We start from the raw sequence: 288358 nt of genomic DNA, 5'->3' as shown, positions 1-288358 counted from the left end.
CTTAATTTTGCCCCAATTATGGAATCAATAACTAGCATATCTAACAAATATTACATTTTTTGTATGAAATATAGATCCCACCATATAGAGAAAGATGTAACAAAGAAAAAATTCCAAATTTGTCTTACTTATTTTGCTTTTTTATTTTTTAAGAATGCAAAACAAAACATCTACACATTACTCTAGCCAAGAAAGGGTTCATCGCCTATTACAGAAACATATCTTCTGCATAAAATATTTCAATGGTTAAGAACATAGCCCTATTTTTTAATACTAATATTAAATATTCAAGGATATCCTCTTAAACATGATTCTGTTTTAAGTTTTCTCATTTTAAAGAAATCAATGCTGACTGGTTACTTATACGCCAACAAAAATTGTCACAATCACAAACTTTTTTCTTTCCCAAAAGCCCGCCTTCTCTGGCAACCATACGAAGAACACCTTAACTACATGTTGAATGACACTTTTTACTCATATCACATCATCTACAGAGGTCTTTTTTGTTTGGTTTTCAGTTACACTCGGCTTCCTGACTTTTATCATATATTTATTGTAATTGGATATATGTTCTTTGATAGGTGAGGCATTTGAAGTGACAAAATTTTCATTCAAGGCTAAAAGGTTTTTAACCTTTAGTCACCCAGATATTCATTTACCCTCAATATCTACTTGTTATATTTAAACTATGAACTTGATTATGTGGTGATTTGTTTGCCATGGGATTGACTTTCATTCTTTCCTGAGGAAATAAAAGAAATTTTATAACGCCTACAGTCAGTGGATCAATGGCTGACAATCAATCAAAAGTTTTTGACAACGATAAAGTTAAAATCCTTGTTTAATATACGACAGACTAAAAATGATTAAATTATAAAATCTATCTTAGGGATAAAGGGGAAGAACACATTTTTAATGGGAAAAAGGTTAACTTAGACAAAATATTTGAAGTTGTTTGAGTCTAACAAACCAAAACAAACAAACAAAATTTTAAAAGAAATAGTGACCACACATTGGGTTTCTTCTTTTGGAAAGGGATATTAACAAAGTTATTTATATAAAAGCTTGAAGGTATAATAAATGTTCTATTCTTTTATATCCACCTCTAACCACATAAATTCCAGATGCTGAAATTGATAGTAAATTGGTAATTTTTATATCCTTCGCATTAAAATAGAGAAAACTAAAAAAATCATTCCTGTTTTAAAACCTCGAAACAGTGAAAGATAATTGGAATTATTCATTTCAAATCATGCTACTACCTTAAAATATTATGCTAATATTACGCACAGATTTTTCTTCTGCAAAAAAGGTCAAGTTAGACGATGGTCTGATATGGGAAAAAATTGCAAAAATGTCTTTAGTGTCATATTTTAATACATTCATATTTTAATACATTCTGAACTATTTTGTGGGAGACACGAATTTAGTATATTTTTACGCTTGATTTGTGTATAATTTTTCCCATTTTTCGTTAATTTATCCAGCGTACGCCAAAAATTATTAATCCAGCAAAAAAATTTTGAAGTTCTTCCAAAGGCACAACTTTAAAAGCACTCCCAAAGGTGTTCTTTAGTTTAACTACACAGGAAGTTCTTTTAATTCAATTATTTATAACTCGCTTTTTTCTTATTTTTAATAGGTAAATTAAATTTGTTTTGTTTTAAAAAGGTTAAAAACAGAGTAAGCATTAAAAAAATGGTACAAAATATTGACATTTTGTCGAAAAAAAATTCTAAATCCATTCAAGAAATATTGCGAATTTTTCCAAATATTTTAATTCAAACATTTCAGACAAGCGTTACACGCAGAGAAGGAATATGATCACCTCAAACATGTTTCAAGAGCAAAATGTTATTTTTGTATGGTAACCATGTAAAATGTTTGTCACTAAAATGTTATTTTTTTTTTTTTTCAATTTGTTTATTTATTTAATTATTTCTCATAAGTATAAACTACCAATAAACAAAGTAGGTAAATATAGTACTTCAAATACACAGGTCCGATATCGAACTCTCTAGTACATTATATATATGTTTTCTACATTCATGCTTGTTTTTATCAATTACTTATATGTTATAAAGTTTGCATTGAAACTACTTAATATAGTGTGTAATATAATGAAAAGCTGTACAAAAACATTATTTTATTTGCATTGTAAAGAGAAGTCAAGAATTAAAAAAGAAGTCATTTTATTATGGTTTATACCACCAAAATTTGAGTATCTTACTAAAGTCTATTCTATCCTTTTTAGTTATTGTTGTATCAAATCGTAGTTCGTTACTATTTCTGAGGTTAATGTCGAAAGATTTTACATTAGGTCTTCTGAGTAAATGATAAAACTGTGGAACACCTTCACTGTTTTGTATGTAGCCCATTTTGTCTAAATACAGAAAGGCTTCTGGAGGGACATATCCCGTTTCAAGTGTATTATATATATATGATTCATCAGCATAATACGGAGCCAATATTAAATTATTTGTATCATTATTTGTACATTTGAGGATATGATTCCTTATTGTTTTAATTAAAAAGTTATCTATTCTGTTAACATTCGCTGAATCATAGAGAATTTTATTGGATACAAAGTGTGTATAGTTTGTGTGGGCTGATCTTAAAAGATTTGTACATGATCTCAAACATTTTCTCTCAAATTTTCTGAGCCTTTCCATATAAGCGGGAGAAATATTGAACCAGATTGGTGCACCATAGCTTAAAATAGATCGAACCATTGACTTATATAACAATAACTTTACATCTTTATTAACATGTTTAGAAAAAAATATTGATTTGTGCGCAAAGAAAGAGTTTCTGGCTTTTGTTATTTGGTATTCAATATGATAATTGAAGTACAAGAATTTGTCTAATATTAATCCCAAATATTTTACTTCTTCTTTTACAGGTATTTTTATGTCTCTCAAGTTAGACTCAATTCCGAATTTTCTCCAGTTTTTTCTAATATTCCAGTTACATTTATTAACGGGGGGACGGAAAAGTATAGATTCACATTTATTAATATTTATTTTCATGTTCCAATTATTTGAATAATTCTCTAATTTATTGAACGAGTTTTGCAGTTTGTTATTTATGTCTTCTATTTCATAACAGATACATGATTTCCGAGAAAATAACATGGTTGCGAAAACCATGTTACATGGTCACCACCCAAAAATAACATTTTGCTCTTAAAACATGTTTGAGGTGATCATATTCCTTCTCTGGGTGTAGAATGCATTAAAAATCATAAAAAATTATAAAAATTATTTATTTGTCAAAATATGACATTTTTTAATTTATATCCAAAACATTTAATTCAAATCACCGTCCTATGACAAGCCCATGTTAAATTCATCGCTTCTGCGCCAATTTTGCACAACTTCCGGATCCAAAAAGAAAATGTTCACTACTTTTTTTGGCGACGCTCTTTTTTTACTGGGAAACTCAAGGAAACTTTCTCAAATCATAATAATTCCATGAACTAAAATAGAATTAAATTGGCTTAAGTGCTATATAGGGTTCTTTGTGAGGTATATATATTCTTGATCGGGGAGAAATTCTAAGACAATATACGAGGGCAGTTCGGAAACTTCTTAGCCTAGCAAAAAAAGCGCGGTATAAACAGAAAAAAGTGTTTTGGAAACTTCCATCTCTGTTATGAACACATGTTAAATTTTGTTTCGATCTGGCAACTCCTTCATATAGAAACAGTTGTTCAAAAAAGACGTATCCGCAATTTTTTTTACAATGGAAAAATTAGAAATGCGTGCTGTCATTAAATATTTACATAAAAAAGGTTTATCGGCACAAGAAATTCATAATGATATGGTAAATGTGTTAGGTGAATGTGCTCCTTCATATGCAACAGCAAAAAATTGGGTTACTGAATTTAAACGTGGTCGTACAAGCATTGAAGATGAATGAGCACGTAGTGGACGTCCAAAAACAGCAACAACAACAGAAATTGTAGCCAAAGTGCATGATATGGTATTACATGATCGACGAATAAAAGTGCATAAAATTGCTAATATCATGGGCATCTCAAATGATCGAGTCCATTTAATTTTGCATGAAGAACTACAGATGAAAAAGCTTTCTGCAAGATGGGTGCCGCATTTGTTAACAGTCGATAAAAAACGCATAAGAATGAACATTTCTCAAGCTTGTTTGGATCGTTTTAAGCGAAATAAAATGGATTTTAAGCGTCGTTTCATAACTGTTGTTGAGACATGGATCCACCACTATACTCCAGAGACAAAAGAACAATCCAAACAATGAACTGAAGCTGGAGGAAGTGCCCCAAAGAAGGCAACAACAATTCAATCGGCTGGTAAGGTTATGGCAACGGTTTTTTGTGACTTCAAAGGTATTTTCTTGATTAACTATCTGCGAAAGGGTAAAACTATAAATTCAGACAATTGCAACCTTTTGGATCAATTAAATGTACAAATTTGGGAAAAACGTCCTGGCTTGCAACACAAAAAAAATAATTTTTCATGAAGACAATGCACCAGCGCACAAGAGTGTTTTAACAATGGCTAAAATCAACGAATTAAAGTACGAGTTGCTTGACTACCCACCTTATTCTCCTGATTTAGCTCCCAGTGACTTTTACTTGTTCCCAAATCTAAAAATAAAATTCTTGCTGGCAAGTGTTTTACCTCAAATGAAGATGCAATTTCATTTGTAAACCACTATTTTGAAGACCTTGAGGAAAACTATTTTAATCAAGGGATAGAATTGCTAGAAAAGCGTTGGACTAAGTGTTTTGAAGCTTCAGGAGATTATATTGAAAAATAAAAACATTTTTGAAAAACTAACTATTCTCTTTCATTGATAGGCTAAGAAGTTTCCGAATCGCCCTCGTAAACACGTCCGCTTATCTAGCTATCTATCTGTTATATTCACGCTTCAGCCCACAGTGGTTCCAAATCGTTTTTTAAATAATTCTGCAACTTTTGAATAGATAAGGATATCAAAATATTTTTTTCAGTGTGAAAGCTGAGGTGTTTTCCTATAAGCTTACAAGTTTCTGGGTCTGTTAAAGGTTGGTCACGTAAGATGTATGAGCATTTGTTTTAGCTGCCAATTTCGAAATTATGATCCGATTTCCATGATTTTTTTATTTGCTGGATAGACTTGTAAACTCCTACAATAAGCAGATAGGTGCACAATTTTTACTTCTACAATACAGACCATTTTGGAAAGGAATGCAGTAAAGGAAACAGATAAGAATCTGCTCAAAATCTGAAAAAGATAAGAATCTGCTAGGTCCAAATTTTATTAACTTTGTGAAAAAAAGAAAAATTGTAGGCCCATATCTCGCGAACTGTGATTGCTGGATAGAACTTGTAAACCCCTACCATAAGCAGATAGGTGCACAATTTTTACTTCTACAATATAGACCAATTTTGAAAGGAATGCTGTTAAGAATAGAGGTAAGAATCAGCTCAAAAAATTGTCTTATTAGGTCCAAAACACATATCCCAATTGTTGAAAAAGAAAAATATAAATTGTAGGCCCATATCTCGCGAACTCTTAGAGATATTCGCACATGTAGGACTGATCTTCGAAATGGAGTCAAAATAGCACAATACATCTAAACTTTAGTTTTGAACAAAACGTTTCTATTGCGTTTTTTTCAATTTCCATGGTATAAAGGGTGATACGGTCAAAATTTGGTCAATATAAACTTGACGTATTTCTTTCAATTTTGCATTTAAAAAACCTGAACACCTGAATTCACTCTTCAGTTGTCAAAATGCCGTCCAAGCAAGAAGAGCAGCGTATCAAAATTTTGCTCGCGCATCGCGAAAATCCGAGCTACTCGCACGCAAAGCTGGCAAAATCGCTAAAAGTTGCCAAATCAACCGTTACAAATGTAATTAAAGTATTTGGGGAACGTTTGTCGACAGCCAGGAAGTCTGGATCGGGGGGAAATCGAAAACCGGAAGCCGCTGAGACGACAAAGAGAGTTGCCGGTAGTTTCAAGCGAAACCCTAACCTCTCTCTCCGAGATGCCGCAAATAAGCTGGATGTATCGTCTACAACCGTGCATCGAGCCAAAAAACGAGCTGGACTATCGACTTACAAGAAGGTAGTGACTCCAAATCGCCATGATAAACAAAATACGACGGCCAAAGCGCGATCCCGGAGGATGTACACGACGATGCTGACGAAGTTTGACTGCGTGGTAATGGACGACGAAACCTACGTCAAAGCCGACTACAAGCAGCTTTCGAGACAGGAGTTTTATACGGCAAAAGGAAGGGGAAAGGTAGCAGATATTTTCAAGCACATAAAACTGTCAAAGTTCGCAAAGAAATATCTGGTTTGGCAAGCCATCTGTACCTGTGGCTTGAAAAGCAGCATTTTCATAGCTTTCGGGACTGTCAACCAAGAAATTTACGTGAAAGAGTGTTTGAATAAACGTCTGCTGCCTTTCCTGAAGAAACACGGTTGTTCCGTACTGTTTTGGCCGGATTTGGCATCTTGCCATTACGGTAAAAAGGCTATGGAGTGGTACGCCGCCAACAACGTGCAGGTGGTTCCCAAGGACAAGAACCCTCCCAACACGCCAGAGCTCCGCCCAATTGAGAAATACTGGGCTATTGTCAAGCGGAACCTAAAGAAGACCAAAAAAACTGCTAAGGACGAGCAGCAGTTCAAGGCAAACTGGCTTTCTGCGGCGAAGAAGGTGGACAAGGTGGCTGTACAATATCTGATGGCAGGTGTCAAGCGTGAGGCCCGGAAATTCGGATTTGGAAAAGCGAAAGCCTAACTGAATATTTTTCCTGAATTTTATACTAATTGAACTTGAAAAAGAAATTTAATTTGATTTTTTAAATAAACGATTTCACCGATTTACACGCGTTTTCCCTTGACCAAATTTTGACCGTATCACCCTTTATGTATTATGTGGTTTCAAGTTTGTTTTTATAAACTTTGAATTCAATAACATATTTCTTGAATTGAAAACAACCTTCTCTATGAAGGCTTTCTGCCATCTCAAGAAAGTTTTTCTCTTTTCATCAAATTCATAAACCTTAAGCTATATAGAAAAGCTTTAAAAAACAAAGCTTATTAGGTTAGTCATAAATGGTATGTGCATACTAAAGAAAAACATCAAATAAAGCTTTTAAGTTCAAGTTTCCAACATAAAGCCCCCAAACATGAAGCAAAGTCTTAAACCCTAACCCTAATTTATCCCAATCTAATTTTTAGTACATTTTGTCATATTAAAAGCTCTACCCAATACCATTTTCAAATGTGATAGAAAAGATTCCTCAAAATTAATTAGATTTTCTACATAAAAACTTATCCAATAAATGTCAGTAGAGAAAAGTTTAACATACCACAGTGGTGGTTAAGTAAGCGGGGTGCAAGGTCACTGCATGTAATGTCGCTTCCTGTTTATTTTTGGACTATTCGAATTCCATAAGGACATTTTAGTTACAAACATTCATTATTAGATTGCAATCGTAATCGAAAACTTTCTATAAATAAAACAAACAAATCTCAGATGCTACAAAAATAAATATACTGGTAAATAATGATGATTAGCATATAACCCTCTTTATATTTTCACTGTAAGTAACTTCATACAAAATTGTACGAACCAACTTATATTTAGACATAATATTATGGAAGTAAACATACAACACTCCATTAATCATGGTTAGCATCTTTAAGTTATGAAACACATTTGCCTCAAATGCACATCCACATCTTCATTTCTCATTTTTATGGGCTTACACATATTTGTAGAGCTCTTTTTGGATTTGGGGTTACTGCTTTGGTTTAAAGTAAATGAAATTGTAATTAATTAAATAGATTTATTTGTTTAAATACTTGTTCCCAGGGATACAACCGTACTATGCTTCAACATTTGTGTGTGGTTTTGAGAAGACATTTGAAATTTAATTGAGAGAGAAATATTTTTTTAAGATTTATTTAAAGATTTAGATGTTAGATTGGAAATTTTGGAAATTTAAGGGTAATATTGATTCTGTCTAAGAAGGTGGGTATGAGGTATTTTAAAACAATTTGTTGGAATAAACTTGATGAAATATACACATAGACCTGATGAAGCCTAAATTTGGAAACATATTGTTTATTTGAAGCACAGATTTCTTTGGAGTAGATTTATAATAAAGATAGACATCATTATGAACATCGAAGAAGTTACAGTTGGGAAATCGGTTTATATAAGGACTATATTTAAATATACACCGACATATACAACTTTCAGGTAGAATAGATGACACCAAGTGTTACCAAGGTGATATTAAATCCTGATATTGGTTTTATTGACAGCTTTAAGAATATCTCAGCAGAAAAAGCGTCGCCAAAAAAGTAGTGAAAATGTTCTTTTCGTATCCGGAAGTAGTGCCAAATTGACGCAGAAGCGATGAATTTAACATGGGCTTGTCATAGGACGGATGTCCACCATTTCAACAGCCGCTGCACTGAATTTGCATCACTTCTTTAGGTGTGATCCGAATACAATGTTTTGCATGTAAATTAAAAAATTCTGTGATATTTTGTCAAATAAATAATTTTTTTTAATTTTTTATAAATTTTAGTGGATTCTAACGCTTGTCGGAAACGTTTGACCTCAAATATTTTCAAAAATTCACAATTTTTTCAGATTGGATTAAGCATTTTTTTCGACAAAATTTAAATGGTTTGTACCATTTTATGAATTCTTATTCTGTTTTTAACCTATTTCAAACAAAAAAGTTAAAACTACCCATTAAAAATATGAAAAAACCAAGTTATAAAAATTTAATTAAAAAGAACTGCCTGGGTAGTTAAAATAAAGAACATCACTGGGAGTGCATCTTCTGGAAGTGCTTTTTAATTTGTGCCTTTGGAAGAACATCCAAAATTTTTTGCTGGGAGCTTTAAGAATATCTCAGCAAAAAAAGCGTCGCCAAAAAAGTAGTGAAAATGTTCTTTTTGGTCCGGAAGTGGTGCCAAATTGACGCAGAAGCGATGAATTTAACATGGGCTTGCCATAGGATGTATGTCCACCATTTCAACAGCCCCTGCACTGAATTTGCATAACTTCTTAAGGTGTGAAGCGACTTCAGTGTTTTGGACGTGAATTAAGAAATTTTGTTATATTTTGACAAATAAATAATTTAAATTTTTTTTTTATGATTTTTAATTCATTATAACACTTGTCTGGAACGTTTGTCATCAAATATTTCCAAAAATTCGCAATTTTTCTTGAAAGGATTTTGTTCGTCTAAATTTAAATAATTTGTACCATTTTATTAATTCTTAATCTGTTTTTAACCCATTCAAACAAAAAAAGTTAAAATTACCCATTGAAAGTAAGAAAACCCCAAGTTATAAAAAATTGAATTAAAAGAACTTCCTGGGTAGTTCTTCTGGAAGTGCTTTTAAAGTTGTGCCTTGAGAAGAACCTCCAAATTTTTTTTGCTGGGATGTGGGTCTGAATGTATCGTATTACTACCTCATACTCGACTTGAAAACCCCAAATGTTGGCCAACTGATTTTTTGTGTATTTCTGACCAAAAAACAAAAAAAGGCTTCCCAATAGAGCAATTCGACAATTGAACCTGCGATTATCGAATTACATATCAATTGAGCCTGCGATTATCGAATTTCATACGAACGGCCATCAATGTAATTTTTCTCAAGTGATAGTATGTATGGGTAGCTATGACCGCCGATAGCCTTTCTGCAAACCTTTTCACCTAAACTGTCGTCAAAGTAAATCAGATTTATCCGTTGTCGAAAAAATACCATGACTGGTCACAGTCACATAAAACACACTTAAATGGAATATGGCTGAAAGATCATGGTACGCATTTTATTTGATCCACACAGTGGACAAATACATTAGATGCTGATCCTCTGGGTTTTTTTAGCCATTTTTGAGGTAAGGACTAAAAACTATGTCAGTATAAATAAACTGAAGAAAACCATTGCAAGCGAAGAAAATAAAAAATCGGCAGATTAGTTTCGTGCAGATGGTAACTCCTTCTTTGACTGAATGTCAAGGCCAAAGATGGTCATATTGAGTAAAGTGAATGAATTGTAAATTAAGAATTCTTCCAGACATTTTTGTCATCATAACTTCGGTCGTATGCATTTGTTATGCGTTTAACTATGCCGAAATTCATTCGCAGAAACCATGCAATTTTCTCTATAACAAATAAACGGAAAACCTGAATGACCGGTCAGTTTCAAAACCAATATTTTCATTTACTTCCAAGGGAAAAGCAAATCTAAAGAATTTTATATGTAAAAGGTATCAATTATATAGGAACCTGTGACGCTGGAAGTCGGTGCCACTCCTTTCCAGCCACAACATATAATAAATAAGAGTAATCAAAAAATAATAACAATAATAATAAATTACATTATTAATTATAAAATTGAATTTTAAATATTGTTTTATAAGCTAATTGAAAAAAAACTGTCATACTTTTATCGTCCGAATTTATACATAAGTCAATATTGTACAAAATTTAATTCAATTCAATTGAATGTGGTGGTCCATCCATTACATAGAATAAAAACTCATTTGTCACAACGAAAAATAAAGAAAAAATTAATCTCTCCATTTAGTTGTCGGACCAATCAATATCTATATTTATTCTATACAAATAGAATATTGTTTTTATTTTGTTCTCGCATGGGTTTATCACAAAAAATTCACACACACACATGGAAACACTTTTTTGCCATTTAATTTACATTTTTTTTTGCTTTCTTTAGTGTTAAATTTTTATAAATACCAATTTACAAAATACACAATAACATAAAATAAATATAAGTAAGATTAAAACCTTGTATTACACGTGAAAAAAGTATTACTAGTTCCAATATTTTTTATATTTACTTTATTGTTTTTATATTACTTTATTTATTTACTTTATTGGCTTTGGTATCAATTCCAATCCATAGAAGCGGATAATTATCGTAAGGATATATTTAGGACACAATTCAATTTTAAATTTTGAAGACTGCAAGATGGTTAAATGGAACTTCCATATTCATTATGAGCATCATCTAGTTGAAGCACGGAAATTATATACAAAAAATATTCAATTATAAAACTAATTGATTTCATTAATTTTTTAATCAAAATAAAAATCACTCACAAAATTAATTGGATCAATTAAAATTTATTGAAGCAATTATTTTTTTAATTAGCATTGGTAATCGATATTATAATTTCCGTGATTGAAGAAATTTCAATTAAAAATTAAATGATTTACCCCCATTTTCCTGAAGCTCCTTTAGTGTTACGTTAGCTAACAAACTTTTAAACTGTACTTTGGACATATCTGTTATCCCATATGGCATATGTATTCCCATATGGTAGTTAGGAACTTAACTGCAGAAAATTTTTCAATTAAATTTAACCGGAGAGAAAATATTTGCAATTTATTTTTTGTTCACTTGCAGTTAAAGCCTAACGGAGCTACATAAAAATGGTCATTAATTATGTTCGTAATTGAAAGCGGAAAATATTTTTTTTCTGAGAGATTACGCTACTCTTGTAGTGTAGTCTTCCTATATCCCATATTGAAAAAAATATTGCTCTAATATGAAAGATTATGCAATCCAAATTTTAGGATACGCAATATTAAGGATACATTTCTCAAAAATAAAGAAATTTTAATTAAAACAAAATTTATAATCTTAGCTTTGAGATATTTTTTTCTTAAAATTTAGGATACGAATCTTTGAAATTGTCGTCTCTCCATTAAACTCCTATGTCTTTGAAGTAAAGAAAATGTCCTTTAAAGTAAAGAAACAAATAACCTTTAAATTAAATGATATATTGTATCTTTGGATTAAAGATAAAAAGCTTCAAAGTTAAGCAAATACTCATTTTGAGGATTTCTCATTTTTGATTTAAGGGACCCGCCGTGGTGGAATGGTTACCATGTCCGCCGTACAAACACAGGGTCGTGGGTTCAAACCAAGTTTCGACCAAACACCAAAAAGTGTTTTTTGCGGCAGATTTTCCCACCTCAGTAGTGCTGGTGACATCTCTGAGTGCTTCAAAGCATCTCCATGTCATTTCACTGCAATGTGGAACGCCGTTCGGACTCGGCTATATAAAGGAGGTCCCTTGTCATTGAGCTTAACATAGAATCGGACAGCACTCAGTGATAAGTGAGAAGTTCACCACTGTGGTATCACAATGGACTGAATAGTCTAAGTGAGACTGAAATATCGGGCTGCCACTATACCTAACCTAAGGGTTTTTATACCCACCACCATAGAATGGTGACGGGGGTATAATAAGTTTGTCATTCCGTTTGTAACACATCGAAATATCGATTTCCGACTATATGAAGTACAGTCGAAGCTCTGTTTAACGAATATCCCATTTAGCGAAAATCCAATTTAACGAACGTCAAAATTCTTAACATTGAGTATTCTAAATAACGAACAATTAGACAAAATTTACGTTCGATTTAACGAAAAGGCTTTTAATCTTAAGAAAATAAACAACAAAAAATCAGCAATATTTGACGATTGTGAGAATGGCTTAAATCCTTAGGAAATGTCCACAAAGTACGGCATTCCCAAGATATTTAGATTCCATTAAAATGTTTGAGAACACATATTCAATGGCCGGGTAACTGATAAAGTTAGGTTAGATAGAGTGGCGCAGCTTCGCTACGGGAAATGGATTTGCAACAGAACCGGTACAGGACTACTCCTTGGTGTGAGTAGACCAGTCCCAGTTCTGGCCGAAACGTATATAAGGGACCGGTCACTTCAACACGGGTTTGTCATTGACGGGGATAAATTTACACTGCAGGCCACGGATTGACCTGGGAGAACTTAGTAGGACTAGACAGGTCCTCATGAACCAGTCTGGGACAAACCCTTAGGTACCGGTATTATTTTGATCATCCAAATTTCATCAGAAAGAAAACCTTTTGGACTATGTTGGCTCATAGGTAAATGTCTAGATTAAATAAAATTTTAAAATAAAGAAAGTATAGAAATCAATAAATTATATGAAAATTTAAAAACTACGACAAACTCGAGCACTGGTACTAGTCCTGTAATAGGTCCGTTAGTGGCAATATTTCGTAGGAAAGCCAGTTGGACAGGTGGTGAATTTTTCTCTTAATAATGAGTGCTACCCGATTCTATATTTAGCTCAATAACAAGGAACCTCCGTCTTATAGCTGAAGATAAACTATGAAATACACAGGAATGTCAACATCATTAGTGAGGGGGATAAACAACCGCTGAAAAACTTTTTTGGTGCTCGGTCGAAACGGCAATCTAGTACGTCTATGCCGACAGGAGCAGCGGAGTAATGGTGTATGGAAGACGTTTTAGGAAGATGGCCATTCTTGAAATCGGGCACTGGAAACAAATTAGGCAATTCGTCTAAGACGTTAGAGCACACAAATTATGACATGGGTGTATATAGGCCCCCATACGACAGCGAATTTTGGATCCTCTTTTCAATCTAACATAACCTAGATATATCAAGTTCATCAGGATTATTTAAAGTATTATTTTTTAAGTGTCTCTGTGCTTTAGTTTTTTCAAATGATTATGAATTTTTACTCATCTGGTAAAAAAAACTACGATTTTCAATAAAAGTTAACATTTAATATTCCCGTTGGATTTAACGAATTTTTCTAAATAACGAAAGGGCCTGGCAATATATCGTTCGTTAAACCGAGCTTCGACTGTATATATATTATTGATCAGGGAGAAATTCTAAGACGAAATAACGATGTCCGTCTATCCGTCTGTCTGTCTGTCTGTTGTAATCACGCTACAGTCTTCAATAATGAAGCCATCGTGCCGAAATTTTGCACAAACTCGTCTTTTGTCTGCAGGCAGGTCAAGTTCGAAGATGGGCTATATCGGTCCAGGTTTTGATATAGTCGCCATATTAACCGACCTCCCGATTTGGGGTCTTGGGCTTATAGAAATCGTAGTTTTTATCCAATTTGCCTGAAATTTGAAATCTAAAGGTATTTTATGACTATAAAGAGGTGTGCCAAAAATGGTGAGTATCGGTCCATGTTTTGGTATAGCCCCCATATAGACCGATCACCCGATTTTATTTCTTGGGCTTATAGAAACCGCAGTTTTTATTCAATTTACCTGAAATTGGAAATCTAGAGGTGTTGTAGGACCAAAAATACGTGTGCCAAAAATTGTGAGTATCGGTCCATATTTTGGTATAGCTCCCATATAGACCGATCTCCCGATTTTACTTCTTGGGCTTATAGAAACCGCAGTTTTTATTCAATTTACCTGAAATTGGAAATCTAGAGGTATTGTAGGACCACAAATACGTCTGCCAAAAATTGTGAGTATCGGTCCATGTTTTGGTATGGTCCCCATATAAAACGACCTCCCGATTTGGGGTCTTGGGCTTATAGAAACCGTAGTTTTTATCCAATTTGTCTGAAATTGGAAATCTAGAGGTATTTTAGGACCATAAAGAGGTGTGCTGAAAATGGTGAGTATCGGTCCATACTTTGGTATAGCGCCCATATAGACCGATTTCCCGATTTTACTTTTGGGCTTCTAGAATCCGAAATTTTTATCCTATTTGCCTGAAATTGGAAATCTAGAGGTATTTTCGGGTCATAAAGAGGTGTGCCGAAAACGGTGAATATCGGTCCATATTTTAGTATAGCCGCCATAAGAATGATCTCCAGATTTAACTCCTTGGGTTTCTAGAAATCGTAGTTTTTATCTGATTTGCCTGAAATTGTAAATATTCTGGTATTTTAGGCTCACAAAAACGTGTATCGGATTAAGTTTTTATCGGTCCATTTGGTAATGCCTCCATATAGACCGACTTCACTTCTTGAGGGTGTAGAAGGCGCACTGATCATGAAAATTGCTCGAAGCTCAATGTAAAATTTCCAGATTTTAATTCTACAGATTTATGATTTCAAATCAAGACGTTATTTTATAATTTCCTTGCACACTTACAAGAGATGTTAGTGATTCCTCTAAAACTCAAACAAAAATGGTTCTTATAAATCTAGAATCTGATATAATCCTAATAGGTGAAATCTTTAAATTTATCTTCGGGAAGTGTCCTCAAGTCCTCAAGCCCTCCTGAAATATCAAAGGAAACCCTAATATTTGGTTCATGGTGGTGGGTACACAGAAAAAAAGTGTCTTGTAAATTTAAGGACCATTTTGACTTCCACATAGTTCAACAAATTTACTGTAATATAGTTCATTTTTCGTAACCACAACGAAAATTAACTTAGCTAAAGGAAAACTTATAAAAATTCAGTAAATGTTTTTTAGTTCACTAACTACGAAATGGGAAGGATTTTTCCTTAAATAAATTTCCAACACAGTAGTTAATGCATCGTTGATTCTATTATAAAAATACATGGGCAATATAAAAATCTTACTACGAAATGTGGACAATTTACTAAGAAAAAAATTTGTATGGAAAAAAATTTTTGTAGTAAAAATTAACTTAACGACATTACCGATTCGTACGATGACTACCTACAGATTATTTCCCTTTTTATTATATGTTGGAGTGTTTTTACTCACATTGAACATTTTAGTTAAAATAGAATAAAAATTAGTTAATATAATCCTTGACAGGTATATATAATTTTTATAGATTCTTCATAGATTTGGTATATATTTTACCTTAACTTATAGATAGAATTCCAACTAATCAATAAACGTGCTATTGGAAAATGTGAGTGCATCATGCGAGGGAGTTTTTAGAGACATTTTGTGTATATCTCGTATGATTGTTTGTGTTTGTTATTGCGTCATTTATGCTGTTGTTGGTTGTTTTGATTCTAGAGACAATGGAATGTTCCTTGTGTGTTGTTGGTATCTTTTGTGGTGAGAGTTGTTTTTTTGCAATAGCAAGATCAGAAAGGGATCGTGTGTGTGGAGTTGTTTTTCTTTACGGCAGGTATGTATCCCTTACGACTATTTGTGGCTTTGAGTTTTATTGTTGCATTCAGTTATGTTGATGCATTTATGAAGTGCACACGTGGATTTAATTTTGCAAAATTGTACGTGCGGTATTGGTGTTTATTAATGAAAATACATTTATTTCGAAACATTTTAGAAACTGAGAAGTGAATGATGTGATGTTAGAGGAATCAAAAACGCTTTTTATTGATAAAAAAACAAATAACAGATTAAGGATCTGTATATTTCTGTTAATATGTTAGTTTAAAATTAGTGCGGATTTTAAATTGATTTACATAAAAAATATACAACATGAGTGGTAATAGGATGATTTATATTTATTCTACATCTGGATCACAGGTTGAGAATCATCCATTTTTTTGAATCTATATTTTTTTATGTTACAGCAATTCCTACAGGTGAATACTAAGTTCGAGTTTAGCCGCTAAAATTAAAAATAAATCACTAAGCAAAGTATAAATTATACGTCTTCGATACAAATTTAAATATAACTTGATGGAGAATAGCCCAAATCAAGTTTTTTTATAAAGATTATTTTTTATAATGGATTATTAAAGAAAACTTATCATGGAAATTGCAATTTTAGCCGCTAAACTCGAACTTAATATCCACCTTAAATACTAAATGCTATACTGACAAGTGGAAATTATGTCTAATTTTATAATATTTTTTATTTCAAATATATTCTGAGAATAATTTCAATAACGTCCCATTTGTCCATGGATATTATTCCAATAATGTACCTACTGGATGGATTTTTCAATGTGGTAAGTTTTTCTATAAACGGCATTTTGTCCGTTTTTAATAAAACCAAAATTTCAATTTATTAAAAATTATTTTTTTCACTTGCAGGTAGACAGGTCTCGTAATGGTAATTTTTTGAATATTCTTACTGTTTAATACCAATTAAGCTGATATCCTTATTGGCTCTAGGAAATACTCTTGAAAACCGTAAGTTAAAGATCAATATGAACGATAGAATTAATTAATTAATAATATTTTTCTTATATTTTGTATAACTTTGCAATTTCAGATGCTTATAAGCCAAATCCGCCCAACAAAAGTTAGCCAAAATCGATGAATTTGGACAATTCAATTGAATATAGCAACTTATGCCACATATATATTTCATATGGATATAAAACATGGACATTTAAATTAATTAGTTTAGTCCTAATAACATAGAATATTACTCTTTTGAAGAAACAATTACTAACTACCGTCATGTAAATGCGTCCAACGTACTAATAAAATTATCTCCTTTATTGTATATCATAAGCCATAGTTTTGTGTAATATAATAATAATTTTTTGAAATAAAATACTGGTGGTTATAGAAAATTGACTTGTTTTGTACGAAAAATTTCTTAGTTGTATACATGCTTGTTGTACCTTTGATTCCTCAATTTCTCTACTTTTTTGAAAATTATACCGACAAACAGTTTATTTCAAACCAATTTCTTAATACAGGTTTCCCAAAAAATTATTAATTTTTCCGGATAGCAGGAATATTTTGAATGAGTTTAACTATATTCTTCCCACAGCATAGTAATAATGAACTAAAATACGATGTAATACATGAACTAATTTATAAGAAAATCATGAACTTATCTAGATGAAAAAAATCTTTGGCGCCAAATCATGGTCATTCTTACTATGGGTTAGTTCATTTTTCATAAAAAATAGTAAACTTTTTTTCGGTGTATTTAAGATTCAGCCCGGCCGAACTTAGTGCTGTACATACTTGTTTTTAATTAAGAAAGTATCTGCTATAATTTGGGTTTTTATATTGACATTTATTTACACATTAATGCCTTTTTTTGGTATATCGCAAAAAGAAAAAAAATCGATAAATGGGTACTTTATCCTAATTATAAATTTATAGAGCCTAAATATAAAGGCAAAAAGTTCCCTAAAAAATTACCTTATTTCAAAGAAGTGTCATCTTTGGCTCGGAATCAATACCAACAAATTCAAGGAATTCAAGTAAACGTTGTTTTTTGGGTGTACAAAAAATATTTTACAAGAAAATATTCATGTTCGTATTCACTTACATAAACTATCTTGTTCCACAGTAGCTCTGCATAATACAAATGTGGCATTATAACTATTCTCGTTCAATTTAGCAACATACTGAACATACTAAAACAATATTCTATTGTCTGTACGAAGAACTTTTTAATATCATTTGAAAATTTCCTTATGTTTGCAAAATGTTATTTTGAACAAATTTACATTTCAAATTTTATTACTTTCTTAATTGTTTCTGCACACAAACAACAAACAAATAAGTTTCTATCAAGTGTCCACAGCATTGTAAACTAAATAAACTAAATATTGTCTAAAGTCTCCTTTTATTTGTATAGATACTAAAAGTTTATGTGTGTTGTTACAGGCATTTTATATTAAATAATCAGTGTATACACATAGAAAAAATAACACAATTATGTATTTACTAAATTTTATATAACAAATGGAAGTTTATTTAATCGCATTAATTATTCAGCAATACAAATATATTTTATTTCAGAAATTTCTGACGTTTAAATGTATACCGTGAAAAGATATAATACAATTTCTCCTATGTAATGATATTTAATAATTCAATTCAAATCAATAGAAATAAAAAAACTTAAAATTTTATTTAAAGGATATATACTAGTAAAATGCATAGCCATTTATATGACCATATGATGATATGTAGGCATGTAAACACTGCCTGTCTATATATTAATTTGCATATTTAATTAAATCCAACAAGTCACAATACCTATCAATTTTATATGCCTGACACAAGCCAAACGAATACCATAGTAAGAGACATAGACGAATTTACACTGGCAGTCAAAAAATTAAGGACACTATTAATTAGCAATAACTTAAACTTTTTTTAATTTTTGAAAAGACACCGTTTTGGAACAAAGAGAGTGAATGATTTTGAAAGACCCTAAATATAAAGCGGATACCGCTATAGCTTGCTTCTGTAACCAATAACGAATTATGAGACGATGGGATAAGAGAAGTGTGATCCAAATGACGATATATCTAAAACTGCTTGAAAAATTGGAAAACAATGTAAGCTTATCACAATGGACTGAATAGTCTAAGTGAGCTTGAAATTTAATCGAGCTGCCACTTTAACCTAACCTAACCTAAGCACGGCTTAAAGAGAATATTGTTTGGGAGTTTCGGATTTTTTATACCCTGCGCCACACTGTGGAACAGGGTATTATAAGTTAGTGCATATGTTTGCAACACCCAGAAGGAGACGAGATAGACACATGGAGTCTTTGACAAAAATGCTCAGGGTGGGCTCCTGAGTCGATATAGCCATGTCCGTCTGTCCGTGAACACATTTTTGTAATCAAAGTCTAGGTCGCAGTTTTAGTCCAATCGACTTCAAATTTGGCACAAGTATGTGTTTTCGCTCAGAATATAACCCTATTGATTTTGGAAGAAATCGGTTCAGATTTAGATATAGCTGCCATATATATATTTCGCCCGATATGGACTAATACGGTCCCAGAAGCCAGAGTTTTGGCCCAATTTGGTTGAAATTTTGCACTAGGAGTAAAATTAGTAATATAGTCATGTGCGCCAAATTTGATTGAAATCGGTTCAGATTTAGATATAGCTCCCATATATATGTTTTTCTGATTTCGACAAAAATGGTCAAAATACCAACATTAGATTAGATTAGATTATGTGGCAGCCCGATGTATCAGGCTCACTTAGACTATTCAGTCCATTGTGATACCACAGTGGTGAACTTCTCTCTTAGCACTGAGTGCTGCCCAATTCCATGTTAAGCTCAATGACAAGGGACCTCCTTTTTATAGCCGAGTCCGAACGGCGTTCCACATTGCAGTGAAACCATTTAGAGAAGCTTTGAAACCCTCAGAAATGTCACCAGCATTACTGAGATGGGATAATCCACCGCTGAAAAACTTTTTAGTGTTCGGTCGAAGCAGGAATCGAACCCACGACCTTGTGTATGCAAGGCGGGCATGCTAACCATTGCACCACGGTGGCTCCCTCCACCCTAGTGCATTAGCCAACTTAAATTTTGAGTCTATAGATTTTGTAGAAGTCTATCAAATTCTGTCCAGATGTCACTCGATTCTGTCACTCGATATTTAAATGTATGTATGTATTTGGGACAAACCTTTATATATAGCCCCCAACACATTTGACGGATGTGATATGGTATCGAAAATTTAGATCTACAAAGTGGTGCAGGGTATAATATAGTCGGCTCCGCCCGACTTTAGATTTTCCTTACTTGTTTTAATTTAATACGGTGAACCGTTTTCAAGTTATTCCAATATATGTAGCGGAAGTGCCTTAAATATGAACATAACGGTATATCTCGAAAAGTCGAGCTGATAGAAAAAAAACCAATTGTAGATTTGGATTCAGCGACCCCAAATTACTAAAAATTTGCTATAAATTTCAAATAAACACAAAAAAATGTCAATTTTGTTCCCCTGTATAATGCATCAGCTCACACATCTCCCTACCTTTGGTGAAATGTGTCAATATGACCTCTAGATTTCGAATTTAGGCAAATCGGATAAAATTTGAGGTATTCCGAAGACCAAGAAATTAAATTCTGCGCACCTAATTAAGAACCTAAACTACACCTAGATTTTCATTTTCACCAAATCGGGAGATTGGTCTCTATTGATAGGATATACAAAAAAAATGCACCAATACATACCATATTCTGCACACCTATTTAAGGACCTAATAGATTTTCAACTACAGGCAACAGGGATAAAAATTGCAGTGTCTATATGTTCAAGACCTCAAATGGGGAGATTGGTCTATATGGGGCCTATACCAAGTCATGGATCGATCCTACATCTAGATTTCCATTTTCAGGCAAATCGAATAAAAATTGCGTGTCTAAACGCCCATGAAGTCCAATCTAGGATCGATCTATATGTGGGTTACAAAAAAACATGAACCGGTAAACAACATATTCGGTACACATAAGATATTTGTGGATCTAGGTTAATATTTTATGATTTTATGATTTGAGGCAAATCATAAACATTCAGGTGTCTAGAAGCCCAAGAAGTCAACTCATGAGATCGGTCTATATCAAAACATGGACCGATATAGTCCATATTCAAACTTGACTTGCTTGCAAGCAAAAAACGAATCTGTTGCAAATTTCAGAATAACTGTGTTATTCTGAAATATGTTATGAAAGCTGTAGCGTGATTATAACGGACAGACACATGGACATGGTTATATCGTACTTTTTTTATATACTCGGAAATCGATATTTCGATGCATTAGAAACGGAATGACAAATTTATTATACACTATTTATAGTATAAAGTAGAGGTGTGGTCACATGAAATTCTCGAGACACACGTGAACAAAATCCAAAGCAACTCTCGTGAATGTGCGTAAATGGATTAAAATAAATATGTCGTGCGTGAGAAATAAAATCGGTTCGTGAATGTGCGTGAATAAAATTTCTGCAAAATCACGCTCACGAAAAAATCAAGATTTAATTCATACTCGTACGTTAAGTGAAATTAATTTAGCTCTCGAGCTATATTCTATTTTTGAAGTTTGTTACCTTTACTGATTTCCGTTTGGAAAATATCGCGAGTCTCGTGAACTTGTCGTGAATCACGTGAATTGTCGTGAATAGAGCATGAGCGTGCGTGAGTACTGGTTTTCATTTCGTCAATGGGCGTGAGTGGGATTAGATACCATAGCTTTGTGCGTGAGCGTGCGTAAATAAACGTTTTGCTTTGTGAATGTGCGTCAGTGTAAGTGAAATTTCAGTCACGCGTACACCTTGAGTATAAAGTCTCTATTAAATCTACTACAAATTCAGCAGAATTCGTGTAGGATATCATACAGGCTTTAGTTCTTTCTTAATTTTGTTTTTAATTGGCAAAAGATATCGCATAATATAATTTAAGCTAAATAAAATTCTATTTCAAATTTTGCTACAGAACCACACACTATCCGTAGCTATTACCACCTCACTGTACATATGTAGAAACTCACACAAATCCAAAATATCCCAAACTAACTAAACGTGTGTAAATTTCATTGAGACATCTCCCATTGGCCTTTCCATTGAAGAAATTCTTCGGCTAATATTTACATTCATTTCAAAACCAACATCCCCATCACCAACGGCTGTCATCGTTTCTGATAAATATGACATTCAACATGTTGCCAATGCAAATAATCGAATTCAAGACAACACATCTGAAGCCAAAAGGAGATACATGACATCTAAAAATTTGTCCATCTATCATGGTTGCCTATTGTCTATTCAATTCATGTACAACTAGGACCTATAATGTGTGGGGGGAAAGGTTTCAACATTAGAAAGATAAAAAACAAAGAAATTCGAAATTGAACATTTTTGTTGTATTTAATAAGATAAAGAAAATATCCAATGTTTTCTTTAATAAGTTAACCAAATAATTTTCAATTAAAAAAAAAATTGGTATTTTTGAAAATATATCTCTTTCCAATGGAATAACCTTTTCCTTATACACCAACAATGGAAAACTTACATATTTATAAAACAATTTCATTTCATGAATGTTGTCAGCCATTGTAAAATATTATTTCACAATTAGACCACGTCGTGTCCCCGCAAATTTTTAAATGGATCTTGAAAGTCCTTTTGCCCCTCTCTCACACAAATGTGTCAGTCAATTTTACACCAAACATTGAGTATGCATTAGGGCAAACAAGCACACTCGCACACCCACATACAAAGTGGACTTTGAGTTTGCTTATTCGCCCTTTGTGCTTACATATATGGTATGTGTGTGTGTGTATGTGGAGTATAACGTGTTCATGTACAGTTATGAAATAAACAAAATTTTGTCCGGTACCATATAGATGTTCGTGTTATTACAGCCATTCAAATTTTCTATTGTATCGTCCTGCAGACCATAGAGTCCTATGGTCTGCAGGACGATACCATGTGGGATGCCATCAAATAAAACGATAGTTTTATTGTCCTTTGTTAGAGGAATATTTTAACGCAATGAACTTTACTTCTGGTCCAACTATGAGTTTCCATTGTTTTGAATATTCATTGGGTGACCATTATGTATATGCACTATATATAAATAATTAAATCAACTTTAAAGCACTTAATAAATAGATGATATTTAGGGCTTGAAAATTGAATTTATTAGAAAATTATTTGAAGCTCACCAAAAGACACATTTTTGAGCCACACTCAAAAAAAATGTACTTGGATCCAAAGATTTTGTCCTTCCCTTAAGGATTTTGGTATTGATTCCGAACCAAAGAATCGGCATCTTGGAAATAAAGACAGTTTTTGATGGAGTTACACGTCTACATTACATTTAGGCTCTATAAAATTAAAATTGGGATACAGACCTGATCTATCGAATTTTCATTTTGCGAAATATTAACAAAGTTATTCATGTACAAATAAAATTCAGTTTAAAAATCCAAATTATAGCCTATATTACAAGTTTTTTTTTTTTTTATTTTTAAGCCAAAGATTCAATATATCAGTTAATTTAAAAATAATTTTTTATCTTTTGTCTTTACCCTACGCGAAATTGGTTCAAATTGGGACTGGTGGATCACTCACAGAACTGGTATCGGTGCTTCAGTTTGTCACAATTTTTAAATAGGCACACTCAAAAAAGTGAACTCTCTATTTCACTAAAGCCAATTTAACTTTATTTTAGTTCATAGAAATATTATGTTTGGAGAAAGTTTTCTTTACTCTAATACTAATAAATTAACTAAACCCGAGGAAAAAAATATACTCAAATGAAGCATAAAGATTAACTAAATTCGTGTCTTCCACAAAATAGTTCAGAATTTCTTTAAATTTGTAAATTTTACCAAAAATGCGTCCATCATGAACTTCGTACGTCACTAAAGACATTCTTGCAATTTTGAACTCCAAGTTTTTTCTTCAAACTACAAAATTTTCTTTAACAAGTGAAAAAACTTAGTTATGTCTAATAAATTTTCTTGTATTTGTCGAAACGTATTTACTTATTTTTATGACATCGGCGTGATGCCAACGTTTGTAATAATGTTTAGTTAAAATTTTCTACAACTATTCAAAATTTTCTAAAATTAACAGAAAGTTTTCTTTCTGGTGGGTTCACTGTTTTTTCAGTGTATAAATTATTTATCACACTGCAAAAAATATTGATGTAATATGGAAGATTATGCAACTTAAATTTTTGACTCGAAATTTACGCAATGCTAAGGCCAAAATTCTTTAAAATAATGACATTTTAATTAAAAGAAAGTTTATAATCCTTGCTTCAAACATTGTTTTCATTAAATTTAGGATACAAGTCTTGAAATTTTGCGTCCCCCTGTTGAAGTTGTAGATCTTTGAAGTAAGGCAAATGTTCCTTAAAATAAAGGAAAACATGTAAAGAAATCGTCTTTAACTCAACTGACATATTAAATTTTTTAATTTAAGATAAAAACGCTTCAAATATAGGCTAAGACTTATTTTAAGGATTTGCATCTTTGGTTTAAAGATTTTTTAGCATTAAGAAAACAGTTTTTACTTTGAAGTACTTGGCTTAATTTGGATTTTGAAAGTGAAATTTGTTTGTACATGAATACCTTTATTAATAAATCGCAAACAGTGAATAAAAAATCGGTGAATGAGAAATGTAGCCAATTTAAATTTTATCGATCCTAGATTTAAAGCCAGGGAGGTCCGTAAAAAATATCTTTATTTTAAAGAAGCCGCATCTTTGGCTCGGAATCATTACCAAAATCCTTAAAGAAAGGTCAAAATCTTTGGATCCAAGTAAATTTTTTTTTGAGTGCACATTTAGTGAAATCGAATTATCAGAATAACCTATTGTGAAACCTACTAAATTGTCCAGGATATGTCGTTTGAAATGAGTTCAAGACGTGTCCTAAAGTGTAAATTTACTCCGTCAATGACAAACCCATGTTAAAGTGACCGGTGTCTTTCATAGGTTTTGACCAGAACTGGGACCGGTCCATACACACCGGGTACTAGTCCTGCACCGGTCCTGTGGCTGATCCATTTCCTGTAGGGTACTTTAAGTAAGACAGATCTAACTTCAAAGACATGCGATTTTGAAAGATTCGTGTCCTAAACTTAAAGAAAGAAATTTTTAAATGAAAGATTATAAACTTTCTTTTAAATAAAATTTTAAATTAATTTTTTTTTTTTAATTTTAATTAAAATTTTATTTTAAAGAAATTCGTCCTTAGTATTGTGTAAATTACGTGACCTAAAATTTTGGATGCCTAATCTTTCACATTAAGTCAATATTTTTTTTTCAGTGTACTCTAAGTGGGTTCATAAATAGTGCGGTACACATATTAGACTTGGAGGTGCTATCATTACGCTAATCATACGCTCGAAAAGGTTTTTTTATCCTAACATTTTTGACATTTACTTAAGTATTTTGAGCATTAAAAAACATAATCTATAGAATTGAAATAAAGATAAAAATCGATGGAATTTCTATGAAATAATGAAAATTTGTATGAATAAATGAAAATTTTTTTAACACATACTTTAAGAGACCCGTTTTTAAAAAATTATAAACATCCTTCCATCTAATTTTTTTTATTTTTTAATTTTTTTTTTTTTTAATTTTAAAGACATTTATCATTAAGATTGAATAGATATATCATTCTAAAATTGCGAATGCTTAATATTTCGTATTAGGTAAATTTTTTTCCATTTTAGAATGGATTTGCAATTAAATTTGATACAGAAGTTCAGTTAGAAAAGGTAACCAACAATATATATAACTTATTTCATACTTCACACAGCTTCTATAACCTGAATACATTGTGGGGTAGTGAATTAAAATGAGAAAAAGATGAAAATACACTTTTTTTATTTGCATTTATAATACATTGACCCAAACAGCCCTCTCCATTTTTATACTTTTCGACAGACAGAATGTAAAGTAAATTTCATTGACAGATATATAAGATAACACTACACACCACAGTTTTATGCTAGTATTCATACCGTGAATGTGAAACAAATCTGCCTATTCCATTGTTTTTTTTTTCTTCCCACATAGATTGACATATTTTCAAGTTTTTTTAATAAGTTCAACACATCCTATTGAAAATTTATGATGCACAACGAAAAAAAAAATGGAATATATTCACTTAACTACCAGTAGCGCTTATCCACATACCATCCTATAACCGGAAATTTTTTTTTAATACTTCCTCTATTGAAAATTTTATATTTTTTGGTTATTGAATTTCCTGAAGTGAATAAAGATTGTCAACATATTTGATTTCCTTGGAGTTAGGGTTTTTATTGGTATATGATATTGTTGTCTTTGTTTTTACTATTGGAACCAGTGTTCTGTAATCCAACATTGATAAAGGTAACATGTACCTTTTTTTAAAGAAGGCCCAATCATATCTACTAAATCTTAAATTTACTAGGTAATATAGTTGTTCAAGCTAAGGTGTTGATTACAAACGAAAATGATGCATAGAAAATTTACAATTGGTAATAAAAGTTTTATTTGCAAATACCTGAAGTAAAACTAAATGAAGAATATCTGAAAATTTTTAGCAAAAAGGTACAAGCCAATAAGGTTTGGGTGTTTTTCATTTTATTTTAGGACTAATAAAATTTACTTCAAAAACATTTTGTCACAAAAACAACTCAATTTGCCTATGAAGTAATAAGCACAAATACAGCAATGAACAAAGAGAGTTGCTTGATAAAATCCTTATACTTAAATTTAGAGACTTTACCCAAATGAAATAAGGATGAACATTTTGCCCAAGGCAAGGAGTACAGTATTGTAGAGGGGTGAAATTTCTAAATTCATTTCATATAAAGTATAATCGAGACTTATAAATAATTTATATCGTTTTATACATTTCTTGTTAAAACAAGAAAAATGTATTAATCTCTTATTTAGTCATATTAACCATACCGTAGTTCATTTTTAATATTTGTTAAAATTGTACGAAGATTTTCTTCTTTCCGAATTCATTTGGACCGTCATTGATATCTTATACCCATATTTAGTTCAAAAATATGTTAGGGATAGTCAAAGTCAATAAGCGCTTACCTCTGCGAGGACTGATGAATTTATAAGGAAATGTCCCACTTAAATGCGCTTCTTCTTTGAATGAAATTCAGCGCTTTCCAAAGATGTATGAGGAAATCATTGCAACTTTAGTGCGCTTATGAATGCACATAATAATTTCGAATATTGGAACCTTTATAGCGCAAAAATACTACCAAATAGCTGTAATATACTGCCTTTAAAAATAATTAAATATAACAGTCTTCCTTTTTTATAGTTATGCTAGCTGGGCCCGGTCCGCGTTGCTGACCGCAAGAGTTATTCTTGCCTTGAATTAAATTCATCAATACACAAAACAACCTTGGGTTTATTGAACTGTCTGAATTTATTCTGATAATTGGTTGATAGTTTTGCTGCAAGTAGAGGATGCTGATGAGGAATGTGGTAATTCCGAAACGTGCGTCCATCCAACCATCTTGGAGTCTATAGGGCTTTGCCCAAATAAATTTGACAAGCATTATTTTCCTCTGTTGATTAAGCTACGCTTGTAGTTTAGTCAATGCATGGTTTTAAGCTGAAATCAAAAACAACAACAATGATTAAAGAAAGAACCCAACAATAACAAAACGAATCAAAACTAGAGAAGACAAAATGAACTGAATCGTCCGCAAAATACGCCTTTATCCTTCAAACACAATACAACAACTGATTTATAATTACTAATATGCCTTCGCACAAAATCGTTCGTTCGTAAGAAGTCGTGACAAAAACACACAAAACCATCTTGCATTAAGAAGTGCAACTTGGTAAGCGAAGGAGGAAGCACCCGCTTACTCTAGTGCAACGAGCACCTCCATATTTTAACAAATTTTTGTTGGGCGTTCAATAAAAAATTTGTAAGTGCGTCTCTTGCTATAAACGAAGAAGTTAATTATATCTTTCGAAGAAGTAGCGCTGATTTCTGCACTTATAACTTTGCGCAGAATAGTAGTGCCTACAGTATGATCACTATAATTTGGTTGCTTGCAATTTTATTACTATTTTTTTCTGGGTGTAGATAATTTCGAAAAAATATATAAAATTAAACTAAAACCAAATAAATGTGTGCTATACGAAAAAGGTAAAATTTGAAATCAATTTAACGAAGACCTTTTTTCTATGTAAATGGCAGATTCGTCGTGAAGATAGTTGGTAGTTCGTTAATATGTAAGTGATCTTTCCAGATATGTACTACTTTTTAATAAATTTTTAATACCAAAACTCAATTAGGATATACACTGGATTTAGTGCTTTTATCTTGGAATATATGACATGCTTCGTTTATACTTCAATCGCTGTCTCATTCTTACCATTTAAAAGCACATTTGTTTACGAAATTCTGGAATATTTAAAAAGTGTGAACATAATCCCAGCAAAAAAAAACGTCGTCAAAAAAGTAGTGAAAAAGTTCTTTTTGGATCCGGAAGTGGTGCAAAATTGGCGCAGAAGCGATGAATTGAACATGGGCTTATCATAGGACAGATGTCCACCATTTTAACAGCCGTTGCACAGAATTTGCACCACTTCTGAAGGTGTGATGCGAATTCAGTGTTTTGGATGTGAATTAAGAAATTGTGATATTTTGACAAATAAATAATTTTTAAACTTTTTTTATGAGTTTTAATGCCTTCCTACGCTTGTGTGGAATGTTTGACGTCAAATATTTTAAAAATTTGACGTTCTCAACCTATTTGAAACGAAAAATTTTAAAATTTCCATTACAAATATGAAAACGGCGAGTTATAAAAAAATTGACTCAAAAGAACTTCCTGTGCAACTAAAATAAAGAACTTCTTTGGGAGGACATATTTGGAAGTGCTTTCAAAATTGTGCCTTTAGAAGAACTTCCAAATTTTTTTGCTGGGAATATAAAGCCACTTTAGGTGTTTGATTTTGCCCCCCTAAGCGTATAAGTAACAATTGCTCATTTGGGGATCATCATACGCCACCATGGCTGATTGATTGCAATTCATTTTTGCAATGAACTATCACCACCAATGAAAAACACCACCAATTCCATAGAAATAGATTTATTTAATAATTAAGTATTTCAACAATTTTTAATTAAATCAACAATAGCTAAATTCCAAATACTGACAACGATGGCATAAATAATAAAATCTAATGTGTGACCAAATCCACAAAACTAATATGGGATTTAGCTGACTGTTGATTGTTTTTATACCCGCCACCATAGAATGGTGACGGGGGTACAATAAGTTTGTCATTCCGTTTGTAACACATCGAAATATCGATTTCTGACTATATAAAGTATATATATTCTTGATCAGGGAGAAATTCTAAGGCGATATAACGATGTCCGTCTGTCTGTCTGTCTGTTGTAATCACGCTACAGTCTTCAATAATGAAGCAATCGTGCTGAAATTTTGCACAAACTCGTCTTTTGTCTGCAGGCAGGTCAAGTTCGAAGATGGGCTATATCGGTCCAGGTTTTGATATAGTCCCCATATAAATCGACCTCCCGATTTGGAGTCTTGGGCTTATAGAAATCGTAGTTTTTATCCAATTTGCCAGAAATTTGAAATCTAGAGGTATTTTATGACCATAAAGAGGTGTGCCGAAAATGGTGAGTATCGGTCCATGTTTTGGTGTAGCCCCCATATAGACCGATCTCCCGATTTTACTTCTTGGGCTTATAGAAACCGCAGTTTTTATTCAATTTACATGAAATTGGAAATCTATAGGTATTGTAGGACTACAAATACGTGTGCCAAAAATTGTGAGTGTCGGTTCATATTTTGGTATAGCCCCCATATAGACCGATCTCCCGATTTTATTTCTTGGGCTTATAGAAACCGCAGTCTTTATTCAATTTACCTGAAATTGGAAATCTAGAGGTATTGTAGGACCACAAATATGTGTGCCAAAAATTGTGAGTATCGGTCCATGTTTTGGTATGGTCCCCATATAAAACGACCTCCCGATTTGGGGTCATGGACTTATAGAAACCGTAGTTTTTATCCAATTTGTCTGAAATTGGAAATCTAGAGGTATTTTAGGACCATAAAGAGGTGTGCCGAAAATGGTGAGTATCGGTCCATATTTTGGTAAAGCCCCCATATAGACCGATTTCCCGATTTTACTTCTTGGGCTACTAGAATCCGAAGTTTTTATCCAATTTGCCTGAAATTGGAAATCTAGAGGTATTTTCGGGTCATAAAGAGGTGTGCCGAAAACGGTGAGTATCGGTCCATATTTTAGTATAGCCCCCATAAGAACGATCTCCCGATTTAACTCCTTGGGTTTCTAGAAACCGTAGTTTTTATCTGATTTGCCTGAAATTGTAAATATTCTGGTATTTTAGGCTCACAAAAACTTGTATCGGATTAAGTTTTTATCGGTCCATTTGGTAATGCCTCCCTATAGACCGACTTCACTTCTTGAGGGTGTAGAAGGCGCACTGATCATGAAAATAGCTTGAAACTCAATGTAAAATTTCCAAATTTTACTTCTACAGATTTAAGATTTCAAATCAAGACGTTATTTTATAATTTTCTTGCACACTTACAAGAGATGTTAATGATTCCTCTAAAACTCAAACAAAAATGGTTCTTATAAATCCAGAATCTGACATAGTCCTCATAGGTGAAATCTTTAAATTCATCTTCGGGAAGTGTCCTCAAACCCTCCTGAAATTTCAAAGGAAACCCTAATATTTGGTTCATGGTGGTGGGTATTTAAGATTCGGGCCGGCCGAACTTAGTGCTGTATATACTTGTTTGTTTTTGTTTTGCTTTACTCTCGTTTGATTATTATCAATGGTTTACGAATAGATAAATTTCACATCTCTCACAAGCTTATATAATTGAATTAGTGTACATGCTTCAATTAGCCAATGGAAATCCAAAAATTGCCAATTATTGCCATTGACTAGTAGCTAGTAATAATCAAAACAAACAAGCATTATAAAATTGAATGTGAAAAATAAACACCTCTAAATGAAATTTATTGGCTAATTTACAACTAACATAAAATTAGAATTGAAATAAACAAAAATTTATACAGAACACTACATTGCCAAATGAAAGTGTATTTGTTACATTAATGAGCACAAATGGAATTTTCATAATTTATATTTATATTGCTAAATAGGATCTAAATCTTATTTTGAGGCTTCTTACTTTTTTTATACATAAATAATAAATAAAGGCGATTAGTGCTAATAAGTTAGAAGGTTGTGTGTTAAAATCACGTCGTGATCACCAAAATATACAACGATTCCTGATTGTACATCGATACCAACAGGAAAACCAATAAATGGAAAGAAGTGGTGTGATCGCGATGTGGAAAACTCATTTTATTTAATATTTATAATGACTTACATTAACTACTATTATAGTAAAATAATTCTGACTCTATTCCCAGCAAAAAAAGCGTCGCCAAAAAAGTAGTGAAAATGTTCTGCCAAATTGACGCAGAAGCGATGAATTAAACATGGGATTGCCATAGGACGGATGTTCACCATTTCAAGAGTCGCTGCACTGAATTTGTAGAATTCAGTGTTTTGGATGTGAATTAAGAAATTGTGTGATATTTTGACAAATAAATAATTTTTAAAATCTTTTATAATTTTTAATGCATTATAGCTCTTGTCTGGAACTTTTGTGATCAAACATTTTCAAAAATTCGAAACTTTTCTACAAAGGATTCAGCATTTTTTTCGGCTAAATTTAAATAATTTGTACCATTTTATTAATTCTTAATCTGTTTTTAACCTATTTGAAATACACAAACAAATCAATTTCCCATTAAAAATATGAAAAAAACAATTTATAAAGAAATTGACTTAAATTAACTTCCTGTGCAGTTAAAATACAGAACATCTTTGGGACAACATTTTTGGAAGTTATTTTAAAGGTGTGCCTTGAGAAGAATTTCCAAATTTTTTTGCTGGGTTTATAACTAAATTTTTGCTGTTATCTCTTCGAGTGGAAAATTCCTCACATGGAATTTGTGCAGTATAATCTGTGCATGTGCAGTATAATCTCTTATTTTGTTATATTTGAACACATCTAAAAACTTTTTAGTTTGAGTTTTTTCCACAAATTCTATTGCAAAAAAATCGTAAAAAAAGTCGTAAACCTACTGTAGAAAACCTAATTTTGAATAAAAGAAATGTTGAACATTTTTTTAATTTAGTTTGGCTCCCCGATAAAAGGCACGCAAAATATAAGCTTAATTATATTTAGTGAAAATTTAACTGGTTGTACATCTCGCATTCACAACTTCAAACTATTCTGGGTTTGCGTAGTCCATAATGTCTATCAAAGCTTTTGTTGTGATTTTTTTATACCCACCACCATAGAATGGTGATGGGGGTATAATAAGTTTGTCATTCCGTGTGTAACACACCGAAATATCGATTTCCGACTGGAATTTTAGACCCTCAAAAATCTATATCGCATTTATTTTTACCGGTCCATTTGGCAAGGCATCGATACAGACCGATTTAATTTCTTGAGTGTACACCCAAAGAAAAAATATTTTCCTCCGGAATGAACTTTTAGACAAACGAAATTCCCTTTCGTATAAAGTATTTTCGTTTAGAGCAAACTAATACCAATTTTTGATAAGCGAATTTGTGTCAAAAGAAAACTTTGCTTGTCGTATTCATTTAAATAATGGCGGAAAAAATCTAAAGATTTAAGATTACAAATCAAGGCGTTATTTCATCATATACACGATATGTTTATGATTTCTCTAAAACTCAAACAAAATCGGTTCTCATAAATCCAGAATCTGATCTGGTCTTCATAGGTAGAATCTTTACATTTTTTCTTCGGGAAGCGTACTGGTTGAACTGAGTTGCTTGGGAGAAGATTTGTCATCAAACCCCCTAAAATGCTATATATTATCAAGTAACCCGAAACGACGAAACTATTATATTTGATTCATGGTGGTGGGTATTTCAGATTCGGCCCGGCCGAACTTACTGCTGTATATACTTGTTTTAATTCTCTCTAAATAAAAGTTCAGTTATGCAAGACTTAAGTACCGGGTTTCCTTCCCTATCAGTTTCTGCAGAAATTTATGAAAGGTTTCCCACGGTTAAAACCATTTGCTTAGGTGGTATTGAATGAGTATGCAAACTACCCTGGAGTTATATTGGACAGGTGGATGAACTTGAAGCTTAATATTGAAAAAGCCTTGTATTCATACAAAAGGCAATAGGGAAAAAGTGGGGACTTATACAGAAAATTCTGAACATTCTGAGAGTTAAAACTTTTTCGCATATTGGATATCATCAAATTCCCTGCTTAGCTGAAGCGATGGAAGTATTTAGAGTTAGCGATTTTTTTACATTTACGACGCGCATGTGATATTTACGACGTTTACAACTTTGCGACAGTCGCAAACCTAAAAAAGTTTGACACATACCACCTCTGATACATATTTTGGGAAGAAAATCTGTGACCACCGAACAAGGAGAGTTGCCAAAATGCTCTCCTTGGTCGGTGACGATGACCATTGATTTTTTTATGAATTTTAAAAGAATTTTTGCAAAAAAGTTGGACGTGAAAAAGCTATTCGGTCCATTACCCAGTGGCGTGAGGCAATTTCAAAGTATTTTTTGACGTGACGTAATTTGTCTGATGAAGAAAACTCATCTTATTCCCCTGTATCAGCTTTATAATTTATGAGATATGAAACCATTATGATTCATATTTAGCATATCCATTTAAAGAATATTCAAATTATCTCATTTTTTACCGCCAACACTTAAATGAACAGACAGATCGACAGACATCGTTAACTAATTCTGATCTGACCCTTAAACCATGAAATCATTGTTTAGCCATAAAAGTTAATTAAGTAATTCGTTTTGTTTGTTATTGTTGGCTTCTCTTCAATCGTTATTGTTGTTTTTGATCTCAGCTTAAAGCCATGCATTGACTAAACTACAAGTGTAGCTTAACCAACAGAGGAAAAGTATGCTTGTCAAATTTGTTTGGGCAAAGCCCTATAGACTGCAAGATGGTTGGATGTACAGCTGTTTCGGAATTACCACATTCCTCATCAGCATCCTCTACTTGCAGCAAAACTATCAACCAATTATCAGAATAAATTCGGGTAATTCACTCAACCCAAAGTGAACTACACTTGAACCTCCCGAAAAAGGGTTTGCTGGTCGGCTACTGCCTAAACAAATTTGCCAGCATATCTATTTTCCTTTGCCAAACTCAAATCATCGATTTGAATGTATTTGGCTGGTTAATTAGTTAATTAAGTAAAGAATATTTTTGCTCTATAGCATAACAAACCCGACACATCTGTTAGCTTATAAAAAGGGTTCATCAATGTTCTTCTACAATACCATTTTTATATATAGTTTATAATACTTAATATATGTTATACATTAGCCCTTTTGGTGCAAAAAAATAAAGTGAAAGGTAATACAAATTTAAACATTCTAAACACATATTTTTTATGTAGAATATATTTGTTACAAAAATCATAAATCACAAATAGGGTCAGCATTAAAGATTTGCAATAGTTTTGGATTTACCCAAAAAATGTCAATGAAAAACTTCCAAAAAAAAAGAATACACTAACATAGATCCACAAGATTTTCTTTGACACACACTCGGACAAAACAACAACAACCTACAATCCTATCTACTTGAAGGGGAAACTCTAATCAGATGGGGATTACTTCACATCTCTCCACATGCCGGCTTAAAACCATTTTTGGCACACATCTCTTCTTCAACCACCTACAAGGGAAAAATGTTGTAAAACAAGTTTCATGGAGTGTTATAACATTTGTTTGCTGGTTCCTTTCGTTTTCTTTCTTTCGTTGTTTTTTTGTTTTTTCAAAGGCTATTAATAATAAATGACAACTTCCTTTGATATTATCTAATGACAGTTCTTTGGTGGTGACTAAAGGGGGTGGCAATGGGACTGTAAAATGTATTTATAAAGGTCAATAAGTACAAACATCGCCAATCTCTTAGGCAACTGCCAAATGTCAAGTGTATTCAAGGGATGCGATAAGGAGCGAGCGTTTAATATTCTCTAATGCATTTGCCAGTTAAACACTTAAGAAACATTAACTGCCACCATGGAAACCATCATGTACTCTTCGATAATAATTACGTGATGAATTTTAGATTACACGTGAATTCCTTAAGCTTCCTTTTGCCAGCGGCAAAGTTAACAAGAATCTAACATCTCATTACAAATTTGAACTTGAAAAGAAGCAAGAAACAAGCAATTCTGTTGAACTCAATCCATAATCATTTTCACTAAGGCTTACGGAGATTGAGCGAATGCAAATTGAAAGGAATTACATGGGACCCCCCAAAGTCATGAGTGTAGGCAAAATATGAGAACATTTTGCACTAAATCATCTTGGTAGCTAGAATAGAAAATGAATTGAAATAAAATATTTTTCTGCGAAAATATTTTTCCATACAAAATGCAGACCACTCTAATCCAATAAAATCTTTATAAAAATTTTAATCAACTTTTTAAATATCTCAGTCAGTTTAAAGGAAAATAAATGGTATTTTCTTTCTTTTGATTTTTGCACAATCTTTTTTATAAGAAATTTGAAATAGTAGTAAATCTCTCTTTTTTTATATAAAATTTTTAAAACCTTGTATAAATAACTGAAAACAAGTGTATACGGCCGTAAGTTCGGCCAGGCCGAATCCTATGTACCCTCCACCATGGATTGCGTAGAAACTTCTACGAAAGACTGTCATCCACAATCGAAATACTTGGGTTGTGGTATCTCAAAACATCTTAACATCGTTTTCTAAATTGTGAGTTAGTCCATACGAATCGATATGGACTTTTTGCACGGTACGTAGAGAGCCAGAATTGAAATATGGGGGTCGCTTATATGGGGGCTATATACAATTATGAACTTGATATGGACCGATTGGAAATCGCTTTACCTGAGGGATATATATAACTATCGCATGGTTGTTAACGACCATATACTAGCACAATGTACCAAATTTCAACTGACTCGGATGAAATTTGCTCCTCCAAGAGGCTCCAAAACCAAATCTCGGGATCGGTTTATATGGGGCAATATATGATTATGGACTGATATGGACCACTTTTAGCATGGTTGTTAAATATCATATACGATCACCACGTACCAAATTTCAAGCAGATCGGATGAATTTTGCTTCTCCTAAAGACAACGGAGGTCAAATCTGGGGATCGGTTTATATGGGAGCTATATATAATTATGGGCTGATAGGAACCAATTCCTGCATGGTTGTTGGATACCATATACTAACATCACGTACCAAATTTCAACCGAATGGGAAGAATTTTGCTCTTCCAAGGGGCTCTGGAGGTCAAATCTGGGGATCGGTTTATATGGGAGCTATATATAATTATGGACCGATGTGGACCAATTTTTGCGCGGTTGTTGGAGACCATATGCTAACACTATGTATCAAATTTCAGCCGGATCGGATGAAATTTGCTTATCTTAGAGGCCTCGCAAGCCAAATCGGGGGATCGGTTTATATGGGGGCTATATATATAATTATGGACCGATTTGGACCAATTTTTGCATGGTTGTTAGAGACCATATACCATGTACCAAATTTCAGCCGGATCGGATGAAATTTGCTTCTCTTAAAGGCCTCGCAAGCCAAATTTGGGGGTCCGTTTATATGGGGACTATACGTAAAAGTGGACCGATATGGCCCATCTGCAATACCATCCGACCGACATCAATAACAACTACTTGTGCCAAGTTTCAAGTCGATAGCTTGTTTCGTTCGGAAGTTAGCGTGATTTCAACAGACGGAGGGACGGACATGCTCAGATCGACTCAGAATTTCACCACGACCCAGAATATATATACTTTATGGGGTCTTAGAGGAATATTTCCATGTGTTACAAACGGAATGACAAAGTTAATATACCCCCCCATCCTATGGTGGAGGGTATAAAAACGACGACAAGAATTTATGGTTAAAACAAAATACTCCATTTCGCGAATTTGTAACAGAAAATATTGCTCAATAAAATTTTTGGAAATTGGGAAGTACTTATAGAAGATAACAATTATTGAACAATGAAGCAAAAAAAAATAACATATCTCAAGAAGGAATACAAAATATATAAGGAAATAGTGTGGTCCAATGGTTGTCTTATCCGTCTTGTATTCAAAGTACCATGAGTTTAATTCTAGTTTCGAGCAAACAACAACAAGTTTTTCCTATTGATTGACAGATGTCGTCATTAAAAAGATATACGCATGCCTAACTATACATAGATCTGGCTGGGAGAGATAACTCAGTTTAGATCTAATTCTCTCTTTAAACGGAAAAAGCCTACAAAAGTTTTACTTCGCAAATCATACCATCTTTCTCTTGGCTAATCTATGTAAAATTTCGTACTTATGCCTGTTTTCCAAACGTTACAAATTTAATATTTTAATTTTAAATTAAATTTAAATTAAAATTTTAATTTTACTTATTTATAATATGAAGTCCATAGAATGCATTTCTATTTCTTTAATAATCCCTACTTTAAAAAGAAAATTAAAGCTATATTTTTTTAAGCTTTACACAACTTTCAATAAATGTAAATATTTTATTTCCGATTTTCTTAGCTACGAAACCTCTCATATACTAAACATAAATCAAATCCTTATCATCATCCTTGATCGTAAATATCAAGCATTGTCTTAGTGAAGCCATTCAGGCGAAATTCTTTTCCACAAATTTGTGAAAAATCTAAGAATTTGCATGAACATGTTCATGTAGGTACGAGTGTCTGTATTGGAGTGTTGCCTTAAAGTGTATTTCGTAGTAAGGAATATTTAAGTGCTTCAGAATGTCGTTACATCTACTACCATGGGCTATAAATTGTGTCGCTAGTATCGCGTTGTATGCCTTCAAGTATTTACGACCAAACAGATGAATGGATGACAAAAAAAAAAAAGTAGGCAGACAAGGATGAAAAACGAAGCAGCGATGAAACGAAGAGGCGCCCATTAACCACAGCTTTTGGTATTTCAAGAGACGTCGCCGTTGTAAAGGCTAAAAGACACGAACACAACACCAACGCTAACACACACACACTTACGAATAGCATGACACATATCCATGATAATCCTCTCAGTAAGTACAACAGTACGCTCAAGGAAACATATGTCGTTATACACGACCAACGAAAAATATAAAAACCCAAAGAGGTTTATAAGGGTGTAATGTCTTTGGGAGCATTTAAACCTTATGTACACTAATAGAAAAAACTACATTCCACAGTCGTGAACGAACGGAAATGAAACTGAAACGTTCACAAAAAATCAAAACGGAATGTTTACAATTTCATCCACGGGCGTTCACGATTTCATGACCGGCATTCGTTTCTCTTTGGCCATGAAAAGCCTTAAAATAATCGTTAGTCGTTATTATGGCAACTACTCGGTGGTGCAATGTGCTAAGGCGTACACGTATTGTGCAGAAAACACAGGTTCACGGAAGCGGAAATCTTTTTTTAATTTTGTTTATAAATTCGTAACCATAACGTTTTCAGATCATGAACGCTGGCTGTTGATTTGACAACGCATGGTGTCATTTTATCGTTGTCAGATTGACAGCGCCGGTTCTCCGTTTGACACCACATGTGTTGATTCACTTTCATGAACGAATCGTTTTGAAATGAGCACGCCGTACATGATTTTTTCTATGAATGTATATCAAAAATATATATTAGAAGATTTTTAAATAAAATAATTAGCTTCTCATTCCAAGAAACAAAGCTTATATATTGGCATGAACAATACATCAGTTAATGATTTGTTGATTTAAAAAATCCCAACAAATTTCATTAATGGTTACACACCAATACTTCCCCCCCACACAAACGCACACACCTCACTGGCTCTTTAACACATTTCTACGATATCACGTAACCACACTTGTCTCTCTATTTATTGCCTCCGACAATGAATTAAACGGAAAGAAAGGAAACGGCTTTGAGTAATTTTGCCCCGTTATGAATGTTTCCTCCATAACCGGAAGTCATTGAGCATACATATGTGTGAATTTAAAGACCAAAATAACCCCATTGGAAATGCTAAAGTAAAAAGTAAGTGTAATAATTCGTTGAGTAATTCCTACTTACAAACTAATCAAAAATGTGGGTTATCTATGGGATCTCCTCAGTGTATGGCCATCTTTATTTTTAAAGCATCTAGTGGAAGAGGTTTGATGATATTTACCTGGAATTAGGAATATGTTCAAAAATATGAGTAATATTTCGTTAATTAAAATTTATAAATTTGTTTATAGTATTTTTGTTTGGTCTGTAGGTGTGGTCTGAATCAATGTTTTGGATGTAAATTAAAAAATTCTGTGATATTTTGTCAAATAAATAATTTTTGTTGTTTTTGATTTCAGCTTAAAACCATGCATTGACTAAACTACACAGAAAAAATTTCCGTAGTTAAACTAGCGCTAAATTTAACTTATTTTTATTAAAAATTTTCCACAGCTTAATGAAATCTTACTTTTTTAAGTATGTATCAAAAATTGTATGAACTAAACGTGAGTATAAAGTTCAATGACCGTACACATAAGTTCAATATGAACTAAAACAAATGAAAATTTTCGTACGATTCCCAAAAATAGTAAGAATGAACTACTGTAAAATGGTCATGATTTAGCGCCAAAGATTTTCTTCTTTACTTTTAGTTAATTTTTTCTTCTATGAGATGGTGTAATATCGTGAACTGCAGTTAAAAAGTACAACACGGCATTAAAACTTCCTGGTTTTAACAACGCTTTGTGGAAAATGTGGAGTAAAGTTTAGTTCAATTTTCGTGCATGGTAGTTCATTTTTCCTATAACACATTTCACTTTTTTACGGTGTACAAGTGTAGCTTAACGAACAGAGGAAAAGTATGCTTGTCAAATTTATTTGGGCAAAGCCCTATAGACTGCAAGATGGTTGGATGTACAGCTATTTCGGAATTACCACATTCCTCATCAGCATCCTCTACTTGCAGCAAAACTATCAACCAATTATCAGAATAAATTCCGGTAATTCTCTCAACCCAAAGCCACTCAACCCTTTTTTCGGAAGGTTTAAATGTACCTTCCGAAAAAAGGTTTGATAGTCGACTACTGCCTAAACAAACTTGCAAGCATGTCTTTTTTCCTTTGCCAAACTCAAATCATCGATTTTAATGTAGTTGATAATTTTTATACTTTTTTATAATTATTAATGGATTCTAACGCTTGTCGGAAACGTTTGACCTCAAATATTTTCAAAATTTCAAAAGTTTTTCAGATTAGATTTACCTCTTGTTGAAAACCCCCGTATTAAAAAAATCGCCTGATTAAGACTAAATCCGGGAAATATGTTAGCAGATCTAAAACAATTATTTTATTAAACAAGTAAGGAAAGCCTAAAGTCGGGCGGGGCCGACTATATTATACCCTGCACCACTTTGTAGATCTAAATTTTCGATACCATATCACATCCGTCAAATGTGTTGGGGGCTATATATAAAGGTTTGTCCCAAATACATACATTTAAATATCACTCGATCTGGACAGAATTTGATAGACTTCTACAAAAATTATAGACTCAAAATTTAAGTCGGCTAATGCACTAGGGTGGAACACAATGTTAGTAAAAAATATGGGAAACATTTAAATCTGAAGCAATTTTAAGGAAACTTCGCAAAAGTTTATTTATGATTTTCGCTCGATATATATGTATTAGAAAATTAGAGAACTTTTCGACTAAGCAGTGGCGATTTTACAAGGAAAATGTTGGTATTTTGACCATTTTTGTCGAAATCAGAAAAACATATATATAGGAGCTATATCTAAATCTGAACCGATTTCAACCAAATTTGGCACGCATAGCTACAATGCTAATTCTACTCCCTGTGCAAAATTTCAACTAAATGGGAGCAAAAAATTGGCCTCTGTGGTCATATGAGTGTAAATCGGGCGAACGATATATATGGGAGCTATATCTAAATCCGATTTCAATAAAATTTGGCACACTTGACTATCGGTTCAGATTTAGATATAGCTCCCATATACATATATATATATATATATATATATATTATATATATATATATATATATATATATATATATATATATATATATATATATATATATATATATATATATATATATATATATATATATATATATATATATATATATATATATATATATATATATATATATATATATATATATATATATATATATATATATATATATATATATATATATATATATATATATATATATATATATATATATATATATATATATATATATATATATATATATATGGGAGCTATATCTAAATCTGAACCGATTTCTTTCAAAATCAATAGGGTTCTATTCTGAGCCAAAACACATACTTGTGCCAAATTTGAAGTCGATTGGACTAAAACTGCGACCTAGACTTTGATTATAAAAATGTGTTCACGGACAGACAGACATGGCTATATCGACTCAGGAGCTCACCCTGAGCATTTTTGCCAAAGACACCATGTGTCTATCTCGTCTCCTTCTGGGTATTGCAAACATATGCACTAACTTATAATACCCTGTTCCACAGTGTGGCACAGGGTATAAAAAGTGACTATGACTGCGCAATGATTTGAGAAAACACGAAATGAAACGAATGTGCACAAAATGATTGCGGTAAAAAATTTCGATTATAGTTTCAAGGAGAAAAATTCGGGGGCTCCCTCTTTACGAAGAATATATGAAAAATGGCTCATGTATACAATTTCTGTTAATAATCCAAGATTGGAAATTTTAAAATAATCGGGTAAAAATTGCAAAGATGTTCAATCAGTAAAATCACGGGATCTATCTTTATGGATACATAAACCGATATAGACCATCTTTTGAATATCAATAAAGGACCTAAATGAACTCAGAGAACATAATTTTAGTGAAATTCCAATTCAGAAAAAAACGTAAATCGGTTTATAACAGGTTGTCAAAATTCGTTTTTATTATTCAACATAGTTCCCTTCAAGAGCGATACAACGATGATAACGACCATCCAATTTTTTGATACCATTTTGGTAATACTCCTTCGGTTTTGCCTCAAAATAGGCCTCAGTTTCGGCGATCACCTCTTCATTGCAGCCAAATTTTTTCTCTGCGAGTATACTTTTGAGGTCTGAGAACAAGAAAAAGTCGCTGGTTGCCAGATCTGGAGAATACGGTGGGTGGGGAAGCAATTCGATGCCCAATTCATGAATTTTTGCCATCGTTCTCAATGACTTGTGGCACGGTGCGTTGTCTTGGTGGAACAACACTTTTTTCTTCTTCATATGGGGCCATTTTGCCGCGATTTCGACCTTCAAACGCTCCAATAACGCCATATAATAGTCACTGTTGATGGTTTTCCCTTCTCAAGATAATCGATAAAAATTATTCCATGCGCATCCCAAAAAACAGAGGCCATTACTTTGCCAGCGGACTTTTGAGTCTTTCCACGCTTCGGAGACGGTTCACCGGTCGCTGTCCACGCATCCGACTGTCGATTGGACTCAGGAGTGTAGTTATGGAGCCATGTTTCATCCATTGTCACATATCGACGGAAAAACTCGGGTGTATTACGAGTTAACAGCTGCAAACACCGCTCAGGATCATCAACACGTTGTTGTTTTTGCACAGAGCTTCCGCATATCCAAATATTGATGAATGATATGACCAACACGTTCCTTTGATATCTTTAAGGCCTCTGCTGTCTCGATCAACTTTATTTAACGGTCATTCAAAATCATTTTGTGGATTTTTTTGATGTTTTCGTCGGTAACCACACAGAAAAAAAAGTGTCTCGTAAATTTAAGAAGATTTTTACAATAATTTATTACAAGAATTTTCCAGAATTTTAGTTCATTTTTCGTATCTTCAACGAAAATTAACTATTCGAAAGGAAATTTTACAAATTCTAAGTAGCAATCGTTTAGTTCATGACCTACAAAATACGATGGAAATTTCCTTAAAAAATTTCTTAACTGGTAGTTAAAAATTCGTTTGTCATGCTATAAAACTACTTGTGAAATGTAAAGTATTTTCTAAATAATAAGTGCAATTTACTATAAGATTTTTTTGTATGAGAAAATATTTTTTTACGAAAAATGAACTTGAAAGTGGATTGCAATTTCTTACTGACAATTCTTATAGTTAATAATTGTTGGTAAAAAATTACCCGTTGGAATATTTTTAGTTCACATGTAATTAAATTTATAGACATTTTCGTCAAAAATGGTAGATAACATTTCATGAAAATTTTGCAAATTTTAAGTTAAACTTTTCATCGTTCATAAACTGGTGTGCCTTTACGAATATTATTCTTAGAGTAAATTGTCAGCAGATGCGATGAACTAATGCATAGTACAGAGATCTTTATCGGCATAGTGGAATGTGATTAATGTAAAGATGATGTTACTTGAGTTTTGTTGTATATACATGAGCGTGGGGTTGTTTTTATTTTTGTTCATTTAGTGGTTTGTGTGTGTGTGTGTTTGTTATTCGCGGATGGTTTATTTGGCTGGATGAGGTGTTGTTTTCAATAAAGGCACATGTGTTTTTGTTGTTGTAGGATTGTTTTGGCTTTGCTTGGTTTTGTTTGGCATGCTTCAGTTGTATAGTTGGCGTTGGCGTGGGCTGTTGCATCTTTTAATATGCAACAGGGGAATATAAAGGCATGGAATATTTTAGAATTTTGAGACATATATTGGTGTTTGTTTATTAAACCTTTTAAATGAAAGTTATTAATATTTTAGCAATGAAGTGTACAATGGCGAAGTGATGATCGGTAGTTTAGAAAAAAGTTATTAAGAATGTTCAATATTTAGGAAAAAATACTGAAATGGAAAGTGTATTGAAATTGTTTTTATCTAATTAAATTTTTATTATTCAATGTAAAAAATATGTAAAAAATAATAATATTCAATTTCAGAGTAACTCCAGATGAATTTGGAAAATTGTTTGTTAGACCTCAGCGTATAGTTTAATCATAAATAGGTAAGTGTTCTTTTTTCAATGTGGTTTTCTTTTAAAAAATAATATTCTTTATGTATATTATTATTTGCTAATTATTATTATTATTTTTTTAACCAGTTTTATGTTTTTCTTTGTTGTAAAAAAATATTTAATTTAAGAGCAACCCCAGATGGATTCGGGGAAATTTTTATATTTCTCCTCAGCGTATTATTTAATAGAGAAGTGGTAAGTTTTCTTTTAAAAAGTGGCTTTCTTTTCACTAGAATATTTACGTTTTTATGACCTTTTTATTATCAAAATTACATGTTTTTAATACCTTATTTTAGTATTACTTTAATCAAATATTTTTGGAAACCAATTTAATATTTTTAATGTAAAATTTAATTTCAGAATAACAATTTGGAAACATTTTTATGAATTGGTAAGCGTTCTTTAACATTCTTTTAACCAGAATTTTTAGTTTTTTATGCATATTATTTCTTTAATTAGATTTTGTGGAAACAAATTTAATGTTTTTTTTTTTAATGTAAAAAATAAATACTTAATTTCAGAGTAAACCCAAATGAATTTCGATACATTTTTAACCTCAGCGTACAATGTAATAGATAATTGGTAAGTTTTGTATTAAAACTTTGGCTTTCTTTTAACAAGAATACTTATTGTATTATATCCTTCACATCGATAACAACACAATTTTATGAGTTAATATATTACTTAATTCATTATTTCTCTAATTGTTTCAGGTACAAACTTTATAAGGTACGTTTATCTAAGAAAAGTTGAATTCCTTACACCATTTAATAAAATGCCCCCAAATATGTTAAGTTATAAGCTAATTTAAAGAGCTAAAAAATTATATTACATGTTAATACAATTTTCATTATTCCTTCCATTTTTTTCAGCAAGATATGTGAAAAATATACTTACGATGAATAAAAAACTAAGGAAAAGTCAAAATGTCCAAAAAGCGAGTTAAAATAAACTACTTTCTTGTTCCACGTGGTCATAATTTTCATTCACAAAAACATAGTATTAAGAACTTTCATCATAAGTTTTTGTAATAAAGTACTTTTGCTTAAAGAAAATTTAATTTTATTGTATGAAAATTTTCATAATAGTAAAACGGTTTGTTGTTCCTTTAATTATTTAATTTCTCTGTACTGTGGAATGATTGATTTAAAAATAGTTTAGTCGTCGACATTTTAAAGAGACTGTTAACCAATTTTTATTATCGGGTTTCCCAAAAAATAAGCAAGTAAACCAAAATAATACAGACTTTTTAATTTGGTAGGGGTATATAAATCTTATGGTGTTGTAAAAATGAACTAAAATACAATGTTATAGATTAACTAAAATTTAAGAGAATTATAAACTAGACAAGTTGAAAAAAATCTTAAGGGCTAAATCATGGTCAATATTACTACAGTTTAGTTCATTTTGCAATGGAAAAGGGTTCACTGTTTTTTCAGTGCACCTCTTTCGGGCGTCCACTGCGTTCACCGCACTTAGTCTATTCTGTTCATTGTGATATCATAAGGGTGTACTTATTTCTTATCACTAAGTACAGCCTGATTCCATCGTTAGGTCAATGGCAAGGGGTCTCTTTTTTATAGCCGAATCCGAACGCTGTTTCACATTGCGATGAGACACTTGGAGAAGCTTGAAAACACTCGGAAATGTCAGCATCAAAACTGAGAGGGGATAGATCACCACCGAAACACGTTTCTGGCGTTTATTAGAAACTGGGGTTGAACCCATGGCCCTATGCATGCACAGCGGGCATTGCACCACGGTAGCTCCTAGATTTCATCAACAATTTTTACGTGTAAAGATATTAGTTAAATTATTATTATTATTATTATTATTATTATTATTATTATTATTATTATTATTATTATTATTATTATTATTATTATTATTATTATTATTATTATTATTATTATTATTATTATTATTATTATTATTATTATTATTATTATTATTATTATTATTATTATTATTATTATTATTATTATTATTATTATTATTATTATTATTATTATTATTATTATTATTATTATTATTATTATTATTATTATTATTATTATTATTATTATTATTATTATTATTATTATTATTATTATTATTATTATTATTATTATTATTATTATTATTATTATTATTATTATTATTATTATTATTATTATTATTATTATTATTATTATTATTATTATTATTATTATTATTATTATTATTATTATTATTATTATTATTATTATTATTATTATTATTATTATTATTATTATTATTATTATTATTATTATTATTATTATTATTATTATTATTATTATTATTATTATTATTATTATTATTATTATTATTATTATTATTATTATTATTATTATTATTATTATTATTATTATTATTATTATTATTATTATTATTATTATTATTATTATTATTATTATTATTATTATTATTATTATTATTATTATTATTATTATTATTATTATTATTATTATTATTATTATTATTATTATTATTATTATTATTATTATTATTATTATTATTATTATTATTATTATTATTATTATTATTATTATTATTATTATTATTATTATTATTATTATTATTATTATTATTATTATTATTATTATTATTATTATTATTATTATTATTATTATTATTATTATTATTATTATTATTATTATTATTATTATTATTATTATTATTATTATTATTATTATTATTATTATTATTATTATTATTATTATTATTATTATTATTATTATTATTATTATTATTATTATTATTATTATTATTATTATTATTATTATTATTATTATTATTATTATTATTATTATTATTATTATTATTATTATTATTATTATTATTATTATTATTATTATTATTATTATTATTATTATTATTATTATTATTATTATTATTATTATTATTATTATTATTATTATTATTATTATTATTATTATTATTATTATTATTATTATTATTATTATTATTATTATTATTATTATTATTATTATTATTATTATTATTATTATTATTATTATTATTATTATTATTATTATTATTATTATTATTATTATTATTATTATTATTATTATTATTATTATTATTATTATTATTATTATTATTATTATTATTATTATTATTATTATTATTATTATTATTATTATTATTATTATTATTATTATTATTATTATTATTATTATTATTATTATTATTATTATTATTATTATTATTATTATTATTTTTTTTTTTTTACAGAATTGTACATTCACAGCATCCGCTGGAATTCACGCGCCGGGTCTATGACCAAAGGCTACGCTCTGTTGGGATATATATCCTTTCTTTTATAACTTTTTGCTTATAGTTAGCCGATTGTCTCTCTCACGATTGTTGCCGCTTTTATGAGGACCGATTTTTGAATTTCTGTTAATATATTGCAATTCAGTTCCAGTGTCTCTATTGATGTTACCGTTTCTTTGGGTATCGTACCCAGTGAGCTGATTACTATAGGCAGTACCTTCACTTTGCGCAGATTTTGTGTATTTCTCAAGTACTCTGCTAGCGGGAGGTATTTGCTCTTTTTTGTTGCTATAGTCTCTATAATATTAGTATCATATGGGATGGCAAAGTCTATTATTGTAGCGTTTCTGTTCAGCTTGTCGATTATAATCATATCCGGTCTATTTGGAATTGCCGTCTCTTGTGTATTATTCATTAAGATCGACCTGTCCCAGTAAACTGTGTATCTATTATTTTCGACTATTGGTTTTGGTTTGTATTTATAGTAAAATGACGTATCTGTGCTGATTTGAATGTTCTTCAATATTTGCATGTGAATTATTTTTCCAACATTGTCATGTCTCTGTTTGTAATGGTTTGCAGTAAGTGTTGTACAACTATTCAGGAGATGCGGTATCGTTTCTGGGTTAGATCCACATCTTCGGCAATTGTCACTAGTAATAGTTGGATCATGGAGTATATACTTCCTGTAGTTGTTAGTTGCGATAACCCCATCTTGTATCGCAATTATAAAACCCTCAGTTTCAGCAAACATTTTGCTGTAAAGGAGCCAGTTATTCGTCTTTTCCAGGTCTATGTGTTGTTGGTATATGTAGTTTGGATATTTGCCATGTAAAGTCTTGGATTTCCATGCTTCTAATAATTTTTCTGTAGAGGTTGGTTCCACGATGTTATTACTTTTCAGATTGAGTGGCGTTAAGTTGTCATCCGCGTTTACTATGTTTCTGTATAGGAGAGATTTGTTGGCTGTTTCTGCGAAGTATTTTGAAAGACTTTGTATTTGTCGATCATGTAAGGTTTTGATGTTTAGTAGGCCTCTGCCTCCATTTCTTCTGGGAATATTTATCCTTTCTATAGATGATTTCGGGTGGTGGTGTTTTGTTTTTGTTAGTGTTGTTCTTATTTTCCTGTCCATATTGTTTAAATCTGTATTAGACCAGTTTAGTATCCCGAAAGTGTATGTGAGTACAGGTATCGCGTATGTATTTATTGCTTTTATGATATTTTTCCCATTTAGGCTACTTTTACTAATTCTGTGAATTCGATCCATGAATTCTTTTTCTATATGCTTCTTCTGTTTGGTGTGGTCTATTGCTATGTTTTGTTTAATACCGAGGTATTTGTAATGTTCATCTTTTTGGAGTTGTGTGATATTGTTTCCATCCTCAGTGACAAAATGTTTAGTTGTAGAATATTTCCCCTTAGTTATACTTTGTGTTTTGCATTTATCAATGCCAAATTGCATCCTTATGTCTTTCGTGAACATCTCTACTATTCGGAGTAGGTTGTCTAGATGTCGTTTTGAGTTGGCGTACAGCTTAATGTCGTCCATATAAAAGCAGTGGGATATCGTATGTTGTTCAGATGTTTTAAGTTTGTACCCATATTGGCTCTGTTTTAGAAGGTGTGAGAGTGGATTTATGGCAAGGCAGAATAGTAATGGACTAAGGGAGTCTCCTTGATAAATACCTCTGTATATATGTATAGGGTCTGAAGTGGTGTTACAATTTCCCGTTCTTATATGCAGAGTAGTCACCCAGTGGGACATTAAGCCTCGAATACATCTTATAATAACTGGGTTAATTCGATAAGTTTTAAGTATTTCTAAAAGCCACGTATGGGGGACTGAGTCGAAAGCTTTCTGGTAGTCTATGAATTATTATTATTATTATTATTATTATTATTATTATTATTATTATTATTATTATTATTATTATTATTATTATTATTATTATTATTATTATTATTATTATTATTATTATTATTATTATTATTATTATTATTATTATTATTATTATTATTATTATTATAATAATAATTATTATTATTATTATTATTATTATTATTATTATTATTATTATTATTATTATTATTATTATTATTATTATTATTATTATTATTATTATTATTATTATTATTATTATTATTATTATTATTATTATTATTATTATTATTATTATTATTATTATTATTATTATTATTATTATTATTATTATTATTATTATTATTATTATTATTATTATTTTCTTTTAATTTTGAAAAATAATAAATATGAAATCTATGTTATGAATTGTGAATTTCATTTTTTTTTTTTTAATTTTTTTTTAATTTATTATTCAACATAGTTCCCTTCAAGAGCGATACAACGATGATAACGACCATCCAATTTTTTGATACCATTTTGGTAATACTCCTTCGGTTTTGCCTCAAAATAGGCCTCAGTTTCGGCGATCACCTCTTCATTGCAGCCAAATTTTTTCTCTGCGAGTATACTTTTGAGGTCTGAGAACAAGAAAAAGTCGCTGGTTGCCAGATCTGGAGAATACGGTGGGTGGGGAAGCAATTCGATGCCCAATTCATGAATTTTTGCCATCGTTCTCAATGACTTGTGGCACGGTGCGTTGTCTTGGTGGAACAACACTTTTTTCTTCTTCATATGGGGCCATTTTGCCGCGATTTCGACCTTCAAACGCTCCAATAACGCCATATAATAGTCACTGTTGATGGTTTTCCCTTCTCAAGATAATCGATAAAAATTATTCCATGCGCATCCCAAAAAACAGAGGCCATTACTTTGCCAGCGGACTTTTGAGTCTTTCCACGCTTCGGAGACGGTTCACCGGTCGCTGTCCACGCATCCGACTGTCGATTGGACTCAGGAGTGTAGTTATGGAGCCATGTTTCATCCATTGTCACATATCGACGGAAAAACTCGGGTGTATTACGAGTTAACAGCTGCAAACACCGCTCAGGATCATCAACACGTTGTTGTTTTTGCACAGAGCTTCCGCATATCCAAATATTGATGAATGATATGACCAACACGTTCCTTTGATATCTTTAAGGCCTCTGCTGTCTCGATCAACTTTATTTAACGGTCATTCAAAATCATTTTGTGGATTTTTTTGATGTTTTCGTCGGTAACCACCTCTTTCGGGCGTCCACTGCGTTCACCGCACTTAGTCTATTCTGTTCATTGTGATATCATAAGGGTGTACTTATTTCTTATCACTAAGTACAGCCTGATTCCATCGTTAGGTCAATGGCAAGGGGTCTCTTTTTTATAGCCGAATCCGAACGCTGTTTCACATTGCGATGAGACACTTGGAGAAGCTTGAAAACACTCGGAAATGTCAGCATCAAAACTGAGAGGGGATAGATCACCACCGAAACACGTTTCTGGCGTTTATTAGAAACTGGGGTTGAACCCATGGCCCTATGCATGCACAGCGGGCATTGCACCACGGTAGCTCCTAGATTTCATCAACAATTTTTACGTGTAAAGATATTAGTTAAATTATTATTATTATTATTATTATTATTATTATTATTATTATTATTATTATTATTATTATTATTATTATTATTATTATTATTATTATTATTATTATTATTATTATTATTATTATTATTATTATTATTATTATTATTATTATTATTATTATTATTATTATTATTATTATTATTATTATTATTATTATTATTATTATTATATTATTATTATTATTATTATTATTATTATTATTATTATTATTATTATTATATTATTATTATTATTATTATTATTATTATTATTATTATTATTATTATTATTATTATTATTATTATTATTATTATTATTATTATTATTATTATTATATTATTATTATTATTATTATTATTATTATTATTATTATTATTATTATTATTATTATTATTATTATTATTATTATTATTATTATTATTATTATTATTATTATTATTATTATTATTATTATTATTATTATTATTATTATTATTATTATTATTATTATTATTATTATTATTATTATTATTATTATTATTATTATTATTATTATTATTATTATTATTATTATTATTATTATTATTATTATTATTATTATTATTATTATTATTATTATTATTATTATTATTATTATTATTATTATTATTATTATTATTATTATTATTATTATTAATATTATTATTATTATTATTATTATTATTATTAATATTATTATTATTATTATTATTATTATTATTATTATTATTATTATTATTATTATTATTATTATTATTATTATTATTATTATTATTATTATTATTATTATTATTATTATTATTATTATTATTATTATTATTATTATTATTATTATTATTATTATTATTATTATTATTATTATTATTATTATTATTATTATTATTATTATTATTATTATTATTATTATTATTATTATTATTATTATTATTATTATTATTATTATTATTATTATTATTATTATTATTATTATTATTATTATTATTATTATTATTATTATTATTATTATTATTATTATTATTATTATTATTATTATTATTATTATTATTATTATTATTATTATTATTATTATTATTATTATTATTATTATTATTATTATTATTATTATTATTATTATTATTATTATTATTATTATTATTATTATTATTATTATTATTATTATTATTATTATTATTATTATTATTATTATTATTATTATTATTATTATTATTATTATTATTATTATTATTATTATTATTATTATTATTATTATTATTATTATTATTATTATTATTATTATTATTATTATTATTATTATTATTATTATTATTATTATTATTATTATTATTATTATTATTATTATTATTATTATTATTATTATTATTATTATTATTATTATTATTATTATTATTATTATTATTATTATTATTATTATTATTATTATTATTTTTTTTTTTTTTACAGAATTGTACATTCACAGCATCCGCTGGAATTCACGCGCCGGGTCTATGACCAAAGGCTACGCTCTGTTGGGATATATATCCTTTCTTTTATAACTTTTTGCTTATAGTTAGCCGATTGTCTCTCTCACGATTGTTGCCGCTTTTATGAGGACCGATTTTTGAATTTCTGTTAATATATTGCAATTCAGTTCCAGTGTCTCTATTGATGTTACCGTTTCTTTGGGTATCGTACCCAGTGAGCTGATTACTATAGGCAGTACCTTCACTTTGCGCAGATTTTGTGTATTTCTCAAGTACTCTGCTAGCGGGAGGTATTTGCTCTTTTTTGTTGCTATAGTCTCTATAATATTAGTATCATATGGGATGGCAAAGTCTATTATTGTAGCGTTTCTGTTCAGCTTGTCGATTATAATCATATCCGGTCTATTTGGAATTGCCGTCTCTTGTGTATTATTCATTAAGATCGACCTGTCCCAGTAAACTGTGTATCTATTATTTTCGACTATTGGTTTTGGTTTGTATTTATAGTAAAATGACGTATCTGTGCTGATTTGAATGTTCTTCAATATTTGCATGTGAATTATTTTTCCAACATTGTCATGTCTCTGTTTGTAATGGTTTGCAGTAAGTGTTGTACAACTATTCAGGAGATGCGGTATCGTTTCTGGGTTAGATCCACATCTTCGGCAATTGTCACTAGTAATAGTTGGATCATGGAGTATATACTTCCTGTAGTTGTTAGTTGCGATAACCCCATCTTGTATCGCAATTATAAAACCCTCAGTTTCAGCAAACATTTTGCTGTAAAGGAGCCAGTTATTCGTCTTTTCCAGGTCTATGTGTTGTTGGTATATGTAGTTTGGATATTTGCCATGTAAAGTCTTGGATTTCCATGCTTCTAATAATTTTTCTGTAGAGGTTGGTTCCACGATGTTATTACTTTTCAGATTGAGTGGCGTTAAGTTGTCATCCGCGTTTACTATGTTTCTGTATAGGAGAGATTTGTTGGCTGTTTCTGCGAAGTATTTTGAAAGACTTTGTATTTGTCGATCATGTAAGGTTTTGATGTTTAGTAGGCCTCTGCCTCCATTTCTTCTGGGAATATTTATCCTTTCTATAGATGATTTCGGGTGGTGGTGTTTTGTTTTTGTTAGTGTTGTTCTTATTTTCCTGTCCATATTGTTTAAATCTGTATTAGACCAGTTTAGTATCCCGAAAGTGTATGTGAGTACAGGTATCGCGTATGTATTTATTGCTTTTATGATATTTTTCCCATTTAGGCTACTTTTACTAATTCTGTGAATTCGATCCATGAATTCTTTTTCTATATGCTTCTTCTGTTTGGTGTGGTCTATTGCTATGTTTTGTTTAATACCGAGGTATTTGTAATGTTCATCTTTTTGGAGTTGTGTGATATTGTTTCCATCCTCAGTGACAAAATGTTTAGTTGTAGAATATTTCCCCTTAGTTATACTTTGTGTTTTGCATTTATCAATGCCAAATTGCATCCTTATGTCTTTCGTGAACATCTCTACTATTCGGAGTAGGTTGTCTAGATGTCGTTTTGAGTTGGCGTACAGCTTAATGTCGTCCATATAAAAGCAGTGGGATATCGTATGTTGTTCAGATGTTTTAAGTTTGTACCCATATTGGCTCTGTTTTAGAAGGTGTGAGAGTGGATTTATGGCAAGGCAGAATAGTAATGGACTAAGGGAGTCTCCTTGATAAATACCTCTGTATATATGTATAGGGTCTGAAGTGGTGTTACAATTTCCCGTTCTTATATGCAGAGTAGTCACCCAGTGGGACATTAAGCCTCGAATACATCTTATAATAACTGGGTTAATTCGATAAGTTTTAAGTATTTCTAAAAGCCACGTATGGGGGACTGAGTCGAAAGCTTTCTGGTAGTCTATGAATTATTATTATTATTATTATTATTATTATTATTATTATTATTATTATTATTATTATTATTATTATTATTATTATTATTATTATTATTATTATTATTATTATTATTATTATTATTATTATTATTATTATTATTATTATTATTATTATTATTATTATTATTATTATTATTATTATTATTATTATTATTATTATTATTATTATTATTATTATAATTATTATTATTATTATTATTATTATTATTATTATTATTATTATTATTATTATTATTATTATTATTATTATTATTATTATTATTATTATTATTATTATTATTATTATTATTATTATTATTATTATTATTATTATTATTATTATTATTATTATTATTATTATTATTATTATTATTATTATTATTATTATTATTATTATTATTATTATTATTATTATTATTATTATTATTATTATTATTATTATTATTATTATTATTATTATTATTATTATTTTCTTTTAATTTTGAAAAATAATAAATATGAAATCTATGTTATGAATTGTGAATTTCATTTTTTTTTTTTTTAATTTTTTTTTAATTTATTATTCAACATAGTTCCCTTCAAGAGCGATACAACGATGATAACGACCATCCAATTTTTTGATACCATTTTGGTAATACTCCTTCGGTTTTGCCTCAAAATAGGCCTCAGTTTCGGCGATCACCTCTTCATTGCAGCCAAATTTTTTCTCTGCGAGTATACTTTTGAGGTCTGAGAACAAGAAAAAGTCGCTGGTTGCCAGATCTGGAGAATACGGTGGGTGGGGAAGCAATTCGATGCCCAATTCATGAATTTTTGCCATCGTTCTCAATGACTTGTGGCACGGTGCGTTGTCTTGGTGGAACAACACTTTTTTCTTCTTCATATGGGGCCATTTTGCCGCGATTTCGACCTTCAAACGCTCCAATAACGCCATATAATAGTCACTGTTGATGGTTTTCCCTTCTCAAGATAATCGATAAAAATTATTCCATGCGCATCCCAAAAAACAGAGGCCATTACTTTGCCAGCGGACTTTTGAGTCTTTCCACGCTTCGGAGACGGTTCACCGGTCGCTGTCCACGCATCCGACTGTCGATTGGACTCAGGAGTGTAGTTATGGAGCCATGTTTCATCCATTGTCACATATCGACGGAAAAACTCGGGTGTATTACGAGTTAACAGCTGCAAACACCGCTCAGGATCATCAACACGTTGTTGTTTTTGCACAGAGCTTCCGCATATCCAAATATTGATGAATGATATGACCAACACGTTCCTTTGATATCTTTAAGGCCTCTGCTGTCTCGATCAACTTTATTTAACGGTCATTCAAAATCATTTTGTGGATTTTTTTGATGTTTTCGTCGGTAACCACCTCTTTCGGGCGTCCACTGCGTTCACCGCACTTAGTCTATTCTGTTCATTGTGATATCATAAGGGTGTACTTATTTCTTATCACTAAGTACAGCCTGATTCCATCGTTAGGTCAATGGCAAGGGGTCTCTTTTTTATAGCCGAATCCGAACGCTGTTTCACATTGCGATGAGACACTTGGAGAAGCTTGAAAACACTCGGAAATGTCAGCATCAAAACTGAGAGGGGATAGATCACCACCGAAACACGTTTCTGGCGTTTATTAGAAACTGGGGTTGAACCCATGGCCCTATGCATGCACAGCGGGCATTGCACCACGGTAGCTCCTAGATTTCATCAACAATTTTTACGTGTAAAGATATTAGTTAAATTATTATTATTATTATTATTATTATTATTATTATTATTATTATTATTATTATTATTATTATTATTATTATTATTATTATTATTATTATTATTATTATTATTATTATTATTATTATTATTATTATTATTATTATTATTATTATTATTATTATTATTATTATTATTATTATTATTATTATTATTATTATTATTATTATTATTATTATTATTATTATTATTATTATTATTATTATTATTATTATTATTATTATTATTATTATTATTATTATTATTATTATTATTATTATTATTATTATAATTATTATTATTTATTATTATTATTATTATTATTATTATTATTATTATTATTATTATTATTATTATTATTATTATTATTATTATTATTATTATTATTATTATTATTATTATTATTATTATTATTATTATTATTATTATTATTATTATTATTATTATTATTATTATTATTATTATTATTATTATTATTATTATTATTATTATTATTATTATTATTATTATTATTATTATTATTATTATTATTATTATTATTATTATTATTAATTATTATTATTATTATTATTATTATTATTATTATTATTATTATTATTATTATTATTATTATTATTATTATTATTATTATTATTATTATTATTATTATTATTATTATTATTATTATTATTATTATATTATTATTATTATTATTATTATTATTATTATTATTATTATTATTATTATTATTATTATTATTATTATTATTATTATTATTATTATTATTATTATTATTATTATTATTATTATTATTATTATTATTATTATTATTATTATTATTATTATTATTATTATTATTATTATTATTATTATTATTATTATTATTATTATTATTATTATTATTATTATTATTATTATTATTATTATTATTATTATTATTATTATTATTATTATTATTATTATTATTATTATTATTATTAATATTATTATTATTATTATTATTATTATTATTATTATTATTATTATTATTATTATTATTATTATTATTATTATTATTATTATTATTATTATTATTATTATTATTATTATAATTATTATATTATTATTATTATTATTATTATTATTATTATTATTATTATTATTATTATTATTATTATTATTATTATTATTATTATTATTATTATTATTATTATTATTATTATTATTATTATTATTATTATTATTATTATTATTATTATTATTATTATTATTATTATTATTATTATTATTATTATTATTATTATTATTATTATTATTATTATTATTATTATTATTATTATTATTATTATTATTATTATTATTATTATTATTATTATTATTATTATTATTATTATTATTATTATTATTATTATTATTATTATTATTATTATTATTATTATTATTATTATTATTATTATTATTATTATTATTATAATAATAATAATTATTATTATTATTATTATTATTATTATTATTATTATTATTATTATTATTATTATTATTATTATTATTATTATTATTATTATTATTATTATTATTATTATTATTATTATTATTATTATTATTATTATTATTATTATTATTATTATTATTATTATTATTATTATTATTATTATTATTATTATTATTATTATTATTATTATTATTATTATTATTATTATTATTATTATTATTATTATTATTATTATTATTATTATTATTATTATTTTTCTTTTAATTTTGAAAAATAATAAATATGAAATCTATGTTATGAATTGTGAATTTCATTTTTTTTTTTTTAATTTTAAATCACGAAAATATTATTTGCTCTCTCTGTTGGTTTTAATTCCTATAGGGTATCTTCAAATTCTGTGCATTTGTGTATTATTGTTATTTAAATTGTTTACCTAATACCTTTCAGTGATGATAATCACGTTCGTATTAGTGTTTGTTTATTGTTAATGCGATTTAATTCGTGTTTTTGTTGTTAACTTTTAACCGGAATAATAAAATGGAAATTGTGTGTAAGAAGTTGCCTTTGAAAGCTAAAACCTTGAATTAAACAAAACAAAGAAGCCGAAAGGAAGACAGCCATTCTCCAACTTCCCCAACATACACAAACGTTAGCACTCAGTACCAGCACAAAGTACCATCACCATAATAACCTCAAACTCACTACAAATATTGCCAAAGGGAGTGATTTAAATAAAGAAAAAATTGCCTTATTTCTGTAGCTGGCTGAACTCGATTTTCTTTATTAAAATATTTTGATAAAGAATATGGTACACAAAAGAGTTTGGCTAATTCAGATATGTTTTTTTTTTTCAAAGTTCTTGTAAGTATGCCTATGCATTGCCTGAAAGGCGGCTACATAATCATTTTTTTCGTCATTTTCTTTTTACTGTTTGTATTATCGCATTGAAGATAATTTGAAATCTGCTTGTGAAAACCACACACAGACATTGTTATCTGATTATAAATAAGCATTAATACAATTAACAATTAAAAGACATTGTTATTTACACAAAAGGCATATGTGAAAGCTAATAAAAAGAATGTTCTTTGAAAAAGCTAAAGATGCAAAAAAGCCGACTTTATAGCACCCTTAACGAACCCTAAATCAAGAGATGAAATTCAAATTATTAACATGAAGATTTTGTGCTAAATTTTAAAAATATTTGGGGAGTGATATATATCCATAGAAGGCACATTTAGATCCTAACTAATATGGTGGTTTGCACTGATGATTAATAGAAGTTGAAGGGGTTCAAAAATATTGCGATATGTCGCGACATCTTCGAAGATTATACAACACAATATCTAATGAAAGGTCTGAACCAATATGACTGATATTTTAGAGGTTTAAGGGCTAGACAAGATTTGCTTGTGCCGAATTTAAATAGAATCGTTTAAAAATTAAGAGCGCTATTGGTATATTTGAGATGAATTACAAAGTAGCCGTATTTTCAACAAAGTTTTTTTCATGCGCCAAGACAAGAAACTACTCTATACGAAAATCATGGTTTTGAAAGACCATTCATCATTGTGTTGAACAAAATTCTATGCAAACTTTCACCATAAATATTGAGAACGACAGGTACAGGGACAGATAGACAACAAACCAGGGTGTTCAGCTCATTAGGTGATTCAAAATCCCCCACAATATTTTTGGTTTTGACTATGCTTGACGTCAAACATCTCCCTTATATTTGGTTTAATAAACCATTTTTTTGTTTAATTCTAAACTTGGAATACAAAACCTTTCATTTAATTTCGATATCTCATCTCCATTGACATGCATTGCTTATCACAGTTAGAAGTATGTTTTTGATTTTTTACATCAAAGAGCCTCTATAGTAAGTGTTGATGGACTGGCAATTATCACCTTATTCATCTGGCCATTTATCTCCAATACGTATCTTCATTTGCGTAATTGATTGAGTGACACAACAATAAGAGACTCCCACATTTCGATCAGACATTGAATCAATGCTAATGAATTGGTTAATTAAGGTAATGTATAAAACATCATGACGAAATTAAAATCGACTTAAGTACACTACTCTCAACTATGTAGTGTCAAATGTCAGTGATGGAGGCTGCTGGCAGGAAAACGTATGGAAATGTATTGAATGTCAAATACCAACCTTTCCTATTTGTAAAGTATTTATGTTAAAATTTCCCATTATGTTTGGAGGAGATAACATAGGTATTTGACCATTAACAGAATCCTGTTACCTTAACATTTTTGATTGTATTGTAATATGATGTTTCTTGTTTTCTCTTTGGCTAAGATATAAAACTGCCATCATAGAATTGATCTTGAAAATTTGCTGCGTAAATTTTAAAATTAAGCTACTGACTGAATCATAAATTCTACTTGTCATTAATTCTAAAGAAGACTCACTTAACAGACTTCAATTTTATGGAGAAAAACGTTTCCCACCAGAAATCATTGCTAATAGTTGACTATAATCTCTCTTGGTTATAAAAGAAATGTGCAGTTAATTAAAGTTAAAACTGTATGTGTGTGCTAAGAAACGCAATCTCACGGTGTTAGTGTTAAAGAAGAAACGAAGGCCACACATCCATCACTATAATACCATGGTATGTGTAGGTGTATTGAGTGCGTGAACAACTTGGAGAATATAACTTTAAAGTTTGTTACCTATTCGTGACCACTTACAGTTAAGGAGCATAAAACTTTTATTTAACCTTTTGAGGAAATTGTTATTACAGCACAGCACAGCAAACATAACATTAACTCATCTCTGAGGGCATTTTATGGCTGCACAAATCGCTTTGTTTTTTTGGTTTCTCTTCACCGACCAAACTTGAAGTATATTAAAAGGACTTTTGTTGCCATCAACATGTGGCATGCATGCATGCAGCTGTAAAACGACTATAATAAATGTGAAGAAAGGCAAAACAGAGACACAAGAACTATGAAAATTGCCAAAACTATCAAGAAAAATAAAAGAATTCATTCGATGCTCTGGAACCATTTTGAAAGATAAGCGAAATTTTCAACAAAAACAAAAAATATTAAATTGTCACTCAAGTCGAAGACACTTTTATTACCTGCATTTATCACGAGCTTTGGGATAACATCGAATTGTGATGACACAAACGTTTTTCCAAACATATTCCCATTATCAGAAATCGTATGTTATTACTGGCAAATACGTGTGAATTTTAATTACATTTCTCTCGAACTTAGGAATATAAATGTGAAGGAAGACATACAGGTTCTCCAGTGTGTCTAAATTTGAATAAAAACCATATAATAAAATATCAATAATACAAGCAATTTAGTAATGAATGGAATAATCTTCCATATGAACATATGTCTGAACAGCTAACATAACATTAACTCATCTCAGAGTTATGACTGCACAAGTAAACCTAATTTCCTCCTTGAGATAGATCGAATGGTGAGTTTCTAGAATCTCCTACATTGGTATAAATAATAAAGAGAGAGAGAGAGGAATTACAATAATTAAATCAGGTTACAGTGAGTATATCAAAATGGAGAATAGAGGGATCTTACGTAGTTGACAATAGAAACCAAAAGAAACAATCGAAACGATAATAGTGCCAAATATTGCAACATTCAGGTGAGGGAGTACAAATTACATTAAAATCAAGTAATAAATGCCGATAACAACGTAATTGTTCATGCTAATCAAGCCATACCAAAATGTTATATGATTTGATCCCAAAATCTCTATAGCGTTCTTCTATGCAAAAAGAACATCCTATCCTGCCAAATTTCATGAAGATCGGATAAAAATTGCGACTTCTGTCGTTTGAATCTTAAAACTCAAATAGATAAAATCGATTCAACGAGTGATTCTGAATCGATCCATATTAACAATTTGGACTCGAGGGCAACTAGTTGTGGTCATTATTTTAATATTTGTTTCTGAAAGAAAAAGTAAAGGTTGAAAGTGAAAGTACGGATGATAGAACTCCTCCTTGGAGAGAGGCCCTGATTAAATAATTTTGAATTTTGCTAGACCTATGTATTAAAGGAAACATAGCAAGTGGACTAGTTTAGGCAGTATATATGATCTCAATAGATGCATTAAACGAAAATTTGCCGATACATACACTGTCTCAAACAATTGTCCGTACACCAAACTGTTGAAAATATATTTTTTTCTTTCTTTCTTTTCTTTCAAATAGAAAATAATTATTCAATTGAGACGATTCTTCAAATTTGACCCATCATCCTGCTCACTTCTGTCGTCCTATCTGACTGGAAGATCACAAGTAGTTCTGGCCAGGGATAGATATTCGCAACCCATGAACCTCATTAGAGGAGTTCCACAGGGGTCTGTATTGGGCCCCTTGATCTTCTCCATATACATTAATGATATAGTGAATGTTTGTGAGAGTTGCGATGTACATATTTATGCAGACGATGTCCAATTGTGTTTTTCGAGTGATAACTCGAACATCCTGAGCTGTGTAGACAGCATAAATAATAGTTTGAGACGGGTCAATCAATGGGCGATAGACAATGCATTGAAGCTTGACCCTGGGAAGACAAAGTGTTTAGTTTTGTCGTGTAGGACTTTTGACCCGAGCGCATTACCAATGATCTCCATTGACGGTTGTCAAATTGAATATGCCACATACGCGAAGAATTTGGGTATGACATTTGATACGGGACTATCTTGGAACCGACATATAGACATCACCATAGGAACTGTGTATGGTATGCTTCGAAATCTCTGGAACATACAATATTTTATTCCTACGCATATTCGTTTACTGATTGCCAAGTCATACTTACTTTCGAGACTCACATATTGCTGTATATGGTGTTGGGCGTTACAAAAGTATTTCTTGATACAGTTCTCAAATCTGTCAAATGACTTTTATGAACCTGCTGAATTTCAGATGCCTAATATTTCTTCACAAAATAATTTATTCGGGTGAACCGAAATATCTGCTTCAAAGATTACATTTTTCACGATCGTCTAGGATAAAATCAATCATTCCAATTAGGTCTCGTTATATGGTATCGGATAGACAATATCTCATATTTACTTCTCGGCGGTGGAACAATCTAGCTTCACATTTGAAAAGCACAAGTAATCACCAACAATTTAAGAATAGACAGCAAAATCATATTTCTTTGATGACATAAGTTAATATTTTAAGCATTTATGTATGTATAATATTTATTTAATTTGTCAAATAGATGTATATTTCGAGGGAATTAGATTAAATATAAATGTTATTTGTTTATTATTGTTATTCAATTAAAAAAAAAATATGTCTATTTTTTATTTTTATTATTATTATTTTTTTATTATTATTATTTCTATTATTTTAAATATTTACACTGTTGTGACACATTTATTATAATAACTTTTGCATACAGTACTAATTATAAGGTCATACTTTTTGTACTGATATGGATCAATAAAGAAAAGCTTGATCTTTAAAATACACTTTACTTGAAAATAATTGGCCATATAGTTTCTGAGATACCATGAAATATAGCTTAACAGTTTGGTGTACGGAAAATTGTTTGAGATAATAAATCTACTAAAAGTATTCCGATCCGATTTATTTCCAAATATTAAAAGATTCATCCTTCTCCTTGTGGAATTACATAGATATTCCAAATTTTATGTAATTCTATGTAATTCAGATTGCAGGTCATTAGCTCATCAACTTAAGATATTCAACTATGCTTCAACAGTTTTCTATGCGCACATTGCCAATGTAATAATCAAATAATTTTAATTTTTATGTTTTTTTTTTTTTTGTAGCTCCAATTGATTATTCAACCACTCATATAAATATAATGATTATAACATCCTTCTACAATGGTATAAAAAAATTCATAATCATCTACTCATTTCGAAGTTTCTTAAACATACTCTAACCTCCATATCCATATCTATGTGAATGTATACGAGTTCATGGGAAATACTTCCTTTCTCATTGGATTTGCTGAAAGCATAAAAAGATTATTTTCTTAGAAATGAACACCAAACTACCCAGAGTAGGCAATAGCTTTACCTTTGTGAGATACCGCCTTTTTCTTTTTTGGCGGTCTTACTTCGTTTTCTTCCAATTTTCACTACTTCAACTTAATCTTTTAGAGCATAGCAAAGCCGAGTACAAAACTTGTAAATCTTTTACTGCATTCCTCAATTGCATAATAACGAGGATGATGATGATTACAAAAGTGTAGTTCAGTGTTTGCTCCAGAGATCACGAGAAAAAATGAACTCTACACGTATGCATGAATCAACGAAACAGTTCGAAAGAATTTATGGTCATAAAAAAGAAAAGCGTCTTATACTCTCAAGTGTATGAATGGGTGGGAATATTAGGCAAGGTCGAAAGAATTATTTAATCATAGAGTTTTGCTCACCTAGAAAAACAAACGATGCGAAAATTATCATTGTGTGAAAATATAGAAGCTTCAACTTACTTACTGAGGTATTTTATGCAATTTTAATTAACTTTTAAAAGGTACGATTGTGTATTACTTGCATCGTTTAATTTTTTATTATATACCCTAAACCGATATTTATTATTAATATTCCAATCTACCCTTATACATGGGACATCTTAAGTTTATCTTCAACAAGTCCCTGTAAAAAACATGGTTGATGCACTTCATATCAAATTATGTTATGAGACCACACTGACACATAAGGATCAACTAGCTTCCATATATGAGTGAGGCATCACATCAAAACGTAAAGAGCAGAGCCATTCCACACGTATTAAATTAAATTTCCTGTTCAAAAATTGGTTTTGACAACAAAAGAAAAAACACAGGTTTATTTTGAATTTTGTTAATGGAAAGTCTTGAAAATTATTTTAACTATCAATTGTTATGATAGCTTGGTATAGAAAGAAACGATCTACGATCAAATGAATTACTCTACATATTAAAATTATTATATTACAGAATTTGAATATCATTTAAATCAAAATGCCAGATAGAATCATATCAGACTATTATGAAAGTATATTGATAGAAATCTTTTTTTTTTCTCCTACAATACAGTTTCTATGAGTAAATTGTTGATGACTAGCATTGTGTGATTGTTTAGCCATGAGGTAAGTGCAACAATAGCATCTAAAATAGGTTTCGATTTGTTGTTTCATTAGTGGAAAGGAAAACTCTCACATGGGAAATTCTTCTCCAATAGAAGTTAGCATATAAGACCTATAATTGAATTTTTTCCCTTACCAGATCTGTACTGAAGGCGAATGAAATATAAGTTCGCCAATGCGATTGTTTATATTTTTAACATGTTTATGTACCCACTGATATACCCATATATCTATATATACTAACTATCTTAATAATTAATATAATAAGTTATTTTAGTAAATGAGGATCGTAAATCTGTCATACTAATGCATGCTAGTTTGGATCTACCAATCTCACAACAGTTCTCCATTAGTCCCTCGCAATTGTACACTCTCCCACGCAGGTTTCTTATTCTCACATACACATTATCTCCTTCACATCCACGGCTATTAACATTTATGTTATATTATTGTTGGGGATCCTACATATAAATGTACTAGACATTGTTTCTTTTGTTTTGTGTTTTACTACCAACTTAAATTAACAGTTGATTAGAAATATTTAAGTCGAGTAAATTTAATGATTTTTTCTACAAATCTTAACATTGAATTGTTTTAATTGAGAGAACATAAATCAAGGGGATAAATCCCGAATCTAGTTTCTTTAAATGAGTTGCTACCTAATTTATGAGTGGCTGTATAAAAACATGATTTCATATCGCATACCAGTATTCTGAATTGAACTACCCCTGTCTGTCCATCCAAGCAATGTGTACGTTTTTTGTAAGGTCCAAATTGAAGCTTATAGCTCATATTCATGAAATTTTTGGAAGGATTTTTTTTAATTAAAAAATGGCCTCCGATTTTTAAAAAAAGAAACCTATACATAGATTACATACACCCAGAGAAGGAATATGATAAAAAAAATCACCTCAAACTTGTTTTAAGAGCAAAATGTTATTTTTGGGTGGTGACCATGTAACTTGGTTTTCGCAACCATGTTATTTTCTCGAAAATCATGTATCTGATTTCGGCAAGCAGGTTATATTTGACGAGATAATAACATTTTAGTGACAAACATGTTACATGGTCACCATACAAAAATAACATTTTGCTCTTGAAACCCTACTTATTGATACTTAAGATTCGGTCAAACGGATTTTATTTTATTTATTTATATTATTCCCCCGGAGATTTGGTTATATCTTATTCTGTTTTTCGCGTTTATCTCATATGCCATATATAATTTTTTTAAGAATAGACTTGAAACTATTCTTAAGCAAACCTACTGGAATTAACTGACATCATTCAAGTTTACAGCAAAAAGTCTTGACGTGGCTGCATGGCAAGACAACATGAGTGCATGCCACGGCATGACAAGATGCCTGCCTGGTTATATGACGACGACCATGATTATAGCCGAATGCCTGGTAAGAGATAAAGAAAACGGAACATATTTTCTTTAAACGTTGCAGGTCATGTCATGGCTATGAGCCGCCGGCTATGGTATAAATTGCACATTCGTTAAGGTAAATTATGGACTGAAGAGAAATCCTCCTTTATCCTTTTTGTATTTAGTACATTTGTACAAATTGAAAAGAGACATAATATAATATTATTAGATTAGATTTGTAATATACAAACATTAAATTAATATTTTCAACAAAAATATTTTGCACATATCACATAAACATATAAACATTTAAGTTTGAAGAGATGTGACTAAAAGTTTAATTCTGAATCGTAAGAATATGGGGAGAGTATAATTTGAGTACGAGTAGACTAAACCTTCGAGTATATTTCAAAATTAGTCAAGTGCCCCAATAATAAAACCCTGAAGTTCATTTAAAAACATTTAAAGGTAATTTTCATGAAACTCTGGTAGGATTTAACTACCAGTTAACAAAAAGTAAATTGCAAATTTTCCCTCCAGTTAAATTTAACTGAAAAATTTTCTGCAGGTAAACTCTTAACTAGCATATGAATATATTGGCAGTATAACAGACATACCCATAGTACGGTTCAGAAGATTGTTAGCTATCGTTACACTAACGGAGCTTCATGAAAATGGGAAAAGTTAAAAATCATTTACATCGATCCATTTATTGAAAAAGTTACCATGTCCTATAGACAATTTTTACTTTGTTTTATTCTATGAATCCAAACTCTAATCCGATTTGCAAGAATTTAAAAAAACTATACTGTAGATGTATACTTTTTAATCATGGCCTAATAAAGGTCAATAATTAAATTATCCATGCCACATTGTCTTTCCACAATTTGTAAATCGTACTCCCTAACCTTGCTAAGTCTTGGTACATGCTGTGGTTTTGATAACCAATTAATTTATGTCAAAAATAGAATAAAGTCTCACCAAACTTTACCAATCTAATAAAAGGTCCACAGGAAAAAATTTTGCAGTTGAGAAAAAAAAAACTATAAGGACATTTCCATCCCTTTATCAAGTAAAACGGGGTATTTTAGCCAACATACTTTGCATGTGAAGAATTAGGAAAACCGCAACGAATAGTTTATCATGTTTCCACAACCCAAAAGGCCAGTAAATGTTATGGTGTCTTTCGCTCTTGAGAGTAGGATACTCATTTCTGCACACACACACACAACCACAACCCAACTCAGCTGAACAAAAAGCAGTCACCACACACCAAACACATCCACACTGACATGCCTGACGAAACTCTAACAATTATGGTCATAAATGCTGCAAAAGTTTTAATTAAGCCTTGCAAAATTACAAAAAAAAATATTTAAATAAAACAACTTGCTTCGCCTTTCACTCTATGGCCAGACAGGCCACCATATTCGAGATGAACATTCCAGTGTTTTTTTTTTTTTATTTCACACAAAAAGAAATCATTTATGAAATGTTCTAAAAACATCATGCAAACTTTTTCCTGTTGAAGAATAGGCTTCTGATAAGAAGACACATTTTCCTCATAGCCTTTAATTAACCAAGAACTGGGTAGAGAAATGAAAATTTACCGTCGAGTGCTATGAATCATAAAGAATACAAGTCTTTCTACAGGCAATTTCGACACTTCGGTAAAGAAACCACCTGTGCAACAAACTGAGAAAATTTGCTACCATTTGTTTTTTTATTCCTCATTTCAATGAAGGAATTTTTTATGAATGAAACACAACAAAGAAGCACTCTGTGCCTTTACACCAAAGACAATACACTTTAGAAGATGGGTTGCGGAGAATATCAAACCATTGACGATGCTAGGTCCTTACTTGTCGTTTACGTGTTTGGTTCAACACATTAAAATGCAAATAAAAATAAATTAAGAGTTAGAAATATCTTGGAACGAACGGGAAAAAATAATTTTTAATATATTGCTCAAAATTGCTAAAAAAAATTGTTCAATTCAAAAAATTAAGTTTTTCATTTAAAAAAAATCAAAAAAAAAACAAGTAAGGAAAGTCTAAAGTCGGACGGGGCCGACTATATTATACCCTGCACCACTTTGTAGATCTGAATTTTCGATACCATATCACATCCGTCAAATGTGTTGGGTGCTATATACAAATGTTTGTCCCAAATACATACATTTAAATATCACTCGATTTGGACAGAATTTGATAGACTTTTACAAAATCTATAGACTCAAAATTTAAGTTAGCTAATGCGCTAGGGTGGACCACAATTTTAGTTTAAAAAAAAATATGGGAAACATTTAAATCTGAAGCAATTTTAAGGAAACTTCACAAAAGTTTATTTATGATTTATCGCTCGATATATATGTATTAGAAGTTTTGGAAAATTAGAGTCATTTTTACAACTTTTCGACTAAGCAGTGGCGATTTTACAAGGAAAATGTTGGTATTTTGACCATTTTTGTCGAAATCAGAAAAACATATATATGGGAGATATATCTAAATCTGAACCGACGTCAACCAAATTTGGCACGCATAGCTACAATGCTAATTCTACTCCCTGTGAAAAATTTCAACTAAATCGGTGTTAAAAATTGACCTCTGTGGTCATATGAGTGTAAATCGAGCGAAAGCTATATATGGGAGATATATCCAAATCTGAACCGATTTCAACCAAATTTGGCACGCATAGTAAATGTGCTAATTCTACTCCCTATGCAAAATTTCAACTAAATCGGAGCAAAAAATTGGCCTCTGTGGGCAAATGAGTGTAAATCGGGCGAAAGCTATATATGGGAGCTATATCTAAATCTGAACCGATTTGGCTGATATTTTGCAAGTTTTTCGAGACTCATAAAATATTTGGATGTACGGAATTTGAGGAAGATCGGTTGATATACACGCCAATTATGACCAGATCGGTGAACAATATATATGGCAGCTATATCTAAATCTGAACCGATTTTTTCCAAAATCAATAGGGATCGTCTTTGAGCCGAAACAGGACCCTATACCAAATTTTAGGACAATCGGACTAAAACTGCGTGCTGTACTTTGCACACAAAAATACACCAACAGACAGACGGACAGACAGACAAACGGACAGACAGACAGACGGACATCGCTAAATCGACTCAGAATTTAATTCTAAGCCGATCCGTACACTAAAAGATAGGTCTATGATTAATCCTTCTTCGCGTTACATACAAATACACAAACTCATTATACCCTGTACCACAGTAGTGGTGAAGGGTATAAAAATTAGAAACATGTATGGACCTAGCGCCGTCAATGCAACATTTGGTATGACGCAAACCAATTTCCCATTTTCTAAAGTATATTGTCTTTTCTTTACACAAGGATGCCGAAAGTTGAAACGAAAGCCAAAGAAAAATAATTTTCACCAGACAAAGTTAAATGATTTAGAAATAAAGACGAGGTTACTTATAATTTACTCAAGAGGGATCTCTACATCTTCAACACTTCAACATCAAAAGACGAAGTTTTTCAAAACATAAGAGTATGTTGGTACACGGAAAACATACTTCATTTAGTAGACCAAAAATAGTATTGGACGAAAATCATTAAGAACAATTTCTCAAATTCAAAAAAAGGTAAAATTTTCATTTCAATTTTTAAGGATAAGCCATAGAAACCTGAAAATTTTAAAACCAACCTAGGATCAAATTTTTGGAGGTGTGCACGTGACACGAAATTGCCGTGACTCACGCGTGAGCACGCTCATGGCAACGGCGTGAGTGTGCGTGAGCGTGATTAACGAACCCAAATGTCGTGCGTGAGCGTGAGTCACGAAAATATTATCTTTGTGAGTGTGCGTGAGTAAAGATTTACGCTCACAAAAAAAAATTCCGCTCACCAATAAAACGCTTAAGAGTTAAATTCATTTACAATTTTAGTGACACCTTGGGTGTGAAGGAAGTAATAACGCTCACGATTTTAATAATGCTCATGTTTTCAGACAAGTCGCTAAGGCAAATTACTCAAAAAATTTTTCGTGAGTCACGACATTTTTCGTGAGTCACGATATTTTTCGTGAGTCACGATATTTTCGTGCGTGATTGTGCGTGTGTACAAATTTTCGTTTCGTGAGTGTGGGTGAGTCCTACCAAACAATATCGTGCGTGAGTAAAATTTTTCCGTCGTGAGTGTGCGTGAGCGTGAGTAAACAATTACTCACGTGCACATCTCTACAAATTTTATCGAGCCTTTTGGTTGTTTTGGGACCCACCGTGGTGCAATGGTTAGCATGCCCGCCTTGCATACACAAGGTCGTGGGTTCGATTCCTGCTTCGACCGAACACCAAAAAAAGTTTTCCAGCGGTGGATTATCCCACCTCAGTAATGCTGGTGACATTTCTGAGGGTTTCAAAGCTTCTCTAAGTGGTTTCACTGCAAGGTGGAACGCCACTCGGCTATAAAAAGGAGGTCCCTTGTCATTGAGCTTAACATGGAATCGGGCAGCACTCAGTGATAAGAGAGAAGTTCACCAATGTGGTTTCTAGTTTTCATTCATTTTAATTAATATATTCACAATTTCGTTAGATGTCGTTTTCTTTTAATTGGCCGATAAAGAGATTCTCTTATTGATAAAAGCGTTTATTGTTCCCAATACTTTATTAAGTAGCAAAAAAAAAGTTAAGAATATTTTTCTCTCTGTATAGTATTTTATAACCTTCATTGTATATAAGTGTGAGTATGTGTATGTATTTGTGTTTTTTTTCTTTTCTTTAATAAATAAAAAGAATTACCAAATAAAAGTTTTCCTCATTATATAGAAAATTATTTAAATGCAAAAACTTGAATATTTTTATTCCCCATATAATTCTTTCATAGTCTCTAGCAACAAAATTTAAAGTTAGCAATATTTTCAACAAACCTACAAAACTATTTCTCTTCTCTTGCAAAATGTATGGGAATTTTTAATTTTTTTTTTTATGGATGGTCAATGAAGATGAAGAAATAAACTTCTTTAGGAAAGTTGTCAGTATAAAGTTGGAATTTTTGTAGAAGGACATTTCGCAAAAAGACTTTATGGATTTTTGTTTTTGCTGAAAAAAAAAAATAAAATATTTATTTGCACATGGCTTACTTCAATGCAATACCAAAAGTTGAGCAAATTGACATGAATTTTCTTCTGTTACATTTTTTAACTTTTTTTAATGCAGCAACAATGACATTACAAAGTACTCAATGAAGTATAAGAATTCCAAGAGAAAGAAATAGAGCTACGAGAAAACTTATGTTGAAATTGATTTTAATATTGAATAAACACCTAACTAGTTCTGACCAGAGAATGAAGCCGACCCATTTTTGTCGGCGGAGGCTGGACGACTAAGCCGAAATAAACTTGTCTATTCGGCGGCGGACAATTATCCATTATAAAATCAAGTTGAAGTTATCCGAATGGTAATGAGATTAGTTGTACAACCAATCTTACAATCACATTTACATTTCATTCAAATTTTTTATAGCTAAATTTTTAGTTAATTATTATAGCAACTTTATACTGACGGATTTTGGATGGAAAGTTAGACATTTTGATAAAAAATACAACAATTATTAATAAATTTTTCCGATTTAAAAACAATATTTTGGATTAATTGGTGGCTAATATTGGTACACATTTTGATGAACACCAAAAGCCACGAGTAACTTCTTGTTGCTACTCTGATGTTTTCACTACCAACAAACACATATTCCTCTTTCTCTCTTATTGAAGTGTACTCAGAGTGATCACATCGAGTATGTTGCGAGAACAAAACTTCATAGAGTACTCCATGTACCACGTGCAGTTTCAGAAATACAAAAAAAATACTCTCCAAAATATATGTTTTCGGCTTGTTATAAAGAACGGCAAACGTTAAGGTAAGGGTGTGACATACATAAATATATGAAATATGTGACATACATATCTATGATTAATAATAATGGAAAGTTTTGATTTGCACATAACGGAGAAATACTTGTGGTACCACGTGAAGTTAAGAGAATCAATGTTGTACTTACATTTTTATTGTTCCTTTTTTTCGGAACACATATTGTTTCGGATAACTACTTGGTGGTATTTGACAAGCAAGTGTTCTCTTCACTTCACTACTTGCGCTCTTAGAGAAAGAGAGTGTATGTACTATATTCGACAGCCAATTGCATACATGTAGTGAAAAGTTATTCGATGCAGACCTCTACCTCTAACATATACCAATAAATAATGCAAAGTATTGGTCATATTGTTTTTCCTTTTCAGAATTATTTTTTTTTTATGTATGTACAGTAATTTTGGCAAAATTACTGTATCTTATTAACCCATCAATATTAGAAGACGATATTAAAAATTGTTTACGTTATCCAAAAGTCGATAAACATTTCAATGAAGTCGTTTTGACCTTATAGTCAAGTGAATCAACTTAGAAATGGGTGTCTTCACATGAAAGAACATTTTTATTTAAATAAAGACATTTTCTATATTTGTAGTCAAGATGTAGCCAACAAATTTAAAGTCGATGTCTTTAGTTTTCAAGTTTTTTTTTCAGAATTAGTGGACTTTAATAATTCTGAAAAATTATTCAATTTGTTTGACTTCATAATTGTGAAAAATTCTTTAAAACTAATACAATTTTTAAGTTTGTTGATTTTTTTTTTAACTTGTCTACAAAAAAGCGAGATTCACTTAGGGTATCATTTAGTCGGCTACTCCAAACTTTAGCCTTTTCCAATATATTATCCCACATGGCTTCACCATTAAGTCAAACTTATTACGTTAAATTTTATTTTTGTTTATATTTGCTTCTTTGTATTTTCTGTTTAATTTGTAATCATTTAAGTAAGCACAATGTTGCTATTCATTAAATGATTTGGAAAATACTATCTCATCCTATTAATTTACTGGACAATATAGCAAACCCAAGGAGGGCAGTGAACGTATATAACAATAAAATCTGTATTATTTGTTTGCTTACTCACAAAAATCACAATATTGTCAGCCCTCTCCAAAGGATGAATTTTTAACTTTTGCATTGAAGCTTTAAAGTATTCTTTCGAGCTTTCATTTTTGTTACACATATACCGGTGAGGTTAGCACATATTTAGTATATTTCTGGGAGCACCAAACAAAAACAAAAATCCTAAAATGAAAACATAGAAATAAATTGTTTATTGTTACCTTAAACAACAAATATTGTCAGATGAGATACAAAGTAAGCAAAATATTTAAAGACTCACCACAGAGTGGGTTTCAGGTGAGTAAATGAGAGGGAGTGAGAGAGGTCTGAGAATGTTGTGTGGTGTGCCCTCATTTAGCCAAACAATTGGGGTTCTTCATTTTAAAAACATTTGTCAGGATTTCAAAAAGAAAGGAGTTCTCTTCAGGAATGTATGTGTGTGTGTGTGTAATGTGAAGAATGAGTTGTAAATGTAATTTATTTTTTATTTTTAAACAAACAAAATTTTCCTATGAGAAAGGGATGCGAGGAATGGGTGTCTATTGAAAACCAATACATATACATACAACCACTAATTCGCAAAGAACCACAAAAAGCTTTTCCAGGTTACAGAAAAACAACAACGAGTATTTGAGAACAATGTAAAGGTTGACCTTAGCATTTGATATGTTGGCCATTTCTCCTTGTATCGCAACTAAAAGCCGCTTATTGTTCTTTCGATATTTCTATGCTTTTTCCCTTTTAAGGTCGCCATATATTTAAACAAACATTCGGATAACCCCCTCCAAAAAAAAAGAGAAAATTGTATTAGGTCGGAGGCAGAAAAATGGCCTGGTGTCCGGAGTACATCAATAAAATTAAACGATTTGTCAGAGTGATGTGAATGGAATGGATAAACGACAAACTCAACCACAATTTATAATGCAGCTACATGACCATGGTATTGGAAATGAATCGATTTGATGGAAACCGCATAGTGGCATCACTACCTATAATCGAAATGGTAAATCTTTATGGTCATTGTAACTAACCACAAACATTTATCTAATAAAATTTGTAAAAAAAATATAATATTTTAGAGATAATAAAACTTAATTTAGGTATGTGTGCAAAAACATATATATTAACCAGGTTTATAGAAGTTGAAAGAATTAATAAGAGAAAAAATTTACCAAAAATGTGCATAATTCTATATTAATTGAAGCAAATGTTTGATTTTGTCCGAAACTTTGCAACGTTTAAAATCAACTTAAATAAAAACAAGCATAAACAGACGAAAGTTCGGCCGAGATGAATCTTAAATACCCATCATATGCAAACAACATGAGATTCTGGATTTATAAGAATAATCTTTGTTTGAGTTTTAGAAGAACCATAAACATTTCCTGCAAGCATACCAGCAAGCGATTGAAAAGCGGTTTGATCTGAAATCTAAATTCTGTAGACTTTTAGAAATTTTGTCTTTAGTTTCGAGCCATTTGAATGACGTTCTCAAGAGATCGGTCTATATGGATGCTAAAAAATAACTAAATTCGACAGAAGTCTATGTGGTCCTTAAACACATCTAGATTGCAATTTTCAGGCAAATTGGATAACAATTGTGGTTTCTATAAGCCTAAGAAGTCAAATTGGGAGTTCGAATAATAAGGGGGCTATACCAAACCATAGACCATATTTGGCACACCTATTTTTGGTCATAAAATACCTCCAAATTTCTAATTTCGGGAAAATCGGATAAGTACTATGGTTTCTAGAAGCCCAAGAACTAAATTCTTGATATCGGTCTATATAGTAGCCCGGACTGATACACACCATAATCGGCACACCTATTTGCGGTCCTAAAATACCGGAAATTTCCTGAAAATCTGATAAAAACTACAGGGAACCCAAATCAAGGGATCGGTTTATATGAAGGCTATACCAAAACCAGAATAAAGCCATTATTGAAGGTGATAACAACAGACACATAGAATTAGAATTTCTCCCTGATTAATAATATATAAATTATATATGGTCGGTAATCAATATTTCGATGTGTTACAAATGGAATGACAAACTTATTATACCTTATTATTATAAAATGAAGTACATACCACCAAAAGTTCCAGCAGGCCAAATCTTATGTACCCACCACAATAAATTGCGTGTAAAATTCTGCTACAATCGTATTATTACATTAATGGATATGGGAGAAGAAGGGGATAGACTGGCCTTAGATACCGAGAACGTGCCAGATCATAATAAAATGGGAAATTTTTAAAAGACAAACTTAGCTTCCAAAAACTATTAAAACGCAACTGAGAGCGGCCATAGCATGCCAGAATCACAATGGAATGAATAGTCAAAGTGAGCCTAAAAACCCAAACATATACGGCCGAAAGTTCGGACAGCCCATTGTAGATTGCGTACAAAATTTTATTAAAAGTGTCGCTCACAATAACACTATTACAACTGTGGAGCGATATTGACTAATTTTATCTTGGTACCGATATCATGTTCTTTATACGGCTCGATTGAAAATTAATCCCTCATTACGCCCAAGGAGTCGAATCTAGGAACCAATATATACCAATCTCCATAGACTACTAAATATGGACCGATATCGATCATTTTTTAAGTTTTTACTTAAATGTTAATGACGGCAGCACGTACCGACCCTTCAGGACGTTAATAAAGTGAAGATCTGTGTACAAGGCTCTATACCTATATCTATAGCCCAATATATCACATTTCCAATACCCGTCAACCTTTAGTCTTGTCCAAGCTTCAAGGAGGCATCACATTCATTCGAAAGTTAGCGAGATTTCAACAGAATAACACATAGACGGACGGACATGACTCAGAATTCCACCATGAACAAGAAACTATATATGCTCCATTTCCAATATTCGGCCAAATGCCAAATTTCAAGGAAATATCTCAATTCGTTTTGAAAGTTTGCATGGTTTCAGCAGACATGACAAGATCGATTAACAACGGACAAAAAAATATTCATTTTATGGAGTCTCAGACTAATACTTCGATGAGTCACAAATAGAAAGACAAACTGGCAATGGTGGTTATAATAACGGGCTACTACATAAGCAGTCAATAACTAGACATGGGAAATCGGGGCCATATCAAAGAATGGTCTGATGCTAAACACTTTTTAAACCATTCGGTCTTACACTACGACGTTCAATTTGCATATAAAAATAAGCTGGCATAAGATCAGATAGACAGACAAACTAAGAACGCAAAATTAACTCAACTTATTTTCCACATCAATGGTCATTTGCTACCAAGGATCTGTTATTGTGTACTACTGTATGGCACTATAGCATTACTCAATTTTGGTGGAAGAAAAAATCTAGCAAATTCATACCACTGTGAATTGCCAAATATTTTTCGTTTCTTCCTTTAGACAGGAATTCTATACATCCTCTGTTGTGAGAATAAGACCATTGTTTAACACTTGTCTCAAAATGTTGTTATTGAACACCAACACCACAACCTCCCCATCTTCAACATTCCAATCAACTTCCCTTTTTCCGTTAAAGGAAGGATATGTACAACATCCTCCTTTGCCACTTTCGTCTGATAATGATTCACCATTTTGGCTATTCTGGGTTATAAAACAACAACGCAAACATGATCATCACATTTTTACTTGAATTGATAGACTGTGAATTTTCAAACTCTGATAAAGAAAGACTATTATTAGGATGCTTGGTCTTTATCACTGTCTTTATGATGGCTTGTGTTTGTATGTGTGTGTGAGAGAGTTGAGTATCACTGTATGTATGAGTATTTGTTAGGATATCGGATAGTTGATGAGTTTAGCAATAGAAGGTGTTTAACATTGGCAGACTAAGCTCAACCATTGTCCCCGAAAAGTAATGTTGTCGACATTTCAGATAAGACCAAAGACAAAAACCCATCATTATTACAATATCTACAACACACCAACAACAACAAGAACAATTGTGGCCAACAATGACAACAGTGTTGCTGCAGCAGCTTTTTTCCTCAAGGCCATAACCCGACCCATTCAAGATGAGAGCAATAATTGTGATTAACAATGTGCACTTGAGGGCTAACACAACACACAGATTAAGCCCTTCAATGGATGATGATGATGATGGTGATGACACCAAAGTGTCAACACCAAATCATTTCCATCTAACATCCTATGGTAGAAGTGGCCTTTTTGAATATGTAAGCCATGAACTGTGATTCACACACAACACAAAGAGGAAGTTTATCTTATCCATGTCAACAGGCAATGATGAAAGAATTATGCCTTTGTGAAATATTTGCTTTGTTAGTAGAATTTAAAATACCTGCAATCATAGAATAAAATTTAATTAAAACATTTTTTACAACAATGATTTCTTACAAATGATTGGGAAGTAAACACATTTTTGGATAACTGTATTTATTCTTGGTTCATGGAAAAATATAATGTTTCAGTCAAAACCTCCACAAACACAGAAAAAAACTCCTAATTAAACTAACGCTACATTTAACTTATTTTTATGACAAAAAGGACATATTAAACAAATTAATGTGTCTCAAATATTTCATGAATATGTGGAGTACAATTTAGTTTAAAACAGTTTAGCATTTTTTTTTTGTGAAAATATGAACATTATTTATTTAATCTAAGAAATAATTTAAAATAAACAATTATTAAAATAAAATAATTTAAATATAATTTAAAGCAAACAATAACAAATTTTCTAATCAAATATGTCAATGATTTTATTTCGTTATGTTTGTCGCAGAGTTTTACCGTAATCTTTTCTCACGTAAACTAAATGAAACCATATCAAAACTTTAGCAATTTCACCCTTATCAAGAATTAAGCTTCAACTAATTTCCTTTTTGTATGTCTTTTTGATTTGGTAAAATGCCACTTTCCATTCGCATAGTATCCATTAACAATATCCCCCAAGCGATACGTGATATCTACGATAATATCCTAGAGGGCCATGTGATGAAATTTCAATCCGATTGGACCATGATTTCTCAGACTTGAATTTAATAAAATAATAAGGAAAAGGTAAATAAGGCAAATATCACGGAAAGGCTAAGAGTAAACAAAAATGTGTCATAAATCATTAATTGCCAAAAAAAAAACAACAACAACAACAACCCTCACAAATTGAAGGAATATTGCAAAATGGAAATAAAAAAGGACAATATATCACTCTAACAAGGACCAAAACACCTGGAGTCCACTGCTGTATAATGATAAATTGATATTTATGGTATGTACGTTCTACAGGGGCCATATCCCATGTATGATGTGTGAGTGTGGTACCCACAAGAAAAAAACAAAACACAGAACCCTATGACATTCAAGGTAACACCAAGTCTACTCCATTGCCTTCATTAGCATTTATTGTTTTCCTGTCCCATATTTTCTATATGTTTTTCTTTTTATTTTCTTACACATGATGACAAAATTGTATTTTTGCCTACTAACAAAATGTTGAGCTTTTTGGCAAAACTGTATGAGCTATAAAGGACATTGTCTAGAAAGCAACCATTTCATCAGAATACAACAAACCTTAAAAGAACAAAAACATTTCTTTATTCTATTTAAGGTTATGGAGAATATATTTTTTATATATTTTGGAAATAATAAGCTTCCTTATATTTAGCCCCATACTAGTATTTATTTCATGAAAATCTGTGATTTTTAATACTCACTATAAAAATGGTGATGGTGATATAATAACCATGTCCGCCTATCTGTTGTAATCACGCTATAGCCTTCAATAATGGCATTGTTGTTCTGAAATTTGGCACACATTCGTTTTTTTTTTTGACTGCAGGCAGGTCAAATTCGAAGATGAACTATATACTTCCAGGTCGTATTAGCGTTCCAACGCTTGTCTAAGTTATATATAATTGAATCAAAAAAAAACTTCCTGTGTAGTTAAAATAAAGAACATCTTTGGGAGGACAGTTTTGGAATTTTGGTTCCTTAGGCTTATGATAATCGAAAAAATAGGATTAAGTGAGTGTAGCTATATGAGAAGATGATGCACAGTGGTGGTGAAAAAATGGTTCAACTTGGGAGAAAATAATTCTCGTATGTAATTTTCATAAGAAATCGGCATATAAAACCCAAATTGAATCATCTGACCCAACCAGATCTTACTAGAGACAATGGAAATGTGGATTAGCCAACACTGAAACATATGTATAGTCAGGCTTGTAAGATGGGTATCTGGCAGGGATGGAAAATGCAGTACTATAGTACTTTTTTCAATACTTTTTTACCCTGGTCAGTACCGTAATACCCCCGCGAATGATTTAGTACCTTTTGTGTAGACATTTTTTAGCCGATATCAGATTTATGGTACAATAGTTTTGACAAAATATTTTAATATTTTGAGAAAGTCTTTAACAAAATTTGCTAATAGTCTTTTACAAATTTGGCAAAACAGACAAGTTCATGCGGGAACAAAATCTCGATTTTGTAAAAGCCATAGTCAAAAACACGATTTTATTGAATTTAAAGAATGTTTTAGTTGAAAAAGCATGTTATTCTATAATACGCTTCCACACAAACACTTTCTAGATAAGAAGCTATCGATCGCGTACGAAAATAATGCGAACTATTACAGTCACGGTCGAAACTTGAGACAAAAAAAAATCTACCAACATTTGGAGCAAATCTTACCAAAAACTACCAAAAAAATATTATTTTGCAAAAATGTATTTCTTCAGAAAAATTTTATTTGTCCAAAGGAGCTCTTGACAATAATCTTCCAATGGAATTTTTGTTGAAATTTAGTGAAAAGTACTTTTTCGCTCAAAAAAATACCTTTTTAGTACTTTCGTAAAAATTGTATTTTCCATCCCTGGTATCTGGCATTTTCTTTTCAATAGCTTAATAATACCAATTGCTTAATCTTCATGTCTAATTAGCTCGTATTAAAATTGTAATAATATGTAACGTAATTGATTTGAACGAAAAACCAGCCTGCGTTGATATCAGGCTAAAATAAAAACGATAATCGCAATTACGAGTATTTTCCGGTTTGCCTGAAATGAGATCTAGAGGTATTTTGGGACTGCAAAGACCTGTTTCGAATTTTGTTTTTATACACCAATCTCCCGATTTCATTTCTTGAGGGAATAGAATGTTATCCAAATTGCTCAAAACTAATAGTAGCAGTTCCAGATTTTACTTCTCGTACGCATTGGAATAATGCAGGTAAATATCTGCAGAATTTTGATTAAAAATCAAAGCGTAATTTTCTCGTTTTCTGGTACGATTACCGAAGATGTTCAAGATTTTTCTATAACTCAAACAAGAATTGTTCTTATAAATCCAGAATCTTGATGAAGTCTCTATATGTAGAAACTCCATATTTTATTTGAACCAATCTTCTTGAGGTAGACCGTTTCTTAAAATCCACCTGAAATTCTATATATGATTGATTCATAGTGGTGAGTTTTTAAGATTCGTCCCGGCCGCACCTTCGGCTGTATGTACTTATTTTAAATGGGGAATGGATAAAGATTAAACTGTGGAACTATGGAGTTAACACATTACGAATTGATGTATAGGGAAATCTAATTAAATTTCTCTTTTGCATCATCGGTTTTTATAAAAAAAAAAAAAAAAACAAGTGAGGGCCCGACTATATTATACCCTGTACCACTTTGTAGATCTAAATTTTCGATACCATATCACATTCGTCAAATGCGTTGGGGGCTATATATAAAGGCTTGTCCCAAATACATACATTTAAATATCACTCGATCTGGACAGAATTTGATAGACTTCTACAAAATCTATAGACTCAAAATTTAAGTCGGCTAATGCACTAGGGTGGAACACAATGTTAGTAAAAAAAATATGGGACACATTTAAATCTTGAGCAAGTTTAAGGAAACTTCTCAAAAGTTTATTTATGATTTATCGCTCGATATATATGTATTAGAAGTTCTGGAAAATGAGAGTCATTTTTACAACTTTTCGACTAAGCAGTGGCGATTTTACAAGGAAAATGTTGGTATTTTGACCATTTTTGTCGAAATCAGAAAAACATATATATGGGAGCTATATCTAAATCTGAACCGATTTCAATCAAATTTAGCACGCATAGCTACAATGCTAATTCTACTCCCTGTGCAAAATTTCAACTAAATCGGAGTTAAAAATTGGCCTCTGTTGTCATATGAGTGTAAATCAGGCGAAAGCTTTATATGGGAGATATATCCAAATCTGAACCGATTTCAACCAAATTTGGCACGCATAGCTACAATGCTAATTCTACTGCCTGTGCAACATTTCAACTAAATCGGTGTTAAAAATTGGCCTGTGTGGTCATATGAGTGTAAATCGGGCGAAAGCTATATATGGGAGCTATATCTAAATCTGAACAGGTTTCAACCAAATTTGGCACGCATAGCTATAATGCTAATTCTACTCCCTGTGCAAAATTTCAATTAAATCGGAGTAAAAGATTGGCCACTGTGGTCATATGAGTGTAAATCGGACGAACGATATATATGGGAGCTATATCTAAATCTGAACCGATTTCTATAAAATGTGGCTCACTTGACTACACTACTAATTTTACTCCTAGTGCAAAATTTGAACCAAATTGGGGTAAAACTCTGGCTTCTGGGACCGTATTAGTCCATATCGGGCGAAAGATATATATGGGAGCTATATCTAAATCTGAACCGATTTCAATAAAATTTGGCACACTTGACTATAGTACTAATTTTTCTTCTTGTGCAAAATTTTAGTAGTAAAAGCAAATTAGGGTAAAACTCTGGCTTCTGGAGCCATATAAGTCCATATCGGGCGAATTATCTATATGGGAGCTGTATCTAAATCTGAACCGATTTCTTCTAAAATCAATAGGGTTCTATTCTGAGCCAAATTTGAAGTCCATTGGGCTAAAACTGCGACCTAGGCTTTGATTACAAAAATGTGTGTCATATTTTCCAAGCTTTCATATCCCGACCACATAGTTATTTATGATCCCACCAAAAAATTTTAAGTTGTTCTATAATCACAAGCTCTGCTAAAAATTCCCTCCTAAAGATATTCTTTATTTTTACTACACAGGACGTTCTTTTAAATCAATTTTATAACTCGTTTTTTCATATTTTTATTGGGAAATTTTAATTTCGCTTTTGCTTCAAATAGGTTAAAAACAGAGTAAGCATTTATAAAATGGTACAAATTAGTTAAATTTTGTTAAAAAAAAAACTAAATCCATTCTAGAAAAATTGCGAATTTGTTCAAATGTTTGAGATCAAATATTTCAGACAAGTGTTAGAGTGTATTAAAAATTATAAATATTATTTATTTGGCAAAATATTACAATTTTTTTTTAATTCACATCCAAGATACTGAGTTCGGATCACACCTTTAAAAGGGATGCAAATTCAGTGTAATGCCTGTTGAAATGGTGGACATTCGTCCTATGACAAGCCCATGTTAAATTCATCGCTTCTGCGATCCAAAAATAACTTTTTCATTACTTTTTGCGGGTATACCAAATATTTCTTTAAAAATTAAATATACAATAAACAATTGCCTAACACCAAAGTAACAAGATAAACAAATACTACTTTGTTCATTCTTCCCAACCTTCAGAATTTTAATTTGTTTACTGAAGGTAATTGGAATTCGAGATCTAAAGTTAAGATTATTTTACAATCAAATCTGAATACAAAGTAGTCTTTTGTGGCTTATCATGACCATGGCATCCGGTTCGTGTAATAATGACACAATCAAGAGTCCTCAACGTGTCTGTCACTTTGATTTCAAATAAGTTTAATTACAAACTAATTAATCAAACCATTAGACATAGACATTTGATGTAATAATTCAACCCCAAAGAACATGCAACAGACTGTCGCACATAGATGATATCTCCCCGCCAACAGCCTGTGTTGCCTTCTCTCCCATATTCAGAAGAGGTTAGACAATGTTTGCAAGCATTTTATTTCCATCATTTGACAATAAATTGTAAACCATTAATCATTTCATTTCAGTTTTCTCTTTTCTCTCTCACTCTTGCTCTTGGTCTTGGTATCTCTCTTCCTCTTTCTCACTTAGCTCTCTTGATGAGATTATATCATAGAAGAGAATAGATTTGTTAAACATGGCCAAAACCCATCACAAGGAGTGACATGCTAAGATGTCATCATTACATGGAGCATCAATTTAACTTTCTAATGACCACAGCACTTTGCATCTAGGCCAGTTTTGAGATGATAGCTGAATAATTTGACACAGTGTCACACTTTGCATTGTAATGTGGTAAAATAAATTAAAATTATTACAAGGAAGGATGGATGGAGGGTGAATGTGGTTGGCTTACGTTAAAATATGGGAGTATAAACAAAGCAGAACCATGTACTTCCTTATTAGGATATAATTGCAAATATTCCATAAAGACGTCAAAGCCACAATTGTTGGCAAGGGTTGTTGGAATCTACAACGTTAGATTTATACTCAAAAGTAAGGGTGTAAAAGGAATATCATTCCATTTGTTTAATGTTTCACATGTACATTGGTTTGAACAGCCAAAGAGTGTGGTTTCGAATCGACAAAAACAGTCACCAAAAATTGAGCTTAAGATGCAGATTCGTTATTTCTCTACTAGAAGCATAAGTTAAGGGCTGTATCCAATTTTATTACTTTTTTATGGACGGGTCTATAGATTTTATCTTCAGGGCTTTAGTCTATTGGTGGTGAATGGAAGATATATGGTAACTACAACTAAGCCACCGATTAATGATTCACGAAATTGCTGGTAAAGTAAGCGCTTCAAAACATCATGTGGTAGAAATCAATAATTCTGTCATAAGGAAGCTGCCATTATGGATCCCGGATGCCGGTATGATGGATTCTCACTACGGACACAATATGATATGAGTTTAGAGCTACATTTGAAACGTTTTAATCTTAGCAATCTTAGTAAGTTTATATATTGTTTCGCAACATTCGATGAAATATGGATCCATTGGTTCATATTGGAGACCAAGGAACATTTGAAACTGCACCAGATGAACATACCCCGAAGAAGACAAATTCTGTCATAAGGAAGCTGCCATTATGGATCCCGGCTGCCGGTATGATGGATTTCTCACTACGGACACAATATGATATGAGTTTAGAGCTGCATTTGAAACGTTTTAAGAGCAATCTTAGTAAGTTTATATATCGTTTCGCAGCATTCGATGAAATATGGATCCATTGGTTCATATTGGAGATCAAGAAACATTTGAAATTGCACCAGATGAACATACTCCGAAGAAGACGAATACTTCCCCATCGCCCAGTGGTCGGTGCTATATGGAGTTAGCGGCCAAAAATATTTCCAGTATAGGTATCATCGTGAAACTTCGGTCACGGCTTTATAATTATGTCAGAACTATTTAATGATAAAATGGAATTGATTGATGACGTTTTGGTATAGTCCCCTATATAGACCGATCTCCCGATTTTATTTCTTGCGCTTCTAGAAACTAAAGTTTCTATTTGATTTGGCTGAAAATTGAAATCTAGATGTAGTTTTTAGGACCAAGAATAGGTGTGCTGAAAATGGTGTGTATCGGTCCATGTTTTGTTATAGCCCCCTTACCATAGTTTCCATCCCATTTCCCTGAAATTGGATCTAGAATCTAGAGGTATTTTAGGACCAAAAATAGGTGTGCCGCAAATGGTGCCTATTGGTCCATACAGCCCCCATATAGACCGATATCCCAATTTAACTTCTTGGGCGTCTAGAAATCGCATTTTCTATCGGATTTGCTTTAAACTTGAAATCTAGTGGTATTTTAGGACCACAAAAAGGTGTGAAGAAAATTATGGCTATCGGTCAATTTGTTGGTATAGCCGCCATACAGACCGATCTTCCGATTTTTATTTTATTTTATTTATTTTTTTTTTTTTTTTTGGCTTCAGACCGCTTCGGTCAGATGGAGATAACACAAAGACGGGCAAAAGAAAGCAGCTAATATTATCAATTTAGAATCTTGGAATATTTACTATAAGAACCTTGTTTACATAAGAAACAGTGTTGCCAAACTTTTTGACAAACTTCTAACTTTGATTTTTTTATTTTTGGCCAATGGGAACGACCACTGTGCATCGGCCAGAAAAAGTAATTCCCATCGAATACCACCATGCCGAGTTATAAGTTCGATACAAGGCTTCATTGAAGACATACCGATAATGTACAGCTCATACTCTTGTCTCGCCATGAACATCCATAAAATTCTCCTCACTTGATTGACAAATGGCTTCATTCGTCTCGGAGAGGTATTTTGAAGAACTTGCGAAAATGTATTGTATTGATGGACCAGTATCGATATAAAAGCCCAAATGGTTATTGTTCCTCGTAGACTATTTATTGGACCGCCATCGTAAAATTCCTCGTTTCACAGTAATAGTTCTGGGTACATAAGAACTTGATTCATCTAAATTTTGCCTTCTAATAATATTCTAACTTGCTATAAAATCCAAACCCACTGTGTCCTTGTTAAATATGTTCTAATATACTCTTACGACACAATGACAGATTTTTGGTCCATTTTTTCCTTTGCCTTTCTTTGCTTTACCAAGCAAAACAAAAACGAAACAAAACTAATTTTTATTAATGATTGTACTTTGTTGTACTGTTTCGCTGTTTAAACAACGCCTTTGTCTAAGGCGATAAAACTCCTTAAGAAATTGTTAAAAAGTTTAAGAAGATGTTTTGACATAATCACAAGAATGACAAAAGTATGCGAGGAGAGATTTACTTAGAAACCATGCCACACAAAGGTAAGGAAGAAGGATATTCTAAAACAAATTTCACAACGCAGGCACAAGGGAAATTAGCCCAAAATAATATTTTGCCGCACTCTCTCTCTCGGTCTCTTATTCATCTCTTGCCGGTAGAGGTCCTTTTTGGTCTTTGTTGGCCATTACAATTACAGCAGAAGAAAGCATTTCAGCATGCAATTTAAGTTAAACTTTTTTAAACTTCCTCGAACAATTCGCACAGAGGCACAGACCCAGGAAATGAAGGCACATTTTTATCACAAATGTTGGTGATGACTTTGTTGTTTGTGTATGGGAACATTTTTCCGGCTATTCTGGCCAAGAAAGGCGAATGGCAGACAATTATAAGAGCATGACAAATGTAGCAAAAGTTTTTAACTGAAATTTATAACGGATTAAGTCTATGAGATTCATGTTGAAATCGTTAATCAAGATAAAAGGTAAAGAGGGAGATTTACGAGAGTCTAGTACATAGATGATCATTTGAAGGGTAATTAAATGGAATCACTTGATCGTGGTCACAGGTGGAACCATAATTAAGTGGGTGGTCTTGAAATTCCCCATGAATCATTGCCTCATCCCACATCGACCACACATTTTTCATTACCAACAAATGTGTTCCAAAAAAATTACAAAATTTTCTCTATTTAACACACACACACACTCTCTTACATTTGATTGCCATATAAAACCTATGGCCTTGACACTACCTCTCTTCACCATAATGAGGAAGTAGAGAATAAAGGCACCCATATCCTTAATATTTATCTTGTTTATTATCATTTGGCTTAAACACCAACACATTTCTTTTACTGTCCCTTTTGAAACTTTCCATGTAGCCTACTACAGTCTGTCAATAAAGAAAAATTGTCCTATTTAAAGGTTTGGATTGTTCTCTTTTTCTGGTAGTATGGGCAATTAGCAAAGTTTTTCGCACGTGGGCTTAATGGCGGGAAAAATGCCAAACTTAAAAGTGCAATAACAAAAAATTACCTAATCTCATTTGTTGGAATTAGGGCGAGCCATTTATGTTTAGCAGATATTTCTTGAAAGGATGTTTAACAAACAGTTTACATAGTTTTATTCATTAAGAGTATTACCAAAAATAGAATAAAATAAATAATACGAAATTACTTGGAAAACCTTGTGAACACTACAGCAAATTTTTAAATGGGTTAACCAAAGTAACGAAGAGGAGTAACAGTTATGCGGTGAATATAACGAAGGATACAAAAAAGAGCTTCCTAAAAAGTACATAGTTTAGATCCCCAACTTGTGATCCGGAAGTAGTGCCAACAAGGATAATCTCCAATGAATTTTACATGGGCTTTTCATAAAATGGAAGTACTTCATTTTCGGATCCTTTGCATTGCTTTAAAATTTGTATCCAAGATAGATTCATTTGGATGAAGAAATCTAAACAAATACAAAATATTTTCTGCGCCATTTTCTAATTTTAGCAATATTTTTATTTTATAACACTGTGGAAAGGGGGAATTATAAGTTAGTGCATATGTTTTCAACACCCAGAAGGAGACGAGATATACATATGGTGTCTTTGGCAATATTGCTCAGGGCCGGTCCCAGAGTCGATCTAGCCATGGTTGTCCGTCCGTCTGTCTGTGAAAATTAATTTGTAATCAAAATCTAGGTCGCAATTTTATTCCAATCGACTTAAAATATGGCCCAAGTATGAGTTTTTGGTCAGAATAGAACCCTATTGATTGTGGAAGAAATCGGTTCAGTGTTAGATATAGTCCCCATATATATATCTATCGCCCGATATCTGCCAATATGGCCCAGAAGCCAGAATCTCAGTCTGATTTGCTTCAAAATTTGCACAAGGAGTGCAATTGTTAGTGTCGTAAAGTGTGCCAAATTTGGTTGAAATCGGAACAGATATGGACTTAGATGGCTCCAGAAGCCAGAGTATTGTCCTGATTTACTTAAAATTTTGTCCAGGGAGTAGAATTACCGTTCTGGATAGGCATGCCAATTTTGGTTCAGATTTAGATATAGCTCCAATACATATCCTTCACCCGATTTAACTTATATAACCATAGAGGCGAAGGTTTTACTCTGATTTACGTGAAACTTTGCATAGGGTGACCACAGAGGTCAAAGTTGTAATCCGATTTGCGTGAAATTTTGCATAGGGAGTAGAATTAGTATTATAACTAACGGTTCAGATTGAGATATAACTTCCATATATATATATATATATATATATATAGTTATATACAGTTAATTGTCCAAAATTTAAAGCTCCAAAATAACTTCATCGGAATTGGAAAATAATTGATGGAGGATTCCGGATTTTTTTCCTGGGGTATCACAATGCCAGGAAAAAATTAATTGGCGAATATACTGCCAAGTGACTAAGTGATATTCATCCATATTTCATTAGACTTTCCAACTTTAAATATAACGATTAAAAATCTATTTAGAAATATTTTTGTTTGGATTATTATTTCCTAAGAGCCAATAAAAATTCTAAAGTACTTCATCTAAATTAAAGATTACAATGACCATTTTATCATTCCCCCAACCCCTCCCTACTAAGAAGGCAACAAAAAATTAACTTAACTTTGGCCTTCAGTAAATTTCATACACTCCTACACACAAAGAAAAAAAAACGTTTGGAAAACGTGTACCGAAAACGTTTTTCTTTTGTTAGAGTTTTTTGAATTGCTTCGAAAAGAATACACTTTTATCACCAAAAAATTTCGTTTGTTACAAAATTTTTATTTTTTCAATAACAAAAGTTATTTTTGAACCAACAACACAGTCCATTTCGTTTATATCAAACACTGTTCTTTTCTGACTTTAGGTCTTTAATAAGACACATTTTACAGTTCATAGTAAAAATTTAATATAGTAGAATGTATTGTTGAACATTTTTTCGGGATCTTCCGACCATATCTGGAATATATGTAAAAAAAAAAAACTTTGGTCGAAGCAGGGATCGAACCCACGACCCTTGGCATGCAAGTCGGGCTTAGCAACCACTGCTCCATGATGCCCAACTAAATGTATTTTTATGTTAAATAAACTTTGTTTAATCGGTTCGTGGGCGCCGCAAGCTATGCTATATAAATATAACTTATATGGGTAATTGTCTATTGATGACAATAACGGCTACATGGCTCAGTGGATAGTGTGTTGGCTTAAAAATTGCATGGTCCGCGGTTCGATTCTCCGTCCAGGCGAAAGGTAAAAAAAATTTAAAAATTTATAAAATCGTTAATTTCTTGTACATTGTTTGCGTTACAGAAAAAGGTGCTAAGAACTAAAAAAAACTTCTTGGAAGTGAGAAAGATGTGAGGGAAAATGCAATTAGCCAGAAAAAAATTTTTTTGAGTTAGTCTTTATGAAATTGTTTTTACATCCTAGAAAAGAATAAACGTTTATCACAAAAAGTATATACTTTTCTTCCAAATACACTTCCTTTCAACGAAAAGCAAATGAGAAGCGAACTTTGTTTGTCTAAAATTTCGTTTGGGAGGAAAGAATTATTTTTTTGCATGTATACACTCGAGGTAAAGAGACTCTTAGATGGCTGATGAAGGATATTTGCAATTTATCGCAGACAACTACAAGGTCGCTTATCCTTATTTGTTTTGTCTTCGCTTATCTTCATTTGGAAATAAAATAACATCAATCTTTGCTTGTGCCTAGGATGGCGTTACTATGCCTGCAAGTGGACACCCGAACATTTGCTTGAAGTTAGTTTTCACACACGGACGATCATAAAACATTTTCATTTGAAAACTTTTCATTTTTCTTCTTCAACCATCGTCCTTCCTGGCGCTTTAGTTTCAAAGACAATGTACAATGAAGGATGTTTCCTACCATTAAACGACCTACCGACCACGGGCTATGAACCGCAAAAACACCATGGCAAAGTTGCGAATCGCCTGGCCTGGTTTGGCTTGGCTTTGGCAAAAGGACAGACATAGAGAGGGGGAGAATGGCTCTACTGACTACTTAACTGTTGGCTGTTGGAATGACTGGGCCCACAATATCAGATTGTTTTATACGTTTTTAAAAGCGGCCAAAACAGGAAATGGCCACACACATACACACACTTATACAAAAGAGGAATAAAATCCCACCCAAAAAAAGGAATGATTTTTTAACTCATTATTTAGTCAACATTTTCATTATTATTCATTGTTCTTTAACGGCCATAAAGACTGTTCTCCTTTCACTTGAAAGTCTTTCGAGTTCTGAGAGCTGAAGACCTCACCGTGCTGCTGCTGCTAGCAGTGTGAACATGATTTGCCGAGTTCAACATCCCTTATAAATGAGCCTTGCTTCTTCAATTTTTAAGGGAAGTCTTCATCTCATTGTTGCTGTCGCTGTTCAGGGAATCGAGTGATTTTAAAAATTTGATGCTACAATATTTCTTACTAACTGCCCGTTCCTTCTTGCCGCAAATGTTGCCATTTGTTGAACAATGAAGGGAAACTTTTGCAGTTCTTTTTTTAACATTTTACAGCTGTTCTCTGTTGCCTCCGATGACTGGTTGCCACAGAGGCATTCAGCATTGTTGACATCATCATAAATTCATTGTCTTAAAAGCCTTCATCTCGGGCGAATTATTACTCTTGGCAATACAACCATTCACCCACAGAGCTGCAGAATTTTCTTGTTTTCTTAAATTTAACATAAAATAAGCATGAAGTTGTAAGTTTGCCAACAGATGCAAGCGATATAACAGTCGTTGTATGTTCTAGATTTTTAAATGACCCTCTAACATAGAAAAAGAAAACTTTAAGCTTTCTAACTCTCAACTGTTTCCTTCATTGTCATCATAAATCAACGATAACAGTAATTTAGAAGTTTGTAACTCAATTACCTGGTCGCTGATATGTAATGAAACAAAGTGAAGCACTATATTGTTCTCGTTTTTATACCCTTCACCATATGTTAGGATATTTTTATACCCTGCGCCACACTGTGGAACAGGGTATAAAAAGGAGAGAAGATAGACACATGGTGTCTTTGGCAAAAATGCTTAGGGTGGGCTCCTGGGTGGATATAGCCATGTCCGTCTGTCCGTGAACACATTTTTATAATTAAAGTCTAGGTCGCAGTTTTAGTCCAATCGACTTCAAATTTGGCACAAGTATGTGTTTTGGCTCAGAATAAAACCCTATTGATTTTAGAAGGAATCGGTTCAGATTTAGATATAGCTCCCATATATATTTCGCCCGATATGCACTTATATGGGCCCAGAAGCCAGAGTTTTATCCTGATTTACTTGAAATTTTGCACAAGACGAACAATTGGACAAAAAGACAAATTTGATAGAAATCGGTTCATATTTAGATGTAGCTCCCATATATATCTTTTGCCCGATATGGACGTACATGGTTCCTGAAGCCAGAGTTTTAGCCCAATTTGGTTGATATTTTGCACTAGGAGTAAAATTAATAGTAAAGTCAAGTGTGCTAAATTTGATTGAAATCGGTTCAGATTTAGATATAGCTCCCATAATATCATTCGCCTGATTTACACTCATATGACCACAGTGACAAATCTTTAACTCCGATTTACTTGAAATTTTGCACAGGAAGTAGAATTAATATTTTGACTGTCCATACCAAATTTGGTTGATATCGGTTCAAATTTAGATATAGCTCCCATATATAGATTTATCCCGATTTACACTCATATGACCATAGAGGCCAAGTTTTTACTCCGATTGAGTTGAAAATTTGCACAGGGAGTAGAATTAGCATTGTAGCTATGCGCGCCAAATTTGGTTGAAATTGGTTCAGATTTAGATATAGCTCCCATATATATGTTTTTCTGATTTCGACAAAAATGGTCAAAATGCCAACATTTTCCTTGTAAAATCGCCACTGCTTAAGTCAATAGATTTTCTAAGAAGCCTTAAATATATTGTATATATATAGCATCCAACAAATTTGAAGGATTTCAGATGGCATCGAGAATGTAGATCCAAAAAGTGGTGCAGGGTATAATATAGACGGTCCCGCCCACTTTGGACTTTCCTTACTGTTTATCTTGTTTATCTTTAGATTTTAAATTTAGGTTGTATAATCTTTCATATTAGGTTTCACTGCAGATATGATTAGATATAATTTCATAGATAATTAAGTATCTCAGACATCAGATCTCTTTATTGAGATCAGACCGTATTCAATCAAATTTATTTAACAAAACGAGTTATAATTGTAAAAAAAAAATTAAAATAGAGGCCCACCAATAGGGTTCCGGTCCACCTAGAGTCACAAAATTTCACTCACCATTTGATTGATATCTCGGCTCTAACCATATAAAATTTCATAGAGCGATATGTACCCATTCCCAAATGACGGACATTTTGCTATTTGTGTTATCTCACCCCTCTATGGAATTAGATATTTTTGATCCCTTTCTATGAAAGGCACGTGAAGGAGTGATCCAATCAGAACCAAACATTTTTCTTAGTTATGACAATCAAAAAGGTCCTTCAAAGTTTCACATTCAAGTTTTATTCATTCGTTGTATGGAATCGAAGCACTGTGTGGCCGTTTCTGCAATCGAAGGCAACCTGGTTCTTTCTAGTTCAACTTTTTTGTGCATTTGTACACCTTGCTTTTTTTGGCACTTCAATGGATTTAATCCATGCTCATTTTCCATATGTGTTGCATCTGCTCTCGCGATATGTGGATTTGGGTAAATTGTTATAATACCCTGCTCCACACTGTGGAACAGGGTATTATAAGTTAGTGCATATGTTTGCAACACCCAGAAGGAGACGAGATAGACACATGGTGTCTTTGGCAAAAATGCTCAGGGTGGGTTCCTGAGTCGATATAGCGATGTCCGTCTGTCCGTCTGTCCGTGAACACATTTTTGTAATCAAAGTCTAGGTCGCAGTTTTAGTCCAATCGACTTCAAATTTGGCACAAGTATGTGTTTTGGCTCAGAATAGATCCCTATTGATTTTGGAAGAAATCGGTTCAGATTTAAATATAGCTCCCATACATATATTTCGCCCGATATGGACTTATATGGCCCTAGAAGCCAGAGTCTTACCCTAATTTGCTTAAAATTTTGCACAAGAAGAACAATTAGTACTATAGTCAAGTGTGCCAAATTTTATTGAAATCGGTTCAGATTTAGATATAGCTCCCATATATATCTTTCGCCCGATATGCACTAATATGGACCCAGCAGCCAGAGTTTTTTACCGATTTGCTTGAAATATTGTATTAACATAACACTTAGTCGTATAGTCAAGTGTGCAAAATTTGATTGAAATCGGTTCAGATTTAGATATAGCTCCCATATATATCTTTCGCCCGATATGGACTTATATGGCCCCAGAAGCCAGATTTTTGGCCGAATTTGGTTGAAATTTTGCACAGGGAGTAGATTTAACATTATAGCTATGCATGCTAAATTTGGTTGAAGTCGATTCAGATTTAGATATAGCTCCCATATATATCTTTCGTCCGATATGCACTTATATGGACCCAGAAGCCAGATTTTTGGCCGAATTTGGTTGAAATTTTGCACTAGGAGTACCATTAGTAGTATAGTCAAGTGTGCAAAATTTGACTGAAATCGGTTGAGATTTAGATATAGCTCCCATATATATCTTTCGCCCGATATGGACTAATATGGTCCTAAAAGCTAGAGTTTTGACCCAATTTGGTTGAAATTTTGCACAGGGAGTAGATTTAACATTATAGCTATGTATGCTAAATTTGGTTGAAGTCGATTCAGATTTAGATATAGCTCCCATATATATCTTTCGCCCGATATGCACTTATATGGACCCAGAAGCCAGAGTTTTATCCCGATTAGCTTGAAATTTTGCACAAGGAGTACAATTGGTAGTATAGTCATGTGTGCCAAATTTGTTTGAAATCGGTTCAGATTTAGATATAGCTTCCATATATATTTTTCGCCCGATATAGACTTATATGGCCCCAGAAGCCCGAGTTTTGACCCAATTTGGTTGAAATTTTGCACAGGGAGTAGATTTAGCATTCTAGCTATGCGTGCCAAATTTGATTGAAATCGGTTCAGATTTATATATAGCTCCCATATATAGCTTTCGCCCGATTTACACTCATATGACCACAGAGGCCAATGTTTTGCTCCGATTTAGTTGAAATTTTGCACATGGAGTAGAATTAGCATTGTAGCTATGTCTGCCAAATTTGGTTGAAATCGGTTCAGATTTAGATATAGCTCCCATATATATCTTCTTCTGATTTCGACAAAAATGGTCAAAATACCAACATTTTCCTTGTAAAATCGCCACTGCTTAGTCGAAAAGTTGTAAAACTGGCTCTAATTTTCCTAAACTGGTAATACATATATATCGAGCGATAAATCATAAATAAACTTTTGCGAAGTTTCCTTAAAATTGCTTCAGATTTAAATGTTTCCCATATTTTTTTACTAAAATTGTGTTCCACCCTAGTGCATTAGCCAACTTAAATTTTGAGTCAATAGATTTTGTAAAAGTCTATCAAATTCTGTCCAAATCGAATGATATTTAAATGTATGTATTTGGGACAAATCCTTGTATATAGCACACAACACATTTGACGGATGTGATATGGTAATGAAAATTTAGATCCACAATGTGGTGCAGGGTATAATATAGTCGGCCCCGCCCGACTTTAGACTTTCCTTACTTGTTTTCTTTACATTTAGATACTGTAGGGCCCTGATGATAGCAACTTATAGTTTTCCAGCCAAATATAAAGCAATCACATAATCACGCTTAAATTGCATCTCGAGCAACTTTACTTCTAAATGCAATAGATCAAAATGCTTTTGTAAGTTTGTAAACAAGAAAATTAACTGTCATTGGAATAAATTTGTCAGCTGTCAGAAGAACGGTTAAGAAATGATAGCAAACTGAAATTGTTTGCAATGTGGCTAATGTGCATAGCTCGAATTACTCCTCGATTTTATCATCAGCATTGATTCAGATTTTGATACATCGTTAGTACAAGGACTGACGTCGCACTTTATGTAAGACGACCGAGCTAGTAGTCCTGCCTCGTAGCCGTAGGAAATCTCTCTGGCTGAGTATACAAAATACCCTCCAACAAAAAAATATACGAACAATACATAAAGCGGGGAGCCACCGTGGTGCAATGGTTAGCATGCCCGCCTTGCATACACAAGGTCGTGGGTTCGATTCCTGCTACGACCGAACACCAAGAAATTTTTCAGCGGTGGATTATCCCACCTCAGTAATGCTGGTGACATTTCTGAGGGTTTCAAAGCTTCTCTAAGTGGTTTCACTGGAATGTGGAACGCCGTTCGGACTCGGCTATAAAAAGGAGGTCCCTTGTCACTGAGCTTAACATGGAATCGGGCAGCACTCAGTGATAAGATAGAAGTTCACCACTGTGGTATCACAATGGACTGAATAGTCTAAGTGAGCCTGATACATCGGGCTGCCACATAACCTAACCTAACCTATACATAAAGCGTCAATTTGTGTAGCATATTACACCATTCTAGGAACACAGGACCCTATAAACATTGAAATATTATTAAAAATTGACTATGCCTTTTCAGAGATATTCAAAAAAACCCCTAAAATATGTACACCAAAACTTCAATTATTAAAACATTAAAAGAACTTCAGCACTTCAAAATCCTAATTCGCTTTGATGTGCTAATTCTAATTAATGTATTAAATTTCAGTTTTTTTTTTTTCTTTTTTAATTTTTTCATAACAATGTACATCCTATAAGAGATAAAAAAAACTTTTGAATCAATGTGTTTATGGAAATTAAAATTCCAAAAAATTTCAGTGAGGATTTGTATTTAATGGAATATACATACATTGCCCCTAACTAATCTCAGAGTATACTAAATATTCTTATACACATTTATAATTAATTAAATTATACACAATTACTACTTATACAGAGAGCCACACGCTCTGTGCTAATACCAGGAATTGTGAAGATTTTAAGAGAAATAAATTTGAGTGCTATTCTGACTAAAATCTTGCCTACTGCAAAAAGCTTTTTATATGAGAAAAATTTACATTTCTATGAAAATATTATTTTTCTCCATGAATATTTATACCCAGCAATGAAAATGTAAAAAGACTTCGATTGCGATTCAAAGACTGCTATAAATATTTAGCAGATTAAAAAAATCCACAGATTTCAGAGCGACATTAGAGGACTGAACAAGAAATGTCATGGTTGTAAGAATCAATAAGCATCTGTTTAGTTATCTTAATTTCAAGATTACTCATATTTCTGTACGCGCTACTAATAAAATTAAAAAAAAAAATGTTACATCGCCAAATTGGAAATTTCAATTTCTCTTCAAAAACAGGGATTGTAATTAGGATCAAAACGTCGACTTTTCAAAAACTTGTAAAAGTCAATTTTTCGATATTTTCAAACTATTTATGTGAAGGTCGCCTTCAACTTTTTCAAAAATTGATATTTTCTCGATTCAGAAAAGCCGATTTTTCGATTTTTTCCAAACATGGAAAAGTAGATTTTTCGACATATTCGGCTATATGAGGTTATATGAAGCTAAAATACCAAAAATACCTCTGGGTTTTGAATTTCAAAAATTCGAATGTCTACACCCTCAAGAAATCAAATCAGAAGTTCGGGCTTGGACCGATGCCCACCGTGTTCGGCACACATGTTAATGAATCCAAAATACCTCCTGATTTTCAAATGAAGGCAAATCGGATAAAAATTGTGGTGTCTAGAAGCCCAAGAAATAAAATCGGTAGATAGGGCTCTGAATCACACCATATTCTGCACACGGGGACCGAATCACACCATACTCTGCACACTTATTTATGTACCGCAAATACCTCTAAATTTTGAATTTCAGGTTAATCGCATAAAAATTGGGATGTCTAGACGAATCTTCCGCTGTTCCTCTATATGTCATTTGATTATTATTCATGTTCGATATGGCACATTCACATTGGAATGGATTAAGGATTTTCCACAGCAGAATGTAATTGTTCAAATCCGTTAAGGAGGGGCACATGATCTTCAATCCCGAAAAATTAAGATGTAGCTCACCCATCAACCCCAATCTTCATCGCAACTCTTTGATAATAAAGCATTGTACTCAACCCGGTGTTGTAGTTTTTTTCTGTTTTTTTCTGTTTTTTTTTTTTTTTTTTTTTGAATCAAATACAACTTGACCAGAATTAATAAAATGTCATCAAAAAACAAAGTTCATTAAAAACCATGTCATTCACATCGGTAGTATTAATTGGAGTTTAATACAATCAAGCGCATACCGTGTACTGGTCAAATGGATACACACTCGGAGTCCTTCACACACAGAATCCCTGAACTCTGATGTTGCCACTCAGCAACAAGTAATTCGAAATATTTTAGTTGTTAGTTGGTCACACCATAGCAAATAAAAGAAAAACTTATAATTACTTGTATACCATACAATGAACTCTACAACATGGGTGATTAAATAAAACTTAAATTAGACGAAATGGAGAAATAGAATAGAAAAACGAGAAGAAATCTGGGGAAAATGTATAGAGGAACCCGATTTTAAAGCTATTTAAGATTTCAATTCACAGGTCAAGAAAAACAACAATCAACCTGAGTTATTAAAACGATAACATAAAACCATTTTTATACCCTAACCCACATAGTGGTCAGGGTATAATAAATTTTAACTGCCAAAAAATGTGCCTACCAGAAATATTGATTTTAGACCCCATAAAATATATACCAATCGACTCATAAATCGACCCATAAAATATATACCAATCTAGCGCTTGGTGTCCGTCCGTCCATCTGTCTATGTATTTGTTGTTCAAAGGATTCCGGTTGCAATTATTAATCGATTTTGATGAAATTTGGCACAGGGAGTTGTTTGGACACAAGGACGAACGCTATTGAATTTGGAAGAAATCGGATCAAATTTAGATATAGCTCCCATATATATGTATCGCCCGATTTCGACACATGGGGTCACATTGCACATTTTTTACCAACCGATCGTCGTCAAATTAAGCACGAAATAATCTTCTGCATCACCCTTTAAGTCTGCAAGATTTCATCGAAATCGGTTCAGATTTAGATATAGTGCCCATATATATGTATCGCCCGATTTCGACAAATGGGGTCACATTGCGCTTTTTTCAACCGGATTGTCACCAAATTTGGCAAAAGGTAACCTTTTTCATCGCCTTTCAAGTTGGCAAAATTTCATCCAAATCGGTTCAGATTTAGATATAGCTCTCATATATATGTATCGCCCGGTTTTCCCAAATTTGGCCTCAAAACCCTTATTTATCAACCGATGTTACTCAAAGTTGGTTAAATGTAATCTTCTATAGCACTAACTATATGTGCAAAAAATCATCGAAATCGGTTCAGATTTAGCTATAGCTCCCATATATATGTACCGCCCGATTTTTCTAAATTTGGCCATTTAACCCTTATTTATTAACCGATCTTACTCAAAGTTGGCTAAGTGTAATCTGCTATAGCACTTACTATATGTGCAAAAAAACATCGAAATCGGTTCAGATTTAGATATAGCTCTCATATATATGTATAGCCCGATTTTCCCAAATTTGGCCATAGAACCCTTATTTATTAACCGATCTTACTCAAAGTTGGCTAGATCCAGTCGTCAATAGTACTAACTATATGTGCAAAATTTCATCGAAATCGGTTCAGATTTAGTTATAGCTCCCATATATATGTATCGCCCGATTTTGCCAAATTTGACCATAATAACCTTATTTTTGACCATAGAGGCCTCATTTATTACCTAATCGTACTCAATTTTTGCACAAGGTAACCGTCTGTGGTATTAATCAAACTCGAAAAATAATATGCAAATTGGTTCAGATTTAGATATAGCTTCCTTATATATGCATCGCTCTATTTTCCCAAATTTGGCCATAGTACTCTTATTTATTAACCAATGTTACTCAAATTTCAAATTTTGATGTACTAGCCGATCGTATTTATACGTACTTGTAGCTCTTACATAAGAATATTGTTCGATTTTTACAAATTTGGATTTATTACCCATACTAATTGAACGATTTTCCCTTTTGTAATAATGGGCTCAATATTAGTGGCATACTAACTCCGTAGGTACAATATCAACTACAGCCAGTGTTGCCAGAAGTAGGAGAAATTCCCTATATGTAGGGTTTTTCCTAATATTTAGCATCTTGTAGGGGTCACTCAACACAATTTGTAATAATTTTTACATTTTGGTGCCTCTAGAGGAGGAAATTAGAAGCCGACAAGGCTTGATCTTTAACAATGTGTGGTAACAACAGTTACCTCTATTGCCAAAAAAAAATCTAACAAAAATTGAAGATTACCACAAATTACCACAAATCTACCAAACAAATATTTCTATAGAAAATTTTGTCAAAATTGTATTTCTATAGATTTTTTTTTTTTTCAAAATATTATTTCTATAAAATTTTTCTCAAAATTTTATTTCTATGGAATTTTCTCTCAAAATTATATTTCTATAGAATTTATAATCAAAATTTTATTTCTATAGAAAAATTCTCAAAAAAAAAAAATTGTTTATACAAACTTTTTCCAAAATTTTATTTTTATAGAGATTTAACAAACAAAAAATACTATTTTTAGTAGAATTCTACCAACTGTGGCAACCGTGATACAAATTTATTTCCTAGGTTATATACGTTGCATTTTCATGTTTTAAGATAATAAAGTACATACTTAGAACCATTTTTGTTTTGTAAAGTTCGTTTAAATTTAACGAAAATATCGTAGGGAAAATTGTTTGTGAATGTATGGGAAAGTAGGGAACATTTTCCCTGGCAACACTGACTATGAGCTATAGTCAGATTGAGACAAAGCACCCATAAACATGTACCCCTTAATTTTTTTAAATATGCAACTGTGGTTTGTCTCCCAGACCTATATCAATGTTACCTCCACAAATGCTTATGATTACTAATTCAGTAAGGGTGGTTTAGGGTATGATATAGTCGGCCCCGCCCGACTTTCTACTTTACTTACTTGTTAAATATAAAATTAATTATTTAATTGCCAACGTTTATGAATTTCTTATTTCTTAAGAGAACTTTTTGATGCTTTAAACAATAATATTCTCAATCTGTGCTAAGGTGATTCATTTTACTGATGTTTTTTCTTCTTCTTCGTTTTGCCCTTTTGCAAATATTCTTATTTTCTTGCTGGTTCTTTAATCGGATTCCATTTTAATTCATTTATAGCACACCTTTTTTTTGCATGATACCAAGTGTCATTGGAGACCTTGTTGTCTCGGACTGCTTGAATGACTGGTGGAATTTTATTTCTTCCTTCTAAATTGATAAGGAGAAGAGTAAGTTGATTATGTTTATTCATGTTAATTTACCAAAGAATTCCCCAAGTACTAAAAAGTAAAACAGATATACAAAGAGTATTCAATTCCATCCTCCTCAGAGAAATCATAGACAATAAAGAAAGGTAAGATGAAAGCAGTTAAAGGCAAACATTATAAATAATTTCAACAGTCGAAATAATCATTGTAGTAAAATCAAATTTAACAAGCTTTTATATTTTTGCCAAGCAAAAGAAAAATTCCTTACAAACATGAAAATATTGTGTCTATCTGATAATGCCTCCATTTCAAAAGCCGTTCACTTGAGATGGTTCCATTGACAAGTGTGCTTATTTATGGCCTTCGATTTTCTCTTTTAATGTTTGCCATAAAAAATATCCAAACATTTTTTTCAGTTATTTATGGCACCTCAAAGACACATTATCTATTAGAGAAGCGATTGCATTCATTCGGTATCATTGGAGAGTTTGCTCTAATGGATTTAAAATGACTGCTAGAAGTGCTGTATTTTTAACTAGCTATAAGGGGATTTTGATAATAAAATATTAATTTCATTTCAGTTAACTATCATTGATGCTATAGCCTGACTGATATAATGAAAAACGAATACATAGATAAATTAATTCTTCAACGGAAAAACAACTTTCATAGATATATAAGTACATATCATTCCACAATTGCCACTGTGCCGAATAAGTAATGTGAATTTTAGTACAATAGAGCGTATGATTATTCCAAAATGTAAAGGTCACTGTGTCGAATGAGTAATAAGAAATTTTTTTTTTGGTACAGTGGTGCGTATGACTATGAAAATAATAGCAATATTTTTTATGTCGTACAGGTCTATTTCAATGCAAACAAGTATATACGGCCGCAAATTCGGCCAGGGCGAAGCTTATGTACCCTCCACCATGGATTGCGTAGAAACTTCTTCTAAACACTGTCATCCATAATCGAATTACTTAAGATGCGGTAACGCTTGCCGATGGCAAGGTATCATAAAATCTCCTAACACAGTCTTCTAAATTGTATGTAAGTCCATCAAAAAAGATCGATTAAATACGTATATAACTCAGTTTGACAAAATTTTCTATAGAAATAAAATTTTAACAAAATTTTCTATAGAAATAAAATTTTCACAAAATTTTCTATAGAAATAAAATTTTAACAAAATTTTCTATAAAAATAAAATTTTAACAAAATTTTCTATAGAAATAAAATTTTGACAAAATTTTCTATAGAAATAAAATTTTGGTACATTATTTTTGGCTGGAGTGGCAACCATGATTATGAACAGATATAGATAAATTTTTGTGTGATTGGAGATCGGCTAAATATAACTATAGACCGATATGGACCAATTTTGTTATGGTTGTTAGCGGCCATATACTAACACCACGTTCCAAATTTGAACCGGATCGGATAAATTTTGCTCCTCCAAGAGGCCCCGGAGGTCAAATCTGGAGATCGGTTTATATGGGGGCTATATATAATTATGGCCCGATATATATCAATTTTTGCATGGCTGTTAGAGACCATATACCAACACCACGTTCCAAATTTCAGCCGGATCGGATGAAATTTGCTTCTCTTTGAGGCTCCGCAAGCCAAATCTGGGGATTGGTTTATATGGGGGCTATATATAATTATGGACCGATGTGGACCAATTTTTGTATGGTTGTTAGAGACCATATACCACCACCATGTTCCTAATTTCAGCCGGATCGGATGAAATTTGCTTCTCTTTGAGGCTCCGCAAGCGAAATCTGGGGATCGGTTTATAGGGGGGCTATATATAATTATGGACCGATGTGGACCAATTTTTGCATGGCTGTTAGAGACCATATACCAACACCACGTTCCAAATTTCAGCCGGATCGGATGAAATTTGCTTCTCTTTGAGGCTCCGCAAGCCAAATCTGGGGATCGGTTTATATGGGGGCTATATATAATTATGGACCGATGTGGAGCAATTTTTGCATGGTTGTTAGAGACCATATACCAACAACATCTACCAAATTTCAGCAAGATCGAATGAAATTCGCTTCTCTTTGAGGCTCCGCAAGCCAAATGTGGGGATCGGTTTTTATGGGGGCTATATATAATTATGGACTGATGTGGACCAATTTTTGCATGGTTGTTAGAGATCATATACCAACACCATGTACTAAACTTCAGCCGGATCGGATGAAATATGCTTCTGTTAGAGGCTCCGCAAGCCAAATCTGAGGGTCTCTTTTTATATGGGGGCTATACGTAAAAGTGGACCTATATGACCCATTTGCAATACCATCCGACCTACATCAATTATTATTATTTGTGCCAAGTTTCAAGTCGATAGCTTGTTTCGTTCGGAAGTTAGCGTGATTTCAAAAGATGGACGGACATGTTCAGATCGACTCAGAATTTCACCACGATCCAGAGTATATATACTTTATGGGGTCTTAGAGCAATATTTCGATGTGTTACAAACGACAAAGTTAATATACTCCCCATCCTATGGTGGATGGTATAAAAATGGTCAATTGGCATACTATGCTCGCCACTATAAAATATGATGTAATAATGTTCTCACCATATCCAAATTCATCAAGAGCCCGTGGTGAAAATCGAACGTTATTTACTATCTCGAACTTGGACAGAGATTATCTTCATACCATTATCAAAAGTATATTATAAGAGCCGTTTGATACACCCCTCGTTTCACTCGAGAAATTCGATAAAACCTCAAATAAGTTCTCCTTGTTGGCGGAGCGATCATAGCTGGTACCCATCCGCTTTCTCATGCTCGATATATTTCATGCAGAACAAAACCAAAGTGATCTTCTGGTTTCTTCTCAATCGTCTAAGCCGCCATAAATCGGCGGTCTGGCAAAACAAAATTGTGTTTATTCTAATGGTAACTGTTTTCGGAATACATGGACAAAGTAAATGAAAACCATGTGTCTAGTTTTCTTTTGCTTTTAGGTATGTCTTGTCACAAAGAGCTACTCATTCAAAGCTCAAATAACGTTCAAAAAGTTGTTTGTTACAATTTTTTTTTTTATAACCCCTCACTTGAGTTCTTCCATATTTTATAGTATAAAATAAAAATATTGGATATATTTTATAGCTCAATAAAATCTGTAAACTCACCTCTACTTAGATTACAAAACTCCAAGAAAGAATCCAACTTCTTTTTTGTTTAGTTGCCTTAACCCACCAAATAATCTGATTAAAACGTGGCAAAGCCATTATAAGAACCCTTCACAAAATTCCTTTATTAGGAAATGGAAATAAATAATATTCCCCCACAAAAGCCCCACAAATTGCGTAGAATTATTTTAATGATTTTTCCTCAATTTCTGGATAACACACCCCACCATTAAAAAACAAAATGATAAAAAAAAAAACTTTTTAATTAAGATTTTAGCTATTCATCATATGAAATGTGAAACCTTTTGCCTAATCAACTTTGAAAATATTTTGCAGTTCAATGGATTGAAACTTAAAAACCCAACAACGCCAAATGGCCATTAGCGAGAGGTAATTAAAACTTTTGTTTCTCCCTCCAGATTTACATGACATTGGCTTTTGGCTGGGCTGGGCTGGGCTGGTAATGTGTATGGCTATTAAAAAAATATTTATTTCAAGATTTGATTTTGGATCTAATGTAGCTTACGGGAGTAAGGAATTCATTTTTCATTGAAATTGTGTAAGGCAGAAAAATTCCTGAGTGATAAATAGCCAAGTAGTTAAGAGTCAACATAAAAGCTTGTTTTTTTTTTAATGAAATACAGATAATCTGAAAAGTTGAGTTATGTTTATATGGATCAATAGAATGCATAAGAAACCCAAAAGGAACTCGGTCCCTTGACACATAATATTCGCTTAGTGAGTTTCCTACGAATTTAATATTTTGTGAAAGCCGGTTTCAATTTCACTTAATAAACTCTACTCGAGTTTGTTTTCGGATACCCTTTATCACTAGATTTTCAACTTCTACTTCCATATTTATAAAACAATGTCCTTGTCTTCAATTTATAATCGCAACTTAATTTACTTCATTTTGTAAATTTAATATCAGGTTGACCACCATTACGCCTACATTGCCTTTATGCACATTTGTATTCCCCTGAATATGGGTGGAGGGTGATGGAATGTGGCAAATTCATTCACTTGGGAAATTGTATTATTTTCATTTTTCTCACTTTCCAGTTTTATTTTTCTAATTTGTTTTCTTCTTCTCATCTTCGTTTGGAATTATTCTCCTCAAAAGCCTCAAGGATGTCTCATGATGGATGCTTCTCCTGTGGCCAAATACCTCTCCAGCTGTATGAAATCATGTTTCACATTTCCTTCAAAATTTTCACTGTCGGTATGAATCGCGTGTTTTAGCACCATTGGCCATGGGCAAGATTTTGTAGTCCAAATGGCTACTAGTAGTATAGAGAGGTGCACTAGGAATGTTCGAAACAATTTCATTTAAACATGCTTGTAATTGCATTACATTTCCATCTCGAACTCGTTTCGTTTACAGTGACATCAAATACCATTTCACTTTTCTATTTGCCCCAACAAACTAGCGGGCCATATCCAAGATGAAACACAATCACTAACTTACATTTCCTTAATGTAGACAATGATAAAATGTCTTCACTTCCGTTTGCGATTAAACATGAAAAGTAAAGACAAACGAGCGACAAAGGATGACTTCGTCATCAGGACCATTTCCTAAAGTCTTAGTTTCATTTGGAGGACATTATGGCAAATATTGACATATAGATGAGGAACCTTGGTTAATTCAACCAAGTTCAGAAGAATTTAAAAATATATACCAGGTTAGAAGTGAACACGTGAATGAAAATTTACTTACGCTCATGCACGCAAAAAAATAATTCTTTCCTCCCAAACGAAATTTTAGACAAACAAAGTTCGTGTCTCATTTGCTTTCGCTGTAAGGAAGTGTATTTGGAAGAAAAGTATATACTTTTTGTGATAAACGTTTATTCTTTTCCAGGATTTCATAAAGACAAACTCAAAAAAAAAAACATTGTTTTCTTGCTAATTGCATTTTCCCTCACAACTTTCTCACATCCACTAGATTTTTTAGTTCTTAACAACTTTTCCTGTAATACCAACAATGAAGAAGAAATTATACGATTTTATAAATTTTTTTACCTTTCGCTTGGACGGAGAATCGAACCGCGGACCATGCACTTTGTAAGCCAACACACTAACCACTGAGCTATGTACCCGTTATGGTCATCAATAGATAAATATCCATATAAGTTATATTTATATAGCATAGCTTGCGGCGCCTACGAACCGAATAAACAAAGTTTATTTAACAGAAACAAACATTTAGTTTGGCACCGTGGAGCAGTGGTTGCTACGTCCGACTTGCATGCCAAGGGTCGTGGGTTCGATCCCTGCTTCGACCAAAGTTTTTTTTTTTTGTTTACATGTATTCCAGATATGTTCGGAAGATTCCGAAAAAATGTTCATTATTACATTGTAGTATATTAAATTTTGAACTGTAAAATGTGTCTTATTAAAGACTAAAAGTCAGAAAAGAACAGTGTTTGATATAAACGAAATGGACTGCGTTGTTGTTTCAAAAATAACTTTTTTTATTGAAAAAATAAAAATTTTGTAACAAACGAATTTTTTTGGTGATAAACGTTTAAAATTTTCGAAGTAATTCAAAAAACTCTAACAAAAGAAAAACGTTTTCGGTACACGTTTTCCAAACGTTTTTTTTCTTTGCGTGTGGTTGACATCACATACACAAAAACTTTACCCAGGCATATTGACATTTAGAGACCTTTCATTGAACTTTGCACCCATGTTTAGTTCATAAAATGTTTGAGACATGCTTAAAAAAAGGTAAATTTCTTGAATTTTCGAAAAAAAATAATCAAATTTATTTCCAACCAAATAATTTATTTTTCAATATAAAATAAATTAAATTTAGGGTTAGTCTAACTACGAACTTTTCTTCAGTGTATATTGTTGTGAGTATGTTCGTGCGAGTAAAAGGTTTCATGGTGCCCCTTTAAAAATACCATTATGCTATAGAGACATTATTGAGGTGTCTTTCAAATATAAATGAAAGCAACATTTTCTGTTTAATCCCATTTTCTTGATTTTCATTTTATCACAGCTTCCTCTGAATGACCCTATTGACTTCTTTTCATTTGGGCCGATAGTCATTTATTACATTCAACCAATAAAATGGGCCAATTTGAAAATAAATTTATTTGCATGAAGTGATTTTATTATCTGCCCACAATGAAACTCTTTTCAAGGACATTCATGCTGCCCTGGCATTCCAGAAATAAGTCATATTCATTAGAGGCAGAAAGAGTTTTGTCTACTAGGTTCATATCCTGTAGCTAAATTGGTTTGCTCTAATTGAATTATGTTCAGCAACCAGCAGCATACCGGAAGCGGAAGTCCCATTATTTCGTGTCCTTGTAGTTGACATAATAAATTCAACACAGAACAACTTAATGTACAATAATGTAACAGAAAATGTAACAACAACGTACGTTATTTGTACAATGTAGGTGGGAGACTGCTTACACAAGACGTAGACCCAACGAAGACGGTTGAAGTCATGTTGTTATACTACTGGAGGAAGATGATTTTTCAAATTAGCCAAGTAAATAAAAATCTCAAAACATTAAATATATTTAATTATTCGCATAATATACAAAATAGAAGCTTTGTGAGAGAGGATATAGCAGGCAATCAAAACGGGTACAACAAAATTGGTACACTAAAAAAATATTGACCTAATATGAAAAATTATACAAGCTAAATTTTAGGACACGTAATTTATATAATTTATATAAAAATAAAGTTCTTAAAAATAAAGAAATCTTAATACAAACAAACTTCATAATCTTTGTTTTAAATTGTTGTCATTAAAGTTAACAAGAAGTTATTTGATTTAAAAAAATAATCCTTAAAGCAACTGAGATGTTAAATCTTTGGTTTAAAGAAAAATAGCTTGAAATATAGACTAGGGCATTTTTCGAGGATATTTCCTCTTTCCAACTTTTTTCAATTACTTTATTTTAAATTTTTTTTTTATTTTCGAAAACGTAAAGTGCAAAACAAGGTCCAATGATCCCACCGGACCATAAACTACACCAACCACAGTGACACATTGAAAATGGAAATTCAATTCACCAATAACTCTTAGGTTTTTCGAAATCCACATGGACGAAAAAGACTGTTTTTCATATGTTTGGGTGTAAAAATTATATGTTTGGAACTAAAATTTTTTAACACAATATTTTTAAGTGCAAGCATATAATGTTCATAAACTAGCATAACATGTTTGGGACATATATGTTAATATTATATATTGTATCTAATATATAATACGTTTAGATACAAACATATATTAATTTGGAAATAGTCTACAAACATATATGTGTTTAGAAAGAGAGACCTAGCAAGTATGCTGCAAGTAAAATAATGGATGTAACCAATTGGCGCCTTAAAAATATATCCACACAAAGAAAATTTCATTACATTTTTTCTTCTACCAATGTATGCCCTAAGTTGGAACATAATATGTTGGAACAATACAAAAAATATTTGGACCAATCCTGAAAACATGTATGCTTTAAGCAAAATGTGTTTGGGGTATATGTTACAGAAGCGATATTTTTTTTAGGGTCCATGTAGTCACAGTCCTGTAGAAATCGGCCTTATATGTCAAGACGTTTTTACACTAATGATTTTGGTATTGATTTCGAGCCAAAGAAGCAGAGAGTTGAAGTAAGGATACCTTTAATCCATTTTTATACCCTGCGTCACACTGCGGTATTATAAGTTAGTGCATATGTTTATAACACCCAGAAGGAGACGAGATAGACACATGGTGTCCTTGGCAATAATGCTCAGGGTGGGTCCCTGAGTCGAAATAACCATGTCCGTCTGTCCGTCCGTCCGTCTGTCTGTGAACACATTTTTGTGATCAAAGTCTAGGTCGCAATTTAAGTCCAATTGCTTCACATGTTCCTAATTTGGGTCAGAATAGAACCCTATTGATTTTGGAAGAAATCGGTTCAGATTTAGATATAGCTCCCATATATATCTTTCGCCCGATATACACTAATATGGACCCAGCAGCCAGAGTTTTATACCGATTTTGTATCGGTTTTATATCGAAATTTTGAACAAACTTAACACTTAGTCGTATAGTCATGTGTGCAAAATTTGATTGAAATCGGTTCAGATTTAGATTAGCTCCCACATATATCTTTTGCCCGATATGGACTAATATGGTCCTAAAAGCCAGAGTTTTGGCCCAATTTGGTTGAAATTTTGCACAGGGAGTAGATTTAGCATTGTAGGTATGCGTGCCAAATTTGGTTGAAATCGATTCAGATTTAGATATAGCTCCCATATATATCTTTCGGCCGATATGGACTAATATGGTTCTAATAGCCAGAGTTTTGGCCCAATTTGGTTGAAATTTTGCACAGGGAGTAGATTTAGCATTGTAGCTATGCGTGCCAAATTTGATTGAAATCGGTTCAGATTTATATATAGCTCCTATATATAGCTTTCGCCCGATTTACACTCATATGACCACAGAGCCCAATTTTTTACTCCGATTTAGTTGAAATTTTGCACAGGGAGTAGAATTAGCATTGTAGCTATGCGTGCCAAATTTGGTTGAAATCGGTTCAGATTTAGATATAGCTCCCATATATATGTTTTTCTGATTTCGACAAAAATGGTCAAATACCAACATTTTCCTTGTAAAATCGCCACTGCTTAGTCGAAAAGTTGTAAAAATGACTCTACTTTCCCTAAACTTCTAATACATATATATCGAGCGATAAATCATAAATAAACTTTTTCAAAGTTTCCTTAAAATTGCTTCAGATTTAAACGTTTCCCATATTTTTTACTAACATTGTGTTCCACCCTAGTGCATTAGCCGACTTAAATTTGAGTCTATAGATTTTGTAGAAGTCTATCAAATTCTGTCCTGAGCGAGTGATATTTAAATGTATGTATTTGGGACAAACCTTTATATATAGCCCCCATAGCCGGATGTGATATGGGATCGAAAATTTAGATCTACAAAGTGGTGCAGGGTATAATATAGTCGGCCCCGCCCGACTTTAGACTTTCCTTACTTGTTTTAATTGGTTTAGATCCAAAGCGAACAATCATTTGATCTCCATTTCGAAAATCAATTCCTTAAAATTAAAAATTCATAGATGAACTGTGTTTAACTTACTACAACGATTTTTTGTATAATTCAAGACAACACAATACCCACAATTATAGTATTGGACGAATTAGTTCGATCTTACGTTAAGTCACTGATCACATCAAATGTAAAATTTACGAAACATAAAACTGAATTAATTCAAAAGTAGCACAACATTGTAAAAAGGTTTGACAAAAACGTAAAAAGTATGAAATTTAGTGACACAGCAATAAAGTGGAAAAAACGTTAACTTTAAAAAATGGGACAAGTTTTCGCCTAAATTACCACAGCTAACACTGGACCATTAGACCATTATTGTAGTAAATTTTAATAATATCAATGCATTATTCATTCAATTCCAATAATGGTACAGTTTCAAATTGTTGAATGTCAATGAATAAAAGCTTCATTCATAAAAGTGTCATCTCCTGAAATAGCGGGTAATTCGAAATAATACATTCTAATGGAAATCGCTTTGTCAAATAAAAATCAAATAAAGGAGGATTTCATAAATTAACTTCTTTATTGAAGGAAAAAATATTTGCTTTTGTGGACCCAATGCACCAAATATCTGTATAAATCTGAGATAACTCATGCCAACCGACTACAGAAACATTTTTTTTATGCATCACTCTTGCCATACCCTTTAACAAGGTCATTACACCTCAGTAATTCCCAGAACCTTCAAATAACGAATTCTCTCTGTCATTGTTATCCACATACTCAGCATGTTATTTGAATGGAACTGCATTGGTGGCAAACCTTGTCTACCAAAAGGTCTCAAATTAAGTCTCAAGTCTTTTTTAGTCTAATTTTTGGCATTCTCATGATCCAGTAAAACAAAAGACATTTATGTCTTAAACAAATATTTGATCGACAACAACATCATCCATTAGCCATACAATATTAACAATAGACAAACGAAGAGCATTTAAGTTAAACTCTTCGCCACATTTTAAGGTTAATTTTAATGTATATTGTTCTCAAAGTGTTAGACTTAAGGCAGTTGGCTGGTTGACGAGTAAATACCAATGAAATTTGTCTTTGTTCGCTAATTTGTACAACCCACATAGACTAGACAATATAGACCATGTTCCTAGAAATGTAAATATTAAAGACTTTTCATCACTTACCAAGTTGTGAAAAAGATTTATGATTACAATAATAATAGAGCCTGTAATAATATTGACAATACAAGATAACCTGTCTATACCTTTAGGTAAAAGTTTATGACGAACATCAACAATGAGGGTGATGAATATCACGTAGTTTGACTTTCTATTAAACTTATCCTATTAGCAGGAATTCTTCAAATATCCTTGGAGGATTGTTTAATATTTACTTTACAACTACGTATGGATTTCCTTTGAAAAATGGCGATGACCGTATAATTTAAAAATGTTCAATGTCATTAACCTGGTAGATTCAATAATTGGCCAATTTTTCCAATTAGAAATATACATTAATTAACGATATAAAAGTAAACGAAAATCCACAGAATTTTGTTAGATGATGATTAAAGTTGAGTACTATGTCCAGTTTTCAAGCTGAAAACCAGTTTGTCTTCTCCCTTACTTTTTTAATTAATTAATTTAGAAATATATAATTATTCGCAGTTAATTGGATTGGATCTTTTCCATCCGTTATTGGACAAGACTTGATAAACATATAATTGTCTTCATATATAAATATATTTGTACTTTTAATTTAGTGCTTTAGTGAAAGAAAAAAAAACAGAACATAGTACACACCTTAAGTAATTAATTAATGTGACGAGGCACAGAGGGGCAAAATCGCAAAAAATGGAGATTAATTGAAAAATGAAAACAAAAATTTTTTTTGGAAAAATACTTAGTATCCGATTAAAATATATAAAATTTTACATCACTACTGAAAATTTCAAAGTCATATGTTGTTTACTTGTCAAACTGCATTATGTTAAAGTTAAGTCATTTTTGAGCTATTCGCGGAAAGTAGTGTCGGTATATTTCGGAGCTTAATATATAGTATTTCGCAAGCCAAAAGTAATATTTTCGCTATAGAATTTTCAACCTCAGGTATTTTAGCGTTGTTCTACAAAAATTGTGTAAACACAAAATGTGTATAATATTTTGAAAAAAAAGTTTAAAATGTGTCTAAATTTTGGCTATTTTCAAAATATTCTTGGATATTTAAATATGAATGGGGTCACTTGGCCTTAGAATATTAATGTTTTAATAAACTACAATTCCTAGGCTTTCATATTAAGTAATACACACAAATAATTTTTTCTGATTCAATCACGAAATTAATTGATCCAATTAATTTTTTAATTGAAATGTCTTCAATCACAGAAATAATAGTATCAATTAAAAAATTAATTGACAGTCAATTAAAAAATTAATTGATCCAATTAAAAAATTAATTGATACTATTAATTTGTGTGATTGATTTTTATTTCAATTAAAAAATTTGTTGAATCAATTAAATTTTTAATTGAATATTTTTAAAAACTCAATTAAGATTTTAATTGGAAAATTTTTCGAGAAAATTTTTTCTGTGTAAAATGTTGCCCGTTTTTGCGCGAAATTTTTTTATTGTTTTTGTTAGCTTTTTCTTCGTTTTCTTTGTTATAATTGTTGTTTTTATATATTGTTAGCAACTGTGTGTTACAATGATAAGAGTACGTGAAAACGTCAAACGTGTTGAAAAATATGTAAAATTTGAAATTGGGTTCCTGGGTTGCCCAAAACAAAGATTTTAAGAACTATAGAGAACATTTTTCTCGCAAATGTAGTCGAGAGGATTGCCGTCGAGACATATTAAATAGGTTCCTACTTAGTTAAGTTCCAATCCTATCTGGTAAATCAAAATTGCCAAAAACAAAAATTCCTTCAACTTCCAAACTCAGTGGTAGATCTACTTGTTCAGTTTTGACGAACATGGCACCAGATGGTACAAATCGCGAAACAGATGGCGACGATGATTATATGGAGGGCAATGCATTGGAGTTTGATGACTTTTGGCATATATTTTAAAATAGCAGGTCAGAAACACATGTCTTATAATATAAAACGATATACAATATATAAAAATTTATGTATAAACTTTTTTCCTACTTTGTAGATATGAAGGAACAAGCTATTTTTATAACAATTTTTTTATCTGCTTTGTGTCCCGAATTTAGTTACATATATGGTACAACAATCCCCCTTTCGTCAAAGTTATTATAATAAAAATAAATTGATTACTATGTGAAAATTTTATTAATTTTTTCCAAAAAAAAATTCGACTGAGCCAGAACATTTTTAAAAAGGTGGCGTGACACCGCCCCCTTCCCACCTTGGATGTAATTCATACTGTACGATGAAAATATATACCAAATCTTATATTCGTACCTCTGATAGTTCATGAGATATATCCGTTCCAAGTTTAAATGCCACTCCCAATCATAACCAAGTATAGCCAAGGACAATTAGCAGGACAACAATGGTTATTATTGGGAGGTGCCACGCCCAATCATAACCAAGTATAGCCAAGGACTATTACCAGATCAACAGTACAACATTGGGAAAGTTTCATGACAATCGGTCCATTACTATGGCCGCTAGAGTTATTTTTAATAGTGGGAGTGGCACCGCCCACTTTTCCAAAAAATTTGTAGCGTATGTCACTTAGTGATAACGTAGCATTATAATAGTGAAAGAATTTTTAAAATCGGATAAGTAGTTTAATTAATCTCCATTTTTTGCGATTTTGCCCCCCACTGTGCGACGGTGCGTATACTTCATATTGATTAATGCGATCACACATACGCTTCTTAGTACTTGAAATATATTATTCATACGCTTCATGGGAGTTTCCACTTGAATTGCAAATCTAAAGAATGTTTTGGTATATTATTAATACATAAAAACAAAAACTTTAAGAGATATGGAAAGAGGACAATGTATCAATAAAAGCATTGTAGTAGTAGCATGTTGATGGGTTTTTGGGGAATTTTACCACCTGCTCATTATTTGTACTTCCTAAGCAAGAACTCAACGTTTGACCATCACATAAAGCTAACACTATCACTATGTATATCCAAACAAATATTCAAACATATTTTTTATCATTTAATTACATTTTAAGGTAAATATTTCATTTATGAGTAGGCATGACTTCCAATAAATTATTTTTTTTTTTCATATTTCATTTGCAAATAACATGAACAAACCAAAATAAAATTCCCATTAGCTCATCTGATCCCAATATAACAGTATAACCAACCACGACATTTTCACGCATAATTCATGTTTGGCAAAGTTTAAACATTAAAGCAATAAAATGAATTAAAAACAGGCTTCGATTCCCATACACACAGATTATAAGCGTACATCGGTGAATGTGGGTGTGGTAGCGTGTTGTTTTTTTTTTCAATTTAGTGTGTTAGGCCAAATGTCAGAAACATTCCCCAAGAGCCTATTGAGAACAGTGTAATGTAACCCTTTTAAACAGCTTCCGATCAGTGTATAAGAATGATGGAATCTTTTCCTTACTAAACTCTTCCAACTTAAGAAATCCTACAAAAAACAAGCAGTAGAGGATCTAATATATTTGAATCTCTAAAGTCCAATGACTTCGACAAAGACATTTGGGGATGACAAAAATCCAAATAAAGTTGTGGTATTCGCCACATTTGAGAAGTCCTACAGAAAAGAAGGCTTTGTAAAAAAATTTAAGGAAATATATGGCTAAACCGTACATAACCAAAATGGTTTATGATTTGAACTTACCATAATTTTATCGAGTGGCAATACGAACATATTCGTGAAAATTATATATGAACAATATATACACACCTGAACCTGAAAGCTTAGTCAAACCAATGCTCCCCAGTGCAACCAGAAAATTAGTATGATAACCTCCTTATATTTTTGGACGTTGAGCATGTATTGTGGATGTCCCAACCGTGTTTTTTTCTCGAACATTATGTATCGGATCTCGATAACCATTTTATCTTTGGCGAGAAAACAACATTTTTGCGGTAAACATGTTGTTTTCTCACCTTCCAAAAATAACATCTTGCTCTAGGAGGTGATCACATTCCTTCTCTGCTTGTGAGTGTAGAAATAAATCAGTTTACCAGATGCCTGAAATAATTGTCAATTGACGAGATAAAGAGAAAAAAATTTACTTTTATGACCCTAGATCCACTACTGTGATGGTTTTGAATTATAATTCCCAAAACCATCTCATTTCAATGACCTCTCACTACATCTCCATGGAGATTACGCATGCTGTGTTAACACAAACACAACTTGTATTTCGCATACGCAATGTTGAATAAATTCAGTTTCACACTCGCAGGCGAAACCGCATAAACCCCAATACTCACAGACGCTTATTTATATCCACCCATCGTTACAAATATGTGCCACATGTTGAATACAGAAATAAAAGATAATGTTGCCGTACAATTCCCACTCATTTGGGGGTATGTATAAACTTAGTGAAAGTAGATTATGCCGTTGGGCAGGATTAATGGCGGAATCAATGACCCAGGAATCACAAACATCAATTTTGACCAGCCAGAGTCTAACGAAAAAAGCTTGTCCATCCAACGATTTAACTAAAGCTAGAGGTTAAAATAGTCCACTTAGGTGCACAACCTGTTGAAGCCCCCCATTTTAAACTTGCAGATTTTACAAATTCTTGATCATTTAGAGATCCTAAAAATTTAAAAATTTTATTTAAAAAATATATATTCATTGTTCGTAAGATAAAAGACTCGACATACGATGGGATTGGGACCATGAAGATGTAACTATCAGAAATACTCACATAGACACTTCTCCATATCCTGAGAAAGAAAAGAAGCATTTTCACCTTTTTCTTTAACAACGGGAGAGATTGGAAGCTTGATTCGATTTTTATATTTATAAACCTATGTTCATCTGAACAAGGGCGCTAATGGATTGTTGTAAAGATGGTACTCCCAAAGACAATACACATTCCTCTGAACGAACGAAATTTTAGACAAATAAAATTCTTTCAATGTAGGTTTGAGAGATAAAATAAGAAAATTTGGTAGTCAAGATGAATAAAATCTACCCGGATTTCATTTATTTTAAAATTTTCATCAATATGACCATTTCATCTATATTTTTCTCATTTGGCGCAAAGTAGACGTTTATCTCACCTCTTGCTCTCTTGAAATATAGCTCTCCTTAAATGTTTTCCTTAAGTCATCATATTTAACTGATCGGTTTGAAATTCACTTTAATAAAGCTCTATTCCGATTTAATGCATCCTTATTTGTTTTTTTGTTAAGCTAAAATGAATAATAGAAAAAATACTTAATTATTTTTGTTTTAATTTTTTGCATTGACTAAATTTATGAATAAAATATAACAGTCTAATTCTAACAGCCCGAAGAAATCTTTGCTTAAATGGGAATCTCCCTTATGGAGTAACTCATATACGAATAATCTGCAAGAAATCTGTTCTCAACACATTAATGAGTCTCTTCGGTTTAGACTCACGTCTTTACGTGTTTACATTGCCATAAATGTGAATGTGGTTGTGTTACTCTATGCTTATAGGAGCATATCTCTGAGAGTCTGTTGAAACTTTGATTTCTAACGCACTACGAGTGTACTAGGCATAAACGTGATCGGGGTACTAAATATGAAAAACAACAGAGAAAAATTAAAGCTCAACAACATATCAGGTAAATGACAGACCATCCCATCCCCCTCAACCCTCCTCAATATTGACCACGTAAACCTTTATGCGAAAAAAATCTACTCACACCAGGTAATTACAAGTGTCAAAAGAAGGTGTTTTGACAACAATACACAGAACAAAACATGCATTGAGGGAAATCGACAACGGCAATAACAACAAAATCCTATTCCCAAAGCCAAGCCATACAAGAAATGTCGAAATTCAAAGGTGGAGAAAAAACAAAGCCACAAAATAACTCAACATCAACAAAAAAAATCAAATAAATAAAAATAATTTTTGCTTGGCTAGATATATTTCTTGGTCTTGTGTTAACCAAAGGTAAGCAGAGCACCTTTTGTTCCCCATCCACTTTTTCAGGTTATCCATGGTAAATAATAAACTGATGACATGAACAAAACAAGGATATACAAAGGAAGGACACCAACACCAGACCCTACAACTGCAAATGAAAAAAAAAACTATGACAGCAGTTTTTTGTTTGTTTTGTGGCAATCAAAAATTTTGGCTTCAATATTCAATGCAGTGATGGAATATCACAACGTCGCAATTTTTTTATCTAATAAAGATGACACAATAAGCAACAGATTTTCAATGTTGAGGGAAGCTCGTAATATTTTTTTCTTCTTTGACTACTTTGATATAATTTTAATGGCGTAGATATTTTTTGCAGGTGAAAGTTTTTCTTCATGGATTCCACTTTCCATACCATCATCAATGAAATGAAAACTACATCACACGCCCCTTGTTAATGTTTGAGAAATTTTATATGTCACCCTTGCACTCTAAAGTTTCAATACCGTACTGGAGTAGGACACAAAAATCGTGTCCAAATATTACGCTTGGAAAATTTCCGAGCATTTTAGTTTTGTAAAATGTCTCAATAAATGCGTGACCAATACTAGATTGGGTTCGCCATTCGAACGTCTATAAAGAGCACCCATGTCAATTAGTTCAACAAAGTACCATACGTATTTTTTAACCATCATGGGATGCGATATAAACTTTCATCGTACGATTGCATTTTAAATGAAAAAAATTACATCAAAAATTTAAGTGCAACTGAGAAATTCACAATAAATATTGTGATTGTCAACAAATATTTGGGGTTTACGGATACCGCTTTTGGCTGCCATCATTGTGGTAACGCCAATACATGACCATGTTCCGATATTTGGATTCGCATATCGCAAGAATATATATTTCTTATTCTTTTCTTATAACTTTCAAACCGATTTCAATTCAAACTTCTATTGAACAGAACTACAATATTCTAAGTACAAATATTTAAGGACTAAGAAAATATCGGCAAAGGGAAGTTTGGCTCAATTTACGAAAACATTCAACAGCTTCCCGCTTCTAAGTAATATGGGCGTGTTCAAATAAAAAATGTAGGCATCAGCCAGTATAGTACCATTAGAAATATAGAACTACCAGAAACAGTTGTCTTACAAAATATATTCGATTGATTATTTATTTTTAGTGCTAATATTCTAAATGGAATTAAGGCAGAACCATATTTTGGCTCAAGTCCAAAATTTGCTTTAATTTTTTTTTTTCAAATTTAAATCATCAAAGAACAACGATGCTGTTCAAATTTATACCCCTTGATTTTATGGTCGCAATTTTAAAGTACTGCACAACATGGATGAAAATTTAAACAAGCAAAATTATTTACAAAAAAAATATAAATACGCACGTCGGGAATTAATCACTTACAAATTATTGGCAAATATCAACAATTAATAAAAGCAATTAATCACCTGCGAACAATCTACAACAAAACCGGCATTACCAGCAACTGGGGGACAAGAGAGACCTACAGATGGTTTTCAAAAGTCAAGAGAGAGGGGCAGCTGTTTGTTGCAAAGTCGAACCCGTCATACACGAATCAGTTATGGCATCTACCTCACCACTGCCAATTAATGGGGTGGTTTCCCATGAAATTTACATTTCAATATTTTTTTGTAAGATTGTTTTGACAAGTTGCAATTACGAATATGGCCAATGTGGCGATTCATTCATGGAACACATTCTACACACACATAAGCTGCAGTACGTCACCGCACCAAGTCAATAAAAGCCAAAAACAATACTAAGGGGCGTAGAGAACAACAACAACAACAATCAAAACATAAACAAACACTCATGATGAGTAGTACAAGTATTTTCTCTTTGCTTATTTGTTGTGGGGTTTTGTTGTTATTTTGTTTATTTTGGAAAATATAAAGGCATCAGGAAATTCTTTGCTTCCAAGAATTGCTTCTATCCATACACGTGCCTCCAGAGGGGAAATAAGCACGTGTTTTTCTACTTTGTATATGCTGCGAGAAGACATATGGCTTTACTCAAAAAGAAACCCCAAAGAAATAAACCATAATATATTCTCTCTCCACAAAGTGGCAATAGTGTGAAGCTCATTTTCCATCACGTTTTTATCTCTCGCGCCGGGGCTGTAAAAAAATCCCAAAACAAATGTTCTTAACAGCATCCCCCTATTAGTTGGCTTTTCAATGAATATTCCCCCTCCACCCCAAAAGCACACACAAACTCTTGCTGTTGCTTAACATTTGCGAGAGGACTGTAGATGGCCTAAAGTGGAAATTCTGTTAACTAACCAGTGATGCTGTACTGCTGTCTCAACTGCTCCTGCTGTTGTTGCTGCTATTGCTAATGTTTGGTGCGTCTCTGTTGCTGCCACCATGGTCACTATAGCACAGCACAATGTAAGAATCCTATGAGGAAAATTCACAAATTCAGTTTGTTGTGATAACTCGTCGCGATTGGAACGTTCAAGTCATGGATCTTAGCGTTTTCTTTGAAATAGTGAGAGTGAAATTGAAATGAAATACAACAGAATAGAAAGGAAATGCATCAACTGTAATTAAATGCAAGCACAAACAAAAACCCGCCGCTAAAACAATTGCCAAGAAAATTTGTCAAAATGACAAAATAATAAAAAACCACAAATTAAAAAAAATATTTTAAAAATCTGGAATGCATTGCGGCTAGTAATTATAAAAGTGAATGTAGAAAAAAATCAACAATGAAAACAAAAATTGTAAAATAGATAGTGATAAAATGTAAATGAAATTTTCTGACAAAAAGAGATTATTAAAAATAATTGCAAATCCAAAAAAGTGAATAATAAATGCATATGCACATAAGCCAATTAAAAAAACTGAAACATTTGATAAAGTATCTTAGGTAATAGAAGAAGAAATATGTTCTACATAACGAACAAATTACAATAACTATAAAAAACCATTTTTTAGCTAACAAAATTTTAATGGGGCCACTTGTAAAGAGAAGGAAATCGAGACAAAAATTAAATGCATGTAATAACTTTATAAAAAAACATTATTTTATTGCAATTGTCTTTCCATAGTCTTTTGAAAATATTACACATGAAACAAAATAATATTATAATTACACACAAAATAATATTATAGTTTTTTAACTTACAATAAATTGTTGTTAAAGAAAATTTTTATGTAAAACAAAATTTTTGTTGATATAACAAATTTGGTTGCTAATGTGACAAAATAAAATCGTAATTGTATTTACAAATTACGTTGTCAGCTCAAATTTAAACATATTTTTAATTGTATTGACAAGAAAATTAATTGATATTTTTTGTGTGTGTAGCAAATATCGAGAGATGTATATGTATATGTGTGAGGTTACACTTCCACATCTAAACAGATATAGCTGATTCCAGGAAGATTCGTATAATCGATTGGGGCTTGGTCCGAATTTGAAGACGAAAGTTCCTATGTAACATATGTGGGATTTACCCACCACACCACTTTAAGAGGAATTTATTCTAGTATAAATGGTTTTACCGCGGAAGCGGAAGAGTTAAAGGACTACAAAGAATTTGACTAGAGCTTTACCGATCCGTTATTTGATTGTATTTTAAATTCTAAAATCCTCTCGATTATATGAGAAGTGGTATACACTGAAAAAAAAGCGTGCCCGGTTCCAAAGATTTTGTCTTTACTGTAAAAATTTTGGTATTGATTCCGAGCCAAAGAAGCGGAGAATACAAGTAAGGATACTTTTAAGACACAATTCTCTTTTAGATTTGGGTTTTGTGTGCTTGCTTTTAGGAAGCAAATTTTAATTGTTCTCTTTTTCAGCTTTTTTTCTTCATATGCTATCAAAGTCCTTTAAAAACGAGTTAACGACAACTTTATTTTCCAAATTAAGACTCGACTTCCAGTAGAATTTATGCTATTTTTAAAGTAAAAACGTCTTTAAAATAAAGTGTTAAAAAACATGTCCTATATTTGAACGATTTTTTGCTTTGTAGTCAAGATGCAAAAAGACAACAAATTTAAAGACAATTTCATTAAATCTAAAGAATTTTTCTGAATTATTAAATTTATTTATTTATTTGAGTTGACCTTAGCCCAAACATATTTTCTTTCATATTATGATACCCATTTTTTAGTCAAATCACTTAATTATAAGGAAAATACGACTTGATTGAAAAGTTTATCGACTTTTGGACAAGGAAAAAAACTTTATATTAGAGAAATGCGTCTTCTATGCTAAACTAAATTTGCATTCGTATTTTAAAGACATGAAATCTTTGAACTCACGACAATATTTTTTTCAGTGTAAAGATGGTCTATAATCTCTTGTATTTGCTTTTAAAGAAACATTGATGTTAACAAAAACCACGGAGGATAAAGTATCAAAAATCTCTGCTCTCGTATTGATGTAGAGATCGCTTGACCCATATCCTGCTCTAACTTTTAGGTAAGAAAAAACTATTGGCACCATTAGTGTTGTGCTTCCTCACTACAAACAAAGTAAAAATAGTTTCCTCCGTTACGAAATTTTAAACAAATTATTTGCTTTAAAAGCAAATAAATCCCAGTTTCTGACAACCATTTCAATAATTATCTATAATCCTTTTTATTTGCTATTGAAGAAGATTTTTAGAGTCAAAATAAATTTTCATTCCACAGAATAGTAAACTGTTCCTTCAGAGTGCGGTTATTTCTACCACTCAAAAAAAGTTTACTTGGATCCAAAGATTATGACCTTCCAATAAAGATTTTGGTATGGTATTGATTCCGAGCCAAAGATGCGGCTTTTTAAAAAAATTGTTTTTTAGGGACTTATCTGGTTTTAAAAATAAAATTAGGATACAGATCTCATTTATCGAATTTTCATTTTCTTTTCGCGATATATTAATGAAGTTATTCACGCACAAACAAATGGCAGTTCAAAAATCCAAATTATGACGGATACTTAACCCTTTCGACCCTAAAGTTGCCTGTGGGCAACTTTTTGTGTGTTTGAGACTCACTGTCAGCGTTGTTTTTGTTTTTGTCCACAAAACTGTAACGGTATCGAAAGCTACAAGAGTTTTGTACAAGTTGAATGAAAAATCAGCTAATTTGGTTGTCAATTAGCAAAAAAATTATCATTAATACGCACGTACCTCAAGAAAAAAAATATTTGCGAATTTAAGAAGAGGTTTTTATACATGTGGGTTTTTTCAAAAATTACAACTAAAATGTTGAAAGTTTTTATTAAATCTACACTGTTAGAAAAATATGTTTTTCATATGTTCCGATATAAACAAAATGTGTTTCGGGCACGATTTTAAACCACAATATATTTAAGTGCGAACATGTAATTTTCCTAAACTAACACTAAATGTTTGGGACATCTATGTTAATATGTTAGAATATATTATGTTTGGGGCATGAATGTTTCATAAAAATCATATGTGTGAATACAAACATATATAAATTTACAAATTTCAACTAAACATACATATGTTGTGATATTTTATTCAAAGCGACAGAGAGAGTATAGAGAGAAATAGAGATGGAAACCGGGAGAGTTGACGAAAGATATCAATATAACACAGCAAAAGAGTCAAAAGAGAACATTTTTTTTAACCGCTTGTATGTTGTTTCGGAAAACTATTTTATGATAAGGCCAAAAATTTGATATGTTTAATTCTAAATATTATTTAATTTGAATAAAGAGAATATACATTCTGAACCAAGAGAATAGACATTTGAAAAACAAACAGCTTATGTGTTCGCCTTGAGAGCAGCATTTTATGTATGTGTGGACATGTGTTTTGTTTATCATTTTGGCATTATGGGCAGAATTTTTTTCTTTGTTCGTTAAAAGAAATCAGGGGTCTTCATAAAAATAACGAAAGGGCACTATACTCTTTTTAGAGTTGGGACAATAAAATGAAATAAGGAGGAAATAGTGAAAAATTACACAGTAAAATGTAAAAAAACAAAGTTTAGTTTCTCTTTATTAAAAAGTAGTCCACGAGGAGTTGACGGACACCATCAAATATAAAAGCGGGCATTAAGTTCGACTTTTACAGCTAAAACAATTTAAAAAGTTTATTTTCTTTAAAATGAATTATTAAAGAAAAATAAAAGGAATTTTAGAGCGATTGTGTTAAATGCTAGTAAAAAACTGTTCACTCCTAAATAAATTTATGTTTATATTATAAAATTATGTATGTATGTTTATACTCGACTCAACGTTCTTCTTTTGTTAGTTTTTGAATTCCTTCCAAATTTTAAAGTTTTGTACAAAAACAGTTTTTTATTACAAGATTGTTATTTTTGCAATAAAAAATAATATTTTATCCAAAAATCATTCAAATTCGTTTATATCAAGCACTGTTACTGACTATAAATCTTTAATAACGCACATTTCGATGTTTCATTTAAAAAAATTAATATAGTATAAATATAAATGTGTAAATTAAAAAAAAAAAAAAAAAAAAACAAAAAAAATGTTCGGTCGGAGCAGGGATTGAACCCACGACCCTTTGCATGCAAGGCAGACATGCTAACCACTGCTCCACGTGGCAAACAAATGTATGTTTCTGTTAAATAATGTTATGTTTGCATGGGCTCGTGGGCGCTGCAAACTATGCTATATAAATGTAACTTAAAACGATAATTATCTACTGGTGACTATAACAGCTACGTAGCCCAGTGGATAGTGTGTTGGCTTACAAACTGTATGGTCCTCGGTTCGATTCTCCGTGCAGGCGAAAGGTAAAATTTAAAAAATTTATAAAAGTGAATAATTTTTTCAACATTATTTGTATTACAGAGAAAGGTTCCAATAACTAAAAAATTTCGTGGGAGTGAAAATTACGAGTATGTTAGGGAATGAGCACAATCGTGTTTGGGAAAAATTCTTCCAAGCATATAATATTTTTGGCTCAAAATGCTTCCAAACATATAATATGTTCACATAAAACAAACATATTAATGTTTCGGCAGTATGCAATAATATATGTGCTTCCTGCAAAATATGTTTGGAACATATGTTAAAGAAGCGATTTTTTTGAGGGTGTACATGTCAAATAAAATATTTCTGGAAGTCAAATCTTAGAATTGCAAAAAAAACAACAGATGGAAAATTTCAAAATTGAAAAGTTGCCTGTGGGCAACTTTGGGCAATTGTGGTAGTAAAATTACATATTTTTGAACATAAGACCTGGAGAAAAAAGGTTTGAAAAACAATGATTTTGAAAAAATTTCAAACTTCAATTGGGATGTCCCAGTGACGAGAAATGCGGCGATGATGTGGAAAACATATCTGCAGTGCTGTGTGGAATTTGGAAGGAGGAAGCCACTTCTTGGCAACATACTAGTGGATTAGCACAAATATTGACGCTTTATAATACTTTGGTTTTTTACACCGCCAGTTAAATTGAAATGGGTTAAAAACAAAAACAAAACATTTTCGTGAGTCACGCGTGATTCACGCGAAGCCGTGAATGAAATTTAAACGAAATTTCGTAAATGAAATTTAAACGAAACCTCGTGAATGTGCGTGAACGGGATTAAAGAAAAATTTGTGGCGCGTGAGCGTGAGTAAAACTCAAATAGTGTTCGTGATTGTGCGTGAGTAAACTTTCTCCGAAATCACGCTCCCGATAAAAATTTACTTTCACGATCCAACCCACGCTCACGATCCAACTCACGCTCAAGATAAAATTCACCTTAACAATAAAATTCATATTCACGATAAAATGCGCACTCACGGTAAAACAGACACAAAAAGTCACAATCACGAACAAATTCACGTTCACGATTAAATTCAAGCTCACCGATTTTAATCACCTTTACATATTTAATCACGCTTAAGATTTCAATAGCGTGAGTCACGAGAAATTTCGTTAATTACCAGAATTTTATTGAGCCACGAAAATTGTCGTGTTCCGAAAATATTCGTGACTTACGAGATTTGTCGTGAATTACGAAAATTGTCGTGAATCGTGCGAAAGCGTGAGACATAAACATTGTTCATGTGTGAGCGTGTGCGAGTATGACTTTTCATTTCGTGACCGTGAATTCCTATCCACATGGCATGCGTGAGTACAAATATTTCTTCGTGAATGTGTTTGAGCGTGATTGAAATTCCACTCACGCGGGCATCTAAGTATATATTTACTGTAAAATAACAAAAAACTTAACAAAAATCCAATAAAACGTAATACGTGTATCATTACAAAACAAAATAGTTTGTAGTCACAATTGCCCAAAGTTGCCCACAGGCAACATTCTCTACCGCCTAAACAAATGGGCGTGGCGACCCGAAATTTTGGCTAGACGCTTCTTAAATGACTTCAACATGATTAAAAGTAAAAAAAAAATTTGCGATATCTATAAAAATTCGGGGTCGAAAGGGTTAAAAGTATAAAATGTATTCTTAAATCCAAAAACTTTAAACCAAAGATGCTAAATCCTCAAAATAAGTCTTAGCCTATATTTGAAGCGTTTTTATCTTAAATGTAAAGATTCAATATTTGAGTTAATTTAAGGACGATTTCTTTAAATCATAAACGTGTTTTTTTTGTTACTTTAAGGAAAATTTGCCTTAGTTCAAAGACATGTGACTTTAACGGAGGGACGCAAATTTACAAAAAGTGTGTTCTAAATTTAATGAAAAAAATGTTTTGAAGGAAAGATTATAAACTTTATTTTAATTAAAATTTAATTACTTTAAAGAAATTTATCCTTAATAATTTATAAATTGCACATCCTCAAATTTAGGTTGTATTATCTTTAATATCACGTAAATATTTGTTTAGTGTATATAGCAAAATTTTAAGGATTTGATATGGTACCGAAAATAAACAAATTGGGACAGGGAATAATACAGTCAACCCCAGCCGACTTTAAACTTTCCTCACTTGTTTATTTTACAAAAATTTATAAAAAATTTAACTTATCCCTGCACCAAGTTCAACTTACAGCATAACATAGCGTGGTATAGTCTAAAACAAAACTCTAACCCACCTTTTTGAATAAATTAACAGCAATCCTTATATTTTCCTGATAATTTTTATGCATTTATTTCATCTCTTAAAATAATGAATATTTGTATTCATTAGCGACACAGAAAAAAACGGGACAGCTAAGCAAATACATCACAGCAGAATCGCTATCATATAATCAAACGCTGTTGGTCAAGTGATATGTAATACACCAGCAAAAGTAAATATTTTGTCAACAATAACAACAATCAGCGCATAAAATTGCATAAACAAATAAAACACATTGTTATGAATATTATTATCGTTATGGAAAAATAGCCGATAAAAAAATTTTAGAAAAAATGGATTCCCAAAAATGTCTGAAAAAAAAATAATGAACATGCCAAGTGAAACACCCACTGATCGTCTCCAATAAAAAAAAGCAGAAAAACTTACTAAAAAACCATCAAGAAAACTATAAAAAAAATTTTATGTGCAACGAAAATAATTTCTTGTGAAATATATATTTTTTTTTTTTTGCCAAATACATCAACACCAGAGCAAACTTTTATGAAATATGCAAACATTAATCAAACAATAAATCAAAAGTGCAGAAAACTGAAAAAAAATTAATCATACTAAAATAAATAAATTGAATTAAAACCGCATCACACAAAACGGGCTAAAACATTTCATATTCATATTTGCAAAAAGTGGCTGAATAAATCAAATGGAAATTGTGACACCACATCATTATGGCCACTACCCTCATCATCAGCAAAATTCCAAAATTGTTTAAAATAGCAGATAGAACAATCCACGAATACAAGGCACTCAAGCACTTAACATTGCATATGGAAATTTCTAATGTAAGTTTTACATAAATCAAAAATAATTGAAAACTAGTATTAAGTTGAATGATAATAGCAAAATTGGGTGTTTTACTTATACAAATTTTAATTTCTAATATTTTGAAAAAGATTGAATTTTAAATATTTTCTTTGGGGTTATATCGAAGATAAAATTACATCTCCAGGTTGTCCTATATCTCAAAGTTGTTATTTTAATGTAAAAAATAAATACTCTAATTTGATCTATACTTTACATGTATCTTAATAAAAACTAAAGTCTCTAAATCTGAACCCACAAATTCTTGTCACATAACAATGACAAAAATATAATTTAACAAATCTAGTAAAAATGTCATCTATATGTCAGCAAGTGTTTTAATCGAGAAAAAAATTGTATGTGCATTTTCTGGAAATGAACAATGCTACCCGTTTCTAAAAAAACAAAAAACCCCCATAGTCTAGATTAAATTTCTTAATATTTGAATATATGAATAAAGAACTCATGCTTAGTTTTATGCAAATTTCTTCAGGCATGAATTCAAAAAGTTGCCATTGTTTCTTCATGGCGAAGAAATGTCACATTCTTAAGAAATTAAAAAGTAATTTTATTTCAAACCTGTCCCACCATTAGCGCTCATCTTGCATTTTTTGTCAACAAATAATGAATGGGGAGAGGCAGACGGACAAGCTGTCTTTTGTTGTGAAGTAAATTTTTATAAGTCTTGAGTTTCGTCACCTCTTATAGTTGTTCCTTAAGACGAGTAGATGATACATTTTAACTAAACCCCTCTCATAATAATGGCAAAAAGAAATGAAAAAAGAGCACCCGCAATTTCTCAAGGTTACAGCCATAAAATGGACATAGTCATTTCTTTGTGATACACTTGTGAATAAATGTTGTTTTTTTCCTTTTTTCAATTGAAATAAAATTGCAACATGATCACATCACCGCATTCAACCAAAAGCTTCAGGTAACACTTTGGAGCAAAACTGAACTGAAGTTTAAAATCAACATTTTTAGTTTTTCAAAATTTGGAAAGATTGGACTTTAATCTTTTCGATAAGTTCAAAGTTCGATTTTCTATTTTTAGAATTATACAAAAATCGACTATGATGTCTAGCCAAATGTGCTCTTTTTCTGAGGTATCAAAATTGTAGATTTTTGCTGCCAGAATAAGGTTTTCTACACATATCAAAGCTCAATCCTTTTTTTGGGGGAAATCTAGCGGTTTTTGGTTAAACAATTCTGGCAATGCTGCCTAAAAACCTAAACATAGACAAATTAGAAGAAGACGTGGTCTTGTCATTGCAAAACGTAAGCACCAGAGGACTCTGCCAACAAAATATCATGAAGTTTGCGTCGACGTCTCTCTCAAATGTACTGCCGTTTGCTTCGGAAAATATCATAACATTTGTGTTTTTCATAAATTAAATTAAAAAACCACAAAAGCAATACCAAAACAATTATAGAAAATTAAAATAAAACGTATGTGTATGTTAAAGCGAATATTTATTGCTGTTTTAGTTTATTCCTGGGCAGAGCTGCCTTGGAAAAAATTGACAAATAAAACAATTTTTTTCTCATAGCCCTCTACACCTTGACATGTGTTTTCTCTTTATAAGAGCACAAGGCTACATCTTATAGTCTCAATTATCTTTGACCTAAACAAGATAATGTAGGCTTTGAGCTACCGGAAATACTTCGTTCTATTTTTTATGATTTTCGAACAAAATGAAAATCGAGCCATAAATAAATCCACAAATTACTTTGACCAAAAACGAAAGTAAACAACGTAAATATTTCGACCGGAATGCATTTTATTTACCCTCGGAATGGATATTAACGTCACATACTCAAAATTCAAAGAGATACGATGAAAATGATGACCTCAAGATTTTCAAAAATTATATCTGGGTACCGATTCATAGATCGACCATTATGAGCCAATTTTTGTGTAACATTGCAAATCCAATTTCAGACAAATGGGATGGTAAAGAGCTATATCTAAATAGAGTTGAACATAGCCATTTGCAATACGAGAAAACTTACAACAAGAAAAAGTAATAGCAGAAAACAAAAGAAGGGCAAACGGTCATTATTCGATAGACCTATCGGGCGATGTCCCGATTTAGAGCAGCTTTATCATAGCGCTGATATAATTGCTCATTTTAATAGAAATATTGCTCAGAAGTGATATAAAGGGTGATTCTTTTGAGGTTAGGATTTTCATGCATTAGTATTTGACAGATCACGTGGGATTTCAGACATGGTGTCAAAGAGAAAGATGCTCAGTATGCTTTGACATTTCATCATGAATAGACGAACGATCTGCCACAACGTCGAATTTTCAGTGAATGGGCCCTAGAAAAGTTGGCAGAAAATCCGCTTTTTTATCGACAAATTTTGTTCAGCGATGAGGCTCATTTCTGGTTGAATGGCTACGTAAATAAGCAAAATTGCCGCATTTGGAGTGAAGAGCAACCAGAAGCCGTTCAAGAACTGCCCATGCATCCCGAAAAATGCACTGTTTGGTGTGGTTTGTACGCTGGTGGAATCATTGGACCGTATTTTTTCAAAGATGCTGTTGGACGCAACGTTACGGTGAATGGCGATCGCTATCGTTCGATGCTAACAAACTTTTTGTTGCCAAAAATGGAAGAACTGAACTTGGTTGACATGTGGTTTCAACAAGATGGCGCTACATGCCACACAGCTCGCGATTCTATGGCCATTTTGAGGGAAAACTTCGGAGAACAATTCATCTCAAGAAATGGACCGGTAAGTTGGCCACCAAGATCATGCGATTTGACGCCTTTAGACTATTTTTTGTGGGGCTACGTCAAGTCTAAAGTCTACAGAAATAAGCCAGCAACTATTCCAGCTTTGGAAGACAACATTTCCGAAGAAATTCGGGCTATTCCGGCCGAAATGCTCGAAAAAGTTGCCCAAAATTGGACTTTCCGAATGGACCACCTAAGACGCAGCCGCGGTCAACATTTAAATGAAATTATCTTCAAAAAGTAAATGTCATGGACCAATCTAACGTTTCAAATAAAGAACCGATGAGATTTTGCAAATTTTATGCGTTTTTTTTTAAAAAAAAGTTATCAAGCTCTTAACAAATCACCCTTTATAATCTTGAGTATAGCATTGTTGGCGTGAAGGAAAACAGCACTACCTTTCATGCATCTATACTGCAGGAATTGGTTGCAATAACGTAAACGAATGATCACAAACTAGTTTGATTACTCGTATACGTTATTGCCACCAATTCATGCAGTGTGGATGCACTGCCTACTTTATTGTACACCAAAAAGCGCAACTAAACTCTTACTGTTGAAGTATTTTTTGCTGGGAATATACCCCTTACTACAGTGGAGGGTATTAAAAAAATTAAACGTCGTATATTTACGAACCCAAAAGTGACATCACACAGAAATGGATGATCTTAAAAAATCTAATATAATTTAGTTCAATTTTCACACGATGTAGTTCGTTTTTCCCATAAAATAATACAGTTAATTTTTATGTGTAACTCATCCAAAAATTGAAAAAAAAATCCTTTTACTAATCATGTTTGTCAAATACAGTTTTATCAGCGAATTAAATGAAAGGAATATTCTCTTTACTTCCCACGTTTGTTCTTTAAATTTAATCGTTAGACATAGAAGTCATGGTAATAGTTTGCCTACACACAAAAAAATTTTTTTGATTTCAATCACGAAAATCGCGGATTCAATCATTTTTTTAATTGAAATGTCTTCAATCACGAAAATGATAGTATCAATCACCCATTTTGATTGAAAACCAACACGATTTTCAATTAGAAATTTAATTGACTTTTGTCACGGAATCAATTAATTGTGTGATTGAATCAATTAAAAACGTGATTGATTTTTAACATAAAACTCAATCACAGTTTTAATTGAATCAATTAAAATTTTAATTAATTTCGCGACAAAAATCAATCAACTATTTCATTCATTCAATTAAATAATTAATTGAAATTGGCTATAAATTTCAATCAAAAAATTTATATATTGCGACCCCAAAATCGTATTTAATTTTATTTGAAATAAAAGAAAATATGTGTTTCTTATAAAACATATTTAATATTTTATTATTTTTTGAATTATGCAATAGACTAATAAATTTGTGGTTTGTTCTAACATAACTTACAAATACTATTACATAGATTATATAAATCATTATCTTCCTTATAATAATAACCATGTTAGCATGGTCCTTCTAATATGTAGATGCGCCTAGATTTCCAATAAATCAGCAGCCTGTAAGCTAAATTAGTTTTTCTGAAAGTAAACAGAATAATTCGAATTTAATTTTGTTAAATTAAAAGTTAATTTTGTTAAACATTACCTTCATGGAATATCAAGTTGAATTCTTAGTTCCAGGTTGCAGATTTATAATCTTCTTTTGCAGTTGTAGTCTTTTAGCATAAAAAGGTGTATTAAGGAGCTCGGTAATTTAATTTTAGTAACAATTCCTTTCCAAAATTTCCGCACATTGAAATTTGAACCAATCATAGACAAAAATAATGGGAAAGCAATGTAATATTTGGTATTATATTGATGATACTTTGCAAATTCTAAAAATAGAAAAAATATATAAATGGGAAATACATATTTTTATTATTTTCGGATATTTTTCATATTTTTAAATCCAAAAGAAAGAACTTTTCTACCATTACATAATTCAGCTCATTAGTTTATATATCAGATATACTGCTCTCTACTTGGGTTCAAACTGAAAAAGGCAGGTAAAACAAAAATACAATTTAATGCCAACGCCACTTCGCAACTTCAAGGTGAATCTTCCAACAAATCCATACCGCTCTTGGTTTTACGAAAACTAGGAGTGAAAAAAATTATAATTTTAAAAGATCAATACGGTACCCACTTTTTTGTTGCAAACATATTCTTACATATTTGATAAAATGATGGAGTTGATGGGATTGATTGGTCAATTTCACGAAATAAAATTGGTTACTAAAAGAAATGAATAAAAAATATATTATTTTAGTCCGTTTAATGTAAACAGGCTTCAATGGAAAACGGTATTCACATTTCACAATTTCTTACTTCAATAAACGTAGATTGTTTTCCATTTTTACAATACCACGAAACACAAACACAGGTAATTTCAAATGCGTTCTCCCAAATATTTTTTTCAAACCTTTACCACGTGGTCGTTTGTTGTTGCACACTTTATTTATTTCAACCCTTTGCTATGATTTGTTGTTGCGTTCAAAATATTTATGCACACATTTTGAATGCAGCAGACAGAATGTCGCCAATCATGTTTTTCAATTTACGCGAAAAACAAAAACCCAACCGTTCGTTACAAGTTACTTCAACAGACTGATCTCTCCATCATACAATGTTGAATAAATACCCATTCTCTTGTTCTCTTTTCGCTCTTTCCATTGCTCAAAATTATTCAATTTCAATCACAAAAGTGATTGGATCAATCACATGTGTAATTGGAAACGGAAAAAATTTCAATCACGTTTGTAATTGAAAATTATTTCCGAATTGATTAACAAATTGATTGAATCAATTAATATTTTAATTGGAAACGTAACAAATATCAATCATTTTTTAATTGGGTTTTATTCGGATTTGATTAAATAATTAATTGAATCAATTAACATATTAATTGAATCCGTTTCCAAATTCAATTAAGTGTTTAATTGAAAAAATGTTGGTGATAATTTTTTGTGTGTATTAACTGTCATCCATTATCTTGAGAAACGATGAAAACAAAATCCTAAACCAAAGTGCCTTTGTCGTAGGATCTTAGTAATGGACAAACTTACTCGTCTACCTTTCAACCATTTTGAAACAGCACTGTAACACTGCTCTGAAAAGCCAAAGATGCGGATGCATTTACGAAATCTGATATTGCAAGTGAGTGAATGAGTGGGTGATTTAGTAGTTGTTTTAGCTTTTGTGGTTAACAAAGCGTATTTGAATTACCTTTTCAGCTAAACGTTTCTTAACGGCAACGAAAACAGAAACAGAAAATGCTTTTGAAGCTCCTCTAGTGCTCGTCCAACAAACCAACCATCCATCCGCCTTTCTTTGGGCTCTCTTCCCCTTCGTGGGTTCCTGAATTCGTTTGTCATGTAATTAAACAGGTGAACAGTACAAAATATTCCCCTCATGTGGTGTAGTAAATTCATGAACTTACCACTACGTCCCCACCACCCCTCTTTCCTTAGATCAAAATAGCTCTTCTTTCAATGCGGTTGCATTTGCCCATCACCCTTGAATGTTAGAACAACACAAAGTTTGAGAGAGAGAGAGACGCTTGTATGGCTTTTAGGGAAACTATTTTCACTTGTTTTTGAAAGCATACTCGAAAGTTTTACTTTAAACCGACCATATCATGAGTGTCGTTGATGCCTGAGAAGATCACTACAAGCAAAGAGATGAAGCCAAACCGCAAGTCAGAGTCATTGCAAAGGCAAAAAAAGGCAACCACATAAACAATAAAAGAGAACGAACATTGAACATTCTCTATCAAGTTGAAAATGTGAGGATTTTGGGAAAGTCGACTTTGAAATTGTATAATAAAAATGGAATAGTAGATCTTTTATCATTTTTTTTTTAATTGTAGCAAAACGACATTAGACTTTTCGGTATTTTTAATATTTGGAAAATATGTTCTCTTTGGCTTTTTTAAATGTAATAAAAAATTAAATTTGGAATTTACAGCGATTTCACTTGAAAAAAGTGCAGCATTCTCGAAATTGATTTCAAAATATAAATGACACTGTCATAGCGTTTGTAACTGTATCTCCCACAATATTATCAACCAACAATAACTTAGAAATTCCACTATCATTTGGGCAAAAATACAATGCGGGAAAAAGTAGTATAACACCAAGGCAACATGGTTTTTGCGAAACGAACACGCTTTTTCACAAGTCAATTGTTTTAAATTGAATTCTTTCCGACTTTCCAAATGTTCGCTAATTACACGATTTTGGTTTCAATGGTAACGGTAGATTTGATCATTGAATGGATTCTGTTAGAAGATGGATTAGTTAAAATACGTGACACGAAATTATCGTTGCTCAAAAAAATGTTCTTGGCTGTGCGTGAGAGTGATTAACCTCAAATGAGCATGAGCTAATAAGTCACGAAAATCATTTTTTTCGTGAGAGTGAATAACCTCCAATCAGCATGAGCCAATGAGTAACGGAAATCATTTTTTTGGTGAGTATGTGTGAATAACAAATTTCGAGAAAGTACGCTCACGAACGTATTCTATACTTTTAAATATATAACGCTTTTGAAATCAAGCTCACGTTTTGAATCAGGCTCGTCTGGTATATTAGCCACATAATTCTAGGCTGACCCCGTATTTGTTCTCGATGACGCACGTTTGTTTAACTCTTATCTCCATCTACTCACTCTCAAAAATTAAATTTCAAACGTAACACACACACAATATAAATTTCTTGAATGAGTCCAGATGTATGTGAGAGAATCCATAGTTTTCATGAGTTACGATGATCGTGAGTAGACGTGAATAAAAAAATTCTTCTCTTGGGTTCAAATTTTCCGCCTTGTGTGAGAGTGAGAAAAATATTACTCAAGTGCACAACTCTACCACGCAGTGGTATCTCACATTGTAAGAGTCGAGTCAGAAGAGTTAATTTAGGGAGCCACCGTGGTGCAATGGTTAACATGCCCGCCCTGCATACACAAGGTCGTGGGTTCAATTCCTGCTTCGACCGAACACCAAAAAGTTTTTCAGCGGTGGATTATCCCACCTCAGTAATGCTGGTGACATTTCTGAGGGTTTCAAAGCTTCTTTAAGTGGTTTCACTGCAATGTGGAAAGCCGTTCGGACTCGGCTATAAAAAGGAGGTCCCTTGTCATTGAGCTTAACATGGAGTCGGGCAGCACTCAGTGATAAGAGAGAAGTTCACCAATGTGGTATCACAATGGTGTGAATAGTGAGCCTGATACATCGGGCTGCCACCTAACCTAACCTAACCTAGGTATGGGGATTTTCTCATGTTACAGATGTACAATGGTGTCTGTGTAACCCAACGGTATGAACATCTCCATGATGTAAGAGTTATGAATGTATGTGTGACTACTGCGAGTCTGATATAGGCGTCGTAATATAGGGCAAGCTTTAGTGCTCTCAAAAATGTCCCCAACATTACTAATAGAATGAAAGAAGACTTTTCGATGTTGGAATCCATGACCCCCACTATACAGCCATGATAACCATTTAACCATGGAGAGTCTCAACTACACAGAAAAAAATTTCACGAAATTTTTTCCCATTAAAATCTTAATTGAGTTTTAAAAAATATTCAATTAAAAAATTAATTGGTTCAACAAATTTTTTAATTGAAATAAAAATCAATCACACAAATTAATAGTATCAATTAAATATTTAATTGGATCAATTAATTTTTTAATTGACTGTCAATTAATGTTTTAATTGATACTATCATTTCTGTGATTGAAGACATTTCAATTAAAAAATTAATTGGATCAATTAATTTCTAGATTGAATCAGAATTTTTTTTGTGTGTATAAAAACCATTGGATGACAAAGGAGCGAATAATCCAGAGAGGTTACGAATATTACAAAGCAAATAAACTTCCATTGAATTTCATTAAACATTCATCACAATAAGCCGACGAAAACCGGGGCATTTGATATGCAATGCGTCCATAGTAACCATTCAACTACAGTGACAACATTCGCATCCCAGTAATACAAGTATAGCCAAAAAGACAATGAAAATGTTCTGTTTGGATCCGGAAGAGGTACACAGTCGGATCAGTAGCAACACATCTTAAATGGGCTTGTCATAGGGCGAAGTCATATTTTTAAGCATCCACAGCATAACATAGAGTCCGCAGTAATTCACAATTTTCGAAAAATTACAACAATTATTTTATGGCAAATTCAACGTGAGCTAAAAAAGAATCGGAACTTTTTTTCACATATTTCCGGTAAAATTCAGAAAATTTAAATTTATATAAACGAAGGATTTATTTTGTAAAATAAAATTAAATTCATCCCTAGAAGAGCATTTTTTGAGGTACATTAAAAGTAATGCCTTAGGAACGAACTTCGAAATTCGTTTGCTGGGATACTCATATCTCCTTCTTCAAGCAGGTTCCTCAATTAGTATTCTCCACATAGGCCATAATATATCCATATTGCAATATAATAATCTCTAACTATTAAGACATCCTTGTGAATGCTCAGCGGGAAATAGTGCTCATAACATTTTTTCACATCCACCGAGTATTTCTACCCTTTCTTACCCCTACGATTGTAGTTTCACAGTGAATGAAACTGAAGCATTGGCTGCGAATAATAGAAAAGGGATATGGAAGTCTGTACTTCTCTATATTATCCAAAACAAACAAAACGAAATATCCCCATTACATCGAGTGAGAATAACTGACGTGGTGATAGATGTAGCTTTCCCATTAACGAGAGTATGGGGGAGATGCAAGGGGACCATGGATGGTGGTATAACAAATGTTAACACAAGTGTTTACCCTCTGTGTAAACGGCTTTTCTTTTTTGTTTTGTTTTTGGAGAAGAGTCGTCACGAACCAAATACAGCTGTGCATTCATACGTTGATTCTGTCCAATTGTGATGGTCGATAAAGCCACCAGGAAAATTAAAAAAACGAATATTTTCATCGAAAACAGTAACAACAACACCAACTAAAATGTGCAGATTATTAACAGCAAGCAATCAGTCAATCAGCAAATTCTTTGGAATCCATTAGATTAGTATTGCTGTGTTAATTGATTTTTAGATTATGACAGAAATAGCTATGAAATTGTAAAACACCACGCTGTAAAATATTCACTATCGATCTAGTAAATTATTCGTAACAGAGGAAATTAAGAGACCCATAATGGCTTTGTTTCTATGAGCTAAGGATAGAAAAGTCGAAAATTGACTGTTCAATGTACTTCCCTACTTATTTTATCTACTTACATAAAGTGAATGAAATTACATGTAATTGAATTGAATTGAATTAAATAGAATTGATTTGATTTGAATGGAATTGAATTGTATTTATCTAAGTCGTCGTCACAACTGGCTAATATTTCGACAGCAGTGATTTACGAGAATATACTACACATTAGAAAATTCCTCTTGCCATATTTTTACATCGCTGTGTTAAGTTAATTACTCGAACCACCCTTTGTATACATATGTATATAAGAAGATATTAATTAATGCCTACATAAAAAAGGGAAACTAAATTTATCTAAATTCTGATTTAGCCTACAACACCTCCATTTCCAACCTATGCAAAAAAATAAAACAACACACACAAAATTCTTTATAAAACTAAAAGCCTTGTAACAATATTCATAAACAATAAATCATCGGCTCCGTAACAGAAAAACAATATACAATGTCCATTTTTAATTATCATCCCATTGTAATCGTTTGAAGATATGAATAGAATTTTTTCCCCCTTTGAAATTGATCATGCGTTCAAAAAGTCGATAATGACCGTCAGTTTCGCTATCCAGTCCATAGCCGACAAAACTTGGCTGATTACAATTCATGTCATCATTGTCGTATTGCCTTCTGCTGCTTCTGTTTTTTCTCTTCTTCATCATCATCTCGAATAGACCCCTACATCTGCCTCAAACCATTGCTAAACAATGCCGTGTTAAATGTTTATTTTTGTCTGCTTTCAGTAATGAAAGAGAAAATACTTTTCATTTTTTTTATTTTCATTTCTTTTTATTTAAATATTGCAATGATGGATACAAGTATGAGTAAAAAATAAAAAAATACTATGTACCATATGTACAGTGTATTAAGGCAGCTCCTGAAAATATAAAATAAATAAAAACGTCCATAGGTCTCATGGAAAAACGTTGTCTCCTCTCAGTAATGCTGGAAAGATTATTATTAGGATTTGTTCTCTCTCTCGTTCTAGTTTCACAGGTTTTTTTTTCAATTTAGTACTCATCAAAGAAGGAGTTTCCAAAAAATAACTTGGATCCCCAATTTGTTATCCGGAAGTAGTGCAAATTTTGATCAAATCAAATTTCGCATCATTTGCATTGCTTAACAAACTAGTTATAACTTGAAAGTTAATTTGAAAGAAGAAGTAAATTTTTTTTTTCACAAAAATCATATTTTCTTTTTTCCGACATTTAATTGTTCAAAATTTAAATTTTCACTTAAAACTGTAAAATACATATTTTCTAAGAATTGTGCAAAATAACTTAATCGGAGATGGAAAATATTGATACAAGAACCCAGAATGCGTTAACAATGTTTGTGGATCAACTTTTAATTGATTTGCCTGAACACCCCTAATGCTTATTTTATATTTATGTGCGTTCACATATCTGCTAGTACTTGTCTTGTTTCGTTAGTACAAGTATAAAAAAAATGTCTAAATAATTTCCACAATATTAGATCTCTGAATGTATCTAAATACAGTGCAAGTTGATAGGAGGGAATGTTGGCATAGTAGAAGATGTCGAAAAAAAACATGTATGAAAAACTAACCTCGAGGTCAATATTTAAATTTTCACGCAGATCAAAATTATAATACCTGGAGAACATAGTGTTGTTGGTGTTGAAGCGGTGAACATCTGTCTGTGAGGTGGTCTCACTAATCACCATGTGGGCGCATGGCTAAATCTTAATATCCTCTACTACATTGTGGAGTCGAATACAATTCAAGTATTGTGAATTTTTCCCCAAATATGGGATATTTTTCGTGGAAGAGGACGAAGCGCTTATATACATTTTACTCTACTTGGATAAAACACTTTTCTACTATTGTGAAATCATTTCGTGAGGCCTCAGTTCAATATATCCCATAAATATAGATATGATGAATATATTTAATATAATCTCATTTTTGGCATCTCCTTCATATTCGTCGATCACCTAATTTTATTTCTTGAGTATTTAGAAGGCGATTTGCATAAGAAAAAATTTTCAAGATTCTCTATACCCATAATTAATTCTCACGACAAGGGTATCGCGCGTTTTGAAATCGTAATCTTATTGTACCTCGCAAATTGGTTTAAAAATTTTATATATTTATATTTTTTTTTTAATTTTTAAATTATTATTATGCAGCAAATCCTATTCTTTTAATTTTTTCTTTCAATTTTTGTTTACAAATTATTACAATTTTAATACGAGCTTATTGGACATGAATATTAAGGAATTGATATAATTATTATATTGAAAAGAAAATGCCGGATACCAATCATCACAAGCCTAACTAGACTTATGTTTCATTACTGGCTAGGGCAAATTTCCATAGTCTTTAGTGTAGGAATTTTAGTTGAAAATGTGAATTTTTGGGGACAAGGGTCTGGAAAAAACTGGTATCACTATAATTTGCTTATGTTATACACGTAACAACATTTTTCACTTTATCGGAATTGAAGCTTTAATAGTCCCAATAAACGTCAACCCACTTAAATGCAGTTACATTCACATTTTACTAACAAATGATGAGCAATTACACATAGTTGGATGGTTCCACATTTAAATGTAATGCAGTTCACAACAGGGACAACCCTTATCTTTCCTTTGGGGAAGCAATGAAATTCGCGTAAAAACAAACATTTCAATATGTCACAAGCCAACCAAAAACATTGACAATTGTTGACATCAATTCATGGAAATGGGAAAACATCCAATCTCACGCTGCACTGTGGGAGAGCTGCAGTAGAAAATAATAATGTAACAAACATCAGTTTCGATTATCAAAAAAACAAATAAATAAAACATAAAATATAAAGGACATGTTCGACTCGAAATTATTTTTTTGAGTACCAAAATCACAATGGACTGAATAGTCTAAGTGAGCCTGAATATTAATCGGGCTGCCACTTTAACCTAAGTACCAAATTAATTGGTCCATTCTTTATTCTCAAATAACCCAAAAAAAATATTTGATTCAATTAACAAGTATATACAGCAGTAAGTTTGGCCGGGCCGAATCTTAAATACCCACCACCATGAATCAAATATAATAGTTTACTTTGAAAACTCATCGTCGTAGCGGTTTACTTGATAATATATAGCATTTTAGAGAGTTTGACAACAAATCTCCCAAGCAAATCAGTTCAACCAGTACGCTTCCCGAAGAAAAAAATAAAAGATTCTACCTACGAAGACCAGCTCAAATTCTGGATTTATGAGAACCAGTTTTGTTTGAGTTTTAGAGAAATCATAAACATATCGTGTATATAATGAAATAACGCCTTGATTTGAAGTCCTAGAAATAAATTCGGGAGTTAGGTTTTGGGTGGATTTGTCAACTTTTTAGGGGTGGTCACAAATTATCGTCCTTTTCGGTCTAGGACGCTTAGTTTAGAAGATATGGGCAAATACTCACCACCTCTTAATGTTCCTCAAATACCTCTAGAATTCCACTTTAAGACGAATTGGTGAAAACTACGAATTCTAGAAGACCAAGAAGTAACCATTTTCGATACACCTCTTTATGGTCCTAAGATACTTCTATATTTCAAATTTCCGGCAATTTGGATAAAAACTACGGATTCTAGAAGCCCAAGAAATAAAGTCGGGAGATCGGTCTATATGGGGGCTATACCAAAATACGGACCAATAGGCACCATTTGCGACACACCTATTTGTGATCTTAAAATACCTGTAGATTTTCAATTTCAAGCAAATAGGCTAGAAAATATAGTCTCAAGACGCCCAAGAAGTAAAACCGAGAGATCGGTCTGTATGGGGATTATACCAGAAAATGGACCGATACACCTCAATTTCGGCACACATATTTGGGGTCCCAAAATACCTCTAAATTTCCAATTTTAGGCAAATCGGGTAATAAATACAGTTTATAGAAGCCAAAGAATAAAAATCGGTCTATAGGTCACTGTACCAAAACATGGACCTATACGGACCATTTTCGACACACCTCTTTAAGGTCCCCAAATACCTCCAAATTTCCAATTTCAGGCAAATACTTTTAATTTTTTTTTCATTTCTTTTTATTTAAATATTGCAATGATGGGTACAAGTATGAGTAAAAAATAAAAAAAATTCTATGTACCATAGGTAGAGTGTATTAAGGCAGCTCCTGAAAGTACAAAATAAATAAAAACATCCATAGATCTCATGGAAAAACCTTATCTCCTCTCAGTAATGCTGGAAAGATTATTGAGGATTTGTTCTCTCTCTCTCGTTGTAGTTTCACAGGTATTTTTTTCAAATTTAGTATCCATCAAAGAAGGAGTTTCCAAAAAAATAGCTTGGATTCCCAATTTGTTTTGGTATAGTCGCCATGTTTTGGTATAGTAAAGACCGGCGACTATACCAAAACATGGACCGATACGGACCATTTTCGACACACTTCTTTAAGGTTCCCAAATACCTCTAAATTTCCAATTTCAGGCAAATCAGTATCGTACAGCTTCTAGAAGCCCAAGAAGACAAATCGGGAGATCGGTCTATATGGGGGCTATACCAAAACATGGACCGATACGGACCATTTTCGACACACCTCTTTATGGTCCTAAAATACCTCTAGATTTTCAATTTCAGGCAAATCGGATAGAAAATACAGTTTCTAGACGCCCAAGAAGCAAAATCGGGAGATCGGTCTATATGGGGGCTATACCAAAACATGGTCCGATGGGCACCATTTTCAGCACACCTCTTTATGGTCCTCATGTACCTCTAGATTTTCAATTTCAGGCTAATTGGACAAAAACTACGTTTTTTTTATAAGCCCAAGACCCCAAATCGACAAATCGGTTTATGTGGGGACTTTATCAAAACTTGAACCGATATAGCCCATCTTCGAACTTGACCTGCCTGCAACCAAATAACGAATCTGTGCCAAATTTCAGGACGATAGAGCAATTATTGAAGGCTGTAGCGTGATTACAACAGACAGACATACAGACGGACAGACGGACATGCTTATATCGTCTTAGAATTTCTCCCTGATCAAGAATATATACCTTATGTAGTCGGAAGTCGATATTTCGATGTGTTACACACGGAATGACAAATTTATTATCCCCCATTACCATTCTATGGTGGTGGGTATAAAAATTCACTGAACAACAAAACAAAAATTTTGATTGAATAAATTGTTGTTGTTTTTTTATTTTATTAAAAAAACGTATTCAGTAAAAAATAGATTTCGATTTATTGCTGCATCAGTGTAGTAAGAAACCATAATCACAAAATAAGATTAAGTTATTGTAGTTATATGACAATATTATGCACAGTGGCGGTGAAAAATTGGTACAAATGTGGGAAGTGTACAATTACCGTAAATAATTTCGAGAAGAAATTAGCAAATAAGACCTAAAACGAACCATCTGCCCCCGCCAGATCTATGCTAAAGTCTATGGAACTAGTCAGGCTTGTGAAGTTGGTAACTGGCATTTTCTTTTCAATAACTTAATAGTATCAATTACCTTAATCTTCATATCCAATGACCTAGAATAAATTTTTGGAAACCAGAAATTGATTTGAAAGTAATTTTGTCCAATAATTTTTTAACATTTTTTCAAATTCTATCAAAATATTTTCAAACACATTTCCTTGTATTTATAATATCCCAGCAAAAAAAGCGTCGCCAAAAATGTAGTGAAAATGTTCTCTTTGGATCCGGAAGTGGTGCAAAATTGACGCAGAAGCGATGAATTTAACATGGGCTTGTCATAGGACGGAAGTCCTCCATTTCAACAGGCGTTGCACTGAATTTGCATCACTTCTTTAGGTGTGATCGGAATTCAATGTTTTGGATGTAAATTAACAAAATCTGTGATATTTTGTCAAATAAATAATTTTTATAATTTTTTATAATTTGTAATGGATTCTAAAGCTTGTCGGAAACGTTTGACCTTAAATATTTTCAAAAATTCACAATTTTTTCAGATTGGATTTATCATTTTTGTCGACAAAATTTAAATGATTTGTACCATTTTATGAATTCTTACTCTGTTTTTACCCTATTTGAAACAAAAAAAGTTAACATTATTTATTAAAAGTATGAAAAAACCACGTTATAAAAAATTGAATTAAAAGAACTACCTGGGTAGTTAAAATAAAGAACATCATTGGGAGTGCATCTTCTGGAAGTGCTTTTAAAGTTGTGCCTTTGGAAGAACTTCCAAATTTTTTTGCTGGGATGTCATATGCTTAAATAGATATGATTACTCCATATCGTACATTATCTGGGACTCGGCAGAAATGATTTTAGATATATATGCTTTGTTATACTCCTTGATAGAAAACGAACGACATCCAGTAATAATCTATGATAGTTTTTACAAAATGTTGAGTACGCAAACAGACCTATTGAAAGCTATCACTTTTTTAATACTTGTAGCTAATTTTGATGTCTAAAAAAGTAATTCTACTCGAATTGGAAGCCATTGTTATTCTCAAAAAATCAAAAATATTGTGATATTGCATGACAATAAGTAAAATTATCCCATTGTGCATCGTATACAGTTGCGCATAATGGAAATGCATTCCCATGAAAATGTAAGCAAAATATTTACATGTTATGCGAGGGTGTAAATCCTTCTAAAAACGCTTCATTCAGCCGAAATTCTCAGATAAGTTAAATCAGCTTTGAATTCCCACACATAGTATATGACTACACATGACTCATAAATTCCGAAAACAAAAAAAAACATAAAATGGAATTATGACAAAATTCGTAATAATCGTTATTAGTTTTTATATTTTCCTTTTTTTTTGTAAGGGTATATCTGTGGCACTTGTCAATCCCCCCATATCATGGCGTTTGGCAATAATTCAGTAGATATTTTTTGCGCTGGCAGTCATGGCAGACACCACCATTACAATTACAGATCATTCATCTATGGACTTTGCTTATGCGTGGGGGCTCAAAATTTTCAATATAGGACTGCCGGGGCTGAATGATGTGTTAGTAATTCTTATATTTTTATAGTAAAATAAATACAAATAATAATAAAATATAAAAAATATATATATATTTGTTGACAGGATTTCATGCTGAGTCATTTATTCAAGAGTCCTTTCCCAAGCAAACAAGTTAAATATCCTCGAGGTAAACAATTTCGTGCAAATCCATTGGATTTAATATGAAAGGCATACACGCAGTCATGTACGGATACTCTCTTGCACGTATTTACTCTAGTTTTGTGTGTTAGGACACGTGTGTGTAAGCTCGTGTGTGTGTGTGTGGACTAAGGAAACCGATGCTGTTGATTTGATTTAGACAAACAGGAAAAACTAAATTTGTCAAATTTATTCATATCAAATCTCTGCCCTGCAGTTACAACGTGTCAACCGATAAGGACACAATCACAAACACCAACACACGGCATACGTACAAACTCAAACAGGACCCATTAACACCAGACAGTTATATGACATAGTAAAAATACCATATTCTGCTATAAATACATGTTTGTGTGTGGATGTATGTTGTACTTGTTTGTGTGAAAGAACTGGCAGGCGAATGAATTTCCGTTTCCGTTGACAACTGGTGTTCAACTGCAGTTCAGCTCTGTGAGGGCATAGTATCCGGGGATTTCCCTGAATACTGTAAAAAATAGTTTTAATATTTCTCTACACGTTGTTTTTTTCTATTTTGAGTCAGTGTAATGAAAAATGTCGAACGAATCTCTCTTAATCAGGGCCATGTTAAAAGATTCCTTCTTTTACAAAGGATTTCGATTGTCTCGACCCGTACAAAACATTTTGTTCTTTCAACATAGTTTCCTCCCCTGTCAGGATGTTCAAACGACTTACTTGGCATTTGTTTACATAATGTACTCGACTAACAAATGTACACAAAAAGTAAAAGGATTGCGGTTATCTTTGATCTTTAATGGCAAAACAACAAAAACAAACGACTGGATGAATTTGAACTAGATTTGCATGTCCTTAATGTTATGGGACAAATATAGAGTGAAAGTATAAAGATATGTAAATTAAACCATAAGGCCACCAGTTTTAAACTAACAAATTCCGTATATACTGGTTAGCGTAGCAAATAGAGGGGTGAACTCGGACGAAACTCTCCCATAATCTTGCTGAATTAGAGATCACCACATTTTAAAGGTGTTATTTATAGAAGATTTGTCCCATGATTTTATAAAAAGGTTTGATATATTATGGCCATGTACTACCATATTCGAAGACGAAGCCAGAAGGCGATTAAAGATGCGAGAGAGACAGCAGATACTGCAACAAGAGATCACATGTGTCATACCCTGTAAGAAATATCAATGCAGTGTTCGGCGCTATTTAAACCTAATTTGAAAGAGTTTTTATTTCACTTCATGACAGTTAACTGACGCTGACGAACTAGTACATACGCTGCGCTGACCCACTAGTACATACCGGAGTCCAAAAAGAAGTTTTGACCCTATTTACCCTAAATCTTAACGTATCATCTGATATATTGCACCAGTTATGCAAAAATTGCTACAATTGTACTGAATTTGGTACAAAAGTATTACAATGTCCACTTTAGCACAATTACAAATATTCACATTAAATATTTGGGAGCCATACAAACGGGTTCAACCCTAGTTTCTAGCAAACACCATGGTAAAAATATTGAACAATATTAACTCATAAAAGCTCACTGTTAATTTTTAAAGATACAACCAGAAAAAATTCTTACGTTTCTAAAATGTTGACCAAATTCTATGAAATTAAATTTGATGTTTTCGAACCACCATAACGCTATTTTTAAAAATATGTGTTTCCGGAAAAATTGTAGTACTTCTGAGTAATCTACAGCCAAAAATAAGAAAAAAACAAATATATACAGCACTAAGTTCGGCCAGGCCGGTATTTAACCACCACCATGAACCAAACATTAGGGTTTCCAATGAAATTTCAGGAGGGCTTGACGACTTGAGGACAATTTAAAGATTTCACAATGAGGACTATATCAGATTCTGGATTTATAAGAACCATTTTTTGTTTGAGTTTTAGAGGAATCATTAACATCTCTTGTAAGTGTGAAAGAAATTTATAAAATAACGTCTTGATTTGAAATCTTAAATCTGTAGAATTAAATTCTAGAAATTTTACATTGAGTTTCAAGCTATTTTCATGATCAGTGCAGTGCGCCTTCTACACCCTCAAGAAGTGAAGTCGGTCTATATGGAGGCATTACCAAATGGACCGATAAAAACTTAATCCGATACACGTTTTTGTGAGCCTAAAATACCAGAATATTTACAAGTGCAGGTAAATCAGATAAAAACTACGGTTTCTAGAAACCCAAGGAGTTAAATCGGGAGATCGTTCTTAGGGGGGCTATACTAAAATATGGACCGATACTCACCGTTTTCGGCACACCTCTTTATGACCCGAAAATACCTCCAGATTTCCAATTTCAGGCAAATAGGATAAAAACTTCGGATTCTAGAAGTCCAAGAAGTAAAATCGGGAAATCGGTCTATATGGGGGCTATACCAAAATATGGACCGATACTCACCATTTTCGGCACACCTCTTTATGGTCCAAAAATACCTCTAGATTTCCAATTTCAGACAAATTGGATAAAAACTACGGTTTCTATAAGCCCAAGACCCCAAATCGGGAGGTAGTTTTATATGGGGACCATACCAAAACATGGACCGATACTCACAATTTTTGGCACACGTATTTGTGGTCCTACAATACCTCTAGATTTCTAATTTCAGGTAAATTGAATAAAAACTGCGGTTTCTATAAGCCCAAGAAGTAAAATCGGGAGATCGGTCTATATGGGGGCTATACCAAAATATGCACCGATACTCACAATTTTGGCACACGTATTTGTGGTCCTACAATACCTCTAGATTTCCAATTTCAGGTAAATTTAATAAAAACTGTAAAATCGGGAGATCGGTCTATATCATAAAATACCTATAGATTTCAAATTTCAGGCAAATTGGATAAAAACTACGATTTCTATAAGCCCAAGACCCCAAATCGGGAGGTCGGTTTATATGGGGACTATATCAAAACCTGGACCTATCTTCGAACTTGACCTGCCTGCAGACAAAAGACGAGTTTGTGCAAAATTTCAGCACGATTGCTACATTATTGAAGACTGTAGCGTGATTACAACAGACAGACAGACGGACATCGTTATATCGTCTTAGAATTTCTCCCTGATCAAGAATATATATACTTTATATAGTCGGAAATCGATATTTCGATGTGTAACAAACGGAATGACATACTTATTATACCCCCGTCATCATTCTATGGTGGTGGGTATAAAAACAAGTGAGTAAAGTAGAAAGTTGGGCGGGCAATATTATTATGTAAGAGCTACATGTAAGTCTAAATACGATCAGCAAGTACATCAAAATTTGAAATTTGAATAACATAGGTTAATAAATAAGAGTATTATGGCCAAATATGTCAAAATCGAGCGATGCATATATATGGGACCTATATCTAAATCTGAACCAATTTGTATAATGAAGGTTACCTTGTGTAAAATTTGATATTATTTAAAGAAAACATAAATTTTTTAGCCGTATGTAAACTTGTGTGAGACTGTGTACATATATGGGAGCTATATCTAAATCTGAACCGATTTCGATCATTTTTCGCACATATTGTCAGTACCATAAAAGATTAGAGTACGCCAAGTTTGAGTAAATTCGCTTAATAAATAAGGTTTTTATGGCCAAATTTGGGAAAATCGGGCGATACATATATATGGGAGCTATATCTAAATCTGAACCGATTTCGATGGAATTTTGCAGATTTAAACGGTGATGAAAAACTTTACTATGTGCAAAATTTGACGACGATCGGTTTGTAAAAAAGCGCAACTTGACTCCATTTGTCGAAATCGGGCGATACATATATATATGGGAGCTATATCTAAATTTGATCCGATTTCCAAATTCAATAGCGTTCGTCCTTGTGCCCAAAAAACACTCTGTACCAAATTTCATCCAAATCGATGAATAATTGCGACCGGAATCCTGTGAACAACAAATACATGGACAGACAGACGGATATCAAGCGCTAGATCGACTCAGGAGGAGATTCTAGGTCGATCGGTATATATTTTATGGGGTCTAAAATCAATATTTCTGGTAGGCACATTTTTTGGATGATTAAAGTTATTATACCCTGACCACTATGTGGTTTAGGGTATAAAAATTACAAAAAATTTAAAAAATACAAATTGGAAATTAAATGATATTTATCAGAGATGAAAAAATAAAAATACCTCTATTCTCTACTAAAATCAAATTGTTTATTTGTAAATAAAAACATAGTTTAATACGCACTGTATTTTTAAGATACAACCACTTAAAAAAAACCCACACATTTTTTTTTTAAATGTGGTATGCAGATGTTCTTTTTTACCATTTTGCACACGCAGAGAAGGAATATGATCACCTCAAACATGTTTCAAGAGCAAAATGTTTTTTTTGTATGGTGATCATGTAACATGTTTGTCACTAAAATATTATTTTCTCGACAAATATAACCTGCTTGCCGAAATCAGATACATGATTTCCGAGAAAATAACATGGTTGCGAAAACCATGTTACATGGTCACCACCCAAAAATAACATTTTGCTCTTAAAACATGTTTGAGGTGATCATATTCCTTCTCCTTATATATTATTTTCGGTGGAATCGGTGATCTTCTGCATTTAAGGGTTAGTTATTTTGTTGGAAACTTTTCACTTTTTTTTTTGATAGCTCAAAAAAATCGGAAGAGGAACTTCTCTCATTTTTTATAGCCAAGACCGAGCGGGAATGGCACATCAAAAATACTGAGATGTGGCACCAGTAGTTTTGTGGGATAAAACCAACACTGTCATGCATAATATTTTAAAATTGATACTATTTGCACCCGAAAAGTACACTTTGTTGTACTCAATGCTACAATTGAATTTTTTTTTTGTTTCTCATGAATTATGCCCAAAATTAATAATATTGGGACATCTACATAAAAAACGCTCATCTTTAAAAAAATGTGAATATTATCCGATATTAATTTTTTTTTTTTATAGTTGAGCTAGCTGCCTTTATCTTCTCGATGACTAACAGGGAGGTACATAGATTGGCTATATTGACTCAAGAGGTGATTTTGACTCCATCGATATGTATGACCAGTAGTAGAATTTTCAGAGTTATGCCCTGACCCCATAGTGAAGTTACAGAATTTATAAGGAAATTTCCATTGAACAGTAATAACACTAACATAGTAAGATAAATTGCCAAAATTTTCTGTTCACCATTTTGACAAGAACCCAAATTGTCGAATTGTACGTGACATGATATTGCTTCTATTTTACTTACGGTCGAAATCTCCTTGGACACGTGTCCTTTTTCATTCATTTCCGCAAAAGACTCTTCCCCACTCAAGCAAGAATTTTATTTCACTTCATTGTTGCAAAATTGTTTCAACCTAAAATTCAATGGATGGATTTTGTATGAACTTAAAAAGCCTTCAATTATTGTCTACCTTTGTTGGAGTTATTTTCCTTAAGAGTTGTGCTGAGTTCATGATCGTTCACAAATGGCGATAATAATCCTTGAAAACTTTAGGTATTTTCATGCAGTATCAAGCTGATATATGTGCAAATCACGGTTGTTGGCTAAAGAAACATTTGTTTGCATTATCCCGACATTGAGAGACTTAGCCTTGTCTGAGTAGCATTGAGGTATCATCAGTGTTATTCTCTTAAAGGAGCCAGCCTGTCATCCAGCCTTCTTTAACAAAAGTTTATTAATAATGAATTATTTTATAGCAAGAACCTCTGCCATAGGTTACTAGAGAAATAACTACGAGTGTAGGATGGCAAGTACTGAGGTGACTATGAAGGGATGCCCATGTTCATGCAATGGGTAAGTTTTAACCAAAAAAAAAAAGAGAAACAACTTCGTTTTGATTATTATGACTATGTGGTTCTACTTTTTGTGATATCCATCGTTTGAAATTTGCCACTGTTTCATGCGACCCTCGCATTTACTTTCAATACACACAGTTAACAGATTCTTTTTCTCAAAATTATATGTTCTATGACATTACACCATTCATACGGATATATGTGGGAGGTTGGCGGTGTTGTACTTTTCTCTTTTGGATTATTAGCAAAAATGATGATGTTTACTCAAAGATGATGCATGACGATAAGGCTGCTATTTTCTTCAATTTCTGTGATTCGCGAAGCTAATGTTGAATACGTGCACAAGGACCTGATATTGAAGTAGATGTAGACTCGTCCTGGTGATATGTCAATGGCAAGTGATTTCCAACAACATGGATACATGACAACATGTTCAATGTACCATGAATCCATTCTAGTTACTTAGACTCCAAGGATCAGAGATAAGGAGGTGGTGCATGAAATGGAAGAAAATCAATAATTATATGAGCTGCATGATGAACATGAAAAGATACTTCATATCAATGTCTAGATCAAAAACATCAGTAGTGTACAAATCAAATGAGCTTCCAATTCCATTATCTTTCATAATTCATTAATTAGAGGATTAAGTTTTATGCAAAGCATTGATAAAATTTAATAAGAACTCTGACGAATATTCATTTGAGTCAATCAAGAATGTCGCATGCCTTTTTATGCATAGTTATTATAAATTTTAATTAAAAATTTAATTTTCTGCTCAAATAAAAAATATAATGCAAATGTAAATGGAAATAAAATTTGTTTTTCAGTAGAAAATACGATGAAACTTCTTTGGGAATTTCTCTTGGAATTTATTTCTTGAAATAAAAACATAACCATAATTTTCGTCTGTATGAAAATGATACTACAAGAAATTCCAGGGTCAACCAATAAGTACTAAGCCTCATATTGGCTGACAGAAAATTTTATAGAATTAAAACATTTACAAAGGTTCTAAATCCTATTTTCTTTAAGTTTCGTAAAGCCGATAGAGAACAGAACTGGGTGCTAAATCTGGAGAAGTTAACCCGTCGTTTATTAACAACTGAAGAAATATGGACCCGATGTTGAATGTGAACCACACCTAAACACCAAGTTTTTTTTCCGAATTTTATTTAACATTTCTCTATTTCAGACTTACTCAGTTTGAACCATGGAGAGATACACAATCTAACAACGTGTTAAATGGTTCCAAGAAATGCCAACAGTGGATGATCAATTTTCGAAGAAAATCATCTTCAGTGATGAGACACATTTTCACCTCAGTGGATTCGTCAATAAACAGAATTGTCGCATTTGAGCGAATGAGATTCCAAGAGTGATTGTCGAAAAACCAATGCACCCACAAAGAGTGACTGTTTGGTGCGGTTTATGGGCTGGCGGCATCATCGGGCCGTATTTTTTCCAAAATGAGGCCGGTCAGGCAGTTACTGTGAATGGTGTTCGCTATCGTGAGATGATAACGAACTTTTTATGGCCCGAATTGGAAGATATGGATGTGGACGATATGTGGTTTCAGCAGGACGGTGCCACTTGCCACACAGCTAACGAAACAATGGCTCTTTTGCGCAACAAATTCAATGGCCGTGTTATCTCACGTAATGGCGATGTCAATTGGCCGCCAAGATCATGTGATTTGACACCGTTGGACTTTTTTCTTTGGGTTTATTTGAAAGAAAAGGTGTACGTCGATAAGCCAGCAACAATTCAAGAGCTAAAGGATGAGATAATTCGGCACATTAACGGCATAGAACCTCCATTATGCCTCAGCGACATCGAAAATTTGGACCATCGGATGAAGGTGTGCCACCGAGGTCGCGGCGCCAATTTGGCCGATATTTTGTTCCATACATAATTGAGTAATACCAATATATCATAATAAAATAAAATTACAATAATTTCCTAAATACTTTGTGTTTTATTCAAAATCAACATCGGCCCTTGAAATTTTAACCACCCTTTAAGTTGAATTAGAGGACTACAGCCAGCGGACGTGCTCCGAAGAAGATGAAGACTGCATCATGACCTGGAAAGGTATAGTCTACACAGAAAAACTATCAACAATATTTTTCAAATTAAAATCTTGATTGAATTTTCTTGGCTCAACAAAGTTATAAATCTAAAAATCATGACGTTTGTGATTGGTACAATCATTTCTGTAAAGAAATTTCAACCAACAATTAGTTGGATCAATTAATTTCGCGTTTGACGACAAAAAACTTTTTTTTTGTGTACATCGAAAAGTCTAAAATAACCACAGACTTTTCTATGCAGAATTATTAGGAAATTGAAGAAAAAAAATGTTTTATAATGATTTCTGAACGCCACCAATGATGCTTATTTTGAGGGCCTATTGTTTGATGCATGATGTATCGAATATCTGGTCTTATTTTTAGGATAAGTGCATATCATTCTCGTCTTTAATTCAATGACACTCGTCTTTGTTCCAAAGGAGAACTTCCATGTACAGAATTACTTAAATACCGCATAAGAATTGAGATCTCTATCTTGAAACCAACAAATATGGGGACTGACGGAACGAGTCAAAAAAACGAAATACCCGATATGCATTTCAGAAAATCTCCTACGGACTAAACACCTAATTTTTTTCTTGAAATTTCAAGTGACTCGATTTAGTTAAAACAACATATTTTTATAATTCGACGTAGGGAGAATATCACTTCCTAATTTTCAGCTCAAGGTCTCAATTTCCTTTCTATGCAATTTTAAATAACATTTTGAATCAAAGGTGTTCCCCCTTCACTCAAAAAAAGTTTACTTGGATCCAAAGATTTTAACCTTCCTTTAAGGATTTTGGTATTGATTCCGAGCCAAAGATGCGGCTTCTTTAAAATAAAGACATTTTTTACGGATTGGATACAGATCTATTCATCGAATTTTTATTCTCTGTTTGTGATATATTAATAAAAATATTCATGTACAAATAAATTCCAGTTTCAAAATCCAAATTATGCCAAGTACTTCAAAGTAAAAACTATTTTCTTAATGCAAAAAAAAAACTTTAAACTAAAGATGCAAATCCTTAAAATAAGTCTTGGCCTATATTTGAAGCGTGTTTATCTTAAATTTAAAAATTCAATGTCAGTAGAGTTAAAGACGATTTCTTTAAATTAAAAATGTTTTTCTTTATTTTAAGGAACATTTGCCTAACTTCAACAGAGGGACGCAAAATTTCAAGATTTGTGTCCTAAATTTAATGAAAAGAATTTTTGAAGCAAGAATTATCAACTCTCTTTTAATTAAAATGTCATTATTTTAAAGAATTTTGTCCTTTCGAGTCCTAAAATTTAAGTTGCATAATCTTCCATATTAGGTCAATATTTTTTCCAGTGTTCAGCTGTCCAGATATATAAGAATACCAAGTTAGAGGAATAGTGATCCCTCTATTAGGAATTCTTTCCCTGAAAATTTCAAATAAATTTGATTGACTTAAAATTCGATGTGATTGATTAGAAAAAAGGTGTGCCACAAAAATTTTTTGTTACTCCCTAACAATTTTGTGTCACATTCATCCCCCTACGGAAGCATGAATTCCTTTTAGAATTCCCAAAATAGCTTCCTTTTCCTTTGTGAATCTCCTTCCGAATGCAATTTTTTTTCATGAAACTCCTTCAACCAATCAAGATTATAGCCCTCCCTTTAATAATAAGCCAATTATTTTGATATGAAATAAAAACAAGTGGAGAAAAAATTGCACAAGAAATTTCATTAAATATGCTGATTATAGCCCAGAGCTGAAATTAATGGAACCATTGTTCTGATGGGGACATTAATTAACATTGATCAAATTCAATTAAACGGCGAATACCTGGAAGGAGAGATTGTCGTTCGCGGCCTGCCTGAAAATATTGCGCCCCGGAAACTGGAATTGTGAAACTGTCAGTAGAACAACAGCGAAAGCAATGGACAATTTTCGAAGAGGCGTAAAATTAAAATCTCAAAGAAACCACGATATGAAGGTCAACCTCATAATCTAAACAAGTATATACGGCCGTAAGTTCGGCCAGGCCGAAGCTTATGTACCCTCCATCATGGATTGCGTAGAAACTTCTTCTAAACACTGCCATCCACAATCGAATTACTTAAGTTGCGGTAACGCTTGCCGATGGCAAGGTATCTTAAAACCTCCTAACACCATCTTCTAAATTGTATGTCCATACGTGGTATATATTAAATCAAAAAAGATCGATCCAATACGTATATAATTCAATAGAAAGAAAATATTAAAAAAATTTCTATGGAAATAAAATTTTCACAAAATTTTCTATAGAAATAAAAATTTTGACAAAATTTTCTATAGAAAGAAAATTTTAACAAAAATTTTTTCAGAAATAAAATTTTAACAAAATTTTCTATAGAAATAAACTTTTGACAAAATTTTCTATAGACATAAAATCTTGGTCGATTATTTTTGGCTCGAGTGGCAACTATGATTATGAACCGAATAAAATTTGAACAAAATTTTCTATAGAAATAAAATTTTGACAAAATTTTCTATAGAAATAAAATTTTGACAATGATGAAAATTTTATTATGAACCGAATAAAATTTTAACAAAATTTTCTCTAGAAATAAAATTTTGACAACATTTTCTATAGAAATAAAATTTTGGTAGATTATTTTTGGCTCTAGTGGCAACCATGATTATGAACCGATATGGACCAATTTTTGTGTGATTGGACCAATTTTGGTATGGTTGTTAGCGACCATATACTAACACCACGTTCCTACTTTGAACCGGATCGGATGAATTTTGCTCCTCCAAGAGGCTCTTGGAGACTTCGCAAGCCAAATCTGGGGATCGGTTTATATGGGGCCCATATATAATTATGAACCGATGTGGACCAATTTTTGCACGGTTGTTAGAGACCATATACCAATATCATGTACCAAATTTCAGGCGGATCGGATCAAATTTGCTTCTCTTTGAGGCTCCGCAACCCAAATCTGGGGATCGGTTTATATGGGCGCTATATATAATTATGGACCGATATGGACAAATTTTTGCATGGTTGTTAGAGACCATATACCAACATCATGTACCAAATTTCAGCCGGATCGGATGAAATTTTCTTCTCTTTGAGGCTCCGCAAGCCAAATCTGGGGATCGGTTTATATGGGGGCTATATATAATTATGGACCGATGGGTACCAATTTTTGCATGGTTGTTAGAGACCATATAGTGACACCATGTACCAAATTTCAGCCGGATCGGATAAAATTTGCTTCTCTTTTAGGCTCCGCAAGCCAAATCTGGGGATCGGTTTATATGGGGGCTATATATAATTATGGACCGATGTGAACCAATTTTTGCATGGTTGTTAGAGACCATATACCAACACCATATACCAAATTTCAGCCGGATCGGATGAAATATGCTTCTGTTTGAGGCTCCATAAGCCAAATCTGGGGATCGGTTTATATGGGGGCTATATATAATTATGGACCGATGTGGACCAATTTTTGCATGGTTGTTAGAGACCATATACCAACACCATATACCAAATTTCAGCCGGATCGGATGAAATATGCTCCTCTTTTAGGCTCCGCAAGCCAAATCTGAGGGTCCCTTTATATGGGGGCTATACGTAAAAGTGGACCGATATGGCCCATTTTCAATACCATCCGACCTACATCGATAACAACTACTTGTGCCAAGTTTCAAGTCGATAGCTTGTTTCGTTCGGAAGTTAGCGTGATTTCAACAGACGGACGGACGGACGGACGGACGGACGGACGGACGGACGGACGGACGACTGCTTAGATCGACTCAGAATTTCACCACGACCCAGAATATATATACTTTATGGGGTCTTAGAGCAATATTTCGATGTGTTACAAACGGAATGACAAAGTTAATATACCCCCATCCTATGATGGAGGGTATAAAAATGGAGAAATGTGCCAGAGGGCCTTTTATAGTGTGGCTGTGTATACACTAAAGCTCCACATTAATGCCTAGAAGACAAACAACACAGAACTTGTGAGGCTGGCTCATCACCACATCCACCTGTGCTTGAGCATGGATGTTTACCCATTCACTCATAAAAAAGCATTTTCATACACTGCACACACACATACACACTCATAGAGTATTTGGATATTAACACCCACAACTTGTTGGGCCGAACGAATATGCGGCTAAGGGATGAGCCTTAAAACAAAAAACCCACAAAAAAAGAGAAACATCGAGGACCAGAACAACAACACTTGAGGGTTTCAAGAGTGTAATTTAAGCTTTTGCTTCTTTTCACTTTTCGACATCGTCGCTGTTGTTGTTGTTTTGTATACAGTGCTTTTTTCCTTCTGTTTGTTGTTATTGTTGGTGGTATCAACTTTTTACGCGCAATTGCTGCTTTAATTTTTTTACAACCACGTTCTGACAAGGAGAAATGGGCAGATGATGATGATGATTAGTGGTGCTTGGCAATGCATCGTTGAGTTGCGTGAATTGCAGCGTTCTCTAGGATTGCAACGCTTGCCGAGATATCAATCTTTGGCTTTGGGGCGCTTTTTGGTGGAATAAGTTTCATGGGTTTCATGAATGGTTCTGGTGAAAGTAGGTGAATGCGATACATCAAGGACTTTTTGGTGTATTCACCAAAAGTCAGTAAGCATGGAAAATCTTTAGCGAAAAAACAATGTTTTTGAATCAATAAAGCTGCTCACCCATATATTAAGACATAGAGAGAGAGCAGAGCAATAATATTTTGTCTTTTTTTTAATTTTTATTTTTTTTTATCAGGTAGACAGACCTTAATACTCTCTGAAGTGAAACATATTGAAAAATCATCAATGCATAAATAGAAGAAATTTTCATTAAATATTGAAAACAAATTTTAGTGTTGATCTTGAAACAACACTAAAATTTGACTCCTGAAAATTATCAAGCCTAGTCAAATATTCATACCAGCCAACTATGGCTGCCCGTCCATTAAGTTATATACATACAGTATGTCAAGAAAGTCTTTTGACATTGCCAAATGTTTTAAATTCCAGAAATAATTGCATTTGAAAAATTTTATTTTTTTTTTGCAGCAATGCTGTTTACGTATGTATACTTTGCAAAATATTTAATAAAATATTTTTTTAAAATTTCATTATATTTAATTTTGGAACAAAACATAATTTTTATCCTATTGTCAAAACACTTTCTTGACATACAGTATTTGATTTTCCAAAGATCTTCCCAAGATAAAAAAAAAAACTTTTTTTGATAAATGTTCGGGAAACTCAAAATCCATACGATACGATTCATTTGCCTACCAAAATTGCTAACTTTGTCATGACTTTGTTATGTTTTTATGTCGAGTCGTTTGTTTGTAGATAGGCGAATATTCGGCTAACAGGCCGTTAATTTACATTCTACACCAAATTTGGAATTGTAGTGAATATAAAAACAAAATTGAATTTTCGGCTTTGCCAAAATTTTAAAGTCGCCGTGACTTTCGGTTTCTTCCAAATTTTGAAAAGTAATTTAATTCTTTTCTACTTTGTAAAATTTGAAAAATGTTGACTTTTGTTATTATTGCAGAGATGACTCTATTTTTCGAGACTTTCAACTTTTTGGTGAATTTTCTGCATAAAACTCTAACCCTCTATTTCACTGAAGCCAATTTAACTTTATTTTAGTTCATGGACTTATTATGTTTGGAGAAAGTTTCCTTTACACAGAAAAAAAAAATTCACGAAAAATGTTCCAATTAAAGTCTTAACTGAGTTTTAAAAAATGTTGAATTAAAAATTTAATTGATTTAATTGATAAATTGAATTTTTTCTGTGTACTCTAATAATTTTTTGCGTACGTTAGTTAAATGAACTAAAAAACGGGAAAAAATTATACACAAATGAAGCATTAAGACTTACCAATTTCGTACTTCTCACGAACTACCCAGCAAAAAAGCGTCGCCAAAAAAATAGTGAACATGTTCTTTTTGGATCCGGAAGTGGTGCAAATTTGGCGCAGAAGCGATGAATTTAACATGAACTTGTCATAGGACGGATGTCACCCATTTCAACAGCAGTTGAACTGAATACGCATCACTTTTTTAGATGTGATCCGAATTCAGTGTTTTGGATGTGAATTAATTTTTTTTTGGTATTTTGACAAATAATGAAAAAAAGCGAGTTATAAAATTAAAAGAAGTTCCTGAGTAGTTAAAATAAAGAACATCCCTGGAACATTTTTGGAAGTGCTTTTATAGTTGTGCCTTTAGAAGTACTTCCAAATTTTTTTGCTGAAATTGGCTTAGGTCAATACGAATTGGATAAAAGTTGTGTCTTTTGTAGCGCAAGTAGCAACATTTGAACATTGATAGTATTGGTCTGTACGATCTATAAAAAAATTATCCAATTTCAGAAAACTCCAAGCATTTAGATGCCCAAGATATAAAAATTGGTCAATCATGTTTTTATACCCCCAGAAAAAAGTGAACCCTCCAAAATGTAGGTTTATATTAGAAAGTTTTAATAAAAATATTTTAGTACTTGCAACATGATTGTCAAATTGAAGAACTTTTTTTTAAAATAATAAAATGTTTTCTGTTGTTAAAAAAAAAATCATATTTTGGAAGAAAAAATTGGAATTAACAATTGTTAAAATATCTTTGGCGCCATATGAAGTTCAAGACAGACACAATTTAAGAAAAAAATTACTCATTTGACAAACTTATGAGCTCAATTTATGTAAATTTCACCCATTTTAGGAAAATATGAAGTATTTTCATACATAGTAAAATTGTGTACTTCATTTGTATAAAACTTGTTTTCTCACTTATAGTTCACGCCATTAAATTAAGCAAAAAATAATTAATGTAATAAAAATTTTTCACATTTCGCAAAATTTAACTAAAATCAACTAATTTTCATGAACTAAAATAAAATTAAATCGGCTATAAACAATTTCGCTGTCATTTTTCTGGGGGTATGTGGGCCCTTCTACTAAAAGCAAACAATGAGCGCTATAAACATTTGTCAAAAAATTTACCTGAAGGAAATTTCAAAATAATACCGCTTTGCCATGGTTTGTAAAGACAGACGGACAACCAAATATCTCAAGAAGAAATCCTAATATTCTACTTAGGGCTGTGGAGTCGGAGTCTTGGAGTCGGCGTCTGAAGGTTTTGCTGGAGTCGGAGTCGGAGCCAGAGTCGTAGAAAATTTGCTCGACTCCGACTCCGGTTTTACGAGAATAAGGTTTTATTAACATATTAAAATATCGATTTTTAACCCTATATATACTCTTGACAAAGGTACAATTTTAAGGGAATATAGCAGTAGAACCTAAGAAGATGGGTCGTACCGGATAATTTTGTGATATAGCTCAGCCAACGTGCCACTCGAAATTCTTTACATTAAATTAATGGCCTCTAATGTCCATAACTGATACACATTAATAAATCGATGATTCACCATTTAACTTCTATAGAAACAATATTCGTAATTGTCATCTGTTGTATGGTAGTGGTTATCTAAAATTCCGTTCGTCATAATTTATGGCAGTTTATGATTTTTTTGTATATATCCGACATATTAGATTTTTTAACATCTAAACTTTCTGTCTGATTAGCCCGACATTTTGATTTTTGTGTATTTTTCTTTTTTATATAGATTTATTTTTTTATAAAATGCCTATATAGACCAATACCAGGATTTTACTTCTCAAACTTCTGGAAGCCTAATTAGTTTTTGAAATTTTGCGTTTTTATAAATGCATATTCTGGAGATTGTTGTTATCTACCCATATTTTGATGTGGTCTCTATATAGTCTTGTGTCGTATTCTAATTTATTGACCTGAAATTAAAATGCAGAGTTCTTTACATCCTAAAATGCTGAGATTTGTCGTCGAGTTGTATCAAAAATTATAATTAAATTTCTTTTGGACATATAAACACATATGGCAAAATAGAATACTTAAATCGGTCTATTTTTGGAATACTACACCTTACAATTACAATTGGAATACTGTTAAAATGAGATTTAGGTACACCACCTGGAGTCGGAGTCGAGGCTAAGAAGAAACGCTAGAGTCGGAGCCGGAGTCGAGCAAAATTGACTCGACTCCACAGCCCTGATTCTACTGAAGATAATTTCCATTTAAAACGTGTACTTGGTTTTTTTTTTAATAAAAAAATCAATTTTCCATCCAATTTTAATGACGCCCACTTCAACACATTGTACAACTACATAACATACTTAACTAAAAATAAAAGGCTTCCTACACTCAGATTCTTCATAGCAAATGACGTGATTGTCCTGCAAGCCAACAAGCAATTAAAAGCAGAAAAAGAGAGTGAAAAGTAGCAACAAGAAGAAAAACAAAAGGCTATGAGCCATAACTATTTGAAACATATTGGGATTTATTTAAACGGGTTACATGGCTGGCAAATGAAAACAACAAAAAATAAAAGCTCCTAAATAAATAAAGCCAAGAAGGCTAAAAGGGAGGGTAAAAAGGAAAAGGCCATAGTAGAGGATATTAAATAAATTTTTATGAAAACTGCAGGCAATGAAACCAAAAGAGACCATCTTCCTGTCAGTAAGGATAATGTGGGCAATGTGTACAGAGTGATAGTTGCCATGTTTATCCTAAAAGCTATTTTTACTAAGCCTTTCTTCCTTCCTCTGTCCGTGTACAGGAGAGAATCATAAAATATGTAAAATTATCCTTCTAAGTAACACCCGAGTTATATTCCTTAGACCGGCGAAAACAAAAAAACAAACAAACCCAGACACATACACACACACGCTTTCATACAAAAAGGATTGGCCGTTTGGAAATTTTTGAAAGAGTCAAAGGATACAATATTGCCTAAGAGCTTTCCGTTTTTTTCCATCTCCTTGTCTTTGGGGCTATAATGGAAGCTGTAGATGAAAATTGGTTTAAGATTGCCATACTTTCAATGGGAACAAATCCTTAAGAAAATCCCTTGGAAAATTGAATCAAATTGTCCCATATTACAATTCGTATAAAATAACTTGTAATAGCTGTAGAATATCCTTATGGAGTTTTTCGAAAAAAAATAAAAATAACTAGAATGTGGGAAGTTTGTTGATCGGAAAAATGTTTAACGAAGTATATTCTGTGTTTAAGAAATCATGGAAATTATTAAGAACAAGTAAGAAATAGGAAAATTCAGTTTTGCCAACTACATAGGGGAGCTTAGCACTTTTTAGAAATATTGTGGAAATTATATTTGTGCACAATTCTAAAAGCGTTTTTTTTTTTTACTAAATGAGCGTATAATTTTGGGATCGATATATAGGAGCTATATCTATTGAAATACTACTTTGTAACAGATTTACTAAATCAGCGTAATGTTATTGTATTGAATATACAAAACTTTCAACAGATAACATACATGTGTAGAAATGCAACATTGTATACCCAATTAGACTATAAATAAACTTTGTGCAAAAAAAGGCAAAAAGTTGACGTGGACTTTTTGTAATCTTCAAAAATGACTAATCATCGTGGATTTTTTTTAAATTGAAACAAATCGACTAATTAATTTTTGAAGTTGACTATTCTTCGAGTCACCTTTGAATAATAACAAAATAGCTCTTTTATGTTGACAACTGATCAAAAATGTCACGAATTTGAAAATAAATATTTTACCAAACGCAAAATTAGAAAGACTTTCTTTTAAAAAATTATATAATGTCGTAAAGTGCAAAAAATATATTTCTTCAAATTTGGAAAAAGTGTAAAAGTTAAAAAAGGCGAAATATCCACTTTTTCTAAACCAGAGATTATTATACGATATACTAATTCATCGATAACCTCTATATGTATTTGAGAAGACTTTCTTCTAACCGAGCATTCTTTGAATGAAACAGTCACTGAACTCACATCTGGAAAACGACAGTGGATGCTTTACTCATTGTCCAAACCATAAAATTAAAACTATAAAATTTCTAATTTCATTTATAGTTATAAAATTTTGACAAAATTTTCTATAGAAATAAAATGTTGGTAGATTATTTTTGGGGATCGGCTATATATAACTATAGACCGAAATGGACCAATTTTGGCATGGTTGTTAACGGCCATATACCAGTACAATGTACCAAATTTCAACTGACTCGTATGAAATTTGCTCCTCCAAGAGGCTCCAAAACCAAATCTCGGGATTGGTTTATATGGGGGCTATATATGATTATGGACTGATATGGACCACTTTTGGCATGGTTGTTAAATATCATATACTACCACCACGTACCAAATTTCAACCAGATCGAATGAATTTTGCTTCTCCATAAGGCACCGGAGGTCAAATCTGGGGATCGGTTTATATGGGAGCTATATGTACTTATGAACTGATATGAACTAATTCCTGCATGGTTGTTGGATACCATATACTAACATCACGTACCAAATTTCACGTACCTAATGGTTCGCGGTCGTGCCACGGTGCATTTGGCAGTCGAAATGTATCAAAAAAGCACAAAAGTGTCAACTTTATCAACCCTGCCTCCACCATGGATTGCATAGAAACTTCTACTGTCATCCACAATCGAATTACTTGGGTTGAGGTAATACTTGCCGATGGCAAGATATCTTAAAACTTTTGTAACACCGTCTACTAAATTGTTAGTTAGTCCATACGGGGTATATATTGAACAAAATACGTATATAATTCAGTTTGACAAAATTTTCTATAGAAATAAAATTTTGTCAAAATTTTCTATAGAAATAGAATTTTGACAAAATTTTCTATACAAATAAAATATTGACACAATTTTCTATAACTATAGACCGGCCATACACTAACACCACGTACCAAATTTCAACTGAATCAGATGAATTTTGGTCTTCCAAGAGGCTCCGGAGGTCAAATCTGGTGATCGGTTTATATGGGGGCTATATATAATTATGGACCGATGTGAACCAATTTTTGCATGGTTGTTAGAGACAATATACTAACACCATGTACCAAATTTTAACCGGATCGGATGAAATTTGCTTCTCTTAGAGGCTCCGCAAGCCAAATCGGGGGATCGGTGTATATGGGGGCTATATGTAATTGCGGACCGATGTGGACCAATTTTTGCATGGTTGTTAGTGACCATATACAAATACCATGTACCAAATTTCAGCCGGATCGGATGAAATTTGCCTCTCTTAGAGGCCTCACAAGCCAAATTTGGGGGTCCGTTTATATGGGGGCTATACGTAAAAGTGGACCGATATAGCCCATTTGCAATACCATCCGACCTACATCAATAACAACTACTTGTGCAAAGTTTCAAGTCGATAGCTTGTTTCGTTCGGAAGTTAGCGTGATTTCAAATGACGGACGGACGGACATGCTCAGATCGACTCAGAATTTAACCACGACCCAGAATATATATACTTTATGGGGTATTAGAGCAATATTTCGATGTCTTACAAACGGAATGACAAATTTAATATACCCCCATCCTATGGTGGAGGGTATAATAATATTTTACTCTTGAAACGTGTTTAAGGTGTTCATATTCTTATTTTTAACTCACGAGGATCCAAGAGTGAGATTTCAAATTATGTATGCAATTAGAATAGCTACTATAGTGAACGTGATTAAACTCACAAAGCTGATTGAAAAAGTATGAGCGTTTGAAATCGTGAACGTGAGCCAGCCACTAAAAATTCGTGTCAAATCCACACCTCTATTTTCTACCTCAAAGTGTTAAGTTTCGTTAAAGAAATTATCTTCCCAGCAAAAATAAATTGGAAGTTCTTCTAAATGCACAACTTTAAAAGCACTTCCAAAAATGTCATCCCAAAGATGTTCTTTATTTTAACTGCACAGGAAGTTCATTTGAGTTAATTTTGTTATAACTCGCTGTTTTCATATTTTTAATGGAAAATTACATTTTTTTTTAAATTATTCTAAAAACAGATTAAGAATTAATAAAAATGTACAATTTATTTAAATTTTGCCGAAAAAATTATAAATTTCTTTCTAGAAAAATTGTGAATTTTTGAAATTATTTGGTGTCAAACGTTCCAGACAAATGTTGTAATGCATTAAAGATCATAAAAAAATTAAAAATTGTTTATTTGTTTATATATCACAAAATTTCTTAATTCACATACAAAATATTGAATTCGCATCACACTTTCAGAAGTGATGCAAATTCAGTGCAACGGCTGTTGAAATGGTGGACATCCGTCCTATTACAAGCCCATGTTAAATTCATCGCTTCTGCGTCAATTTGGCACCACTTCCGGATCCACAAATAACATTTTCACTACTTTTTTGGCGACGCTTTTTTGCTGGGCTATTATGCCAATTAAAGGTGTGCACGTTAGTGAAATTTTACTCACATTCACGAAGCCAAATGTTTATTATTGCACCTCACACATTATTGCCACTCACAATCACACACATTCACGAAATAAAAGCCTGTACTCACACACGCTCACGCACGAACTACTTTGAAAGACTAACGCTTACGCACGATTCACGACAATTCACGTGACTCGCGGTAAATTCACGACATTTTCCAATCGGGAATAAGCAAAGGTAACAAAATTCGTAAACAGAATTCAGTTCGACAGATAAAATAATTTCAGTTAACATACGAGTAAGAATTAAAACTTAATTTTTTTTCGTGAGCGTGATTTTGCAGAAATTTCTTTCACTCACATTCACGAACAGATTTTATTTCTCAAGCACGTTCAGAAATATTTGTTTTAGTCCCATTCCCGCACATTCATGAGATTTGTCTCAGATTTTGTTCACGACTCACATGATTAAAGCGTATCATGATAATTTCGTGTCACGCGCACACCTCTAAACTGGAAAAACAGTGAACCCACTAGAAAGAAAACTTTCGGTTAATTTTAGAAAATTTTGAATATTTTTAGAAAATTTTAACTAAACAGTATTACAAAAGCTGGCATCACGCCGATGTCATTAAAATAAGTAAATATTTTTCGACAAATTCAAGAAAATTTATTATACATAATTAAGCTTTTTCGCTTGTTAAAGAAAAAATTGTAGTTTGAATGAAAAAAATTGAGTTCAAAATTGCAAGAATGTCTTTAGTGACATACGAAGTTCATGATGAACGCATTTGTAGTAAATTTTGCAATTTTAAAGAAGTACTGAACTATTTTGTGGAAGACACGAATTTAGTTAAACTTGATGCTTCGTTTGTGTATATTTTTTTCCTCGGTTTTAGTTAATTTAACTAACGTACGCAAAAAATTATTAGAGTAAAGCAAACTTTCTCGAAACATAATAATTCCATGAACTAAAATAAAAATAAATTTTGTAATGCCAATAATTCTAAATAGTTCAAAATTTTTCCAAGTGTATAACACTACATAATGCAATCCAAAGATACCACTCTACTTTACCTTGTTGTTGATTAAATGGTTTATTTTACCACTGTTTTCCACTCATTCCAGCAATGACAGATATCGTCTAACAAAATGTGGTCTTGTTCACAAGAACACTTCATTAAATCCAATTATTGATGTTCAACATTGAAATAGAATCTCCTTCTCCAAGTGGTGCTGTTCATCCAATACTATGATGGAATGTGTGGGTGTGTTTGTGTATGCGTAATATCTTAACATAATCAGGAAACGGATGTTCAATACTCGGTCAAAACCTATATCCGTTTCGTAGAAGTGGACACAACCACTATTAGCTGTAGCATTCTGGCTTCATCACCAATTTCCCATAACAATTGACCAATAATTGATTTCCATTTAATTGCCCAAAAAACCATTGAAATTCAACGCACAATCAATTACCTGCAATTAACAATACCTTCATTAGCCAAAAAGAATTCATTTAGCTTCACTGTTATGGATTCTCTCATCATTTCTCGTTTCTTTTTCCGTTTTTGCTTTCAGTTCAAAGTAAGCCATAATAATAATAAAATTGGATGGTTTATTATCTGGTCAGTGAAAGCGGAAGCCACAAACTGAATCAAAGAATTTTCATTGCAATCCAATACTGTGAAATTTCAATCTTATAAGCACAAATTGAATTTACGACTTAATGATTTTTTTTTCCAATTGAAAAATTCGAAAGAAATTATCCGCAAAACCCTGCTAGAAAAAGAGATTCATTTTAGTTGGATACATTCGATGCTAGGACCCACAGAATTTATGATTTATTTATTTTAGTTTGCTTTCCGTTTGCTTTTTTTCGAAACTATTTTCTGTAAAGGTTAACCAATAGTTCTTACATGGCAATATATACAGGGAGGATGGGAGAGAGTGGGAGAATGATGAGAGATACTCTTACACTTCTATGTTGTACGATTTCCGTTTCCCTGAACACATCCGTTTGAGGTCAATGGTAAACATCTATTGGACAACTAAATATATTTGCTATTTTCATAAACATAACATAAATTGAAAAACAACCATATATTGTAAAATATATGGGAGATTCTATGATAAAAAAAATAAATAGTCTTCCAATCCAAGTATGTATTCTATACAGAAATTAGTGGTTTTCAGTTTCCATCATGAAATAATTGATCCAATTAATTTTTAAGTGTTTAAATCAAATGATAGCATACATAAATTAATGTAAGTCAATGAATTTTGTTCTTATCACAAAATTTATTATTTATAGAATATTTTTTCAGATTGATTTTTTTTATTTTGTTCACAACGAACATTTTCTCTTGACTCGGGTTAGCAGAGATATTTTCTATGGCTGTGAAATTCCAGGGGTCAGGGCCCCGCCTCCATACTCTACATACGTCCCTGATATATCCAAATCTGAACTGAGGCAGGAACGCAAGATTTTGTACAATTGTACTAAATTTGGTATACCTCACTTCCCAAAAGCACAATTATACTACAATGATCTATTTGGTACCATTTGAAATATTCAATTCGCCTTCAACATGTTCCAGAAGTCACAACGGCACACAATTTATATTAATTGAAATTTTGTCCAATATAAACTATTAGGTACTAAGGAAATTTCAATCGAATGGGATAAAAGTAATACAGTTAAATTCTGATCTTGGGTGTCATGTCGAAACTTCTGCCAGATAATGGACAACTACTGAGTGAACATTTGTTTTCTCTCAACTAATAAGACGAATATTTCCTATATTGAATGCCTAATTACCAAATTCAAGATATTTGAAGAATCGCTTGTGTTCAAATCTCCAATTTGGTTACATCTTTGAATGAATATTTTCCTACGAAAATATGATGAAAGTTTTAACAGCAGACACGGATTTTGAATTTTGAATCGTTATGGTCAAAGAATGAATTTACTCATTTGTCATTCATTGAGTGGGAACTCCTCCCATGTCAAGCCATTTTAAAACCAATTGTGAGCGCGGTGTCAGCCAGTGCGAGGTAGCCTGATTATGAAGTTCTCCAACTTACGAGTAAATACTTAAAAATATTGGCAGTAAGTATTCCTAGCCTACCAAAATCACAATTGTTTTTATGTTTTCTATTCGACTTTCGGTGAAATGTCCCATACATAAATCAAAATCTTCTTATATTTCAATTTAAGTCTATCGAAAATCTCCTTGTAATGTATATTGGAAAATTTTTCTTTTATAATTGCAAACAATATGTCCAAATATAAATAGAAACAAACCTTGAAAATTTATCTAAGTATTAAAATGACCAAATTTTTAAAATAATATTCCCGTTGCATTTGGAGTACATTCATTTAATACAAACATTTTGTTAGAGTAAGAGAAGAAAAATTGTTTCAATTTGGCTTAGGTATATAATATTTGTATAGTTTACGTAATGGCAAAATAAGCATTGACAAAAATGGATATTCATCTTCTGAAGTAATTTCAAAGGCCTATTGAATAAATAGAGAATAAATTGTACCAAATTTGCAAAATGGTATCTGGCATCCCTATGCCACATATTGGAAGCTATATCTACACAAAACTACAGGTAACATTTTTGAAAAAAGCATTATTTTGCTATATGGAACACTAGTCACTTGATTGATACACCAGCAAATTTTCTTCAGTGCCTTTTATCGAAAAATTCTCACGAACTTTTCCCCTCAATTGGGTCATTGAAATAAACCCAATGCCTACCATAGAAAAATTATAAAAAAAAATATTTTATTAATTTAATTATAATATATTAATCAGAAAATATATCAAGTATAAAAATTAATAGAATCAATTAAATTGTAAATTCAATCAATTAATTTTTTAATTGCTGTACGTATATACTTATATACAGTAACATATCGCCCATATTTGGACACTCATTGCAATGTTTTTTTTTTTTTGTGGTCATGCCTCCTTCCCATATCATTTTTTACCAATTAAGGCTATACTTAATGTACCATTTGAAATTTTCATAACAACCTTCTTAAGTCGTCGAAGTTTTTGTATTATTATCGTTGGGCATTTTCGATTTGTTTGCCATTCCAAAAGTTTCAGATCTCTTCAAAAATCATTTTGCCATTCCAAAAGTTTCAGATCTCTTCAAAAATCATGTTATTCGACAGCTAAAATTCCCTCCAAAATGTTTTCCAAGTTATTCACTTAATGTTTATATACAAACAATGTCTGTCTGTCTGTCTTTCACTCATCGAGAAAAGTACATGTAGTGATTTTATTTATGTTGGACTTATTGGCCAAATACAAAATAATATGGCCAAATAGATTCGGCTGCAGTAGCTCTATCCTCCATAATTTGTTTGTTCGTTGTAAATATTTATCTTCTCACAATCAATCGCCATACAAATCGCTAAATAATTGGCCTACAAATATACGAACAACATTCTTCGACATAGTGTATTAGAGGGGGTGAGATATGTTTCACTATAAACAAGAGTGTATTTACCAATAATTATTGATAAAAAAGGAGAGGAGAAGGGCATATGGTTACAAATACAGGTGACGACGGAAGTAGCATAGAACCGGGCTGAGGGACAAAATTGAAACGGGAGGCGATGATTTACCAGTTGGAGGTGACATTGATATCTGGTTCCAGCTTATATAGGAACACAAAAGTCGAAAACTTATTTTTCGAATAACCGAATTTTTGTCAAAAAAAGGTCGAAATGTCGAAGTCGACTTTTTTAAGTTTTCAAAAAAACTTTTGATTTTTTTCCAAATCGAGTCACATCGACACATTCGAATAGTCGAACTTTAAAGAAAAATTAAAAAAATTCGAATTAACGAAAAAGTAAAAAAATCGATTTTTGATAATCGAGTCACATCGACTAATTGACTTTTATAGTGACCACAATCGAATAATCGAACTTTAACGAAAAAGTACAAAATCTAACTTTTTTACTTTTCTTTTTCGAAATTCGAATTTGAATTGAAAGGGAAATCTTGTGTAGATGTTTTCATGCTCAAAATTCACACAAAGAAGAAAAGTTCCACCATTAAACGATCCTAAACCTAACATAAAAAAATATTTGGTTTTATTTTAATTTTTATCGAATTTTTCCACAGCTCATTGCAATTTTCTCTATCCCAAGTATGTGTCAAAAATTTTATGAACTAAACGTGGGTATAAAATTCTATGACCACAGGTCATTAAATTTTAACCACGCATTGTGGAAATTTCAAAATAAGAAATACAATTTAGTTCAATGTTTGCCCAAGGTAGTTCATTTTTTCCCATAAAACATTTTAAATTTTTAGTCCGACTTCAAAAATCGACCTTGCAATAATCACAAAAGCCGAATTTTGAAAAAAAGTAGATTGTTGAGCGAGTCGAAAACTCAACTTTTCAAAAGTACAAAAATCGAAAAGTCCACATTTCAAAAAAAAAAAAATAAATAAAAAAGTTGAGATTTTGGATTGCATTCTTATACGAGATTTTAGTTTAGTTTCAATGGATCGCTGTTATATAGAATCGAATAAAAATTTACCAGATGGCAGAACCATATATAAAACCAAGTCTATTATTCCAACTCCATGTCAATAGGTTAGGTTAGGTGGCAGCCCGATGTATCAGGCTCACTTAGAGTATTCAGTCCATTGTGATACCACATTGGTGAACTTCTCTCTTATCACTGAATGCTGCCCGATTCCATGTTAAGCCCAATGACAAGGGACCTCCTTTTTATAGCCGAGTCCGAACGGCGTTCCACATTCCAGTGAAACCACTTAGAGAAGCTTTGAAACCCTCAGAAATGTCACCAGCATTACTGAGGTGGGATAATCCACCGCTGAAAAACTTTTTGGTGTTCGGTCGAAGCAGGAATCGAACCCACGACCTTGTGTATGCAAGGCGGGCATGCTAACCATTGCACCACGGTGGCTCCCTCCATGCCAATAAAACCCCCACTAATACACACATCCAAATAGGATTCTAGCCTATTTTATTTATTGCTTATTTTGATAGCTATCAAATTGAAATCAATTGAATTGAATGGAATCGAATTGAAAGGCACAAACTGGATATTAGATTATTTGGAGCTGCGTAAACATATGTGTGCCAGACATATTTGTTAACAAATAAATGTTGAAACTACCAACAGGTAGCATAATATCTGAAAAGCCGATACTTGATATGCTCAGTCATTCACCTTGTATATCGATGGACCCTTGAGTATAGTTTACAAATTTAACAAATAATAAAAAAACATAACTTCATAAAAAATGTTTGATATATGTATGCCAGAAGGAAAAAATTATGTTTCAATATTCCGTTCAGTTTGAATATTGAAAAAGCAAATTAGAATAACCCAAAAATTCCATATTAACGCCAGAGATTTTTGAAATTATAACCACCGAAATAAAGTTTTATATTGTCAAGTCTGAACCACTCCACCAATTTGTATACCCTCCACCATAGGATGGGGGTATATTAACTTTGTCATTCCGTTTGTAACACATCGAAATATTGCTCTAAGACCCCATAAATTGTATATATTCTGGGTCGTGGTGAAATTCTGAGTCGATCTATGCATGTCTGTCCGTCCGTCTGTTGAAATCACGCTAACTTCCGAATTTGAATTTTTTGAATTTTTATTCCTAAAAGAAATTGAATAATTAAAAACTGTAATTGGATCAATAAATCATTTTATTGATTGATTATCATCTTGTCAGTGTTGGGAGATTTGTCAATAGCAAAAATCTATTTCTATTATTTTCCAACATGATTCATATTTACGAATATAATGTACAAAACAATCAAAAGTCTATAACAATAATTAAATCTTTCACCTCCCTTGAATAAAAATCCCTAGAATTATTTTTCAATGAAAATCTACTTTCCTAACTTGTCCCAAAAGTCAAATTGTCCTTTATCAAATTTTACAATAGAATTTGTGTCATCAACAGACTATGACCATATGGAAATAGAAACCATGTAGGACTATGATTTGCAAGCATTATTGGCAAATTGGAAAAAAAAACTGTATTCAAATATTCATTGTTTGAAATATGCACATATTTATTGGTTGCATATGAAATCGAATCGAATAGACTATATTATGATGATGAAATATGCTATCAATTACAGATGTTGTCGCGGATAACGAACTGCCGAATTTGCAATTTGCAGAATACAAAAAAACAAAAACGAAATCTTCAAATTGAAATAAAAATGAAAATAAAATTTTGTGTAATTGCTTTTGACTAGACTTGACCATTGAATCGTATCACTTTGGAAGAATCATTGCTCAAAATTTTGGTAATAATCCGTTTATGCAGAACTTGTTTAACTTTGTTTTGCATGATGATGGTGAGATTGACTGGTGGTTGCTTTGTTGCTTGATTTGATGTGATTTGCATTGACACTCGCTTGAGACAGACAAACGAATGGACGGACATATAGTCTCAAATGCAAATCATAGACTAATCACCGCCATTAATGGTTGTTAGTTTTTGCTTGTCTGCATTGCATTTGGCCAAAAAATGCCATTTCAATCCACTTGACCTGCATGTTGTGAAGCCAGCCAGCATCAGCCCAAAAACTCACCAAACCGTGGCCACACAACATTGCCGTTAAGTGCTGGCAAGCAACCCAGCAAAAAATATTTCAGCAGTAAAATTTAGTTGCGCTTTTTGGTATACAATAAAGTAGGCAGTGCATCCACACTGCATGTATCGGCGGCAATAACGTAAACGAGTAATCAAACTAGTTTATGATCACTCGTTTACGTTATTGCAACCAATTCATGCAGTATAGATGCGCGAAAGCTAGCGCTGTTTTCCTTCATACCAATAACAATATTGCTCACATCTGAGCAATATTTCTATTAAAATGAGCAAATATATCAGCGCTATATAGAAGCTGCTCTAAATCGGGACATCGCCCACAAAAATCAGCGCTGATTCGGTTGTTTTGTAAGCAGTTGGTACTGCCTCTCTCCCTTACAATCCTGCTGAAATAGTGCTCCATTTTTTGCTGGGAACTTGCCAGCCACAAGAGAATCTGGTTTCACTGTGTACTGCAATGATCTACACTTATGAAGTGGAACTGAAATGATAGATGGCTCCTATGCAAGTTTGTTTGTAGAGCCACCATCATCATCACTCCAATAATTACCATTTAATTATAGTCTCATTAAGAGATTTCAGTAATTCAGTGCATTAATTTAGTTATTACACAGCACCATAGAATCAATTACACATGAATGACCTCTCCCCCTATAGATGGTAGGTTAGGGATGTGGATATATCGATGATTGTAGTTGAGCGAAATTATGGGGACTTTCTTCCATGCTCGAATTAAAGGTCTATTCAACTAAACAGAAAAAAATAGTCTGATAGCTTTTTAGCAATAAATCAATGTAATATTTTAATATAAAATTATTTAGACCTTTCGTTCCCTTTTATTTTGAAATTGAGCATTAGAATTTGGTTTCTCTTTATACACGCAAAAAAATAATTCTTTCCTCCCAAACGAAATTTTTGTCAAACAAAGTTCGTTTCTCATTTGCTTTTCGCTGTAAGGAAGTGTATTTGGAAGAAAAGTAAATATATACTTTTTGTGATAAACGTTTATTCTTTTCCAGGATGTAAAAATAATTTCGTAAAGACTAAATCAAAAAACATTGTTTTCTTACTAATTGCATTTTCCCTCACATCTTTCTCACATCCACGAGGTTTTTTAGTTCTTAACATCTTTTCCTGCAACACCAACAATGTAGAAGAAATTATACGATTTTATAAATTTGTAAAATTTTTTTACCTTTCGCCTGGACGGAGAATCGAACCGCGGACCATGCACTTTGTAAGCCAACGAAACATCATTGGCAAAAGGAATTGAAAAAAATCTTTCACCGAAACGGAAACAGACTCAGCAGTGAGTATAAAATATTATCCAAACAGGTACAACTCTTAAAAAACATAATCAATCAGACAATTGCTTTGGAAAATGCCCACAAACTAAACAATAAATTAAGTAGAATCAAACCAGGTCCGTCCGCTTTTAAAGAAATATATTCTTTCACCGGGAAAACTAAATCGCCATTTTGTGAACAACTGATTATAAATAACAAGACCATAACAAAGAGCACGGATATAGCTGATAACTTCCAAATATTTTACAATTCCGCCTTCCGCGAGACTATTCCTGAGAGACCAGTGAGAGATCTTGACTCCAAGATTACTTCTTGCCTTACTGCGATCCCCAGTCATATTTACACATTTAGTGACAATTTTAATTCTCTCACAAATGAAGACACATTTCACTTCACCAGCCCTACAGAAATAAAAACTGTTATTCAAAGATTAAACTCTAAGAAATCGACAGGTTGCGACAACATCTCCAACTTCATAATTAAGAAGTTCCCCGACAGTACAATAAATCTACTATCATGCTTATTCAATAACTGCATCAACAACGGTTACTTCCCAACAGCATGGAAATATGCAATTATCATTCCGATTAAAAAGAAACCCAATAGCGAGACCCCAGCAGAATTTCGACCAATCTCCATGCTCTCAAACATTGGCAAACTGTTTGAACATATTTTAAAGGATAGACTTGAAAATCAATTCATCTTCGACCCAATTTCAAATTTCCAATTCGGCTTCAAAAAGGGACACTCGACCCAGCACGCGCTACTAAAATTTCATAGTGACATCACCAAAAACTTAAGAGAAAAGATTTGCACAGTTGCAATATCTCTAGACCTCGAAAAAGCCTTTGACTCTGTCTGCCACAAAGCCATTCTATATAAATTAATAGACCTAGACGTTGACCCATACCTGATCAAATTAATTCACAGCTTCCTTTCTCAAAGGAAATTCTCCATAAAAATTAAAGACTCAATATCAGAGCCAGGACAAATCAAAAGCGGCGTGCCCCAGGGCAGCGTTCTTGCGCCATACTTATTCAATTTGTTCTTAAATGACTTTCCACACACTACAGACAACGCTAAAGCCATATTGTATGCAGACGACTGCTTAATATACGCTCACAACAAATCACCACAACAAGCCTTAGATCACGCACTAGAACATCTAAAAGATATTCACAGATACTACAAAACGTGGGGTATTAAAATAAACGCCTCAAAATCAGAAACCATTTGTATCCGAAATCCATCGGGGAAATGTCCACGACCAGTTGTTCCAGAGAGCAAAGCTTTACGAGCAATTCTCGACGGGATCGAAATACCTTTTAAGCCTAGCATAAAATACCTAGGCATATGTTTTGACAACTTGATGAAATTCAATGATCACGCTAGACAAACCCTGCAAAAGGCGAAACGAATTGCTGGAATATTCACATACCTCCTCAACAACAAATATTTACCCCAACAAACAAAATTACTGCTTTACAAAGTGGTTGTCAGACCAATACTGGCTTACGGATTCCCGATCTGGTTTGCAATTTCACCAACGGTTGCCAAAGAAATAGAAGTATTCGAGAGGACAATTCTGCGTAAATGCATCAATAGACATTACGAATCCCAACATAAGAAGTATTCAAATACGTACATCTATAACTCTTCAGGAATCGAGCCCTTCTGCAAATTCGCCTTTCGTCTTCAAAAACAGTTTGCCGATAACCTGGAATTCCACGAAAACGTACTATTGAATGAAATACATGAAACCGAAAAATCTATCAGCTGGACTGACTCAGCATACCTCTCACCGATAGGAATTATAAATGCAGTAAACGACAACGACCCAGTCCAATACTCTACTCCACAATTTTACACAAAACATGTACCTGGAACTCACAGAGGCTAAAAAAAAAGAAAAAAAAACAAAACCATATAGCTCACAACCATTTTTGATACACGCATACATATGTATATATACACCTTAATATCACAAATCATATTTTATTACGTGCAATTTATATTTATGTAGTTTTTAAGTTGTTTTGTTATTTATTGATTTATTTGACATTACCCATTCATGCCAAGACACATCAGAGGCCGAGAGCAAACCTCGCTATTCTCTCCCTTTATGTTAACCAACATGTTTCTCACTTGAAATGAAATCGCAAGTAGCATACATCTACAAATCATTGTATTAGAATAAGACAAATATAGTTCTATATCTCTCACTATCATTTAGAGTTAAAAACATACCCTGTTATCGAAAAAGAGAAGACTCAATAAAAAATACTTACTTACTTACTTACACTAACCACTGAGCTATGTACCTGTTATGGTCATCAATAGATAATTATCCACATAAGTTATATTTATATAGCATAGCTTGCGGCGCCCACGAACCGAATAAACAAAGTTTATTTAACAGAAACAAACATTTAGTTTGGCACCGTGGAGCAGTGGTTGCTACGTCCGACTTGCATGCCAAGGGTCGTGGGTTCGATCCCTGCTTCGACCAAAGTTTTTTTTTGTTTGTTTTACATATATTCAGTGAGAGAGAAAATAGATGAGAACCAAGTGTCCAGTCTTGTCCTGCTTGACCACAGCAAAGCATTTGACACTGTTAATCACACAATTCTTATTAATAAACTGGATAAACTATTTTATTTTTCAAACACTGCCTGTAAGCTATTGCAATCTTATCTTTCCAATCGTTCTCAATATGTTTACTGCAATAATACACGATCTAGTGAAATGAAAATCTACCGCGGAGTACCACAAGGGTCTCTTCTCAGACCTCTACTATTCTGTATATATATAAATGATTTGCCAAACAATCTAAAATACTGTAATATCCAAATATATGCAGACGACGTTCAACTCTACGCAAGTTCTGAATCCGGAAACATCACTTCGCTGTATCAGAATATAAATCATGATTTAAACGCAATATATTCTTGGGCAACTAGTAACTGCTTAACTCTTAACCCTAAAAAATCTAAATACATTGTGATTACTAAGCGTCGACAGGAGATCAGTTCATTACATGATCTTATAATTAATGATACGGTTTTAAAAAGAGTTGATACTGCACTAAACCTAGGAATAACATTCAATAAAGAGCTAACTTGGAGTAACCATATTAATAATACAGTCGGAAGAGTTAATGCGATGCTTAGAAACTTATGGGCTGTCAAAGAATCCACACCCCAAAATATTCGTAAACTATTAGCGAAAACTTATATCGTCCCAGTTCTGTTATATGGCTGTGAAATATATGCAAACTGTAGTGCTGCTGACTTCCACAAACTTAAAGTTGCCTTCAATAACATCGCAAGGTACATATTCCTGAAAAAGCCAAGCGAACGAATATCTGAATTTGCGTATACAATTTTCAACATGAGCTTTGAAAATCTATTGAAGTTTAAATCAATGATATTTTTACATAAACTCATCTATACCCGAGAACCAAATTATCTCTTCGAGAGACTTCAATTTGCCAAATCAAATCGTGGCAATCGAATAATCCAGTTCCGATATAAAAGCCTAATATCTGAAAGGCAATTTTACATATCCACCATTCGTCTTTGGAACAACCTCCCAAATAATATACAAACAATTGGTAACATGTCTAAATTCAAAAAAGAAATATCTCAAATATTAGCATAATTACCTCAATATATTGCAATATAAAAACATTTTAACATATTATTCACATTAATTTAACTTTTTTATAACCTCATATTCCAATGTAATTAAATCTTTGTTCCTAACACCATCACTTATAAGGAGAAATCCTTGTCGTGTTAGTAGTAATTTAAACAAATAAATAAAAATAAATATTCCAGATATGTTCGGAAAATTCCGAAAAAATGTTCAACATTACATTGTACTATCTTAAATTTTGAACGGTAAAATGTGTCTTATTAAAGACCTAAAGTCAGAAAAGAACAGTGTTTGATATAAACGAAATGGACTGTGTTGTTGTTGCAAAAATAACTTTTTTTATTGAAAAAATAAAACTTTGTAACAAATGAATTTTTTTGGTGATAAAAGTTTAAAAATTTCGAAGCAATTCAAAAAAATCTAACCAAAGAAAAACGTTTTCCAAACGTTTTTTTTCTTTGCGTGTATCACCGAGACAAAGTAGCTAGCTAACACACTCAAGGGATTACCTTCCACTATAACTCACGCATAAGTCAGCAAAAAGTTTTGGAACAACGAGAATATCCTTGTCATCTGTGTGGAATGTACATCTCTATATTTAAAATGGCAGCAGATGCAGTGATGCCAATTTGGTGCTTTTAGCACCAAATGTACTGCTTTTTGATTTCTAATTACCTTTTTGGTGCCTTTTCAAAAAAAGCACCAACTTGGTGCTTTCTGGCATTTTCATTTAGTGCTTTTGGTGTTTTTCTCATTTTGAGGAGTATTAAGTTTAATTGATACAAAAATTTGGATTAGACTTTCAAGAGCTTAAGAAACTCAACTTTATTGCCAAATATAGAATTTGATTGTTATGAAGGTGGTATTGAATATTTTTAAATTAATATTGTTATTTAGGGTATTCTGTAGAAAAGTCTAGCGACGAGTGCCGAATTTTTGAACTTGATAAAGATGTCATTAAAAACGTTTGTATTAAATTCACAAAAGCACGCACAACTGAAATAAGCAATCGACTCCTTCCATATATTAATATATTGAAAGTTGAAAGACACTACTGATCAAAATGAATTGGATGAAAGCATTAAAACTGATCAAGATGTATACTTGAATAGCGGTTGCTTGGGGAATTGGCAACACTGAGCAGATGTCTATCTTCGCAAATGGCATCCCTAAGATACACAGAGATATTCATCTAACGGATTTCCAATTGACTGCAAACACAAATGTTGATGTCGTTAACAATATCGCTACATAAAAATATCCGATATTGATATGTACATGAAATTAAAATACGCTGAGGTAAAGTCAATCTATAGAAAACGAATGAAGCGAATGATAGCATCGATGTTCGCCATCAACAGAGATTACATTGGCTGGCACCACATTGCTACGATTAACCTCCATTTATTAAATTAAATGGTAGAATTTTTATGGTTAATTTAGCAAGTACATTCATGTTTACATCAGACATCATTAAGGGTAGTTTATAAAGTAAGCTTAAGTGATTACAACATTAGACAATCGATAATAGCTTTGTAGTATTTGTACTCTACACTACTACACTGGTCAATCTTAAAATATCTGTTTCCCTTAAAATTCACTAGTTACGTTAAAATAGGGGAACAAATTTAATACTGTGATTTTATTTTGGCTGGAAAATCGTAAAACAACTATTGCGGAAGAGCTCAAATAACGCAGGCACGAACAAAATGTTTGTGTAGCGCAATATAAAACCTTATAATGATACAGGTAGCATAGCCGAACGCAGTTCAGACAAAACAACAAAAACACCCGAAATAGTGCTGTATATGAAGTCGCACATTCAGTACCAACAATTGGTGTAGATCTGAAAATATTCCACGAAAGGATGTGTCATTTATTAAGAAAGGAGTCAAAGTTTCACTCAAAAGAGTCATTTTAGTGATTTGAACCAATACCTTCTCATGAAAATTGTGAATTAAAACACTTCGTGTCAGCTACCCTGTGTTTTTTATTTAATTCAATTTATAACATCATATAGCGATACAAAAGTCGAAAATAGACTTTTCAAGAAAAGAATGTGTTTTTTATTTAATCCAATTTATAGCATCATATAGAGATAGGTTAGGTTAGGTTAGGTTAAAGTGGCAGCCCGATCATATAGAGATACAAAAGTCGAAAACCAAACCAAAATTACTTTTCAAAATTATGTTTTGTGTTTTAAATCAAATTCACGTTTTTAGTTTATAGTGACCAAAGTCAACTAATCATACTTTAACAAAAAAATCGAATTTAAATTGAAAGGGGATTTTATGTAACTATATTTAAGATGAAAATTCATCCAAATGCCGAAAGTCACGACGTCTTTTTAATAGGCGTAAAGTAGAAAACATTTTCAAATTTTTAAAAACTCGAAAAATTTCAAAGTTTGACAAAAGTCAGAAGGTCGAAGCCAACTTTCTCAATTTTTTAATAATAGAAATATTGACTTTTTGATTCTAATTATTATTCCTAGAACCACATAGCCAGGTTCAATCTTCTACAGTCCACTTAATTTATTTTGAACACAATTTAATTATCTTCAATCGCGTCCATTATTATACGAGCTTATTTTCAAGATTTGCAGTTTTTAAATTCACACACAGAAACAATCAGAATACTCTAAAATGTTGTAAAATTCCAAAAAAAAAGATGGATTTATTTACCTGTGTATATATTTTGGAAAAGTTCTCGTGTTAAGGACATGTCAAAGTTAGAAATTATATTTGCTATTTTTGTGAAGGCTTTATATTATAATCGCCTTTCTGCCGGACAGTTTGACGAGCTTTTAGTCTTAGGTGTACAAGAAGCAACAACGTCGAAACTTTTTCTCAACAAAATTGTCAATGATTCCAAAAACAAACCCTGAATGGATGAACAAATCTTTTCTTTTTATTTCATTTTTTTCATTGTTGCCGTTCGTCCATTTTAATGAGTCTGGTTTGCTGGTTAAATAAATGAAGAAAACTTCCAAACGTGATTGGTGGCCGACATTGTGACATTTCTTCATGGACAGAGTTTTTAATTAAAACAAAAAGTGTAAAAAACCTCACGGATCACAAATTTGTGGAATGTGCTCAAGGACCAATAGCCATGGCCAGAATAAAAAAATGAAAACAAAATAGAAAGTTGTGACATTTTTTAAAGCCATTTCAAGTTCGTTTAAAGTATAAATAGTCGTACATTGACTAAAAAAAGCATGTCTGGTTCCAATCATGTTTTTTTTTTTGCACTAAAATTTTTGGTGTTGATTCCTAGCCAAATTTCTGAGCAGTACAATATTCACCTAATATGGGTGGCTGGCCATAGGAACATACCGGGGAACTGCGAAGCGGATAAGTTGGCAAGGCTAGGGACTACTTTACATATTCCAGGGGAACTAGAATTTGTTGGTATGCCCCTAGTTACCTGCAAGCTCATGCTGCGTGAGAAGGCTGTTATGATGGCAAATGTTCGATGGGAGAATTGCAAGGGTTGTAACGACACCAAGCAAATATGGCCCCATTTCAACTTAAACCGCACACTAGATATGCTAATGTTCTCGAGACGTCAGATATCACTCCTGATATCTGCTATAACGGGTCGCTTCCTGATAGGCGATTTTGCAAAAACTATTGGCGCGAAGTATAATTGTATGAGCTGTCATGATGCGGAGGAAAAAGAATCAATTAAACACCTCTTGTGTGAGTGTCCTGCATTTTGTGTAAAGCGCAAGCAACTTTTAGGAGCATATAGCTTCAGATTACTGGCGGATCTGGAAAACGTTATCTTAAGCAGTCTGCTAATGTTTTTGGAACAATCTGGTTGGTTCAACAAAGAAAAATAATCAAGAAGGTACAGCGGTTAAAACTAGAAGTGCCCATATGTAATATAGGTACTTTTAGTTAATGTGGTATCACAATGGACTGAATAGTCTAAGTGAGCCTGAATCTTAATCGGGCTGCCACTTTAACCTAACCTTAACCTAACCTAGCCAAATTTCTCCGTCTTCCATGGTAAACAAAATTCGCATTGGTATTCTAAGGACATGAAATCTTTGGTCTCAAGACAATATTTTTTTTCAGTGTAGTGGTACTGCTCGAATAACAAAAAAAAACAAAACGAAATTAAAATTTATGAATTAAAAAAAAAATACTTTTCAATATACAGCTTTATCTTTCTCGTCCTTGAAATTGGAAAAAGAGAAAAGTTAAATATCTTTATAAATATGAACGCCGTAAGAAAATGCCAATGTTGAATGGCATCGAAAATATACTAAATTTGAGGCAAGCAAAATTTCACTTTGCAATACAATATTTTTAAGGTACACCCTCAAAAAAAAATCGCTTCTTTAACATATGTTCCAAACATATTTTGCAGGAAGCACATATATTATTGCATACTGCCGAAACATTAATATGTTTGTTTTATGTGAACATATTATATGTTTGGAAGCATTTTGAGCCAAAAATATTATATGCTTGGAAGAATTTTTCCCAAACACGATTGTGCTCATTCCCTAACATACTCGTAATTTTCACTTCCACGAAATTTTTTAGTTATTGGCACCTTTCTCTGTAATACAAATAATGTTGAAGAAATTATTCACTTTTATAAATTTTTTAAATTTTACCTTTCGCCTGCACGGAGAATCGAACCGAGGACCATACAGTTTGTAAGCCAACACACTATCCACTGGGCTACGTAGCTGTTATAGTCACCAGTAGATAATTATCGTTTTAAGTTACATTTATATAGCATAGTTTGCAGCGCCCACGAGTCCATGCAAACATAACATTATTTAACAGAAACATACATTTGTTTGCCACGTGGAGCAGTGGTTAGCATTTCTGCCTTGCATGCAAAGGGTCGTGGGTTCAATCCCTGCTCCGACCGAACATTTTTTTTTTTTTTTTTTTTTGTTAATTTACACATTTATATTTATACTATATTAATTTTTTTAAATGAAACATCGAAATGTGCGTTATTAAAGATTTATAGTCAGTAACAGTGCTTGATATAAACGAAATTGAATGATTTTTGGATAAAATATTATTTTTTATTGCAAAAATAACAATCTTGTAATAAAAAACTGTTTTTGTACAAAACTTTAAAATTTGGAAGGAATTCAAAAACTAACAAAAGAAGAACGTGGAGTCGAGTATAAACATACATACATAATTTTATAATATAAACATAAATTTATTTAGGAGTGAACAGTTTTTACTAGCATTTAACACCATCGCTCTAAAATTCCTTTTATTTTTCTTTAATAATTAATTTTAAAGAAAATAAACTTTTTAAATTGTTTTAGCTGTAAAAGTCGAACTTAATGCCCGCTTTTATATTTGATGGTGTCCGTCAACTCCTCGTGGACTACTTTTTAATAAAGAGAAACTAAACTTTGTTTTTTTACATTTTACTGTGTAATTTTTCACTATTTCCTCCTTATTTCATTTTACCGTCCCAACTCTAAAAAGAGTATAGTGCCCTTTCGTTATTTTTATGAAGACCCCTAATTTCTTTTAACGAACCAAGAAAAAAGTAATGCCAAAATGATAAACAAAACACATGTCCACACATACATAAAATGCTGCTCTCAAGGCGAAAACATAAGCTGTTTGTTTTTCAAATGTCTATTCTCTTCGTTCAGAATGTATATTCTCTTTATTCAAATTAAATAATATTTAGACTTAAACATATCAAATTTTTGGCCTTATCATAAAACAGTTTTCCGAAACAACATACAAGCGGTTTCACAGAAATTGTTCTCTTTTGACTCTTTTGCTGTGTTATATTGATATCTTTCGTCAACTCTCTCGGTTTCCATCTCTATTTCTCTCTATACTCTCTCTGTCGCTTTGAATAAAATATCACAACATATGTATGTTTAGTTGAAATTTGTAAATTTATATATGTTTGTATTCACACACATTCACACATTTTTATGAAACATTCATGCCCCAAACATAATATATTCTAACATATTAACATAGATGTCCCAAACATTTAGTGTTAGTTTAGGAAAATTACATGTTCGCACTTAAATATATTGTGGTTTAAAATCGTGCCCGAAACACATTTTGTTTATATCGGAACATATGAAAAACATATTTTTCTAACAGTGTATAAATAGACAGGAATCTATAGCAATCAAATCCCTATGCCCTTAAATAAGCTCCTGTTAAGTTAGAAGATAGAAGACAAAAAATCTATAATGTATCCTGTAATTAGAATCAACAATTCCAATTTTCGAACGTTCGACTGTTTCAAAATTTTTGAAAAAAATCGTCTTTTAGAGTTTTTGACTATTTTGAAAAAGACGAATTTTCGAATTTTACAAAAATTATCTTTCCAAGTTTTTTTTTTAATTGTGAAGTGCATTTCTATTCACCGTGTGTCTATATAAATGTACACCCAAAGAAAAAATACTTTCCTCAGGAACGAAATTTTTTGACAAATTAAATTCACCTTTCTTATAAAGTATTTTCTCTTAGACCAAACAAACCAAAATTTATGATATGCGATTCAACGATTCTAATTCTTTTTATTTGCCTTCAGAGAAAATTCTTTAGCTTCAAGAAAAAAACTTTGCTTGTCTAAATGTTCGTTCATCAGAAAAGAAATCTCTTCTTTCGGTGTATCCTTTTAAAAAAATATGATATCGAGTAGAGGTATTCTTACGATCCTCTTGTATCCGGTATATTTGAGGAAAAGTTTTGTATGAGGAGGAGCCAATGGTTAGCATGCCCGCCTTGCATACACAAGGTCGTGGGTTCGATTCCTGCTACGACCGAACACCAAAATGTTTTTCAGCGACATTTCTGATGGTTTCAAAGCTTCTCTAAGTGGTTTCACAGGAATGTGGAACGCCGTTCGGACTCGGCTATAAAAAGGAGGTCCCTTGTCATTGAGCTTAACATGGAATCGGGCAGCACTCAGTGATAAGAGAGAAGTTCACCACTGTGGTATCACAATGGACTGAATACTCTAAGTGAGCCTGATACATCGGGCTGCCACATAACCTAACCTAACCTAACCTATGTATGAGGAAAATCTATTTGTCAACTTTACATAAGTCGTAAACATTTTTAGAAGAGCAAAATCAGGGAATCGAAAAGTTGTTATTGATATGAAAGACCTTTATTAAGTTATATAGCACTGGTGTGAAGCCATTGATTTTTCCAAAATTTGAAAATCCATTTTTGACTTTAAATACATCCTGTGCCCTTACTAAAATTATGTACGACCCAAAAAAATTTAACAAAAATCAATGCATAAAGTTATAAATTTAAAAATCATAACGACTCGAAATTTCACACAATGAATGTTTCGGTTACCTAGATGTGCAAAAGCAAACAAGAAAATTCAGTGGAATAAAGCCAAAGCCATCAGGGTGTATGGTTATTTTTTCTTGTTTTTTTATCCTCATTGTCGCATAAGTTACATAGTCGAATAACAGTTACGAAGAGCTTAATTTACATATTCACTCATGCAATTTTGCCATTCGCACCCAGCCAGCCAATGCCATTTTGGGTTAATTATTTCTCTCATTTTTATACCCTCCATCATAGGATGGGGGTATATTAACTTTGTCATTCCGTTTGTAACACATCGAAATATTGCTCTAAGACCCCATAAAGTATATATATTCTGGGTCGTGGTGAAATTCTGAGTCGATCTAAGCATGTCCGTCCGTCCGTCCGTCCGTCCGTCCGTCCGTCCGTCCGTCCGTCCGTCCGTCCGTCCGTCTGTTGAAATCACGCTAACTTCCGAACGAAACAAGCTATCGACTTGAAACTTGGCACAAGTAGTTGTTATCGATGTAGGTCGGATGGTATTGAAAATGGGCCATATCGGTCCACTTTTACGTATAGCCCCCATATAAAGGGACCCTCAGATTTGGCTTGCGGAGCCTAAAAGAGGAGCATATTTCATCCGATCCGGCTGAAATTTGGTATATGGTGTTGGTATATGGTCTCTAACAACCATGCAAAAATTGGTCCACATCGGTCCATAATTATATATAGCCCCCATATAAACCGATCCCCAGATTTGGCTTATGGAGCCTCAAACAGAAGCATATTTCATCCGATCCGGCTGAAATTTGGTATATGGTGTTGGTATATGGTCTCTAACAACCATGCAAAAATTGGTTCACATCGGTCCATAATTATATATAGCCCCCATATAAACCGATCCCCAGATTTGGCTTGCGGAGCCTAAAAGAGAAGCAAATTTTATCCGATCCGGCTGAAATTTGGTACATGGTGTCACTATATGGTCTCTAACAACCATGCAAAAATTGGTACCCATCGGTCCATAATTATATATAGCCCCCATATAAACCGATCCCCAGATTTGGCTTGCGGAGCCTCAAAGAGAAGAAAATTTCATCCGATCCGGCTGAAATTTGGTACATGATGTTGGTATATGGTCTCTAACAACCATGCAAAAATTTGTCCATATCGGTCCATAATTATATATAGCGCCCATATAAACCGATCCCCAGATTTGGGTTGCGGAGCCTCAAAGAGAAGCAAATTTGATCCGATCCGCCTGAAATTTGGTACATGATATTGGTATATGGTCTCTAACAACCGTGCAAAAATTGGTCCACATCGGTTCATAATTATATATGGGCCCCATATAAACCGATCCCCAGATTTGGCTTGCGAAGTCTCCAAGAGCCTCTTGGAGGAGCAAAATTCATCCGATCCGGTTCAAAGTAGGAACGTGGTGTTAGTATATGGTCGCTAACAACCATACCAAAATTGGTCCAATCACACAAAAATTGGTCCATATCGGTTCATAATCATGGTTGCCACTAGAGCCAAAAATAATCTACCAAAATTTTATTTCTATAGAAAATGTTGTCAAAATTTTATTTCTAGAGAAAATTTTGTTAAAATTTTATTCGGTTCATAATAAAATTTTCATCATTGTCAAAATTTTATTTCTATAGAAAATTTTGTCAAAATTTTATTTCTATAGAAAATTTTGTTCAAATTTTATTCGGTTCATAATCATAGTTGCCACTCGAGCCAAAAATAATCGACCAAGATTTTATGTCTATAGAAAATTTTGTCAAAAGTTTATTTCTATAGAAAATTTTGTTAAAATTTTATTTCTGAAAAAATTTTTGTTAAAATTTTCTTTCTATAGAAAATTTTGTCAAAATTTTTATTTCTATAGAAAATTTTGTGAAAATTTTATTTCCATAGAAATTTTTTTAATATTTTCTTTCTATTGAATTATATACGTATTGGATCGATCTTTTTTGATTTAATATATACCACGTATGGACATACAATTTAGAAGATGGTGTTAGGAGGTTTTAAGATACCTTGCCATCGGCAAGCGTTACCGCAACTTAAGTAATTCGATTGTGGATGGCAGTGTTTAGAAGAAGTTTCTACGCAATCCATGATGGAGGGTACATAAGCTTCGGCCTGGCCGAACTTACGGCCGTATATACTTGTTTTCTGTTGGCTTTCAACGAATCTGTGAAAGCAAAGAAAAATGGTCAAAGACCTGGAATTTATGTTCATGTTTTGCATAATGAATATTGTAAGCGGGCTAACTAACGATGACTTCATTTTCGACATGTCCTCACTATGTTAAGCTCTTCAGCCACAGTATCCAAATAAGCATCCCTCCATGATATAGAATGGGTGCTATGTTACGCACACACTCACACACGGGCTCTATTCATGCTTCATGTTTGAGAGTGGCTCCTTTTGAAAATGTACGCGTAGGTCAAATATGTGTGGTGATGTGTTTATTTAGAGGCATAACATACATATATTACAGGTACACAGAACACAGTGGTATATGAGATAAAAAAAACTTGCAGAAAGGACGAATTAATAGAGTAAACCAACTCCAAAGTTCATCCTTCTTATTCGCACAGATGTACACGTGAAACAAATTTGTAGTGACTCATGAATAATTTTACAGCTCACGCTTGAATTGAATCGTGTATGCGTGATTAAACAATCAAATGTCGTTGGTGCGTGTGGGAAAATTTTTGGAGAATCACACTCAAGGAAATAATCTCACCTAAAATATTAGTAACACTTGTGATATTAATCACGTTCACGACTTTAGTCATGCTGACGAGTTAAATTTCGCAGACCATTATAAGTATAAGTTTTCTTTTATTTTTATATCGAGGTTAACCTAATATTATTAATATTATGGAACTTTAATTTTGAAGCATAAAATGTACACAATATTAAGGACAAAAAATGAAAACAATAACATTTTAATTAATTTTTTTTTTAAATGCTCATCTCTTTGAATTTTGAAGCCCTCCTTTAAAGTCGCATGGCTTTGACATAAAGCTAATTTTCTTTAAAAAAAAATAACATTTTTTATTTATAGAAATAATATTTAAATTAACGTTGGATTAAGGTTAAAAAATCCTCAAATATAGGCTAGGGTATATTTTCGGGATGCCATCGATATGAATAGATTTGTTAGTACATTGCAAAAAAGAAAATAGAAAATTCTATAAATGAGTTCGTAGTTGCATCCATTAAACGATCTTTATTTAAAAAAAAACCCCGTCTTTGGCTCGAGGTCAATATGCTAAATTGAAGGTCAAAATCTTAGGATCCAAATAAATTTGTTTTGTATGTATGGGAGCTAATCTACATCGGTATCGATTTCAACCAAATCAACTACACCTAATACGAAACTTTAATTTAACTCGGAGTGCAATTATGAACTCATAATTGTGTATTTAAATATCTATTGAAACTATGACTAAAACTACTGCGCTTTCTGCGCAAAATTAATGGGGGGTTTGTATCTACAGTTTGACGAATTTTGATTTATTGACGGCTAAATTTGAATTGAGATGAGCCGAGATAATTGGCGGCGTCATCAACTTCTAACAAAGAGTCGACAGCGCGACTCGGCGTTTTCATTCCCCGAAGCTGTCTTACGTCCATATTGCACATATGCACTGACTAATGACTATTGACCAAATACATTACATTTTCCCACATGGATCTTTCCTATTAAAACTTGGAATTCTTGTCAAATCACTTAATATACAGCAAATGACAACATTTTCACACATCCTTGTTGCAAGTTGACTGTAGGGTTACCGTTATGCGAAAACAAATTAAAAAGAATGCCCGCACTTGTGTTTCTACATGTCAATGTAAGTCTGCACTTCCAATACGTGTAGTTACAAAGTGTCATCTGTGTGTGTGTGGAAGCTGTTTGTAACCTTCACATACCAAAAGAACAAACAACTATGAGATACAGCTTTGTGTTTGAGTGGTTTTAAAATGGAAACATAAAAATGCTTTTGGCTCATGCGGTTGCATTTATTATGAGCTCAGTGTATGCGTCATCAGATTCTCTTAAACTTTAACATCTTCATGTCCTCAGACTAGATCCACTTCTTGTCGGTATGTCTCTTTGGATTATTCGTTCATGCCCTGCCAGCAATTCGGTGTTTGTTTGTATCGTCTTTCGCCAAAATGTCACTATTTCGAATCGCCAGCAGGGTTGGCCTGTCGCAAACTGTGACTTTTGCGACATACGTTTACGACGGTAAATACGTATTTTGCAAAAGTCGTAATCCAAATGTAGAAAACCTAATTTTGAATTAAAGAAATTGTTAATATTTTTTAATTTACTTTAGTTATGCTCCCTGATAAAAGGGATGCAAAAAATGTTTTATATTGTATTTATGCTAGTTTTAAATCTCTCATTCGCTATTTCATATATTGGGTTGCGTTGTCCACAATGTCCACACAAGCTTTAATTCCATCAGCGAATGACTAGCTACAATTTTGAAAATTTTTAATTAGTATGGATATAGCCCGAAGTGTTTTTATAAATTTCTCTGTAAACAGCAATTCACATATGCAAGACTTAAGTAGTTTTCCTTCCTTCCAGTTTCTGCAGAAATTCGTGAAAGGTTAATTATGAGCGAGTACCGACTGTCACGTTTAATGCACCATCAAGTAGTTCATAGTAATTTTGGCTTGGAGTCTCCAATTGAAATAACTCTATTCTCAAGTTTTTTAAACTCGTTTATAATTTTATGAACATTCCTTAAAATTGAAACTTCTCAAACAAATCATCATTCGCTGCCTAGCTGAAGGAAGTGAAGTATTTTGAGTTTGCGACGTTTGTTTCTACATTTACGACTTGTATGTGACGTTTACGACGTTTACAACTTTGCGACAGTCGGAAACCTAAAAAAGTTTGATACAGACCATCTCTGATCGCCAGAAAGTTTCCTGATAGTAATATCTCAAGCACAACATCAATAAAGATAACAATCGCATGGGGTGTTTCCGTTTCGAAACAAATTCGACTCTAACAGCAATCTAAAATCTAAATGTAAACTCTTTACGTCGAGGGTACATATATGTAAAAAGCCACTATCAACCAACCAGCGTGGGTAGCACAGAGGGAGAGCCTCTGACTTGAAAACGAAAGGTTCCTAGTTCAACGCTCGGTGCGAGCGATCATCATTTTTATTTAAAACAAGTAAGGAAAATCTAAAGTCGGGCGGGGACGACTATATTATACCCTGCACCACTTTGTAGATCTAAATTTTCGATACCATATCACATCCGTCAAATGTGTTGGGGGCTATATATAAAGGTTTGTCCCAAATACATATATTTAAATATCACTCGATCTGGACCGAATTAGATAGACTTCTACAAAATCTATAGACTCAAAATTTATGTCGGCTAATGCACTTGGGTGGAACACAATGTTAGTAAAAATATATGGGAAACATTTAAATCTGAAGCAATTTTAAGGAAACTTCGAAAAAGTTTATTTATGGTTTATCGCTCGATATTTATGTATTAGAAGTTTAGGAAAATTAGAGTCATTTTTACAACTTTTCGACGATTGTAGAAGGAAAATGTTGGTATTTTGACAATTTTTGTCGAAATCAGAAAAACATATATATGGGAGCTATATCGAAATCTGAACCGATTTCAATCAAATTTGGCACATATGACTATATTACTAATTGTACTCCTAGTGCAAAATTTCAACCAAATTGGACCAAAACTCTGGCTTCTGGGGCCATATAAGTCCATATCGGGCGAAAGCTATATATGGGAGCTATATATAAATCTGAACCGATTTCCACCAAATATAACACGCATAACTATAATGCTAATTATACTCCCTGTGCAAAATTTCAACTAAATCGGAGCAAAAAATTGGCCTCTGTGGGCAAAGGAGTGTAAATCGGGCGAAAGCTATATATGGGAGCTATATCTAAATCTGAACCGATTTGGATGATATTTTGCAAGTTTTTCGAGACTCATAAAATATTCGGATGTACGGAATTTGAGGAAGATCGGTTGTTATACACGCCAATTATGACCAGATCGGTGAAAAATATATATGGCAGCTATATCTAAATCTGAACCGATTTTTTCCACAATCAATAGGGATCGTCTTTGAGCCGAAACAGGACCCTATACCAAATTTTAGGACAATCGGACTAAAACTGCGAGCTGTACTTTGCACACAAAAATACATCAACAGACAGACAGACGGACATCGCTAAATCGACTCAGAATTTAATTCTATGACGATCGGTATACTAAACGATGGGTCTCAGACTTTTCCTTCTTGGCGTTACATACAAATGCACTAACTTATTATACCCTGTACCACAAGTGGTGAAGGGTATAAAAATAGCTATCGCTTTTTTGACTTTTTTTTAGTCACTGGATCGATTCTCCGAAGGCGCTATCGCATAGTGGGACATTTGTTCCCGAACGGGGACACAAACTCGATAAGAAGATGATATCGCCTATAATAGAAAATGTTTGCAGGGATGCCATGCATGTTTCCTATAAGAGAGAATATGTGTGTGTGGGCGGGTGTACGTTGACATTTAAGACAGTTCTTTGGTATGAAACCATAACGTACGACAATAATAATGATGACTACACTACAATGATGATGCAGTAAGGCATGAGTGTAAGTAACATCACTTCAAAACAACAACAATAACAAAAAAAAATGTAACGGAAAATTTACATACTCACGCATTTCTGCATGTAAGGTGACAAAACATGAGCATATTGTATGGAGAGGACATAAAAGATATGGAAAACTTAAAACAAAAAATAAAAAAATATGGAAAACTATATGTCATGTTAGCAAGACACTGTAGAACAGGGCCTATACAAGGTTCATCATTGTCATCTTAGCGACATGTAATGGTGATCAACCGCTGTTTGCGATTCCATAGGGATTCCCAACAAAAAAAACGTAATCTATTTGAATACAAGAGGGTGCTCCAGTGCTTCTGTGATGACATTGTTCACCATATGATGCCAACAAAGCAATTTTATTTCAATATTTTTTCTAAACTTTTTGAATAGGGAAATTCTAACGTATATTGAGGATGGTCGGGTTTTACCTGTAATGCAAATAATTCGAAAAAAATCCTGATTCAATTTTTTACAACTGCCGGAAATTAATTACAAGGATTTGAGTTTATATGGATCAAATGTCGACTAATATGCCAGTCTTTCTGATACAAGTATGTATGGTATATGACTTAGCAGAATCAAATAAACTGTTTTGTTGGAAACGTACTAAAATTGAACTATATTGTATTTCCGTAATGAGTTGTTGAAATAAGGACAATTTACTGACACTTTTGGATTAACCACGAAATTCTTCCTTCTCATTAAAACAAACATGAAGTAAAAGTTGAAAAATCATTGGCGCAAAATCCGTACCATATTAAACACACCTTAGTTTTGAGAACTGTATGAAAAATTTCTTCTACTTTAGTTTGCATTTCACTTATTTGTATGGTCATTGAAAGGTATACCTTGATTTGCAGGCAAACGGAGAAATATTTTTCCGTTTTAAACTTTAGAGAGCTTATGGACATTGCTTTCGCAAAAATCAGACATTCTGATGAACCAAAAATGGAAATAATTCCTTTCTCTCCACCTTTAAAAGAATTTTGAAGTTCTTCATTCCATTTCATTGAATTGTTTCCATTTTTTGAGAAACCGTACGTATCTACCTCTTTATTCTCAAAAGAATAATAGTCCCACTGAAAATTGAATGTTATCCACATTTCCTTCTTTGATCTAATGGGAAATACTCATAGAACGTAAATTGCCTTGTCACTGGTATTCAAATAATCTTGGATTGAGAGATTGCCTTTGTTTGGTTTGTTTTCGTAGATGTGATCACATTCTTGGCTTTTATTCGCATCTTATGGAGCATTATCCATCGACATATAAACAAATCGTTATTGTCAATCCTAATACCATTTTAGCCATTCAGTTTTTGTTCCTCCATTTTGTTTTTTTTTCCACAACGTATAACCTAGAAGAGAAACGTTCGTTGAAGGTAGGCACAAGAATAATGATTCTCGCTAAGTTTCTCGACACTCAATAAGTCCAAGAGGAATGTGAAATCTTCCATCAAATACTTCAGGTCCAAATGCCTTGTTAATGTCCAAATGGAAGGGGGCTAGGGTTTTGTCAGTTAGACCACACAGTAGAACACAAACATTATCGACTTGAATGGAGAAAGGCTGTCTTGCTAAGTATCTCGTAAAGCTACTGCAAACACATCCCAATGTCGATGATAGCGTTGGTAATGGTTACTGATGACATTCGTAGTAGCCTGGCATCTGTGACATTAACTCTTGTCGTACTTTATTCAATGGCTAAATGTGATGGTGATATTACCTTCAGGGAATACTGGTGTGCTGCTTTGAATTCCACTAAACCTAGAATAAGTATGTCATTGCTCCATGGCTATAGAATTTCTTTGGTAATGACATAAAAACAAATGGAAAAGTTATAAGTGAAGAGGCTATGAAACTCCCAACTAACTAACATTGCCAATGGTATTGGCCTCGATATCAGCATCATTAGCATCCACATCAACGACAACATTATTTTGGCCACTTTCCTGTCAAACAGATGTATATTTATATAAAAGAATGATTGTTGATGTCTCAATTCTTCAAATTTATGTAATAGAGAAATGCCATGAACAATGTACGTATGAATGAAAATAGTATTGATAGGTAAAAAGAAGTCTTACAAATTGTTAAACGGCGATCAAATAATGTAGACTTAAAAAAATACTTTGCTATTGATTCTGAGGAAAACGATACATCTCCTATCAAATAAAGACATTTTTAGGGAGCTATCTAGCTTTAAAAGTAGGCTCTATGCCAGTTTAAAAAATCACATTTATAACAATCACTGCAGATGTGTTATTTTAATTAAAAAATAAACCAAAGATGCAAATTCCTCAAAACAAGTCTTAGCCTATATGTTTGATATTTTTATCCATGATATTTATGGGAGCCACCGTGGTGCAATGGTTAGCATGCCCGCCTTGCATACATAAGGTCGTGGGTTCGATTCCTGCTTCGACCGAACACCAAAAAGTTTTTCAGCCGTGGATTACCCACCTCAGTAATGCTGGTGACATTTCTGAGGGTTTCAAAGCTTCTCTAAGTGGTTTCACTGCAATGTGGAAATCCGTTCGGACTCGGCTATAAAAAGGAGGTCCCTTGTCATTGAGCTTAACATGGAATCGGGCAGCACTCAGTGAGAAGAGAGAAGTTCACCAATGTGGTATCACAATGGACTGAATAGTCTAAGTGAGCCTGATACATCGGGATGCCACTTAACCTAACCTAACCTATCCAATCCAAACCTATCTAATCCAAATACTCAATATCTCAGTTCATTTAAAGATTACTTCTTTAAACCAAAAATGCCTTTCTTTATTTTAAGGAAAATTTGCCTTACTTCAAAGACATATGAAGTAAAGATTCGTGGCTTAATTTAACTAAAAAAACTTTTAAAGCAAATGTTATAAACTTTCCTTTAATTAAAATATCTCTATTTTAAGGAAATTCGTAAACTGTGTGTCCTAAAATTTAGGATGCATAATCGCTAGGCAAATATTTTATTCAGTGAAGGGTTTATATCTATCCCTATACTGAAAAAAGGTTATGCGGACTTTAGAGATATTGATTTCAGACCTTTTTAAAGTGGGGGTTTTAATTGCTTGAATTATATAACAATACTTACTTTTTCAATTTTTGGAAAATCAGATTATTCGGATGCATTAAAAAATGTAATAAAAAGGTAAATTTTCATATGTATTTTCAAATAATAAAATCGGATTCTATTATAAATCTTGAATTTTGACTTTATTTCAAATCATACATTATGGATGACCCAGCCTTTAGAGCATGACTAAAGAATTTCCAATTTAATGTCCCATCTCCATCGAAACCTTTCGGTTTCTTATAGTGAAAAATTCCGTATTAAAGGAATTGCCATAAGTGTCAAGTTTTCTTCTACTCAACACCCACTTGATTGGAGGACAAATTGTGCACCTCCTACCCCGGCTACTGTGAAATTGTTAGACAACCAAACCGCACCCATTTGGACAGATAAACAAACAACTGAGGAAAATGTCGATTAAACCACAAAATGACAATATGCTCGAGTGATTTTATTATTGCAACATTTCCAGATCATATTACAACAGATATTTGTGGTTTTCTGATAAAGTAGCAATTCCTTCCAATGGTAATCCAGAGGTCTGTGGTCACCAATTGTTATATTGTTGTTATATTTAGTTTTGCTTTATTTTACTTTTGTGGGCAATTTTATTACAATTGTTTTTGCTATAAAAAGAAATAAGATTGCGGAAAACTAGTGAAATAAAATAATATTCTAGCCTAAGTACACTGAGAGAAAAAATTACTTTTTCGTCAAAATGACGACGAGTAATTTCATTTTCTATCTAAAATGCATTTTAGTCGATTGGGAAATGATAAATTTAAGTTTTAGTTTTACACACAAAAAAAGATAAAATATTAATTTGTACATTTTTATAAATTTATGGACTTTTTGATAAAAAATGTGTACACTTACATAATATATTGCTTTCATAAATACTTGTTATGAAATTATGAATCTTTTAATAATATATAGAGACGGTGTCATAAAATTAGTGAAATATTACTTAATATATCAAAAAATATTGGTTTTCTCTTAGCGTGAGAGAGCCACAACTTAGAGTTACTCTCATATGTATACAATACAAGCATATAATAACATTTTGAAGGCAACACGTGAGTTTGATGTGTTTGAGTTTTTCAGTACAGTTTGAGTCGCCGTAGCGATTTGAAGATTTTTTATTGCTGTAAAAAAAAAATACGAAACAAAAATATTAACTGGAAGCGTTGGTGCTTATGTTTATCAATAATATAAAATATTATAAAATTATGTTCTTTGCTGGCTGGACTTTAATGCGGGTTTTAATAAATGGGTTCATACATTTTCACCAATTATGCAATTTAAAACAAAAGTTACATATAATGCATGACGTTTTTTATATATATTATGTAAAGGTACATATTTTTCAATGACAAAAATATGTACACTTCATTTGTTATATTAAAAATTCCATTCATATTATGTACACATTCATAGTCAATGAAAACCTGTATTTTTGATTTTATGAATTGTTTTCATATAATTTATGAATCACGTGTTTGGAAATTTTTTTTAACAATATTCATAAAATAAATGTATTTTGTGTATTGTAATTAAAAACAATTTAATAAAAAAAAATAAACTCAATTTTGGTTCTCACTTTTGCTTAGGATGCAAATTATAGCATTTTGAAATAAGCTCTAGTCAAAATGACGAAGGATGTCTTCAGTGTACAAAAAATGAGTACGACTTTCCAAGGTCAATAACAATGATTATGTAACTTATGTTTAAGGACATTATAAACTTTTTTTTTAAAGTTTTGAAATAAAATACAGGATACTTGTCTTTGGACAGCAAGTCACTTATATCTAAAATTTTTAGATTTGTGTATCAGGCTTTGGTATTATTGAATTACTTGAAATATCCTTACCACATTGGAAAAAATATTGATTTGTTAAAATTTGAATTTTTAAAATCACCTAATTGAAAAATGGAAAATTCGTTAAGTTAGATTGGTATTCTAATTTTAATTTTGTGAAACCTATGTTGAAAGATTTGATTAATTCCTAATATTATCCTTGACTCATCATTGGCTCGATTTCAATACCAAACACTTTAAGTCAAAGTAAAACATGTAAAGAAAATCTAAAGTCGGGCGGGGCCGACTATATTATACCCTGCACCATTTTGTAAATCCACATTTTCGATACTATGTCAAATCCGTCAAATGTGTTGGGTGTTATATATAAATGTTTTTGTCCCAAATACATACATTTAAATCTGACTCCATCTGAGTATAATCTATAGACTTAAAATTTAAGTCGACTAATGCCCTGGGATGATACACTATGTTAGTAAAAAACAAGTAAGGAAAGTCTAAAGTCGGGCGGAGCCGACCTGCACCACTTTGTACATCTAAATTTTCGATACCGTCAAATGTGTTGGGTGCTATATATAAGGGTTTGTCCCAAATACATACATTTAAATATCACTCGATTTGGACAGAATTTGATAGACTTTTACAAAATCTATAGACTCAAAATTTAAGTTGGCTAATGCACTAGGGTGGAACACAATTTTAGCAAAAAAAAAAATGGGAAACATTTAAATATGAAGCAATTTTAAGGAAGCTTCGCAAAAGTTTATTTATGATTCATCGGTCGATATATATGTATTAGAAGTTTAGGAAAATTAGAGTCATTTTTACAACTTTTCGACTAAGCAGTGGCGATTTAACAAGGAAAATGTTGGTATTTTGACCATTTTTGTCGAAATCATAAAAACATATATATGGAAGCTATATCTAAATCTGAACCGATTTCAATCAAATTTGCAACACATGACTATATTACTAATTGTACTCCTAGTGAAAAATTTCAACCAAATTGGGGCAAAACTCTGGCTTCTGGGGCCATATAAGTCCATATCGGGCGAAAAATATATATGGAAGCTATATTTAAATCTGAACCGATTTCAATCAAATTTGGCAGACATGACTATACTACCAATTGTACTCCTTGTGCAAAATTTCAAGCTAATCGGGATAAAACTCTGGCTTCTGGGTCCATATGAGTGCATATCGGGCGAAAGATATATTTGGGAGCTATATCTAAATCTGAATCGATTTCAACCAAACTTGGCACGCATAGCTACAATGCTAAATCTACTCCCTGTGCAAAATTTCAACCAAATTGGGCCAAAACTCTGGCTTTTAGGACCATATTAGTCCATATCGGGCGAAAGATATATATGGGAGCTATATCTAAATCTGAACCGATTTCAATCAAATTTTGCACACTTGACTATACTACTAATTGTACTCCTAGTGCAAAATTTCAACCAAATTCGGCCAAAAATCTGGCTTCTGGGGACATATAAGTCCATATCGGGCGAAAGATATATATGGGAACTATATCTAAATCTGAACCGATTTCAATCAAATTTTGCAAACTTGACTATACGACTAAGTGTTATATTTGTACAAAATTTCAAGCAAATCGGTATAAAACTCTGGCTGCTGGGTCCATATTAGTGCATATCGGGCGAAAGATATATATGGGAGCTATATCTAAATCTGAACCGATTTCTTCCAAAATCAATAGGGTTCTATTCTGACCCAAAACAGGAACGTGTGCCAAATTTGAAGGCGATTGGACTTAAACTGCGACCTAGACTTTGATCACAAAAATGTGTTCACAAACAGACGGACGGACGGACAGACGGACATGGCTAGATCGACTCAGGGACCCACCCTGATTTGACCTCCGGTGCCTTATGGAGAAGCAAAATTCGTCCGATCTGGTTGAAATTTGGTACGCGGTGGTAGTATATGATATTTAACAACGATGCTAAAAGTGGTCCATATCAGTCCATAATCATATATAGCCCCCATAGAAACCGATCCCGAGATTTGGTTTTGGAGCCTCTTGGAGGAGCAAATTTCATCCGACTCTGTTGAATTTTGGTACGTTGTGCTAGTATATGGCCGTTAACAACCATGCCTAACTAGGTCCATATCGGTGTATAGTTATATATAGCCCTCAGATAAATCGATCCCACATCACATAAAAATTGGTCCATATCAAGTTCATAATTGTATATTGCCCCCACATAAGCGACCCCCATATTTCAATTCTGGCTATCTACGTATCGTGCAAAAAGTCTTAAGATACCACAACCCAAGTAATTCGATTGTGGATGACATTCTTTGGTAGAGGTTTCACCGCAATACATGGTGGAGGGTACATAAGATTCGGCCTGGCCGAACTTACGGCCGTATATACTTGTTCATGATTACTTTTCTTTAATAATCCATTTTAAGGAATTTAAACTTTGTGAAAATTTGCTTTGGGCTATTCCCCATCAAGTTATAATAAAACATGAAACAAATATGTATAATTTTATGCCTTTTTACTGATTTAGTTTTCACTTTAGTGAAAAAATGACGATTTTAGCGGCTAAACTGGATCTTAATACTCACCTTAAAGATCATCTGTCACATATGTATTATAGCCCCATCCTTTATTGTCGGAGGGTAAAAATTCGACCAGAATTAACAATGAAATCCTAATGAAGATGTTCGTCATCCCTTCAGAACCTTTTTGGGAACAAACAAATCTTTTTTTGCCATTCACATTGGTAATCAAATCATTCATTCGTTGTCTTCCAAATGGTTAAATATGTACCCATTGTTATCGTTGGCATACACCTTCAAGCACATGTCATTTGTCATATGAATCCAATGAATTGCTGTTCCTAATCGAACTCATAAAAAGACGATTTGTTTTGGTGCGATTTTGTTTTTTTTTTTTGTTTGTTTCACTGAGGCATTTTGGGGCCTCACCATAGAATTCTCTATGAGAATGAGAGAAAACTCACAAGTATCGCAATACCCTTAAGGCAATGAGCTGGTCCGTAAGCGAGCATTCTTTTGTCTGCCCATCTTGACTGTTGTCTGTTGTCGACATTTCATTTCACCGTCACTTTTTCACATGCTCGATTAAATTTTCCACTTCCAAAGATGTGAACAACAGCTGGGGCCAGTAGCAACATCAGCATCAGCCAACCGAGTCAGCGGCATTCCCCCAGCAATTTGTTTGTTTTTCCACCACACATCGAAAGCGTAAACTACGTCTGAAGTATGTAAGCATGTAGGGAGTATGCCCTGTGTTTTTGCAGGTATTGAATTTCAAAAAAAGTATTTGTGGTTTGGCACCCTACGTAAATCAGCCGATCGTATGGGATATGTATTAGGATGAGTTTTATTAAAATGTGAAAATTTGATTTTATGGACCAGTTTTTGTAAACTGCAAATGCAAATGCTTATGGTGCCTTATAAACAATACAATGAACTTTCAATAAATCAAATATAATGGGATTGTAATTTCTTGGTTGACAGATATTCGAGTGTGAAACTGGTAACATTCTGTGTCAGTTACATTGTGTGATTCTATAGCGCTCACCAAACAACACCTCCATGGAATATCGGATGAACATCAAGGCTGTGTTGGAGAGAATCTATAATTCGTCGAGTGTCACGAAACGATGGTGGTTACGGTTGTTGCCCGCTGCGAGCTTTTTTTTTTGTTCCCATATAAAATAAAAATAAAATCCTTGAACTCTAGAATTTCATATTGTTTTATAAAAAAGTACATCCTACATTCATTTTGTGTTTTATTATTTTGTTTTTAAATATTTATTATTATAAAAAAATTTTATATTTTTATAAAAAATGATTAGCTTCCTATTTAAGTCGTTGTGGAATCACCCTTGCGTTGAAGATAACACTTTTTTTTTGTTTCTAGCATTTTTTGTTGTTTTATTTTCTCTTCGTTTTACGTTAATAGTGTTTCAGGCATCATCTAAACAAAAATATTAAGTAAAATAAATACGAAATAAACACACAAATACTTGTTTGATTAACGAAACGGAAAAACACTTTAGACTAAAAATAATTGCAAATAAAAAACAAAAGCAAGCCGTAACCACTACTCGAGGAACTTGTGTGGAATGCTTTCCCCAGTGACATTGAGTGATTACATCAAACCGAATGATGTTTCTGTTTCTGATGTCCACCAATGTCGCAATATTGGGCAAGTAATTAATTATTTTGTTCAACTAAAAGCCCATCGAAATTATGCAGGTGCTTTACATTTAATACAAACGCCTATGATATGGGGTTTCGAGATTTCGCAATTTATTTGTATTCTCGGGAAAAAGAGATTTTTTTTATTGATTAGATTAAAAATATTTAGTATTTGAAAATTTTCAATTGCAATTATTCCATGTATTGTCTTTGGATATTACACAGGAAAAAATTCTCTTATATTTTTTGAATTAAAATCCAAGTTTGAAAAAATATTCAATCCAAATTTATTATTGATAAATATTATAAAAATCAATCCTACACTGAAAAAATATTTACGTGATATTAAAGATTACCCAATCTAAATTTTAGGATGGGAAATTTACAAAATATTAAGGAAAAATTTCTTTAAAATAATGAAATTTTAATTACAATAGAGTATGAAATCTGTACATCAAAATTTTGTTCATTAAATTTAGGACACAAATTTTGGAAATTTACGTCCCTCCGTTAAATTCGTATGTCATTGAACTAAGGCAACTTATTAGTTACCATGGGTACAAATATTTTGACATTTTTTTAGGAATCCGTAAATACCCTACGGGAAATTAATGCAAATTGCCACTAATGGAGCCATTACAGGACTGGTATTAGTGCTCCAGTTTATCAACATTTATAATTGTCATATAATTGATTGATTTTTATACTCACTTGATATTAAAATCTTTTTGAATCCACACTTTTACCACAATACAACTGTCAGAATTATTTATTGTTCAACATATTCCTTTCTGGTACGATACGGATGGAAACAGGGTCCTAAAAGTTTGTCCCAGACTGTTTCATGAGCAGTTGTCTATGTATATTATAAGCTTGCTTTTTTTGTAATCTCAAATATTTAAGTTAATTTGAAGATTATTTATTTCACAAAAATTAATAGTATCAATTAATTTTTTTAATTGCATCAATTATTGTTTTGTTATTTACTATCAATTAATTTTTTAATTGATACTCATCATTTCTGCGGACACATTTGGAAACGTTTCAATTAAAAATTATTTTTGTGGTTGAAGGCAAAAAAAATGTTTTTGTGTAGGAACGCAAATATCAAAGATTCGTGTCTAGGCGATAATGAAAAAAATTAAGACAAAAAATATAAACTTCTTTTCTTTATTGTCAAGAAATTTGTCTTAAATGTTGTGTGAATTACGTATTCTAAAATTTAAGCTGCATAATCTTTCATAGTAGGTCAATATATTTGTCAGTGTACGGTTGTGCGTTACAAAATTTTTGTACAATATTATCTCATAGGGATATTTTAACTAAACCCCCTAATAATCTCCATGAATTGAAATAAAGTTAATTTGGCTTTAATGACCCCTTTTTCTGAGTACTTTTTTATTTATATTCACAGACATTTCCCCGCTTTTATCGATATTTAAACCCTACAATATTCACATAATTCTGAAATGAAAAAACAATGTAAACACACATCATGAGTTATGGCCAAATTTAGAAGAGGCAAAACTAATGTAAATTTTATGGCTATAGTAAAAAACTACACCTTCCCCATCCTCTCCAATCATAACTCTTCGCACAACCAAATAGCCAACATTGGAGATGAGATGAAGAGGTTTTTGGGGGCACATAGGCCATAGATATTTTTTTTTTTTTTTATGTGCAAATATTCATTACAGAACTGGCAATGCTCCTACTTGCGCCATGATTGACACAACAATGGCACCCCAATGATGGACAAAACGTGCCAATTTCCAAAAAAAGATATGAACACCACCATCCATTACCAGTGTCTCCACACACAATGCATAACCCCCTACTTGCCAGTCATCTAGGCATTTGTGATACTAACAAGCCGACGGGTTAGGCCTGCCACTACGTTTAGTTGCTCTCGAAATGTTTTTAATATGTCCAAATTAAAATAATTTGCATAAACTCATGTCAATTTTCAATTTTGAATTCAAATCCACTTTCTGTTTGGTATTGGTAAGTGAGTCCTCATTAAAATGTGTGTTCTGTCGGTTTCCGAATTAAATGGTCTCAGTTGGCTATGGCAGCATATGGCATTACTGGCAACCACAACGACCAGCAACATCAAACAGCAGTAATTGATGGATTTTTATATTTTGTTGGAATTGTCAATTAGTATGAATGAAACGTCATGGCGCAATTTTAATTTGCATTTTAAAGTAAAATGTTTGGGAAACAATTCCAATTTGGAAAACCAAAAGTAATGCAAATTAAATTGAGAAGTGAATAAAATGCGTTGTTATCGGACAAAAGGACAAATTGTCAAAACGTTGCAAAGATTCAATGCAAAATAGGAGTTGTCGGTATTATTATTGTAGACTAGATTCGTTGCAGAATTGTTAATGTCATATAGGTAAATTTGATAGATAAAACAAAATTACCAAATTATCAGAGGAAATTTTGTCCAAACGCATTGTGAATAGATTGGGACAATAGGAATCCTCCCAAGATTCGTTAAATCTTTTCCTAATGATATCAATATTTTGAAGCCTACATTTTGTTTTAGGATCCTTTATTCTACCGCAAGATTTATTACAGTCAGGCATCTATGTATGTAGTGCATAAAACTAAATATTGAATTATTTCAGAAATATGTATTTTCAATGAATATAACCACAATTTTACTAAATTCGAAATTCCTACAAAATAGTTCTAATTTTCAAAAATGAGAAATTTCCATTATTTTGTTTGTCTTTACTGTGTTTTTTACACGGTAAAATTCGGATAATTTAAATTTATTGCGAAAATTGAGTAAACCAACTCAAAAGAGCTTTTTATGAAGAGAAATTTAAATCCATCTCTAGAAGAAAATTTTGGGATTTACATTAAAAGTAATGACTAAGGAAAAACTTCCAAAGGGTTTTTTTATATAAATTTCTTAATATGACATTATGAAAAAAATTTTAATAGTAGGTTGTATCAGTAGGAATATCGCTATAAACGATTTTACACATTGCCTCGTAAATGAATGTAACGTTTCTCTTATAACTTATCTCTACGCAATTATTTTAATGGAGGCCCTTTATCGACCTGCTACACTCTTTACAAATATCTTAATGGAACTTTGAAGATTAAAAGAGCCAATGGTCTTTTACTTTTATTTTTGTTCAAAAACTGAATTGATATGTCATTCCGTGTACGAACACTATGTCTTTTCTGAAGACAAAATCACATACACTTTAACCAAATCGATTTTCCACAACTTATCTCGATAGTAGATGGGGTCAGTAGGAACCTGGCAGAGACTTTTTAATAATTTGTCAACAAGTGTTTCAGCCAAATGTCGCATTAAATTGTTTATTATTAAATTGGAGTTTATTACATTAATGTAAATCTTCCTTTTTGCAAATTGACATAGTTCTGTTTTTTAATTAAGCTATTATTTTTCCATTAATAATTTCAATTTATTTCCATAAATCATAAACAAATCTCAAGGTATAGATAAAGCAAACATGAAAACATTTCATGAATTTGATAAATTGCAAAGAAATGGGAAATGAAAGTGCCCATCGAAGAAAACTTCAAATGATTAATTTGACAGTGTCAAAAAGTAAAGTCAAATATTATAGCATATCTCCATGGTGATGCAGAGAAATATTCCTCCACACCAGCCACCATTAATTTGTGGCCCCAAGTATTGTGAATAATTAATTTTTTATTTTTAGTATTGTTTCGCCAATAGCAATGGCTAAGAATTAGGATGAAGTTGGATGTGGGGATATACTAACAGCAGAAATCAACATAAATCAAAAAACTAATGTTTTTGACCAATAAATAATTGACGATGAATGATTTATGGATTGAAATTAATTATGTTATTGGTGCAGCTATTGTGGATAGCTTAGTGGTGCTAGTGGTCCACTTGGTACAATTCACTCGAATTCCCATGGCCGTTGGCAATAAATCTGGAAAGCATTTTAATTGTTCATCATAGGATTTCCATTTCCATTCTAGGTTCATTTATATTCGCTGGCAAACCAATTCATTTTCCTTCCTTCTTTCTTTCTTTTCGACTTCCTTTTTTACAGAGAACTATAGCAAAGTGGATGCCAGCGTGGACGAGGTAAAGACGAAAAAACATTTTCCCAAAGACAAAGGCAAGGACAACAACGACGACGACAAGAAAGTTGATTTTATAGGGTGGTGAAAGGCTTTAGAATGAAATGGATTTGCAACAAAGGCTTGGTCTTAGACCGCCTACAATCGCATTCACCACTGAGGACCCCACTACCACAACACCAATACCAACAGCAGCAACATCATCGACAAGAATGGCCACCACCGTATCAACATTATCCACATCAGTGGAAAATGAAAGCAATGACAGATTTGCTTTCAGAAAATTCACCAACTCCAGCCCGGAGACCATATACGATGGCCTTTGTCGACGGCACCAGTCGGTTAAGAGCCTCCCACACATATGGTGTGAAGAATCTTGGGCAAACCAAAAGCCTGAAATCACACCTCCACACAATAATCAGAGTATCCCGCTTTTCCAAAATATCTCCTCACCGGAGGACAATAACGAGACACCCTTGGCTCACACATTCCGTTGTATACTTGAAACATTCGAATCATCCTCCTCCTCTTCGTATAGCTGCCTTCGCACCACACCTGCTTCATCCAACCATTATCAAAACCAATACCATTCAATACCAAGAGGATCATCCAATCGCCTGCCTAAACTTTTTCCGAACACCACCACCCCCACACCCACATCGACACAATCACCCCAAACGTCAACATCGATTGTGCAGAAATGTGTGGAACGTTTGAAAATAATTGTTGATGATTTGCAGGAACCCCTACAAGAATTCCAAATGTCCTTTAAGTATAGCCCGCAAGAACACAGTCATCATCAGTCATCGTTCCATGGCGATGACACTCTAAGTATTACAGAAACTACAACTAGTGATAGTATTATTAATGATAGCTATAGTGATACAATGCTTAGTGGTCCGCTGTGTCCCAGGGCTACAATGTACTGTGACACAACACCTCTATTCACCCCCCTCAACGATAGTAGTTTGGCGAAAATAACCTCTTCAATAAGCAATAATCTGCGTTGTTTTATGTTCCATAACCTGCCCGAAATGACTACAACAACCTTTGAGGGCCTGCATGAAGCAATACCTGGCTGGAGTGGTGATGAGTTACCATCACAAACAGTCTTCAATAGCTCTCTTACAAATGCAAATGCCACCAACTGGAATAGTGAAGAGGCATGGCCCTGGAGTCTATCTCTATTGAATTCCTCTGCGGCAATCAATTCATCATTGGCGATACTAATGAATGCCACAAATGGTTCCGATTGGCATGGTGATTTAATGACTCCAACCACAGGTAAAGGATTCGACTGGAGCTTTCTCTTTGTTCTTTTCTTCATATTTGCCGGTGGTTTGGGCAATATTTTGGTGTGTTTGGCAGTGGCTCTGGATCGCCGATTGCAGAATGTCACCAATTATTTTCTATTTTCTTTGGCCATAGCCGATCTTTTGGTTAGTCTGTTTGTTATGCCTTTGGGAGCTATACCAGCATTTTTGGGTAAGTGGATTTTTTTATATCAAGAATTATGTATTGAAATTATTTGACTAACTGTAAGACATTACATGATATTACGTTGCGTTACATGGCATTACGTTACGAAATTGGCTCGCTGTGGCCAAGCGAAATGCAAATGAAAAACTTTCTTCCCAGAAGATCGGGTTATAAGACACCAGATAGTGTTTCGGTATTTCATCCAATGCCACCGATTTTTGTGGGTAACACCGGATGACAAAAGAATACCACCTGTTGAAGTTATCTGTTACACTGTTCCACAGTAGTAGCGCAGATAATAATTTCCAAGCTAATGTTAATATGGTTCTCACATTTGAAAATAAAAAGGAAGTACGGAAAGGAGTGCCTACACACGCAGTTTGATCGCAGCGATGCGAGAGGTGTTAGTCAGTGCATGAACATAATGAAAAATATTTTTTTCTTTGCCAAGTGGTACTCGTGCTTTTACTTCATTTAAACTTCGAATGAACCCAAAAATTCAACATATCACACCGTTTTACCTTTCTCCTGATAGTCCATACAGAACACATCTTTTAAATTCCAGAGAACGATTTCCATCAGCCAGCGTGGTGCAATAGTTAGCATGCCCGCCATGCATACAGAGAGTCATGGGTTCGAACCCAGTTTCAACCAAATACTAAAAAGTTTTTCAGCGGTGGATTATCCCACCTCATTAAAGCTGGTGACATTTCTGAGGGTTTCAAAGCTTCTGTAAGTTTTTTCACTGCAATGTGGAACGCCGTTCGGGCTCGGCTATAAAAAGGAGGAGCTTAACATAGAATCGGGCAGCACTATACCTAACCCAACGGGCTGCCACTATGCCTAACCTAACCTACCATCACTTTTCCGGCCGATGTGGCAGTCGTCGTCCTTTTCCGAGCACGTTCAATGTTTACAGTTCACTGTTTCGACTATTCCTTGGTTTCCTAAATAGATCCTTGTTGCGTCTGTGCAAACCGATTGCACAAAAACAGGATCGCTCAAAAACAGCATCAAATACTATCCTGAAATGGCCTTAAATCCACGATTCAGACAGCGATGGCGACAGCTTTCTTATACAAAAAATTTCGCTCAGTATATAATTCACCCAAAATTTGGGAATTTGCCACAGTCTCAGCTATCTCAAGGACTTATATTTTCGGTACTGCAAACAAAATTAGGAAATAGATTTCGTGTCCTTAAAATACAAACTCGTTTGTTGCGTAGCATAGAAGACGCATTTCCTTGCCCAAAAGACGATAAATTTTTCAATAAAGTCGTTTTGTCCTTATAATTAAGAGATTAGACTTAAGAATGGGTATCTTAAAATGAAAGAGAATTTTGTTTGACTAAGATCAACTTGTCTTTAGTAATGTTGAAAAATTCTTCAAAATTCATGAAATCGTCTTTAAATTTATTGACTTTTTGTATCTTGACAACAAAGCAAAAAAGCGTTTAAAAATAGAAGATTTGTAATTCAATCATGTCATAATTTCTACTTGAAATCGAGTCTGAATTTGGAAATTTAAGTTTTCGTCAACACGTTTTTAAAGGACTTTGGTAGCACATGAAGAAAGAAGCTGAAATAAAACTAATATATTAAAATTTGTGTCCTAGAATCAAGTACGAAAACTGAAACTTAAAAGAGAATTGTGTCTTAAATGTTTCCTTACTTCAATTCTCCGCTTCTTTGGCTGGGAATCAATACCAAAATCTTTGGAACCGGGCATGCCTTTTTTCAGTGTACCACCAAATTAGTTTTGGGTTATGGTATCGTATATAATCGATATCCTTAGCTCTTTATTAATTGTTTTTTTTTTTTTTGTTTGTTGGTGTTCCTCTTATATTTACGATATCATTAATTATTCTCTCAAAATTCTCCCAACCTTGACGGAAACACCTTACTTTCCGAATGCAAATTTTGAAAATTCATTACAATGTCACATAAATTTAATGCCTTTTCGATAAGCAACTCCTAAAGCCAACCTTCAATTTCAAAAAACCCTTGGATACAAGAGAAATAATAACAAAACTTGGCAACGAATGAATTTTATTAATATTTTCAACAGCTTCAACCATTCATTGGCATTGTTTTTATTCAAATTCTTTTTTGTCCCTTAAAAAGGCAATTTTAAAACTTTTCAAATATTAGGTAAAAAAAAAAATATTCGTTAATGTAAATTCGAGTTAAATGTATATTAAATTTAATGAAATTGAATTGAATGAAATGAAATGACATGAAAAGCAAACCAAGAATAATATTATGCTTCGCATTCAAGCTGACAAAATGGTTGGCCATTAAGGAAGTCGTATAACAGACGCCAAACTGGATTTACAAAACGAATGTCCTTTTGTGTAAAAAAGCACAGAAGACTTTTCCTTTACCACTGAAAACAGCTGAAACCGAAAAGAAAGCAAATCCAAACAAATTAAAGTGTTTATTATTGATTTAAAATGAATTTATTGTTTTCGCCACAATGGAATGGCCATGATGAATCTTTGCCACCAAGGCGGCAGTCTCCTTTACAAATTTGGCGACCTCGGTTTTATCTGAAATACGCGTAATCCCTCTCTCTTATCATGGATGGAAGAAAGGGACAGATAGGATTTTAACACTCCATTAACTTGGTAGGGAATAAGCTGCAAGTAAAGAAGCCTATTTGATGGGGTTATATGGGTCTCCTGTGATTTCTTCAAAAAAAAAATTGCAAAGAGACCCAATATAGAAGCTTTCCAAGATCACTTTTCGAATTTCAATATGGCTTCATTATGTCCCAGAGTCCTATTGCAAGCAGAAAGATTTGTGCAACGTTTTACTGCGACATCTCCTTAAATTCTGAGTCCGTCCATCCGTCCGTCCGACCCTTTGTTGAGCTTTTAAGGTAAAAGAGATATCGCAGTGCAACTTCTGTTTGCGGTAGAACTCTGTGATATAATGGGACCTCCATAAACATATTTTTATTTTTCAATGTGTACTGAAATAATACAGATAATCCTTTGGACGTTATGAGTAAACAAAGTACCGCGATATCCCCGCAACGCATTTGTTACCTTCTACAACTTTCTTTAAGTTCATAAACTAATATATTAACACCAGTCAACAGTCGAGCATAATTTACTCGACTGCAACTCGAGCTGAGTCCTCAAACTGAGATTTTTAGACACTAGATCATTTTCAAAATCACCAGCTGATTTATTTATTTTATTTAGCTTAGCCTTGAATATACGTCACTCGTTTTTTATTATTTTCAATAAATATAGTTTTCTCAACCATCATGACCTGAAATCATTATCTACTTGCCAAAACGAAATTCTAAAGCTGGGCCCGAATCCATGACCAGGTTCATACAACAATTTTAGTGAAACTAAAAAAATTGTTTTTGTATACACATAAAAATATTCACGAAAATTTTTCCAATTAAATTCATAATAGAGTTTTAAAAAATATTTCATTGATTCAACAAATTTTTTAATTGAAACAAAAATCCATCACAAAAATTAATAATATCAATTAATTTTTTAATTGACTTTCAATTAAATTTTTAATTGACTTTCAATTAATTTTTTAATTGACTTTCAATTATTTTTTTAATTGATACTATCATTTCTGTGATGGAAGACATTTCAATTAAAAATTACTTGCATCAAAGTTTCGTGATTGAAGACAAAAAATATATATTTTTTGTGTACAGTTGACTAGAAAAGTAGGAAAGATGCAAAAGAAAGAACAAATTTAAAGATTATTTCATTAATTTGGAAAATTTTTCAGAATTATTGAAGTCAAGTTGACCTTAGTCAAACATTTTTTTTTTGTAATTTTAGGATACCCAATTTTAAGTCGAATCACTTAACTATAAGGACAAAACGACTTCATTAAAAAGTTTATCGATTTTTGGACAAGGAAAAAAGCTTTATATTAGAGAAATGCGTCTTCTATGCTAAGCAGAATCGTGCCCTCACGATAATATTTTTTTCAGTGTAGAAAGTCAACAAAGTCAAACCTCTTCCACAAAATATCATTAAAATTGTGGATTTAACCCTCTCTTATGTCTTAATGCGCTGTAAATCTCTCCCTCAAAGCTTTATGGGTAAATAAATGATTACGATGACACTCTTTGTACATAGAGGATAATATTGGATATTTTCCGTAAATGAAAATGTGTCAAAAATTACAAGCCCATAAAATTGCAATGTCCTGTACTCGATATATTTTAGGTAACCTTAAACCTAGCATTAACTCAAAATTCATTATACCTTTTAGAAAGTGTGTGTGTGTGCGAGTATATGCGTGTTATGTGTTTGAGAAAAGAATGAGAAAAATCAAAATATTTATGCTCTCAATTCATCTTTTCCCTACTTCCACTTTCATGATTAAGTCCGGCCGACAACAGCCGGTGAATCAAATCAGGCTCCTAAACGAAACTAGATAGATGTTAACAAATTAATTTCTATGGCACATTTGAAATATGATTCCCGACAAAAGAATAATGAAAGTATATTCTATGTAATGTACATCATTCTCATACCCAAATCAAAGTTCTACCATTCTTGTTCGAATGAGACTGATACACGTACACCTACGCAAAGGAGACAGAAAGAGAATGACAGAGAATGAATTTGTTACAACTAAGCTAGTATTTCAATACATAGACATTTAAGCTCTATCCCAGCCCAGCTAGCATTTGGGTGATTGTTTTGAAAAAAATCATCTAAATGAGTCATATTCGAGTACTTTAGGAGATCAAAAACTGCTATGTCAGTTATGTGATTATAATACGATACGAAAATGACTCGCTCTAATGGGCGTAAAATGAGTTCGTTATAAAATACAACAAAAAATTACAAAAATCTAACAAAAACCGTCTAGAGGAGTCATCTTCGAGTACTTTTGGTGATCAAAAACGGCTTAAACAGTTACGGGACCAAAAAATGGCACGAAAATGACTCGCGCTAATGGGCATAAAATGTGTTCGATTTAAAATAGTCCAAAGGAGTCATCTCCGAGTACTTTTGGTGATCAAATAGTGATCTTACAGAGTTATTGCAAGTGTTTTTTACTTAAATTACAATTTTAACGGAGCAATCTCTATAATATTGTCAGAAAATTAAAAAAAAAAAAAACTAAACTTCTGTTTACTCCGAAATAGTCACTGATATTTAATAAATTTAACTAAAAAAACGCAATGTCGTCTATACCTAAAAATGCCAGAATGGAAAGAGCCCAAATAAAAAGATTGGCAAAAAAAAGAGGCAACTAATTTAATTTCATAAACAAAATAAATCTGAAAAAAGACAGTGATTATTGAAGATAACATTCAAGAGTCTGAAGAGATTACTGAACATGAGAATAAAACAAGTGTTGATAGAGACAGTTTTGACAGTGGCAGTGACAGTGAAAGTGAAAAAAAGTAAATTTATGTGAAGGACTAGCTAAGTGGGCAATGAATTTAACGTGAGCTTTGTTGCAATTAATGCTCTATTATTATTACTAAAATGTAACATGAAAGTTCCAAAGGACGCAAGGACACTTTTAAAAACGCCAAGTTTTACAGAGAAGAGAAAAGGGTGAAGAGAAAGGAGAAAGGGGAAGGAACATACATTCACTATGGATTAAAAAATGGATTAACCGATTATTATTATTATTATTTTATTTTGCATTTAAAATTATGAATAACTCTTATGAATTTGTTCATCGAATGTAATTTTATATCCATATAAAAAAAAATTATTTATAATTTTGTTATTAAATACTAAGTATTAAAAATAATTATAATACAAATATTAATATTAAATATTTATATTAATAAAAAACCACGTATTATTAATTAAAGGGAAATGGTTCAGAAAACCGACTCAAAAATGCACTTAGAAGAGTCATTTGCAATTAGAAATATGACTATTAAATGACTCATAAATAGAGTAATATGTGATCCATTAAAGACTCGTAAGGGATTATAATCATAATTGAAAAACGACTCGAAAAAGAAAATGAGTCAAAAAAGACTCTAAAATAATATGGAAGAAGACTCACAAATGATTTATAAAGAAGAGTCGCGGGTAGTCACGTTTTTCTCCCGACAAAAGAGTCTTTTATGTTCATAAAATGAGCTCACATTCTGCCTTTTTAATCGCCAAGTAGACTCGAAAAAGACTCGAAAGTGCTTAAAAAACGACAAAAATGCTAGCTGGGATGGTATAACCCATTGAAATTTAATTTTGATTTTGGCATAGGAATTGCAATCAGAATTTGAAATTGGGAAATGTCAAATTTTCGAATTTCTTAAAATTTGAAAAATTCGAATATCTGCATCATATTCCCCTTTTAATCAAATGTTGACTTTTCGAATTTTTCCATAAAAATTGATGAGTCGATTTTCAGAAATAGCAAATTGGTTCTAAATTTCATACTTATCATTTGTGTTTACATTGGTCATGAAGATTAAGGAATTATTATTATGCTATTGAAAAGATGCACAGTGGTGGTGAAAAAATGATTCAACTTGGGAGAAATGATTCTCGAATGTAATTTCCATAAGAAATTAGCATATAAAGGGTGATACAGTCAAAATTTGGTCAAGGGAAAATAAAATTCATAAAAATAAAATTCAGGAAAAATATTCAGTTAGGCTTTCGCTTTTCCAAATCCGAATTGCCGGGCCTCACGTCCACCTTCTTCGCCGCAGAAAGCCAGTTTGTCTTGAACTGCTGCTCGTCCTTAGCAGTTTTTTTGGTCTTCTTTAGGTTCCGCTTGACAATAGCCCAGTATTTCTCAATTGGGCGGAGCTCTGGCGTGTTGGGAGGGTTCTTGTCCTTGAGAACCACCTGCACGTTGTTGGCGGGGTACCACTCCATGGCCTTTTTACCGTAATGGCAAGATGCCAAATCCGGCCAAAACAGTACAGAACAACAGTGTTTCTTCAGGAAAGGCAGCAGACGTTTATTCAAACACTTTTTCACGTAAATTTCTTGGTTGGCAGTCCCGGAAGCTATGAAAATGCTGCTTTTCAAGCCACAGGTACAGATGGCTTGCCAAACCAGATATTTCTTTGCGAACTTTGACAGTTTTATGTGCTTGAAAATATCTGCTACCTTTCCCCTTCATTTTGCCGTATAAAACTCCTGTCCCGGAAGCTGCTTGTAGTCGGCTTTGACGTAGGTTTCGTCGTCCATTACCACGCAGTCAAACTTCGTCAGCATCGTCGTGTACAGCCTCCGGGATCGCGCTTTGGCGTCGCTACCTTCTTGTAAGTCGATAGTCCGGCTCGTTTTTTGGCTCGATGCACGGTTGTAGACGATACACCCAGCTTATTTGCGGCATCTCGGAGAGAGAGGTTAGGGTTTCGCTTGTCGTCTCAGAAGCTTCCGATTTTCGATTTCCCCCCGATCCAGACTTCCTGGCTGTCGACAAACGTTCCCCAAACACTTTAATTACATTTGTAACGGTTGATTTGGCAACTTTTAGCGATTTTGCCAGCTTTGCGAGCGAGTAGCTCGGATTTTCGCGATGCGTGAGCAAATTTTTGATACGCTGCTCTTCTTGCTTGGACGGCATTTTGACAACCGAAGAGTGAATTCCAAAATCAAAATAGGAGCAACATTCTACATACACACACCTTCAAAATAAGGGGTGTTCAGGTTTTTTAAATGCAAAATTGAAAGAAATACGTCAAGTTTATATTGACCAAATTTTGACCGTATCACCCTTTAAGACCACCCAGCCAGATCTTACTAGAGACTATGGAAATATGGATTAGCCAACACTGAAACCTATGTATAGTCAGGCTTGTAAGATGGCATTTTCTTTTCAATAGAATAATAATACCAATTCTTTAATCTTCATGTCCAATTAGCACGCATTTAAAATTGTAATTAATGTAAAGTAATTGATTTGGACGAAAAGCCAACCTGCGTTAATATCAGGCTAACATAACAATTCGTTTTTATTTTTATACTCAGATTTTACTTAAACTAATTTAAATAATCTTCATTAAATAAAATCAAATTTAAATTAAATAAAATATTTTATTTTATGGTTATAGAAAGTGGAATTTATTCCAAGCTAGAAGTAAAATTTTCTAACTTTACTTCTTTTGCTCATTCCAGTAATGGGGGTAAAAATGTCTAGAATTTAGATTTCAAATCATATGATGAGCAAATTAAGACGCTTCAAAAACTAGCTTCTGGAAGCATACCACTTGAACCTATATTCTTGAGGGAGTATATTTCTTCAAATCTTTCCGAAATTCTATACACGTATTTATACTCCGGCACAAAGTGATCCCAAATTTCGTACTCATCATTCGTTTTATTTTTAAATTGAGATTTTTGTTTATTTTCACTAATTTAAATTAGTGTTCATTAAATAATATCAAATTTTAATTAAATAAATTATTTTAAATTTAAACAAATCAAAATATGATCCATTTACTATTTCCCATCATTCCAATTGATGAACCCTTATCGTAAGCATTGTATACTTCCTCTTACTTTTATGGTAAGCCATAAATATTTATTAATTTTATACACTCCAAATCTGATGCTGGACATATACATTCTTATTCTCGACATACTTTCCCCACATATATTTCCAACAACAATGGCTTTGGTCCAAAGTATCAGTATTAAGGTATTGTTGTCTTGTGGTCTGGTATTATAAGTATCAAGTATGTTAAGGATAAAAGTTCTTCGATTTGACCATATCAACCGACAAGGGTATTATTAGGAAAATATGAAAAGCATCCAAAGTATGTTATCTGGGAATCTTTTGTGGTGAGAGCGTTGTACCTAATCTATGATCTGATTAAATATGTAAGAATATTCGATAATGATTATTACATTATTGATGGAAAATACGGATAAACTTTTCTTCAGCCACAAGAAAAAAAAACTTTTGCTAAACGCTGCCATAACATGTTTGATGTTATGCCCTAAAAATATTTGTAGTCAATTAAATCTGTGGGAAAATAAAAAGTTGCAAACCATCTCAATTTAGTATATGTGGGCATTAGATGTTCCTAAAAGAATAAATTATCCTTTGTGTTGAAAGAGCAGTGTAAACTGAATCTATCTGACAAGGCAATGAAATCAATTCAACAATCCTGCCTTTCATTCCATATCCATTCACTGCTATCGTGGTGATGGTTGTGGTGATGGTCCTGCGGTATCTATTCCAAAGTTACTCTCTCAAAGCTACCATATGTTGCTGATTGTTTACAATCTTTATGCGTATACACCACGGGATACTAAGAACTTTGGAATAGTTCTATGTGATACCACACCATGGGAGAAAACATGCCACACTAGAATATGCAATCAAATTAAAATTGAGGACTATTGAAACAAACGACAATTTGTAAAGGAAACCCTGTGGAAAGTATTCAGACTATTTTAAAATCAAAGTGCACATTGGTTTTGGCAGAGTTCTCATGGTTCTCAAAGAAGAATATATGGTCTAATAAGATCCACAATCCCCATATATATGCTGATAACAATATTTCCTGCAAGAAAATATTATTTTTCGTTTTGAAAATGTTTGGTTTACGCAAAAAATAACATCCTCACAAATGCACAAAGAACAACTGTTAAATGCTGAAATAAAATAATTGCTTTTTAGCCTTGACATCAAAACTTCCAGTTCATATGAGCATATTTAGGTGGAACACAAAGTTTGCTTTCATAATTTTCGAAATTTTTTTTATTCTGGGATTTATAGCCAAAATTTTCGTTTTTTTATGTGTGTGGAATATTTGTAAGATATTTTCGTTATTTCATCCATGCAGCCAAGTAGCCTGAGCCATAAACTTTGTCATGGGGAATGCGCAGTAACTGAATACAAAGGCATTTTATTATGTTTACACTGAAAGGAAAATGTACGTCATGAGAACGAATTTCTACGTCCCCGTGACGAATTCCTATAGGAACTTAATTAAAATTAATTGCTCCGAAACAAACATGGGGGCTCCGACTACTTCTTATTAGCTTAACATAGTTTTTGATCTCATTTAAAGTATACCTTTACCTTTAAGGATGTCATTATCATATTTCCAATCAACCCACTCTAATATAATGGTCACACACATACACATGCATATGTAGTTACATACATGTAGAAACCTCTAAATTTGCATATAGAAACGCTTTGTCGTCGTGGTATAAATGCTGCACACTGCATGGGTTAGTGGCGATGTGTCACCACTCTGCAAAAACAACAGTAGCAGCCACATCATACACAGAAGCAAGCAAAAGGTGCTATACCATAAAAAAACAGCAGGAGTACAAAAAGGGAAATTCATTTTATTTTCGAACTCCCAATATTTTTTCTCGATTTTCTCAGATTTTGCTTTTTTTTGGCCAAGAGCCAATTTAAGTAAATTGAATCTTTTTGTGTGGGTGTGTATTTGTGAGAGTGTATATGTGTGTATTCTGTTTTTTGTTCAGCTTTACTTAAATAATGAAAGTACAATTGCGAATATAAAACTGAGAGCAGAACGTAGCGTTTTATTTTATTTTTTCATCTCCACTTCCTTGATCTTTTTTTTTGCCGTTTTCTTTACCGTTTGCATTGGTTGGGCCGAGCTTGAAATTTTACCTCTGCTAAATACGAACTCAATTCATGGAAATTGGTTTTTCTCTAGTATATCAGCAGGAATTGAAATGATTTCCGTTGTTGTTGGATTTTGTCCTGCATGAGAAAATGCAATGACATGCTCAATTGCAAAATATTAGATTTCCTTTTGCCCCAAGGAAGTTCCTTCGATATTTGTTTCTAAAGTCAACTTAGATCTAGGCGACAGGAAGATGGTGTATGCTGAAGAATAAAAAAAAACTCTATTACGCAGAAATAAAATGTAAATTTAAGTAACATATGTGCGCATTTCAAAGGAAATTCAATTTTGAAAAACAAAAAAAAAACAAATATCAATTTCCTGCATTTTTAAATATGAAAATCTTAAGTCTTTACCATGCTATGTAAGAATATATTTCAAATTGAAACAAAGAAACGTTTTTCCAATGTAAATAATAAAAGAGCCAGCATCGGTGGAGCCGTAGCTGATTTGAACCCTCCATCAAGGATTTGAATCGTATACCCCTACTTCAGAAAATCGTCACTGTATATTAGAAGGGTGCGCGTGACACGAAATTCTCGTGACACGCGTGATTCACGCGTGAATCACGTGAGTTGTGAACAAAATCCAAAGCAACTCTCGTGAATGTGCGTGAATGGGACTAAAATAAATATTTCGTGCGACTAAAATAAATAAAATCGGTTCGTGAATAAAATTTCTGCACGCTCACGAAAATAATCAAGATTTAATTCACACTCGTATGTTAACTGAAATTTATTTGGCTCTCGAACTATATTCTATTTTTGAATTTTGTTACCTTTGCTGATTTTCGTTTGGAAAATATCGTGAGTCTCGTGAATTTTTCGTGAATCACGTGAATTGTAGTGAATAGTGCGTGAACGTGAATCTTTAAAAGTAATTCGTGCGTGAGTACTGGTTTTCATTTCGTGAAACTGCGTGAGTGGGATTGGCTACCACACATATCGTGCGTGAATAAATATTTTGTTTTGGTCCGATGGTCCGACCAAACGGAATTTAGCCCACTTAGGTCCCTTTTCATAAATTTAGTCAAATGTATCTATTTTTTCTAGTATTTAAATTTTTATTACATATTCAATAGTATCTATGGGATTAGATACCATTTCAATTACCGCATAAGGGTTCAAGAGGATCGAATGAATATTTCGCGTCTTGGTCTTGGATTAGGTTCTATACTTTTTTGGACAATTTTGACCCCTATAACATATTCGAATGTGCGCCAGAAGTGGAATGGTAGGATTGAACTATATATGATCTATATAAGAATATAGACCGATATCAACTACACTTGACGCATAAAATTAGGGATGCAAAGCAACACTACAGCAAATTGGATGAAATTTCCGAAATCTATTGTATTATGTCAAGAAGTAAAATCGGAAGATCGGTCTTCGTAGGGCTATTCCAATAAGAAAATTGAAAAGTCGACGTTTTGATCCCGATGTCAACCGCTAAATCATATCATTCATTTTTGGTTTACTTCATTTTGTAATAAAAGCACTATGTACAACAATAAATTACTTTTTATAGGCATTTTGTTCGAAATTGGAAATTTGGTCAGCTGGAGGGAATTTTTGACCGATTTTGGAAAAACTTTGGCCCAAATAAAAATTTGGTTGTGGCAACGCTGATCATTATGAAGTCAATAGTCGAAGTAAGCGTGAAATAATGGGCTGAACCTCTTTCTAACCTAATCTAGCCTAACCTACTACAAAAACTAATCATCTTAATAAGAAAAACATACTTTTATTTTATTCTTAAAGGAGACACTTTACAACAAATGCCAAATTCCGTTTTTGCTTTAAAGCAAAGAATTTTTTCTGCATGTGTAGGTCAACATTAATCATCCAATAACATTAATGTGTAAAATAAATAGCCCAGACATCGTCATTGGCGGTTTTCACATGAATTTAATATCAAGAGTTCACTTCCAAGTTGATTCTTATTTATGGTCCTGTTATATTTTCCTACAATACAAGACAGCATCCTAATAAATTTTTATTTGTGAATACTTAACACACACATGTACATGCAAAGAAATTGTTATCCTTGCTTGTGATCTCCTAGGCTACTTTCCAAATCGAAATATATCATCACACTCCTTCAATATGCTCACAGACTAAAGTTAGTTCATGTTAGCTCATGTAATTGGAATAACTAAAATTTATATCATTGGGCAACCTCAAAAAATATACTCGGCATCTCGCCACCCACTTAGCGGAGATGTCTACAATTGGCCGGAATTGCTGTCATCACACAAAAAAGGAAAATAAATTCAATTTTCGTAGGAGTATTAATGCGACTTCCAAGAGCGACTCATTGTCACGAAAATATTTTTATCAGTCTAAAAGTGACAGAATTGATCTGTGTGGAATTATTTAGAAATTACTGGAAATGTATATTGTGGTATTTGAAGAGTCTTGACATTGTTCCAATTGAGATTATATTTAAGTACTGCTGTTGTATCAACTAATCAGGTTGCAGACAACATAAACCATTGGGAATTCAATAATATTAATTACCCAAGAACCATAAGTGATTCTCTACTGATTCTGAATAGTGCTCGATACCTAGAAATATCTTCAGGGGCAAACCATAATATTTACTACGTTTGCTATGAACCCTAGGACACCTGCTAAACATTTGGCCATGACATTATTGCCTCCTTTGTAACCATGACCATTTTTGTACATTTAGTGGTTTCAAGAACATTGTAATCATATTTCGTTTTTCTCCCATATAGACGACAGATATCACAGCGTAGCTTTTCTACAATCCATGATATTTCCAAGAAATAATAATAAATAAATACCTTAGGGTAGAAAATTAAATCTTTAGCTAACTTTAGACTCAAGGGTCTTCCCTCCTTTATATCCATGTGAAGGATTTGGTATGAATATGGACCCAATGATGTTTAATTTCATATGTTCAAAACGAAGAGGTTCCCATTAAAAGTTGTTTTTATTTACGCAGCAAATTCTTATGCATTTAACAATATAAAAATATTTAAATTGCATTTTTTATTTAGAATTCACCATGGTGCAGAGAAAAGTAAAGCTATCTAAGATCATAATCCTTAAGTCCTTGTTCAACAATGTCAACGTAGTTGATGATCTTGGAACTCTGTTTTTCTTTTCATGGCCGCTTACATTGTCTGGATTTTAAATTATCTATGCGTTAGGAATGTTGTTCATCTCTCCTCTATTTTTGTCTTGAATACTTATAAAATGTATGTACGAGTGGACGTAAATGTTCCAGCAGGCACTCGAACAAGTGATAAACATAATAACTCAGATATTGCAATACCATCCTGGACGTGAGTCGAATACGGCACTTTCGATATGTAAGACTAAACCACTTCTACGTTACTGTACTACCAAAGGCCACAATCAGTAAATCACGTTGTCGCAACTAAAGGGTGATTTGTTAAGAGCTTGATAACTTTTTTTTTTTAAAAAACGCATAAAATTTGCAAAATCTCATCGGTTCTTTATTTGAAACGTTAGATTGGTCCATGACATTTACTTTTTGAAGATAATTTCATTTAAATGTTGACCGCGGCTGCGTCTTAGGTGGTCCATTCGGAAAGTCCAATTTTGGGCAACTTTTTCGAGCATTTCGGCCGGAATAGCCCGAATTTCTTCGGAAATGTTGTCTTCCAAAGCTGGAATAGTTGCTGGCTTATTTCTGTAGACTTTAGACTTGACGTAGCCCCACAAAAAATAGTCTAAAGGCGTCAAATCGCATGATCTTGGTGGCCAACTTACCGGTCCATTTCTTGAGATGAATTGTTCTCCGAAGTTTTCCCTCAAAATGGCCATAGAATCGCGAGCTGTGTGGCATGTAGCGCCATCTTGTTGAAACCACATGTCAACCAAGTTCAGTTCTTCCATTTTTGGCAACAAAAAGTTTGTTAGCATCGAACGATAGCGATCGCCATTCACCGTAACGTTGCGTCCAACAGCATCTTTGAAAAAATACGGTCCAATGATTCCACCAGCGTACAAACCACACCAAACAGTGCATTTTTCGGGATGCATGGGCAGTTCTTGAACGGCTTCTGGTTGCTCTTCACTCCAAATGCGGCAATTTTGCTTATTTACGTAGCCATTCAACCAGAAATGAGCCTCATCGCTGAACAAAATTTGTCGATAAAAAAGCGGATTTTCTGCCACTGATTTTGGTAATAAAATTCAATGATTTGCAAGCGTTGCTCGTTAGTAAGTCTATTCATGATGAAATGTCAAAGCATACTGAGCATCTTTCTCTTTGACACCATGTCTGAAATCCCACGTGATCTGTCAAATACTAATGCATGAAAATCCTAACCTCAAAAGAATCACCCTTTACTACAGTATGCTGTACCATTCAAATTGGCGGCCCATTCTTTTTAGGTAAGTTAGACAATTCAGTGCCTTTGTGACTGCAGATGGTGGACGTCTATATTATCGGTTAGTGCTGCCCGATTCTATGTTTGGTTCAATGACAAGGAATCTCCTTTTTATAACCGAGTCCAAACGGCATTCCCCATTACGGTGAACCACTTAGTGAAGCTTTGAAACGCTCAGAAATTTCACCAGTTTGATCTGAGGGTGGATAATCCACCACTGAAAAAATTTTTGATATTCGCTCGAGACTGGCATTGAACCCACGACCCTTTATATGCAAGGCGAGCATTCTAGCCATTGCACCAGGGTGGCTGTGTGAGTAGAATTTTCGTTATTTTCAGCGTGCATGACTGAGTCGATCATTGTATACAATATGGAGTCCAAAAGCTAGATTGTCGTTGCAGACGAATGTCTCCGTCATCAGTAACGCTAGAATGATTCACGCTTACAACACGCAGAGAAGGAATATGATCACCTCAAAAATGTTTCAAGAGCAAAATGTTATTTTTGTACGGTGACCATGTAACATGTTTGTTATTTTATCGTCAAATACAACCTGCTTGCCGAAATCAGATACATGATTTCCGAGAAAATAACATGGTTGCGAAAACCATGTTACATGGTCACCACCAAAAAATAACATTTTACTCTTAAAACATGTTTGAGGTGATCATATTCCTTCTCTGGGTGAAAAGCCTCTGAGTTAATAATAAATTACGTCCTAAGACGGAACGGAATATCAATTAAAATTAATTCAATTAGAAGTATTTGGCACTTGTATTTTGATAACAATTCTCTTACGTCTTATTTTCGTAAAAATGACTCAATATTTCTTTTAAACGATTATTCTCTAAAAACATATACTGTCTATAGCTTTAAAAGGACTAAAGGGTAAATAATATTCGATATACACAAATATTGACATTTTTCAATGGTATATCATCTCAGTCCATACCTTTGGATCCATTAACATTGCCTATTCGTCAAATCCAAAGAATATTCTGCGAATATTCCCATTATCATGGCTTACATTTGACCTTTATCACAACTAAGTAAAACAAAAAAAAAAAACACTCACCTCATTCAATGGTGGCAGGTAAGCAGAGGGATTATATTTCAGCAAACACTGGGGAAGAAGAGGACCTTCTTATCCATTGTTTTCTTTACGCACTCCAAATTCGAACAAATGTTAAAAGGGGCATTTTGTTAAGGTGATCTCCAAATGATACAAATCCTGAACTAGGCTAGAGTGTATTAATTTACTCTTGGGCTTGCATATTTGGAATACGATGCGGAGTATATATTTTAATCATGAGAAGTAGTTTTTCTGTAAAGGACAACAAAATGAAAAATAAAACAAAAGAGTTTCCTCATTTTCAATAGAAAGTACTCTACATAATAGATAGTGAAAATAAATCTAGGAAAATAGTACATACATTGTTTTAATGGCTTTCCTGCATTTCGTTTTATACACTGAAAAAAGAGCATGTCCGACACCAAAGATTTTGCCTTTATACCTTTAAGACATAATTTTGGACAAAGAAGAAAACTTTATATCGGAGAAATACGTCTTCTGCGCTTAAAAGCGCATTTGTATTTTAAGGACAATCGTTCTAGGGTCTCAGGACTATATATTTTTTAGTGTATATCGCTGTGTCTGGGTCGCGAGTTCATCTGCCAAGCTGTATGCATTTTTTTAATAATTTCTCCTTAAATTATATCTAAAAATTAAGTAAATTTATTTTTATTTTTCTCATTGGTGTGGGGATGGCTTAGCCCCGTAGAAAAAATGTCTACCTCCGCCAAAGCCCTCCCGTTATATTATTTCCAAAGAACTTTAATTTCAAATATTAAAACGTTAAACCTATTGTATGCCAAATAAAAATTATATTTTTTTCTCTTTTGATCTATTATTTACAACATGGAAATTCAAATCATTCTATGAAATTCAAATCAAAAGTTCAGCTCTCGAAAATTCTCTGCCTAGAACCCTTGACTGAAGATGCCGATGAAGAGAATCGGTTTTATTTACACCACTTTCGTTATTAAAATGCCAAGTTTATTTGTAAAGCTATTTAATCCCACTAAAGGTTAAAATTATGATGAAATCCTCATTTTATTGCGATCATTTCAAATCCACTTATCTTGCTATGACATAAAGCCATCAACATATACATGTGTACCTAATTAGGGGAGGCTCAGATTTGTATGTGTGCATGTGCCTACAGGATACTAACATTAGCTCTAATACAAAAAATTCTTTGTAGACCGAAAAAATAAAAAATACTCCTTAATGAAGAACAAATTTTTGCCAAAAGCGTTTAATGTAACACTTTTCTCATTTATTCATGTCCAGTGTTGCCAGTATTTTTCGAGCTCTTGTCCCAAAAATAAGACGCTTTCATCCCCAAAAATTCCCCACAAAAATCCCCAAATACAGATTTTGGCAAGGATAGGCTCTGCCGTAGAAAATACAATCCCTCATCAGAATTAATAATTGGTATAAATAGTCATCGGATTTGTATCTTATGCAAATCGTCTTCTAAATGCTCGAGAAATAAAAAAGGGAGTTGGGTCAATTTATGTATTTATTAATCAAAACTTAGTTCTGAATAGCCAAGAAATAAAATTGGGTGATCGATCAAATGGCGTTGTAGCCCCGATATGAACTCTATTATATATGTATGGTATATATTTTCCAAATCAGTGATAATAAATCAAAACCCGATTTATTGTACTGACCCGATTTCGAAAACTCCCCACAAAAAACCACAAATTTGTGGAAATTCCCCACCAAATCCTCATGTCCCCAAATTAAAAATTTTGCCCCCATTCACGAAAAATATCTCCGATTTGGGAAAAAGTCCCCAATACTGGCAACACTGCTCATGCCAAATACCAAAATGTTGATGTCTTCTTATTTCCACACGAGTGTGGAACTTTTTTACTGTGGTACAATATCAACAAAATGATAGGTAACAATTCAATCTATGAGTAATCCCATGACCGGTACAGCACTAATTCCTGGTATGTATGGACTAGTCGCAATTCTGGTCAAAACGTATGGAAGGTATCATTCACTTTATCGTGGGCTTCTCATTAACGTGGTATATTTACCTTTACACAACGGACTGAATAGTCTAAATGAGCCAGAAAATAAATCAGATTGCCACTTTAACCAAACCTACCCTTTACACGTCCTGGGACAGCCCCATGACTCATAAACCTTAAAAAATTAGGTCGCATAATTTGTCACATTAAAGCTTAAAATCTTAAACTCAATGAAAAATTTTGCTTCTTCAACTAAATCGAACACTCAACAATCGTTCCACTGTCCTTGTCTATTGTTATCCTGGCTCTGGAAGAATAAAGAACTACAAGCATATGAGTCACATATTCATCTGAATGTGCTTGGATATTGCAATTAACTGCTAATCACACACCAATTAAAGATAATTAAAGCAAACTCCAGCAGACACATAAACTGTAGGGCCATGAGGACATAATGATAAAAGCCTTTGAGCACCTTCAATTTGCAAAGTCATAAAGGAAATCCTCTGTCATGTTGTCATTAAAACAACAAAAGTCATAAAAAATCTTCTTCTGTGAAGTAATCTTTGGACCTTATGGGATATTACAAACTTCAGCGATTTGGAGCTCATTACATTTGTAGCTCCATTCAGTTCCATAACCACATTTATGCTGTCATTACGATACATTCAAGATCTCCTTGTTTTTCTTACTTTACTTACAGGATATTGGCCTCTGGGTTTTACATGGTGCAACATCTATGTAACCTGCGATGTATTGGCCTGTTCGTCTAGCATATTGCACATGTGTTTTATTAGCTTGGGCCGGTACCTGGGCATACGAAATCCTTTGGGCTCGAGGCATCGTTCCACCAAACGCTTGGCCGGCATGAAAATAGCAATTGTTTGGCTTATGGCCATGATTGTGTCGAGCTCTATAACAGTACTGGGTAAGTGTGTTGTTTATTTAGCAAATACGGCATAAGAGGAGAGGTGTGAATGTTGTTGCCTTCTTAATGGCGGTCCTTATATTCGATGGACATACATATGTGGAATATTCAGCAAATAAAAATAGAGAACTATGGTTAATTTAACGAGCATGGAGTGGAAGGCCAATGGTCTGCCTGGTGTACAAATTAATTGCTTCGAATGACTTATTTTGCAATAAATTTACAATGTTTTCTCTACCTCTCTCTCTTTTATTCTCTGTAGGCCTGGTCAACGAGAAGAACATCATGCCTCAGCCGAATGTTTGCGTTATAAACAATCGAGCATTTTTCGTATTCGGCTCACTGGTGGCATTCTATATACCCATGGTCATGATGGTCATCACGTACGCGCTGACCATACCATTGCTACGCAAGAAGGCTCGATTTGCTGCTGAACATCCGGAGAGCGAATTATTTCGTCGGTAAGCCTCCATTTGTATGTAAAATGTGTGATTGTGTGAGTTTGTTTTTCCTGCACTGAAAACAAAAGCAAAAGGATAAATATTTGGCTATTTCGTGCTAAAGTTGACGTTAATTGTTCCATTGAAGCCATTAAACAATGACATACAAGAGTTTATATAATAAAAAATGGTCTTAAAAATGGTGAAATCGAAAACCTTCACCATCCCAATAGTACATGAACGATTTATGGTCATTTAATATTTACGAAAATTTTGAATTTAAAACTCTAAATTAATCTCAATAGTTTATATTTTTTGGTTGGAGCCAAGGTAATCTCTTTTAATACATAAAACAATTTGTCCGTGGAAAAGGATGCTAGACTCCATGTTCCATGTGAAATTTGGTATGAGATTTTTTTTTTTTTTGGCACAGGGACTAACTGTGTTGGAAGATACCACCATGTTATAAAGATTATAGCTTCTTAAATGAGAGCGAATTCACAAAACGTACAATTTTGCTCTATCGCTAGTTCTCAAAGCACAATGATACCGAATTTTTGCATAACAAGGTTGGCTGATAAGTCCCCGGTCTGACACATAGATGGCGTCGCTAGTATTAAATGCATAATATTTTTATATAGTACCAACCTTCAAATGATTCGTGTCAAAATTCGACGTCTGTAAGTCAATTAGTTTGTGAGATAGAGCGAAGCAACTTTTGTTATTGTGAAAAAAATGGAAAAAAAGGAATTTCGTGTTTTGATAAAATACTGTTTTCTGAAGGGAAAAAATACGGTGGAAGCAAAAACTTGGTTTGATAATGAGTTTCCGGACTCTGCCCCAGGGAAATCAACAATAATTGATTGGTATGCAAAATTCAAGCGTGGTGAAATGAGCACGGAGGACGGTGAACGCAGTGGACGCCCGAAAGAGGTGGTTACCGACGAAAACATCAAAAAAATCCATAAAATGATTTTGAATGGCCGTAAAATGAAGTTGATCGAGATAGCAGAGGCCTTAAAAATATCAAAGGAACGTGTTGGTCATATCATTCATGAATATTTGGATATGCGGAAGCTCTGTGCAAAATAGGTGCCGCGCGAGCTCACATTTGACCAAAAACAACAACGTATTAATGATTCTGAGCTGTGTTTGCAGCTGCTAACTCGTAAAACCCCCGAGTTTTTCCGTCGATATGTGACAATGGATGAAACATGGTTCCATCACTACACTCCTGAGTCCAATCGACAGTCGGCTGAGTGGACAGCGACCGGTGAACCGTCTCCGAAGCGTGGAAAGACTCAAAAGTCCGCTGGCAAAGTAATGGCCTCTGTTTTTTGGGATGCGCATGGAATAATTTTTATCGATTATCTTGAGAAGGGAAAAACCATCAACGGTGACTATTATATGGCGTTATTGGAGCGTTTGAAGGTCGAAATCGCGGCAAAACGGCCCCATATGAAGAAGAAAAAAGTGTTGTTCCACCAAGACAACGCACCGTGCCACAAGTCATTGAGAACGATGGCAAAAATTCATGAATTGGGCTTCGAATTGCTTCCCCAGCCACCGTATTCTCCAGATCTGGCCCTCAGCGACTTTTTCTTGTTCTCAGACCTCAAAAGGATGCTCGCAGGGAAAAAATTTGGCTGCAATGAAGAGGTGATCGCCGAAACTGAGGCCTATTTTGAGGCAAAACCGAAGGAGTACTACCAAAATGGTATCAAAAAATTGGAAGGTCGTTATAATCGTTGTATCGCTCTTGAAGGGAACTACGTATGTTGAATAATAAAAACGAATTTTGACAAAAAAATGTGTTTTTCTTTGTTAGACCGGGGACTTATCAGCCAACCTGTTACTATTCTTATGGATAAGGAAATTAAATAAAGGGTGATTCTTTTGAGGTTAGGATTTTCATGCATTAGTATTTGACAGATCACGTGGGATTTCAGACATGGTGTCAAAGAGAAAGATGCTCAGTATGCTTTGACATTTCATCATGAATAGACTTACGATCTGCCACAACGTCGAATTTTCAGTGAATGGGCCCTAGAAAAGTTGGCAGAAAATCCGCTTTTTTATCGACAAATTTTGTTCAGCGATGAGGCTCATTTCTGGTTGAATGGCTACGTAAGTAAGCAAAATTGCCGCATTTGGAGTGAAGAGCAACCAGAAGCCGTTCAAGAACTGCCCATGCATCCCGAAAAATGCACTGTTTGGTGTGGTTTGTACGCTGGTGGAATCATTGGACCGTATTTTTTCAAAGATGCTGTTGGACGCAACGTTACGGTGAATGGCGATCGCTATCGTTCGATGCTAACAAACTTTTTGTTGCCAAAAATGGAAGAACTGAACTTGGTTGACATGTGGTTTCAACAAGATGGCGCTACATGCCACACAGCTCGCGATTCTATGGCCATTTTGAGGGAAAACTTCGGAGAACAATTCATCTCAAGAAATGGACCGGTAAGTTGGCCACCAAGATCATGCGATTTGACGCCTTTAGACTATTTTTTGTGGGGCTACGTCAAGTCTAAAGTCTACAGAAATAAGCCAGCAACTATTCCAGCTTTGGAAGACAACATTTCCGAAGAAATTCGGGCTATTCCGGCCGAAATGCTCGAAAAAGTTGCCCAAAATTGGACTTTCCGAATGGACCACCTAAGACGCAGCCGCGGTCAACATTTAAATGAAATTATCTTCAAAAAGTAAATGTCATGGACCAATCTAACGTTTCAAATAAAGAACCGATGAGATTTTGCAAATTTTATGCGTTTTTTTTTAAAAAAAAGTTATCAAGCTCTTAACAAATCACCCTTTACAAGAAATTTCTTGGCAAAATATAGATGTAAATAATTCAGAATTAGCGAATTCGTAAACCAGAACGTGGGGGATTATCTTGAACCAAATTTATATTTATCTGATCTTTTCAATAATGGCTCCTCTATACTAGTTTGGCTTTTGAGGTAACTCTGAGTTAATCATTAAATAAAGTCAGAAGTCTATGTTATTATACCCAGGGAAGCCGCTATAGGCCAATGGTTAGCATACCCGCCTTGCATACAAAAAGGTATAGGTCCAATCCGGTAGGATGATAGCAATAGTTTTTGTGATTCACAAAGTGCGATGGCCTGCGACTACCTGTAGAAAGGCAAAACCATCTCAAGGCTGAACTATACTGAATTATTGGTCCAATTCGAGACTGAAATAAAAAAAAAATCTGTCACTGACCGAAGACAAAATACTCTTTCACCATGATAAAAATGTGTACATTTCATTACGGCATAGTTGGTCGAATTTTTATCCTATCTACCGTAAGAAGACCCGCTATTCACAAATGTCAGTCGACTAAGGAGGTCTTGTCATATTTTATAGTCAACATCAATCGCCACTTTTTCCAAATTTCAGTTTTTTGGAGGTTAGATTGATTTGATCTAAGCAAAAAAATCGCTTCTGTAATATATGCCCTAAACACATTTTGCTTCAAGCATATATATTTTCAGGATTGGTCCAAACAAAATATTGTTTGTATTGTTCTAACATATTATGTTTTACCTTAGGCATACAATTTAAAACAATTTAATGAAATTTTCTTTGTGTAGATATATTTTTAAGGTTACTTCCATTCTTTTGCTTGCAGCATACTCTCTAGGTCTGTCTTTCTAAACACATATATGTTTATAGGCTATTTCTAAATTAATATATACTTGCATCCAAGCATATTATATTTACAAACATTTTATGTCCCAAACATAATATGTTCTAACATATATGTCCGAAAAATGTTATGCTAGTTTATGGACATTATATGCTTGCACTTAAAAATATTGTGTTAAAAAATTCGAGATCCAAAAATACAATTTTTACACCCAAAAATATGAAAAACAGTATTTTTCGTCCGTTTAGTTATCTAAATTTAAATGGACCAATGTATGGACCAATTCCAGTTCTGATCAAAACTTATGCGATTGTCATCAATGGAGTAAATGTACATTTTATGGAAAGACTTGAACTTATTACTAACGGCACGTCCTGGGACAGATTCGATAAATTTTGATTAGCTGGAATATCGTTACCCCAGATATGCCCGTCAGTGACAATTTGCACCATTTTTCGTGGGGTTGTTATTAAATACTTTCAAATCAATTGTAGTCATTTGATCATTTAATAGTCCTGAAAGCATTTCAAAATTTCATTTATACCAAGCAAAAACGGAGGTCAAAACCTGCTTACCAGAGAATTCGTGTCTTACTCCCAGCAATACCGTATGCTTCAGAATAATGACTTACCATCACAGGACGGATTCGGTTCCCATATATCAGATTTTCAAAAGTACTACGACGTAGTATATTTGGCTCATCTTACAATTTAGCTCATGGTAATACTACGCAAAGAAGTATTTTCTCAAGTAATCAAGATTTTCATTTATTAACAATGCTTACCAATTTTGAACTATGTTATATCCAAGATTATTTGTTAATAAGGTTTTATGCTGGGTAAGCTTTATCATACTCAAAGACGATTGACCTCTTGTAGTGTTGGAGTCTGCTCCAATAAGAAATTACGTTTTATGATTGACGGAACCCATAAGAAAATTTCCCAACAACTCCCCACATCAGTCAAAACAAAAAAAAAACACTGTTTGTTTTTTTAGGTTTTATACTAATGGAATTTTAAATTTTTGACAAGGGTTGCAAAGTATGTTCCGATCTCTGTCTGCTGTCCAACATACAATAACCTTGGAGATTAAATTCTACCAAAAAGCTTAATTTACATAGAAAAATTAAATAAATCAGTTCCATTAAAAGTTATACTACATAGTATTGCTATCTATATCCAACCAAAAGTCTATATGCATATTTTACTCATATAACATTTTTTTAATATAGGATGTATTTCGAAAAATTATAAATAATTTTGACAGTAAATATAAAGAGGAATCGTGCTCAAATGTTCTCACAGTACTCATTAAATATTCGCTTTATTCTAGCTTTAGTTTCACGAAGCAACAGCGACAGCGGGACAGCGAAACCATCCAGGGATGATATGTTACTATTCTCAAGCATACTGTATTGCTGGGTATATACGACACGCAGATAAGGAATATGATCACCTCAAGCAGGTTTCCATAGCATTATGTCTGTTGCAAAAATATAGTTTTCTCACCAAACATGAGCATTTGTGGATACATCTGAAACATAATTTCCGAAAAAGAATATGATTGCGACGAACATGTTATATGTTGTCCGTCCAAAAATAACATTATGCTCTGGGTGCAGATAAGGAATATCATCTACTGAACCAGTTTTTTTTTTACTGAGTTGGGACAAAGGATATAAATATAACAACAATTTGAGACCATATATTACTTGGTAAAATGGTGCAATAGTTTTGTCCATATATCTGGCAACATCGTAGTCTCCAATATAGGAGCAATAATTCCAGGTTCTTTTTTTTTTTTTGCTACTGGCAGGTTAACTTCGAAAATAAGATATATCGCTCCATAGTTTTCTAAAGTACATAAATCATTGATTAAATTTAGTTGCAATGAAAATTGTAAACTATAAAAAAAAAACAAGTGTATACGGTCGTAAGTTCGGCCTGGCCGAATCTTACGTATCCTCCACCATGGATTGCATAGAAAGTTCTACTAAAGACTGTCATCCACAATCGAATTACTTGGGTTGCGGTAACACTTGCCGATGGCAAGGTATCTTAAAACTTCTTAACATCGTGTTCTCAATTGTAAGTTAGTCCATACGGGGTATATATTAAACAAAAAAGGCAGATTAAATACGTAAATAATTCAGTTTGACAAAATTTTCTATAGAAATAAAAGTTTGACAAAATTTTCTATAGCAATAAAATTTGACAAAATTTTCTATAGAAATAAAATTTTGACAAAATTTTCTATAGAAATAAAACTTTGACAAAATTTTTTATAGAAATATAATTTTGAGAAAATTTTCTATACAAATAAAATCTTGCCAAAATTATCTATAGTAATAAAATTTTGACAAAATTTTCTATAGAAATAAAATTATGGTGGATTATTATTGGGAATCGGCTATATATAACTATAGACCGATATGGACCAATTTTGGTACGGTTGTTAGCGGCCATATACTAGCGCAATGTACCAAATTTCCCCACGTACAAAATTTCAACCGGGTCGGATGAATTTTGCTCCTCCAATAGCTCCGGAGGTCAAATCTGGGGATCGGTTTATACGGGGACTACATATAATTACGGACCGATATGGACCAACTCCTGCATGGTTATCAGAGACCATCCATCATCCATGAGGCTCCGGAGGTCAAATCTGGAGATGGGTTTATATGAGGGCTATATATAATTATGGACCGATGTGAACCAATTTGCATGGTTGTTAGAGACCATATACTAACACTATGTACCAAATTTCAACCGGATCGGATGAATTTTGCTCCTCCAAGAGGCTCCGCAAACCAAATCTGGGAATCGGTTTATATGGGGGCAATATATAATTAAGGACCGATTTGGACCAATTTTTGCATGGTTGTGAGAGACCATATACTAACACCATGTACCAAATTTCAACCGGATCGGATGAATTTTGCTCCTCCAAGAGGCTCCGCAAGCCAAATCTGAGCGTCGGTTTATATGGGGACTATACGTAAAAGTGGTCCGATGTGGTCCATTTGCAATACCATCCGACCTACATGAATAACAACTACTTGTGCCAAGTTTCAAGTCGATAGCTTGTTTCGTTCGGAAGTTAGCGGGATTTCAACAGACGGACCGACGGACATGCTTAGATCGACTCAGAATTTCACCACGACTCAGAATATATTACAAACGGAATGACAAAGTTAATATACCCCCCAACCTATGGTGGAGGGTATAACTATTAGGGACTTCTCTCATTCTAAAACTTCGTATTATAAACATTTTAGTAAATAGTTTTCATAGAAAATAATTTTAGAAAATTCTCAGAATCATTTTACCGTAATTTTTCCAATTTCAATTTTAAGTTTTCATTTGGTTAATTCCAGTGAATATCTTAATTCTATGGAAATCCTTTTACTTTCGGCTTCTTTGGATTAACTCTTCACATTTCTTTCATTACAGCTTGGGTGGTCGTTTCACAATACGACCACAACACTCACAGCAACAATTACAGATGCACAGTAGTTTTAGCAATAATTCTAGCTTTAGTAAATATTGTATTGGTGGCAGCAGTGGTGGTGGCGGAGGAGGAGGTGGTGGAGTTGGATGTAGTGCAGGAAGTGTTGCAGGCAGCAGTGATTCCAATCGTAATTTTAACCTTGACTATGAGAAGCAATCATCTGGCCCACATCGTTCCAATTCGGTGAATTTCTCAAATGGCAGTAACAGCAATTGCGGTGGCTCTGGTTCTTTGACACCAACAGGCAATAGTACTGCAAACACCTGTCGTACAAGCTTTCGCAGTGGAATTTTACGTCATTCATCTTCGTCATCTTTTCGCAGTAAAGCGGGTAATTTTAAAGTTATGGTAGCCACTACGGCAGGGAATGCTAGTGGTGGTGTAGGTGGCAGCAGTGTCAGTGGTAACAACAGTTTTTCCAACAATGATAAACGACGCATATCGGTCCACCATACACATCAGACATCACCATCTTCACACCAGAATACTGGAAACTATTGGCGGTCATCGCATGCTGGTAATGCGAATCTAATAGATAGGTAAGTTGTATGCTTGCAAAACAGAACATCTACCCAGCAAAAAATATTTCAGCAGTAAAATTTAGATGCGCTTTTTGGTATGCAGTAAAGTAGGCAGTGCAGCCGCACTGCATGTATCGGCGGCAATAACGTAAACGAGTAATCAAACAAATTTATGATCATTCGTTTACGTTATTGCAACCAATTCATGCAGTATAGATGTGCGAAAGGTAGTGCTGTTTTCCTTCATGGCAATAACAATATTGCTCACTTCTGAGCAATATTGTTATTGAAATGAGCAGTTATATCAGCGCTATTTGGAAGCTGCTCTTAATCGGGACATCACCCACAAAAATCAGCGCTGATTCGGTTGTTTTGTAAGCAGTTGGTACTGCCTATCTCCCTTACAATCCTGCTGAAATAGTGCTCCATTTTTTGCTGGGTACACAAACTTAGGGTATCGGCGAGTTATGTTAAGAAGGATAAGTAAATAATGATTCTAGACTTTGTGAAAAGTTGTCTTCTTTAAAAGCCCAACATCACATTTTCCATTCAATTCGTTTCGATAAGTTGGTTTGGTCACTATCAAAAAACAATTTTGGCCAGCAACAAAATTATATTATTAGATTGAGTGAAATTTTTCAAAAAAACAGAACTAAAACGATTAGTCGAGTTTGAAGATTACATAAAGCCTAATTATTATTATTATTTTTTTTTTTTGAGATTTTTTTGACAAAAGTTGATTAATCGAAATATTTTTATACTTGCACAATTTACTTGAATTCAAAGATTTTGACCTTCACAAAGAACCAAATTCAAGAATTGCACTAAATTGTGCAATTGAACTGCTTTCGTATTCTCAAAAATACAAATCTGGGAGTTTTTTATACAGATTGCATATAATTGTCATCTGATATGAAGTTCTTGCCGCATATCAGTTATCTTCATAAGTAAAATCTCATTCTAAGTCTCTTTCTCTCCACATTCTTCACATCATTCCGGCATTCTCATTCATTGAAAAAAATCCATTCTATCCATTAAAAAAAATAACAAATTTGTACAACCTCTTTTATTTTTGTCCAGCATTTTGGAAATGTTATTTTCATGTTTTGCCCTTCTCACATCTATAAAGTTTACAAAATTTCTCGGAAACACCTCGATAATTTTACCAATTAAGCAAATACTACTTGACTTTTAATTAACCCTACCAACACCTGTACTATAAAAGTTACCAATGAAATATCGTCCTGTTTGATTTCAATCACGAAAGTTTTCCAACACTTAACTGTGTTTTTAACATTTTAAACATCAAAACTTTTTCGACTATAAATTTCCATTTCAACAGCTTAAATAAGCGTCATCGTGTTACCAGTTGAAAATGAAAGGATGTTAGGTATTTCGATGTTGCGATCCAGATTTAATGGATTTTTTAAGCGAGATGAGGAAACATATTTGAGGCTAGAAACTTTACTCAATGCCGTTGTTATTATTGTTCCTTATATTCATTTTGGTATTTTGTGTTTTTTTTTTTTTTGCTGTTCTACTCGCAGCAACATTCCAATAATACATATTGCCCCCAATTTGGAAAAGTAAAAATTTGCTTGCCAGCTCCCCCAATATGTGTTACTTTTGGACTATGAAACAATGTTGGCCTATGCAACGTTACTCAGACAACACTGGCCTGCAAAAATTAAAAAAAAAATATGAGCGAAATATCCCTTCGATACCTATCGTCCTTGAGATAATACCCTGGGATAGGTATAGTGGCAGCCCGATATATCAGGCTCACTTAGACTATTCAGTCCATGGTGATACCATAGTGGTGAACTCCTTTCTTATCACTGATTCTATGTTAAGCTCAATGACAAGGGACCTCCTTTTTATAGTCGAATCCGAACGGCGTTCCACAGTGAAACCACTTAGAAAAGCTTTGAAACACACAGAAATATCACCAGCATTACTGAAGTGGGATAATCCACCGTTGAAAACCTTTGGTCGAAACTGGGTTTGAACCCACTACCCTGTGTATGTAAGGCGGGCATGCTAACCATTGCACCATGGTGGCTCCCCTAAACCCAGGAACTCTAATGCCAACTGAACTTTATTTTATTTCATGAAGATTAGTTGATTTTAGTTTAATTTTGCACAATATGAGTAAATGTTCCTTATTTGAATAATTTTTTGCTAAATTTAATGACGTGAACTAAAAATAAGAAAAAATTTGTATTCAAATATAGTGCACATTTTTACTACAAAATGAAATAGTTCATATTTTCCTAAAATGGCAGAAGTTTGCTTAAATTGAGTTCATAAGTCTCTAAAATGAAAAAATAAAATACTAATATTGTACCTGTCTTGAACTTCGTACAGCGCTAAAGACATTTTAACAATTTTTAAATCCAATTTTTTCTTTCAACATATGAAATTTTCTTAAACAACAGAAAAAAAATTATTATTTTTAAAAGGATTTCTTCAGTTTGACAAAAAATATTAACTTATTTATAACATGTTGCAATTAGAAAACTATTTTAGTTAAAATTTTCTAAAATAAACCTACATTTTCTTCCACGGTGGGTTTTCTTTTTTTTTTTGGGTGTGCCCCAAGGAATTTTTAAAGTATATTTCTTAAAAGAGAGCGAATTGTCCGAATTTTAATCCGTTCATCTGAGGATTTCGTACAGAATAGTTTTTGTCTAAAGTTCCATTATTGGCAAGCCCAAAGTGAAAAAGATTTTTGTGTATTACACCATAAATCGTTATAATGATACTGGTAACTTATCTTTTTTGTTTTTCTAAGTACTACACATTTATATAAAATTTGTATTTGCTTTAGTAATGTTTGTAGGCTACAATAGACAAAATACATTCTTATATAGGATATATGAGTGATGTTATAATAAAGAGCTGCCATTTTCAAACATTTTAAAAATGAATAATTTTTATTACAAACACACCTAATAGTTAAAAGTTGAATATCATGGAGGCCATATATCTCATTTATCGAATTTTCATATTTCTTTATGGCATATAAACTTCGAATCTAATTATTATTTACTTATCTATTAACATGCAAAAATATTACAGGCTCTTCCATATAGTCCATTATATACGTGGTATTTTTTAAATATGGTAACTCTGTTAAACACATTTCCTCTTCCTGTGTGCACATGAAAGACCCAACGAATACTGAAACACTTAGAACAGTATAAATATGTATGTCAGGAAGCTTTAGACGCCGCATTCGCATTTAGAAATGCAATTTCATTTACATTCCATAAAAAACACACACCTCCTAAATTGAATGCAAAAAAGCGGGGGAGTGAACAAACAAAAAACAACCAACGAAATTAAATTCATTTCATGAACTGGCGAATAATAATGTGGATAAAGATAACTACACTTATTTACAAATGATTATGACTCTTTAGGTTTATATAAGCTCTTTAAATGTAAAGCATATTTTTCTTTAAAAAAAGGGGGTGAAACCTGCTGCACAATAGGTGAAGTGCTAAGAATTTCATAAAATTGTCATTGCCCAGCAAAAACAGCGTCGCTAAAAAAGTAGTGAAAACATGGGGCAGAAGCGATGAATTTAACATGGGCTTGCCATAGAACGGATGTCCGCCATTTCAACAGCCGTTGCACTTAATTTGCATCGCTTCATAAGGTGTGATTCGAATTCAGTGTTTTGGGTGTGAATTAAAAAAAATTATGATATTTTGCCCAATTTGTCTACATTATATTTAGCGTTATTTTCGACAAAATTTTAATAATTTGTACCATTATATTAATTCTTACTCTGTTTTTAACCAATTTGAAACAAAAAAGTTAAAATTACCCGTTAAAAATATGAAAAAGCTAGTTACACAAAATTGAATTAAAATAACTTCCTGTGTACTTAAAATAAAGAACATCTTTGGGAGGACATTTTTGGAAGTGCTTTTAAAGTTGTGCCTTTGGAACAACTTCCATTTTGTCTGGATGTCTTTTAATTAAAATAATAGTGGTGGGATTCTTTTCTACAAAATAATTTGAAATTTTCGAGACCACTGTAAAATTGTTCAAGCATTAAAGATGCTACTAAAAGTTCATAGTTATTAGGACGCAAGACCAGCCTAAGTTGGATTTGTCATATTTACCTACAACGTGTGCACTGAAAAAAATATTGTCGTGGGGTCAAAGATTTCATGTCTTTAAAATACGAATGCAAATTCTGCTTAGCATAGAAGACGCATTTCTCTAATATAAAGTTTTTTTTCCTTGTCCAAAAGTCGATAAACTTTTCAATGAAGTCGTATTATCCTTATAATTAAGTGATTTCACTTAAAAATGGGTATCATAACATGAAAGAAAAAACGTTAGGGCTAAGGTCAACTTGACTTTAATAATTCAGAAAAATTCTTTAATTTTAATGAAATTGTCTTTAAATTTGTTGTCTTTTTGCATCTTGACTACAAAGCAAAAAATCGTTCAAATATAGGACATGTTTTTCAACACTTCATTTTAAAGACGCTTTTTACTAGAAACATAGCATAATTACTGCTGGAAGTCGAGTCTTAATTTTGAAAATAAAGTTGTCGTTAACTAGTTTTTAAAGTACTTTGATAGCATATGAAGAAAACAAGCTGAAAAAGCGAAAAATTAAAATTTGCTTCCTAGAAGCAAATACACAAAACCCAAATTTAAAAGAGAATTGTGTCTTAAAAGTATCCTTACTTGTATTCTCCGCTTCTTTGGCTCGGAATCAATACCAAAATTTTTAAAGTGAAGACAAAATCTTTGGAACCGGGCATGCTTTTTTTTCAGTGTGGGTATGGTAAACATTGTCACTAATTTGAATATGCATGACACCTCTATGTTAACATTAGACTACGTACAACATTATCATCTTTATATATAAGGATATAAATGTAGCTACACAATAAAAATCTGTATATGCACTGAAAAAAATATTTACCTGATATTAAAGATTACGCAACCTAAATATTAGGATGTGCAATTTTCAAAATATTAAGGACAAATTTCTTTAAAATAATGCAAATTTAATTAAAATAAAGTTTATAATCTTTTGCAAATTTTGGAAATTAGTAAGCAAATTTTGGAATTTTTTTTAAATTCGCATGTTTTGAACCAAGACAAATTTTCCTTAAAGTAAAGAAACACATTTTTGATTTAAAGATATCGTCCTTAAATTAACTGAAGTATTGATTAAGATAAGACTTATTTTGAGGATTTAGCATCTTCGGTTTAAAGTTTTTTGTAATTAAGAAATCGCTGTTTACTTCGAAGTATCTGTTATAATTTGAATTTTAAAACTGGCATTTGTTTGTACGTGAATAGCTTTATTAATATACTGCGAAAGGAGAATGAAAATTCGATAAATGAGTTCTGCATACTAATATTAATTTTATTGATCCTAGATTTAAAGCCGGATAGGTCGCTAAAAAATGTCTTTATTTTAAAGAAGCCGCATCTTTTTCGGAATCAATACCAAAATCCTTAAGGGAAGGTCAAAATCTTTGGATCCAAGTAAACTTTTTTGACAGTGTGGGAAGTTGATTTAGTCCAGATGAATAAAAATAACACGAATATTCCTTTAGCTATTTATCCTCTTTGATCCATCAGATAATTCATTATATTCAATGCTCCCAATACAATATCAAATTCTTCAATACTCAGTTTCCAATACTCAGTCGTGGAAAATGAGTTATTCCACTCATTGGAAACTTTAACGCGTTGTGAATGAGCGATATCCCTGTTTTATCGTTTCAAAAAAGAAAACTTGTGTTTGTGTAAATACTCACATTAATGGAAGCGACTCATCATATATTCCCATTTTTATGGTAACATATGAAAATCTAAGCATCCTACCATCTATATAGTCATACCATAACAACAATATATACAGCTAATATCAAAATAATAGCACTATATTGGGTTTTCATGCAAAACTACCAAACAAGTAGTTTAATGATTAAAAGTGCTGGCAAGAATATGCCATAATAAAGTACTTTCTTGCTATACAGCAATATTGAGAATGTATAATTGTAAATAACTACTAAGACTTCAAAAATCAGCCTGAATTGAAAAAGAAATAAATTTTGAATTAAAAAATAAGTATGATTTAATAAAAAATAATAAGTATGATTTGTTTTTTTTTTTATATTTACTAATTTCCCTTCAAGTGAAAGTCAAATTTTTTGGTGCAGCTATTATTTCCACCGCTAACGTATACCTGCGTAAATCCATCCTTCATAAGAACCAAGGGTTCTGGATTTGGTTGATGAAAACATGAATACGAGTGCATGTGAAGACAAGGGTGTTTTTAATGCACATTGTCAACGGTGTTCTGAGCCACGTTTTTATATAAAAAAAACAGATAAAACAAAATTATTCCATGGAAAGTGGGACAATGCCAAATAAGGAAAGTGCACCATGCAATCGGTAATGATGGGTATGTTCTCCATACTAGCATGTCATGCTACTAAAGTTCTTTAAATAAAGGATGATGCTATTCCACATTAAAGAGCGAGTGGATAAAATTTAAATTGTTTCAATGTGTTATAGTCCAAATAACTCCAAAAACCCACATTTTAAATTTGGTATTTATTGTCAAAGCTTCTTCAAATTGTAGATATTTTGAGGAAGCAACCCAACTTTATGATTTAATTGAAATTAGGATAAAGATCTCATTTATAGAAATTACCACTTGCTTTTTGAGATATGTTAACCAAATTTTTAGTGAGCACATACATGAATTCAAACGAACTTTAAATTAAATCTAGGATATAGCTCTCTCGAAATGCCAGTTTAAAAAATCAAATTTATAGCAAATAATTCAAAGTAAAAATTCAAAATCCTTAGAAGCTTTTTTACCTTTATTAAGTTCGAGTTTAGCCGCTAAAGTGAAAACTAAACCAGTGAGAAAAATGCATGAAATTATACATATTTGTTGCAAATTTTATTATAACTTGATGGGGAAAAGCCCACAGCAAATTTTCACAAAGTTTGTTTTCCTTAAAATGGATTATTAAAGAAAAGTAATCGTGAAAAAATGACGCTTTTAGCGGCTAAACTCGAACTTAATACCCACCTTTAATCGAAATATTAAAAAAAAAAACAAAAATATTGTTCTAGGGACGTAATTTACAAATATTTGCGTCCCAAATTTAAATGATACAAATTTTAAGGCATTGATTATAAACTATATAATTAAAATTTTTTTCTGAAGGTACACTCAAAAAAAAGTTTACTTGGATCCAAAGATTTTGACCTTCCCTTAAGGATTTTGGTATTGATTCCGAGCCAAAGATGCAGCTTCTTTAAAATAAAGAAATTTTTTTAGCGACCTATCTGGCTTTAAATCTAACACCAATAAAATTAAAATTAGGATACAAATCTCATCTATCAAATTTTCATTCTCTTTTCGCGGTTTATTAATAAAGGTACTCACGTACAAACAAATGCCAGTTTAAAAATCCAAATTATAACAGATACTTCAAATTAAAAAATGTTTTCTTAATTCCAAAAAAACTTTAAACCAATGACGCAAAATCTTCAAAATAAATCTTAGCCTATCTTTGAAGCGTTTTTATCTTAAACCTAAACAAAACTGTGTTTCTTTACTTTAAGGAAAATTAGCCTTAGTTCAAAGACATGGAACTTTAACGGAGGGACGCAAATTTCCAAATTTTGAGTCCTAAATTTAATGAAAAAAGTTTTGAAGCAAAGGTTATAAACTTTATTTTAATTAAAATTTCATTCTTTTAAAGAAATTTTGTCCTTAATATTTTGTAAATTTCGCATCCGAAAATTTAGATCGGGTAATCTTTAATATCACATAAATATTTTTTTCAGTGTATTTTTCCTTAATGTTATGTAAATTACGTGTCCTAAAATTTAGGTTGAAACAATTCTCCATATTAGGACGATATTTTTTAGTGTATATTTCGTAAATTCTTAGCTTCAAAATCTTAGTGAATTAATATTTTTACCCAAAAATATATTTTTCTTAATTATGGAAATGTCCTAAATCATCAATATAAGGACACCAGCTTCAAAAACGAATTTTTTAAGTAAACTGTCTTCTATTTAACCAAAAATATATTGTAAATTCTACAATACCAGTTCCCGCCACAAAAACTACTCACCACCTAAATTTCAATGTGCATAAAAACAATACAAATTCCAAAGACGTATTATAGAAATTTTGGGCATTGATTTGGAGCATTTTAAATTTTATGAAATTATGAACCTATATCCAAGTGTACAGCTCTGTAATTTTTAATGTTTATTTTACTTTCATTCAATTCATTTTGATCAGTAATGAATTTCAAAATATTTTTTCAGAGGACAAAAAATAAATTTTTCGCCATTAAATTTAAAAATATTAATTGTAGTATTTTAATATTTGAATTTGTGAATTTAATACAAACGTTTTTACACTCGTCGCTAGACTTTTCAAAAGAATGGCCAAAATCAAAATATTGATTACAAAAAAGGATCAATACAACCTTCATAACAATCAAATTCTATACTTGGCAATATAGTTGAGTTTCTTAAGCTTTTGACAATCTTATCAGAATATGTCGTCAATTAAACTAAATAATGCTCAAATACTGCTAAATTGAAAAAAAAACACCAAAGCACTAAATGAAAACGCCAGAAAGCAACAAGTTGGTGTTTTTTTTTTTCAAAAGGTACAAAAAGGCAATTAGGTGCTTTTTGAAAATCTGAAAATCTTAAAGCACAAAATTGGCATCACTGGGAAACTCATTGAGATTTAAATACCAAGCAAGATATATTCTCTTTTAAATTTCATAGTTTGATTGGTTTCTCATTGTTTTGTTCCTGTTCCTGATCCCTCCTTCCCTCTCTCGCTCACTCTATTTGTTTGGTTTTTATTATTTTCATGTTAAGTTTTAACTTCTCTCTTAAACGACCCTTCTTTTTAACTATGGCGAATACTATCTCAGTAAGATTTTAATTCAAGAAAGTGAGAGTTACGAATTTTTGGCGGGAAATTTGTTTGTTTGTTGCATGATATGAAGGAAGACAAGGGAATACAAGATACTCGTAAGTGGAGTACATACTCATTAGATAAAATGAAACTCGATTTACGCAAACAAATGTATGTATAATAAACAACCCTGTAGGAAATTGAGGTGACTTTAAGTTAATAAATTGTTAGTCATAACTGAGTCACAGGTGACTCAAAATCTAACTCATTTCCCATATAAAATCCTATTCAGTTTTAACACGTGTTGTCATTGGAATGAGTCAGTCCTCACTCAACCCTGCATAAGCTTCAGCTAACCAAAAGTTTGTTCAAAGTGAGTAAGCTTTAGGCTGATAATATATGAGCATACTATGAGTTAGCTCATAACTGATTAGTTTATGGTGAGCTCTTTGTGGATAATAAAATATTTTGTTTTATTATTTTTTATTCATTTTATTTTGAATTAATTAACAAATAATAACAATTCACATTTTTAAATTATTTTATATAAGTTAGTTAATCTTGTCTTGATTTTGAGTGTTGTCTTAATTTTCTCATTTAACTCAGAGGGAGTTGTACCTACTTTTGTAATGACGCACACTGAATTTAAGTGGCATTCGTCAGCGAAGTCCAAAAGGCTTAAGTGTATTTCCCAATATCTTCGTCCTCAAACAGCCACTTAATACTTTTATTCGAAGTTTCCATTTATTCCGTCACTGATAGCGATGGGTTCTAGTGGAAAAGGTAAAGTTTAATTATTAAATTGCATTTTAATTATGCATTTATATGTTACTTACCGCTATCCGTGACAAAAAATTACAAAAGTTCTCTGAAATTACAAGCTAAATTGAAACAAATATAAAAAGCCAAATCGAAATTGACAGTTATAGCGTCAATACATATTTTTTGTTTGTTTATTTGAATTGTTTCCATGACTTCACTTAAAGGTAACTCATTGCTGATCGAGAAAAAGTGAGTTTGGGAAAAATTCAACTGACCCAATACTGCATAAATATTGAGTTAGCTAAAAGTCGCCTCAAATTAGTTAGTAAAAAGTTAGTTTGATTTTGAGTGAGTTCGAGAAATTCCTACAGGGAAATTAAAATACAAAAAAGTGAACTTACTTGCCTTTATTGATTGCTTATAAGCCTATACATGTGAAGAATTAGGGAAACGGATGATATAATAATTCGAATATAAACACACTAAACACTTTTTTCTACACTTTTTAATACAAATAAATAAAGCACACAAAAGTTTGACCAAAAATTACACATTACTGCCAAATGATCGCAACTCCTAAAACCAACAGAACTATACAAGGGCGAGAATTAAACTGCTTGTGTGGTTGTTGGGTTGCAAAATAAAACCTGTTGAGCAAAAGAGAAATCCGAATACTCACCACTTTTCACTCAATCATAATGGAAACGGAAACTCAGTCAGCTTTAGTTAGCGAGTAAGAGAGGTTCGCTCCTATATTTCATAGATGATAAAGTCTGTAGTATTTGATTGGAGTGAAATAAAGGAAATGGAAAATAGATCTCGTTCAATAGGGTTCCATTCAGTTTTAAATTGGAACCAAATCAGAACAAAGACTCTCTTTCAACTAAAGAGCAGGGAAACGGAAACTCACTCAAACACGAGAAAGCACAAAAGGCGAATTAGCTCTCAGTCGTGTAGTTTGGTTGCTTCTCAGTGATGCCAGTTTAGTTATTTTATAAACAGATCTAGCTATTTTTGAAGTTGAGTTGCTAGAAAATTTCTGAAATTGTTATTGGCTAGAAATCTATTCATATTTGATTTGAATTTTGATATTTTTGCAATTGTTCTTGTTTTGATTTCAGTATTTAAAGTATGGAAACCATATTGTCGTTCTCTTTTTGAAATTACTTAAAAACTTACAGACTTTTGGATACAACAAAATGATATTAGGAATTTGGTACACAGAAAAGAAAAAAAGTAGACTGTCTTATAGCACGAATGAACTATGTCGTGCGAAAATTGAACTAAATTATACTCCACATTTCAAATTTCAAAAGGACAGGGGAAATTGATATAATAAGGCTGCAGATAAACGATAGAAGGTTAAATTTAATTCCTCTATATATACGAGGAACGGGATGAGGAATTCGAACAAATTAAGTCGTTTCATTCTGAAAATGCTATAGCCAACACCTTTTTAGTTGGCGATATGAACGTAACGATTGGTCAAATTCAGCAATAAAGAAAATTACTTAGCAGCAAACCGAATGTACAAAGAAGTATGTAAAGACAGAAAACTGGAACACGACCATGAGCTGATACAAAAAATTAATATGATTACCGATTCTAAATCTTGGTGGAAGAGAGGTTAAAGGACAATCTTACATCCGAGGCTTGGAAATCACAACCACTATGTTTAAGAATTATTTCGAAATCCTATTGAACCCACCGCAGTTTACAGCAGATATACATTATACCCCAATATGGATTGCAGATGAGGATTTGGATAGCCCAATTGGGATAGGAGAACTAGAAAACATTCTTCGGAAAACAAAATATAATAAAGACCCAGGAATCGACAGAGTTCCTTGTGAATTCTTAAAGAATGCTGGGTGCATTTTTAGAAGAAACTGTGAAAGTTTTTAATACAATATTCCAAACATCGCAGAAAGTTAAGTTGATGGAAAGCTGTATAATTTACCCAATCTACAAAAAGGGAGACCAAAATATAGTGAGCAATTACCGCGGAATATCATTTTCCAATTGTATAGCAAAAATATTTATGGGTATTATATACGAGCGGATTGCAAAATGGCTTGAAAAACACAACATTTTAAATGAGTTTCAAGTGGGGTTCAGAAGAAATTATTCCACGGTTGACAATATATCTAACCTGTCAGCGATAGTACAACTGAAACATAATGAAAATAAGAAGGTTTGTAGATTTTAAGGCAGCGTTCGATAAAGTGCCTAGAAGAAGATTACTTTACAAACTACACCTCATGGGGATATGTACAAAGCTATCAAATTTTACAGAAAAGATTTACAGCCATACCACAGCGTTTGTTTGAAATGGTGTTAACCTTTCTGAGAGCTTCGAAACATATAGTTGAGTTTCTTAAGCTTCTGACAGTCTAATCAGAATTTTTATATGAAAAGTTGTCGTCAACGCAATATTGTTCAAAATTAAAAAAAAGCACTACATGAAAACGCCAGAAAGTACCAAATTGGCATCACTGCTTGAAATATGGAAAAAGTAGAGAGCACATCTGTTTACGTAAAATTGTCTATCATCCCACACGTAACGAAGTTAATGTGGAGGAGCACACTGCTAGAAATATTTAGGTCCTTCACATTCCATACATACAAAAAAACGAAATTTTATAACAATGGAGGTTAAAGTTGTTTCTTTCCGCCTCAACAAAGTTCTTTGAAAAAACGGGATAAATAAACAAAGATGTGTTTGCATATCAATAGACAACTTTGCCAATAATTTACAACTTCGTTGATCTAAAATTTCGTTGTCGCTCTGAGAAAAAAATTATTTTCTTCTGTGTACGGAAGCCTTTTAAGAAAGGACACGAAAACGATTTTAGCAACTTAAAATATTTTTTAGAAAAACAAAAAAAGCCAACCAAAGATGAGAAAAATAAACACCACAGAAAACTAACGATAAGTGCTTACATACTTATTCCAATAGTTGCCAAGAACAAATCGAAAGTAGAAGACATAGCGAGTGTGAGACTATGGAATTCATATTGATTGGACAGCAAGTAGCATTGTTTGTTTTGATTTTTCCTGTTTCGAATATCAATCAACCTCTATCACATCCCCCTTCTTTAGGGCCTTCCAACTAATCCGAACAAATGCAATTTGAAAGGCAAGCGTTTATTTATTTTTAAGGTCTTTTTGTGAATTGGTTATTTGTTATGGAGACAGGACGTATAGACAAGTAATGTAATGAAGAATGAAATTGGCAAGAGGCTAGATTTCAATTTGTATTATGGCTTTGATGGAAGTATTCAGTGTAATTTAAATAGAAAGAAAGGCTAATCATTTACAATGGCAACATTTTAAGTTAAATCTTTTTAGAGAAAAAATCAGAAAGAAACAGCCAAGGACGATATTCTAAACGGCATATGTTGTATGGTGCTATTTAAGAGGTATTATAACCAAGTAAACACAGTGATTAGTTCTTAACACATCCATCTAAAACTAGAAATTAATAGCAAAACTATATCATCTACAGCCAAAAATTTAGAATAAGTTTTAATTTGGCTGTAAGTCGCGTAATTTGGGCTTCTCAAAGAAATACTTTTAACAAGTGTTCGCATACCGACATCCGCTATGATTCGATATATACACTAAAGTACCAACCAGATGAAGTTTAGATGTAACATTCACATATGACAATTTTACATATGTGTCACCCGGCAAATAAGTCCAAGTTTTTAGTAAGCTTTGTATGGGGTATTATATGGCACCATTCTATTTTCCCAATGTTAACGAAATGTCTCTTAACATTAAGCTAACGAAATAATTTCATAAATATAACAAAACATTTCGTTATGGTTATAATTTTTCTATGAAACGACGAGACATTTCATATTATTAATGAACACTATCATTATCCCTACACCCAAAGAAATTTGTTAGTAGGGACAGCAGAAAAGTCTGCTGAAAAAGAGACAGCAGTCATTGTTTGCTGAAATAGCAAACATTTCCTCCTATTTTTCAATTCTCGATTACACTAAAACATGTTTTATTTTGGCTAAAACAAATAAAAATGTCAACTTAGGAGCTATCCTAACATAATTAAAACAATATTTTATGAATATCTATAGTATTTGACCAAAAATCTGAATATTTATCGAATTGAGGCATAACAGCAAACAAAATGTTTGCTGATCGTATTTAGGAGCTTGTAAGTATATTGCAGTGCAAAAATACTACTTTTGGTTCTTAAATATGATTTGGGGAAAATTCATAACCTAAAAATTTTATAAATTGTTGTTCATTAGGCCCTGAAGTACAAAAATATAACAGCAGACATCGACTGCTGTTTTTAGCAGACTTTTTTCTATGAGTGTATGAATAATAATATTAAAATTTTTGAAATTTCTTTCTAATTAAACAAAACAATGTTTTACATTTAAAGAAAAGATCATTAAATAGTGAGATATTAGCTGCCTGTTAGCAGCGTTGCCAATTTAGCTCTTTTCCCGCTAGATTTGGCTTTTTTTGAAGACGTTTAGCGGGAAAAAAATGCATTTAGCTTTTAGCTTTTTTCTGGCTTTTTTTCATGACCCTTTTAGCTATTTTTGGCTTTTTTATTTTCGACATGTTCCTATTGAAATATGGATAAAACTTCGTTTTTATCTAAGTCTTGCTGCCAGAATAAGGTTTTCCGCATATTTCAAAGCTCAATTGAAGCCTTAATAATTATTCCAGCCATTATGCGGGCATTTTTGCAGCAAATACACATTGTTGTAAAGTTTTTTCCTCGTATTCATAAAAGTTATCGTAAACTTTAAATCTACTATTACCATACAAATTCCTTATATAAACTGTCAGTAAATTATTAGGAATATTAGGAATAATAGCATTTGACTCGTTTATCCTTTTTATGTTATTATATTTAATACGTATTCTAAAGTTATTATGATATTACTAAATTAAAATAGTAGATGTGAATTGCTTTGTACACTGAAAAAATATTGTCATGAGGCCAAAGATTTCATGTCTTTAAAATACGAACGCGAATTTTGGTTATAATAGCATTTGTGAATTTCTCTTATATGTTATAAACTGTTTTCCTTGTCCAAAAACCGATAAAATGGTTTTGTCCTTAGTTAAGTGATTCAACGTAAAAATGGGTATCTTTTCATGAAAGAAGCCTAGGGTCAATTCTAAAAAATTCTTAAAATTAATGAAATAGTCTTTAAATTTGTGGAGTTTTTGTATCTTGACCACAAACCAAAATAGCGTTCAAAAATAGAAGAGGTTTTTTAACATTTTATTTTAAAAACGTATACACAGAATAATTTCTACTTAAAGTCGAGTCTGAATTTGGAAATTTAAGTTGCGTTAGCACGTTTTTAAAGCACTGTGATAGCTCATGAAGAAAAAGCTGAGAAAACGAATATATTCAAATTTGACTCTGAATCAATACCAAAATCATTAGTGTACAAAATCTTTGGAACCGAACATAGAAATAATTAAGGAAATAAAGTTTTGAATGTGGTATTATTTTTTTAACATAAAAAAAAAAATGCAATAAAAAATTCGTAGTGATAGGATCAAAATAAATCTGCTATTTATTAATGGAATGGATTTACATTTACGAAAATTGGACACTAGGTTTGTATGGGAAATTTTCGAATAAAAATTATTCAGTATAAACTTGCAAGACAGTTAGAATGTGTTTTATTCTCTTGGGTAATATTAGGAGAAGTGTACACGTTCACGAATTTATCATTAATTCAGTTAAAACGAAAGATATTGATATTTTCTAATGCAGTTCTATGTGACATTGGACTTGTTGATGATTAACCAGCTGATAATTGCAAGTTTACCGGGAAAAAAGTTTTTACTAGGAAATATAAATGAAGGACTTCCAGTAAAAATTTGTGATAGTAATCAAAATGTATCGAGTACGCAAACAGAGCTAATATGACATAGATTTTCTTACAGTCTCACAGAAATGGAAATAAAATGAATACAATTAAAATAATATGCATTTTAAGTGAAATAAAGCCTTTAAGTTTGTTAAATTTCAATCAAAAATGTGACTTTTGATACAAAAAAATTTAGCTTTTTTTCTAGCTATTTTTTAACATTTTTTTGCTTTTTTTGGCTAGTTTTTTGGACAAATCTTGCGGTTTTTGGTGAAACAATTCTGGCAACGCTGCCTGTTAGTGAATTTTTACTTCGCTCCGATACCAACGAATCATCAAAAATCTGTCATTGATATCTTTGGTGAAGTTAAATAAGCTTCAAATATAGGGTAGGATTTATTTTGAGGACGTTCCATTCGTACTTCAATGTTTTTTTTTATTTTGAATTGAAAAATTTTTTAGTTTCAAGTATCTTTTATGATTGGCAAGAAAAAACTATCTCGTGAGAAAATTGGACTAAATTGGCAGCACTCATTGAAAAGAGAAGTTCACCACTTGTGGTATCACAATGGAACTGTCTAAGAGAGTCTAACCTAACTTAGGTTTAAAGTTGGGTCCATTCCTAAAAAAAATGTCTTTAAAGAAGCTTCTTTTTGGTTTGGAATTAATAGCAAATTTCTTAAGTGAAAGTCAAAATCCTGGTATCAATACCCGAAATCGACATACTTACATATTTGTCAATACGTCCATATCCTCTGCGTTTCCCAAAACAATTTTTAATCAAAGATTATTATTGCTTTTGTTTATATTTATTGATGTTTTGTAATTGGCAATGATAGTTGAATACACAAAATCTAACAAGGCGAAGGATTTTACGGTATGGTAATCATTATCCTTGGAAACATTGTGAATCATAACCTTTGATAGAACCGGCTTAAAATATTGAACAAATGTTTAGCTGTTTATATGTGACGACAATTGGGCATCAAGGCACATTGACGGATCATACATGTTTCAGTGTCAAAAACAAAAGTCTAATCAAAATTATTGGCGGGGCATGCCGAATGTTTGTGTTGATTACTATTGTCCCTGCTAGCCTTTAGCATGTCATTCAAAAGTCTCGAATATTTGGCAATATTAGGTCTGTTCGCGTACTTTTCCAGTAAAAAATATCCAGTAAAAACTAGCAAGAGAATAAGAGTGTATTTTACACTCTTTGCTTTAAATTGCTGAAAAGTACACGAACGGTATCCAGTAACTATTTGCACATTGAAAATTTCAGCTGCTAAAACATTGAAAACAAAAAACGAATCCTGTATATTTAACTTCCAATCGTAGTTGCCGAACATGTACATTGTATTGGTACTTTGTTTGTTATCATAAACCAGCTGGCAAACTATGCTATGGTTTGCAAGATTTTACTGGGGGGAAAATCTCTAGCAAAAACTTGCAATTTCTCTATCTCATAACTGTCAAATGTAGTCTCTCTCCGGCTCTCTTTTGTTGGCGTTTTGGTGTAAACGAACGACTTCCAGTAAAAATTTGTAATAATTATCAAAAATTATCGGGTTCTCGAACGGAGCTATTAACATCTATCACGTTACGCAAACATCAACTGTAAGAGATGGGGGGATGGTATTGAAACTTTGCTTTCCTCAGAAATCCATTAATCAAATATTTGGGTTCCATGAATGGTTTATGGGATTTTTGCATGAAAGATTTCAATTTAAGTTTGATATTTTAACAAATGCCTACACTCATAGAAAAAAGTCTGCTAAATACAGCAGTCGATGTCTGCTGTTATATTTTTTGTACTTCAGGGCCAAATGAACAACAATTTTTAAATTTTCCCCAAAGCATATTTAAGAACCAAAAGTAGTTTTTGGTATATTTTTGCACTGTAATATACTTACAAGCTCCTAAATACGATCAGCAAACATTTTGTTTGCTGTTATGCCTCAATTCGATAAATATTCAGATTTTTGGTCAAATACTATAGATATTCATAAAATATTGTTTTAATTATGTTAGGATAGCTCCTAACTTGACATTTTTATTTGTTTTAGCCAAAATAAAACATGTTTTTTTTGTAATCGAGCTTAAAAAATAGCAGGAAATGTTTGCTATTTCAGCAAACAGTGACTGCTGTCCCTTTTTCAGCAGACTTTCTGCTGTTTTAGCAGACTTTTCTGCTGTCCCTACTAACAAATTTCTTTGGGTGTACATGAAAAAATGCATTTCCTAAGTCTTTTTGATTTATTTAAGAAATACGATTTTATACGATAACAAACAAATGTTGTCCAAAAGAAAAATTTACCATTTTTCTCACACACAAATCCATTTTCAATTATAATGAAATCGAATCTAATTCAATTTACAGTCATCCCAATAGACGTTCCTCTGTGCGAATTACAAGTGGCAATAACCAAACCAATCAGTTGGACTTCTGCACCAAAGGCAATGGCAAAGGCAATACCACAATGCAACCACTACGTTTCTCATTGCGACGAAACCGGCGAGAGTGTGTTGCAGATGAGGGTCCCGAAGACATTGGTATTGCAACGATTGACATGTCCAACATGAGCAACCATTATCATCAGCATCATCATCACCAACAGCACCATCAGCATGCAGCACAACAGCATCCTTATAATGGAACATGTGAGCAAAGCACACAAACGCCCACTTCAATTAGCCGTGAGACAAGACGAAATCGAAGACTGAAAGTATTCCGTTTTAATTTCAATAAAGTTGCAACACCCGCCATAAATTTGCGGTAAGCTAAAATCTTAAGAGATCTACACAGAAGAAAATATTTGTTTGTCTTCAATGACGAAATTCATTGATCCAATTAATTTTTAATTGACATTTCTTCAATCACGGAAATGATAGTATCAATGACCTATTAAACTTTGTGATTGGTTTTAATTAGATTTTTTTAAGATTTGTTAAATCAATTAAATTTTTAATTGAAAATTGTTTAAATTCAATTAAAATTGTAATTGCAAAATATTTGATATTTTTTGTATGACCCAAACTCTTGTTTAATAATTTTAATATCCTCAATGTAGATTGAGAGTACACTGAAAAAAACTTGCCCGGTTCCAAAGATTTTGTCTTTTCACAAATGAATTTTTGGCCTCCGAGCCAAACGCCAAAAATTCTGCTCCTTTAAAATAAGGACACTTCTTCAGAAAGCTAAGTAGCCTTAAATCTAGGCTCTATAAATTAAAATTAGGCTATAGATTTCCTTTAAGGAATTTGCATTCTGTGTTTGGGATATATTAACAAAGCTAATTACACACAAAAATGAAAATCGAAAAAAAAAAAAAAAAAAAAATATATATATATATATATATATATATATATATATATATATATATATATATATATATATATATATATATATATATATATATATATATATATATATATATATATATATATATATATATATATATATATATATATATATATATATATATATATATATATATATATATATATATATATATATATATATATATATATATATATATATATATATATATATATATATATATATATATATATATATATATATATATATATATATATATCTATATCTATATCTATATCTATATCTATATATATATATATATATATATATATATATATATATATATATATATATATATATATATATATATATATATATATATATATATATATATATATATATATATATATATATATATATATATATATATATATATATATATATATATATATATATATATATATATATATATATATATATATATATATATATATATATATATATATATATATATATATATATATATATATATATATATATATATATATATATATATCTATATACATATATATATATATATATTTTTGAAGATTTTGTATTTTTGCTTTAAAGTTAAAAAAAAAAAATATATATATATATATATATATATATATATATATATATATATATATATATATATATATATATATATATATATATATATATATATATATATATATATATATATATATATATATATATATATATATATATATATATATATATATATATATATATATATATATATATATATATATATTTTTTTTTTTTAACTTTAAAGCAAAAATACAAAATCTTCAAAATAAGTCTTATGTCCAGCTTATCATCCTTCGATTAATACTTAACCGGAGGATAGACCACCGGATAGTAAATTTTTTGTATGGAATCAGCCGTTATATCGACACGATAAATAATAAAAATACCTTGAGAAACGTATCCATAGCCTAAGGTTAAAGTGACAGCCTGATTTATTTTAAGGCTCCTAGCCTATATTTGGAGTTTTTTTTATCTTTAATCCAAAGATTCAATATCATAGTTAATTTAAAGATTATTTCTTACAATCAAAAATTATTTTCTTTAATTTAAGGACAATTTGCCTTTCTTCTAAGACATACGAATTTAACAGAAGAACGGAATTTTCGAAACTCCGAGACCAAAATTAAAAAAAAAAAATTAAATCAAAGATTATGAACTATCTTTATTTTTAAGAAATGTATGTTTAGTATTCTATAAATTTCGAGTTCTATAATTTAAATTGCGAAGTTTTTCATATTAACAGCCTGGTTCTGTATGTCGAACGAGCTCTATCGATCGACTGAAATGCATAGAAACAGTTGATTTTTGGTTATAAATTTAGCTATTTGTTTCCATTTCAGTCGATCGATAGAGCTCGTTCGACATACCGAAACAGGCTCTAAATCAATAGTTTTTCAGTGTATGCTTGATAGAGGGCTAAGTCGACTCGAACCTATTTACTAGTTTTTATTGTATTTTTAAAAGTTTGTTACACTTTTTTGTTATTTTTTCGTGTTTTTTGTTCATACTTTCTTTAGCTTCCTAAACAATCGTAACAAACGTAATAGTCTCTCAGCCAATGCTGTGGCCACAGAACAAAAGGCAACCAAAGTCCTGGGTTTGGTATTCTTCACGTTTGTTCTATGCTGGTCACCATTTTTCATACTCAATATAATCTTTGCCGCTTGTCCGGAATGTGAAGTTCCCGAACATGTGGTGAACACATGTCTATGGCTTGGCTATGTATCATCCACCATTAATCCCATAATCTATACTATATTCAATCGCACTTTCCGAACTGCATTTATACGTTTGCTGAAATGTAATTGCGAACGGTAAGTATTGCTAAGAAATGAAATTTGGAACTGTAATCATAAGAATATTTTCTCTATAGATCGGGCCGTCCTACACGTTATCGCTCGGTAACCGAAGGTCGCAGTGCTCTAAGTTTATGTGCTCCATCTGCCTTGCCACTGGCCATATCATTCCAAGGGGCACCCTTAATGGCCACCTCTGCAACAACCTCGTCCAATAACAATGCTGCAACGCCTTTAAGTGATTTTCGTGGCAGTTACACCATTACCGATGATGAATGTTAATGCTTCTATGGAAACGCTGTATATATGTAGTAGTTGGTGGGAAAACTCTCCATGGGGAGTATTTTCCACACTTTTAATCAATAATTTATACCTATAGTTATAATATTTAGCTTGTAAGGACTTAGACTACAATCCATCATTGGCTAGTATAGAGTTTAGTTTCTGTGAAAAAGACACATCACCATGTAAGATCTAAATTGCAAGTTTTTAACTTTTTAGTGTGAAACAATGCGAAGGAATATTTGGTCTATATTGTATCAATACAATACAAAGTGTTGGCTTATATTTCGCGAGAATGTTTTATACGTACACACATTATAACAGTTTTTCGTCATCTAAATCATAGGCATGATAAACTGTTATAACGTATGTGTAACATTTACATTTTCCGGAATCTAAGTTCCATATACAGTCGACACATGTATACGGTACCTCGGTTATAATGAACAATTTTTCAGGTTCCAACGAACTAGATTATAGCGAACAATCATGTCTGTTCTGCGTCTCGCCGCACTACCAACACCACACAACATGCATTCTTCACATCTTGTTAGTTGTTCCGACTGACACGTTAGAACACATTTTCAGATTTCTGATCGCAAAAACATGTAAACAGCTGAATTTTAGTAATGTATGTCGTTACAGTAGACTATAGAATAAAACGAAAAAAATATACCCCATTGTTCCGATATTCGGAATCGCAAATCGTAAAATTTTAATTTAACGATATTTTTTAACTCTAAAACTTATAAATTTAAAATTTGGCAATATAGTTAGATGTTTTTAGAAATCGTGTTTAGTGCCATATGCAAGTGATTTTGCTCAATAAAATCACAATCGGTAACTTTGCATACGATGTCTGTACATGTGGCCCACGCAAAAAAATTCTTTGTGTACATTTCTCAAGTCTGCAAAGGTGTAAAGTGTAGTCCAGAACACCTTGTACACCTCACGGAAGCGATACATGTGTGTATCAGAACAAGCACGAATATTTGTGGTCTCTTTAACACATGTTCATAAAAAATGCAAGGCGATTTTCTCTAAGATCACTATTTGTGTGAGATGTTTGTAATAAATATCTTATGCCATATGCTCTGATATTTTAACACGAAATAATACGCGTGTAAAATTTTTCGCAGAAAATATTCAACTATCCGATATCACCAAGGATAGATTCGATAGTGGCAGACCGTTTCATTTCAATCCATTGTGAACCACATCTGTCTTATCAATGAGCACTGCCCAGTTCTACGTATAGCTCAATCAACAGATACCCTCTTTTTACATCCAAGTTTGACCGGTGTTAGATGTTGATAAGGGGGTTTTGCTCAAACTAACTCAATACTAGGCCACAGGATTGACGTAATATGAACCAATCGTATACCGCCATCATCTTCATTGAATCCAAATATATTATCATTATTTTTCATATGAACTAATTTTTTTTTAACAGTTTCCATTTCTCGGCCTGATTTACCTGTTATTTATTCAATGTTCATATTAATACAATTGAACGGAAAATTCCAAACCGTTATCATAATTCCACCAAAAATAAAACATTTTAATAGTTAACGTTATCCATTTGAAATCATAGCTAATTATAATTAGTTTCAGTAGTCCCAATAATTGGATAAGGTAGTAGTATAACTGTTTAATTTAATTTGACATTTATTTTCGAAAAAATAAATACTAAATAAAATAAATAAATACTAAATAAGATATTACCTATAAGGTATATGTGTATAATTTAGTGTAATTTTTTATTTAATCATAATAACATACTGAGAAAAAACGTGTTTGGGTATTAGCACCGAGCCGAGTTAGTAATTTTTGAGCATTTGATGATTGCAAATTTTATTATATTTTATTTTTTTTTTTCGTTAAAAAAGTTTTTCTATGAGCCCTGCCAGCATTTAAAAGTGACACCAGATTCTTAAGTGACACTATAACAATCACTAACTGTGATTGGACACATTCCAAACAAGAAAAGAAAATCTAAAAAACATTGGTGAAAAATTGCCGAAATTCAAAATGGAATAAAGTGATATTTTTTGTAGATATGTTTACAGGGTTAGTTCATAGATTGTACCATTTGCATGCATTAGAAATATATTATACACCCAAAAAAACAACATGTTATTCATAACAGAAAAAAAACGTTTGCTAGCAGTTTTTCTCTGCAGAAAAAAGGGACAGCAGTAAATGAAGTTTTTTTTTTAATACTAATTATTCATGATAATTTTATACAATGTTAAAGTTTATCGCCTTTTAGACTTATGGAGTTGATTCAATTGAAACAGCAACCATTTTTCTCTGATCAAATTGCAAACAACTATTGCTGAAATAGCAAACGAGTTTGCAAATTCGCTTTGAAAAACTTCTCCATTTTAGTTGAAACAGCCGACATTTTTTGTCCCAACAACAATCTTTGTCATTTTTACGAGAAATAAAATTAGGCTTTCGTGATTTTTATGGCCATTCATTCACGAACCGATTTTATTTCTCACGCACGACATATTTGTTTTAGTCCCATTCACGAAAATTGCTTCAGATTTTGTCCACGACTCACGTGAGTCATGCGGGAATTTCGCGTGTCACGACAATTTCTTGTCACGCTCTATTTGCATATACGTTGTAGTCTAATTTTCCGTTTGAAATTAAATCGACAATGTGTTAGTTTTGTCTTATTTCTAGTGTCATCCATGACTTCATTTATTTATTTACTACAAATGTAAATGTTTTTTCAAACATATATACAGAGAGGAAAAATGGGAGACAAAAGATAAAATTAAGGTGGCAAATGAATTTAGAGTACAAAACTTAGTTACTTAAGGTTATATCAGAGTAAAACTACTTAGATTTAGTGCTATTCATAAAAACTAAGGACATTAAGACTTTCTCACAAAAGACATTGATATTTTTTGAATAGTCTACAGTGTTCAATTCATTAATTTTTCAACAAAAAATCCATGTCATTCTCAGTCTTTGTTGTGGCCATATATTGATCCAATTCTTTGTCCAAATCATCTTTGTTTACCGCCTCCTTTGCCGTCTTTCCTAAAAAAATAGAAGGTTAATTACATTTCTCTATACATGGGAAATTTCAAATAAAAAATTATCCTTTGTGCGTGTGTAGCAAATCCTGAGAATAATCTCATGGTTCGTTTTTACCTTGAGTTCGTGGACCTCCGCGTCCGCGGCTTCGACTACGTCCACGTCTTTGTTGGTTATTTGCTTTAGTGTTGTTACTACCTTTCTGAGCAATGTTTGTATTTCCACGCCGTTGCTGGCTGCGACCTCTTTGCTGTGCTTGTCCACCACCACGTTTCTGCTGCATTTGATTTCGGCCTCTCTGTTGCATTTGGTTTCGGCCTCTTATTTGTTGTTTTTGGCCTTGACCTACCTGACCCTTGCGTGTACGAGAACGAGATCGGGAGCGTTGGCGCTGTTGTTGTTGTACTCCATTGGCATTGCGTGTGGCAGATCTTTATTAATGAAATACGAATATCGGTTAAATTTATAAAATATTTCACTAAATTCTTATTATTTAATTAATGTGTTAGGGAGTATAAGGTATATCATTTGTAGTACTTCAAATTCAGGGATAAAAATTCGAAAAGCAGAAATCTAGTTTTTGTAATCTTCAATTTCGACTTGACATTTTTTTTGAAAATCCTGATATTGGCAAAAAAATTTGCTACCAAACTCATCTAGTGGATTACTAACAAAAAGCTTTTCGAATTTTTGGGAGTAGTGTAAAAGTCAAAATTGAATTAAAAGAAGGTTGTGATGTAGCTTTTTTTATATTGAGGTTAGCATTTTCTATTGGATTAGCATGCCAGCATTGCATACATGGGTTCAATCCCAGTTTCAATCGAACACCAAAATGTTTTTCAGCAGTGGTTTAAAGATTGAAAATTTTCTGAGTGTTTCAAATGCCATTTTGAATCGGCTAAAAAATCAGTTTCTTCAATATATTATATATGCCTATATATCTAGTAGAGCACTTCCCAAATGGGGGGTACCACGAGGTTCCAGGGGAGGCTCAGCGTCATTTTTGGTTGAGCAGCTTTTGCATCATTGAATTTGTTGAAACAACACAAATTTATAAGCTGAACAAAACATAAATAATATACTACAAAAGAACGTACCATTCGTACATTTCGAAATGTTAATTTATAAACACAGTGAGAACAGAGTAGAAGTTACATGCAATACCATAATTTGGTGTAGGTTTCCATTATTAGTCGTTCACTACCTTTATTTGCACCCGCTGAATTTCTTGCTAAAATATCAAAAATAGTATCCATTTTTTTAAAATATGTGAAGACAAAACACATTTTAAAAATGTTGATACAATTTTCGTCAATTTTAGACATACAGTCAAAATATAAAATACCTTCATTTTAAAACTGATTTGAGATGTACTTTATCAGTAATAGTACCAAATATTAAAAAAGGCTAATGAACAGAACAATATTTTTACATATTTTTAGGTTTTTATATTTCATGTTAGCCTGATAATGAAACAGGCAATTGACGTCCAAATGCATTATATCTAATTATACAATTATTTTTCGAGCTTTATGGACAGATATAGATTAAGGAACATGGTTAATAGAGCCATTGAAAAGAAAACGCCAGATACCAATCTATACACGCCTGGACTGTACATGTTTCGGTTCGGGCGAATGAACCTTTCCACAGCCTTTAGTATAGATCTGGCTGGGAGAGATAACTCAATTTTGGGCCCTTTATGCTAACTCCTTATGGAGAAAACATTTGGGAAATTATGGAGAAAACATTTGGGAAGTTTTGTTAATATTTTTTTCTGATTGTTTGGGTAAACAAATTTGTATTAGGTTGGGGGCAGAGAATGAAGCCGCCGAGTCGCGCCGCCGATTTCAGTCGCCGCCGGCCATTTTTTGCCAGTCGACGCCGCCGCCGAATATGTCGGCTCATCTCGACTCAAATTTAGCCGCCAATTAATCAAAAATATTGGTTTAAATCAAAAAACTTTATTAATAATTGTAGTAATTTTAGTCAAAATTTTGAGCCTTTCACCCCCAATCAATCTATTTCAAAGTGTTATAATAATTTTGCAAAACTTTACCTCAGAAAATTTGAATGAAATGTAAATTTGATTGTACGATTGGTTGTACAACTAATCTCATTACCATTCGAATAACTTCAAATTGATTTTATAATGGATAATTGTCCGCCGCCGAAGAGACTTATTTATATCGGCTTAGCCGTCAAGCCGCCGCCGCCGGATGCAAAAATTTAATGTCAGCCGCCGCCGACAAAAATGGGTCGGCTTCATTCTCTGGTTGGGGGGCGCAACGAAATCGAAACAGTTTTTGGGGGGCGCAAAGCAAATTGGGATGGGAAGCTCTGATCTAGTACATATTTCTAAAAGCAACGAATATAATTTACTAACCTTGATCGTGGACGGTTGGTATTTCCAATCTTCACTCTGTTAGTCGCATTCTGTGGTGCAGAATTTCGGCGTTTTTGTATGCGACCCGTTTGTACTCCACGGCTGCCAATACTGGCGCGGCGTTGGGTTCTATTGACATTTCTGTTATTTGGCCCAGAATTTCCATTTGCTCCTGGACGAACGCCTAAACGAGCCTTTATTGGTAATGACGACTTTCCACTTGCTGCTTCGCGTCCCCGATTACGACTGCGAGCACGCATTGGATTACGGCTGCGACTTCTGGAACGGCCACGAGGAGCGTTAGCCGTATTTTGACGTGATCGTGAGCGAGAACGTCCCCTGGCAGCGCCTGCTGGAACTGTACCAATGGAACGATTTCTTGAGCGACTGCGACTGCCGTTCGTCAAAGATCTGCCACCATTACCAACAACACCACGTTGTCTGTCCAATCTTCGTCGCGCTATACGTTGCGCTGCGCCTCCTACGACGGGTCTGCGTGGTCCCAAACGATTGGCTACGTTGCCCGAAGAATTGGAGCGACGCAAGGGTGTGGTAGCACGTCTTCTCATTATTTCTCGGTCAGCATTCATTCTATTTATATATGACGAAGAACAATTGTTGAAGCATTTAAAATTTCATAAAATTCCATTTAGCGACTTGGAGGAGGAGGGACATTTGTATTTCTTGTACTATGTTAAGTCTGTATGAATATTTGTCATTTGTACGTCCCTCAAAATAGGCTTGTATATGGTTTTTAGAAGTAAAGACTAAATGATTCTTACGTTGCAATGTTGGACAAGCTGTTGGTCCTGATCGGCTTTCCATTTGCTCCGACGCGTAGTGCTTTTACACTACCTCGTTTTATTCTTCCATATGATCCTCCTGATCCTCCGCCGACGGTACGCATACTTCTCTGTAAGATTCACACGCATTTATGTGTGAAGAAATATGATTCTATTATTAGATTTGTTTGGTTCTTTGTGGTCCTTCCACATTAATATTTTTCTCTCTTTCTGTCAATTTCATTCTACAGCCTAACCTAACCCAATTCTATTTTGGTAATTCTCTATAAGTGTTTTTCAATGGTTCTAATTAAAAGTGAGTTTTCAAATAACGCAACAGCACATCCCCAAAGTTCGCGTATTCAGTTTAGCCTTCATCCATTCAATATAAAGCAGGTCACCTGATGTACGAAAGTTAGTTTTAAAATAACGCAACAGCACATCCCCATACTTCGCGTGTTCAGTTTGGCCGTCATCCAATAAATATAAAGCAGGTCACTTGATGTACGAATGTCCAAGGCAGGATTGGAAATTTCTGTATGTCCAAAAGTTTCGATCCTCACAATGAAAATCTGTACCCACAAACACCAAACCAAGCAGCATTATATCTAAGATCTGGAGGCATCGTGCGCTTTCTCCAATTATTGAGCTTTGTAGTATTCCAGGCAGTATGATATCAATGCTTTCTTATATATTAGCTTAATATAGTATCAATGATGTTTATTGAATTCAGGAAGAGAGTAGTGAAGGCAGCTTCTAAACTGGCAAAGATGGACGTCAACGGTCAGGATGGAAAGGGAAGCATTGAAATGTCCTTCAAAACTTTTTAAAGCATATTACAATCATTTTACCTCAGTCCTGTATGTATGGATAATATCAACACATCAAATTGCCACTTTGGCTTACAAGGTCAAACACCGAAATATAAGTGGTTGATTCAATTTCTCCGTATATTGTAACATATCTGGAACCTTCTACTATTAAACAAATATCTGTCTTTCCCAGTGTATATATAATGTTGCGATTACTTCGAAGTTGAGAATCCGTAAAATATCTGTTGTGTTGTAGAATATGGCAATGTTAATACGAACAGCTTTTCTGAAGACACAGCATTCTATCAAATTCTTATAAAACACAGGGTTATACGGCACTGCAAGGTATTAAAGAAAGCAAATCGATACTAATCTTCTGTCTCTCGCAGTCTGCATAGTCCTCCAGCTTGGCATTTGAGTTTAGGGCATCGTTAGCAATAGAAATGTGAAGGTCATTTTGAACATATTTGTATTTAAGGAAAAAAGTATGCATGTAGAAAAGAAGGTATCCACAACGGTTGGTGAAATTATACAAGATTAAATTGTGTTTAATGTGTTCTATTACTTTAATTTATAGAAGACACCAGTAGAGGTGAGAGAATTCGTTCTTGTGTTGATGGTATCGATACATGTGTCAAATATATATCGTGCGTGATACCCAAATGTAGTCCCCACATTTCTAACTATTAGAGTTTAGATCGACGGTACCGGTATCACTTTATTCCACTGATGATGAATTCTAAACGCAAATTTTAGTTTATTTAGGTATGAACTCCAACCATTTATAATCGGCCTATACACTTTACACCATTAAATGGCCAGTTTCATGGAAACGTGTTCTTTGTTTGCAAAAAATAATGGGCAAAATCCGATGCATGTCCTTTAAGAAAATAGCTTTTGAATAGCGTAACATATAACAGAAAGTTATGAAAATGTGGAATAGAATTGGGTTTTAAGGTTTTCTAAGGCTAATTGATATACAGAAATTCAATCAACTTCATTCGCAAGAAGCTGTCTTCCAAAATGACATTAATCGAGATCCCATTTTATTTGGGGTTTTGCATTATCAGACGCATTTGTCATATCCAGATCTTGTTATATTTCTAAAGATTTAAAAGATGTTTTTGAGCACGTACACGTTTCAATTTCATTGCTGCTTGTAGTTTGTGTTTCCGTTGTAATTCTGCCAACAGGCGTTGATTTGCTCTAGTGGTGGCTTGATCTACTCGAGGCAACGAAGAACTGCGGCTGCGACCACTTCTAGCTATAACTTTTGGCTGTGTTGTCATGGCTGTGAAGCGTTCATTTAATGAAACACCTGTCGAGTTGTTAACATGTATTTTACATAAAGTAGAAGTCATAATGACCCAACTCTTTGATACAATTTATGCGATGAGAATGTTACGTATCTGTAAGTAAATTGAATTTAGATAAATTTAAATAGTGACAATTTGTCTGATGCATTCAAATTTGTATGTCTATAAAGAAAAAAAACAACTAATGCAGATTAAGGTCTCAGTGAAAACTTCTTTATGAACACAGGCTTTACATTGAAAATGGATGTTTTCAAAACAGAATATAGACGTTTGAACCTTATGACTTCTAAAATTATGGTATCTACTAAATTCCTATTTTTTAGGCTTTCTAGATAGATGACTAGTAGAAGAACCACTATAGTCTAGTAATGGAAATGAGTAAAAAGTCAAATAAAGGGAACTAATGAGGGTGACAACATCATTATCTTTCCATAATGCTATAAAAATCAGCAATGACAGGGTATTTACTAAACATTTATAACATTAAATGTCATTAACCCCCATTTTCATGAGGCTCCATTTGTACTATGTTAGCTAACGAACTTTTACATCGTACTATGGACATATCTGTCATCTTGCCCATGTTTTCCTATGCCAGTTAGGAGCTTAACTTAAAATTTGTCAATTAAAGTTAATCCAAACGAAGATATTTCCAACTAACTCTCTTTTGTATTGTTTTTTGAAGTTGTTACCAAACAGTGATTCCAGCTTAGAAATTATGTAAAATCTTGAACAGATTTAGGCTACCTAAAGATATACACAATATGATTTATGTTATATAAAGCAAACATATACACAAATATATGTATATCTATTCCATAGCAAAACATTTTTTCAATTTATTGAATTTTTACCCTATTGTGATAAAAAAAATAAACTTTTTCAATACTAAACGACGTTATATACATACATAAAACTTGGAAAAAAAGGTTCGCTCTGAAAACATGACACAAGTTAAAGCCCAATGGAGCTAAAAGTAGTGAAAGTCTTTCGTTTAAAATGCGAAGGGAATCTCTCGTTCGATAGGCAGAAACAGGCATTCATTGACAGCTATACCAATAATTGTTTATTTAACAATACAGTAAGTCTTCGCGGCCAATTAATCGTATTGTTCTTAAAAATAGTAATACAATAATAGTAATTGTAAAGTTATCAATAACTAATCATTAATACTTAAATTACCCTACAATGCCTACCACTCCACCATCCTCACTTTGGCCAAAGTCACATAGAAAACTAATATTAATAAAGGTTAGGTTAGGTGGCAGCCCGATGTATCAGGCTCACTTAGACTATTCAGTCCATTGTGATACCACATTGGTGAACTTCTCTCTTATCACTGAGTGCTGCCCGATTCCATGTTAAGCTCAATGACAAGGGACCTCCTTTTTATAGCCGAGTCCGAACGGCGTTCCACACTGTAGTGAAACCACCCTCAGAAATGTCACCAGCATTACATATTAATAAGGGACTTAACCAGCCCAGGCCGTGTCATAGGACGGTCCTCGTGGCACTTGACCTATCGAAAGCATTCGATACGGTCAACCATGCCACATTATTTGAGGACATCGAGAATACGTCCCTACCGGCAGGAGCGAAGCGTTGGGTGCTGAATTATATGTGTGGACGCCAGTCGTACGTGGAATTCAGGAACAGAAAGTCAAGACCGCGTAGAGTTAAACAGGGATTCCCCAAGGTGGGGTGATATCTCCGGCACTGTTTAACCTCTACATGTCCTCGATTCCACCCCCTCCTGTACTGTACAATCTTGGCATCTGGGCCCAATGTTGATGACATTTGCGATCGGTTGAACGTCTACATAGCTAATCTTACCAGTTATTTCACTGCGAGAAACTTGAGGATATCCCCCACCAAATCCTCAGCCACACTATTTACTACATGGACGGCAGAAGTGCGCAGGCCGTTGAATATCAGAGTCGATGGAGTAATAATTCCGACCACAAATTACCCCAAGATTCTTGGGGTCACATTCGACAGCCTTTTTAGGTCATCTGCCCATGCCACTGCAATTTGTAATAAGCTCCGTGGTAGAAACAAGGACCTCAAGTCACTTGCCGGCAGTACTTGGGGTGCGGACAAAGAAACCTTGCTAACTACTTACAAGGCAATTGGCCGGTCAGTGGTAAACTATGCAGCGCCAGTGTGGACACCGCAGACCAGTGATACGCAGTGGAATAACATACAAACCTGCCAGAACGCTGCTCTTAGAACTGCGACTGGGTGTCTCCGCAGCACACCCCTGGATCACCTTTATGTGGAGACAAAGATCATCCCTGTGCGAAGACACAACTACATGTTGTCAAAGCAGTATCTCCTGGGTTGTTATCGCAGTAATCATCCACACCACCATCTTATGGATACACAACCACCACCCAGGAACGTAATATAAAGGGTGATTCTTTTGAGGTTAGGATTTTCATGCATTAGTATTTGACAGATCACGTGGGATTTCAGACATGGTGTCAAAGAGAAAGATGCTCAGTATGCTTTGACATTTCATCATGAATAGACTTACTAACGAGCAACGCTTGCAAATCATTGAATTTTATTACCAAAATCAGTGGCAGAAAATCCGCTTTTTTATCGACAAATTTTGTTCAGCGATGAGGCTCATTTCTGGTTGAATGGCTACGTAAATAAGCAAAATTGCCGCATTTGGAGTGAAGAGCAACCAGAAGCCGTTCAAGAACTGCCTATGCATCCCGAAAAATTCACTGTTTGGTGTGGTTTGTACGCTGGTGGAATCATTGGACCGTATTTTTTCAAAGATGCTGTTGGACGCAACGTTACGGTGAATGGCGATCGCTATCGTTCGATGCTAACAAACTTTTTGTTGCCAAAAATGGAAGAACTGAACTTGGTTGACATGTGGTTTCAACAAGATGGCGCTACATGCCACACAGCTCGCGATTCTATGGCCATTTTGAGGGAAAACTTCGGAGAACAATTCATCTCAAGAAATGGACCGGTAAGTTGGCCACCAAGATCATGCGATTTGACGCCTTTAGACTATTTTTTGTGGGGCTACGTCAAGTCTAAAGTCTACAGAAATAAGCCAGCAACTATTCCAGCTTTGGAAGACAACATTTCCGAAGAAATTCGGGCTATTCCGGCCGAAATGCTCGAAAAAGTTGCCCAAAATTGGACTTTCCGAATGGACCACCTAAGACGCAGCCGCGGTCAACATTTAAATGAAATTATCTTCAAAAAGTAAACGTCATGGACCAATCTAACGTTTCAAATAAAGAACCGATGAGATTTTGCAAATTTTATGCGTTTTTTTTTTTAAAAAGTTATCAAGCTCTTAACAAATCACCCTTTACATAATCTAGCTATACTAGCACCTACCATTGGTAAATAACAGCCAACATTAAATATATTCATTCAAACTAGTCAATAGCAAGTTCCTAAATTGATTCACAGGATGTCCAAAATCCCTTACTGCTACAGGAAGATTGTTCCAAACCCTAGCAGTAGTAACAATTAACCACCTATCAAAAAGGGAACAATTTATTCGTGGTATAATTATCTGTGGATTTCTCACCGATCTGGAAAAACCTACAGTTTTTTTTTTTTTTGCGTACCAATTGACCCCTATTTCCAAGTGGTTAGAATTTTATGCTGGTCATGGGACTGGTTGTATTTAGCTGGGGTGTAGCCACTTCATGAACCTATCCCCTAACTGGTTTAAATGTCTCTATCATAAGACTAAATCACACTTTGCTGCTATGTCGGATTCTGTAACAGGGACAGTTCATATAATATTGTTCATTTTCTACCAATATCACAAACATTTGAAATGACTTTGAGCCAATTAAGCGTTCTGTTCTGTTATGGAGCCAACAAACCCAGATTCAACCCCTGGTACGAGCGAGAAAGTTATTCAAATTGTAAAAATTAGATAATTAGAAAAAAAGTGTAATAAAAAATGAACTTCCAAGACTATTGGTTAGTTGGGAAGAACTGCCTTTCTAGCATGTCTATTTGAACTAGTTAATTGATGAGTTGAAAGCAATCGGTCAATGGATTGGGTTATAGGTATCTACATATTTAGGGGTCAATTTGCCTTTCCTATGGCAACCTCATGTTCATTTCACCGGTTGTTTTACCAATAAAAGGGACATTCCTCTCCCTTTTGGAAAAGGGAAACAACCAGTTTGTGACCGGTTCAACGAACTGAAATGACAGACAGCTATAAGGAGTATTGGTGACGGATTTATGCTTCTATTTGTAAAGTTGGATTTTATATAAAAAACAAGACAATGCTTTGCTTTGAAACAATTGAAATCATTAGGAGTAAGTGAGCGTTGCCAGCACGTCTCCAAATGTTATACAAATAAAAATTTGGAATGAGTAAAAGTAGATATTTTGTTTGAGTTTGATATCCGCCGAAAAAGTAAAGTAAAAGAAAACAACTTTATGTGCCAAATATATGATGTTTGATGTCTTTTTTTTTTTGCCTTTAGAAATATGGCCGTACCCTAAGATTTGTATGTATAATAATAGAAATGACTCAATAAACAAACACATATGCATGTCATAATTGGTATACATACAGAATGAGGATATGTGAAATATTAAACATTGCAAAGAAATATATGAATCCCGTACATATATTGAGCGAAAACCCAATTGTTGAAGGTTAGGAAACTAAGCCACAATGGCAAATTAAATTGCTTATCTAATAGTGCACTTTATAACTATGAATATATATATATATATATATATATATATATATATATATATATGCCCGTACAGCGAAAAATTAAAGTATTTTGGGTTCGTATATAAATAGAAAATATTCAACATGTCTTACCTGGTCTCTAATAATTCCAAGAATATAATATGTGGTCTTGATGTTTAAATTGATATATTAAATTCTTAAGATTTCTTTCACCCGTTTTTCTTTCTGTTTTCACTTATACTCAGCGAATATAATGTTGTGAAAATATTGAATACAAATATTCATCAGACCAGTCTTCGACATTCGGTATTCGATAGTAAAAAATCGATATCGAATGCTATGGCAACATTATTTAAGTTTAAGGGTTGCCCCAGTTGGGAGGAACAAGAGGACGAAAAGTTCTCTTCTGTAAAGAAAACAAATGTCAACCGTATAGATGTCGCACAGTGACCGCATCTTTTGGTATCTCCGGCGTTGCGGTCGAATCGCTGCATTGATAAATTAGTTATAGAAACATCGGACAACATCAAATTGTCTGCCAAAAAATTAATATTATGAAAACATTAAAAAAAACATTAGTTATTATAAAGTCTTATTTTCCTTTAGTTTTGTAAAACCGGCAGAGAACCGACGCAAACTGTATGATATTTGAGAGAAGCACCGACAAAAACTTTATGATATTAGAGAAATTTTCCTCATGACTGCCACCCATAGATTATAGATAGATGATCCATCGGTGTCAAACGATGCATGACAGTTACATTCTCTCTCGTTTTCCTCTTTGCAGTTTGCCAATTTGACACAAAATTAGAATTTATAAATAAATTAATATATTAAAAGTTCATATTTGAACAAACAGTTGTGACCAAAACCGTGAAAATACGAAATTTAATTTTGAGCAGTATTGCTCTTTACGAACAACACAAAAGCAAATGCTGAAAAATTAATGTATGGGACTGGCTCTTTACGAAAAAAAACAAAACGAAATGTCAGAAAATTTATTTTTGGAACTGACACATTTTTTCCCCGGAGAGAAATGGATCATCTATACATAATCTATAATATATGTTTGGAACTGACACATTTTTTCCCCGGAGAGAAATGGATCATCTATACATATTCTATAACCTATGTATTCTATAATCTATGGTTTTTCAGCTCATTTTTGAGCAAAATTCAAACACTGAAATAAAGAACAGTTTTTTTTATTTTGTGTTTTTTTTTTGTTTGAAAAATTTTGGTTGTATCTTTAAAAACGGTGCGAATTAAGTTTTTATTTACAAATAAACAATTTGATTTTAGTAGAAAATAGAGATATGTTTACACTACACAGCTTTTTTACCAACATTACTTTCATCTCTGGTAAATATTATTTAATTTCCAATTTGTAGTTTTTAGAATTTTTGATTTTTATTTTTGACTGAAGTACAACAAATTTTCCAAAACATTTTTAAAAATAGCACTATGATGTATTAAATACAACAAACTTGATTTCATAGAATTCGGTCAAAATTTTAAGTCGTAAGAATTTTTTTCTGATTGTATCTTAAAAGTTACAGTGCGCTTAAGGGTTAACATAAAACGAATGAATTTGGTAATTTAACAGCTTTACATTAGGTCCAGTATATATGGCTTAGCAAATAGGAAATACTTCGTTAGCAAGAGAAAATACTTTGTTTTTTTTCGCAATATAAAACTCGTACTAGAGGTTCAGTAGAATACAAATGCAAAACAATATTTAAATTACCGTCTACATATAGCATGAAGATTTATTAAGAGATCTTTGTGTGGATAAATATAATTAGAATAAAAAAATTAATTAATTAGGAATGTAAATAGAATGATACAGAATTAAATTAAAAAACATCACCGAAGCCTACAAAAATTCATCCTTTCCATTATTTGCCATTTTATGTCTTAAAACACCCACCCACTTTTTAAATGAAGGTGAGTATTAAGTTCGAGTTTAGCCGCTAAAATCTTCATTTTTTCACGATTACTTTTCTTCAATAATCCATTTTAATGAATACAAACTTTGTGAAAATTTGCTTTGGGATATTCCCCATCAAGTTATAATGAAATCTGCAACAAATATGTATAATTTTATGACTTTTTTACTGATTTAGTTTTCACTTTAGTGAAAATTAGCGGCTAAACTCGATCTTAATACACACCTTGAAATGATAAAATTCATTATCGATAGGGTTAACAATTAAGCGCTTATAAATATTATTCCAAGCAGGAATTTTTATTTTCATTTACAGCTGAAATCGGGTCCGCTATTCTCATTTCGCTTAGTTCTAAGCGTAATGCATCGACATGTTCAAAAAGTCGCTGCTGTGCTCTATGATACCTTTCCAATGTATCTTCGAGGGCTTTAATACGACATTCTTGTTGCTGAATAATTTTTAACAAATGATCTCTGTCACATCCTTTATCGGCTAAGGATTCATTCTTCACAACACAGCCGTTCTTTCCACCGTCGTCACCTTCATTATCAAATGCTGCTATTGACTTTTCAACAACTTCTTCGGACATCAAAACTTCGACATCGGAATCAGTACCAGAATATGTGGGTTGCTTTAAAGCATTTTCGGAACTTGACAGCGTTATATCTTCGTTTATTGATTCCTCACACTTGCAAATACGACGTGATTTCTTAGCTGGCTTTCGCAGGAGAGTAAAGTCTTCATTATCGTCAGAATTCTCTCTTATAAATACTTCATCAACATCACTTTCCAAGTCATCGTCATCCGGTAGAAAATGTAAATCATCATCATTGGCATAATTCTCCAGGACAACACAATCCGTGTTATTGCTGGCTGAACTTAAAGTACTTTCATGTAGGGGTCCTTTAAATGGATTGCTTGGAGTAGTTTCCACGACCTCTATACTCTCTGAATCATTGGGTGAGTTGTCCTTGCTTCCACCAGGTGTCTTAAAATCATCCTTTGCCAATTCACGGTGTTGAAAATGGTCGAAACAAATCTTAAAGTTTAATTGTAAGTCAACATCGTCCATCGTTGTTTATTATTATTATTATTCGATGTGAAGTTTATGTATTGCAATTTTTTTATTGCAAATACATAAACACAAACACCGTAGACAAACACCACACCAAATCAAAAATATTTTTTAAAACAGCTGATGCCAGTGGTGCCATCATAACTTCTATTTTCGAGTTGAAAATCACAATATTTTCACGATTGCTATTCCTCGACATATTCCTATAAAGTATTGCCGGAATCTATAGGAACAAGAAACTGCGCATCAATTGACTTTTGTTTTGTTTTTGACAGAATAAGAATTTGAATAATACAAGATTTTTAGAACCATTTATTCCACATTTTTTTCATATTTATTTATTTACGAATGCATATTCCTACTTAAAGGTAAGTACTATGTTCGCTTTTCGCGTTGAAATTTTCGTGGTTACTTTATTAAAACAGTTCAATATAAAGCAGATAAATCAACACAATTGATGCGTGGTTTCTTGTTCCTCTAGATTTCGGCAAGACTTTACAGGAATAAGTTTGTTTTCATTTATAATTTTGATTATTTAAGGAAAAGTAATCGCGAAAATAAAGTGGTTTTCAACTCGAAAACCGAACATAGTACCTACCTTAAAAACGAGTAAAAAATGCAAATATCGACTCGCATCGTTTACGTTGTCTACGAAAAAAGTGCACTAACGATCTTGTCATTCTGTAACTAATATGTAGCAACTGTTGTTTAAGATGTGTTGCGCTTGGCAACCCTGCTACGAAAAACGGTGGAATGCCAAAAACAGTTTGCAAAATTGGGAATTTCTTTGCAAATTTAAAAGAAATACACAAAGCCCGAAGAGAAAAATGAGCGATATCTATATGAAATTCCCTTTAATTTAAGACCATTCAAGGCAGTTCCGCCCGACAATATTCTTAGAACGGTTTAGAACCTTCGGATTTTTAAATTGTTGCAGAAAACTCTTTTTGTAATAGAGAAGGGATCCATTTTTTCCTATTAACAGTAACCTACTTAATTAAAGACCCTATTTTGCATGAATGAAATTTTCTGCTGATAACGTCAATTCATTAGAGAAAATAAACAACCAAAAAATCTTCGTTGTTTACTTAACGATGTATTTATTGTGATCTGCACAGCAAACAACGCAGCTGATATTAAACGATTGTAAATGTAGTTTAAAACGTCTACTGAATAGCTTGGATGTTATTTTTCTTGTTATCCCTTCTTAACGATGCGATTCATCGTTAAAATTGAATAGAATACCACTACAGAGTCGAATATTGAAGCATACAAAGGAAAATTTTGTAGACATATTATTGCAGTATCGATTATGCCTTCGGACTTAACTTATAGTGTGCACAATATATGGGATATGTTCGACACGAGCACTGTCGTCCGGAATAACTGATAGTCTGTAAAGCGCATAAGGTGAGTTCTAAGTTCGAGTTTAGCCTAAAGTAAAAACTAAATCAGTAAAGAAAGGCATCAAATGATACATCTTTGTTGCAAATTTTATTATAACTTGATGGGCAATATCTCAAAGCAACTTTTCACAAAGATTGTATTATATAAAATGGATTATTAAAGAAAAGTAATCGTGAAAAACGGCGATTAAAGCGGATAAACTCGAACTTAATACTCACCTTTATACATAAATCTAAATTGATGTGGTTTCTATTTTGTATGCCTACACGTTGTAGCTAATTCCGATTTTCACAGTTTGAAAAGCGTTAAATTCAAACGTTTTGCAAATGCCTAGTTCTAAGGAAGAAAGTCGAGTTACTTTTGAATAAAAATTTCAAAATATTATTATAAAAAATTCTTCAATATGGCGTTTTCATACTAAGGGATATTAAAAAAATAGTTTGAAATCTAATCTGAGTATTCTGTAAGGATTTTTGACATGTACTACGTTTTTTACGTTTTATGCAAGTATATAACGTTTTCGACGTTTACAACTTTTTAACAGTATAAAACCAAAAAAATTGCTACTAGGACCATCTCTAATGGTTATATATTTTCACGCTTTAATTTTGAATTTTAGTGGAAAATCTAAATATAATACCTGACTTACAGTTCACTTACATTTTTGCACGTAGACTATGTCAACGTAGAATACATGCTTCAAGGAAAAACATTAGTTGAATTTTTATATATGTAACACATTGACATATATTAACATGGTTTATTTAAGTAATAAAATCGTTTTAGCATCCTATCATTAGCGAGTAAATAAATTTAAGAACTAAAGTCGCATCACATAATGACCTACACTGCCATTTTTGGTTTAAGAGCCTCCGCTCTCTTTCGCATTGCTTTGATTCTTTGGTTGCAATAAACACGGATGAAAATTGCTAGGAATACGACCATAACTCCTAAAATACCCAAAATTGAGATTTTGTGATGATAGATGAGACAGGAAAGTAATATTGCAGCAGCCTAAAATTAATAAAAAATGATTAATAAATATCATTTTTACAATATAAAATACCAGAAGCTAGCTAGCTTCGCCGCCAAGTTACAGAATACAATATTTAAAAAAATCTTCGTTTCATTTTATATAATGATTGTAAAAGATATTAATATCTTTGAGTGTGATATTTGTTTTCTCTTAAAGTACATTTTGCTTGGTAACCCCCATGTAACAATCAGAGCTACAATATGAGCGATTCAAAAAAAAATGGAACAGACTATTTGGTATTTTAAATTTTTTCACTCTTCACAAATCCGAACGTTCATATTTTCAGAATTCTATGCTACAACCACATATTTACACAAATACACGTGTTTTATATTAATTACCTGGCGTAAAGTTATTATGATGGTAAATACAACTGGTCCAAAAACTGATATTGTGTAGAAAATGAATAATTGGCCCACCGCTGAGCTTATTGATAAAACTATGATGTCGAACACAAATTTCGGATGCTGAAAAAACAGAAAGTAAATAAAAATGACATATATACAATGATATTGATCAATATATTTCCTCTGTGTGAGAATGCAGTATAGTGGGTTGTGTAAAGCGTTAAGTTTACATATTACGCTAAACAGACCCGATTAATCATATTTACCTCAGTTGCGAATGATAGCGAATCTATAAATCCTCCCTGTACGCTTAATGAGGCTGCGGTGAATATTGTAGAGAACAAGTTTACTCCGCACATCATCTGCAAAGGTGTCATTGCATAAGCCTTGAAAAGATCTCCTTGCCAGTTTGCTGTGAAACTATCAAAAATCATATATAAGGCCAAAAGTACAACTCCTGTTACGGTTGTAACTCCATTTGTCTTATTGCTGTCCGCCGATCCCATCATGAAAAACATCATTCCGAGTGATATTAGTACGGCTGTGAAGTATTCGTAACATTGATATTTATTCTTCGAAAGTATTTTACCCATTAGCATTACGGGTATTATTTTGCATGATTTTGCCAATACTTGAGTGGGGAAATTGACAAATTTAAGGGCTTCATACTGGAACCAAGCACTCATTATATTCGAAAATGAGGCAAAAGAATATTTGTAAAGAGGTGCCTTATGTCTTGTCATAGGCCTTTTGTATTGCAGCACCAAAATTGCAACAATAAATGCCAGAATACGATTTGAGAAAACCAAAAATTGGGAATCTTTAAAATGTGACTTCATTCCATCGAAATTGTAATATTCTTGTGTCATTATCTTTTCTTGTAACAAACCCCACGTCAAATAGGACACCATTAGTCCAGAGAAACACCATATAAGTAGCATAGCCTCTTGTGAGTTGGAACGCTTTGGAGGTGTGGACTTCTGTGTCGGTGGACCAGCCACTAACGTAACATCCGGTTTTTGCAAAGTTTCATCCCGTTCCAAATCAGACCCACTATTTCCGTTTATACACATACTTACTGCCGTATGAATATAGGTTTTATCTATGCATTCGTTATTGAAAATATATAGATATAATTAATTAAGAAATATTATTAAAGATAAACTTACCTCCCCTCTCCAAGTAGTTTGTGCGTTGGACATATTTGTATATGAGGAAAGCAGGTACGAATACACAACTGTAGCCGAAGCAATTAACTAATAGTTTTAGTATCCATGAGTACTCTTTGGCTTGAGCATCTACAAGTTGAGATAATGTTCTGTGTGAATCATAGTCACCTCCCAAGGCAGTTCTCAATATATCGGAGAAGAAATGTATAATCAATAAGGTCAAAACAAAAAACCCGCTAAAACATAGTTATCAGTGGAATAGTAACGTGGTACAAAATAAAAAAATATTTACCATATAATGACGTCGGGTACGCGATTCGACATTTTCCGTGGTTGGTTGGTTGGTTGTCCGCTAAACGTGTTGTACTTTAGTTAAGCAATACATCCACTTAATGCCACCTAAGCTAGCATGCATAACAACAAACAATAGAATAACTAATCGCTTTGGGGTCTTTCATATTTCGCATGCCTGTTTAGTGGGTTCAATAGGTTGTGACTGGCTATATTTATTTTTTCGTTGTCGTAAAAGAGTTCAATAACCGCGATTGGATAAAAAGAAATTGATCACTACTTATGAATATGGATAGAATAGTTGGCTTTTCTCACAAAACTCTCTCGAGCAGCTTATTTTATATTGCTGCAATGTAAACAAATAAACCAGTGTTGCCAAGTAAGCGGGTTTCCTTAAAATTTTGTGTGTAAACATAACAATAGCGGTAGTCGAGTCCCAGTAAACACAGGAATTTGGGGCGCTTCTGAGAATCCCCACTACGTCGAAAACAGTCGTATACGATATCCAAAACTCCTCGGAAAAGCGCCGTCACTATTGAGAAGTTGTACCACGCCAAGTTACTACAAAAAAGTATCGCATGAGTGCAATTATTAGGTGTCTTTTTTAATAAATTTAGAACGACGCCAATAAGAGCCCCCTCAAACAATCAGAAAAAGTTAATTTTAAGATAGTTGTAAAAAAATCATTGTGGTCAAGTAAAACCCGATTTTTAGATGATTATTAATTTTATTAAACATTTATAAATTCTCATAAATATGACATTTATACGACTATCACATCACATTTAACATATTTTTATGCATTAATAAAAGATTGATGTTGAGTTACAAGTTGCAAGTTACATGTTGTAGCGTCTATCAGCCAGTGCTTTTATTCCCAATGGAGGCAGCGTGTCTGGAAAAAAATTGAAAAACTATCACTTTATTCCATTTGGAAAGTCAAAAATTGTTCACCAATATACCTTTCACAATTTTAAGCGAAATAACTATGTTTTTAGCACTTCATTGTCATTTTTATTTAAATAAAATATAAGAAGCTAGTTGTGCTTGGTGCTTCACAAAATATAAAATGGCTCTTGTAACAATAGTGATGGCAAAATACTTCCATGTACTTTTTGATATATTTACCCCATCACAGTTGGCGATAGTTGCAGTGTCACTTACGATGAGGATAAAATGGAACGTTGAAATGCTGGCAGGGATGTTCCAAATATTCCTCAAATAAATTGTTTATTATTTACAGAACTTTTAAAACTTTTACGCACACAATGATTGTAAAAAATTAAATGTTTGCTGCCAAAATATGCTTTTGACAACCCTGTTATTTTCATTAGAGGTGCGTACCAACTTACGAAATTGAACGCTACCGAAAATTTCGTTAGCATAAATAGCAATGCATTTCTTATAGGAATGACATTTTTCGCTAGAGGTGCATCCCTTCCTTGAGGGTAAATATAATTTTCAACATAAATTGAACTAGCTCATCTTCAATACATCTTCAAATTGTTTGCGAATTACTTCCAATTTGCCAAAATGTTGACTAAATCTTTGAAAAGGTGTTGAAGATAATACCCTGCCAGCATTTCAAAGTTCAATTTCATCTTCATCGCTACCACAGACTCGTAAATGTCACTACAACCATCCTACTGTGATGGGGGGCAGCATATCATAAAGTACAAAATGTACTTCATACATGTATTTTGCCATCACTACTTTTACAAAAGCCATTTTATTTTTTGTGAAACGCCAAGCGCAACCAGCTTGTAATATTTTATTTAAATAAAAACGAAAATAAAGTTCTGAAAACATAGATTTTACGCTTAAAATTGTGAAAGGTATATTGGTGAACAATTTTTGATTTTCCAAATGGAATAAAGAGATTGCTTTTCAAATATTTTACAGACACGCTGCCTCCATCGAATAAAAACACTGGCTGATAGACGCTGCAACATGTAACTCGCTACTTGTAACTCTACATCATCATTAATGCAAAAAATTATGTTAAATGTGATGTGATAGTGGTATAAATGTTATATTTTTAAGAATTTGTAAATGATTAATCAAATTAATAAATATCTAAACAAACGTGTTTTACTCGACCACAATGATTCTTTTACCACTATCTTAAAATGTGCTTTTTCTGATTGTTTGGAGGGTCTCTTATTGGCGTCGTTCTAAATTGATCTATAAAGGCCGGTATGCACCTCTAGCGAAAAATTTCATTCCCATAAGAAATGCATTGCTATTTATGCTAACGAAATTTTCGGTAGCGTTCAATTTCGTAAGCTGGTACGCACCTCTAATGAAAATAACAGGGTTGTCAAAAGCATGTTTTGGCAGCAAACATTTAATTTATTACAATCATTGTGTGCGTAAAAATTTTAAAAGGTCTGTAAATAATAAAAAAATTATTTGAGGAATATTTGGAACATAATTAACAATTTTTAAAAGCGATTAGCTGGTTTAAAATTTGTGTACACATCCCTGTTCTTTTGTTGTAGACTTAAATAAGTTTTTGCTACCGAAAATTTCGCTAGAGGTGCATACCGGCCTTAAAGGCACCTAATAATTGCACTCATGCGAAACCTTTTTGTAGTAACTTGGCGTGGTACAACTTCTCAATAGTGACGGCGCTTTTCCGACGAGTTTTTGATATCGTATATGATTGTTTTCGACGTACTGGCGATTCTCAGAAGCGCCCCCAAATTCAAAAAATGTTGGCAGGGTATGAGAAAACTTTGACAAAACAATACCCTAATACGCTTTACAGACTATCAGTTATTCCGGACGGAATGTCGGTGTTTGTAAAGAATCTTACAGTGTGTCGGATCGATACGACATGTCGGCGATGACTAAATAATCGGTAAATGTGTTATCGATCCCATAAACATTCAGCAGTATCGATTATGCCTTCGGACTTAACTTATAATGTGCACAATATATGGGATATGTTCGACACGAGCACTGTCGTCCGGAATAACTGGTAAAGGTAGGTACTATGTTTATTGGCACGAAAAAATCATTCTTTCGCGTTGAAAAATGAGAGTGTTGACAATAGATTTCGAAGGAAGAAAACAGCCATTTTGGAAAATTTTCGCGTTTATTTCTCCGAAATTTAATTGACAACATCGCCAAACGTCATAAAATTATTACATATGTATACGCAGCAGCTGATTAGATTGTTTACACACACGCATTCATGATAATTGTTTTGAAAAGTTTTTTCTACCAGTTTTTAAATTGTTTTGCAACCAAATCTCACACAGCACTGGACACTAATAATTGTTAAGAATATAACGCTAGCCGCTCTACTCCTGGTGTCTTACCACATTCGGCAACAGCTTTAACGACATGTGGTACATTGTCGTCTTCTTCAGCTTTTCCAAATGGATACCGTCAATTTGTAACGCCCATCTAACAAACATATAATTCCGGTGTTATGCTAACTTTTACATCATGCGCAGCAATGGACTCATTCATCAACAAACTTAATTCGTTGGTGTCCACAATATCTACACAATCGCATTCCAATACCAGCGGACAGGAGTGTACTTATGCCCATGCTGTTGCCGCCTCACTAGCAATTTCAAATCCAGTGGTCACCACCACGGTTCCCACAAAGGATAATAACGCCATTTCATTTGCCAATGTTGTTACCTCGGGGGGAACAACATCATGGGGTGACCAGTTAAAACACGTACACCATACAATAGCTATAGTCAAAGTGAAACTTTTTGTTCAATAAACATAAGCCTATAACTCACGTTCAAGGGTAGTTCCTAAGCAAAAGTCACTGTTCCCGACTTATATTTCGCAAGATAATTCGTCACAAAGGGATGTTAGTGTTCTATACCAGGAACTCTTCGTTGACTGAAATTAATACATTGAGATGTAAAGTGGCTGGTTTACTGGAGAATGTTTCTTGTTATACTCTCCCAATGTATAATTTTATAACTATTTCAGTCACGTTATAAAATTCAACCAGTGTTTTGAATCGATAAAATGCAAGATATATGCATAATTAATTTTTGCATTTTATTTTTGGAACATAGCAATTTATTCTTGTGATTCCATTCGTAGCTACCATAGTACTGCAACATCAATCGCACTGCCTTCTTTATAATTACGATGCACGGCCAGCATTTGTGTTTATTATCCCTATACCCAGTAAAAAGAAACGATTGTAAAATGAAATTCACTAACTAAAACTTTATTTTGTTAACACTTTTCTATAAATTTCATGTTATGTACATTATTTCTATTCTATCATGTAGTAGGGAGCCGCTAGATGGTGGCTTTATTACGAAAATACCACTCCAAGTTATTTTTATTTTGTCAATCGATCTTTTTGCATTTTTAAATAACAGTGCGAACCACATTTGTATTGTAATTTCACACAAATCATTTGAATAAATAAATTATTTCTTAATTCACATTGCAAATGGCGCTATGTTTTGAAACTAACTAATCTCAACATATGGAAGGATTTAACACGATCTAATTAGGGACTATGCACTTTATGTCAGTTTTTCAACTCGAAAAAAAACAAAGTACCACAAATGAAAAAATATTTCGGTAGTTTTTCGCATTTTTGGTTTTGTATGGGATTTCGCTGCGGAAAGCGAACATAGTACCTACCTTAATCTGTAAAGCGCATAAAATGCAACGAAAAAACCATGTGGTTTTCAATACTTATTTCTGCAACGAAGTTCGTGGTCAATTGCAAGAAATAAAAAAAATGGAAAATTTTAGACAAATAACCAAATAGTTTATAAAAATAGGAAAGAGAAAATACAAAATGGAATAAAACTTTAAGGAAGTCACTAAATGTATATCTCTTTGCAGAAAACAAAAATTATGGATTATACGTTCTTGAAAACATTAAAAAGCTGACCGATGAAAAAATGATGGACAATTAACTGGAACTGCTCCAAATAGTTATATGAAAAAGTCAATATGAAAAATTAAATCAACACTTTAGAGAAGTCACTAAATTTAAATCTCTTTGCAGAAAACTAAAATCTTTGGATGCTACATTCTTGCAAACATTAAGAAGCTGAGCAATGAAAAAAGAGTGGCTTATCGACAAGAAAAAGTTTCCAGAAACATTACAAGTGCAACCAATTAAAATTGTTAAAAACAACAAATTGTTGAAATCAACAACTTCTGGATGAAAATGTGCATCACATCGTCAGTTTAATTCATATGCTATTATCAGTTTAAAATGGATATTTTGTGAATTCCTTCTGCTGGAAATCAATTCTAACACGCGGTCCAGTACGTTCCTAATTTCAAATTGCCCGCATGTTAATAAATTTTAATGCTGTTTTATGACACCAAAAGGAAGGAAATCGATTTATCAATGCAAAAGTGTTTACTAATAATGTTTAAGATATTTAAAGTTTTGTTGTTTGTTTTTTTTTTTGTTCTTATTTGTTGATATGTTTAATAAGATTATTATTTATCAATTGGTATTGTAGTGAATTATACATTTTATTTTAATGAAAATGAATAAATTATACAAAATTCATAGAATTTTGGCTTTGACTTTTAATTTGAAGTGGGTATATCATTCATACAAATTTAGGTTGTAAAGTATTTGCAACGATGTTAATTTTGAATTTGACTCGCATCGAAAATTGTTTGACAAATTATTGAGTAGCGATGCATTTCAGTTTGAGGATAACACTTGAGATATTATTGCTAATGTGTTGAATTTCACTGTTGAGGGTAATGTGTTTTTTGTTGAGAACGCGATTTTCTCAACAATTTCTAAACTTGAATATTACTCTAATCCTTTGAAAAAATGTTTGAAAAATTGTTGAAATTTAGCATTTTTCAAACGTTTGTGTTTATTGGGATCGATCCGACACACTGTAAGATTCTTTACAAACACCGACATTCCGTCCGGAATAATAATCTGTAAAGCGTATTAGGGTATTGTTTTGTCAAAGTTTTCTCATATTATCTTCAACACCTTTTCAAAGATTTCGTCAACATTTTGGCAAATTGAAAGTAATTCGCAAACAATTTGAAGATGTATTGAAGATGAGCTATTTCAAGTCAAGTTGAATTTATGTTGAAAATTATATTTACCCTCAAACTGAAAAGTTGTTGCATTTGAAAAACGCTCATCCTGTGTTTATTGGGATACGACATGTCGGCGATGACTAAATAATCGGTAAATGTGTTATCGATCCCATAAACATTCAGCAGTATCGATTATGCCTTCGGACTTAACTTATAATGTGCACAATATATGGGATATGTTCGACACGAGCACTGTCGTCCGGAATAACTGGTAATCTGTAAAGCGCATAAAATGCAACGAAAAAACCATGTGGTTTTCAATACTGATTTGTGCAACGAAGTTCATGGTCAATTGCAAGAAATAAAAAATGGAAAATTTTAGACAAATAACCAAATAGTTTATAAAAATAGGAAAGAGAAAATACAAAATGGAATAAAACTTTAAGGAAGTCACTAAATGTATATCTCTTTGCAGAAAACAAAAATTATGGATTATACGTTCTTGAAAACATTAAAAAGCTGACCGATGAAAAAATGATGGACAATTAGCTGGAACTGCTCCAAATAGTTATATGAAAAAGTCAATATGAAAAATTAAATCAACACTTTAGAGAAGTCACTAAATTTAAATCTAAATCAGAAAACTAAAATCTTTGGATGCTATATTCTTGCAAACATTAAGAAGCTGACCAATGAAAAATTAGTGGCTTATCGACAAGAAAAAGTTTCCTGAAACACTACAAGTGCAACCAATTAAAATTGTTAAAAACAACGAATTGTAAAAACCAACAACTTCTGGATGAAAATGTACATCACATCGTCAGTTTTATTTATATGCTATGGATATATTGTGAATTCCTTCAACTGGAAATCAATTCTAATGCGCTTTACAGTCTATCAGTTATTCCGGACGACAGGGCTCGTGTCGAACATTATAAGTTAGGTCCGAAGGCATAATTGCATTGGTATACCACATGTGTCTGGGCATTTCCCAGATACACTTTTCCATTCCTGGACTCCACTGGTACTGAACCACCAGTACCCAGTAATAACCAAGCTAAATAACATTGAAGTGACATATGTGGCACACCAAATTGTAGGTAAAGGTGTTCTCTACCATATTCTGTGAATAAATCGTTGTTTTTAAGCCCGGAAACACTTATATTTCATTAAATATTCTGTCTGCCCGTCTTATATTAATTCAGTTTTTGTCGTCTCTCTGTCACCCTGTTACTTTTTCGATAACTCTGTTATCGAAAGTTAGCGTCGTCGCTATCTTCAAGCAGTTGTCAAACATTTCCTCTCACGATTATACTTAAGAGTTGAGAAATTTGAGATCATTTAATATCTCTAAACTTGGATGCCTTCTCATTTAACAACAAAGAACTAGTAATACGAAGCGTGTCTTATTCCCTTATTCGAAAGAATTTTTATGTAGTTTGTCGAAGGAAATCAAAATGAATTTATCACAGAGTTTTGATTTGGTGTGGCCTAAATTACAACATTTAAACGAGCCCTTTTGGAACAATGACGACGGAACAAAGGAAAAAGTCTTTGCTATGACCGTATTAGGCCTAGGAAGCTTTTTGTTTGGAATGTTACCCGCCATTATATCAGAAAGAAATCGACAAAGATTCCCCTTAACAAAGTCCTTGATGCTGTGTTTTGGAGCAGGAATACTTTTAGCTACTTCCTTGATACATATACTACCCGAGGTAACAACTTTTTAAGCGTTAAAATTTAATGAAATAACATAATACTTGATTAATGGTTATAGGTGCGGAAACAAAATAATTCCAATTGGGCTGAAATGTCTCTATGTGGAGGTTTTTTATTTATTTATTTCATTGATGAACTAGTTCATTGTTTCGTTGGAGATTCTGTTCAACATTCACATTCACATTCGCCCAATAACAATTACGGTGCTGTGAATGAATCACAGGCTCTATTAAACGATCAGTCCTCATTTAGGTAAAATAGTTTTAAAATTTACATATATTTTAACTGTTAATCATTTACAACAAATAGCAATCGTGATGTGGGAGAAACCAATGGCAGACATACGGAGCCAATTTCTCAGTCGATATCAACCTCTATTGGGTTATTTGCTGCATTATCATTACATTCTGCCATTGAAGGAATTGCAATTGGGGTTCAAAACTCTCCATCGAAAGTATGTAACATATATTTATTTGCTTAAATGTGTCGTGTTTGTTCCGAGTTTTCCGAGAGAATCTACTGGCGGACATATAAAACAAATGCGACTATTTATAAATTACGCCCACTTCAGGTTTTTTTGTGGAATCGTATTTTACTTTAGAAAAAATGTCACATCAGCATACAAGACACAAAATAATTTCCCTCGCCAGATGCTTATGGACTTATTTATTTCTATAGGTGAGTACTATGTTCGGTTTTTTCACCAAAACACTAAATTAAAAGTACAAATATATTTATGAAGACGATTATGAAATGAAATGAAATAATGGATGGAAAAGATCCAAGGAATTGATTGCAAATAATTTTATATTTCTAAATTAGTTAACTAAAAAAATTAACCGTGAAAACGAGCTGGTTTTCAGCTTGAAAACTGAACATAGTACTCAACTTATAGATTTTAATAATCTGGTATGTTCTTTTCAATGATAAGAAATAACTCCTTTATTTTAATTTATTGATTTGTTTTAAGTTAAAACCGGAACTACTTCCATAATGAAGCTTGTCATTGAGACGTACAACTTTGTCTCTCGAAACACGAAGAACAAAAACGCGATCATATGCATTTTAATCATAAGATTTATTTTAGGTTCTTTTCCTTCTTGGAGCGGTGGCATGCCATAAATTTGTTATGGGATTCTGTTTGGGTTTGCTGTCAAGTTCAACGTCCAATATAAAACTCCAATTATTTAGCATATCTTTTTTCGCTTTGGGAGGGGTATTAGGCATAGGAATCGGAATAGCTCTTATAAATATTCCAAGTTCCGTATTATCTGTATCTGTTCTGTCTACGATTCAGGGTCTGGCTGGTGGCACATTATTATACGTTGCCATTTGCGAAGTGATTCCTAGAGAGAAAGCTTTGTGGCACCATGGCCAGAAAATAGCCGGAATTGCACAATTCGTAACATTTTCTTTGGGATTTTTAACAATGGCTTTAATTAATTTTTTTCTAAGTGGTAAGCAAGTTTAATTAATCATATGGCCAATTTTAATATCGCGTGTTATTTCAGATGATGATTGATATTTTCCCTATGAGAATATTTCGTTGGCTGTTAAGATAAATATAAAATTATTTTTATAAGATAAATATAAAATTATTTTTAAGCAATAAACATTTTATTCTATTACAATTCAGAAATGTAAATTTCGATAAAAGTCTAAAAATTTACCTTTCCAAATTTTGAATTTTGAAAGTAGGAAAGTCGACATTTTAATTCTCTTTACAATCACGACACCCATAGAAAAAACTGGTATTAGTAGCAAACAATGGCTGACTGCAGATAAAAACAGTTTTAGCAAGTTTTTTTCTCTGCAATTAAAAACTAGCAAAAGTTTGGGATTTTAAGAATTGAGTTGTTAAAGATATTTATTAATGCGAAATAAGTTTAACAAAGATTTCATCTTTACCTACAAATCATTTCATATGTTGTATATAAATATAATATGGTTCCACATATTCAAGTGCCTTAATATTACTTTTTTTTTACTTAAATACGAAATCATTATTGCGTACTACGGATTATAAAACGAGGGACATGGGTTTTTTGTCAATTTCAAATAATACTTAAATAAAACAACAGACCAATATGAAAATAAGAATCAAAGATTGGTGTCGGAATCTTATGGCAAACTAGCTAATATTAACTCCACAACCAAGTGCATGGTTGTAAAGTAAAGAAAATTTCTATTCATCTAGTGAGAAAGATAAATTGCTGAACCGACTTTTACTCATAAAGTAATACGTTTTAAGAGATTATGGATTGGGTTTGGAATCCGTGTCATTTTCTTCTTCTTCTTCATCGTCATCTCCCCATTCGCTTATTAGGCTTTTGACACGATCTTCGGATGTAGTGGGGTTCACATCCTTTTCCAATAAGTTGGAGCCATCTTCAGATTCTTTTTGGCTTTTTTGAGTTTCAAATGTGTCCTTCTTACTATCCTCAAACTTGTCAGTTGCAATGTCTAATACATCATTTTCCTTATGTTTTTCCTTGCTGGGAGTTTCACTTTCATCTTCATTCTTTTCGCTACATTTCGTTTCTCTGCCGTCATCTTCGCCCTGTGTGCTTGCATCTTCTTTGCTAATGTCCTTTTTTTCATTTGTGTCTTTGTTGTCTTGATCTTCGTTTTCCATTGATGTTGTTATCTTGATATCTCCCTCATCATTTTTTTCTTCTTCACTCTTTTTATCTGTTGTCTCAATTTCATTTTCCTTTGGCCCTTCTTCAAGAGTCGGCATATTACTATCCTCTTTATCATTATCTTCCTGATCACTAGCGTTTTTATCAGTAGGTCCCGCGACTTCTTCTTGTTCCTTATCCCCACCGTGTAGGTTCTTTAGAGCTAAATCAACGCCATCTTCATCATCGTCATCATTATTTACTGAAGTTGTTTCTAAATCAGATTTCAATGGTTTTTCCTCCTGAGTTTTAGTGTCTTGCGCTTCCTCCTTGGTTTCTTCTCTCAAGATATCAGTGTGGTCGCATATTTCAGTATCTTCTATAACTGCCTTCGCTTCATCAGTTTCTACAGTTGTCGATTCTGTAGCCGATTTTTCGGGACCTTTTTCACTTTGTGGAGCTTTGCTTTCGATCGGTTGATGCTCTACTATTTCACCCGGCATATCTTCTTCTTCTTCTTCGTCTTCTGACCATTCTCCAGCAAGCTCTTTAAGTTTTTTACTAATTTCATCTTGGCTTTTCTCCTCCTCATATTTTGATTCCTGTAAAAGAAATATTGTTTAAACATACTTTCAAATATTATGAATAATTGTGTTCAACCACGAACCTCATGTTCTTTTGCACTTTTGACGGAGCCATCCGGAGGATGAGACGAAACTTCGGCCATATCATGTTCCGATACTAAGTGCTCAGCCCATTCTAAATTGTCTATTGATTCCTTGCTCTCCTCCAAATGTTCATGTTCCATTTTTTCTTCTTTTGCTTGTTCTTCCTCTTCACGGACTCCGTCGTCTTCTGGCTGACTTGTTGTATCTTCTTCTGGAGCATCAGAAGTTTGGGATTTTAATTCTTGATACATATTGCTGGGATAATTTTCTTCATTGGTTGCAGATGTTGCCTGTGAAGTTTCGTCATGACTTATGGCACCTTGCTCCGATTGGCTATCGCCTGCAACAAATTGCTGATTTTCGTTCAAAACCATAACAACGCCCGACGATCCCTCATGTTCTTGATTTAACTGAGACAAAATTTCTTTGCGTTGTTCGTCGGTTAAAATTACTTCACTTCCATCTGCCGCCACAAATTTGGTCTCAACATTTTCTTGTTCCTGTAAATATTCCTCAGACGGAACCGAAGTCGTGGATTCACCAGCGACAGCAGAGAAAGCATCTGTTTTAATAACAGAGCCTGTTATAGGTAAACTAATATCCGAAAGGATTTTAATTTTTTTCTCTGCATGTGTTGCCTCGATTTCTTCTTCCTCCACTAACATTTCTTCGTCTTCAGTCGAAGGAAATATTGACTCCGGATTTACATTTTCCTCGTCAGAGTAGTCTATTATACCATCTTCCAAAGCCTGTTTCTTATGGAAAGTTTTCATGTGTGTATACAATTGTAGTTCCTCCGGGAAAATTTTATTGCAATAAATACATTGCTGCTTATTTTCATCTGGATGACTATCGATAAGATGTTGGTTGAGAGCATCGCTATCTATACACATCTGGCTGCACAATTCGCATTCCGGGAATATGTAGAGATTAGTTCGAATTTTGTGTTCCAACTGCATGTGGAAGTGCAATTCTCGTTTTCCAGAAGAGCGCCAGCCACAATGTTCACATAACGCTGGATCAATAGTCTCTTTGTGAGTATTGATGAGATGGCGCCTGAAACCGCGATACGAAGGTATACTAATGGGATGGCCATTTCGACCACATCGCAAACAAAGCCAAGGACCTGTGGTATTTTCAGCTCCTAGAGCAATCAACGCGTGCATAGTTTTGCTATCAATTCTCCGTTTTTGAGACGATGGAGGTTGTGCTACAGCCGTAGTTCCTGCACCTTTCGTGTTTGTTTCATCTGGAACTTTAGTTGGTGACGGTTGACTTATGGCCTGTGGTTTTGGCTTATTTACAACACCCGTAGTATTTTGTGGTGATTTAGCCTCTACTTTCGGCAATATGGGCGCCTTTGGTGTCTGTGCTGATACTGCCGTATTTGTATTCTCTGCATCGGAAGTTTCTTTTTTCACAACGACTTTTTGTGTATTACCCCCAGCATTGGGCATTATTTTCAATTTAATATTTTTGTTACTATTCACAAGGTGTGGATATTGTCGTAGAACTTCCGAAATAATTTTTGCGTGATTCATTTTCGAATTCGAACTATCCTTAACAACAATAGTGGGTGGTTTATCTGGACCCTCATGTTTTACGATAATTGTAGTAGTGCCAGGCGGATCTTCAGTTTGTTGTTGTTGCGAAGCAGACGTCTGCACCGCTGAAGAACTCGTAGAAACACCTTGTTGTGACTGATGTTGTTGATTCGACGACATGGAAGTTGCAGGAGTGACTGACGTCATGTCATCATCATCATCATCGTTATGGATATTATCATCATCCATAATTCCTGTGTCGTAATCGTCATCCCCAAATTCTGCTGCGATTTGTTTCCTCATTCTCTGTTGTTCGGCGAATTCTTTAACATCTTCTAAGTTGGGTTTTTTAGCAGGCGGCGAAATAAATGTGGTCGTTGCTGGTCTCTTGTTATTATTTGTGTATCCTTTGCGAAGTTGCTCAAAAGGCGAAGCTGGTGCAGTTGGCGTTTTTTTCAATAAAGTATATCCCCCAGCGGGAATGTTGACATGGTGGTCTTGATCAGATTCTTGTTTTATACGGGTGAATGTGGTGGAACCTATTTGTTGTTTCACCGGCATGGTTCCATAACCTGAACTGGTAGTTGCACGAGATTGTGTATTGGAAGGTTGACGATGTTGTGGAGCATTGCCAGTTACCACAATCCTTTTACTTTGCGGCTGTATTAAAGAACGTCCGCTGGTTGGCGGTGCAATATTAGGTCCTGAATTTGCTGGAATAACTTTGCGTTTAACTTTTGGGCTGGTAGGCTAAAGTACAAACATAAGGATTAATGCTATCGGTTTTATTATAAAGTGCACTAAATCTCACCGTTTGATTTTTTTGTGGATGCATCTCCATTGTCCGCCTATGGGCTTCAAGCAACTTCAACAGAACAGTCATATTCATATCCTTGGCAGTACGTAATAGCCGATTGTACATTTTCAACTCGAATTCAAGTGTCCCAGTGTACATGAAATTAACAATCGGTACAACGACGTCCGCCTGCAGACCATTTGGCATGATGATGGCATCATCCACTACTTCACAAGTTTGTTCCAGCACATTGAAATAGTCAGTACAGGCGCTCAAAACTAAACGATGCACTTTGAGTTGAGAATTATCGCGAAATTGCAACGTTAAGTCACAGTAATCAGTTTTGTTAAAGAAATTCTGCAACTTTTGGAGAAAAAAGACGCCCCAGTTGTCTACCTTCACGGATTTTATTTCTCCCATCGTGTCGTTTTTCTAGGAGACACAGGACAGTGTAAATTTATCGCCCGGCCTAATTTCCAAACGAACGGTATGAGCACTATAACGATAACAAACACCAACTGTACTTACCTCTGTTCCCCTGTTCGACTAACAGTCTGTGACAAAATGCGAGTCCTGTACAGAGTTTGAAACACTCTTCAGAATACGTTGCAATGATTGTAGATAAAATAATCCACAAAATATTACCTAGTTTCTACTTCTCGCGAAAATAAGAGCAATATGACGCGAATACTTTCGTCGTTTTGCTAACAATCTACTTCTTCGGAAATGGCCTTTTGTTAAGATTTAAGCGAACAATTTATGACGCTTAGTACGTAAGAAAGCTGAAGATGTGAAATTTGAAAGATTTTTGAACTTTAGCACAATAATTTTCAAGTATTTTCAAAAACTAACGTTTGCTCCTGATTTTCTCCTTATTTTACAAAATTTCCAGCGTTGGTCTGGCGTTGCCACCCGAGGTTAAACTTCCAAAATGGCGACTGAACGAAACTTGGTGGTGTGTGTATGCAATAAGAAGAAGAAGCAGCAGCGTTAAAATATGTGGTATACGAAAGCTGCGTAACATGAAAGAACAAAGTGATCAGAATCCGTAATGCGGAGTTGCTTGTTATAAATAATATGATAAAATCCGTTACAAAGGTCTAAGTAAAACAATCCAAATGTTTTAAGAATACAAAAGCTATTCCTAACAACGCTACAGAGATGTGCGAATGTGATTAAATTGAATAGTGAGATGTTGCAATAGGAAGTAAAACATAGTTCATATTTATTTAAACATCCAACACCCTAATAGGATATATATGCCATATATTATATAAATATGTCGTATATTTGATTAAAGGCCGGTACTAAACACATAATTTTTCAAAATTGCGTATTTTATTACTACCCTGCCAACATGTTTTGAATTTGGGGGCGCTTCAGAGAATCCCCACTACGTCAAAAACAGTCGTATACGATATCCAAAACTCCTCGGAAAAGCGCCGTCACTATTGAGAAGTTGTACCACGCCAAGTTACTACAAAAAAGTATCGCATGAGTGCAATTATTAGGAGCCCTTCTGGATACATTTAGAAGGACGCCAATGAGAGCCCCTTCAAACAATCAGACAAAGTGCATTTTAAGATAGTTGTAAAAGAATCATTGTGGTCAAGTAAAACACGATTGTTTAGATGTTTATTAATTTTATGAAACATTTATAAATTCTCATGAATATAACATTTATACGGCTATCACATCACATTTAACACATTTTTATGCATTAATAAGAGATTGATGTTGAGTTACAAGTTGTAAGTTAAATGTTGTTTCGTCTATCAGCCAGTACTTTTATTCC

General features: G+C 32.7%; 5 protein-coding genes and 1 long non-coding RNA gene across 9 annotated transcripts; 3 read left to right on the top strand and 3 right to left on the bottom strand.

Annotated features, from left to right (window-relative positions):
* The first annotated feature begins 118454 nt into the window (after positions 1–118454).
* On the top strand, positions 118455–254580 carry 5-HT2A (5-hydroxytryptamine receptor 2A). 2 transcript variants are annotated; one of them, XM_075288955.1, is made up of 9 exons: positions 118455–119225; positions 125431–126161; positions 203184–204699; positions 223440–223664; positions 223927–224125; positions 231212–231808; positions 249765–250160; positions 252296–252592; positions 252652–254580. In XM_075288955.1, exons 3-9 carry the CDS (start codon positions 203319–203321, stop codon positions 252854–252856), a joined length of 3300 nt encoding a protein of 1099 aa, XP_075145070.1. In that variant the 5' UTR covers positions 118455–119225; positions 125431–126161; positions 203184–203318; the 3' UTR covers positions 252857–254580. The 2 variants fall into 2 exon arrangements, with proteins under 2 accessions (XP_075145070.1, XP_075145072.1); XM_075288957.1 differs by lacking the exon at positions 125431–126161.
* Positions 254581–255529: 949 nt separating this feature from the next.
* LOC142220068 (uncharacterized) lies at positions 255530–266201 on the bottom strand. 2 transcript variants are annotated; one of them, XM_075288958.1, is made up of 6 exons: positions 266044–266201; positions 261027–261299; positions 259079–259209; positions 258297–258887; positions 256028–256341; positions 255530–255913 (listed from the first exon to the last, which is right to left on the bottom strand). In XM_075288958.1, the coding sequence occupies exons 2-6, from the start codon at positions 261249–261251 to the stop codon at positions 255804–255806; spliced, it is 1371 nt and encodes a 456-aa protein (XP_075145073.1). In that variant the 5' UTR covers positions 261252–261299; positions 266044–266201; the 3' UTR covers positions 255530–255803. The 2 variants fall into 2 exon arrangements, with proteins under 2 accessions (XP_075145073.1, XP_075145074.1); XM_075288959.1 differs by having other exon boundaries at positions 255530–255908.
* Positions 266202–271058: 4857 nt separating this feature from the next.
* sll (adenosine 3'-phospho 5'-phosphosulfate transporter 1) lies at positions 271059–273552 on the bottom strand. Its single transcript, XM_075288954.1, has 5 exons — positions 273187–273552; positions 272895–273130; positions 271992–272827; positions 271720–271845; positions 271059–271356 (listed from the first exon to the last, which is right to left on the bottom strand). The coding sequence occupies exons 1-5, from the start codon at positions 273216–273218 to the stop codon at positions 271186–271188; spliced, it is 1401 nt and encodes a 466-aa protein (XP_075145069.1). The 5' UTR covers positions 273219–273552; the 3' UTR covers positions 271059–271185.
* Positions 273553–274669: 1117 nt separating this feature from the next.
* On the top strand, positions 274670–275293 carry LOC142237126 (uncharacterized). The gene is made up of 2 exons (XR_012722356.1): positions 274670–275020; positions 275088–275293. It is a non-coding gene; the product is annotated as an uncharacterized LOC142237126 (long non-coding RNA).
* Positions 275294–280505: 5212 nt separating this feature from the next.
* Zip88E (Zinc/iron regulated transporter-related protein 88E) lies at positions 280506–282579 on the top strand. The gene is made up of 5 exons (XM_075288953.1): positions 280506–280930; positions 280993–281186; positions 281244–281388; positions 282022–282391; positions 282446–282579. The coding sequence occupies exons 1-5, from the start codon at positions 280673–280675 to the stop codon at positions 282454–282456; spliced, it is 978 nt and encodes a 325-aa protein (XP_075145068.1). The 5' UTR covers positions 280506–280672; the 3' UTR covers positions 282457–282579.
* A 188-nt stretch (positions 282580–282767) lies between these two features.
* Positions 282768–287482, bottom strand: Cp190 (centrosome-associated zinc finger protein CP190). Of its 2 annotated transcripts, XM_075288951.1 has the most exons (5): positions 287416–287482; positions 287092–287345; positions 286579–287032; positions 284223–286517; positions 282768–284157 (listed from the first exon to the last, which is right to left on the bottom strand). In XM_075288951.1, the coding sequence occupies exons 3-5, from the start codon at positions 286981–286983 to the stop codon at positions 283189–283191; spliced, it is 3669 nt and encodes a 1222-aa protein (XP_075145066.1). In that variant the 5' UTR covers positions 286984–287032; positions 287092–287345; positions 287416–287482; the 3' UTR covers positions 282768–283188. The 2 variants fall into 2 exon arrangements, with proteins under 2 accessions (XP_075145066.1, XP_075145067.1); XM_075288952.1 differs by having other exon boundaries at positions 286579–286995; positions 287092–287481.
* Positions 287483–288358: the final 876 nt, after the last annotated feature.

Source organism: Haematobia irritans, chromosome 1 (assembly GCF_050003625.1).
Source record: "Haematobia irritans isolate KBUSLIRL chromosome 1, ASM5000362v1, whole genome shotgun sequence".
Taxonomy (NCBI): Eukaryota; Metazoa; Arthropoda; class Insecta; order Diptera; family Muscidae; genus Haematobia; species Haematobia irritans.
Note: the sequence above shows the minus strand (reverse complement) of the source record. Positions and strands in the feature narration are given on the sequence as shown.

Bases quoted from the DNA above. Each gene is read 5' to 3' on its own strand.
- 5-HT2A (XM_075288957.1), top strand. From the start codon at position 203,319: ATGGATTTGCAACAAAGGCTTGGTCTTAGACCGCCTACAATCGCATTC. The intron at 204,700-223,439 runs GTAAGTGGATTT...CTTTACTTACAG, and splicing joins AGCTATACCAGCATTTTTGG to GATATTGGCCTCTGGGTTTT. The intron at 231,809-249,764 runs GTAAGTTGTATG...TTCAATTTACAG, and splicing joins AATGCGAATCTAATAGATAG to TCATCCCAATAGACGTTCCT.
- LOC142220068 (XM_075288958.1), bottom strand. From the start codon at position 261,251: ATGACTTCTACTTTATGTAAAATACATGTTAACAACTCGACAGGTGTT. The intron at 259,210-261,026 runs GTACGTGCTCAA...TGAATCTTACAG, and splicing joins CAGCAATGAAATTGAAACGT to AGAAGTATGCGTACCGTCGG. The intron at 255,914-256,027 runs GTAAAAACGAAC...CTATTTTTTTAG, and splicing joins CGGAGGTCCACGAACTCAAG to GAAAGACGGCAAAGGAGGCG.
- sll (XM_075288954.1), bottom strand. From the start codon at position 273,218: ATGTCGAATCGCGTACCCGACGTCATTATATG. The intron at 273,131-273,186 runs GTAAATATTTTT...ACTATGTTTTAG, and splicing joins GTACCCGACGTCATTATATG to CGGGTTTTTTGTTTTGACCT. The intron at 272,828-272,894 runs GTAAGTTTATCT...ACGAATGCATAG, and splicing joins AAACTACTTGGAGAGGGGAG to ATAAAACCTATATTCATACG.
- Zip88E (XM_075288953.1), top strand. From the start codon at position 280,673: ATGAATTTATCACAGAGTTTTGATTTGGTGTGGCCTAAATTACAACAT. The intron at 280,931-280,992 runs GTAACAACTTTT...TAATGGTTATAG, and splicing joins TGATACATATACTACCCGAG to GTGCGGAAACAAAATAATTC. The intron at 281,389-282,021 runs GTATGTAACATA...GATTTATTTTAG, and splicing joins TTCAAAACTCTCCATCGAAA to GTTCTTTTCCTTCTTGGAGC.
- Cp190 (XM_075288951.1), bottom strand. From the start codon at position 286,983: ATGGGAGAAATAAAATCCGTGAAGGTAGACAACTGGGGCGTCTTTTTT. The intron at 286,518-286,578 runs GTGAGATTTAGT...TTTGTACTTTAG, and splicing joins ATCCACAAAAAAATCAAACG to CCTACCAGCCCAAAAGTTAA. The intron at 284,158-284,222 runs GTTCGTGGTTGA...TTTCTTTTACAG, and splicing joins AAAGTGCAAAAGAACATGAG to GAATCAAAATATGAGGAGGA.